We start from the raw sequence: 221,037 nt of genomic DNA, 5'->3' as shown, positions 1-221,037 counted from the left end.
GCGGAGCCGGGGACTTGGCTCCTTCCCAGGGTCACCGCCCGCGGCTGGGGACGGAGCGGGGCTGGAGCGGGGCTGGAGCTCGGGGTTGGAGCGGGGCCGGAGCTCGGGGTTGGAGCTCGGGGCTGGAGCGGGGCTGGAATTCGGGGCTGGAATTCGGGGCTGGAATTCGGGGCTGGAGCGGGGCTGGGGTCTGGATCAGGGTTGGAACTCGGGGCTGGAGTGGGGTTGAGGTCTGGATCAGGGTTGGAACTCGGGGCTGGAATTTGGATCTGGAGCGAGGCTGGAGCTGGGCTTGGGTCTGGATCAGGGCTGGAACTCGGGGCTGGAGCTCGGGGCTGGAATTCGGGGCCGGAGCTCGGGGCTGGAGCGGGGCCGCGCACACGCCAGGAGAGCTCGCAGAGAGCTCGGAGTGACCTGATTTAATTGGCAGCACTTCAATGGCATCGAGTCCCTGCCCGCCCCCCCTCGGCAGAGCCCTTCTGCAGGCGCCTGAAGGGAGCTGGGCTCGGGTTTAGCGTCACTAAAGCCGGGCTTTGCAGAGCGTCCCCGGGGTCGGGGGGGCTCAGCTGCACCGGCCCCTCCAGGATCGTCCAACAGCAAAAGGAAAAATCGGAGCTGGGTCATAGGAGGAAATTCCCATTTATTTTTCCCAAATCCAGTCAGCATCCTGTGGAAACTGCTGAGAAGCTCCGGGTGGGCTGGGAAAGCCCTTCCAGGGGGATTCGGTGGGCTGGGAAAGCCCTTCCAGGTGGATTTGGTGGGCTGGGAAAGCCCTTCCAGGGGGACTTTGTGCCCGTGCCCGTTGCCAGGGCTGGGGGCACCTGGAGCAGGGGTTGGTTTGCAGCGCCCTGTGCTGTGGGGCTGGCAGGGAAATGCCCCTTGGAATTTCCCGGATCCCTGTGGAACTCCTGGAAAAGCCCCTCCGGGTGGATTTTGGATGCTCCAGGCATTCCCGGGGGACGGAGAAGCCGCTCCAGGTGTCGCGGAGCCCTGTCCATGCCCCATCCGGCCTCGCCCGGCTCCTGCCGCGCTGCTGCAGAGGCTGAGTAATTCCTGAGGCTCCCGAGATGCTCCTCAGGCTGCCGAGCACATCCCGATCCAGGCTTTAATTGCGTGGGATTGCAGCCGAGATGGCTCTGATTTATCCTCCCTGCTGCGCCAGCACTTCTCCCCGGCCGGCTCCGGGATCCACCTGGAGAACATTCCCTGGGAAAGGGTTAAAAATGGTCCCTGGAATCAGGAGAAAAGAAAATCTTGGAGTCTGGAGTGGGCTTTTCCCTCTCACACTTGTGGGGTTGTGACATTCCCATTCTTTTATCCCTTAGGACACGAGGTGAGCTGCTGGGGGAGCTGCCCTGAGGAATTTTCCTGGAGAGCCACGGGATTTAGGGGGTTAAGCCAGGCTCAGCCAAGCTCAGCTCCACCAGACCTGGATGAACAAAGGGATCCAGCACCTTTTGTTCCCTTCTGGATCAGAAAAACCCCATGGATGGAGGAACCCTGCAGGCATCCCAAATTCCAGTTTTAACTCTGCTTCCCCATCCCAAATTTAATTCCCATGAATTTGGGGTGGGCCAAGGTCACCCCTGTGGCAGGGATGGGGATGGGAATCCTGTCCCCTTCCTCAAGCTGGAGGTGAATTCCCAAATCCAGAGCCCGGAATTCAGGGCTGTCCCTCTCCCATCCCATATTCCAAAAATTCCCCACATTTTCACCCCTTCCCAAATCCCATTTTTAACCCCCAATCCCAAATCACAGCAGCCTCCCCAAATTCCCACCTCCTGCTTCTTCCCATGGACACATCCCCGAATCCTCTGGAATTTCCATGATCCAGGGGTGGGAAATGTTCCTCTGCTCCCTTTATTCCCTGCATTTTGGGGCTGCTTTATGGCTGCCATAAAAGCTGCCCATAAATCAGGGCCGATCCCATAAAAACCAGGAATAACTGGAATTAGGGCCCAGGTGGGGGCGGCTCCCTCTGCCAGCACTGGGAATGTGCTGGGATTTATCCTTTCCTCATTCCCAGACATCTTCAGGTCCACCTTGGGAAGCAATTCCGGGGTGAACACACCTGGTAGGGTCTCCCTTTAATGGGATTTTTAATGGAGAACATGGGATTTTTTTTAATAGATAACATGTGGGGTTTTTTTAATGGATAATGAGATTTTTTTTATGGATACCATGGGATTTTTTATGGAAAACATGGGATTTTTTTATGGATAGCATGGGGTGGCTTCCTATGAATAACATGGGATTTATTTTATGGATAACATGGGGTTTTTTAATGGATAATGAGGGTTTTTTATGGATAACATGGGAATTTTTAATGGAAAACATGGGGTTTTTTTAATGGATAACATGGGGGGATTTTTATGGATAATATGGGGATTTTTAGGGATAACATGGGATTTTTTTAATGGATAACATGGGGGTTTTATGGATAATGAGAGTTTTTTATGGATAACATGGGATTTTTTAATGGAAAACATGGGTATTTTTATGGATAGCATGAGGTGTTTTTTATGGAAAATGAAGGGGTTTTTTATGGACAACATAGGGGGTTTTTTGTGGAAAATGTGGGGAGATTTTTGATGGATAATGGGGGGGAATTTTTAATGGATGACGTGGGATTTTCTATGGAAAAAGTGGGGATTTTTATGGGTAACGTGGGGGATTTTTTTAATGGAGACAGTGTGGAATGTCACTGTCACTGGGGCCGTGGGATGTCACCATCATGGGAGTGTCACTGTCACCATCACAGGGGACAATGGGGTGTCACTGTCACAGAGAACAATGGAGTGTCATTGTCACCATCATGGGGGACAATGGGGTGTCACTGTCATGGGGGTGTCACTGTCACAGAGAACAGTGAAGTGTCACTGTCACCATCACGGGGGTGTCACTGTCACCATCATAGGGGACAATGGGGTGTCACTGTCACAGAGAACAATGGGGTGTCATTGTCACCATCATGGGGGACAATGGGGTGTCACTGTCATGAGGGTGTCACTGTCACAGAGGACAATGGGGTGTCACTGTCACAGAGGACAGGAGGGTGTCACTGTCACCATCACGGGGGACAACGGGGTGTCACTGTCATGAGGGTGTCACTGTCACAGAGGACAATGGGGTGTCACTGTGACCATCACAGGGGTGTCATTGTCACCATCACAGAGGACAATGGGGTGTCACTGTCACAGAGGACAATGGGGTGTCACTGTCACCATCACGGGGGTGTCATTGTCACCATCACAGGGGACAATGGGGTGTCACTGTCACAGAGGACAATGGGGTGTCACTGTCACAGAGGACAGGAGGGTGTCACTGTCACCATCACGGGGGTGTCACTGTCACCAGCACGGGGGACAACGGGGTGGTCACTGTCATGGGGGTGTCACTGTCACAGAGGACAATGGGGTGTCACTGTCACCGTCCCAGGGATCCCCTCACCCCAGCCCTGTTTTCCCTCCCTTTCCCCGGGGCCCTGCTCGGGGACATTTTTCCCACTGGGGACATTCCGGGTGGGCGGCAGAGCCCGCGCTGGCGGTGCCACCGTTCCCATGGCAACGGGAGCCACCTCGTCCCTCCCTCCCTCCCTCCCTCCCTCCCTGCGGGCTGTGGGGACACACCTGAGTGTCACAAACCGGGGCGGGGGCGTGCGGTGGGATTTGGGAAGGGATTCCTCCCTGGGGAGTGGGGCTGGGATGGGATTCTCAGAGAATCCGGGGTTCCTCCATCCCTGGGGTTGTCCAAGGGCCAGGCTGGGAAAAACTGGGATGGTGGAAATGTCCATGCCCATGGAATGGGATCATTGGAAAACCTAAACTTGGAATTTCGGGCCCCTTCCAGTGTCCAAGGCCAGCCTGGAAAAACCTTGCATGGTGGAAATGTCCCTGCCCATGGAATGGGACCATTGGAAATCCTGAACTTGGAATTTTAGGCCCCTTCCAGTCCAACCCATTCCCATTCTCAGAGCTTCCTCCCTCTCCTTTTCCCAGCCCTTCCCATCCATCCCGGAGCTCCAGGCCCTGCTGGCTCCCCACAAACCCTCGCCGGAGGCTGGACAGGGATAAATCCCAACCAAAACAGGCCAAAACTGTGTTTACAAACCCCCAAATTTATTTATTTCTCCTCACTCACATTCCCTGGCTCTGCTCTTCCCATCCTGGCACTGCCCCAGCTCACCAGGGAATGGCTCATTACTGGGATTTCCAAAAAAATACTGGGAGAAAAGCCTGGGATCTGCTTTTTTTGGGGGGGCACTGAAATGTTTTTCTGCAGCTTTGGCGCATCCTGCGGGGGCTGATGAGGCTCAGACTGGGCAGGACGAGGTTTTGCTCCCGGTTTGCCCCAGTTCCCAGCAGGGGAGCCCTGGAAAGGCGGTGGGAGATTGGGAATGCTCCTGGCTGGAAAAGGAGGAGGAGGAGGAGGAGGAGGAGGAGGAGGAGGCCTGCGGGGTTGCCATGGCGATTGAGCATCTCCAAATCCTCCTCGGATTATTTATCCCCGGGTTTGTTTAGGCTGAGGGAAAGCCTTGAGGGTGGGAAGAGGGTTGGGGTGTGAGGAAGAGGAGTGTGGGAGTCCAGGAATTCTGATCCTAGAGGAGAAATCTAAAATTCCAGCTCTGGGGCTCAGCTCCACCTCTGGAGCAGCAAAAAATGGGGAGTTTGGGATGGTTTATGGGGCGTTTTCCCTCCCAGGGATCCTGTGATCCCAAATCTGCCCTGGATTCCCACTGTGGGATCTGGCCCATGGAATCCAGGTTTTATTGGGAATAATTTCGGTGTGTGGATGGATTTGGATCAGGCCCTGGTGCTGTCTGTGGAGCCAGCTGGATGCTGGGAACGCTTTCCAAAGCCATTTCCCGAATTCCAGAGGAGCTTGATGGAGTGATCCTCCGATTTCTGGGATTAAACATCACCTCCCTCATTCCCTTCCTGGAGCACTGGAGCATCCCAGGTGCTTCCAGCTCTTTCCAGCTGCAAATCCCCTCAGGAAGAACCACCCTGTGTCCCTTCCTCGGGGCTCAGCCTCCTGTGCTGGTGACATTCCAGGAATTCTTCCAGGATGCTCCTTCCAGATGTGTCCCTGCACATCTGCTGCCACTCCCAAGGAAAACCGGGACACCTGGGGGTGTTCGGAGCTGGAATTTTGGGGTAAAACAGGAGAAATGCACAGAGAGAGAGCCAGGAACATCCCAGCGCTTGCCATGTCCCCCTTCCCACTCCCTCCTTTCCACGGGATCCGTAATTGCTCCTAAACCTCATCTCCGATTCCTTTTGATGCCTCCAGTGTCCCCGTTATGTAAATCCCAGCGTGGGAATGCCGTGGATTTTATGGATGTGGAGTTTGTGCAGCTGAGGGGAAACACCTTGGATTGTCACATCAAAGGACGAGGGAAAATGACTCCGGGAAATCGGGAGCCCCGTGGAAAAATCGATTCCGTTTGATTTTGCTAGCAGAGGTCAACGGGAAGTGGGGAGGAGGCTGGAATTGGGGAAAGAAATCCCGTTATTCTGGGAATGTTTTCAGAGGAGGAAAGGAGGGGAAAAGGAAGGGAAAAGGGGAAAGGGGAAAAGGGAAAAAAAAAGGGGGAAAGGAAAACAGGAAAGGGAAAAAGGAGGAAAAAGGGAGAAAAAAGGGGAAAAAAGGGAAGGGAAAAGGAGGAGAAGGGAAGGGAAGGGAAGGGAAGGGAAGGGAAGGGAAGGGAAGGGAAGGGAAGGGAAGGGAAGGGAAGGGAAGGGAAGGGAAGGGAAGGGAAGGGAAGGGAAGGGAAGGGAAGGGAACCCCAACATTCCCAACGGGGCTGATGAACCCCATTCCGTCCCCAAGGGATTTCTGGGAAGGCCAAGGATCATCCTCAGGGAATGAGGGTCCCACTGGAGCTGTCACCCATGGGCAAGAGGAGGAATGAGGGTTTTTCCTGGCTGTGGATGCTGAAGGAGCCTTGGATGAAGAAAATCTTCCCAAAATCATGGAATGGTTTGGAAGGGAGGCCATTGAGCCCCTGAGCAGGGACATCTCCTGCTAAACCTTATCCCAGCACCAGCAGGATGATATTCCATGGAAAACAGCACAGCCAACGCTCCCACAGCTCCAAAAACCCAGGAAAAAAAAAACAGAATTTGGCAAAAAAAAAACAACCCAAAAAAACCCATGGAGAAGCAAACAGCCTTTCTTGGGAAGGGGAGGAGAAAGCTGGGAATGTTTTCCAAGAACCCCCCTGCTCCGACACGGGGAGGACAATGACAAACGAGGTGAACTCGGAGGCTGCGGAGAAAATCTTGGCAGCGGGCGGAAAACGCGCTGCCAGATTCCGGGGAATTTTAACTGGCATTTAATTAGCGGCACTCAGGTGGTCACAGGAGCGGTGGCAGTGCCGCAGTTCCTGGCATTTGTTAATTAAAGCTGCTCCTGACAGGAATTAACGACTTTTTAATGAATCTGTTGTCTTAATGTCTTATTAAGTTTTGACTTTTCCCCCTCCTCCTCCCCCCCCCCTGCCGCCGGTTTTCCCGGGAATTGCAGCATCCAAAGGGATGGGAGGTGTGAGGGGAAGGGGTGGCACAGCTCCTGCCAGGCTCCCAAAAAATTGGGAATGCGTGGGGTTGAGGTGGGGGAACAGGGAGAGGGGGGGGTGCGGCCACAGAGGGAAATTTTTGGGGGGTGCTGCTGCTGCTGGAGGAAAATGGGAATCAGGGATGGGTGGGCGAGAGCGCAGCCATGTTGATGGAAAAAAATGGGAATCAGGGATCAAGGTGGGAGATCCTGCTTTGACCTCCCCTTCTCCAAAGGGCTTTGCTGCCCTTTGGAGAAAAAAAATGGTAGAAAAAAATGGGAATCTGGGATGAGTGTGGGAGAATCCCAGCCCCGCTCCTGGAGGACAATGGGAATCGGGGATGGGTGTGGGAGATCCCAGCCCTGCTGCTGGAGCTCCATCTGAAAGTCTCCAGGAGGACTTGGAAAACGGCTCTGAAAACAGGGAGCAGGGAATGAGGAGAAGAAGGAATTCGAGCAGACTGGAACCCCAGAAATGGAGGAAAATGGATCCATGGTTTCCTCCCCAGTGGAGCACTGGGAGGGATTCTCCCCATCCCATCCCGTGGATCCCATCCCGTCCCATCATATCCCATCCTGTCCCATCCTGTCCCATCCCATCCCATGGATCCCATCCCATGGATCCCATCCCGTCCCATCCCATCCTATCCCATCCCATCTCATCCCATCCCATCCTATCCCATCCTGTCCCATGCCATGCCATGCCATGCCATGCCATGCCATGCCATGCCATCCCATCCCATCCCATCCCATCCCATCCCATGGATCCCGTCCCATCCCAAGGTGCTTTTGGACCCAGCACCATCCGAACTGGGCATGGAACACGTTTTTCCCCCAAAAATCCACGTGCAGGATCCAGCAGGATCCTCCCTCCAGCCACTTCCCAGGCCCTGCCGCATTCCCACATTCCCAGGAACTCCTGCTGGGAGCCCACGGAAGGCAAGGCTGGCGCTGCTCCTCCAGTCCCCGGTGTTGCCATTCCTGGGAAGGGCGGGAGGCAGAATCCGCGGCGGGGAGAGCACGAATCCCCCAGAATAGATCCCGCTGCTCCGGCTAAATTTAGCATTCCACGTTCTCCTCGGAATGGACTCGGCTCCGGCAATTAACTAATGATGGGGATGATTAAGGATCGCTCCCGCGCTTCACATCTCGAGCCTCTCTCCCACTCCTTCCCTGAATAATAATTCCTGGATTTTGTAACACCGGCGGAGCATTCCCAGGAAAGCCGGAGGTGAAAGGGAAATGGGGGAAAGGAGCTGTAAATGGAGCAGGGAGAGGGATAAATCCCAAATCCCCTGTTTGCTTATCCCAAGTCTGGGATGGGGTTGGGATCCTGGCTGGAATCATCCTGAGGTCTCAGGAGAGAGGGAACAGCTCTGGAATGGGATGGGAGCACGGGAATGCTGCTGCTGGAACTGGGATGCATCCAGGCTCCATTCCTGGCTGGAATGGCATTATCCCGGGATGGGTTGGGCAGGAAGGATCCCAAAAACTCATCCTATTCCTCCCCCAACACCTCCCACTGTCCCAGGCTGCTCCAAGCCCCATCCAACCTGGCCTTGGACATTCCAGGGATCCAGGGGCAGCCACAGCTCCTCAGGGAATTCCATCCCAGCCCCTCACAGCCTGGAATTCTTTCCCAATATCCCATCTATCCCTTCGCTCTGGCAGTGGGAAGCCATTCCCTGTGTCCTGGGGCTCCAGCTCCTGGTGAAGAATTCCCTTTCCAGATTCCAGGAATTTTCCTGGCCGGTGACCCCAGCGGGACCACACCAGATCCATCTCACGCCACTTCCCACAGGATTTTCCCATCCTTGCCCGGTATTCCCAACGCTGCAGCAGATCCATGGCCTCCGGAGACTCATTCCTGCTGATCCACGTCCTGTCCGTGCCTAACCAGATGCTAATTTATTAATTAAATGCTGCGGTTAATGACAGGGTGAGGATTAATGAGGGCAAATCCTGCAGAGTGTTCTTTGGGAAGAGAGAGCTCCATGCATCCAGTGACACCCTGGGGGTTTTTGGGAAGCTCAGGACTCATGGAAAGTCCTTGGAGATGCTCCCAAACCATTCAGGATGGAATTATTCCCAATAAACTATCCCAAGGCTGGTGCTGCTGGAAGCATTGGGAGAACCAGCTCGGATTTGTTGGGGCAAGGCTGGAACGGAGACAATTCCTCCCAGAAAATAATTCCACGGACAAATTTCACCTGGAAAAGTTCCTTGTGAGCAGCTTTGGATTTTCCTGGCCGGACAAGAATAAATGATGGAATGACCCCTGCGGCAGCTGCACGGGAGGAGATTTTTGGGATGAACTCCGAGCTCTGGCTCTGTTTTCCTTCCCTCCCTTCCCCTTCCCAGCGGGATGGCTCTGGGATTGCTGGGGAAGGGCAGCTCTGGATGCGCTTTCTGGAAAGCTCTCTCCAGAAGTTCCTTTGGATTTGGCTCTTGGCTCCAGCACGGGAGCCAAGAAATCCATCAGCAAAATATTAATGGAAAAAAACAGAGTTGGAGGAGCTCACGGAGGAGAAATTTGGCTCCTTCGTGGCCATTGGTGACTGAAAACTGGGAAATGTTGGGAATTCAGGCACTGAGAACTGGGGAGTGTTGGGAATTCAGACTCTGGACACTGGGAAGTGTTGGGAATTCAGACATTGGGAAATGCTAGGAGTCAGAAATTCCCCCTGAGCCTCCTTTGCTCCAGGCTGAGCCCCTTCCCAGCTCCCTCAGGATTCTCCAAACCCTTCTCAGCTCCATCCCTTCCCCGGACATGCTCCAGCCCAAAAATGTCCTCCCTGAACTGAGGGAATAACAGAAAATTCCCTTTCCTCAGGATCAACTCCACGGATCAGTCAGAATTAAATAATTTGGGGTCAGAACAAGATCTTTAAGGCCCCTCCCAACCCAAACCTCATTGTAATTCCACGGATAATGAATTATTCCCTGGATAATGAAGTTTAGGCGGCTGCCGTGGTGCAGGAATTCCTGGGAATCGTTCTGGGCGGAGAAATCCAAGGATTGCAGCAGCTCCCTCCTCACTTCATCTAAAATTAACTCCGCTCTCGAGCTGCACTTAAGCAAAACCAGTTGCCATGGCCACGCTGGGGGCTCCTGGATGCGAGAAACCAGGAATTCCGGGATAATGAAGGGCTCTGGAATACCCTTGGGAAGTTGTATCCACCTGCAGGATCCTCGGGAATCCACCTGTTAAACCCACAGTGCCCAGGAATTGGGAATGGAAATTCCCCCTCTCTGCCTGTGGCTGCGATTTGGGCGAGCTGGAGGAAAAATGTGGAATGAAAAAAAAAAAAAAAGGTGGATAAAGGGAGGCCAGGAGGGGATTTTTGGGAATGCACAGATCCTGAGGGGATTTTTGGGAATGCGCGGATCCTGAGGTTTGCTGGAAGGGAATGGGAGAGGGATGCTGATATTTACAGCACCTGATTAATCCTTGATTTGCTGCTGCTGCTCAGATTCCGGTTGGGAATCAAATCTGCACTCCAGGCCTGCTGGGGGCTCTGGAAAAAGCGGGAAAAGGGCCCTGATCCTATGGGAAACGCAGGAAAAGAATCCCAATCCTACAGGAAAGGCAGGAAAGAGCCCTGATCCAATGGGAGAGGCATTTCCAGGGTGAAATGTTGGATTTATTAACCCAATTTCTCTCCCTAATAAAGTCCCAACCAACTTCCCCCCAAACCCAGGAATTTTTTAACCGATTTAGGGTCTGGAGCAATGGGAAAATCCCACTATCCCATCCACCTGATGGGAAAGGAACGCATCATGAGGCTTTTTTATTGGGAATGAAGCCACAGGAACGGTTTTGTTTGGATCTGTGTCCACATGGATCATCCCAAACCCCTACAGGCATCACAGAGGATGCCATAAATCCCGAAATCCCAACTTTCCCATTCCCTGCCTCGTTTCCCACTGGTTTACGTCCACGTTCCCACTGTGACACCGAGCCACCAAATGCAGAAAAATGAGCTGGGCTGGGACGCGTGGGGCAACCTCCGGGTCCCCAATCATTCCCGTGGCGAGGAGGGGGAGGCCCCTGATCCGCAGTTTTCCGCCAACCTTCGGAACGTTCCGGCAATTTTCTGTCGGCCTTTGGAATATCCCGGCAATTAACGGCCCTGATGGTCGTGGAGTCGTCGGGAGGGATGGGAAGGAGGATTTTTATGCCTTGAAAAAGGGGCCCCGAGGTCGGGAATCCTTCACGCGTGCCGTGAGCGGAATCGCAGGCGAGGGCAGCGTTTGTGATTCCAGCTCCGGTTTTGTCACCGGAGCGGCTCCGGTGAAACTGGGACGGGGTAAAAAACCCAGGGAAAACGGGGAAAAAATTGGAAAAAAACACCCAGGGAAAACAGGGGAAAAATCCAGGGAAGCCAGGGAAAACAGGGAAAAATAGCAGGGACAAGGACAAAAAGAAAAAACGGGGGGGAAAAGAGGGACAGGGGAAAAAAAAAAACAGGGGAAAAAAGGAGGGAAAACAGGAAAAACATCAACCCCAGAACTCCCGAGTCCCATCCCATCCCACCCCATCCCATGGATCCCATTCCATCCCATCCCATAGTTGGGATTTGGATCCTATAAACTCCAGATTTTTGTACCTGGAGGAAGAGGAGGAAGAGGAAGAGGAGGAGGATGAGGGAAGGAGGGAGAGGAAGGATTTCTCTGTCGCTCCTCTTGGGTAGTTTGAATTTCCCTGGAATGCTGAGCTCCAGCTGGGAATCTGGACTATCGGGAATATTGGGAACACTGGGAATACTGGGACAATCAGGAATATTTAGAATACTGGGAATATCGGGAATATCAGGAATATCAGGAATATTGGGAATATTGGGAATCCTTCCAGGAGCTGTTCCCGGCTGAGCAGATCCAGGGAACAACCCCGGCTCTATTTTCATCCCGACCTTTTCTCTCCATACCTTTTGCATTCCCGTTTTTCCCCCTTCCCAATCCCTCCCCCCTCTGCTCCGTCTCTTCCTTCGCCTCTCCTTCATTTCCCTTCCCTTTGGAGCATCGCGCTAATTAGAGCTGCTAATTAGCGCTGCTAATGAGTTCGTGTTTGTGCATCCAGCAAAGGAACGTGCCGGGCTCCGAGGGTTAATGTGGGATGGTGGCGTGGAAATCCTTGGGAATGGGGGTGGGAAAGGGTGGGAATGCAAGGGAGGGAGTGGGAATGGGTGGGAATTGGGGGCAATTTGTGTGGGGAAAGAGTGGGAATGAGTGGGAAGGAGTAGGAATTAGGGTGGTAAGGAGTGGGAATTAGGGTGGGAATGGATGGGAATTGGAGTTGGAATTAGGGTGGGAATGGGCGGGAGTTGGGGAGGGAAGGAGTGGGAATGGGCAGGAAGGAGTGGGAATGTGTGGGAAGGGGTGGGAATTGGGATGGGGACGGGTGGGAAGGAGGGAAATGGAAGCGCTGGATGGATCCTCTGGGAATGGCCCAGGCAGCCTCAGAGCCCCAACACTCCCTAAATCCCATTCCTTAAAATATTCCAATATCTGGGAGCAACATCCCAAAAAATCCCAGCTCCGAATGGGAGGAGGAGCTCCAATAAAAGGCAAATTTGAGGGAGAAGTGTCCAAGCTGTCCCCAAACGCTCCAGGGGACTCCAAAGCCACTTCCAGGGAATTATTTTAACAAATTCCTTTAATTTCTTCATCCATCTTTTTTTTTTTAGGAGATGGAACGACTCCATCCTGATCCAGAGGTTCCCAGAGTAATTCCAGCGGGAATTATTCCTGCTGCTGAGTGTGGGCTTCATTTGTTGAAGAGAGGGAGGGAAAAATAAAGATCAAAAGGAAATTTTTGCAGGAAAAGCAGCGAAAAAGGCTGGGAATTGTGGGGAAGGAAAAGCTATTTTGGGATTCAGAGGAATCAGCTTGAAAATTGCCGGAGTTTGGGATGGATCCGTTGGGATTTGGGATGTGGGAATGAGGAGGCTGCAACTCCGGAGCTGCTCCTGGGGCTCCCCTCTGCTTCCCACCCTGGAAAAATATTCCTTGGATGTAAACACTTGGAGACCCTGGGAGAATTCATGGAACTCTTTGTTCCCCCTTTGTCCCTTCCCACAAGATTCCCACACCAAAGCATCCAAGGATTCCTTGGAGCTCCGCTGGCTCTGGGGTTGTTCCCATCCAAACAAAAACCCGGACAGATTTTCTCCTTTCCCTTGGAAAATCCATGGGGTTTTTTTTCCCGTATTTTTTAACTCCCTGCTTTTCCACCCTCATCCATCCTCCCCTGGCAGGCACCGGGATGAATTCCCGTGATAAATTCCTGCTGTTTTGTTGTTTGAGGGAATGGGACAGGCCGGGCGCTTCGGGGAGATTAATTTTTGATTTATGGCCGGCTCCCAGGATTTATTCCCATCTTCCTCCGGAGGGAAAGGCAGAGCTGGAAGTGTTTTAAATTCCGTGGGTTCTGCTGGGAAGGGGGGTTGGGATCGATTGGAATCACGGTGACTTTTCCATGAAATGACTCCAAATATCTGCTTGGAAAGGAGGAAAAGGGAATAAAATCCCGATATTTTAAATGTTGATTTTATTAGCTGAGGGATGCTCTGGGATTTCTCCACTTCCCGACGGGAATAAATGGAATTTTGGAGCTTGGTACAATTCCGTGCTGAGGAAAAGATGGAATTAATGGGATCTGGGTTAAAACTGGGAGAAATATCCCAAAAAACCCCACAGGAGAGGGATTCTGGAGCCATTTGATGCCTTCCCGGGATTGTGGCCACCAAATCCCACAGATTCCAAGGAGAGGGCTCAGCATTCCCAAAGGGATTCTCTTGTTTTGGCCAGGGCTGGGGTTTTGGGAATGCTGACGAGTTTACCCAGGGACTTTGGGAAACCAGTAGGCACCAGTGATCCCATTCCAGCATTTTTCCCCATAGAGAAAGGGAAATTGGGAAGCCCTGGACACGCTGGATGCTGCCCAGGGCATTTTTTCCCCAGCCCATCCAGAAAATTCCCGCGGGTTGGACTCATCCTAAGGGCAGGAACGTTCCCGGCCGTGTCCTTCTTTCCGCACCATTTCCCACCTGGATTTTTGCTCCACTAATTCCAAGATGTTCCAGCGGCCCCTTTTCCCTGCCCGGGAATGCGCTGGCAGCAGAAATTGGGGATGTGCTGCGATCTAGTGGTGAAGGAGGATCCTGGAATTCACTCCAGGATGGATTCAGTCCTTCCCAAGAAGGATTTTCCAGGCTGTTTTCCCGGGAAAATCTGATTCCTGGAGGATCGAAGAGATTCCAGTTCCTCCATCAAATCCTCCTCTGCTCCTGGAGCCCGCCCGGGCACAGATCCCTCCCAAAACGCTCCGGACACATCCCAGGACACAAATCCAAGTGGGGATTTTACCACGGGATCAGCTCCGGATCATCAAATCCAAGCAGGAATTTTGCCACGGGATCAGCTCTGGATCATCCCTCTGCCAGAGGGGGGGAGGGGAATACCCTTAATTAGAGGCGGTTTTTAATTAACAGTCAAGCTCAGCTTTGCTGCTTTTCCCTCTTTTCCCGCACTCCCCGACCTTGTCCTGCTGGAATTTTTTCCCTTTTCCCCTGTGGTGATTTTCCTTTTCCCAAATCCTGCTCAGCTCCGACCCCATCCCAGCCTCCCCTCCCTGGGAATTTTGGCCTTTTCCTTTGGATATCCCGCCCTGCCAGGGATGGAATCCAGGAGCTGGGGCCGTGTAGAATTCCCGGATTCCTGAGGCTGGAAAAATCCCTCCAGGGCCATCAACCCGTGCCCGATACCCACTCTGAGTGACGCATCCAAGAAATTCCTTGGACACCTCCAGGAATGCCAGGATTCCAAAGCTTTTTTTGAGCAGCTCCTTCCAAAGCCTGGATTCCCTCCTTTTCCAGGAGGAAATTCCTGCTGCTGTCCCAGCGGGATGAAGGGAACATTGTTTGGGATCCCTGATTTTTCCTGGTGATGGTTTTCCCATCCCGCTGCCCCTCCCGAACGTTTGGGAATGGCCGGGAATTCCCGGTGCCAGGATTTGGGATGGACGGGCGGGGACAGCAGGTGGCACTCCCCGACCACAGGCAGCCCCAAACCGCAGCTTTTTGGGATTTTTGGGAATTTCGAGTGGGATTTTCAATCCTCTGGGATTGGGAATTCCAACAGCTCCGGATTTGGAGCGCTGAAAGGAGCGATCCCTTCTCCTTTGATTCCAATAGTTGGTTCCCAAGGGAATCCACTTTGGGATTTGTGCTGGGGTTTTTTTTTGGGAATAACAAACTTGGGATGAGTTCATCTAAATCCCAATCCAGGTTTTAATTCCTGGATTAACAGGGAATGAACGGCGGGTGAGGCCAAACCCCTCCGCCCTGTGGATTTCCTGGAAAAGTTCCGTGTCCCAGGATTTCCTGGATGGGATCATCCCTGTCCTGGGGCAGGAGAAGCTCCATAAAATCTGAGATTCTGGGATGTGCATCCATAAAAACCAAGATTCTGGGATGTGTATTCGTGAAAATTGAGTTCCTGGGATGTGCATCCGTAAAAAATAAGATTTTGGGATGTGTGTCTACGAAAATTGAGTTCCTGGGATGTGCATCCATAAAAATCAAGATTCTGGGATGTGTGTCCATGAAAATTGAGTTCCTGGGATGCACATCCATAAAATCCAAGTTCCTGGGATGTGCATCCATGAAATCAGAGTTTCTGTGATGTGCATCCATAAAAACCAAGAATCTGGGATGTGCATCCATAAAATCAGAGTTCCCGGGATGCACATCCATGAAATTGGGTTCCTGGGATGTGCATCCATCTCCACCTTGTCCCTAAAGCCTCCCCACAAATCCATCATTCCCGAGGCTTTCAGGCTGATCAATATTTTCCCAAAGAGCTTGGGGGAGCTCATTTTCCCGCTTTTCCATCCTGTGACTCACCGGGATAATTGGATTGCTGGGAATCTCCAGGGAGAAGCCAAGGGAAGGGACCTTCCACGGGGTCTGGGGTGGGGATGAAGATCCAGGCTGGATCTGGGAAGGGATTTCCCCGCTGGGAAATGCCCAAATTCCAGCTGATCCCAGCCCTCCCCTGTCCCCAATGGATCCTGGAATTTCAGGATTCATTTTCCATCCCATTTATGTGATTTTTTTTTTTTTTAATTTCCATTTTTTTTTTTTTACAAATTTTGATCATTTTTACACCAGATTTTGTGGTTCCCATAAGGCCAGGAGACACATCCCGGTTTTCTTTCCTCCATGAGCAAATTCCAAGCTTTTCCTCCTGCTCTCTCCCTCTTCCAGAAGTATCTACATGGAAAAATGAGGGAATTTTGGCTCGCAGCCCAAAGAGCTCAGCCCCGTAAATCAGATTTTGTGATGTGCAAATCAGATTTTTTTCGCGGTGTAAATCAGATTTCGTGAGGGCTGTGGCCTTTTCCAGATGGGATTTTCCATGGAAACTGCCCCCCCCACCAAAAAAAAAGGATATTTCAATTCCTTCCCAGCCATTTGTAGCCATGAATGGGAGAGAAGAGAAAAAGCTTTGTAGGAAAAAGGGAAAAGGGGGAAAAAATGGGAAAAAAGGGGGAAAAAAGGGAGGAAAAAAGGGAGGGAAAGGGGGGGGAAGGGGGGAAAAGGGGGAAAAAAAGGGGGGAGAAAAGGGGCAGAAAAGGGGCAGAAAAGGGGCAGAAAAGGGGGAAAAAAGGGGGAAAAATGGGAAAAAAGGGGAAAAAACTTTTCAAGGCTTTGAGCATCTCCAGAAGTGCAGCGTGCCCTTGGATCCCTCTGGAATTCTCTGGGATCAGCATCTTGGAGGAGCAGTCAGCACTGCTGGAGAGGCAGCTCCGGAGTGAAATTCCCTTCTCCCGCCTAAAATCCAGCAGGATCCGGGCAGGAAAGGCCCAGCCTGGTGAAATCTGATGTTCCCAAAGCTGCAGCGTCAGGGACAAGGTCCCTGACTTCCGTGACATCCTTGGAAAAACGTCCCCAAATTTAACTCTCAGATTTTTTTTTTGTCCTTTGTTGCTGATCTTTGAGGATGGTTTGGTTTTTTCCCAGTTTTCCCCGTGGTTTTTCCCCAGTTTTCCCATGACTATTTCCTGGTTTTTTCCTTTTTTTTTTTTTTTTTTTTAATTTTCCCCATGGCTTTTACCTGGTTTTCTCCATAGGTTTTCCCTGATCTTCCCATGGTTTTTTTTCCTGGTTTTCCCCATGTTTTTTTCTTGGTTTTCCCCATGGCTTTTCCCCATTTTTTCCCCCGTGACTTTTTCCCTGGTTTTCCCCATGGGTTTTTCCCAGTTTTCCCCATGTTTTTTTCCCATTTTCCCTGATGACTTTCCCCTGTTTTTACCCATGGTTTTTTTCCCGATTTCTCCCATGGCTTTTCCCAGTTTTCCCCATGGTTTTCTCCCAGTTTTCTTCACGGTTTTTTTCCTGGTTTTCCCCCATGGCTTTTCCCAGTTTTCCCCGTGGCTTTTCCCTGGTTTTACCCATGTTTTTTTTCCTGATTTCCCTCATGGCTTTTCCCTGGTTTCCCCCATGTTTTTTCCCGATTTCTCCCATGGCTTTTCCCAGTTTTCCCCATGGTTTTCTCCCAGTTTTCTTCACGGTTTTTTTCCTGGTTTTCCCCATGGCTTTTCCCAGTTTTCCCCGTGGCTTTTCCCTGTTTTTCCCCATGGTTTTTTTCCTCATTTTCCCCACCTCCCAGCAGCTGGGGACGGGTGTCTGGAATTCTGCTCCATCCCCGAATATTCCTGATTGATTTATCTCCCTCCTTTCCCAGCAGCTGCTCCCTGGATCTGTTATTCCATAGGGAAATTGGGATTTCCAAACCTGGCGTTTCCAGCTGTGTCCCCACATCCCCCCAGGAAGTTTTTTCCCCCTCTGGTGATCCGGCAATTGTGGGGATCCCCATGGAATTTCTGCCACGGGAATTCCTCCCTCGTTTCCATGGGATGGTGAGACCTGGAAATGGATTTTTGGGATAAAAATGGAGCAGGAGAAGGGGGAGGATTCAGCCCCTCTGCCCCGTCAGGTGAGACCCCCCCCGCCCCTGCAGAGCTGCTCCAGCCCTGGAATTCCCAGCTGGAATTCCAGGTTGGGAAATTGGGATTGTTCCATCTGGATAAGGGAAGCTTTGGGGTGATCCAGCTGTGGCCTTCCAGGAGCTGAGGGAACGACAGGAAAGATGGAAAAGGACTTTGGACAAGGGATGGAGTGGCAGGGAAAGGGGGAATGGGCTCAGACCGAACAAGGGCAAAGCTCAGTTGGATACTGGGAATAAATCCTTCCCTGGGAGGGTGGGGATGGAATTCCCAGAGAATTCTGTCCCTGTGAGTGTCCCAGGGCAGGTTGGAAAAACCTGGGATCAGGGAATGGAATTCCATGGAATTGGAGCTATTTAAGGACCCTTCCCACCCAACCTATTCCCTGATTCCCGATTCCGTGATTTCCGCTGGCATATTCGATATATTTAATTCATACATTAATCCATCTCCAAAATCAAATATTTCATATTTTATTTTCAATTCAGCAGCGAGACGAAACCCAGGCTCCCTCTGCCTCTCCCAGACGTCCACCTCCATCAATTCCAGCTCTGCAGCCTCAGCAGAAAATCGGGAATTTAATAAAAAACCCCGGGAAGGAGAGGCCACAAATCTCACTGGGAGTGGCGGGGGGAGCTTTAATTAAACCGAGAGCTCCGATGGCCGAGCGGCTGCGGGGACGTGCGGGCTCGCTCACCTCGGCGGGGTCACCCGAGGGGACGGTGCCACCGGTGCCAGCGGTGCCAGCAGTGCCAGAAATGCCAGCAGTGCCACCATTGCCCCAGTGCCACCGGTGCCAGCAGCCGATGTCGCCCCCCAGCCGAGCGGTGCCACCCGCGCCCCTCTCCAGCAGCACCGGGGGACGCTCCTCGCCCTTGGGGAGGACCCTCCGCACCCTCGGGGTGACCCAAACTCGTCCTCTCCTCGCCCAAAATTCGCGTTTCTGTCCCCGGATTGCATGCGGGGCTATGGGCGGGGTCAGTTTTTCGGGGTGACCCAAACTCGTCCTCTCCTCGCCCAAAATTCGCATTTCTGTCCCCGGATTGCGCGCGGGGCTTTGGGAGGGGTCAGCTCTTCGGGGTGACCCAAACTCGTCCTTTCCTCGCCCAAAATTCGCATTTCTGTCCCCGGATTGCGTGCGGGGCTTTGGGAGGGGTCAGTTCTTCGGGGTGACCCAAACTCGTCCTTTCCTCGCCCAAAATTCGCGTTTCTGTCCCCAGATTGCGTGCGGGGCTTTGGGAGGGGTCAGCTCTTCGGGGTGACCCAAACTCGTCCTTTCCTCGCCCAAAATTCGCATTTCTGTCCCCGGATTGCGCCTTCGGCCTCGGGAGGGCTCAGCCCCGCGCTGAGCGCCTGCGGCTGCTCATTAAGGGCGCCGCTAATGAGCTCCTCCCCCTGCTCTGCCCCCTCCTCTCCAGCCTGTGCCTTCCTCCCTCCTTTCCCTGCCTCCTCCTCCTCCTCCTCCTCCTGCCGCTGCCGGGCCGCGCTCGCTCTCCGCCCGCTCGGGAGCGCGCAGTGCGGCGCGGCCGCGCCCGGGAGCGCGCAGTGCGGCGCACCGAGCCCGCACCGAGCCCCGGCTGCGGCCACCTCAGCTCCTCCGGGTAAGGACAAACCGGGATGGGGACGCGCCGGGATGCGGGAATCTCTCGGGGGATGCGCACGGGGGGAAGCCCCGCGCATCCTCAGCGCGGATTTGGGGTCCTAAACCGGCTCGGTGAGCCCCAGAATCTCCCGGTTTTTGCTGTCAGGACCCCGGGAGGGGGGAGCTGGGGCATGTGATGGGATTTTGGCTCTTGCGTCACGGCTCCGTGTCCCTGCGTGTGACAAAACCGCGGCGGTGGCAGAGCGGGGGCACGGGGAGCGCAGCCCGGGTGGGGACCTTGGGGTGACAGCGCAACTTTGGGGCGCCGAGAGCCGGCGAGGGGGGCGGCGATTGCTCCGCGGGGGATGCGCCTCGCTCCTCGCCCGTCGCCTTCCCTCCGGAAGAACATCCCGGGCCGGAAAAATCCATCGGGAAAACGCACCTGGCTGGGGACGGGCCCCGGCGGCGAGCGGTGAGTGGCGGGTGCGGGATCCGCATCCTCCCGCAGCCGCTCCCGGGCATCGATCTCCATCGGGGAGAGCGGGGAAAGTGCTGAATCATTGGGATCCCGGCCCCACGGGCGCTCCCCGGCCGCGAGAAGCTCGGGAATGGGGTGAGGAGGGCGAGGAGGCCGTGGGAGCGCTGGGGCCTGGGGGAGAGGGATTGTTGGGATGGAGCGGGGATGGAGAGGGGTCCTCCCTTTTCCATGGCCTCAGGTGCTCCTTGGGGAGCGGGGAGCAGGGAAAACGCACATTCCGTCTGGGGAGGAGGCCTCTGGCAACGGCGCCCACCGTTTTTTGGGTGGGAAAACGGAGGTTTCGCCCAGAGAAATCCCATCCCTGCCAAAACTGGGCACGGCCGGTGCGTCTGGCTCGGGTGGGTTCTGCTTTTCCCTTTGGAATGCTGCCTGCGGGCTCCTTCTTCAAGGTCAGCTCCTTGGGGTGGCTCAGGAGCACTCCCCAAAGTCACCGCGGGCTGCTCCCAGCCGGGTCCCGGCGGAGGGGCAGTGCCGAGGGCCGGGGCGATGCGGGAATTGCGGGAAAAGCTGGAATTCTGACATGCCCAGCAGAGGCCCGGCTGCTTTAAGATGGATCCTGTGGCGCTGTGGTGTTTCCGGGGTGCTCCTGGCAGCTGCCGAGGACAAAAGCAGGAATCCTGTGACTTTTCCAGGGATGCTGACTCCTTTCTTTCCTGGAAAACCTCCCCCTCTTTGGCAGACACCGAGGGGCTGCTTTGTTCCAAGAAAACTTTGCTTTCTCTCCTGAAAGAAAACTCAAATTTGGCATTTTCTGCTCGATTTCTATTTTTAATTTTGCTGTTTCCCAGTTCAGGGCTGGGCCTTTGCTGCTTTTCCCATTTTTTTTTTTGTGCGGTTGTAACATGAATCCAACATAAATAATGCATGGAAAAGTACTCGGCTGGCAGGCAGGAGTTGTTTGGTTGGAAAAGTGACTTTGTTTACAGGAGTTGGGACCTGGGCCTGGTTTTGTGTTGATTCTGGGCTTAACAAAGCTCCATCCTCGTCCTCATCCCAAGGGATTTTGGTTTAAACCCAACCCAATCCAATCATCCCTTCTCCCAGCTGATGATTAAATGGGGAATATCCCAAGTTTTCCAAATAAATTATTCAGGATTTGTTTTCCTCTCATTCTCTCCGGGGTGTTTTGGGGGGAATAAAATCCCCCAAAATCCACTGGAAAAACTTCATCACAAAGGGTCCCAAAAATTGGGGGAAAATAGTGAATAATAAGGGGGAAAATGAGGATTTTTTTCCATGTTTTTGCTCTTGGCAGGTGGTTGGGATACTCTGAGTAGGATACTCATGAGGTACTCCTGGGTGTAGAGGGGTTGTACCCTCAAATATCAGGGATGAACAGGGAAGGGATTCGGATCAGGTGTGAACCGCAAAGCGAGTCTGGGGCAGAAGGGGAATGGGAATTTGGAAATGGGAATCTGGGAATTCCATCCCAGGAAACTCTTGGAGATTCCCAAGATTGTGAGGAAAGGGATGGACGTGAGCAGCAGGAAAAGGGATTTTTTTTTTTGGTGCTTCCTTTGTTGGGAAAAGGGGAAATAAATGGATTTAAGGAAGTTTGGCTTCTCATTGGAGCCACTGTTAATCCCAGTGCTCCATCCCAGATGGGGTGACCTTGGGAAAAGGAATTATCCATAGGGATCATGGTCCTGGATTGGATCCTCCCACTGGTCCTGTCACCCCACTGAGAAAAAATGGAGAAGTTCTGGGTCTCTCCAAGGAAATATTCCTTGGATAAAAAATGAGATTTATCCAGAAATTAGCAGGAATGGAGAAGTTCTGGGATGCTCCAAGGAAATATTCCCAGGATAAAGATCAGTGGAGCTCACCTGGGCAGGTGGAACTTGGAACTGGAAACTTTGGGATTTGTTGGCTCCATCTGGAGCTTTGGAACTTTTCAGCTCCATCCTGCCCCTGCTCAGGGGAGGAGGAGTCTCCCAGGGAAAAGTTTGGGATTTGTTTGAAGAATCTGGGAAAATGGAGCAGCCCCATCCCCAGGACATTCCTGGGGCTCTGATTTTATCTGGGATCGCTGGGCAGGAATTTCTGGATTTGTTTTCCGCGTGGGGGTGGATTTTCTGCGAGGTTGTAATTTACCCATGTGGGGAAGCACCAGCCTTCCAAATCCCAGCAGAACTTCATTCCCAGGGAGAAAAACCTGGAAGTTCAGGCAGAATTCCTTCATTTCTTTGCTTTCTGGGAGCTGTGGAATTCGCTGTTTTCCACACTTTTTAGGTGCAGCTGAATTGGGAGGATTCAAGCCCAGTTAGAAAATCAGATTTTCAGATAAAAAAATATCAGATTTTATTTTCATTTGAACAGTAAAACCTGTGAGGAGGCTCCTAAAAAAAAAAAAAAAAAGGAAAAAACCTCTGGCACTTCCCTTTATTCCTCAGGTTTTGTTTGCCCTTCCCAAAATATTCCTAAACCCTGCCAGGATCCATCCAGGGCTTGGATTCCCTTACAGTTTTGTCAGATCTTGTCAGGGAGGTCTGGATTCCTTCCTGCCCCGGAGGGAATTCCTTTCCAACCTCATTTTCCTCATTTCCCGTGTTGTTGGATGACTTCTGCTCCATCTTTCCCATTTTCCCCCCTCTTCCCGAAGCCCCTTCGTTCCTTTCCAGGATGTCCAGGATAATTATTGCGTAATTCCAGGGATTCCGGCTCGGAATGAACTTGCTGGGAGTTTAAATGTTCCGTAATCCCCGTCCCCCCCCCCCCCCTTTCCCTTTTATTTTTCCTTTAATCCTGAGCTGAAAGAAACGGGGCTGGGTTATTACAGATTAAAAAAGAGGAGGATTTATCCCTCGGCTTATCGGGATCACCATTCCCACTTAATGAGATCGGAGGACGAGGATTATCCACGGGGAAAAAAAAAAAAAAACAGGGATGAGTTGGGGTGGACAGAAATTCCCGACAACGCCTCCTTATGTTCCTTTGGATCTCATCCTGGAATTCTGAAACCCAGCTCTGTTTTCCTCAGGGATGCAACTGGGAGGGAGCATCCAAAGGGCAGAGGAGAGAGGGAATTGTGGAGATTTTCCCGTAAAAGGAGAATTTGGGGGGTTTTTTTCCCCCTCGCGAGCCTTAAGCCAGAGGTTGGCGCATTCCCGGTTTGCTGGAGGAGCATCCAGAGGGAAGGGGGAGCTTTGAGCAATCCAGGCTCGGGAAGAGCTGATGAATCCCTGTCCTGGATTTTCTGGGATGCTCCTTTCCCACCTCTGGAAGCCTCACAGGGAGTGGGGAAGCAGGAGCGCAGCCCCCGGGGCTGGTGCAAGGTGAAGCCGGAGGTTCATCGCAATTCCTGGCAGCTTTTCCGTCGCTTTCCGCCTCCTTGGCAGCGGAATTTTGCTCCTTTTCCCAGGGACAGTCGGAATCTGATCCCGCAGCTCTGTCAGCCTGAATCCCAAATTCCTCCTGAAATTTCCTGGCATGGATAGGCCGGGCTGGCAGCTCCAGTGGGAACTGGGAGGGCGGGAAGGTTCTGTTTGGATTTGTGGAAAATGCACCAAAAATTCCCTTTTTTCCCTCTGGATTGTTCCCTTTTCCTGCTTATCCCGAGTTCAAAGAGCTGCAGAATCACAGAATAATTTGGGTTGGAAAATTAAAGCTCATCCCATTCCACGAGCAGGGACAGCTTTCCCTATCCCAGGTTGCTCCAAGCTGGCCTTGGACAATCCCGGGGATGGGGCAGCCACAAATCCTCTGGAAAACCTGGGAATGCCGAGGCCGGGAATGTCCGTGGGTAGGAAAATCCTCCAGGATCCGGTCGCTCTCCAGGGTGCTGAAGCCCCTCCTGAGGATTTGGGAGCGTTATTCCCTGAGTTCCCATCTCCCTGCTCCCACTGGAGTCCAGGATGGAAAGGGAAAACTGGGATACATTGGAACAGCAGAATGCAGGGAATGTGGGAATCCCCCCTTTTCCACCCCCAGCGTGGTTTTTAAGCTGGAGTTTGGATGCTGGGTGGTCTCCACAATTTAGGATGAATTTTAAACCCCACCTGGGTAAAGCCTGGCTCGGCTGGGCTGAGCTTAGGGCTGATCCCTAAGCCTAACCCATCCTGATGGTGGTGACCTGAGGTAATTCCAGCAGGAATTGTTTGGGGATCTGGCCGTCTCCGGGATTTTGGGGAGCAGGGAACAAGGTCCTCTCCCTCTTTGTGCGGCTTTGGGGATTTTTGTTCTCCTGGACAAAGCTCAGTTGCCATCCTTGTAGGAGCAGATTTATTGGATATTCCTTTTTACTGGACATTCCCAGCAGCTTTCATTGGATTTTCCCAGCAGTTTTCATTGGATATCCAGAGCAGGTTTTGGTGGATATCCAGAGCAGGTTTTGGTGGATATTCAGAGCACTTTTTTTGGCTATTCTCGGAAGTTTTTATTGGAGATTCCCTGCAGTTTTTGCTGAATATTCAGAGCAAGTTTTGTTGGATATTTACAGCGCTTTTATTGGATATTCCCAACAGCTTTTGGTGGAAATTTAGAGCAGGCTTTGTTGGATATTCAGAGTTTTTTTGGGTATTCCCAGCAGCTTTTTTTTTTATTACTGGCAGGTTTTATTTGATATTCCCTGCAGTTTTTATAGGATATTCCCCCAACCTGTGGGCAGGGAAAGAATCCCATCCTTCCCCTTTTCCTGAGGTGAAGATCAGCCAACCCCTCAGGCCCTTCCCAACCCCTCAGGCCCTTCCCAACCCCTCAGGCCCTTCCCAACCCCTCAGGCCTTTCCCAACCCCTCAGGCCCTTCCCAACCCCTCAGGCCCTTCCCAACCCCTCAGGCCTTTCCCAACCCCTCAGGCTCTTCCCCTGTGTTTTGTTCGCCTTTCCCAAAGTATTCCCTGGGATTTTATTCCCTGGATGCCATGATCCATCCCGGGCTTGGATTCCTTTACAATCTTTCTCAAATCTTGTCAGGGAGGTCTGGATTCCGTCCTGCCCCGGAGGGAATTCCTTTCCAACCTCATTTTAGCATGAGTTCTGCTCCATCTTTTCCATTTCCCCCCCTCTTCCCGCAGCCTTCTCAGCTATCCAGAATGGTGACACCACCAGCCCACTCTGGATTTGCAGACACAGCCCCATTTGTGGGGCCGGGGCTGCTCCATGTGGGATAAAGGCCCCTCTGTGGTTCCAGCCGGGGCAGATGGAGTGCAGGATTCAGGAGAAGCTCCCGTCCCTGCTGTCACCTCGGTGGTGTCACATTCCTGAAATCTGGCTTTGACACTCCCAGCAGACCCGGCCACAAAGGCTCCTTGTTGGGGTCTCCTTTGGGATGGGGCTGAGGCAATCCCAGCTGGGAGCGGGAGGAGGGGAGGGACAGGACGGGGCTTTGTGCCACCCGCACGTGCCAGGACACCCCGGGAGCTCCTCTGGTGGCACTTCCGACGGCCTGAGGGCAGTGGGAATGGTCAGCCCGGAGAAGGGAATCTTGTGTGGGGAACTGGGATTTGGTTTGTGTGGGGGATATTGGGATTTGACTCGTGTGGAGACCTCGGGATTTGATTTGTGTGGGGATTTCGGGATTTGGTTTGTGTGGAGACCTCAGGATTTGATTTGTGTGGAAACCTCGGGATTTGATTGGTGTGGAAACGTCAGGATTTGATTTGTGTGGAGACCCAGGATTTAATTTGTGTGGAGACCTAGGATTTAATTTGTGTGGAAACCTGGGATTTAATTTGTGTGGAAACCTCAGAGTTTAATTTGCGTGGAAACCTCAGGATTTGATTGGTGTGGAAATGAAGGGGTTACAAGGAAGGAAAAGGGAATCCACAGCAGGAATTGGGGTGGTGGGACGAGGGGATGGGTTCAGGGAGATTTGGGTGGGATATTGGGAAGGAATTTTTCCCTGTGACAGTGGGGAGGCCCTGGGATGGAATTCCCAGAGAATCCATGGCTGCCCCATCCCTGGAAGTGGAGATATCAGAATTTGATTTGTGTGGAAACCTCAGGATTTGATTTGTACGGGAACCTCAGTATTTGATTTGTGTGGAAACCTTGGGATTTGATTTGTGTGAAACCTCGGGATCTGAGGGAGTTACAAGGAAGGAAAAGGGAATCTGCAGCAGGAACTGGGATGACAAGACAAGGGGATGGGTTCAGATTGAAAAAGGGGAAAATTGGGTGGGATATTGGGAAGAATTTTTCCCTCTGGGGTGGGGAGGCCCTGGGATAGAATTCCCAGAAAATCCATGGGTGGCCCATCCCTGGAAGTGTCCCAGGCCAGGCTGGAGCCACCTGGGATCGTGGAAGGTGTCCCTGTGGTGGCACTGGGGGACCTTAATCTCCCTCTCAACCCAAACATTCCATGATTCCACCTCAAATCCTCTCAACAAATGGATCATCCCATTTCCTTCTCCCCCTGCATCTGGAAAATTTCAATTCTAACAGAAAATACCTCAACCCCAAACCTCCTGTCCAAACCCCCTTAATTCCCAGAAAAGCCGGAATTTGGCCGAATTCATCCACTTTTTTTTTTTTTTTTTTTTTTTTTTACATCCAACACCAGAACTGCACATTTTAGAGGGCGGATTTTTCCCGAGTGTCCTTCAAATCCTGATTCTGCACATCCCAGGCTGCCATTTCCTGCTGACAGCTCCGGGATCCAGCTGCCAGCGCTCCCCAGGGATTTTATTCCTGCCCATCCCAGCAGCTGGGACCAGCCTGGGGATTTTTGGTTGACCTCGTCTGAATGGCGCTGGCCCCGGTGACAGCTGCGAGGCTGAGCTGGCCCCAGCCCAGGACAGCAGGCTGCTCCCCGATGTTTGATTCCAGGAATTCTGGCTCCTTTGTCTCCCTTTTCCAGCCTTTTTGGACAGGCCTGGGGTTGGGAACGATTCCTGGGACTGACACAGCTGAGCTGGAGGGAAATTTGGGGTTTTCTAAGTGTTCCTGGCAGGATTTTCACCCAAATCTCGGATTTGGGGTGGAGGTGGGAATGGACACTCCTTGGGAATTCCTATCTGTGAATAGTCCTCGGAATTCCTCTTCCAAACCAGAGTAAGGTGAAAAACAGGGATATCCAGGAGTATCCAGGGATGAAACCCCCCCAGGAAGCCAAACAAAACCTTTTTTCCCAAGGGAAAAGCAGTTCCTGCCCTATTGTCTGGTGAAAAGGGGGTGGGAATGGCTGGGATTGATCCCAAACAGCTGCTGGGATGTGGGAGGACAGATGGCTCAATTATGACCAGAATGGGATGGGCAGTGTGGGGTTTGGGGAGGCTTTGGGGTCCTTTTCCCTGGAAACCTGAGCTGGGAAAGGCTGAGGAGGGGCTTTGGGAGATTTTGGGATCCCCTTCCCTGCAAGCCTGAGCAAGGAGAGGATGTGGAGGGGATTAGGGAGATTTTGGGATCCCTTTCCCACTAAATCTGAGATGGGAGAAGCCGTGGAAGGGGTTTGGGAGATTTTGGGGTCCCTTTCCCACTAAATCTGAGCCAGGACAAGCCATGGAAGGGGTTTGGGAGATTTTAGGACCCTTTTTCCACTAAACCTGAGCCAGGACAAGCCATGGAGGGGGTTTGGGAAGCTTTGGGATCCCTTTCACACTAAGGGAGGGTCTTGGGGAATTTTAGGATCTTATTCCTACCAACCTGAGCTGGGAGAGGCTTCCCAGGAGATCCCGCAGGTGCAGGTGGGTGTGCCAGTTTGGGATGTGCCGGTTTGGGATGTGCCAATCCCAAATTGTGCCACCTCGGAGCGCTCCGTGCCACCCTCCTGCTATTTCTGCTCCCAATCTGTGCCACAGCCGGAGCTGTCCTTGGGATCGGGCTCCAGAGGCCATGAAAACCCCCCAGGATTTGGGATTTGAGCTGCTCAGGGATAATTTTAGCCCAGTGCTCTGCTGGAGGAGAGGGAAGAGCGGGAATGGTGCCCTGGGATGGAGCTCAGCCCTCTGATCCAGGGTGTGGGATTCATCCAGCTCTTCCAACCACATCCTTGGAATCTCATCCTAAAACCTCACTGCAGGGGCTTTTTTTGGGGGGGGAAAAAGACCCAAAGGGTTCCCCTGTGAGCCAGGGGAGGGGGTAGGATGAGGTTTTAAGCAGGGAAAGATGAAATAGCAATGCAAGAATAACTGGGAATGCTGGAGGAAGAGGAGCGGGAAGTTCAAGGTGCACCGAAAGTGATAATTGGGATTTCTGAAGTGTTAATTGGGATTTCTGGAGGGTTTTTACGATTCAGCTTCTAGTGATCATCAGGAAAATTTCTCCCTTTATCCCCTTTAGTTCTTCCCTTTTATTCCTCCTAGTTCTTCCCTCTATTCCCCCCAGGAGAAATTTCTGGGACATCTCCAGGTTCAGGAGAAATTTCTGGGGACATTTCCACTCCCCAGAGTTGGGGAAGGTCCCAGGGATGTCTCCAGAATCAGGGGTAATCCTGGGGACATCTCCACCCTCCAGGATCAGGAGGAATTCCTGAGGAATTCCAGGAGAATTCCTCCCAGTTCTCCAGGGTCAGGGGAAATTCCCAGGGACATCTCTGCTCCCCAGGGAAGATCCTGGCGACACCACCAGGAGATGTCCCAGGGCCACCAGAGCTCCAGCCCCACAGACCCAGCTCCAAACCCGGGAAATCAGGAAGCTGAGGCTTCTCCAGATGGAATTTCCTTGCTCTGGGCACTGGGAAATCCCAAAATCCTTGTGGAGGACCAGTCCAGCACTGGGCAGAGTGACCTGGGTGGGTCTGGGAAGTGCCACCGTGGGCAGCCTTGGGAATGCTGTGGTTCCCTCCTCCTCCTCCTCCTCCTCCTCCTCATCTCCCTCAGAAACCACGGAATGGCCAGAATGCCCAGGGCAGGAGCAGATCCTCTCCAACATTCAATTTTTCCATTAATATCCCAACAGAACATCCCAGGAGCTGCTTTGGGGAATGAAATTAAAACCCTCTCAGCCCCGCTCAGATCTTGTCTCTCTTTCATGTTCCCTCTCCAAGAGGCTGGAGCGGTTTTTAATTCCAGCAAATCCAGGGAAAACCGGGAGAAGGAACAAATCCATCAGCAGGGATGGGGTTTGATGGTTTCAGATCCTGAGTTTTGCTCCTCTTGCTGCCCCATCGTTCTCCCTCCTGGCCCCATTCCGATTTTCCAGCCGTTGGAAATCTCCCTGCAGTGCCCGGTGGGCACCACCCAATCACAGAAAATCCAGGATCAGCCAGGCTGGAATTATTCCGGAGGCTCCCAAGGGTTTAATGAGGCTCAAAGTGGAACTGAAGGGGGTTTGTGGTGGGGGAGGGAGGATTTGGGGGGTCCTGGAGATGGAGGGAGCTGGGATGGGCTTCAGGGAAGCGCCAAAACCTTGGGAGCGGCTCCTGGAAGCTCCAAGTTCTCAGAATCGCCCAAAAGAGGGAATTTTGGTGGTGGAGATAAGAACATTCCCCTTGGCATGATGCTCATTCCGCACTGGGAGTGGGGGAGCTGGAAAACTGGGAATGTTGCTGTCTTCACTCCCAAATATCAGGGTTTGGATTCGCCCGGACCGGGAAAAGGTGAATCCTTGGAGAGCACCTTGGGAAGCAGGAAAACGGGAATTCCTGCCCCAAAAGGTGTCCCCAGAGCTCGGAGCCGGCACCGGGACACCTCCTCCTCCCTGCCTTCCCTACTCCCAGCCGTTTAATCGGGAAAATGGGAATTGCATATTAATGAGATGCTAATGAAGCCGTGGATGGGATCGGGCGAATCCTCATTTAAAGCTACAAAGCAGAGCTTTGTTTTTAAGGCGGGTTTATCGCTGCTGGGCCCGCCTGATTAGTCCTAATCTCCCGCTGCCCTCCGTTGGGAAATTCCCGCTTTTATCCTCTGGGAAGTCTCTCCCAAAGTTCCTGCACCACCCTCCAGGGAAATCCCAGGCAATTATCCCAACAAAGATTCCTCCCCCCACTTCCTCCTTCCCCCATCTATTCCCGAATTTCTGCTGGAGCCCAGGATATGCAGCCAGGCCTCGTCTGGATTTTTAATTTTATTTTAAAAATTCTTTTTTTTTTTTTTTAAATTCCCTCTTTTCCCTGGCTGAGGTTGGCTCTTTCCCAGCTGGAAAATCCCAGGATGAACGATGAGGGTGCGGGAGGTTGGGAAATGCGGATCCCCGTGATCCACTCCCCAGTTCCTCTGGAATTTCCTCACTGCGCTCCACTGCAGAGGCAAAACCCCAACAATTCCAGGCCGGAATATCGGTGGGAGTGTCAGAAACTCCTGGCTGGGGAATTCTCAGTGGTGGGGACGTCTCTGCTCTGCTTTTCCGCAGGGTCGGGAACAAAAGGAAGCTGCATCTGGGAACAAAACGCTCTGGGAACGTGTCACCCGCTGGGGACACGGGGACAGGCCCCGGCTGGCACTCGGGCACGGAGAGGGCACAGAGTGGGCAGTGTCCTGGGCCCCATTGTTCCCGAGGGAAAAAGGCAGGGAAAGAAGGGAAGAGTCGGAATTACGGATCAGGGCTGTGGAGCCTCGGCGCTTCTCCGGGATGGAGGGGCTGGGATAAGCCAGGGGAGGACAGGGAGAGGGAAAAGGGGGGATTTTTTTGGGGTGTGAGGGGGGGGCTCAGGGAGTCCTCAGAATGTGGGAAATTTCAGGAGGAGACGGGGATTTTTTGGGATGTGGGGAGTTCAGGGTGTCCTTCTTGGGACGTGGAAAATCTTAGGGGGAAACAGAGATTTTTTGGGATTTTGGGAGCTCAGGGCGTCTTTCTCGGGATGTGGAAAATCTTTGAGCTTGGGATAGAGAGAGGGACAAGCTCAACCCGAGCTTTGGAGGGGGAAAAGGTGGGAGAGGGAAAGGGAGGATCTCCCTGCCCTGGGAATAACCCGTGACAAGGTGGAGATTTCCTGTAAATCCTTGGATTTGAGACATTTTTTGGGGGGATAAAGAGAGGGAAAACCTCGACCTGAACTTTGGCGGAGAGAACTGCGCCTGATGTGGGAGAGGGAAAGGGAAGTGGCTCCCCATCCTCGGAATAACCTCTGATGAGGTGGAGATTTCCTGTAAATCCTTGGATCTGAGACATTTTTTGGGGGGGATAAAGAGAGGGAAAATCTCAACCTGAGCTCTGGGGAGGGAAAACTGTGTCGGACATGGGAGAGGGAAAGGCAGGTGACTCCCAGCCCTTGGAATAATGTGTGAGGAAACGGCAGAAATTTCCTGTAAATCCTTGGATTTGAGACATTTTTTGGGATAAAGAGAGGGAAAACTGTTCTGAACATGGGAGAGGGAAAGGGGAGGTGACTCCCTGCCCTAGGAGGATGAGGAATAAATCAAATCCTTGGATATTGTGGGATCTGCCCTGCTGTGGGATGGGGACATTCCGGAGCAGTGGGAAACACACGGGAGAAGGTCTGGAGCTCCCTGCAAGCTCCAAGAATTCAGAGGGAATTGGGATTTTTGGGATGGGGGTAAATTCCAGAGTAGCCAAGGTACCCCTCCAAGGGAAGGGATGGAGCAGTGGGAAGCACAGGCATGAGGTTTGGGAATCCCCACAGCCTCCAGGAATTCGGAGCAGGAGCTGATGGGAGCAGAATTCCCTCAGGAGCAGGGAATCAGCAGCTGGGAATGGGACAATTCCAGGACTGCTTGAAGCCGGGCTTTGCCTGCTCTGCTTCCCCAAACTCCCCTCCTGCTCAGGTGCTCTGAGCCCAGAGGCTCTGGGAAACCAGAGGAGCAGGAAAAGGGCTGGGAGCAGGGCTGGGATCACCGAGGAACATTTTCCTCCTAATTAACCTCAACAATAACAACAACAAAAAGGAATTTTTTCCCTATTTAATAATAAATCAGGAGCGTTTTCCCGATGGGAACGCCGAGCCTTTTCCCACCAGCTTCCAGAGGGTCTGCTCCGAGCTCTCCCTCATTCCTCATGAATAATTTTCCACATTCCTCCCCAGTCCCGCATGGATTGGCGTTGCCATGGCCACCAGTGAGGGATGCAATCCTGAGGGATGCAGGAGAGCGGCAGGAAAAGGGTTGGGAAAATGGGGAAATCCCAAAAAGGGGCCTGGCATCCCGCTCCAAGCTTTTTGTGGGATTCTCTAAGATCCTAAAAGGGTTTTGTGCCTGGATTTTTTTTTGGATTCATCCCTCCCGTACGGAAATTCTGGTTTTTCCATGCTCTGAGCACTCGTTCCAAACTGAGCTTGGAAAAAGGGAGAGAAATCCTTCTCAAAGCCATTGTGAGGGAGATTCCCAATTTTCATCACCTCAGCCAAGGTGGGACACGCTCCACATTCCCACATTATCCTGGGAAAGGCAAGGAGAAACTTGGAATGGTGTTTTTGGGACAGGTCATGCCCAGATCCTGTGCCTGAGCTGTGCCAGAGGTGGGATCCTTCCTCCTCTCCTGAATTTTTCACGGAAAACCTTCTCAGTGTTTTACCAAAGTTGGATTCCAGCTCCAATTCCGACGCGCAGAATTCAAGGAATTTGCTGATCCGACCCTCAGTCCCAATCCCTGCTCTTTGTTTCACTCAGCTCCGGGGTTTTAATGGATTTTCACGCTTTTCCCATTGAATATTCCCAGCAGGAAACTTTGGTGGATAGGAGATGAGGTGGGAGGAGTTAAATATTGAAATTTCCCTTTCCTTTGTTTTTTCCCTTGACTTTAAACTCTGCGGTTTTCCTGCGGATTTTCCCTCCCGCTTCCAGTGGTGTCAGCAAGAGGAGATTTGTGTTCCCAAGGATTTGCAGGACACAGATTCCACCTTTTGCAGGGATTTTGGAAAGTTTTGGCAGATAAAAAATCCTCACTTCATTCATCCCTGGCTCAATCCATCCTTTGACGTTTTCCAAGGAAACCCTAAATTCCAACCTGGCTTTTTAATTCTCCAAAATCCCTTTTATTTTTATAGAATTCTTAACCACGGCATCCCTGGGCTCCCTCCTGAGCTGGGTTTGTGCCAACTTCATTATCCCAGAGCCAAAAGCTTCTCCCAATTAATTTATTCCCATTCTGGAGGCAGCTCCGGCAGCAGATGGAGAGGTGGTGACACCGGGATTTGATGATTGAGTGACAAAGGGTGACAAATCCATGGAGAGCCACGGGAAAAGTTGTGAGAAATGCCAGGGAACGGTGAGAAAAAAGCAGGGAATAGTGAGAAAAAGCAGGGAATGGTGGGAAATAGCAGGGAAGGGTGTTGCCCTCCTCGGGAAATGAATAAATTCAAAATTTAATCGCATTCCCGTGGAAAGTGTCCCCGAGGGCTGTCACAATTCCTGGGAAAAGAAGTGGGAATGGGATCACCAAAACCTGCCAAGAATGGTGGGGCACACCTGGAGCATCAGCTTCGGGTCACCAGGTGGGTTTTTTGGGAATGAACTTTATGGAAGTGTCTGAGGCCAGGTCAGTCCCCACTGGGATCAGTTGGTTCCTACTGGGATCACTCAGTTCCCACTGGGATCAGTCAATTCCCACTGGGAATCCCACTGGGATCAGTCAGTTCCCGTTGGGATCAGTTGGTTCCTGCTGGGATAAATCAGTTCCCACTGGAATAAATCAGTTCCGACTGGGATCACTCAGCTCCCACTGGGATCACTCACTTCCCCCTGGGATCATTCGTTTCCCACTGGGATCATTCGTTTCCCACTGGGATCACTCACTTCCCCCTGGGATCATTCGTTTCCCACTGGGATCGCTCAGTTCCCACTGGGATCGCTCAGTTCCCACTGGGATCACTCAGTTCCCCCCGGGATCATTCGTTTCCCACTGGGATGGATTGTGCCTGATGCCCTTGGCAGAAGGCAGAGCCAGGTCTGGGATCCCAGGATGGGATCAAGATCTGCTGTTCCTGTGTCCGAGGGTTCCTCTCACACAGGAGAGGAATTCCAAGTGTCCCAACTTCCCCGGGTGGATTTTCCCATGGGAACAGGCGTCCCTGGCACGGAGGAGCTGTGGGTTGTGTCCAGCAGGGAAGGGAATCCCAGCCAAACCCTCTCCCAGCTCCGTGTGGTTGGAAAAACGCGGAGTTTTCCTCTCTCTGAGTGTGGCATCCATCATTTTATTCACAAAACCATGGAACATCCCGAGTGGGAAGGGACTCCTGGGGACCCCAAAAACCCCAAACATTCCCATCCTTGGAGAGGCTCAGGCTGCTCCAAGCCCGGGTGCAGAAGCCGGCAGCAGGAGCGGAGGTGGGAGCTGGGAAGCTTTTCCAGAGGCTCTGGCTCCATCCCAGGGCTGTTTTCCCACCTGATTAACCCTTGGGCTGATCCCAGGGCCAGATGCCACCAGGGAGGGGTGGCCTGGGGACGCTCCGGGGACAGGCAGAGCCCGTGTCCCCCCGTGCCCCAGCTCCATGGGTTTTCTGGGAGCAGCGTGGGATGGATGGCCCTGGAAAGGAGGTGACAATGGCACCGCGTCACCTCCACCTGTCCTGAGCTGCCAGGGGGGCTGGGGTGGGATTTGCTGGGGTGGGATTTGCTGGGGTGGGATTTATTGGGATGGGATTTAGGGGTACGGGATTTAGTGGTACGGGATTTGCTGCTCCATTGGGAACAGGACAAGGGGACCGGAGTGTCCCTGAGTCACCACCCCACAGATTCTTTGGGATTTTCTGTTGGGATTCCTGGAAAAAATGGTGCTGGGCCAGCCCCAGTGCCCCCCAGCTTTTTTACTGCTTGTTTATCGGTTCTGTTGACTTATGGGGTGCTGTTCTAAAGATGAGTTGTTTAAAGGTAAAAGAACGGGGTTTTATTATTTTTTTTTTAAACCATGACACCAACCCAAGGGGATTTTCTGCCAGTGGCAAAGCTGCTCCCTGCTCCTCCATCAGCTTTAATGAAGCAATAAATGGAGCTGCCGGAATGTTCCCTGGGAACAGCAATTCCCAAAGTTTTACTGTTCCTCCTGCAGCCATAAATCGGGATAAACTGGGATAAAAATCCAACTGCTGCTGGGAGCATCCTGCTGGTCCTAATGAGCTGATTAAATCAAATCCCTCACTGTTTAATTTTGTTGAATTCCAAGCCCAGATTCCCTTTGCTTCCTATTCCTGCTCTGGAGCTGGTTTTCCAGGAGCAGGGGTGTAGGGAAGGGATTTTTCCCCATTGTTATCCCAAAAAAAATCTAATTTTAAGAAATGGGGAATAAATGAAGTCCAGCCCATCCTCAGAGTGGTTTGTGCACCCAGTGGATCCCAGGGGACCAGGGGACGTTCCAGGTGCTGCTGTTTTTAGGGATTTTGGGAATTCTGACAACGAGATGACTTTGGGGAAGATCCCCTGCAGGGGGATCCGTGTCCTGGTTGGTGCTGGAGTGGGATCTCCTGGGAATTTCTGCAGGAAGAGGAGCTGTTCCCATGGGTTGTTATTTCAGATTCTGCAGGGGGAAAAGAGAGAATTCCACAGAATTCTGAGGAGCAGAGCAGGGCTCAGCCTGTCCTGCTGGTGAGGGACCAACCCCAACCACCCCTTCCCCTCTCCGTGTCTCCCTTTGGGATGTAGAGACGAGCCTGATGGATTTTTCCTGCTTTTTGGGCTGCTGTCAGATCCTTTCTATGCCAGAAAAAAAGCTGGAAAAAACGCTGATTTTCGGGAAAAGCTTCTCTCCTGCTGTTCCCCCTGACTCCAGCACCCCCAGCTCGGAATGTCCCTGATGCCTGTGGCAGCTCCAGCCTCTCTGTGACAGGAGAATTCCCCGTTCCCGGCGGGAGCAGCCGGGACAATGCGGGGCTGTGTTCTCCAGGAGCCACCTACACGCGCAGGAATTGTTCCCGTGGATTGTTCCCAGGGATTGTTCCCTCTGCCCACATCTGCTCCGGACAAAGGGGCCCTGGAGGAGCCTGGAGGAGCCTGGAGGAGCCTGGAGGAGCCTGGCATTTTCTAGAGGATGAATTCCCTGTGTGGCTTTCCCTGCTCCTGGCCAGCACTGCTCCGTGCGACCCTGCGGATTGTCCAGGACCATCCAGCCAGTGCATTCCCGCAGGATCCTGCCCAAGGGTTCAGGCCAGAGATTCTGTGCTGCTTTCGCAGCTCAGGAATTGCCTGAAATTTTGTTTCTTCACGATATTCCTGGATTTTTGCAGTGGGGCCTGGAGGGATTTGTAGGGAGAAGCTGCCCTTGGATTCCTGGAAGTGCCCAGTGCCAGGTTGGAGCAGTCTGGGATAGGGGAAGGTGCCCCTGTGCTTGGGATGAGCTTTGAATTCCCTTCCCAACCCCAACCATTCCAGGATTCCGTGATTTCCCATCAGAGCTTGGGCTCAACCCTTTTATATTCCCGTATTTACAAATATCCCCCAGGAATCTGTGCCAGGAACTTCCTCCTTCCCTCTCAGCTATTCCGCACCCCCAAATCCAAGGAAAACAAGAAATTCCTCACTTTTCAGCCCCAAACTCTTCCTATTTGGACCCTTTTTAACCCTCTCTGCTTCCCTCCCCTAAAATATCCGTGTTTGAAATGGATTTAGAGCTTTTTGTTGTTCTTTTGGGATCTGCATTTGTTACCAGAGGGATAAAAGGTGTCTGGGTGGAAAATCCTGGGAGATTGGATGGGATCTTGTCCCTGTTGAGTAAGAAATGACACAGACTCACCAGAAGGATGGTTTGGACAGCCTAACATAACTTTTCTTCAGATTCCCCATTTTTTATACTTTCTTCCCGTACAGATAGACCTGATTGCTCAATTAATTACTACATTTCACCTGACTGGCTAATTAACAAAGCATCTTTCTTATAAACAATCTTTGAGAAAAACAGGAAAACAGAGAGTAGGAAAACAGAGAGTAGGAAAACAACACCTGCAGGTTGTTTATAATAATAAGCTGTCATTATTTATCTTAAACTCCCTGAAGTCTCAACAGCCGATTCTGGGAAAACTCACCTGGTTTTCTCACTCTCTGGCCAGGCTGTCACTTCCACAGCATCTGGCAGCAGCGAGGGGAACATCTGGATCCTGGCTGGGAATGGGATTGTTTGGAGACCAGTTGGAAAAAATGCCAATCCTAGAATTCTGCTGGATCAATGCCAGGATTTTTTTGGGACAACAGCTCTAGACCCCTGAGCTCATCCCGACGCCCTGAGGGGTTGGATATCCCTCAGTAATTTTTACACATAAAATACAATTATTATTAATTTTTTCAACCGCAAATCCACATTTTTATTCAATCCCACGGGCTCCATTTGGAGCCCACTGCTCCCAGGAATTTTCTCTTGGTCCCTGGGCGCTCACTCCAGGACTGGAGCCCAAACAACCCCATAAATCCTTCCAGCAGGAGACAATCCTGGGCTCGGGAGAGCTGTTCCCACGTGCTCCCCAAATCCTGGCCACCATTCCTGGCCCCATTCCCACCATTTTTAGGGCGGAAACGCCGCGTCCCTGAAATTTCCAAAGGGAAGGAGCCAGGATTGGCTCAGTGATGTGACTCTGGGGTTGTTTTTGTTTTCCAGCTGAGGATCCCTCTGCATGTGCCACCACCCCAGGGGACACCCCAAAGCCACCCCAGGGGACATCCCAAGGTCCTGAGGCCACACAGGGAAATTCCAAGATGATCCCAAGGAGAGCCCAGGCCACCTGCGCCGGAATTGCCTTCGCCCTCTGCCTCCAGCACCTCGTCAGCGCCATCGAGGTCCCCCTGGACCGTAAGTTTGGCCTTTATCCTCTCCAGTTCCTCCCCAAAAATTCCTCACTGGGGTGGGGAGGAGGTGGAAGGAAGGTGGGAACACCCCAGGCGGATTTTCTCCTCCACATTTGGATTTTTCTCCTCCACATTTGGATTTTTCTCCTCCACATTTGGGTTTTCTCCTCCAAATTTGGGTTTTCTTCTCCAAATTTGGATTTTCTCCTCCACACTTGGGTTTTCTCCTTGACAATTGAATTTTCTCCTCCACATTTGGATTTTCTCCTCCACATTTGGGTTTTCTCCTCCAAAATTGGGTTTTCCTCTCCACAGTCGGCTTTTCTCCTCCACAATTAGGTTTTCTCCTCCACATTCGGAAGGAAAAGGGGTTTTTGTCTAGGGTTTCCAAGGCCTGCAAAAACTGGATTTGTTTTCTGGCTCTGCTGGGAACAAAGCAAAGCCAGAACAGGTTGAATTAACCTCCTGTCTTTTTCCCTCTATGCTTTCCCTTTGGGAATAACAGCAAATATCCAGAGTGAATGTAAGTGTTCCCTTCCCCAAAACTGCATGAGGGGTCCCTGAGCAGTGGCTGGTGGTGGCACAAGGGGGATGTGGCCCCTTCCGAGCCACTTTTCCTGCATGTCCAGGTTGGGAAAGGCATGGAAAGGCTGGAGCAGCTTGGGAAGAGCTCCCAGCTCTCTGTGCTGTCCCCAGAGCAGGGGCTGGGCTGTGTTTGCCATGGAAAAGTTGTTCCTGCAGGGTTTGGGTTTGGAGAAGGGCAGGAATCCCCTCCTGGCACCTGTTCCAGGCTCAGCCTCACATCCTGATGAGCTGGGAGCATCCCTGGATCTCAGAGGATGAAGAAACAGCCTTGGATCTTCTCCCCAGGAGATGGGATCTGCAGTTCAGAGATCAGGGCTGGGTCCTATCCCATCCATGGGGTTCCTGGGTCCCTTTTTCCATCCCTGCCCTCCTAAATTCCAGGTCTGAGCTCTTTGGGCTCATCCTGGGGGGCTGGAATCTCTTCCTTGCACCAGGAATTTCTCAGGATCCCTGACCCAGCCCCTTCTGAGCTGCAGATCCAGGATGAACTCCCACTGGATTCACCCTGTGGGAACAGGAGGCTGGAACTGGGACATTCCCTAAGGAGACCAAGATACAGAGAGGGAATTGAGGATTTTTGGTCCCTAAAGGGAGTCCAGACTCTGTGATGCTCCAAGAGGTGATGAATTCATGGAAATCACAGGAATTTCCTCAGGATTCAACCTCCAAGTCACACACCCAGCCGGGGGAAGGAGCTGAGATCCCAGCAGGAATTGCTGTGGGATGGCGCTGAGGGATCTCCCCTGGTTCCTCATGGATTTCCCATTCCTCGCAGTGCCGCAGCCCCCCACGATCACCAAGCAATCCATCAAGGATTACATCGTGGATCCCAGGGACAACATCTTCATCGAATGCGAAGCCAAAGGCAACCCCGTTCCCACGTGAGTGCATTCCCAGCTCTCATCCCACTGTCCCTCACCACTCCAGAGCCTCTCCCACCCTCCCTGCCCGGCCCATCCCTGCTGCTGCCCCACCAGGGGCAGGGACCTCCTTGGGGACACGGTTCCAAACTCAGCTCTTCCTTGCCATTTCAGCTTTTCCTGGACGCGGAATGGGAAGTTCTTCAACGTGGCCAAGGATCCCAAGGTGTCCATGAGGAGGAGATCGGGGACTTTGGTCATCGACTTCCACAGCGGGGGCCGGCCCGACGACTATGAGGGCGAGTACCAGTGCTTCGCCAGGAACGACTACGGCACGGCCCTTTCCAGCAAAATCCACCTCCAGGTTTCCAGTGAGTCATTCCAGGGAAGCAGAGCAGGGCCACGGGAGGTTTGGGGGGGAATATCCAGCGCTCAAACGGCTCCAGGTGTGTCCAGGAGACAGGGGAGGAATGGGGTTGTGGCTGGGAATTGCTCTGGGTGGAAGGGGTGGATTTGAGGGGATGGATTTGAGGGTGTGGAATTGAGGATATGAATTTAAGGGTATGGATTTCAGGGATGGATTTGAGGGTGTGGAATTGAGGATATGAATTTAAGGGTATGGATTTCAGGGATGGATTTGAGGGCGGGGAATTGAGGATATGAATTTAAGGGTAAGGATTTCAGGGTGTGGAATTGTGGATATGAATTTAAGGGTAAGGATTTCAGGGATGGATTTGGGGGATGGATTTCAGGGTATGGATTTGAATACGGACTGAGGACATGGATTTAAGGGGATGGAATTGAGGGGATGGAATTGAGGGCACAGAATTGAGGATATGAATTTAGGGGTATGGATTTCAGGGATGGATTTGAGGGTGTGGAATTGAGGATATGAATTTAAGGGTATGGATTTCAGGGATGGATTTGATAGCTATGGATTTGAGGACATGGATTTAAGAGGATGGAATTGAGGATATGAATTCAAGGGTGCAGATTCCAGGGATGGATTTGGAGGGTGTGGATTTGAGGGATGGATTTGGGGGCATGAATTTCAGGGGATAAATTCCACGGAGTTTTGCACACGCCCAGAAGAATTTTCCTCTGAAACCAGGCCGGATCCAGCGGGAATCACTCCTGAGGAATCCTTCCCTCCTTTCCTCACTTTCCTTTGCTTCCCGTGGCAGAATCTCCGCTGTGGCCCAAGGAGAAGGTGGATGTGATCGAGGTGGATGAGGGGGCCCCGCTGAGCCTGCAGTGCAATCCCCCGCCCGGCCTCCCCGAGCCCGTCATCTTCTGGATGAGCAGCTGTGAGTCGGGAGTGCCTTTCCCACCTGGAATTCTGGAATGGCGGCTCCATCGTCTGTGGGATTTAAAATAACCATGGCTGGAGCTGTTGCTAATAGTTTGGGGTTGTTTCTGCTAGTTTGGGGTAATTTCTATTAGTTTACGGGGCACTTTCTGCTACTTGTGGGCTGGTCCTGATAGTTTAGGGTAATTTCTGCTTGATTAGGGTTGTTTCTGCTAGTTTAGGATCGTGGCTTCGAGCTTAGGGTAATTGCTTCTAGTTTAGGGTAATTACTGCTAATTTAGGACCCTTTCTGCTTGTGGTGGTTTGACACGGAAATATGTTTTCTGGGATGCTGTGGTCAGGCCAATTGGTGCTCAGATTTTAATATTGGCACCTAATGTGGCCATTGGGACTGGATCCGCCTCAGAGAACACGGGGTTAAAAGCAGGGCTCGCCCCTGGGCGGCTCCCTTGAGTTTCCGGCGGGAAAAGCCACGAGGCCGGGAGAGGTAGGCCTGAGCCCGGGGATGGAAGGGGGGAAGAGGCAGGGAGAGAGACACTGGGAGCCATGGGGCTCTGGGAGACAGAGACAGAGAGAGACACCGGGAGCCATGGGGCTCTGGGAGACAGAGACAGAGAGAGACACCGGGAGCCATGGGGCTCTGGGAGACAGAGACAGAGAGAGACACCGGGAGCCATGGGGCTCTGGGAGACAGAGACAGAGAGAGACACCGGGAGCCATGGGGCTCTGGGAGACAGAGAGAGAGAGAGAGAGAGAGAGAGACCCGGAGCCATGGGGCTCTGGGAGACAGAGAGAGAGAGAGACACCGGGAGCCATGGGGCTCTGGGAGACAGAGAGAGAGAGAGACACCGGGAGCCATGGGGCTCTGGGAGACAGAGAGAGAGAGAGACACCGGGAGCCATGGGGCTCTGGGAGACAGAGACAGAGACACCGGGAGCCATGGGGCTCTGGGAGACAGAGAGAGAGAGACACCGGAGCCATCGGGCAGCCCCTCCTGGGAGACAGAGACAGAGAGAAAGACCCGGAGCCATCGGGCTCTGGGAGACAGAGACAGAGAGAGATCGGGAGCCGTCGGGCAGCCCCTCCTGGGAGACAGAGAGAGAGACCGGGAGCCATGGGGCTCTGGGAGACAGAGAGAGAGAGAGACACCGGGAGCCACGGGGCTCTGGGAGACAGAGAGAGAGAGAGAGCCGGTGCCTGGGAGTGTCACCTTGAAACTGGATAAACATGGGCCTGTGCCGGCAGCAGGGCTGGGAAGGAGAAGAAGTGGGGGTGCAGCCGGCCGCTTTTAGGAGCTTTTAACCCCTCTTCGGACAATGAGAACTTTCCAGATCATTGACCTCTCCTAGAAGAGAGATAGAGTGGAAGATGAAGAAGGAAATGGGCAAGTGTGAGAGAGGTCTGGGCAAGTGAGAGATGGTGGAAGAATAGAGAAGAATCTTAGTGGGGAGAGATGAAGGAGTGGCTTTTGCTGGACTCTTTTTGTACAGCCATGGACAGAACCATGTTCCTTGTGACACAGAGACTGCATCTAGGAGAGGCAATGCCTCAGGACCAAGAGGGTTCAGTGTTGGTGCCCCTCGGTCCCAGGGGGTGAAAAATTTGATGGGGACAGATGTCCCAAAGGAGAGACTGTGCCTTTTTGGAGTGGGACAAAGCATCCTTAAAAGGACAACCCTAGAAGCAGCTCTGGTCCGTGTTCAGTGGTGAGAGCACTGGACGTGAAAGGAAGAGGTCCCCATTGGCACAAGAAGGACTCCTCCTCTTGAAGAACTGAAGATTGAGTATTCTCAAGGGTGGTGCCGGACCGAGAGTCGATGATTTGGGGGATGTATTGTATTGGGAATTTGGTGGGGAGAGGAGGAGATGTATCTGTGAAGTTTTCATTTTCCTGGTGTGTTTCTTTTTTTCCTTTCCCTCGTAGTTTAGTTAATAAATTTTTATTTTTTTTTCTTTCCTAAGTGGGAGCCTGCTTTGCTTATTCCTGGTCACATCTCACAGCAGAGACCAGGGAGAGGGTATTCTCATGGGGACACTGGCATTGTCCCGGTGTCAAACCATGACACTGCTAGTTTGGGGTAGTTCAGGGTTGTTACTGGTAGTTTAGGGTTTTTTTTTTTCTGCTAACTTTGGACACTTTCTGCTAGGTTAGGTCATGGCTGGTAGTTTAGGGTAATTACTGCTAATTAAGGGTACTTTCTGCTAATTTAGGGGTTTTTTTCTGCTAACTTAGGACACCTTCTGCTAGTTTAGGGTTGTTATTGTAATTTAGGGTCGTTACTGTAATTTAGGGGTTTTTTTTCTGCTAACTTAGGACACGTTCTTCTAGTTTAGGGTTGTTATTGTAATTTAGGGTAGTTACTGTAATTTAGGGTTTTTTTTTCTGCTAACTTAGGACACTTTCTGCTAGTTTAGGGTTGTTATTGTAATTTAGGGTCGTTACTGTAATTTAGGGGGTTTTTTTCTGCTAACTTAGGACACTTTCTGCTAGTTTAGGGTAATAACCACTAATTTAGGGCACTTCCTGCTAATTTAGGGCAGCTTCTGTCAGTTTAGGGCCCTTCTTCCTACTTCAGGCTCGCCACCACCCCTGCTCCACAACTCACGCACCCCGTCCCTCATCCCTCCACCATTCCCGTTCTCCGTAATTCCCCGCCTGGGCCCTGAATCCCCGCCTGGGCCGCCCCGAATCCCCGCCTGGGCCCGAATTCCCGCCTGGGCCTTGAATTCCCGCCTGGGCCCTGAATTCCCGCCTGGGCCCTGAATTCCCGCCTGGGCCTTGAATTCCCGCCTGGGCCTTGAATCCCCGCCATGGGCCTTGAATCCCCGCCATGGGCCTTGAATCCCCGCCATGGGCCTTGAATCCCCGCCATGGGCCTTGAATCCCTGCCATGGGCCCTGAATTCCCGCCTGGGCCCTGAATTCCCGCCTGGGCCCTGAATTCCCGCCATGGGCCTTGAATCCCCGCCATGGGCCTTGAATCCCCGCCATGGGCCTTGAATCCCCGCCATGGGCCTTGAATCCCCGCCATGGGCCTTGAATTCCCACCTGGGCCTGAATTCCTGCCTCTCCCCCGCAGCCATGGAGCCGATCCCGCAGGACAAGCGCGTGTCCCAAGGCCACAACGGGGACCTTTACTTCTCCAACGTACTGGCGCAGGACGCGCTGACCGACTACAGCTGCAACGCCCGCTTCCACTTCACCCACACCATCCAGCAGAAGAACCCCTACACCCTCAAGGTCAAAACCAGTAAGTGGCTCACTGGGGGGACCGGTTTGGGCTCCATTCCAAAGGGTTTTCCGGCCAGGAATCCAGTAAGGGAAGAGTGGCTGCCGTGGTTTGGTTCAGGTGGGGTAAGGAGGGGTTTGGGTGGTTTTGGGGTGGGTGGGGAGGGAGGGGTTGTAGCTTCATGGTTTTAGGGTTCCAGAGGTGGTTTGGTGCAGGAATTGCCAATTCCTTGTGTTTGGGCTAGAACTGGGAGTGTTTCACAGATGGGGGTTCCCACAGTCTCCAGGGAAATGCAGGAATTGCCAATTCTGTGCGTTTGGGGTAAAACAGGGAATGTTTTGACAGAGATGTGGCATTCCCACTGTCTCCAGGGAAGTGTAAAATATCCAGAGGTAACCTGAAGCGGGAATCACCAAATCCCGATGTTGGGATAGAACTGGGAGTGTTTCGGCACATTTGGGGCATTCCCACCGCCCCCAGGAAAATGCAGGAATCACCAATTCCATGTGTTTGGGGTTAACTGGAGAGTGTTTCACAAATGGGGCATTCCCACCATCTCCAGGGAAATGGAATCTTTCGTACAGGAATCGCCAATTCCGTGTGTTTGGGGTAAAACAGGGAGCGTTTCAGCCCATATGGAGCATCCCCATCACCTCCAGGGAAACGCAGGGATCACCAGTTCTGTGTGTTTGGGATAAGCTGCAGAGTTTTGACACGTCAGGAGCATTCCGGCTGTCTCCAGGGAAATGTAAAATATCCAGAGGTGATTTGGGGCAGGAATCACCGGTTCTGTGTGTTTGGGATGAACTGGAGACCGTTTCTGTATCATCAGGGGAATTCATCTCCAGGCAAGTGTAAAATACCCAGAGGTAACTCAGAGCAGGAATCACCAATTCCACACCTTTGGGATAAAACTGGGAGTGCTGCCACATTCCCACCGCGTTCAGGGAAATGTAAAATGTCCAGGGATATTTTGGGAAGGCGGAGTGGCTGCGGCTTGCTCCGGGGGATTGGAGGTGGAAAAAATGAGTGTGGAATGTGGCTGTGGATATTCCTGGGCCTCCTTTGCTCCAGGAAGTGCCTCGAGGAATGTGGGAGCCTCTGGAATCTGGTGGGAGCTTCTGGAATCTGGTGGGAGCCTCTGGAATCTGGTGGGGACCTCTGGAATCCAGCGGGGTGGGAGTCCCCAGGTGTCCCCACCGAGCACCGATGAGGGGACACCAGGGCCTCTCTCTGGAGCCTTTCCATTGGCTCCAGGCCTTTCCAGGGCACGTTTTCCTTCAGGAATTCTCATCCAAAAGGAATTCCTGGTGCGCTGGGGTGACTCTGGAAGAGGGAATGGGGGTGATTTGAGGGACACAACGACCCTGAGCTGTCACAGGGGCTCAGGGTGACAAAATCCCCCACGAACATCAACCATCAGTGGGCAGGAGCTCCCACCCATTCCCAGCATTGCCAGGAAGATCCAACTGGGAGGTGCTGGCGGGTTTTTGGGAAGCACCAGGCGCTCCTGGATGCTGGTGGGAGGAATTTAATTTGATTTCCTGGGAGCCTGAATGAGCAGGAATGTGATGAGAGGGAGCTGAGAGTGACGAGGTTTCCACCTTGGTGTAGCAGCTCCTCCTCGGTGCAAAGCTGGAGTAGGGAATCAGGGATTTAAATCATTCCAGTGAGTTCTTTCCCAGTGCTGGGAATGTGGGCAGCTCGTTCATTCCGGATATAATTTGTGAATTCTGGATATTGTCTGTGAGTTCCTAATGTTTGTCTGTTTGAAGAGCTGGGCAGAGAAAATCCCAAGTTTATTTTTGGGAAAAATCCCAGCAAACAAAGATCTGTGGGGTTTGGAGCCTCCAAGGGCTCCACCCTGGTGATTTATCCAGCTCTGGAAGTGACCTGGATGAAATCTGGGTGGAATTTCACAGATTTGATCTCCCCTCAGGTGTCCCCACATCCTTTCACTCCCAGGCCTTGGAAAATCAAATCCTTGTCTTCCAGTTTTCCTTGGGAAAGAGCTGCTGTAGGATCAGAGGCAAATTCCACCCCAGGAGCCTCCCAGATTCCTTAAAAATTTTGGAACTGAGGCTTTAATTTCCAATTTAAAAAATTCTTTATCCATAAAGTGTTGGAAGGAGATGAGGTCGGATTTGTCCCAAGCTCTTGGATCATCTCAGCCTCAATCCCTGAGTTTGGCCCCTTCAAAGGGATTTTACAGCAGGTTGTGCTCTAAAAAAATTATTATTATTATTATTATTATTATTATTATTATTATTATTATTATTATTATTATTATCATCATCATGATTATTATCATTATTATTATGCTACAGCAGGTTGTGCTTTTAAAACCTAATAATAATAATAATAATAAAGATAATAATATTTATTATTATTTCATCTCCTCCTTGTCTTCCTACATCACTGTCCAGCTGTGTCCATCCCATGGGAAAAAGCAGCTGGAATATGGAATTTTTGTAATTAAAAATCAGAGGAAAAAAAACCCAAATTGCTCCAGTTCTTGGGTTTTCCCAAAGATTCCAAAGAGTAAAACATTCCAAGGAAATATTTGCTCTACAATTCCCACACTTTAAGCTTTTCCCACCCCTTGGAGAGGGAAATCAGCCCCTTTTCCTGCTGCTCCTCCTGTGTTTGTCCTGGAAGGCGCCGTGCTCCGAGTGCTTTTGGATCCCTGCTCCAGCCTCTCCCATGCTTGCTGATTTCTGGGAATTCTGGTGTTCCCTGTCCTGTCCTTGCTGGTTTTTGGGAATTCCCCCATGTCTCCATCCTGACTGTTTTTTTGGGATGTCCCCATGTCTCCCACCCTGTGCTATCTTTTGGTCTTTTTTTTTTGGGAATTCCCCATGTCCCCCACCCTGGCTGTTTTTTGGGATGTCCCAGTGTTCCCCACCCTGTCCCATCCTTGCTGCTTTTTGGAATGTCCTCATGTCCCCATCCTTGCTGCTTTTTGGGAATTCCCTGTGTCCCCATCCTGGCCGTTTTTTGGGATGTCCCCATGTCCCCCATCTTGGCTGTTTTGGGGACTTTCTGTGTCCCCCGTCCTTGTGGTTTTTGGGAATTCCCCATGTCCCCATCCTGGCTGTTTTTTGGGATGTCCCAGTGTTCCCCACCCTGTCCCATCCTGGATATTTTTTGGGAATTCCCCATGTTCCCCACCCTGGCTGTTTTTTGGGATGTCCCCATGTTCCCCACCCTGGCTGTTTTTTGGGATGTCCTTGTGTCCCCATCCTGGCAGTTTTTTGGGATGTCCTTGTGTCCCCAACCCTGGCTGTTTTTTGGGATGTCCCCGTGTCCCCAACCCTGGCTGTTTTTTGGGATGTCCCCGTATCCCCATCCTGGCTGTTTTTTGGGATGTCCCCGTGTCCCCACCCTGGCTGTTTTTTGGGATGTCCCCGTGTCCCCAACCCTGGCTGTTTTTTGGGAGTTCCTGTGTCCCCTTCCCACGCTGTCCCCGCCTGCCCGGCGCTGCTCACGGTGTTTTGTTCAATTGCAGAGAAGTCCCATAACGAAACGTCCTTAGGAAATTCCCCCGCCATGTACCGCGGTGAGTCCACGCTGGCTTTGGGAGTCCCGGCTTAACCCAGTCCCGCCTAACCCCACTGACCCCATTCCCTGCCCGTGTCCCTTCTGCTGTCGCCACGTCCCCATCGTGGCCTCAGCTTTGCCAGAATTTATCGGCATAAATCCATCTGAGTGGCCACAAAACCCCACAAAGTTCCCCGTCTCTGCTGAGCGGGGTTTGAGTGAGTTAAGCCCAGCTTGGGAGGTTTGGGTTTGGTAGGGTCTGCCCCACGTGGCTGAGCTGAGTTTGGTCCCTCCTGAGCAAAGCTCGGGATTTAAATGTCAGATCCTCATCCCTCTTTTCTGCGTCTCCAGAAGAACATTTCCAGCAGGAGCATTCCTGGGATTTCCAGATGAACTCGGGCAGGGATAAAAAGAGGGGAGAAAAAGAGGAATATTTGGGTTTTTCTGAAATCTGTATGATTCCTGTGCAGAGAGGTTGGACAAGAGCTGGATGCTTCCACAGGATCCTGCCCTTTGTTGGGACAGGAAATTCCCTCTGGATTCTGTGCCTGGTGGGAGAATCCCATCCCAAAATCCTAAATATGGGCAGGGACTTCCCTCTGGATTCTGCCTCTTCTGGGAGAATCCCATCCCCAAATCCTAAATCTGGGCAGGGAATTCCCTCTGGATTCTGTGCATATTGGGAGAATCCCATCCCAAAATCCTAAATCTGGGCAGGGAATTCCCTCTCGATTCTGTGCATATTGGGAGAATCCCATCCCAAATCCTAAATCTGGGCAGGGAATTCCCTCTGGATTCTGCCTCTTCTGGGAGAATCCCATCCCAAATTCCTAAATGGTGCTCCAGGCACGAAACCCCCAGGATGGCTGCCCTGGGAATGGGTTGGAATTGTCAGGGATGTGTTGGGATAACAAGAGCAGCAGTGAGGGATTTTAGGGAGCGGGAGGTGGGGCAGGTTTGGGAATCCTGGGAATGTCACCACCTCTCCAAAGCCACCAGAGATTCCAACTGCTCCCAGATCCGGAGCCGTCGCAGACAGGATTCGCTTCCTGCCCTTCCTGCTGCTTTTGGGGCCAGGGTTGTGTGGGGTCGGCTCTGGGAACGTCCCTTGCTGTCCCCACCGTGTCCTGGAGTGAAATCCCCGCGGAGCCGGAGCTCCCTCAGGGCACAGTTCCCATCCCACGGGGACTTTTGGGGACAAGGAGGGCACTGCCAGCTGGGAGAGCTGGAGAGGAGCGGGATGTGCCAGGCCGGGGCACGGCCAAGGGAATTGGGATCCTGGCATCGGGAGCAGGAGGGCCTGGAGGGAGCTGAGGAGCTGGGAAAGGCTCAGCAGCAGAGTCAGCCTGGGAGGGAGGAAATGCTGGAATGGACTGGACAGCCTGGGAATATTCGGAAAAACGGCTGGGAAAAGGGACTGGCAGCAAAATCAGCTTTGGTGGGAGCAGTATCAACCACCTGGAAGGGAGGAGACAAGAGATGGGACACAGGGACAAAGGGAATTCCAGGGGAGAGTTTTCCTGGGCTTCTGGATTTCCCATTGGATATCTTTGTTCAGGGAAAAGGGATCCTGAGAGTGGCTCCACCAGGAAAATGGGATTTTATCCACACGATCCCATTCTGTCCCTCATTTCATGGGTGCACAGGAGAAACTTCCTGCTCCTCCTGTTGTAACATTCCATGGAAAACTTCCTGGCTCCAGAGGATTCAGATCCCCCTCTCCCACCCCTGTGCAGACCTGGACTCCAACCCAGGCCTTAATTAACTCAGTAATTAATGAGCTGGGGGTAACAATTCCTCCCCTCAGTCCTTTTCCTTGTGGCTGCCCCAGTGCTCCTCCCTGGAATGACCTGGCTGGGAATTCTGGAGCTTTGGGATGTGGAGAGGGACGTGAATCCCAAGGATTTGGGGTGCTGGGGGGATCTGGGGCTCTTGGCTGCTCTTCCTTGAGGTGCAGATCCCCAGGATCCCGGCTCAGCTCCAGAGGAAGCTGGAAAAGGGGTCTGGAAGGCTGGGAATCCCATTCCCAGGATGTTCCTGAGCTTGGGAATGTGGGATCTGCTGGTGGGGATGTGGAGCACGGGAGATTTGAGGGACACTTGTCCCAGATTCCTCTGCAGGGCCGGGATAACCACAGGAAGTGTCACCCACCCCTTGTCCCCAGGGCTTGCAATGAAAATCCCAGAATTCTGTGGACAATTATCAGGGAAGATGATCCAAAAGGATAAATGGAACATTTCATTAGCAGAATTTCCCACTTTTTGCCCTTTTCAATAGAATTAAAACCTTGTTTTGTTCCTTTTCCTCTCTTTTTTTTTTTTTTTTTTTTGGCAAACCTGGGGCTGAGCAGCTGGGATGTGTTGGGATGAGCACATCCCTGGAAAAGAGAGCTGATGGAGGAATTTTAGATGGGAAAGGGGCAGCTCTGGGATGTGAATCCCAGGTGTTTCTGAGATGATCCCAATTCACAGCAAAACTTGGGAGCAGAGTCAGTTTTTAAGCCGAAATAAACAGCCCCAGGATTTGTTTTTCCAGCTTGGATCCGTCCAGAGGGATGAGGGAAACCTGTGACACTTCCAGCTGAAACTTCCACATGCTCAGAGCCTCTGGTTCTGAGGGAATTTCTGGCTGCTCCCTGTTAGAAACAGCCAAATATTTATTATTATTATTGTTATTTATTATTTATTAACTGTGCTGTGCTGAGGCAAAAATCAGGTTTTTTCCATGCTGTCCTAAGGTTCATTAAAGCCAGGAGGGTACTAATTAATCCCCCTGATTTTTAATTGCCATCATTAATACAGGCTTGTAAAATCCAGCTTGCTCCGCTTCCAGTTATCCCACAGGATCCAGAGTGGGAATAAATCCTGATCAAAGCCAAGCTTGGCTGATAAAATAATTAATTCCCATTTTCTGATTTGGCGGGAGAAGCTCCTGGTTGTGGCGGAGGTTTGGGAGCTCTGCCCTGGGATGGGTCGGGCTGGTCTCACCAGGAATGAGACTAAACCAGGAGCAGGGATGCAGACAGACCTGGAGAAGTCGGATTTTCGGGATAAAGTTGGGATTTTCCTGCCCTGGTAATCCATTAATCCATAACTGACTAACTGGGAGCGCGCGCGGAGCCCGTGGGAGCGGCGGGATGTGGGCGTGGAGCCACTTCCAGACTTCCCATGGATGAATCCTGGGGTTGGGTTTTCCTTCCCTAGGGTGGGAATTCCAGGAGGAGCCCCCATCCTCACTCCCCTCCTCCTTCCCCTGCCGCAGCTCTGGAAGTTTCCCAAAATTCCCAAAATCCTCCCGCTCACTGAGCCAAGGAAATTTTGGTCTCTCCCCATGGATCGCTCCAGGATTTTTTGTGTCCATGCTCCGATCCCATCCCATCCCTTTCCTAACCCCATAACTTCCATCCCTGCTACTGCGGCTTTCCCGCCCATCTCATCCTGTTTTGTCCTCACTGATCCAGATCTAGGTCAATCATTCCACTCCTTAATGGAATTTTTTCCATGAATAATTAATTTCTTCCCCCTGCGCAGAGGCCTTCACTGTGTGTGGATCCGTAGGGAATTGTCTCGTGTCTTCCCTTTGTTTTTTCCCCATTAAACTTCCCTGTCCAGCCCTACATGGGTCATTTTGGTGGCTGAGCTGTCTCTTTCCAAGGAGAACCATCCTTCCAGGCCTCCAGGAAAGCTGGAAAACCTCCTTGGTGCTGCTGGAGCCCTGGGAATGCTCCGTGTCCTGGAGAATTCTGTGGAAAAGAAGCTCTGGGTCTGAATAAACCCTTTCCGTGCCCGTTTTTCCTGCTGTCCTTTGTTACATGTTACATCCATCAATATTTCCCAATTCCATCTGATTCCAGCCCATTTTCCAGAGGCAGGGAGGGGCAGGAAAAGCAGGAACTGATGGAATGGGGACCATCCCCAGCGCTCAGTCCCCTCAGCTGCTCCTTCTCTCCCCTGCCTCCCAAACTTCCTCTCTCTCCCCTTCTGTTTTTCAATCCCAAATTCATTTGGAGCCCTCCTCCCCTTCCCAGGCACATTCCTGGGTGAGTTCAGAATCCCGGGATGGCCGGGGAGGTGACGCCTTCCATGAATTCCCGGAGACTTTTAAAAGACCCGTGTTCTGTTTTCTTTTTTCTTTTTTTTTTTTTTTTTGTTTTTTGGTTTTGTTTTTCCTTTGGTTTTATTTTCGGTTTTGTTTCGTTTTTTTTCCTTCTCTCCCACTGATTCCAGCCCGAGGGATCTCAGAAACCACTCCCAGCTTCATGTATCCCTACGGAACTTCCAGCAGCCAGATGGTGCTCCGAGGGGTGGACCTCCTGCTGGAATGCATCGCCTCCGGAGTGTATGTACCATGGAGAGGGCAATTCCCGGCGGGATCAGCGCAAGGAACCACCCCTGGATTGGGAAAAAGGGATCATTCCCTCCCTTCTAGCTGCTAACAATGCTCCCGTAACCTGCGCGATGAGCAGACGGGAAATGCTGAGGTTTCCAGGTGTCTTCAGATCCTTGTCCAAAGATAATTCCCCACTGGTTTGTCCTAAAATTTGGGAATTTCCCGGGAGCTCCTCACCCCCACTGTGGGGGAGGACATTTGTGTCCCCCCAGAAGTGTCCTGGGCTCGTGGTCCAGCCCACGCCATCACACCATGGTCAGGGATGGGCTTTGAGGTCCTTCCCACCCCAAACTATTCCAGAATTCCATGATCTTGCATTCCCAGGAGGATCAGGAGGAGAACAAAGCTCCTGACCCGCTGGGAATGCTCAGGGGCGGTGGTGGGAATAAGGGTGGCCCACCAGTTAGATCAGACCTTCCCCCTGGCTTTTGGTGGCTCCCAAGATGGGAATTTCAGTGTTATTTAGGAATCCCAACTCTTACTTGGGAGTCATTCCCTGGCCTTTGGAAAAGCTCTGACCTGCCCCCCTCTCCTCAGACCAGCGCCGGACATCATGTGGTACAAGAAAGGCGGGGAGCTCCCGGTGGGTAAAACCAAGCTGGAGAACTTCAACAAGGCCCTGCGCATCTCCAACGTGTCCGAGGAGGACTCCGGGGAATATTTCTGCCTGGCCTCCAACAAGATGGGCAGCATCCGCCACACGATCTCGGTGAGAGTGAAGGGTACGTCACCTTTACCTTCCCTCTTTGGGACCTGGCTGCCCGGAGCCAGGAGGGGACGTTCATGGAAAGCTGGGAGGGACAGCGAGGCCTTTCCCTGGGAGAGGGTCCGGTGTTCTCCAGGGAATCGTGGGATGGGTTGGGTCGGAAGGACTTCAGAGATCAGCCAGTTCCAGGACACATTCTGTGATCCCACGTTGCTCCGAGCCCTCTCAAACCCTGCCTTGGGCACTTCCAGGGGTGGAGCAGCCACAGCGTGTCTGGGAATTCCATCCTCACCCTGATTCCATCCCAATAACCCATCTGAATCGTCCCTTTTTTGAATTAAATCTTGTCCAAACGGCCCCAAAAACAGGAGATGGGAGCCCTCTGACAGGAGTGGTGGTGGGTTTGTGTGGCGGGGGAGAGGAGAGGGGTTTCTCCTCCTTCACCAAATCCTGGCAAACCCACTCGGTTTTTCCATCGCCTTCCTCCCCCAGGGAGTGTTGGAGGGGGCAATTTGGGGGTGGTGCCTCTGTGCCTGTGTCACCGGGGCGGGGCTGTTTTCCAGCTGCTCCCTACTGGCTGGATGAGCCGGAGAACCTGATCCTGGCGCCCGGCGAGGACGGCAGGCTCGTGTGCCGGGCCAACGGCAACCCCAAACCCTCCATCCAGTGGCTGGTGAACGGAGAGCCCATCGAATGTGAGTGCGGGAGAGACTGGGCCCCCTTCTCCAAATCCCTGCCAAAATCCCGGCCCAGAATCCCAGCCAAGGATATCCTGGCTGAGCACGAGCTAGAGTGGCTTCCTCCTCCAAAATCCCAGCTGAAACCACACCAAAATCCCAGCAAAAATCACACCAAAATCCCAGCCAAGGGCCTCATGGCTGAGCGTCAGCCACAGTTGTCTCCTTCTCCAAAATCCCACCCCAAATCCCAGCCAAGGATATCCTGGCTGAGCACGAGCCAGAGTTGCTTCTTTCTCCAAAATCTCAGCCAAAATCCCACCAAAATTCCAGCTAAAGGTCTCATGGCTGAGCATGAGCCACAGTTGCCTCTTTCTCCAAAATCCCAGCCAAAATCCCACCAAAATCCTAGCTAAGGATCTCATGGCTGAGCAGGAGCCACAGCTGCCTCTTTCTCCAAAATCTCAGCCAAAATCCCACCAAAATTCCAGCTAAAGGTCTCATGGCTGAGCATGAGCCACAGTTGCCTCCCTCTCCAAAATCCCAGGCCAGAATCCCAGGCAGAATCCCAGCCCAAGTCCCAGCCAAGGATCTCCTGGCTCAGCACGAGCCAGAGCTGCTGGTGGGGTCCGACACCCACATGAGCCCCCAGCTTGTCTGGGATGGGCCCAGTTCACCCAGCGGCTCCCAGCTGTGTCTGTGGAGCTCCCACACCATCACCGGGTTTGGACTGGGCTGAGCTGGGAGGACATTCCATGAGATTACGGGGTGGACTTCCATTTGGGATGGAATTGAAGGAGCTGTCCTTGCTTTGAAGCGTCTCCGCCCAACCCGAGCCGGGAGGTGGCCGGGGACACCATCGTGTTCCGGGACACGCAGATCGGCAGCAGCGCCGTGTACCAGTGCAACGCGTCCAACGAGCACGGCTACCTGCTGGCCAACGCCTTCGTCAGCGTGCTGGGTGAGTCTGCGGCAAGGGGAGCGCCCAAAACGCAAATTTCCATGGAATCCGAGGCTGGAAAGGACCTCAAAGCTCAGCTCAAAGCTCAGCTCAAAGCTCGTCTTAAAAGGGTGGATGATGTGGCTCTTAATGCCAAGGTTGGTTTCATAGGTTGGTTTTGATGATCTTAAAGGTCTCTTCCAACCTTTCTGGAAGCCTTTTCCGACCTTTTTCCAACTGGTTGGTTCTGGGATTCATCTAAAATTCTACTCCCTTGCAAGGGCGGGGCATAGAACCTTTCACTATCCCAGGTTGCTCCTAAGCCCTGTCCTACCTGGCCTTGGGCATTTCCAAGAATCCAGGGGCAGCCACAGCTTCTCTGGAAATTCCATCCCAACCCCTCCCCACCCTCCCAGCCAGGAATTTCTTCTCAGTATCCCACCCAAAATCTCCTAATTTAGTTTAAAATCATTCCCTTTATCCCATTACCATGTTCCCATGTAAAAAATCACTCTCCCTGGTTTTTCCAATCCCCCTTTATCCCTGCCCAAGTTTTCCATGAGTTTTCCCCTTTGCTGCTCTGAGGGAATGCACGAAGGCGCCCAGGTTTTGGAGCAGGAATCCATTACCATGGATTCAAACAAGGCAAAGGCTGGGCAAATCCAGGGACATGGGTCACAAAACAAGGCTGGAAGGAGAGGGAAGGTGAGGTGAGGCAGGAGTGGAGAAGCTCTGCTGGGTTTTGAAAGTGCCAGCAGGAAAACTGAACCAAAAAATAAAACGGGAAAAGGCTGGAAAAGAGCAGCAGAATCCATTTTTCCTCCTTCTTTCCTCCTTCCTCCTTCTCCATGGCTGGAATTTTGGCCTTTGGCAGATGTTCCCCCCCGGATCCTGGGCCCCCGGAACCAGCTGATCAGGGTGATCCAGAACAACAGGACGCGCCTGGATTGTCCCTTTTTTGGGTCCCCCATCCCCACCCTGCGCTGGTAAGAGCCAGATCCCATCCCACTCCATCCTGAGGGGTGGGAAAGGGGGGGGTTTTCCTCCTTTTCCTTCCCTTCCAACAGCACTTTGTGGTGTTGGGAGGTTTAAGAACGGCCAGGGGAGCACTCTGTATGGAGACAACTACAAAACCCACGAGAACGGGAGCTTGGAGATATTCATGGCTCGGAAGGAGGACCAGGGAATCTACACCTGCGTGGCCACCAACATCCTGGGGAAAGCTGAGGCCCAGGTCCGCCTGGAGGTCAAAGGTAGGGGCACGGAGGTGCCAGAATCTTGGATCCTCTGGAAGTTGCAGCAGAAAGAGTTGAGGCTAAAATCTTGGATTTTCTGGAAGTTGCATCAGGAATAATAACCCTCGAGGTGAAGGGGGGGGTTGATTGTGGTTGATCTGATCTTCCAGCAGGTCAGGGCTGGGAGCTTTGAAATGCTGGAGATTCGATTTTAATGCTGGGAAAAGCCCAGGCTGGGGATGGTGGAAGGGTTGGGTTGGGTGTCAGGCGGGGAGAAGCCACCAGCAACGCCAGCACTGACCCCAAGTGTTCCTCGGGGTTAGCTGAGGACAATAAAACATTTTTGGAATTGTTTTTACCCCACTCAGCAAATCTGGCTGCTGACTCCAAAAAATGGGGGTTTTTTAAAAGGCTCAGCACAAATTAATGACTCGTTAAATTAGTTTATTTGTTCAAAGCTGGACAAGCACCCCAGCTGTGCTTGTCCTCCCCTGCTCTCCGTTGAGTCCCTGAGCCAAGCCCCACAGTTTTGGGATGTGACCCTTTGTGACCTCCTGCAGACCCCACCAGGATCATGAGGGGACCTGAGGAATTTGGGACATAACCCTTGACCCTGTGCTGACCCCACCAAACTTGTGAGGGACCCTGAGGAGTCTGGGGTGTGACCCTTTGTTTGTGACCCCGTGCAGACCACCCCAGGGGTTGTGAGGGAAATTGAGGAGTTTGGGACATAAACCTTGACCTCATGCAGACCCCACCAGCGTCACGGGAGGACACGAGAAGCTTGGGAGCTAACCCCTGATTTCATGCAGACCCCACAGGGATTGTGAGGGGTCCTGAGGAGTTTGGAACGTGTCCCTCTGTTTGTGACCCCATACAGACCCCACCAGGATCGTGAGGGGCCCCGAGGACCAGGTGGTGAAGAGGGGCACCATGCCCCGGCTCCACTGCCGCGTCAGGCACGACCCCACGCTGCGCCTCATGGTGACCTGGCTCAAGGACGATGCCCCCCTGTACCTGGGGAACAGGTCTGTGCCCAAAAACTCCACCGATTTCTCTCCCAGAATTGTTGGGGGTTTAGCAGAACATTCCCCAGGGATAAACGCTGAGTTCCCACCTAAGCAACATTGGATGTTTTTGACACTTTTAATCTCATTGGCTCCCCTCCGGCAATTCCAGCTGATTTATCAGTAAATCCAGACTTTGCTGTGGGTTTTATTCCCAGATATTTCAGGACATCTTGATAAAACCTGGGAATTCATAACGAGCCGCTCCAGAATGAATGTTTCTCTGCTGTGGCTGGCACAGCTTTAATTTCCTTTCTTTACCTGACTCCTGTTTCTTGTGAGGCAAGATCTGATCCCAGGGCACGAGCCCAGGGCTGGCTGCTGTCCTAAAAATGTGATTATTCCCCAGATACACCCCAGGGCGCGTGATTCCTTAGGAAATGAGCTTTCCCAGAATAACCCAGCACATCCTCAGCTGATAAAACCTCCAGACCGGAGATGTTCTCCTGCTCTGGCTGGGTTTCCAGCTGGATTTGGTCGGGGATTTTGTCCAGCCTTCAACACTGCTTCCTAAATGTGTTGGGGCAGAATTTTGGGACGTTGTTTCCTTGAAGGATGAAGAAGGAAGAGGATGGTCTGACGATCTATGGAGTGACTGAGAAGGACCAGGGGGATTACACGTGTGTGGCCAGCACGGAGCTGGACAAGGACTTGGCCAAGGCCTATCTCACCGTGCTGGGTAAAGCCCCCCTGACCCCACAGCTGAGTGCTTGGCTTTGAACAGGACACCCTAACCTGGAGGTCAGGCTGGAAGGGGGATCTGGGCTCCAGGATTGTCCCCTGGATGCTCAGGGAGGCGCTGGCAGAGCAGGGGTTCCGTTGTCACAGGATTTGCTGCCTCGTCCCTGATGATGGCACTGAAATGCTGCAAAAAACCTGGGATTTGAGGGCAAAAAATTGAACAGGGATTGTGGCATGCAGCCCAAAATATCCCCAGGCGGATGCTGAAGATCCATGAGGAAAATCCCAAATCTGGGGGTGAATTCAGTGGGGTGTTAGGGTGCTGAGCAATGGGACTGGGGCTGAGCCAGCTGCTCCTGGCCCTGTGTGTCCCCTCTGCAGCACAGGGAGGGACAAACTCCACCCCATCCCCATTTGTGCCACTGCCAGCTCTGCTTGGCAGACAGGGATTTACCATCCCCTGGCCCCTTCAGGGAATGCCACAACCTGCCAGTGCCGCTCCACAGCTGGAACAGGAATCCCAAATCCCAGATAATTCCCCTGGGGTTGATTTATTTCCCCTCCTTTCCCCTAATGGCTCATTTCCCCTAAAGGCTCATAACCCCCAGGCTGATATTTCCCTTTTGCTATCAACCACAAGTGTGGGTAACGCATGGAGGTCTCTGGGGGAAGGACATTCCTGCTCTGCTTCCCAAACTGGATCAAATCCCGCTGAAATCTGAAACTTTATGTTTGCCAGGTGCTCCTTTGGCCACCCAGGCTTAAACTAACCCGGTTTAACAAGCACTGTCTTACCTTGCAGCCATCCCTGCTAATCGGTTGAGAGATTTACCCAAAGGTAATCGTCACTAATTCCTCGCCTTCCTTTCATTTCCCACCTTGGTTTTCCCTCGCCAGTAACTCCAAGAGAAATGGGTGGCAGCTGGAAAAACTGGGGGATGATGCTTCCAGGTTGAAGGAGCTGAAACTCCAAGTCCTGCCCGAGTTGTCCTTGAAGGAGTTGAGGCTTCCAGGTTGAAGGAGCTGAAGCTCCAAGTCCTGCCTGAGTTGTCCTTGAAGGAGTTGAGGCTTCCAGGTTGAAGGAGCTGAAGCTCCAAGTCCTGCCCAAACTGTCCTCGAAGGAGCTGATTTTTCCAAGTTCCATCCAAATTGTCCTTGAAAACCCATCCAGATGGGTGGAAGGCTCCTGTTCCAGCACATTTTGTGTCTCACGGTGGCAGCTCGTGAGTGCAGGAATCACTTCACCTGTGCTTGAAAAATCCTGATGGGGAAAAAAAAAAAGCCCCGCATGGAATCCTCTGATTTTTACCTGGAATTTATTCCTGTTGTTGCATGAGCTGGTCCTTGTGATCACGTTAAAAAAAAAAAAAAAAAAGGCAAATTTCTATCAAATTTATATTTTCACTAAGGTTTTGTGTCCTTTTTCTGTTGTTCATTTGCATTTCTGCGTAAGGTTGCAAATCCCTCTAAAACAGCACCTGGTGCTTTCCCCACCAGTTTTTTCCTGGGAAAGGCAGGATTTTTTCCTGGGAAAGGCAGGATTTTTTTCCTGGGAAAGGCAGGATTTTTTTCCTGGGAAAGGCAGGATTTTTTTCCTGGGAAAGACAGGATTTTTTCCTGGGAAAGGCAGGATTTTTTCCTGGGAAAGGCAAGATTTCCAGCCAAGACACTGTCAGAAACCACCACATTTATATTTTAGAAATCGCTCCAGTTCCCTAAAGAGCTGCAGGACGTGGATTGTGCCCTGGAGCACGTCCTGCCCACGGGGCTGGGAGAGGTGATGGGAACTGCGACTTGCTCCTGGGACAATTCCAGCCTCCCATTTATCCCATTCCAACAGCACGACCTGACCAGCCCCGGGACTTGGAGCTGACGGATCTGGCCGAGAGGAGCGTGCGGCTGACGTGGATCCCTGGGGATGACAACAACAGCCCCATCACAGGTCTGTCCCCTGTCCCCAAAATCCCTGAGACAGAAAATCCCTTCCCATCCAAACCCTTCATGTCAGAACCCAGGAAATTCCTCTGGCTGCCCCGGAGGCCTCGAGCCCCTGCCCGGGGGGCTCAGAGACCTCGGCACAGAGCCCAGGACCCCTGTGCCTTTGATCTTGGCTCATGGAAAAAATTCCCAACCTTATATGAAGGCTTACAAGCCACGAATATTTAAGTAGAATGACAGTGAATTTATCACAGGGTGAAAAATAGATTTTTGAGGTTTATAGGATGGGGGCTCGGGGTCCCAAGATGAAGGAATTTGGGCGTGCCTTGTCCTTTTTCCTTCTTCTTCCTAGTCTCCATCCTCTGGGTGATGTTGGTATTTTTAGATTAGTTTAGAGTAGAAACTCAGTGCCTAACATAGGTGATAGGTATTGGGAAGTTATGGTAAATAACACATTATTTACCATAACTTTATACTAAAAGCAGGTAGTTTTTAGTAAAAAAATAACACCACCTCTGAGGCAGGCAGAGTGCCTCTGTCTGACCTGCTGAACAGACCTCAGCAGGCCGCAGAAAGAATTTTATAGAAAAGAAACAACAAACAACCTTGAGAACAAGAACTGAAGAGTTCTGACTCCTTCCACCGCCGGGCCGGGAAAAAGAGACTTTGTAACACATCTCAGGGTCACTGCGACCAGCAGCGGCTCCGAGGCTTCACCCACCCTCCCTCTCCCTGCTCTCCCCAGACTACATTGTGCAGTTTGAGGAGGATCGCTTCCAGCCCGGAGTGTGGCACGACCACTCCAGGTACCCCGGGAGCGTCAACTCGGCCGTGCTGAGCCTGTCCCCGTACGTGAATTACCAATTCCGGGTGATCGCCGTCAACGACGTGGGCAGCAGCGTGCCCAGCGCGCCCTCCGAGCGCTACCAGACCAACGGGGCACGTGAGTTTTGCCTGGGTTTTTTTTGTGTTTTTTTGCCCTTGGAATCCTCCCCTTTCCACGGAGGCTCCTCCCTTCATCCCGGGAATAGGCTGGCAAGGGCGGCGCGGGGAATTTTCCGTGTGGAATTCTCCGAGCCCGGGGGGGTGGTGGTGGTGCCGCCCTTCAGGGGCAGCAAAACGCAGAGGTTTATGCAAAACGTCGGTCGTTTGTTATAGAAAAACCTGGTTTTCCTTGTTTTGCTTAAAAGAAGATTTCTAAAGGGATCCTTCCAGTCCTTTCAGGCTAAGGAAGCTTGGAAATCTGTAGGAAAGTCAGACTCGAGTGCAAATATTGTTAATTATTGGCCGCTGTTAAAGCTGGTTGATGCTGTGGGGGTGGCGAGAGCCTGGCACAGATTGTCCAGAAAAATGTGACTGCTCCATGATCCCTGGAAGTGTCCAAGGCCAGGTTTGATGGGGCTTGGAGCAGCCTGGGATAGGGAAAGGTGGAATTGGGTGATTTTAAGACTGCTTCCCACCTAAATTCCGCAAGAAAAGAACAAAACAAGCTCCAATCCACAATCAAGACTTTGTCTGCCCAGCACTTTGTCAGAGAATATTTGGGAAAATTCCACACGAGGAACTCACAGGAATCTCAGCAGTTCTGCTGCATTTCTCCCTTTACCCATTCCAGGGCGATTTTTGGAGGATCTGCTGGCATCTAGTGTTGGCTCCCAACAGTGCCCGCCGTGATTCAGGCTCAAAGTGACAAACTCTGCTCCCTCCACAATGGTTCCCTTTCAAAGATTTAGGACATTTAGGGGACAAAAAAGAGCCTCCTAAATAAATGGCCTGGTTTTCCAGAGGACTGAGAGTCTCGTGTCCCATTAACCTGAATGGGAACTTCTGGATAAAATCAGGCCATTAACTTCTGCCTTGGAAGGACTTTCGGCTTGCAGGGTTTTAACCCCTCAGTGGATGTTTTTTTCTGACATTGAAAAATTCATTGTTTTGGTTTTCAATGTGAATTTCAGGTCCTGAAATAAATCCAACAGGAGTTCAAGGGGCAGGGACCCAAAAAAACAACATGGAGATAACGTGGACCGTGAGTTCTTCTTGGATGCCTTTTGGGATGGAGTTGTGGGATGAGGGGGAATGGGTTCAGAGCACCAGAGGGCAGGGATAGGTGGGATATTGGGAATAACTCCTTCACTGGGAGGGTGGGGAGGGGCTGGGATGGAATTCCCAGAAAATCCATGGCTGTGCCAATCCTGGATGTGTCCCAGGCCAGGTTGGAGCATCCTGGGATCATGGAAAGTGTCCCTGCTTATGGGGGTGGAATGCAATGGGATTTCAGGTCCCTCCCAACCCAAACCACTCCAGGATTCAATGAAATAAAACACAGGAGGTACAAGAAAGGCCGTTTTTAGTGGTATGATTAAAAAAAATAATTTAAAAATCTGAAAAGAAATAATTGAAAGATGTGGCACCCAAAGATGCTGGATTTCAGACTGGGCTTCCCAAGGATGCCCCGAGGTCGAGTCCTTGAGCAGCTCAGAGGATTTACGGGGCTGCTCCTGCTTTGCTCCCTGCACCAGCAGGTGTCAGCCACAAATCAGGGATGAGCTGTGGGGAGGGCTGGAATGGCAGCCGGAGCAGAGGCTGGAATATGGGGATAGTAGATATGGAATATGTATTGTATAATTCGGTATTATGCACATATTTGATTTATTTTATATAATATATCCGTAAGGAAGCTGGCCTAGTGGATGTGTCCCTGCCCATGGGAGGGGCTTGGAATTCAAATCCCTTTCAACCCAAACTGTTCCAGAAATAAAATCTTGGATTTTGTGAGTAAGATTTCCCTCCAAGGAGAGGCACAACAAGTTCTTGCCCTCCAGAGCCACGGTCCTGCCATGGCTCTGGAGGGAAAGAACTTGTTGTCCCTCTCCTTGAGATCAAAACCCTGCTGAGCAGAACTTTGGGATTTCCTTGGCGGAAAAATCCAATTTTTTTTTTTTTTTTCCTATTTTTTTTCCCTCCTTCTAATTTTTCCTTCTCTGTTTCCCTCCACTGAAAGCCTCTGAACGCAACGCAGGCTTACGGGCCCAACCTGAGGTACATCGTGCGGTGGCGGCGGCGGGACCCGCGCGGGAGCTGGTACAACGAGACCGTGCGGGGCGCGCGGCACGTGGTGTGGAACACGCCCATCTTCGTCCCCTACGAGATCAAGGTGCAGGCCGAGAACGACTTCGGCAGAGCCCCCGAGCCCGACACCTACATCGGGTACTCCGGGGAGGATTGTGAGTATTCCCCCAGCCTCGGGTGGGATTGTGGGGATGGGCCCATCCAAGGGCAAAGCGTGCCCGGGGTGTGGGTGAGGCGCTGAGGGATTTGGGACAAAAATCCGCTTTTAGTTTGGACAAGGTTTGGAGGACCTGGACTGTGGAAGGTGCCCCTGTCTGTGGCCACTTGGGCTGTAAAAAATGTCCCTGTCCTTGGCCACCTGGGCTATAAAAGGTGCCCCTGTCTGTGGCCACTTGGGCTGTAAAAAATGTCCCTGTCCTTGGCCACCTGGGCTATAAAAGGTGCCCCTGTCCTTGGCCACCTGGGCTATGGGAGATGTCCTTGTCCATGGCCACCTGGGCTATGGGAGATGTCCCTGTCAGTGGCCACCTGGGCTATAAAAGGTGCCCCTGTCTGTGGCCACCTGGGCTATGGGAGGTGTCCTTGTCCTTGGCCACCTGGGCTATGGGAGATCTCCCTGTCCATGGCCACCAGGGCTATGGGAGATGTCCCTGTCAGTGGCCACCAGGGCTATGGGAGATGTCCCTGTCTGTGGCCACCTGGGCTATGGAAGATCTCCCTGTCCTGTGGCCACCTGGGCTATGGAGGTCTCCCTGTCCATGGCCACCTGGGCTATGGGAGGTGTCCCTGTCTGTGGCCACCTTGGGCCATGGGAGGTGTTCCTGCCCATGGGCCTGGGTGATTGTAAGGTCCCTTCCAACCCAAACCATTCCTGAAGTGTGGAAACCACCAAGATTCCCCTCCAGGTCACCTCTGGCCCAACAGGTGGCAGGAATTTTTCCACCCTAACACCTGCAGAGCGCTGAGATCACCTCAAATTAAAGGTTCTGCAACAGCCCTAAAATTCCTGAATCCATCCTGGCCTGGATTTGTTAGATAAAACTCTGCTAAGCCCAGCTTGGTTTCCTGTTTAAGTTCAGCTTATCTTTCCTTAAACCCCTTCCATGACCACACAGGACAACTCCCAGCTGCTTTAATTCCCTTTCCATCCTCGTCTGGGCTGCTGGGGTCACCTCCTGTGCTTGTAACTTCCAGGGCTCTCAACTTCCATTATCCCAACCCCACTGGGACAATGGAGTTTGTTCCCAGCTGCTGGATTTTTAAAGGAATTGATGTGACTTTGTGGTGTCAGGGAGTCCCTGGCTGTGGGACTTCAGGATTTTTCAGGAAGGAAGGTGGATGAGGCAGGAGATTCCAGGTTTGAAGGCAAGGGGCACAAACAAGGCACAAAAACTGGAAGTAAAGCTGGAATTCTGGGATAAACCAGGTGACCATCCATGACCCTGGGTTTGAAGCCAAGGGGCACAAACAGAGCACAGAAATTGAAGTAAAGCTGGAATTTTGGGGTTGGGATGGCACAGACAACACCTCCTCCAGCTGGGCATCTCCCAGAGGAGACAGGGCAAGGAAAATGGGGTGAAAAAGTGGGAATCGGGGAAGAGAAAGCACTGGGAGCAAACTGGCCCCAGTTCAGAGGTTGTTACCTCTGAACTTGCTGTTGCATCCATTTTCTATGCCCTCCCAGGGTTTTTTAAATTTCTTCTGAAAATTCCTGCAATAATTTGGAGGTTTGGGAGGATCTGGATGAGCCTCCAAGTGTGTGTGTGTTGTACGAAGGCAAAACAGCGAGATCAAAGCTTCTCCTGCCTCTGTTTCAGGTTGGGATGGGTCAAAAATCCACAAAAACTTTCCCAAAAATAGTCAAATCCAAGCTGCTTCACTCCAGATCTGTCCACACAGCAGAAGCTGTAAAAAGGAAGTAAAATCCCAAGTGGATCAACAGCAAACTGACCAAATTATGAATAAAAATACAGGAATGAGGTTTTTTGGATCCTTGGGGTCCAACTTTGGGACAGGTGAGGAAGGAGAGGGTTGGATGTGCTGGGATCGCTCACCTGGAGAGGGATCTGAGCCAGACCCTTCCCTGCAGCAGGAATTTCCCCTTTTAGCTGGGTCAGGAATGTTCTCCTGAGGGCTGGAGGTGTGAAATCGGATTTACTTTCTTCCCACGGAAGAGGGTGGAGCTGCTGCTCACGGGATTTGTGATGTGCAGAGCCCAGCAGGGGGGTGTCCAGCTGTCCATCTGTCCATCTGTCCGAGCTCCAGGGTCATTCCAGGTTCCTAATGGCCGCTCTGCTTTGTCCCTGCCCACCCAGATCCCAAGGCTGCGCCCACGGATGTCAGGATCAGAGTGTTAAACAGCACTGCCATAGCTCTGACCTGGACACGGGTGCACCTGGACACCATCCAGGGACAGCTCAAGGAGTACCGAGTGAGCAAACCCCAAACTCCCCAGTCCCAAATCCCCGCCCAGCACTGACCATTAACACAGCTAAACCTCCCAAAATTCCCAGCTGGCTCCCAGGACATGGAGCTGCTGGATGTGGGGATGACAGAAAACTTCCTTTGGTCACCAGGAGCCTTTGGGTTTGGGGCAGCAGCAAGGATTTGCTCTTGGGGGTGGCAGGATGGGGTCGGGGATGTCTCCTGTTGCTTCCTCTGGGCTTGGCTGCAGGATTTGGGATGCTCCAAGAAAAGAGGGAGGGATTGGGATGGTCCTGGCCACGGAGCAAAGGGGCTCTGAGCGAGTGACCCCAGCCAGGTCAGGTTTTGTGTCATCCCCAAAATACTGACAGTGTTTTTTTACTGATCAACAACCCCTGTAAAGCCTAAACCTGCAGTCAGGACTAACTGAGAGCTAAAGCCAGTGTGGATCTCTGTTTTTCGAGGCCTTTCCAGGCTTATATTTAATATTTATCAGTCTATCCAGACTTATATTTAATATTTATTTTTGCTGCTGATGCACAGAGGATGGAGCCATTCAAACCAAGCCAAACCCTGAGCAGGGCCCTTCCTTGGGTGTTAAAACATTCCCAAAACTTCACATCTGGCAAAGAATCCCGGCATTCCCTGCCCGATCATCTGCTGGCTCCACTTTTCCTGATTCTGAGAGATTTTCCGAACGGATTCTTGTTTCTGCATAAAATAGGATTTACAGTCAGGAGCTGGAATGGGAGATTTCCGAAATTCAGGCTTTTATTTGTGGCGGGGTGTGTCCCACCTTTCCTTGTCCACCACGAGCGGAAAGGGAGAACCCCTAGGATTTTAATCCTTGGGAATTAGAAGCAGCTTTGGTCTGAGCTCAGTGGTTTTGCTCCATGTTTTGGGGAGCTCTTAACCCCCTGCTCAGCCCCTTCCTCGGGTAACACCGGGATTCTCCTCATGGAGCTTCACTAATTCCTCTAAAAACTCCCACCCTTAAAGAAAAAACTCTGCTTTTTAACATCTAAAAACCCCCCCAAAACCCTTTATGAAAGGGGAAAAAAAAGCTTCACCTGGCCTGCCTATTTCTTGAAGGCCTATTTCTGGAGAGACAGCAGCTTGCTGAAGAACCTGTGGGTCTCCAAAAAACGGCAGTTTGTGAGTTTTCCTGGAGACCGCAACCGGGGCATCGTGTCCCGGCTGTTCCCTTACAGCAACTACAAGTTGGAGATGGTGGTCACCAACGGCCGAGGGGACGGGCCCCGCAGCGAAATGAAGGAATTCCCCACCCCTGAAGGAGGTATGTTCCCACAGGGAATTCTTCGGGATCCCTCTGAGGAGGGATTTGAGCCGAGCGTCACCCGGGCGCTGTCGCCGTCGGTGGCGTCGTTGAAGCCACAGCTGGAGTTGGCTCCTGATCCCTTCAGCATTCCCAAAAATCCCTCAGTTAAGGGGTCTGGGCACCTCAGCCAAGAAGATTTTGGGCTGAACAAGAGAAATATTTGTAAAACCCTTTCCTAGGCGCAGCTCAGCGCCCTCGATTTGCTGCCTGAGCTGTCCCCGAGCCGCGGCTTGGGGACGTGGCAGTGGTTGGATCCATCCTGGGAAAGGCAGGAAAACCTTCCCAGAACCTTCAGGAATCACTGCCAGGCTTTTAAGGCAAGAGCACCTCGTTCTTGTGTCAAGGATGAACTCAAGGGTTTAATTTTGTCGCTGGCACGGGAGCTATTTTTAGACACGCCGATAATTCCGAGTTGGAGCCGCAATTCCAACGTCTGGAAGTGACTTTTCCTACAGCACAGGAGAGAATTCAGGCACTGAAGGTCACAAAGACGCAAGAAAAGATTTGCAACTCTTGTCTCAAAATATTTCGGGGTCTCTCCCTTTTCCTTTCTTTCAGCGCTGGCTCTTCCTTCACAATTCCTTGGGAAAATCCCAATTTTTTAAAGGGTTTTCTGTGGATAATTGAGGTTGCTTCAGAAGAAAGGGTTCAGTTCCTGGAGGTTTTGAAGGCAGGGGCATTGTGACCCTATTTCTGGGGAATTTGGGGTGGTTTTGGACATTTGGGGTGATGGTAAGGACATGAGGGTGGCGTTAATTAATAATTACGGATTTTACTGTTATCAAGGGGAAAATGCAGATTTTATATTTTATATTTTCCTACACCACCAAGCCCTTTTATCAGCTCAAACTGACATTGAGGAGGCTGAAGGATATCCTGAACAGCTGAAAATAGATCCCTGAACTCTCCCATCTCTCTTCCCCCAATTAAGGCACCGCAATTAGGAGGAAATCAGGAGAATAATTTAACTCCAGGCTGGATAATTCTTTCCTTCCTTCAGCAGTTAAAGCAGAGATAATCCCAAACTTTCCTTAGGGTGAGGAGCAGTGGGAAGCAGCTCCCTGGTGAAGATCTCTGGAATTCCATTTCCCAGCGTTTTTTAGGGATAAGAGAAGCCACTTTTGGGGGTTCTAAGAGAGGAATCTTCGGGATGAAAACCTTGGGATGGGAGGGGGGTGTAAACAAGGTTGGGAAATTTGTTTCCAGCAGGCAGAAATGGGGCTGAAGTTAAGAAAAAAATTTTTGGGGTACTTACTGTTCTTCTAAGAGAGAAATCTGTGGGATGGAAATGTTGGGATGAGTGGGGGGTGTAAGGAAGGTCAGGAAACTTGGGGCCAAGTGGAGCTGGAGTTAGAAAAGTTTTTGGGATACTTTTTGTGTGTTTCTGTGAGAAATGGTTGGGATGGGTGGGGGGGTATAAGGAAGGTCAGGAAATTTGGGTCCAAGAGGAGAAGTAGGGCTGGAGTTCAGAGAAGTTTTTGGGATAATTTTTGTACTGCTAAGGGAGAAATTTTTGGGATGAATACCTTCGGATGGGAGGGGGTGTAAGGAAGAACAGGAAGTTTGGGTCCAACAGGAAGAGCGGGGTTGGAGCTGCATTCCAGCTCTGTGGCCTCGCTGGAGGACCCCACGGGGTTTTTTGGCCAAAAACCCCACCTGGCTCCTGGTTTTTGAGATAAATCCTTGTGTGATCCATTCGGGGTGTGTCTGTGTAGGGATTTTGGAGTGGCCAGGGCGTGGTCAGGCCCGTGGCGGGTGCGGCAGCGCCAGATTCGTTACCCCGTGTGTGTTTTCTCCTCTCTCCCCTCTCCTCCCCGCTCCCCTCCAAGTGCCCAGCGCCCCCAGGTACCTGCGGATCCGACAGCCCAACCTGGAAATCATCAACCTGGAGTGGGATCACCCCGAGCATCCCAACGGGATCATCACGGGATACACCCTCCAGTACACGCCCTGTACGTGCCACGTCATCTTCCCACGGATAAATCAGGAAATCCTTCCCTTCCTGCTTTTTGCCAGGGCAGGGAGGTCCATGAGGAACTGGAGACTTCCATGGTGGGACACACTGGTGTTGGGAGGGGTCCTGGCCCATCTGTAGGGGGGATGGTGGGTGCTCAGCAGTTCCCCAGGCTCAGTTTTTGAAAGGAAATTGGTTTTATCTCAGATTTAGGAAGATTTTAGGTGCAGCCTGAAGCATTTTTGTGCTCAGCCAGCACAAGTTGGATGAGGTGATACCCAGAGCCTGAATGAACCTGAGCCTTCACTGCCCATCTGAATGTCCCCAAGTGCCCCAAACTGGGAGTGTTTAACAGCTCTGAGCCCCACAGAATCTCTTCATGGTGGGGGGACAAGCTGGAGACATCCGCACTTAATCAAGGAGAGGGTGGGTGCTCAGCAGCTCCCCACTCTCAGTTTTTGAGGGAAAATCAGCTGGATCTTGGGTTTAGGAGGATTTTAGGTGCAGCCAGAGTCGTTTTGGTGCTCATCCAAACACAAGATTTAAGAAGTGATACCCCAAAGCCTGGGGCAGCAGAGAGAACTTGAAGGTCCCCCCCAGCAAGTCCCCAAGCCAGGGTGTCACCAAGTGCCCCAACCTGGCCACGTTCAAGAGCAGCAACAGCTCTGAGACCCCACGGTGACCTCACAGACCCTCTGGGGGCTGAGGGATGAACTGGACACCCCAAAATTCCTGGCCCAGGCTGAGCCCAGCCTGCCCTGCCTTCCCTCTGCAGTTAACGGGTCCCGGATGGGCAGGACGGTGGTGGAGAACCTGTCCCCCAACCAGACGAGGTTCACCCTGCAGAGGTCAGACCCCATCTCCCGCTACCGCTTCAGGCTCCGCGCCCGCACCCAGGTGGGAGAGGGAGAGATCCTGATGGAGGATTCACCAGCGCTGCTGGATGAAGGTAGGGGCGGCACCCGGCTCGGCCAAGGGGATAGGGATGTGTCAAACCCAAAAAATGGCATCGTGGCAGGACGTGGCAAACCCAGAAATGATACCGTGACAGGCCATGGAACGGCCAGAAAATGGCACCATGGCAGGATATGGCAAACTCCAAAAATGTTATTGTGGCAAGCCGTGGAATAGCCCAAAAATGGCATCGTGGCAGGATGTGACAACCCCAAAATGGCATAAAGACAGGCCGTGAGAAATTGCAAAAATATCTTCGGGGCAGGCCATGAAACAGCCAAAAGGCATTGTGGCAGGATGTGACAAATGCCAAAAATGTTATCAGGACAGGCCATGGAATAGCCAAAAAATGGCATTGTGACAGGCCGTGGTGAACCCAAAATTGGCATCACAACGGGCCATGGAACAGCCCAAAAATTGAATCAGGGAACCCCAAAAACCAGGAGTGCAGGACAGCGATGGCTGCTGAGGTTTTCTTCCAGAGGTGGAAGTGGCCAAATGCTGCATTAAAATCCCAGCTGAGGTGACCTGGGGACTGTCCAAGGAACCTCCTGGCTGTCCCCAAGGGAGGGACATTCCTCGTGTGCCCTGGAGCAGGGGGCTATTTGTAGAATTTATGATTTTTTACCAAAAGAGGGCAGGGCAAGCTGGGACTCGGGAAGGAATTCCTCATTCAGAGTGTTTGGAAGCACTGACACAGAGAGGTTGTGGATGCTCCTGCACCCCTGGAAGTGTCCAAAGTCAGCTTGGAGCCACCTGGGATGTGGAAGTGTCCCTGGGTGGGACTGGATGAGATTTAAGGTCCTTTCCAACCCGAACCAATCCGTGATTTTGGGATCCTGCTCGCCTTGTGCTGAGGGTGAAGCTCTGATTTGCTCCTCTGTGTTTCTGTGTGAGCTCACCAGGGGCAGCTTTGGGGGATTTTTGAGTGCTGGGACCTCTGCACCACCTCCCTGTCACCCCATTGGTGTCACCCGACCCTAAAAGCCTCCACAGCCCCAATCTCAGCCCCATAATCAGATAAAATTCCTGGTGCCACCTCCCTGTCACCCCACAGGCGTCACCCGACCCTAAAAGCCTCCAGAGCCCCAGTCTCGGCCCCATAATGAGATAGAACTGCTGGTGCCACCTCCCTGTCACCCCATGGGTGTCACCCGACCCTAAAAGCCTCCAGAGCCCCAATCTTGGCCCCATAATCAGATAAAATTCCCCTTGTGGAACATCCATCAAATTTAAGTGGAAGTTCTGGAGCCCTGAGGGAGCCAAGGGCGGCTCTCTCCCCTCTTTAGGCTTGGCTGACAGAGCTGGGATTTGGTTAGAGCTGGGACTTAATGGGGTTTTCTCTCCTTCCCTCCATCCCCCATCCCAGCTAATGGCTCTGAGTGGGGAAAGTGATTCCTACCCGGATCCTGTGGGAATAAAACCATTCCCGACACCCCTGGGGTGGGATCCGGCAAAATTTATTGGATGTGGGGGGGGAGAAAACAGCCAAGGAAAACACGAGAGGGGCCTGGAATTGCTTCGAAAGGAATTGTGAGAGCTCAGGGGTTGGATTGAAGCTGAAAATTGAATATTTTTAGCTGGTTCACACCCGAATTTTGGGCACTGGTAATAGTGACATGACAGTCATGGTGTATAAATTTTAATTGATTTGGATCAATTTTATGTATTGGAAATATCAGGTGGAGCCCAAACCTGCTGGACAAGACAAGGAACCCCCTCTGTGGGGTTTGGGGTGAGGATGTGGCAAAAAGACAAAGTTTAGCTGTCAAAACACAAAAAATTATAAAATTTGAGTAATTTGCTCCCGTATTGCAGAAATTTGCCCTCCAAACACAAGGTACAGCACGAAATAAGTGAGTTTTGCTGACTTTGATGGGACTTCCTGCCAAGCTGAGGGAGAGACGAGGCTGGAATTTAAGGAAAATAAGCAGATTAAGGAAATCAGACCCATTTGCGTGCTCCGAGGAGGTTTCCTGCTCACCAGACTCGTCCAGATGCAGAGTTTAAATCAGGTGGGATGAGCAAGGAAAAACCGAGGCGAAATTTGAAATTCAGTGTCAAAACCAGTTTTTGTTAGGATTAGACCTAAACGCCCGCTTAAGTACTCGACTTAACGAGACCATTGTGACCTCGATGCCACTGTTGTCACCTCAGTGCCACCTCTGCCCTCTCTTGGGTGTTTAACCTGTATCCTTGCATGGTTTATCCCAGATTCCCTGGTGTGGTTTATCCCTGATTCCCAGTTTATCCCAGATTCCCAGTTTATCCCAGATTCCTGGTTTATCCCTGATTCCCAGTTTATCCCAGATTCCTTGGTGTGGTTTATCCCTGATTCCCAGTTTATGCCAGATTTCCTGATTCCTGGTTTATCCCAGATTCCCTGATTCCTGGTTTATCCCTGATTCCTGGTTTATCCCAGATTCCCTGGTGTGGTTTATCCCCGATTTCCTAGCATGGTTTATCCCTGATTCCTGATTTATCCCAGATTCCCTAGCATGGTTTACCCCACATTCCCCAGTGTGGTTTATCCCTGATTCCCTGACATGGTTCATCCCCAATTCCTGGTTTATGCCTGATTCCCTGGTGTGATTTATCCCTGATTCCCTGGTGTGGTTTATCCCCGATTCCTTGTTTATCCCGGATTTCCTGGCATGGTTTATCCCAGATTCCCTGCTGTGGTTTATCCCTGATTCCTCATTTATCCCAAATTCCTGGATTCCAGAGGCTGTCCCACGCTGGATTTAATCCCGTTTTTCCCCGCTCTCTCTCCGCTCTCCGATGACTCCGAGTGTCCTGGCGGCGCGTTGGGGTTGTTTGATAAATTCCTGTGTTTTTCTCTTCCCTCTTTCTCTCCGTTTTCCCGTTTTTCCCCCTCTCTCTCTCTCTCTCTCTATCCCTGGCGCTGCCTCCGAAGCCACGCCAAGCCCAGGTACCGTACCCGGAGGTAACCGGCATGGGGGCAACGGAGCTTGCCAATTAAGCTGCCAATTAAGCCGAGAAGTTCATTAAAACCCTTCCAATGGCCACGCCAATTGGGCATTTCAATCCTTCCAGGCACAAAGGGGACCAGGGCGGCTCCACAGCGGGGCAGGCGAAGATTAAAAGGTCTCTAAGCCAGGCTTAAAAGTCGCTCAGAAATCTCGTGAAAACCAAACCACAGTGGCCGAGGGCTGGGCAAGCCCAGAGGAGAGTCAAATCCCCATTAAAATGAGATTTTTCCCTATTAAAGTGGGGTTTTATTCCTATTTAAGTGGAGTTTTTTTCTGTTTTAAAGTGGGGGTTTTTCCCCTATTAAAGAGGGGTTTTTTTCCCTAATAAAATGGGGCTTTTTTCCCTATTAAAGAGGGTTTTTTTCTCCTGTTAAACAGGGCTTTTTTCCTATTAACATGTTTTTTTCAATATTTAGGATATTTTTCTTTGTTAAAGAGGGAGTTTTTCATATTTTAATGGGTTTTTTTCCCCTATTTTAGCAGGGATTTTTTTACTCCTAATATAGACAGTTTTTTCCCCTTAATAATGAGGGTTTTACCCCCCATTTTTGAGGGGGTGTTTTCCCATATTAAAGAATGGCATTTTTGCCTATTAAAGGATTTTTTCAATATTAAAGAGGGTTTTTTCCCTATTAAACAATTTTTCTACCTATTAGACAGGGTTTTTTTCCCTCTTAATGAGGGGTTTCCCCCCTGTTTTAGAGGGGGTTTTTCCCTGTTTTAGAGGGGATTTTTTCCACATGAAAAAGGTTTTATTCACTATTAAAGACTTTGTTTCCCTCTATTAAAGACATTTTTTTCCCCATTTAAGAAGAGGAATTTTCGCACTATCAAAGAGGGGTTTTCCCCTTTTGAAGACTTTCCCCATATTTTTGAGGGGGTTTTTTTCTCCTATGAAAAAGAGGTTTTCCCCCATTAAAGAAGGGTTTTCTCCCTGCTAAAGAGGCATTTTTCCTTATTACAGAAGGGGGATTTTCCCTATTAAAGAGGGGTTTTCCCTATTAAAGTATTTTTTCCCTATTAAAGAGCTTTTCTCCCCTCTCACAGAGGATTTTAACCCCAACTCTGCACAAACCCCTCTCCCTTTTTTAACCCTCACCATCCCCACCCCACAAACCCCAGAACATTTCCGGCTTCCAACACCTGTGGGACCACAGCTGGAGATTTGGGATTTTTGGGTTTTTTTTGGAGATTCCCTGTAGCTCTCCCAGGGCTTTGATCCAGGAGGTTCCTCCCATTCCCGGTGTCCATTGGAAGGGTTGGGCGGGAATTTGAGCTGTGCATGTTCTGCATGGAGCCTTCTGCTGGCTTTGCCCTCCTCGCTATTCCCAAAACGTGGGAGCAGGGAAAGAACTTTTCCAGCACCAGGGACAGCTCCTCCTCCTCCTCCTCCTCCTCCTCCTCCTCCTCCTCCTCCTCCTGCTTCCATGGAAAAGCCGATCCCGGACATCCCAGCTCCGCCCTGCATCGCCCCAACACAATTCCAACTCTCCCAAACTTGGAGAATTCTGATTTCCCCACACCCAACACGCGTTTCCCACATTCCAATCAGCCTTTTCCCAGCTCAGGAAAGCGGGAATTTCCGAGCAGGGGGTGCAGCCCGGCCCCAAACCCATCCCAAAAAAAGCTTTTTTGGGAGCAGCAGCAGCAGCTCCCAGGCTCTCAGCAGGTCCTGCTTTGCCTCTGCACATTCCAAGCAGGAACAGCTTCCCAGGGAAGGTTTTCCCGAGGGATCCAAGTGCAGGATTCACTTTCCTGCCTCATGGATGTTCCTTTTCCTTGGATTTTGCTGCAGCGATGTCTCTTCCCGATACTATTTTGCTTTTTTCCCCCCCGTTCCTGAACAGATGCCAATTTTTCTCCTTCCTGTCTTTTACTCTTTCCCTCAAAAAAAAGAGGAATAACAGATTGGTCAGGTTTAGGTGGTGGGGACTTGAAAATGCACTTAAAAATCCTGGAAATGCACATAAAAATCCTGAAAATTAACATTAAAATTCCTGAAAACTAACATTAAAAAATCCTGGAAATGAACATAAAATCCCTGAAAATCCACATAAAAAAACCTCAGGATTGGAACCACCCTCTCCTCCAGCTCCTTCTCCATCCAGGGTTTGGCTCAGCCACCAGAATCCACGATTTTTTTTTGTGGATCAGGATCACCTCAAGTCCTTTTCTGCTTCCAGAGGCTCCTGCTGAGCTCTGGAATCCTGGCCTGATCTCTTCGTCCTCCCAGCACCGAATCACTCCGTTCACTTCTTGCCTCACTGGAATTATTTGTGATTTCAGGGATAATCCCCCGGTTATCCAGAGCCCGTCCCTCCATTTTCCCCTTTTCCAAAGGGAGAAATGACACTTTGGAGAGTCGGGAAGTGGAGCTGGAGGTCAGGAATTGCTGCCTCATCTTCCTCCCCATTCCAGGGACTCAGGGCATGGAAAATTCCCTCTCCCACCCCAGCCCCGCTCTGGAGCTGGATCTGTTTCTCCTCGGGCTCCCAGAGGATATTTCTCTTCCCAAAAAATCCTCAGAAATGCTCCCTGACCTCCCCATCTCCACTGGCTGACCCAGGTCAGGTGGATTTTTATGGAATTTGTCCCGAATTGCAGGAGAATTCTCCTGGTGCTGACAGAGAATGAAAAGTTCATTTTCCAGGGAAAACCTGACACAGCGTCAGGAGGACGGAGGTGATGGAATCAAAGTGAAGTGCAGGGATTTTCCCTCAGGAAAGGCTTCACCTTTCCTCAGCCAGGCTTTGGATGACAGGAGAGGAGATTGGGGAAAAAGAGGAGATTAAAAAAGAGTTTTTATTTATGCTCTGAGCGAGAAAAAAAAAATTCCGAAACTGGATTTTCGATTTTCCGTCCTTATGGGAAAACTTCATCAGGGAGCATAAAGAAATTGGGTTTAGACTCAAAGGGAAAATCCCGACTTTTCTCTGTCCATAAATGGGAATTTGAGGAGAAAAATCCCATTTTTCATTTTAGAAACAGAAGGAATTGCTGAGCCCTCTCTTTCTGCTCCATCACCCCCTTCTCTTCTCCAGTTTCTTCTCTTTCCACATCAGATTTTCAGCACTTCACAGCCATGGACGCTCAATTTCTTTCTCTTGGTAAAAACCAGGAGAATTAAAAATAAATCTCCACCAATGTCCTCGGCCCAGTCATCAAAAAATCATGAAAAATTCATCCCAATTTCTCCAAGCCTCATTATTTTGTAGACACACCCCAGGGAAAGCTTTTGCCACAGCCCCACAACACATTAAAAGCATCTTTAAATAATTAAAAGGCAGCACAGATTGGGATTGTTTCGTGCATTTTGAAAAGAAAAGGAGCCACTTTTCGTGAATTATCCTCCTCTGAGCGGGATTTGTGTCTTTTCCTTAGAGCTTCCCTTAAAAAAAAAATCCTGGTTTTCTTTTAGGTTTCTCCCTCTCTGGGATTTTTCCCTCTAATCTGAGCTTCAAACAGGTTTTTGTGGAAGGTTTGGACTCTTTTTTTTAATTCTTTTTTTTTTTTTTTTTTTTTTTTTACTGCTCACTCCCGGCTGGGGAGGCAGCGAAGAGCTCAGCATCTCTCATTAGTGAAATTATTAATTGCTGCATCTCCAATCCATCATCTTCCCCCCCATCCTTCCCTGAGAGGGAATAATGGATCTTGGAGACAGAAAAAGCCTTGAAAGGGAGGCAATTAAAGAGCTGAGTGCTGGTTTGGGTTTCCAGGAAGATGGGCTCGGCTAAAATGGGATAAAGAGCTGGGAATTGCTGCTGGTGGTTTTTAATCCGAATTTCCCGGGTGATTTCTTCCCCCTTGGAGCAGTTTCCAAGTGCTGCCCAGTCTGGGATGGGGAATTGGCTGCTCTCTTTTGGAAAAGGGGGATTTTCCCCTCAATCCCACAGATTCCAAGTGCTCTGTCCTGGCCCCAAACTTTCAGTCCAAGCCCTGGGAATGCAGGAGAACAATTCCAGCTCCTCCATAAAGCTCGGGAATGCCGTGCCTGGAGCACCGCGGCCGTTTTCAGGAGGATGGATGGGATTTCCAGGCTCTCCAAAGGTCTGGGAATGCCAGCCTGGGTCTCCCTGTATCCCTTTGGGATCTTTGTCACTCCTGGTGGCAGCAAGAGGGGAATCCCAGAAAGGGATCCCTGAGATCCATTTCCTTTGGGGATTTTCAGGATCCCCGGGATCCCTGAAATCCCCCTTGATCCCTCTGATCCCTGAAATCCTTCTGATCCCTGAGATCCCTTTTCTTTGGAGGATATTGGATCCCTGAAATCCCCCTTGATCCCTCTGATCCCTGAAATCCCTTTTCTTTGGGGATATCAGATCCCCAGCATCCCTGAAATCCCTCTGATCCCTGAGATCCCTTTCCTTTGGGGATTTTCAGGATCCCCAGGATCCCTGAAATCCCCCTTGATCCCTCTGATCCCTGTGATCCCTTTTCTCTGGGGGATATTGGATCCCTGAATTCCCCCTTGATCCCTGTGATCCCTGAGATCCCTTTTCTTTGGAGGATATTGAAATCCCCCTTGATCCTCTAATCCCTGAAATCCTTCTGATCCCTGAGATCCCTTTTCTCTGGGGAGATAGTGGATCCGTGGGATCCTTGAAATTCCCCTCTGATCCCTGAGATCCCTTTCCTTTGGGGGATATCAGATCCGTGGGATCCATGAAATCCCCCTTGACCTGTGAGATCCCTGAGATCCCTGTGAGATCCCTGAGATCCCCCCAGCCCTCATTGGGGGATGGATTCCAAAGCCCAGCGAACATCCCCGGTCTCCCCCTCCCCAAATCTGAGCTCTGCCCCCGCACCCATTTCAGATCTAAACCCGGACGAGGCCTCAGCTCCGCATCCCGGGGTGGTTTAGGATCAAACCCCTCCCTCTCCATGGGGGCCGCGCTCCCTCCCTGCCCTCCCCGAGTTTTCCAGCTCACCCCATCCCACTCTTCACCTGTCCCCGCTCCTGCCAGGCCGATTTCCATCCCCGCGTCCCCTCCCGGCTCTCTCTCGGATCCATCCCCCGTTATCCTGATGGGAAGTGACGGCTCCGCTGGCGGGGATCGCTTCCCCCAGAGCCAGGGAAGTGGGGCAGGGAGGGCAAACCCCGCCTGGAGCCGCTGGCAGCTCAGCCCGGTACTCCAGGAGGGGCAGAATCCCGCAGGACCTGGGTGCGTGAGGGATGCTCAAGAGATTTATCCCGGATAATCTCTTCCCAATCTAAAGTCTGGAGGGGCATTAAAACCGAATTCCTGCTTCCCCCATGGAAGCTGGAAAGCCGTGCCAGGTTTTCCACCGGCTCCCGCCTTCCCCAAATTCACTTTGTGCCTTTTGAGGTCTCGTTTTCCTCCGAGGGGAGCCGGGATTCCCATGGGAATGCCGAGCCTGCATTAGCTGAGTGTTCCCAGCCTCCGGCGCGGCTCCATCCCGTTAATGGGGACATTAACCCGGCGACACCAATCTCTTTAACCCCAAAACCCCCGCCAGCAATCCGCGGAGATGGATGGGGACAAATCCCAGCGCAGGAAAAGCTTTTAGCGGCCTTCAGACCCGCGGAACAAACCCGGGAGGGCAAAACGCAAAAATCTCTCTTTTTTTTTGGTGTTTTGGTTTTGGCTCACCACGAACACGCGAGGGCAAAGCCGAGCCTTTGGATGTGTCCCCTCCCTGTCCCCTCCCGGGCCGGGGCAGGGACGGGCTGTGCACGGGGGGCTGCGGATCGGGGTGCATGAGATGGGGGAGACGCTGTGGGGGCAGCGCCGAGAGCACCGGGGTGGGGTTTGGGGTGGCTGTGGCTGCTCCTGGGGCCATTGGGGGTTTTGGGGTGACTGTGGCTGCTCTTGAGGCCCAGCGGCGGTTTTGGGGTGGCTGTGGATGCTCCTGGGGCCATTGGGGGTTTTGGGGTGGCTGTGGCTGCTCCTGGGCCCATCGGGGGTTTTGGGGTGGCTGTGGATGCTCCTGGGCCCATCGGGGGTTTTGGGGTGGCTGTGGCTGCTCCTGGCCTGGATGAGGGTTTTGGGGTGGCTGTGGCTGCTCCTGGGGCAATTTTGAGGAATCAGGGATGCTCTGGGGACATCCCTGAGGCTGGCCTGAAGTTTTGGGGGGACTTTGAGGACCCGGGAGTGCTCTGGGGGCACTCCTGGAGCTGGGCTGGAGTTTTTGAGCACCTGGGGCTGCTCTGGGGTCACCTCTGACCCCGGCTGGTGCTTTCAGCTGTGCTCAAACTCTAATTTTGCATCTCAGATGGACTCAGAGAGCTCCTGCCCCTCTCAGCCTTTGGATGCTGAGTTTCAGGGCTTGGCTCTCCTTGGGGATGAGGTGGGTGAGGAAGAAAAGCCTGGCTCGGGCCTAGGACTGGTTTTAAAGTGCTTCCCTAGAGCTGTTGTGGTTTGAGGGAGACATTTATAAAATCTGGCTTCCTTCACCCATCAGAGGGATTTGGAATCCCGTGGCCTGCAGAAATAATGATGATAAATATAATTTAACCCGAGCGTGCCGGGGTGAGTCCCCTCGGAGTCACCTTTGGCATTTGGAGCTGAATTCCAGCTGTGTTTTCTGCTGGAAGGTTCCAGCCCCATCCAGCGCACCCCTCCCTCCCTGTGGGACCCTCACCCAGCTCAGGGTGGGTCAAAGGGCACATTTCCCCCTTTTCTTGGAGCACATTCCCGCTTTTCCTTGGGATCACGGCCCGAGTGAGACAATTAACAAACAAATCACTCCCAGTTATCCCCCCCCGGACAGCTCGGGGTGTTCCAAATCCTCATTTCAGTGTGAATTGGGAGAGGCAGCGCTGCCCGGGCTCCGTCCCTCATCCCTCCCTCTGCTCCTTCTCCAGGCTGGAAAAAGCTGGGAAGCTGCAGGCTGAGCTGGCAGCTCCAAAAATGCTGGAGGTGTAGTGCAGGGCCAGCCGGATTAATGGAATTAATGGCATTAGTGCGTTTTCCTAAGGCTAAATCCCATTTCCTGGAATGCCGTGGGACAATGGAGTGAGGGCAAAACTGAGCATCCCCTCAGCTGCGTTTTTCCAGGCTGGCTGTGCTGGTTTGTTCCAGGAGGGGTAAGGGGAAAGGCAGAGGACGAGCAGCTCCTCCAGGCCTGGGGCTGGGACTGAGATTGGGGTCAAACCGGGGGAACAGGAGCAGCCCCAGCGCCTCTCCCAACCCCTGGAATGGGCTCAGAGGGACAGGGGTAGGAAAAGGGGTTCAAAAAGGGGTTCAGCCTGGCATTCCCAGTGGGATTTGCTCCTGCACCTCTCCCAGATCCTGGGATGGGCTCAGGACACCCTTGCATGGGGACAAGGGTAGGAAAAGGAGTCCAGCAATGTATTCCCAGTGGGATTTGCTCCTGCCCCTGGGATGGGCTCAGGCCACCCTTGTGTGGGGCCAGGGACAGGAAAATGGGATTCAGCCATGTGTTCCCGGTGGGATTTGCTCCTGCACCTCTCCCAGGCCCTGGGATGGGCTCACGACACTTTTTCATGGGCCAGGGGCAGGAAAATGGGATTCAGCCATGTGTTCCCGGTGGGATTTGCTCCTGCACCCCTCCCAGCCCCTGGGATCAGCCCAGGCCATCCCTGCATGGCGCCAGGGGCAGGAAAAGGGGCCCAGCCGTGTGTTCCTGGTGGGATTTGCTCCGTGCCGTGCCGCCCCAGGGAGGGCAGTGCCCAGGAGATGCCACCTCAGGTACAAAGCCGGTGTTTCCCTCTCCCAGAGGCAACTGGGCCGCCTCCAACCGCAGTGGAGGAAACCAGTCCAGAAACCACTCCTGAAACCACTCCTGAAACCACTCCTGAAACCAGTCCTACAACCAGTCCTACAACCACCCCAACCACCACCGACACCACAACCACAACAACCACCACCACAGCCACCACAACCACCACCAGCACCGCCGCCAGCACCGCCGCCAGCACCAGCGCCGCTGCCGAGAGGGCTCCGGCAGCCACCACCAGGCACGAGTTGGGTACTGAGCTTTCCTTCTCCTCTAACCCCTCTCTAACCCTGCTGGGACCCTTCCCCACCTCGATTCTTTGGGCTGACGGGGAAATCGGAGCCATCCTGGAGCCCCAGGATGGGAATCTGGGTGTACGAGTTGGGGTCTGGAGGGTTCTGCGGAATCTGAGTGCGCAAGTTGAAATTTGGAGGGTTCTGTGGAATCTGGGAGTACAAGCAGGAATTTGGAGGGTTCTGTAGAATCTGGGAGTACCAGCTGGCATTTGGAGGGTCCTTTGGAATCCGGAGTCAAGTTGGAATTTGGAGGGTCCTTTGGAATCCGGAGTCAAGTTGGAATTTGGAGGGTTCTGCGGAATCTGAGTGTATTAGTAGGATTTTGGAGGGTTCTTTGGAATCTGAGAGTACCAGTGGGAATTTGGAGGGCTCTGTGAAATCTGGGAGTACCAGTGGGAATTCGGAGGGTTTTGTAGAATCTGGGTGTACAAGTTGGAATTTGGAGGGTCCTGTAGAATCCGGGTGTATAAATAAGAATTTGGAGGGTTCTGTGGAATCTGGAATCAAGTTGGAATTTGGAGGGTTCTGTGGAATCCAGGTGTATAAATAAGAATTTGGAGGGTTCTGTGGGATCTGGGTGTACAAGTAGGAATTTGGAAGGTTATGCAAGAATCTGAGTGTACAAATTGGAATTTGGAGGGTTCTGTGGAATCTGGGAGTACCAGTGGGAATTTGGAGGGTTCTGTGGAATCTGGAACGAAGCTGGAATTTGGAGGGTTCTGTAGAACCCGGGTGCATCAGTGAGAATTTGGAGAGTTCTGTAGAATCCGGGTGTATAAATAAGAGTTTGGAGGGTCCTGTGGAATCTGGAATCAAGTTGGAATTTGGAGGGCTCTGTAGGAACCTCTGGGTGTATAAATCTGGGTGTGTAAATAAGAATTTGGAGGATGCTGTGCAATCCGGGAGTACGAGTGGGAATTTGGAGAGTTCCAGGCCGCCAGGGAACAGCCCAGCCCCGCTGGGGGTGTGGTGATGCCGGATGCGGTTTGGGTTTGAAAACCCTACAAAATTCCCCCCAAAGTGCGATGTGGTGGTGCTCAGGGCTGTTACAAACGGGTTCTGGTCCTGCTGCAGGAGATGTCAGCTCGGATTTAGCACCTCAGCTTGTTAGCACGGAGACCTGTCAGGATTTATCCGAGTCCTTGGGTTTATCCCGCTGCTCCCTGCGCTGCCGGAGCCCGCGGGAATCGCGGGGAAGGGTGGGAGTTCAGCACCTTCCCTGCGCCAGGCGCTTCCCAGCTCCTCTCGCACCATCAGGAGAAACAAACTCGGCTCTGGTGGGGAAATCTTCCCTCCTGGATGTGTTCAAGGGATAAATCTGGAAGGATTTATCAGGGGTTGAAATGCCAGGATAACGAAATTGAAGGTTTATAAGTAATTAGGGTTGTTAAAAAAATAAATTGAGCTAAAAAGGGAATGAAATCTGCATTAAAAACTTGGGTGGGGGTTTGGAGCAGCCTGGGATAGTGGAAAATGTGGATTGGGGGTGAAATGAGAAGAGTTTTAGGGTCCCTTCCTGCTCAAATGAGTCTGGGATGATTCCATGACTGAGTTCAAAGCCATTTCTCTTATTTTTTTGCATAAAATCAGTTTAAAATGCTTTAAAGCCACCAAGACTTTCTGCAGGGGGGATTTGCAGAGTGCAGAGCAGGGAAAGAGGACAGCAGGAAATGAGGAGCCTCCAGTGTCCCCCATCCAAGCCAGGCTGGGATCTCAGGGATTCCAGGTCACCCCACAGCGCCAGGTCCTTGCAGTGCCCTAAAAACCCCAAAACTGGCTTTTCCCATGGGGTTGTGGCTGTCGATCCCAGATTTATGGCATCAAAACACTGAAACACCTCGAGGAAAAATGACAGCAAAACCCCAAGGTGTCACTTCTCTGCTGTCCCTTAAAACCCCGCTGAAGTGTGGGCTTGGCTCCCACTTCTGTAGGGACGGGACTCATCCCAAGCAACATCGAGACCCCTTAACCTCAACCTCGCACACGAGCGGCCTCATTGTCCCGCCGGGGCCGCGGGGAGGTGACAATTCCCTGCCACTCCCAGCACTGGGTCCGTGCTCACCCACGCAGGGATTCCCAGATGAGGTTTCCCCGCTCTCCCGGATCCTCGGGGATGTGCCCCGGAGGAATCCCAGGATGAGCCGAGTGCTGCTGGGTTTAAACGCCCACGAAAATTCCCTAAAAGTGTTGGGAACCCTGGAAAGAATCGATCCAGCCTTAGGCTGAGGTTTGTTCGTGCTTAGGCTGAGACCAAAGTGTTCGCTTCAGGTTTATGTCGTGATTTTGAAAGGGTTCTGAAAGGTTTTTGTAAGGATTTTCTGAGGATTTTGAAAGGTTTTTGTGAGGATTTTGTAAGGTTTTTAAAGGTTTTTACGATGCTTGTGTGTTTTCATGAGGTTTCACAATGTTTTTGTAAGGTCTTTTTTATTAATTTCGTAAGGATTTGTGAGGTTTTTGTAAGGATTTCGTGACATCTTTTGTAAGGTGTTTGTAGGGCTTTCGAAGCTTTTTGTGAAGTTTTTATGACGTTTATGTGTTTTTATGACATTTTATACAGTTTTTGTACAGTTTTTTAAATTTTTGAGGTTTTGCAAGGTTTCGGGACAGTTTCTTAATGGTTTTTTGAGGCTTTATAAGGCTTTTCTACCATTTTGTTACGGTTTTTTAAGGTTTTGTAGGGTTTTTGTAGGGTTTCTGTCAGGTTTTCGAGATTTTCACCAGCTTTGACCTCTGAGCCTGGCCTAACCCCACTAAAGACTAACTCGTGTTCTAACCTGTCCCCCAGCCGCCAATGGATCGTCCATATGGGACATCAGAGCCATGGCAAACAGTAACTGGGCAAACATCACCTGGAGCCACAATTTCTCGGCAGGAACTGACTTTGTGGTTAAGTATATCACCAGTAAGCATCAGATCGCGTGGGGACTCTACGGGGTGGCTCTGCCCTTAGAGATCCTGCCAGCTCCCGCCCTTTCCTTGGATTTAATTCCATGATTCCATGGCCAGCTTGGAAAAAAAAAAAAACAAAACAAAACCCAGAGGGGGAAAAACACGGTGGTTGTGGCGGTTGGGGTAGATCAGAGGTGGTTCTCCGGGGGTTCCCTCTCCGTGCGCCGACGGCCGTGGGGTTTGATGATCTTTGGGAATGTCGAGGTCAGTGGGAGGAGATGGAGAAAACAGGGAGGAAAATGAAATTGACGGGAATTTGGAAGACGGGATTCCTGAACCTGGAGTTGGCAGAATCCTCTAAGATCCCAAACCTCCTCCTCGGTGCTCCTTAGCGTTGTACGGCTCCGTCCCGGGCTGGAAGCAGAGCCGGGGTCTCTGGGCTTGGTGCCGGTTTAGGGAGAGGTTTTTGTCTTGTTGGTTGGTTTGGGGTTTCTGGAGAGGCAGTGCCGGCTGCTGCTCATCCCTGAGTTTATCTCCCAGCCCTCGCGTCCGCTGCTGTGCTGGTCCGGAATCCCTGAAAATTGTAATTCCAGGCAGGAACCCCTCCTGCCATTCCAGCTTCCCTTAGGAGATGACCTTGAATTGTCCTTGAAACAATTCCCTGTGCAAAGCAGTGCCTGGCCTCCAAAATTCCCATATTTCGGGATATGCATGAGCTTGCCAGGCCCTAAATCCCACATATCCCAGCTCCCAACCCACCCCTATTTTTTCCCAGTCACTGGGAAGCACAAGGAGCAAACCCAGGTGCTGAATCCATGCCAGCAGCATCAATCCCTTGGGATTCTCTCTCCAGAATTTGGCTGAGGGAGGAAATATTGAAGATTTCAGCCCTTTCTGGACAGCTGTGGTAGTCCACCCCTTTTTGGTGGCATTTGAAGGAACAAAACCTCAAAGCCACAATTCTCAGTGGGTAACGACCCCAGCAGCTCCTTGTCCCCAGGGCAGTGACCCCAAACCAGCAGTTCCTTGGCTCAGGGAAAGATCCCAAGTCAGCAGCTCCTTGTCCCCAGAATAATGGCCCCAAATCAGCAGCACCTTGTCCCCAGGGCCACATTATTCCCACTCAGTCCCAGGGATTTCACAGCACCTTGCCTGCAATATCACAACCTCAAACCAGCAGTTCCTTGGCTCAGGAAATGACCCCAAGCCAGCAGCTCCTTGGCTCAGGAAATGACCCCAAACCAGCAGCTCCTTGGCTTTGGCATCAACCTCAAACCAGAGGTTCCTTGGCTCAGGAAATGACCCCAAACCAGCAGCTCCTTGTGTCAGTACCAACCCCAAACCAGCAGCTCCTTGTGTCAGTACCAACCCCAAACCAGCAGCTGCTTGTCCCCAGGGTAGTGACCCCAAACCAGCAGCTGCTTGGCTCAGGAAATGACCCCAAACCAGCAGCTCCTTGTGTCAGTACCGACCCCAAACCAGCAGCTGCTTGTCCCCAGGGTAGTGACCCCAAACCAGCAGCTCCTTGGCTCAGTACCAACCCCAAGCAGCAGCTCCCTGCCCCGGGAGCCGTGTCACTCCTGGCCAGCCCCCGGGGCCAGCCCCGCGCCTGGGCCGCAGTGTCCCCGGTGTCCCCGCGGGGTGTCCGGGCGGGGTTTGATGTGCGGTTTCTGTTCCCCAGGTAACAAGACAGAGAAATCAATCCCCGTTAAGGCTCAGGGCCCGTCCTCGGTGCAGCTGGCGGATCTGACGCCGGGGATGATGTACAAGCTGTGGGTGTTCCCCATATGGTCCCACCCCAGCGAGCACTCGTACATTACCTTTACCACCAGCTCAGGTGAGACAGGCGTCGGCCGCGTGTCCCCAGAGTGTCCCCAGTGTGTCCCCAGCATGGCCCCGGCATGGCCCCGCCATCCCCATGGTGCTTTGGCCATGGCTGCATGGAAATCCCTCATCCCACTGCCCTCAACTCAGGGATTGCTTGGCGTTGCATGGAGGATGAGAATCCCAGGAAGGGACGGAGATTCCTTCGGATGGGGATCCCTTTGAATGGGGATCCCTCGTGATGGCAATCCTCTGGATGGCGATCCTCTGGATGGGGATCTTTTGGATGGGGATCCTTGGGATGGGGATCCCTCGTCATGGGCATCCTTTGGATGAGGATTCCTTGGTCTGGGGATCCTTGGGATGGGGATTCCTTGGAATGAAGGAAAGGGAGGAGAGCGCATTCACGTTGTCACAGCCTCTGCTTGCGGCCCCTTGGTGCCCGTTGGGACTCTGGGGGACAGTGAGGTGTCACTGATGGGATGCAGTGGGAGTGGGAATGTGGTGTTGGCACAGGAGTGTCCCTAGGGATTTCCATACTCCTGGGACGTTTCCTCTGGCACTTTGTGTGGAATTTTCCAGGCTTTGTCTCCGTGTGGTTTCCGCATTTTCCTGGTTGTGGATTCCCCCATTTCCCACCCGGCTCCAGACACTCCCTCCTTTGTCCCACAGGATCTTTGTGTGTGTGTAAAACTCTGCCGCTCCCTCCCGAGGATTCCCAGTAAATCCAAAGTCCCTAAATCCCTTTGTATCCACCCAGGGCTTTTCCTAAGGGATCTGCGCACAGCTCCTGTCAATTCCACTCTGCTGGAATTCCACGGAGCAGGAAATACTGCAGCAGCCTCCCTGAGAGTGTCGTAGGTAGAGGTGGGGATTTACAAGGAATTAAAATGGTTTTGCTCGGCTCCAGCTGTGGGACGGGAAGCTCTGGCAATTTCCAGGCCCTGCCAGGAATGGCGAAAGGAAAATGGGAATCTCAAAGGGCTGTGGGAACTGGGGAGCAGAGCTCCCCACACCCCCTGTGCGCAGCCAAAATGGTCAGAAAATCTGGAATATCGCCGGGTAACTCCCAGTGGCTGCTGGTGTTCCATGGAATTAACATTGGAAAAGCGTCTGCCACCATCGAATCCCACCATTCCCTGGCACTGCCAAGGCCACCATGTCCCCAGGTGCCACATCCAGGTGGTTCTGGAGTGTCCAACCCTGCTCAATGTGATATCCCAAACTGTCCCCATACTGCTCCAGGACTGAGCAAATCCATGGCACAGCAGCCCCTGGAATATTCTGGTCCCATCAGAGCTGATTTTGGACCCAGATCCCTCCCAGCACAGCTTCAGTTTTGAGTTAAATCCCCAATTTTGTTTCTCTTTCCAGATCTTTCCCTCAGTCCAAAATCTCCGTCAGCTCCCGCCCTCCCATGGGAGTTATCCCTATGGATAACAATTTTATCCCTCTGAATAACCATTTTATCCCTCTGGAAAACCAATCCCAACCTGGACCCGCCTCTTTTCCTTCCTCCCCTGCTTTCCCCCCCATTTGGGATCCGTGGGGTGATGGAGGTGACAGCAACTGGCTGGGCATCATTAAAAAAACAGCAAAAAAAAAGCCACAATATCCTTGGCCAATTCCTGCTGGGAAGACTCTGCATATATTTTCCATAATTGAGAGGTTCCTACTGATATTTTCATGGAGAATAAGGGATGGAGCCACCTTTATCCCCGGGATTGAGGCTGGTGCTGACCTGAGCCCGGTGGGATGCACGGAGCTGTCGCCTTCCCTGCAGGAATAAACGCTCCACATCCATTTCTCTCCTGGCTGGATGCTGCTGACACAAGTGCCAGACCCCTGCTGACAATCCTGTGGCATTGGGAACGCTTTGGATAAAAAGGAACCGAGCAGTTTTAGGGGTTTTTGGGTTTTTTGGGTTTTTTTTTTTCATATCTTGTAAATCATTGTTCCAAAGGTTTCTTCAGGCTGAGGGCAGATAAATAAGAAACATTCCCCTGCAGGAGGCTGAGCTCTGATTTCATTCCTGATTAACTGGCAGCTCATTAAGCCAAAAAAAATTCCTCCCAGGAGCAAAGGGCACTTGGAAATGACAAAAATAGCGGAGTAGAGAAGGAGGGCTGATAAATTTTAAATAGATAAATAAATAAATGGGTTTCTTAGCTTGTCCAAACACTGGGAAGAGTGTCCAGGGAAGGGTTTGGAACTGGGAAGGGTTTGGAGAGTCCTGAGGCAGCTGGGCAGGGGCTCAGCCTGGAGCAAAGGAGTCTCAGGGGGAATTTCTGGCTCTGCACAACTCCCTGCCAGGAGGGGACAGCCGGGGGGATTTGGGATCTTGTCCCAGGGAACAGGGACAGGAGGAGAGGGAACGGCCTCAGGCTGGGCTGGGGAGGCTCAGGTTGGACACCAGCAGGAATTTCCTCATGGGAAGGGCTGGAAGGGGCTGCCCAGGGGGGTTTGGAGCGCCCATCCCTGGAGGTGTCACCTGGAGGTGGCACTGAGTGCTCAGGGTGGGGATCGGGCACAGCCTGGACTCGATGATCCCACAGGGATTTTCCAGCCTCGGCGATCCTGAGATTCTGGGAATAGGATCACACAGGGCTGGAGCCAGAGGGGACTTTTCACACCCAAAGATCTCTTTTGCAATCCAAGAAAAAACTCGGTGGAGCTGAGCTCTGCTCCTGACACGTCAATGATGACTCTGAGCTAACGAATATTCTGCCACGAAATTATCATTAATTATTTTTTAAAAAGGTTCTGCAGCTGCAATTCCAATCAGGACCTGTCATATTCTGCAGCTGCTTTCCATTTTCCCTCGAGGTTGGCCTCACCTTAAAGCAAAATCACAAAATCCCCTGGGACAGCCACGGGCTTCAAACCTTCCTTCCTGACAGTCCCTCGTTTACTCCAAATCCACCTTTGCAGGGACTTTGATTTGGTCCTCAAGTGTTGCTTTTTTGGGAAAGATGGATTTATCCCCCCCTTTTTTAAGAAGGCTGGATTTATCCCCCCCTTTTTTGGGAAGGATGGATTTATCCCCCTTTTTTAGCAAGGATGGATTTATCACCCTTTTTTTGGGAAGGATGGATTTATCCCCCCCTTTTTTAGGAAGGATGGATTTATCACCCTTTTTTAGCAAGGATGGATTTATCACCCTTTTATGCCCCCATCCTCCTGTGAGATCTCCTTGGGACTCGGGGTTTAAAATCCTCCTTTCCAAACCCAGCTCCAACCCCCATCCCACCTCTCAGGCTTCTCTGGAATTTCGTATTTTGAAGACCTCCTTGTTTCTCCCTGGAAAAATCCCATCCCATGGCTGTTCATGGAATTTTTCCCTCTCCAAGCTTTCCAGCAGAGCTTCCTTCCCCTTCCCTTCCCCAGCACTCGGATTTTTGAATCCATTTCTTTGTCATCAGCTCATTCTCCCCATATAAATGCACATCCTTGAGGATTCCGGGATTCAGGCTGGGATTGAGGAAATGTGGGATTTGACAGTGTTGGAGTCAGAGGAACCATCAGGCAGCTCCTTCCCCTCTCAGTGCTGCCCAAAAATCCACAAAACATTCCGGGTTCAGCATCACTTCCTGACCAGAGATTCTCCTTCATGTCATTCTCCTCTTTAATCTGAATTTCCTTGTCATGGTTCACCTGCAATTCCCTGCATTTCATCCCCAGGAAAGCACTTCTCCTCTTGGCCTCAGTTCCAATGGAACAAGCACAGTTTGATCCCCGGAATTTTGTGGGTTTGGAATTTTTTCCCAATCCAACCCATTTTTCCCTTTGCTGCCTCTCTTCCAAGATCCTTTCTCTCTGAACACATTAAGGGAGGGCTGCTCCCTGCTTTCTTTATCCCTCTTTTTCCTCACCGGGTTTTCAGGGATTTTCAGGATCTCCTGCCCAACTCCATTCCCAGCCCCATCCCAGCCGCCCTGGTCCTCCCACATTCCCATGGGGAACGCCTCGGTTTTCCCTCAGCTTGGATAAACCCAGCCCCTCCGCCCTGCTGAAGGTTATTTTCTCCTCTGCCTCGCTGAATTCCAAGGAGAGGCTGGAAAAGGCAGCCTTGGAGCTATTTTTAGGCCATGGATTTGTCTGTCTGACCGTGTGGGAGAGCTGCGAGCCGGGAGTCGGGGAATGGCAGGGAGGACACAGGAGCTGGAGGGTGGGAACAGGCTTGGAATTACTCCTATAAACAGGCAGGAGCCTTGGGAAGGAGCTGGAAGCGGGAATTTGCTCCAGGAGAAAACACTCGGAGCTATCAGAGCCCTCTGTGCTCCAGTTCATCCCAGTTCATCCCAGTTCAAGGTTGCCAATGACACCCCTGGGCTCAGCGATTCCCTGATCCACTGGGGCTGCCCAAAATCCCTGGGCACCAGGGTTGGATCTGTGGCATTCCAAGGAATTCCCACCTGTTCCCAGATCTTGGGGGGCTTCCACCAGGCCCTCCCAGCCCTGAGACCCTTGGTCACCACCAGAAGCAGCAGGAGCTGGGTGGTGGTGGCAGAAGAGCCACCTCCGTCACCTCTGCAGGGACACCAGTTCATCCCAGTTCATCCCAGTTCATCTCAGTTTTTATCCCTGTTCATCCCAGTTCAAGGCTTCCAATGAACCCTCAGAAGTCAGCAATTCCCTGATCCAGTGATTTTGGGGATTTCCCCCAAAATCCCTGGGCAGCAGGACTTGGGAATGTTCCTCTTGGATCTTCCTGCACCCAGGGCCGTTTTCAGATGCAGAAAATTCCATCAAATTCCTTCTCCAGCTTCCTTTGCCCTTTTTTTTTTTGCAATTCCCTCTTCCCAGATTTTCCTTTCTGTTGGGCGCCTTCACTGTTTGTGGTTCCTGATAAAGCTGATTTTATTTTCCACCATAAAAGGAAAAACAAACCATGAAAAAACATCACCAAAAAGACACCGAAAGCCCACCAAAATGCACCCAAAACCCCCCAAAAAACACAGAAAAAAATAATCAAAAAACACCAATAAAACACCAAAACCAACCAAAACATTGTGAAAAAAACGCCAAAACCCACCAAAAACTCCACAAAAACCCCAAAGAAACACCAGGAGAACACCACAAAAACCCACCAAAAAATGACCAATAAAGCATCAAAAACCACCAAGAAAACACCAGAAAATCCCACAAAAACCCACCAATAAAGCACCAAAAAACACCAAGAAACCACCAAAAAACAACAAATCCCCGCGATGCAACCTCAAGCACACACCCAGACGCACCCAAACTAAAGAAAACTCCTGAACCAGCGCCCTGAATTCCTCTTCCTGCATTCCTTGCACGGTTTGCTCCATCCCTTAGGAATATTTTCCCCTTTTTCCCCGCAGCCTACACCAAGAACCAGGTGGACATCGCCACGCAGGGCTGGTTCATCGGCCTCATGTGCGCCATCGCCCTCCTGGTGCTCATCCTCCTCATCGTCTGCTTCATCAAGAGGAGCCGCGGCGGGAAGTACCCAGGTGAGCATGGGAATGGCCATTCCCAGAATTTCAGTCGGTCTGGGCTTTCTTGGGGATCATCCCGTGGTGGGGAATACCCAGGTGAGAGCTTGGAATGGGAAATCCCAAAACTTAAACGGGTGTGGCATCATCCAGTGGTGAATATCCAGGTGAGAGCTTGGAATGGCCATTCCCGAGGGTTAAACAGGGCCTGGATCCTTGGGGATCGTCCAGTGGTGGAGAATATCCTGGTGAGAGTGGGAATGGGAAATCCCAAAACTTAAATGAGTGTGTCATAATCCAGTGGTGGGGAATATCCAGGTGAGAGTGGGAATGGCCATTCCCAAGGTTTCAGCAGGTCCAGGATTCTGAAGATGAAGCCAGTGGTGGGGAATATCCAGGTGAGAGCTTGGACTGGCCATTCCTGAGGGTTAAACAGGTCCAAGATCCTTGGGGATCATCCAGTCCTGGGAAGTATCCAGGTGAGAGGTGGGAATGGCCATTCCCGAGGGTTAAGCAATTCCAGGATCCTTGGGGATCATCCAGCCCTGGGAAATACCCAGGTGAGGGCAATCCCTTTGTAACCCTTTTTAAACCCCTCACAAACCCTTTGCAGACCATTTTCTTTCACTTTGCAAACCCTTTGCAACCCCTTTGCAACCCCTTTATAACCCCTTTGTAACCCCTTTGTGACCCTTTCCGAGCTCTCCCCGGGTGCAGTTTTCACCTCTCCGAGCTCCTCCCCCTCAGGGACTCCCCCAGGACCCTTCCCCAGCTCCTCCCCATTCCCAGACCCTTCAGTCCTCACTGGTTTAACTGGGAGGGGGGGGCTCTGCTCCTTTCGCAGTGCGGGACAACAAGGACGAGCACCTCAATCCCGAGGACAAGAACGTGGAGGACGGATCCTTCGACTACAGGTAGGACCCCATGGAATGTCCGACCCCCCACCCCCCATCAGCCCCTCCCCCGCCATCACAGCCCCCTCCCCCACCCTGTGGTGCCACAGATCCCCCCCGGAACGATCCCTGTGTCCCCCCCCCCCCACCCCCTTTCCTCCTCCTGCCGCCTTCCCGCTGTAATTCCCGAAGGAAACGACTCCAGGCGCCGCCAGGCTGTGGGGTTCCACCTCCTCTTCCTGGGATTCTGGGATCGGGGACCTTGGACAGCTCCCAGCAGGAGTAAACCAACCTTAACGGAACTTCTGACACATAAAATCCCCAAAAATCACCCCAAAAACCCGGAGTCCGTAACAGCCTGGCCTGAGGGTATTTCTGGAGTATCCTAAAGGAGAAATGTCCAAAGTTCTGTTGGGATCAGGCTGGGCAGAGCTGGGATTCTGGGATCAGCTCCCCAGGACAAGCCCCCATCAGGAGCAGAGCAACATTAATGGAACTTCTGACACAAAAAAATCCCAAAAATCACCCCAAAATCCCAAACTTTGTAGCAGCCTGAGGGTATTTCTGGAGCACCCTAAGGAGGATCCATGGGAGAAATGCCCAAAATTCCATTGGGGTCAGGCTGAGCAGAACTGGGATTCTGGGATCAGCTCCCACCAGGAGCAGAACAACCTTGATAGAACTCCTGGCAAGCAAAACCCCCCCAAACCACCCCAAACCCCCAAATTTTGTAGCAGCCTGAGGGTATTTCTGCAGTCCCACCCCACAGCTCAGCCACTGTCCTTCCCATAAAGGAATATCCATAGGAGAAAAGCCCCAATCTCTGTAAGGATCAGCCCTGGAAGCAGGAAAGGGGAATGATTTGGGGTCTGCCTGTGCTCCAGCCCCATAAAATCCCTCAAAAGCCCCTGAGGGCTCCAGCAGGGATTCAGACAGAACCTCCCCGACTGCCCCGGCTCCATCCCGCTCTTTGCACGCAAATGTCACCCCTAAAGAGCAGCAGAGCCTTTTTCCCTCCAGGAAAACTCCTGGGATGTGTCAGGAAGGGACAGGAGCTTCCCAAGCATTCCCAGCTCTCTGCAATCCTGGGAGCAGGTTCTGCTGTCAGGGCTCCCCCAGCAGCTGAGGGGATTTGGGACATTTTAATTCCAATTCTTTAAAGAATTAAAATTCCTTTTCCCACCTGAGCTGGAGCCAAAACCTGGTGGGAATTTTTCCTCCTCCTTTCAACCAGGGGTTGATTTTAATCCCATGTTATTCCCAGCATGGGAAGAATGGGTTTGGGATTCAGGAAGGGATGAGTAAGAACGGATTCTGCCAGAGGATTTAGGGGAAATAAATGAATCAGGAACAGAAATGGAACAGAACCAGGGATCGCATTAATTTCATCAGAGGCACAGAAACTCCGTTTCAGAGGGATTTTTTTATTCCAGAGGATTTCATGAAGCTCCCCAGAGTCCAAAAAAACATGGAATGCAAGCAGGATGTTGTAGGGAAAGGCTGACATTCCACAATGTCCTAAACAACACCCAGGGCCAACACCTTCCTCCCCTCCCTGCCACTCAGTGCTTCCAGGGGTGGCCAAAAACTCCTCCTGTGAATTTTTGGGATGCTCCCTTCGGATTCCAGGCTGGGACAGGGAAAACAGCAGAGGAGGAAGGAGCTCAGCCTGGTCCTGCTGCAGGTTTTGGGGTCAGACCCATCCCTTCCCAAGGCAGGATTTTATGGAGCACTCCTGGCATGGGAATGAGCCATAACCAGGACAGAGCCTGGCCCCAAATGGTGATTCCAGGCAGGAAAGGGAGCTTTGTGCTTCCCAGGTTTGTGGGGTGGTTTGTGGGAAGCCTGAACCCCCCATTCCCACAGGGATTCCCACAGGGATTCCCACAGGGATTCCCACAGGCCGAGCTTCTGGCAGCACTCCCGGATTTCCCAGCTCTGCTTCTCCAGAGCCCACAGAGGGAGATCAGCCACCATTCCTGAGGCAAATCCATGGCCAGGCACCTTCCCACTCCAAAGGGAACACAAACTCTTGGAATGGCTGGCAGAAATCCCCTGGCACCATCCAAGGGCCGTGTCCTTCCGGGCAAGGGGAAGGATTGGGGTGAATCCTTTATCCTTCTGCTCAGCTGGAGCTCTGGCTTTTATGGACAACCCCATTCCCAAAATTTCCAAGGGAAAGGCAGGAGCCAGTGGAAGGACAATAAAAGGACAATAAAACTCTGGGATGAAGTCCATGGAGCATTATGGACTAAATAAAGGGGGGGAAAACCGAATCTAATAAGAATGATAAAAAATAAATCCTACAACCCAAACCCCCACCAGCTTTGTCCCCTCCTCCTGAGGAACACCAGGATTGCTGGGAGAATTCCAGGAGGTTTCCCTCTGGGAGGCAGAAGGGAAGGTGAAGCCTGGAGCTGCTGGCTGATGGAGCTCGGGGCTGATTGCGGGGCCGGGCTCCGGGAGGGGCAGCATTTAGGATTTCAGGGAAGGGCAGGAATTGAGCCCATCCCGGCTCCCGCCCCCTCCTCCCCATGGCATGGCTGCTGTGCCCTCGTCACCCTCACGTGCCCAGCGCCCCGTGCATGCCCCTCTCCGTGCTCCTCATCCCAAAATCCCGTCACATCTCTGCTCCAATCCCGGGATAATGGTGTTCCCAAGCAGGGAAGCTCCTTCCCAGGCCAGGACCATTATCCATGGACAATGTTCCATGCCAGCACCGGTGCCTCATTATACCAAATGTTCCGTGCTGCCCCTGGGGAGGCGGCTGGAAACTCCTGGATGCCAGGAAAGGGGATTTAGGGTCCAGATTCCCAGTCAGGATGTCCAGGAAAAGGGCACGTGTGACACAGTGCAGGCAGTGCCACTTGAGGAGGGGACATCTCAGCAGGCACAGAACTGTCCCGGGAGCCTCGTGAGGGAGGAAGGCTCTGGAAAAGCTCTGGGAAGTTGCAGGTTTATCCACAGGGCCATTCCAAGGAATCCCAGCAGGACCCTGGGGTGAACCCAGCCACCCTTGTCCTGCTGCACGCGGCTCCCCAGAGCCTCCACTGTCCCCTGGACACCACCCAGCCCTTCTTGGATGGCCCTTTCCATGCTGGGACGGCTTCCAAGGAGGCTGATCCCGCCTGGAACGGCTCTCCTGGCTCCATTTGGTATAACGAGGCGACAATTCCTGTTTTTTTTTTTATTTTTTGGGTCGTAGCACTGCCCCTGTGAATGCAGAACCTCCTCATTTCTCTCTCTGATCAGGCTCTTTCTGCTTCTCTCTGTTTTATTCCCATTCCTTCTCCTCCTTTTCACCTGGTCTATCCACATGGACCGTGAAGGTCTCTTGAAAGGTAGGACCTCGTGCTGCCAGAAGTCCGGCACATTCTGCTTTTTTGGGAATTTTATTTTCCTTCCTTCCTTCCTCCTGTTGATTTCTTCACGGCCGAAACTCCCCTGTCCCCCTTCCCACATCCCTGCCTAACACATTAAACAAAATCCCTCTAATTCCCGCTGCCCTCGGGGCTTCTGGAGACTCAGATCCTGCTTGGAGTTGCTCCATGGGCTGAGTGTACCCCCAAATCCAGCCAGGCCCCCCAGCTCCAGCTGCTGATCCCTCCTGGTGGAGCAGGATTGAACTGGGGAATGCACGTGAGATTTTTCAAGGAAAAAAAACCGTAGATTTTCAAGGGAAAACTGTGTTTTTTCAAGGAAAAACTATTGTTTTCCAAGAAAAAGTGCGTCCCAGGGGATGGGGACAAGGGACATGAGCCAGAACCGCTGGATCCTGTCCAACTGCCCACTCTTAGTCCTGAAAATCCTCCCTCCGGCTCCAGCCTCCCCTTCCTCCCGATGATTTATGGGACTCAGGAGAGTGTTTCCCACGTGGTTCCCATCTGGGCACCAACACCTGGTTCAGCTGCACTCCCAGAAATCCATTTTAACCGGGTTAGATCCCATCAGGAGCTGACGGAAAACCGCTGCTCCCTCCTAACGCACTAACGGGATAAACGGTCCTGGAGAGAGGTAAAACCAACAGGAATTCTCTGGGAATGCATTCCCAGTGGGAATTCGGTGCTGCAGCCCCTCAGTTAGGGATCATCCAGCTCCGGATTTGGCTTGAGCTGCCCCCGCAAAGTTTGGGAAGGGGCGTTGGGAATTGAGGATCTGCGTTTTGCCGCTCTCTACTCCACGTTTTTGGGGCTTTCTAACCAGTCCTGCTTCCTCACTCAATTATTCCTCCTTTTCCCTCAAAAAAATCTGCTTCCAGAGCTAACAAATTAATTTTTTTTTGTTGTTGTTGTGATGCCAAGTTAATAGGAAGTGTCAAATACTTGGGGTTTTGTTATTGTGGAATTCCCAAAGCGCTGATCCAAGGAGGATGAAAGGCGCGGTGGGATCCCGAATTCCTCTCCCACTTCAGGGAGCTGATGAATCCCATGGAATGAGGGAGAATTAATCCCATGGAATGAGGGAGAATTAATGCCTTGCCCTGCTCAAGAGCCCAAGCAAAGTGCAAAAAAAAAAAAAAAATCCCTAAATTTTCACCAATTTTAAGGAAAATAAAGGAATGGAGTGGAGCGAGCCTGGCAGATCCCAAGCTAAACAAAAACAACTGGAAAAAGACAGGAATGGAGGTGGGAGGACAAATATTTCAGGGATATCTTCAGGAACATGATAGAATTTGCATGAACGAAGGAACTGTTGATATAAAAATTAATTTTTATATCAATTTAGAGCAATCCACTCTCATCCTTCCCAAAATATCTCAATTTATGGGATACAAATCCCGGCCCTCCAAGGGAAAACAGCTTTTCCCTGGTTAGAATTTGGTTAAAAGGAATTCTTTAAAGTGGTATTTTTCTCTTTTGGGTCAAACTCTTTATTTTTAAGTGACTTGGCTTTTAGTGAAAAGGAGAAAAACCCAGACTGAGCAAGGAAAAACGCCCAGAAATAAACTGGGAAAGGGAAGTTCACAGGAGTTTTGGAAGCTGCACAAAACTTGGCATCCTAAAAATGTCCCCTCACAATGCTCCCCATTGCACGTAGTTTTTTCCAAGGAAAAACTGTGGTTTCCAAGAAAAAAAAACTGCATTTTTTCAAGGAAAAACTGCATTTTTTCAAGGAAAAGCGCTGTTTTCAAGAAAAAATGCGATTTTTCAAGGGGAACTGTTTTTTCAAGGAAAAACTGCATTTTTTTTCAAGGTAAAACAATGTTTTCCAAGAAAAAAAAAATGTGGTTTTTTTCCAAGGAAAAACTGTGTTTTCTCAAGGAAATCTGGGAACAAACCACTCAACCAGGTTACCAAGGGGGGCTAAAACTCTGAGAGAGAAAGAATCCAAGGGAAAAACATTCCTGATGTTCATCCAGCCCCATTGATCCAAGTTTTGGGTGGAGTACTGAGGTTAAGAAATCTAGGGCAAGAAATCAAGGTTGAAAACCTGAGATTTAGAAATTGAGATTTAGAAACCGAGAGCGAGAAGCTGAGATCAATGGATTGAGGTTAAAAACTTGAGATTTAGAAACTGAGAGTAAAAAATCGAGAGTGAGAAATTAAAGTTAAGAAATTGAGGGAAAGAAACCGAGAGCAAGAATTTGAGAGTAAAAAAACTGAGTAAGAAATCAAGGTTAAGAAATTGAGGTTAATAAACTGAGGTTAATAAATTGAGGTTAATAAACTGAGATTTAGAAATTATGATTAAGGAATTGAGGGAAAGGAATCGAGATGAGGAAATCAAGGTTTAAGAAATCTGAGGTGTGGAAAGTGATGTTAAGAAATTCGATTTCTGAGCTGAAAAAAAAATCACAAAATTGGATGTTCAGAGATCCCAACCACCTTCACCTCCCACAGCCCCCGACACCCCGATGAGTCCCCTGGGCTATTTAGGGCTCTGCCGAGCCGCGTTCCCGCTGCGGATTGATTTAGGATCTCCATCCCTCGGGGGAAGGTTCTCGGCCCCGTTTCTCAACCCTTGCCGTGTCTGTCTGTCTTCTGCTGCCAGCGATGAAGACAACAAACCTCTTCCCAACAGCCAGACCTCGCTGGACGGGACGATAAAGCAGCAGGAGAGCGACGACAGCTTGGTGGACTACGGAGAAGGGGGCGAGGGCCAGTTCAATGAGGACGGCTCCTTCATCGGCCAGTACACGGTCAAGAAGGACAAAGAGGAGACCGAGGGCAACGAGAGCTCCGAGGCCACGTCCCCCGTCAATGCCATTTATTCCTTGGCATAGCAAAAACGCCGGGAAAAACACCCAAAGCCCGAGGGGTTCGGAGCGGGCGGGGGTTCCGCCGGCAGCCGCCGCCGCCGCTGCCTCCGACAGGAGCGGGAATCGAGCGAGGACTGAAAAAACAAACAAAACAGAAAAAAAAAAAAAATAGAGAAAAAAATTAAAAATAGCAAAAAAATACAAAAAAAAAAAACCACAAAGGGAAAAAAAAAAAAAAAGAAAAATATTCCAACCAACGAGGCAGCCCAGGCGGCCGCCAATGCCATTTATCCTTAGCAAACGAGCCAATGGCAAAGGACGCGCGGGGCGGGAGCTGGAGCGGGAATCGGGGCTGAGCTGGAGCAGCTGGAGGGGAGGAGATGCTTGAGCTGCTCCCCAGTTTGGGGCTGCTCCCCCATTTTGGGGCTGCTCCCCCATTTTGGGGCTGCTCCTCAGTTTTGGAGTTGCTTCCCAGTTTGGGATTGCTCCTCAGTTTGGGGCTGCTCCTCATTTTGGGGTTGTTTCCCAGTTTTGGGGTTGCTCCCCACTTTGGGGCTCCCTCAGTCCGGAAGGGCCCCGTGTTGGGCTCGGCTCCCCGAGGCTTTTTTTTGTTCTTTTAGGAGGGAGCTCCAACTTTTTGGGTTTAATTTTTCCAGGAAGGTTCTGGATCAGAGGGGAAGGGGGAAAGAAATAAAAGAATTTTGGTGAGGGAAGAGGGGTGAGAGGGGCCTGGGCAGAGCAAAGGCATGGAAGGAGGAAAGGGGTGGATTTTGGGGTGAAAACACCAGATTATTGAGCCGTCCATCCTCACGGCAGCACCTTGCCCATAACCTCTCCCAAAAAACCCTCCTTCCTGAAAAAACCTATGCAGGGAAGAGCAGGTCCCCACCACCTCCCTCAGCTCCGGGATTTGTCCTTGCTGAGGCTGGGAAAACCCACGGGGAGCTCATCCCCCGTTCCCACTGAGCTCCGGAGCACCCCGGGAGGAGAAGAGGAGGTTGTGGAGGAGCTTTTGGGATTTGTGGAAGGACAGGGAAGAGCCTCTCCCCTGCCACGCCCGGCATGACAGCACTGCAGAAAAGCCTTTTTGGGTTTAAATTTGCTTTGTAGGGATTTTGGGGGGAGCCGCCCCCCACCCCACGCCTGCTTTCTTTCCAAGGCAACTCCATAAATCCAATGTAGCAAAGAGGGCCTGGAGCAGGAGCGGGATCAGAACGGGACAAGGAGACCAGAATGATGAACGAAAAAATAATCCAAGCGAGGACGGAAAAAACCCCTGGGATCAGGTGGGGGATTCCTTAAAGGATTCAGGGCCACACCACAAGGAAGGAGCACTGGACTGGAACCCGCACCTCCACGGGCACCGGGATGAGCCGGACGGACGCTGTTTTTCCCACTTTCTCCTCCTTTCTGACAGTGGCCTTTCCCCCCTCCAGCACTCAGCCAAGCCACCGTGGGACCCCCCCATCCCGCCTGGAGACTCCCAGGATTTCAGCGACCCCCCCTGAGTGCTCCCTCACATGCCTTACACAGCTTGGGACTTGCCGGGGAGTCACTCCAAGGATGCTCTTCCCACTCCGCTTCCGCGCCCCCGACGGCCTCGGATCCACCTGAGCAGTAGGAATGGGATGCCTGGGAGCGTTCCCAGCTCCCCCAGCATGGATCAGGGTAGAAGGCAGGGATTCCTGACGGACTGCGTCCCGTGAATCCTCCCACTTCCTGCACTTTTGAAACCAAAGGTACCTTTGCAAAAGAGAGAGAGAGAGAGAGGCTGGGTTTCCTTCGGAAAAGATGGATTTTTGGATGGATTTTCCTTTTGGTTTTTGTTTTAGTGTTTTTTTTTTTTGTTTTTTTGTTTTTTTGTTTTTTTTTTTTGAGGAGGATGGAGGGTTTTTTTTGGATAGGATGCAACGGGATTTGTGCAGTTATTCTTTCTGCTCTGGAGACATGTCAGTGACAGGGATACTCCCACTGCTACAGATTGTGGAGAGGGACTTTGCCACATCCCGATGGATCCCAGGAAGAGCCCGGAGCGGGCCGACAGGAGAGATGGATGCAAATTAATCCAATGCAAATGCCTTCCTTTAAATAATAATTATCATTTATCTTGGTCGTCTTCTCTGATAGGTCAAGGTGGGGTGAAGATGGAGCTCGTGGGGTTGGATTTCATGACCTTAAAAGGTCCCTTCCCACCCGAATTGTTCCATGAAACCAACGGCAAAGGAATTTTGGGGTTTAGGTCAGGGTCAAGAGGCAGAGCCCCCTCATAGAGCTGGGGGAGCTGTCCCAGGGATGTCCCTCATCTGTCACGCCCTGCCAGGACCCTCCAGCCGTGTCCCCTGGCAGGGACAGCCCCGTTGTGACCCTCAGTGTGGACACAGCCACGCCCCAGTCCCAGTCCTGCCGCCCGTCCCGTTCAGGACAGCGACTCCCAGAATCCCAGAATCCCTTCCAGCTTTTAGGCAAACACCCCCCAGGCCAAAGGTGACACCGCCCCTGGGACGGGGACAATCCCATTCCCAAAGGTGACACCGCCCCTGGGATGGGGACAATCCCATTCCCAAAGGTGACAGCACCCCTGGGATGGGGACAATCCCATTCCCAAAGGTGACACCGCCCCTGGGACGGGGACAATCCCATTCCCAAACCACTCCCAGTTGAGTTTGTGCAACTCCCTGCCCAAGCACCGCTGGGAATGGGAAACAAATCCAGCCTCTGGATCTGGGATCTTCCCAGCACTCCCAGTCCTTGCTGCTGACAGGGACCACAAAACTCCTCTAAACATTCAGGAATCAGGCCAGGATTGCTGGAAGCAGGTCCGTGTTGGGTACCCGTGATGTGCCATTCCCATGAAAACCCTGATTCCTGAACCACCCCATCCCTGAGGAAATCTCTCAGAATCCCTTTGGAAAAAAGGAATGGGAAGGAGCTGGACTCTGCCCAACCTTATCCCAAATTTCCCCATAAAATTCCCCAGGTTACTTTGAGTATTGAGAAGAGGGAGGAGATGCAGAGGTGGACAAACAACTCAGCGTAAATTACTCACAGCCCTGTCTCAGCTCGGTGTAAAAGTTACTCAGCGTTTCTAAGGTTTAGCAAAAATTCTGACGTTTCTTCAAAATCTCCCCCCTGGAGTTTTGGAGTCCAAAGAAAATTCAGGCTAAAAACTCATCCTGAGCTTCTCATCTTTTACTCCTTTGAGTAAAGTTCAAGGTTTGCACAGGGAGAAAAGCCCTGACCCCAAACCTTCCACAGCACTCCCAGGGTGACCCCCACAGCTCCCAAAAACCCACACAGGGCTGGGATGAACCCACAGCGTGTCCTGGGAGCATCCTTGGAGCAGGAGATGGATGGAGGGATGGATCCGTAGATAGATGATGGATGGATGGGTGGATGGATGGATCCATGGATCCATGGATGGATGGATGGATGATGGATGGATGGATGGATGATGGATGGATGGATGGATGGATGGATGGATGGATGGATGGATGGATGGATGGATGATGGATGGATGGATCCATGGATGGATCTATGGATGGATGGATGGATCCATGGATGGATGGATCCATGGATGGATGGATGGATCCATGGATGGATCTATGGATGATGGATGGATGGATGGATGGATGGATGGATGGATGATGGATGGATGGATGGATGGATGGATGATGGATGGATCCATGGATGGATCCATGGATGGATGGATGATGGATGGATCCATGGATGGGTAATCCACACAAGGATTTGTGGTGCTGAGGGATCTTCCCCACCCTGATCCCGATCCCATTCCCTGGGAGGGGTTCTGCTGCTCCATGCCCTCTCCAGAGGGGACGTCCCGGCCACCTCCTGTCCTGATTCCTGTGGTGACCCCCAGGGCTCGCAGGGATGCTCCCATTCCCACCACAGGGACAACGATCCCTCCCCGGGATCTGCACAGCCTCTCTGGGGCAGGGAACACTTCCAGCTCTCCAGAAGAAAGAACCCTTTCCTCATCAAGGGTTTAACTTCTCATTCAGAAATAAAAAGGGAAGAGCCACACCCAAAACTCCAGCATCAGACCCCAAATTCCAGAGCCAGACCCCCAGTTCCAGCACCAAACCCCAAATTCCAGCAGTCTCAGGAGCCGAGCTCAATGCCAAATGTGTGGGTTTGTCCTGTTCCTTCAACATTCCGAGCCAACTCCACATCCATGTCCTGGAGACGAATCCAGGCTCCATCTCAGTTCCAGGGACCTCCCTGGCACCCAGCCCTGGGACAGCTGACAGGAGCAACAGGAATTCGGGATACGAGGACATCGCTGTGCTTCCCTGATCCGGAGGCTGCTCCCATTCTCCCTGAGGTGACACCACAACCGGAGGCACAAGAAAAAACCAGCGGGAAAAGCTGGAATTTTCATCCAGACCCCGAAATCCTGCTTGGAGAAGCCCCACCCAACAGGACATGTTGTCCCTGCTGCCAGCATTGCCTTCCTGGAGGTGGCAGATCCCAAACCCAAGTGTCACCAGCAACCCAGGAGGGAGAAGGGCCGAGCTGGGCAGCGTCACCCGGGGCCACCACAGCGCTGGCTCTGGCCATGCCGCCACCTTTTCCTGGCACATCCCAACACCACCGCCCACCCTGGCACATCCCAAATCCTCTCCTCATCGCACAGGTCCCAGCAGAGCCGCGAGTGCCACCTGCGACGTCACCTCCTCGGCCCAGGCTTTCCTGCAGCAACCAAGGTTTCAGTTAAGCAATAAAAAAAAAAAAAAAACACAAAACCTTATCAAGGAAAAAAAAAAACCACAAAAAAAAGGACCAAAAAAAAGACAAAAAAAAGAGACACCTCCTATTTCTTGCACTAAAAGCTGTTTTATTAACGAGAATAACGATGCTTTTCTGGTCCTCACAGCGCCACCCACGGCATCAGTAGCGCCCCTCGCCTGTGTCTCCGTGTCCTCACATCGGGGTTTGGTTGTTCAGCGCTGTCTAAACCCCGTGCCAGACCCCCAAAATTCTGTGTCAGCCCCCAGATTCCATGTCAGAACCTGAAATCTGTGTTGAGCCCCGAAACGCTATGTGAGACCCCCAGAACTCCGTGTCGAACCCTTAAATTCCGCGTCAAACCTCCAAAATTCTGTCAGGCACACAAATTTTATGTCAAGTCCCCAAAATTCTGCGTTAATCCCCCAAAATTCTGTCAGACCCCCAATCGTACGTGTCAATCCCTTGAAATTCCATGTCGACTCCAAAAAATCCTGTGTCAGCCCCCAAAATTCCATGTCAACCACCCAAAATCCCATGTCAACCCTCAAAATTCCATGGCAGACCCCCAAAATTCCGTGTCCACCCTCCAAAATTTTGTCAACAACCCAAAATTCCATGTCGGACCCCCAAAACTCCATGTCAACTCCGAAATCCCACGTCAGATCCCCAAAATCCCGTGTCAACCCTAAAATCCCATGTCAGACCCCCAGACCAGAGTCCTCCCTCCAAAATATCATTTTAAATGTCTGTTCCTCCCTCTCACATCCAACAGAAAGTACCGGGACTGTTTTGTTTTAATTTAATTTGTAAATATCTCGTGATCCGTCCGTCCTCTCTGTCCAACCTCCCGGCTGGTCTCAAGTATCCTGTGTATTCATTTGCCTTTTTTTTAAAGCAAAAAAAAAATAAAAACGAAGAAGAAGAAGAGGAAACCACCACCTTTGCGTTAACCCCACCTGTTCCAGTGAGAAATGTAAAGCTGAGGCTGTAAAAATTCAGTTTCCAGCGAGATTTATGAACTAGAAGGGGAAAAAAAAATGGTTTAATTTAAGGACTTCTAAACCAACTGCATGAGAGATGAGAGAAGGCCAAACTACTCAGATATCTTCTTTTTTTTTTTTTTTTTTTTGAATCACTATAAAAAAAAAGAAAAGACTGGATTTTTTTGTATAGAGAAAACACTAAACATATAATAAAACCTGGTTCAAAACTCATGCTGAGCCCAAGAGTCGTTCCTGTGGAATTCCAAGAGGGAAAAGCAGAAAAGCCTGGTCCTTGGCATTCCCAAAATTCCCTCCCTGGCCAGGAAAGGTGGATGCTCAGGTGAAGCTCTGGATCCAATCCAGAACCAGAGCCTGTATTATGCTGGTCCTCAGCATTCCCAAAATTCCCAGTCTAAACAGGAAAGGAGGAGACTGGATCAGCTGGATCAGCTCTGGATCCCATCCAGAACCAGAGTTTGGATTGTGCCGGTCCTCAGCATTCCCAAAATTCCCTCCCTGGCCAGGAAAGATGGATAATCAGGCGAACCTCTGGATCTCTCCAGAACCAGAGCCTGGATTGTGCCAGCCCTCAACATTCCCAAAATTCCCAACCTGACCACGAATGGAGGATACTTAGGGTGCTGGATCAGCTCTGGATCCTCTCCAGAACAAGAGCCTGGATTGTGCCGGTCCTCAGCATTCCCAAAATTCCCTCCCTGGCCAGGAAAGGAGAACGCTCAGGGACAGCCCTGGATCCTCTCCAGCCCCATTTCCAGCCCCCAAACCCTCGGGAAGCAGAGGGGGAGAAGCTCCCACGGCTCAGAAAATGTGGGATTGACCCCAGCCCCCCATTCCCGGCAGCCAAGCGCGGCTCCCGCCGGGGTCCATCCCTCCGGGATCCATCCCTCGCTCCCAGCCCGTCCTGCCCGGGGCTCCGGAGCGCTCCTGGCAGAGGCTCCCCGGGGCGGAGAAGGGGCTGAAAGGAGCGGGAGCGGCGCAGTAATTTGGTTAATTGAGATGTAATTGCGGCGGGCCCGGCTAAGAGGATGAAGGGCTGAGTGCTTCCTGCTGCAGCGGGGGCTGCTCCCGCCCTTTCCCAGCATTTCCAGGAACAGCAGAGAGGGGGGAAAAGCACTTTTTGCCCTATGGAGACATTCCCAGCGCGATGGAGGCACCAGCCACGCTCTGTCCGTGCCCCAGGGAAGGATGGAATTGTGGAAAATTGTGGAGTTGCGATTGGCTCCTGGTGCAGAAATTCCATCGGGAATTCCTCTAATCCCCCAGTTCCCCATTCCCGCAGCCGCTGGAAGCACCAAGCCCAAGGTCTGGGGCTCTCCACGGGCTCCTTCCAGCATTCCCGTCGCGATTTTATCCCTCCCGGAGCGGCGGCGGGACCGTGCTGAGCCTTGGGATCGATCCGGGCCAGACGCGCTCGGTGCCACTTTGATGGCCCGGCGGTGACACCACATCGTCCCCAGCCTCTGGAGGGGCAGGACCAGGCCGATGCCGGCTTCCCTCCTCCTCCTCCTCCTCCGGGAGGCAGCTCCAGCCTGTTCCCCATTCCCACGGCTGAGTTTTCCCTGTTGGAGCTGGGAATATCCAAGGGATTCCTCAGAGCGGCCTCGCCGTCGCTGCTGTCCCGGGGCGTTGGCACCCGAGGGGGCAGCGCTGTCCTTGTCACCTGCAGAGTGACCCTGGCGGAGGCACAGAGGGGAGGGGACAAAGGGCAGGTCCCCCTCCCTCCTCTGGGACAGGGCTCATCTCCTCCCCTGGATTTCCCTCCATCCATCCATCCATCCATCCATCCATCCATCCATCCATCCCTCCTTTCTCACCCCCAAACTGGCAGCCGGGACGACAAACTGGGACAAACTGGGACAAACTGGGACAAACTGGGACAAACTGGGCGAGGGGAAGCGACACACGCGACCCTCAGGCCCCCTCCTGCCCGCGCACCGCCCGGCCCGCGGGAGCTCTGCCAATCAATAGAGACACTAATGCCTTAATTACTTTTCTCTAATTGCAGCCCATTAACCTGCGGCCAGCCCCGGCGCCCGCTGATCTCCCGACATCATTAACAGGAGCCGGGAAGGGCCGGAGGGTCCCTGGCGCATCCCAAACCCTCTGTTCCCACAATCTGAAGCCCCCCTCAGCACGGGCACCCTTCACCCAACACCTCGGGGTGTCTCGGGGTGTCCCTGTCGCCTCCCATCGTGTCGCTCCAGCGGCACGGACCTCCCGAGAGCAGCCGGGATCGCACCGGGAAAGGCGCTGGGGGAGCCCCCCGGGGCAAACCTGAGCCCCTCGGGCACAGCCACGGCCAAGGGGGCTCGGGCACGCCCAAAAACCCGAGGGTGACCCAAAGGTGACCACGCTGTCACCCCCGCTCCGTCGCTGTGAGGAATCCCCGTCCTCGCCTCGCGGAGGGTCGGGGGTCACCCACGCCAGCCGGAGCACCCCAAAATTCGGCCGTGCCGCGATTTCCTCGCGCGAATCCCGTCCTGGGCTGTCGGCAGACACAGAAATCCACGGGTACCCATGGGCGGATTGTGTAATTACGGATCGATTGTGTAATCAGGGATATATTTAGGCACGGGAGGTGCACACACCTGGACCCACACAGGGATGGGGGGGCTCTGGGGCTGCTCCCACCCCACAGCGAGGGGCTCCAACCCCCACAGCCCCCCCGGCCCCACACCTGCTCCGGCCCCGAGGGGGCTCTGCCGGTGGGCGCAGCAGGCGGGAGAGGCTGCGAGATGAATTATGCATCACGACGACGACGATGATGATGATGATGATGATGATGCCCGAGCCGCTCTGCCTGCCCGCCTTGCGCTGTGGCAAGCGAGGTAAAAGCAAGGAGGAGGGGGGGAGGGAAAAAAAAAATAAATAAATTAAAACCCCAACAATTCCCCGTCTCCAGGGAGCGGCGTGGTGGTTGGCAGCGAGCGAGGGAGCGCGCACGCAAGGAGGGAGGAGAGGGAGGAGCACATCCTAATGCAGAGATGCTGCAGTGGCTTTGGGCACACACATCCACCCTCGGCCAGCCACCAGGCGAGCGCTGCCTCGCAGCCCGGCCCCCGGCAGCCGCCAGGCCCCGCGGGCCCCCGGCTGATGCCCACGCAGCCCTCCCGCCGCAGGTAAGCGCTTCGTGCCGCTCTGCTGCACCCCGGAGCGATGGACGGGGCTGCGGGTGGATCTGAGCACCCTCCGGCCGGGGGGACGCTGCGGGGTCTCGCTGGGCTCCAAAGGGACGGGGACAGGAGCCGAGGGTGCTTTGGGCATCCGGAGAGGAGCTGGGGATGGTTTGGGCATTCCGGAGAGGATCTAGGGGTGGTTTGGGCATTCTGGAGAGGAGCCGAGGGTGGTTTGGGCATCCGGAGAGGATCTAGGGGTGGTTTGGGCATCCGGAGAGGATCTAGGGGTGGTTTGGGGCATCCGGAGAGGAGCTGAGGGTGTTTTGGGCATTCCGGAGAGAAGAGGAGCCGGGGGTGGAGTTGGCAGGAGGCGGTGGCACTTGTGGCAGCGCTGCCTGCGCGGCCGAGGTCAGGGCGGCTGTCAGCAGAAATGTCTCTTACGGGGAAAAAAAAAAAATCGAGGAATATTTCGGTTCTCAGCGATTGTCGCGAGGTTTTTTCCCGGCGCGTTCCGGCCCGAGGCACTTCGGGAGAGCGCTGGGGGGGGGGGGGGATCGGGCATCTCCAATGTGCTGGGGGGGTCCGCAGGGGGTTCTGCTGCCCGAAACTACTTCAGCACCCCCAGAAGGGGCCGGCAGAGCCCTGAGCAGCCTCAGGGTCTCCTCTCCGCGCAGGGAGCAGAGGGAGCGCCGTGGCGTCCCAGTTCACCTTCCCGAGGGCAGATCCCAGGGGAGGGTGGGATTTGGGGGTGTTCCGGGGGGGTTTGGGACACGCAGGAATTCCGATCCAAGCCGTGGATCCATTCCCCCGTGGGCACGGGGGGCACCCCGCAATGAGGGCTCCCCTCTGTTCCCGGTCCCAGAGGGATGAAAGCTGAGGGGATCATCCTGGGGCTCCTTCTCGTGTCTTCAGACTGCCCCAGCTCCCTCCTCACCCCACCCACGCTGACCCCAAAACCGCCCCGGGCTGGCCCCGACCCCCACCAGCCCCCAGCGTTGTCCCCGCGGCCGGGCCGGGGCGGATTCCCGGGAGATCGCGCTTCTCCCGGGAAACACCGGTTGCTGTGAGGATGGGAGGCGGCAGCCTCTGCATCCCGGAGCTGCCAGAAATCCCGAGGCTTTCCCCGAGCTCGGCCCTGCTCCCCCCAGGCAGATCCAGGAGGAATTCTGAGGGCCCAAAGCTGGAGCAAGGGGGTGTCGCAGGAGATTTAGGATCAAGAAAGGAACCTCTGCAGGCTGGGTGTTTGGGATTTAGCACAGCGACACAACCCCAAAAACCTCTTGCTTTGCTCAGCAGCGGATCCCAAACTTTCCAGAAATAAGTGAGCTTTCCAAGGGGTGGCTCAGAATTCCCAAAACCTCCAGAAAACGGGAGATGGGGAGGTCCTGTGAGCCCAGCTGTACCTGGGCTCAGGTAGAGTGAGACAAAGGGTTCCCAAAGCTCCTCTCCATCCCCTGATTAATTCCCACAAAACTGAGCGGCCGCTTTTATCCCTTTGGAATATTCGCCGAGGATTTGATGGTCTGGCTTAGGATTTTTCTCCGCGGATTTACCACAAATAAACCATAAAGGGCAGAAAACCCAAACCGCGCCTTTAGGATTTCCCACAGCGCATGGAATTTCCACCCCACGGAAAAAAAAAAAAAAAAAAAAAGGGAATCCACGTGGAGCTGAGCCTGCGTTAAAGCCGCTAAAGGTGCGCTGGAAATTCCCAAAATCCAAATGATCCATGAAATACCCGAGGAGAGGCTGAGCCCTGCCGGGGTCTCTCTGGCCGTGGCGCTGTGTCCCTGTCGCTGGCGGTGCCACCACCCCCGGAGCCCCTGGCACCCCCGGGGGTCCCCCGGCAGCTCCGGGAGCCGCTCCCGGCTCAGCCGCGATCCCGGGATCGGGGCCGGCTCCAGGAGCCCGCACGGAGATCGGGATGGGGATTTGGGATGGGGTCCCAGGGAGACTGGGATGGGGTTTCAGAGAGACTGGGATGGGGTTTCAGAGAGATTGGGATGGGGTTTTCAGGAAAAATTTGGGATGGGGTTTTCAGGGAAAATTTGGGATGGGGTTTTCAGGGAGATTGGGATGGAATTTTCAGGGAGATTTCGAAGGGGTCCCAGGGAATTTGGGATGGGGTCTCAGAGAGCTCGGGATGGGGTTTTCATGGAGTTTGGGTGGGGTTTTCAAGGAACTCGGGATGGGGTTTTCAAGGAATTTGGGATGGGAATTTCCCCGTCTCCCACGGGTTTGCTCAGCGCAGCTCTCCAGCTGCACAAAATCCTTTTCCCCGAACCCAAAATCTTTCACTTTCCATGAAAAACACCCCCGGTCCCGCTGTAAAATCCAGGATCCCACTGGGATGATCCCAGGGAGCACAAGGGACATTCCCAGCCGGAGCCGGCTGTGAATCCCAGCCCCAGCCCTGCCCAGCAACCATGACCCTAAACTGGAGCATTCGTTATCCACTGGGCAGCCGTAAAAACCGGGAGGAACCAGGAAAATCTGTTCAGCGCTGATCCCTGACAGGGCTGGCAACGCTTGGAGCCCGAACCCCAAACCCAGGGGCAGGAGAGAAGGTTGGACACGGGTCTGGAGCATCCCAAGGAGCAAAACAAACCCGGCAGCAGCTGCAGCTTCCCCTGAGGGGCGACTTTAACCCCAGCATGACCAGTACAAGCACCCAGCGGGGCACTGGGAGAGCCGGGAAGCTTGGGAAGATCCCTGGAGCCAGGCGGGGATCCCCAAACCCCAAAACCTCGGGGAGGCTCTTGCTGTTGGATCAGGGCTCCCCTTTCCAACCCCTTCTCCCGGAGGTCTCCCGAGCTCCCCGCGCGTTGTTCCCGGCTCCCGGGAGAGCTTCCAGCGGCGGGGAGAGGCTGGAGCAGGTGGGAGCCATTTACACCTGAGCCCAGCAAGGCGCCGCCGCTCTGACGCCACCGGCAGCGCGGGCGGAGCCCGGGATAGTCCCGGCTTTAGGCTGAGCTTCCCGGGGCTGAGCCGGGCCTGGAGAGGGCGGTGGGAAGCGGGAATGGGGGGGTTTATTCTGGCGAGGGGGGCTCAGCTCCGTCCTCGCCGCCTGAAATCCCACCCGGCCCCAGCGCCTCCTCCCGGGAGATCCCGCAGGAGCAGCCGGGATTTCCCGGGAAAAGGGAACAATTCCCGGGAAAAGGGAACAATTCCGGAGAAAACTGAACATTTCCCGACAAAACTGAACGTTTCCCGAGAAAACGGAACGTTTCCCGGGAAAATTGAACGTTTCTCCAGAGGGGTTGGCAGCAGGGGAATGTGCCTCTGGGAATATCTGTGACTTTAACAGGATTTTGGCTGGAATCGCCTCCTGAATTCCTGCTGGAATCACCCCTGGGTGGATTTTCAGGCTTCTCATCCCGGCTGCTCTGGGCTGAGCTTTGAGCTGGGAGTCGAGTTTTGAGGGAGAGTTTAGAGCGGCAGCCTGGCTTAACACCAGGCCCATGCCCAGCCTGGGGCGAATTCCCTCCTCGAGCCCAAATTCCCCCATCCCTGGGGGCTGGAGATCCATGGAAAAGTCTCCCGGCTCTTCCCGCTGGTCCCCTTGGCTTTGTCACCTGTCCCAAGGCTTTGGCTCAGGGCTGAGCCACCCGGGCGTCCCCAGGTCCCACTGGAGGTGACCCAAACCCGAAACCCCCGGGAGCTCCAGCTCCAAACCCCCGGGAATTTTCCAAGGGATATTTGAACAGCTCAGGTTGGAATTCCATTTCCCCCCAGGAGGCACCGAGGAGAGAGATGGGAATGGATTTGTCTGGGGAGGAAAAAGACAATTAAAATATAAGTGTAAATAAACACGAATATAAATACCAATATGAATAACAATATGAATATAAATATAAATAATATTATTATATATCATAAATATAAGTATAAATATAAATATAAAATATAAATATAATTTTTAAAGGGAAACGAGCTCACTGCAAAGCTCAGCTGTAAAATTCACTCTGCCCAGAGCAGGAAAGTCCCACTCATAATAAAATATCCTTTTTTTTTTTAAACACCATTCGATTTTCCCCCCAAGCCCTCCCCGCCCACTCCCCTTTCCATGTCCGGACCAAAGGCACCTCCCGGCTTTGTCTCCTGCACAAAGGGAGAGTTTGGATGAAAAGGAAACTCCCCCAAGCCCTGGGGACAGCCCAGAACTGCGACCAATTATTCAGGAAAAGAGCTCCCAGGATCAGGATCTGTTTGGGGTGACAGAACTCCACCCCAAGCCCCTCTTTTGGTCCTCATTTGGAGCCTTCCTTGCTCAGATGGGTTTGGAGTGGCTCAGAATTCCTGCAGGACCTGGAGCCACCGACAGATCCGACCCAAAAAAGCTCTGGGAAGGGCTGAATCCAGAGTTTTCCTCTCGATCCACCCCTGATTTCCAGGAGGACAAACCCGTGACAATGAAGCCGTTTGTCCCTCACCAGCCACGCTGTGCCGGGACGGACACGATGTCCCCAACCTTGGGAAGGTTCTGAGAGTCAGAATCCAGGGAACATCACACGCCTGCCCCTTCCAGCTTCAGCCACGATCCCAAATAAAAGAGGCACAGGAGGGATCGTGGCCGGAGCGATGCCTCCCTGGGGAATGCTGCGGCAGAAGGAGCTGCCCCACTTAATCCCAAATGCTCCTCTGGTGGCTGAGTGCAGGAGATGGAATTACACTGATTTATCCCGCTAATGGACAGCGCTGAACGCGGCATCTCCTGCCAAAATCCACCCCTGACCTTCCCAAAATCCTGCTGGAATCGTCCTCCTGAGGATGCAGCCCTGCAGTCAGGGCTGGGGGTGCTGTTCCAGGCTGCTCCTCCTCTCCCAGCCCCTCTCCAAATCTCCCTGAGCTCCTTGACTCTGCCTCCCCGCTCATGGATTGCTCCTGGTTCCGGAGGGAAGGGATCCTGTGGAGCTCTCCATCCCAAAGGGAAGGGATCCTGTGGAGCTCTCCATCCTGCCCTGTTCCAGAGGGAAGGGATCTTGTGGAACTCTCCATTCCTCCCCATCCCAAAGGGAAAGGATCATGTGGAGCTCTCCATCCTGGAGGGAAGGGATCATTTGGAGCTCTCCATCCCTCCCCATCCCAAAGGGAAGGGATCCTGTGGAGCTCTCCATTCTGCCCCATTCCCAAAGGGAAGGGATCCTGTGGAGCTCTCCATTCTGCCCCATTCCCAAAGGGAAGGGATCACGTGGAGCTCTCCGTTCTGCCCCATTCCCAAAGGGAAGGGATCCTGTGGAGCTCTCCATTCTGCCCCATTCCCAAAGGGAAGGGATCCTGTGGAGCTCTCCATTCTGCCCCATTCCCAAAGGGAAGGGATCACGTGGAGCTCTCCATTCTGCCCCATTCCCAAAGGGAAGGGATCCTGTGGAGCTCTCCGTTGCTCCCGGAGGTATCAGTGACAGCCTCCATTAGCGGCGGTGACAGATCCCCTCTCAGGACACCAGCAGGCTCTCGGGTGTCTGTCAAAATACCCCGGGAACAGGGAAAAAAACAGCTCCCTGTGGCCATTCCTTAATCAGGGATGAGAGCAGGGCTCAATGTCCAGTGCAGAGTGCTCCCGAGCTTTGGGGGAGCTCAGGATCAGATCCAGGATCCACAGCTCGGGGGCGGATCCAGGACCAGGAGCTTGGGGTCAGATAAATCCAGGCAATGTCAGAGAAATTCCCTCAGTTTCGGAGCTGCCCCAAGGAGCCTGAACCTCCAGGAGGGAGGACGGGCCCAAACCAGACCTCCTCCTGCTGCCTCCTCCTTGTGGAAGGGATTTCAGCTGGCAGGGAGTGGGTTTAGATGGGATACTGGGAGGAATTCCTGGCTCTGAGGGTGGCGAGGGGCTGGGATGGAATTCCCAGAGAAGCTGTGGCTGCTCCATCCCTGGAAATGTCCAAGGCCAGGTTGGAGCCACCTGGGATAGTGGAAGATGTCCCTGCCCATGGTATGGAGTGGGATGGGGTTTAAGGTCCCTTCCCACCCAAACCAGTCCAGAATCCCACAAAAATAACAAAATGCAGCTTTCCCCTCTCTCTTTCCTGTTTGTTTTCGGAGTGTGAGGGGTGAGGGAACAAAGAGAGCAGAGCTGCAGCTGGAGCCCTCCCAGGCAGCTCCCGGGGCTCGGCAGAGGATTCAGGCTCGGAAAACGGGGCTGGAAGCACCAGAGCAAAAACTCCCCGAGTTTAATTTGCAGCCGCTGGTGCAGGAACAGCTCCCGCCTCTCCCAAGCCCCGGGGCAAGGGAACTGCGGAGATTTGGAAAAGTCAACTCATTAATTAGCGCAGGGCTGGCATCTCCCGCAAGCCCACAGCGCGCCCGGCTCAAAGCTGCCCCTTGTCCCCAGGGCGGAGGGACAGGCCAGGGGAACAAAGGGGCAGTGTTGGCTGCCGGGCCGTGGGCTCGGGACGCTGTTTGGGGCAGGATTCTCGGTGACATCAAGTGACTCCATGTGACCGAGCCGCTCCAGGGCTGCTGGAACCAGCGGCTTCTGCGTGGGAGCATCTCCCGCCCCGCTGGGCTCCGTCCCCAAATTCCGTCCCCAAATTCCCTGTCCCTGTCACAGCTCGGGCCTCTCCCACCTGGAGCTGCCGCCTCCCGCCGGCAGCGGCTCCTCCCTCCCCGGTCGGGCGGGATAAAGGAGCTCCAGCTTCGTTTTGGGGCCTGTCAGGGAACAAAATCCCAGCAGGGCTGAGGGCGGCTGTCACCGCTCTGTCCTCTCCTGCCTGTCCCCTCTGTCCCCTCTCTGTCCCTTCATGCCAGTCCTCTCTGTCCCCTCCTACCTGTTCTCTCTCTGTCCTCTCCTGCCTGTCCCCTCTGTCCCCTCCTGGCTGTTCCCTCTCTGTCCCCTCTCTGACCCTCAAACCCAGACAAGACAAACCCCCAGGATTTTGGGATGGACTTTGGGATGGATTTCTGGATAGATTTCAGGATGGATTTCAGGATGGATTTTGGGATGGATTTCAGGATAGATTTTGGGATTGATTTTGGGATGGATTTCAGGATAGATTTCGGGATGAATTTTGGGATGGATTTTGGGATGGATGTATTTCAGGATGGATTTTGGGATGCTGGCAGCCAACCCTTCTCTCCGGGCGAGGACACAAAGAGCCCGGCTGGTTCCTGCAGCCCGAGCTGGGCTCTGCTGTTTGCTCAGGTGCTGCTGGTAATGAGGGGGGGTTGGAAAGGGGCCGAGCATCCCAGGGGATGGGCTAATCCCTGCTCCGAGGGCTCGGGGGCGGACAGATGGGCAGGGACGGGAGTGGAAGCAGCACCAGCTGGAGCAGGGGGATGAGCAGCAGGAGCGGCCCGGGAGCTCTTGGCAGCATCTCCAGCTCCTCGCAGGGGCGTTCGGGGGAGGACAGCGGGAAACGAGGCCCTGCCGGGCTGCGGGAGAGCTCCGCGAGCCGTTTCCAAAGGGGTTTTGTTAACAAAGGGGGAGAAAGCAGCCCGAAATCCCTGCTGGAGTTCCGGGGGAAGCGGGGCCGTGGGTGGGGCTGCTCCCACTGAGGGCTCGGGGCTGCACAAAGAGCTCAGGGTTTGGCTGGCGGGTGATTTTTGGGAATCTTTAGGGATCACAGGAGGCTGGGAAGGCCATCAGGAGATGCCCTGGAAGTTAAAGAGTTTAAATTGAAGATTCCTTTGTCACAGAATTCCCAAATCCTGGAGTGATTTGGGTTGGGAGGGACCTTAAAGCCCACCCAGTGTCACCCCTGCCATGAGCAGGGACACCTTCCCCTGTCCCAGCCTGGCCTGGGACAATTCCAGGACTGGAGAACCCTGTTCTAGGGCATCCCAACCCTCACTAGCCAAGAATTCCTTCCCATTATCTTCATTGTTTTCACAAAAATCCAAATTATTCCCCAAATTATTCCCCCAAATTATTCATTATTTTCACAACCCCCCCCCCAAATTATTCCTCCCTTCTCACTCCCCACCAATATCCCCTGTGCTTCTGGCTTGGTGTTTTCCATCAAAAACACTTGGAGAGTTTATGGAGGAGGGGGGGAAAGAATGGGAAATAGCAAAGGAGGAGGGACAACAATTCCACTCTCTGATTGTCGCCTCCCATGGGGACAAAAAGGGCTCCTTCAGCAGCTCCTCCTGCTCCTCCGGGCACCGCTGGAATTCTGCCCTGGAGTGAGTCTCACTTGGGCTGGTGGCCAGCGGGAAGGCACAGCTGGACTCTGGAGCTTCTGGAACAGCAGCTCCATGGAACATCTGGGGCTGGAAGGGTCCCATTGACCCCAGAGCCCCTGGAATCGCAGTTCCATGGAATATCTGGGGCTGGAAGGGCCCTGCTGATTCTGGAATTGCAGTTCCATGGAATATCTGGGGCTGGAAGGGCCCTGCTGACCCCGCTGTGTGTCCCCCCCTCCCCAGGGCCGCCGTCCCCACGCGCCCGTAGAGGCTCCGCAGGACCCGGCGCAGGATGGGAGGCACCGCTGGGCTCATCCACACCTCCCTGGCCGTCGGCACCTTCCTGGGTAAGAGATTCCCGTGGGAGGGGCTGGAGGAGGCGGGAAATGCCCCGGGATCCACCGGGAACCTCCCGCCCTTGGGATGCGGCGCTGCCGGGTCCCGAATCCCCGCGTGGGTTGGGATGGGGCTGCTCCGCGTCTGTGCTACTCCCAATATCCCTCTGGGCCAGGAATGTTTGACACAATTCCCCCTTTCTAAACCCAGGTTTAGGGAGGTGCAGGAGGAGTTTCCTGCACTCATTTCCTTCATTCGTGGGGAGTGGGATTCATTCCACTCCCCGTCCCGCTTTTTCCAGGGATTCCTTGCTGGCTGTACCCTGAAAAGATACCCCTGCCCATTTCTGGAGGCCAGGGAGGATTTCTGGACCTCAGGGAGAAATTCCAGATCTCAGGGACGTTTCTGGGTTTCAGGGATGATTTCCAGATCTCAAGGACCATTTCTGGATCTCAGGGAGAATTTCTGGGTCTCAGGGAGAAATTCTGCATCTTTGGGACCATTTCCAGATCTCAGGGAGAAATTCCAGATCTCAGGGACATTTTTGGATGTCAGGGACCATTCCTGGATTTTGGGGACCATTTCCAGATCTCAGGGCCCATCCCTGGATCTCAGGGAGAAGGTGGGGACCTCAAAGACCATTTCTGGAATTTGGGGATGATTTCTGGATTTGGGGGATTTTCTCCATACCTCAGGGCCCACCCCTGGATCTCAGCAAGAAGGTCTGGATCTCAAGGACCATTTCTGGATTTTGGGGATGATTTGTGGATTTTGGGGACCACTTCCGGACCCCAGGGCCCATCCCTGGCTCTCGGGGAGGCTCAGGCTGCTCCCTGCAGGTCCCTTTTCCGCAGGGAGACATTTCCTCTCCAGCTGAGCCTGGCTAATGTCCTCCAGCCAATCCATCAGCCCGGGCAGAGCCTGCTGGCCCATCCTCATAAATATCTAATTACCTTTTAATGTTCTCTGCATCCCTGAGGAGGCCCAGGCAGGGGGAGCTGCCCTGGATCCAGAGGCAATTATCCCGCTTGGAAATCGGCCTGACCCCGGAGCTGGACTTGGGGTCTCCCACCAACCACCCGAGTTCAGGCAAAACCCCCCAAAAATCACACCCTGGGAAGCCTGGGAGGGTGATTTTCACTGAGCTTTGGCTGGTGGTGCCATGGAGATCCGAGGGCAGATGGGACAGGGGGAAATCCTGGGAATACCAGGAGGGATTGGGACAAAAGGATGGAAGTGATGGATGAGGCTCAGGGAAATGTTATGGAGTGGGAAAAGAGCCAAAACCTCCAGGTCTGGAGGGAGATTTAAATATTTAAAGCTTCTGAAGTGCACAGAGACCACTCTAAAATCCCAAACTTTCCCCAGCCTTTGTTCAGTTGGGAAAACATCAGGAAAATCTGGGAACCCAGGCCCTGACCCTTTGTTCCTCAGAAAGCTGCTCGTTAAAAACAACCCAAAATAAAGCCTGGGTTCCACGGAGAACTGATCCTTAGAAAAGCCCAAATCCAGTTGGATTCTGGGCATAAAACTCCTGAAAAACCAATTTACTGCCCAGCTCCCCCCTGTGATCCAGGAGCTCCAGGGCTGTGCTGTGGATGTCCTCAGAAAAAGGAATTCAGCTTGGAAAATGTTCCACCGAGGAAATTTCATCATTTCCTGGGCTCAGCACAAAGTGCAGCCTCCTGCACACCTGGGCTTTCAGCAAATTCCTAAAAATATCCCAAAAACCACCCAAAAGGGAAACTTTGGAGTCACCTCCTTGCAGCTGCTTCTCCAAAATCTTCATTTTCAGGTGTTCTGCTTTCACCTGTTTCTCATGATTTTGTTGTTAATTATTGTTTTCCCTGATACTGAAGGTTATTCCAGAGGCATGGTGGGGGTTTTTCCTGTCATTCCAGCTGGATGGAACATGGAAAATTCCCAGCAGGTCACTCCTCTCCTTTGAAATTCGGCTTAAAAAACTGAATTTTGTGCCTGTCTTCTCCCTATTTTCCAAATTCCAGAGCTCCAGGACAGATCCTGCATTGGCAACATTAAAAATTGGGAATTCTGGGGTGCAGAATGGGCCCGGATCAGTCTCAGAACTTCTGGGATTTGTCAATTCTAAATTTTAACCTTATCCCCTCCTCGTAACTGTTTAATTACTGCCTTAATCAACCCCTGGTTTATTTAATGAGTGAAATCCAAGCGTTTCACCCCCGGCACCTTGGAATTGTGGATTAAAATTCACCTGAACCCCTGGCATCGATTCCAAGTGGGAAAATCGATGCCTGGCACTGGCAGCCGTAACCTTGGCAGGGACAAAGGGACAGCAGAGGAGAGCAAGGGGACACGGGCTCCAGGTGGGATCAGGAGGGAGGATGAGCCTGATTTGGCTTGATTGGAATAAAAAAATCCCACGGGAAAGGGGCAGGGGTGGGAGTGGTACCAATAGATATTTTATTTGTTAAATAAATAAAAATTATTTACCTTATGCTCCCTAATTAACCTCAAAATTAAAGCTGCTCAGCCTGGATCCTGCCACCTCCATCTATCAGAGCACAATTAACTCATCTATCAGCACTCAATTAATTCTTTCTCATTAATTCCCCATTAACTCATTGTCGTTTCCCCCTCAGTCAGCAGAGTTTATTCCAGCCGGGACTCCCTCAGCACTGACCCAAACAGGAGAGGATTTCCAGCTTTTCTTTTAGGAACAGAACCATCCTAGAAGGAAAACAGTGCTGGCTGGGAGGGGAAACAACCCCAAACCCGTTGCTTTTCCTTAATTCTAAAGAACCCCAGCTCTGTGCCTCTCCCTGTGTGGCTCTGGGGACCATCCCGCGAGCACTGATCCAAATGGGAGAGATTTCCCGCTTTCCCTTTAGGAACGGAACCATCCTAGAAGGAAAACAGCACTGGCTGGGAGGGGAAATGACCCCAAACCCACTGGTTTTCCTCAATTCCAAAGAATCCAATCCCAGCTCGGTGCTTCTCCCTGTGCGGCTCCAGGAACCATCCCTTGAGCACATCCAAAGGGGAGAGGATTTCCCGCTTTCCCTTTAGGAATGGAACCATCCTAGAAGGAAAACAGCACTGGCTGGGAGGGAAAATGACCCCAAACCTGCTGGTTTTCCTCAATTCCAAAGAATCCCGTCTCAGAGCCTCTCCCTGTGCGGCTCCGGGAACCATCCCACGAGCACATCCAAAGGGGAGAGGATTTCCAGCTTTCCCTTTAGGAACAGAACCATCCTAGATGGAGGGGGGAAACAACCCCAAACCTGCTGCTTTTCCTCAATTCCAAAGAACCCCAGCTCGGTGCCTCTCCCTGTGGGGACCATCCCGTGACCCCATCCTTGCAGAGCCGGGATAATTGCCTGGAGCAGGGACACGGGGAGCAGCTGCTCCCAGCCCGGAGCCAATTAGCAGAGCCCCTCTCCCATCCCTTCCCATCCCTCCCCAGCCTCCTCCCGGAGCAGCCGGAACGTGGGGCGAGCCCCGGGAGCTGCGGGTCAAGGGCTGCTCCCGCTGATCCCAGCCCGTTCCCGGCTGGAAGTGAGTCTTCCATCAAACATCCCGGGAATGGCTCCATTGAGGAGCGGCCCCGCTGAGCAGGGGGGGTGAAGGAGACAGATTGGCCTTGGCACAGCGGGTTGGAGACGCTCATTAATTCAATTACAGAGCAGGGAAGGATCCCGGAGCCGGGGAAGCAGCTCGGAGCTTATCAGTGCTGGTGGCTCCTTCCCTGATAAGGGCCAGGCGTCTCCAGGGGGACAGGGACAGCGAGGACAGACGTGCTGGCAATTATCCCACCGGCTGTTCCTGCAAGAAAGAGATTTCCAGGCGGGTTCTGCCTGGCTCTGGCTCACAGTGTCCCTTCCTGGGCTCTGGGAGCCAGTCCCAGCCCAGGCAGGGGTGGAACGGGATGAGCTTTTCTCACCCAAACCAGTCTGCGGTTCTGGGATTGTCCTGTGTGGGAGGGGATCTGCTGGAATTTGGAATTCTGAGACAGGAAGGCAGCTGTCACTTCCCAGTGGCACATTGTCCCCAAAGGGTGGCCCAGGCGTGGTGTGGATCAGGCAGGTGGGGCCTTTGTCCCTCTTGCTCCTCCCCATTCTCAAAACCAGAATCAATTCTGAGTCTGAACACCCCAAAAGCAGCTTCAGGCTCATCCCAGCCGTGGAAGAGAATGGCTTGCACTGGTTTGCTCTGGTTTGCACTGGTGTGTACTGATTTGCTCCAGTTTGCTCTGGGTTTCCACACCAGTAACTCACTGGTTTGAGGTGTCAGGAGCCGGTGGAGCTGCAGGGACAGAGGGGACCTGCCAGGTGTGTCCAGAACCGTGAAGATCCCAGTTCTCCCCTCTCCTCCCTCACCCTGGAGAGGATTTCAGAAGAACGAACCAGGCAAAGTCTGTGCAGGCAGAGGAGGAACCTCAGGGACACGGGGACATTCCCAGCTCCAGCTGTGGGGTTCCAGGAGGTGCCTGCTCCTTGCTCCAGGTGTCCCCAGGGATGCTGGTCGCTCTGGAAGGCCGGGAATGCTGCGGGATGCTCCGTGGGAGCGGCAGGGTGCGTCCCCACGGCCAGGCCTGGGCTGTGCTGACAGACGGGGTGCGGTTGTCACATTGCTCCTCCTCTCCTCCTCGCGGCTGGGGACACCCTACAAAACTGAAAAGGAGGATTGTTTAGGGAAAGCCAAGCAGAGCTGAGCAGTTTTCCCCCCTCTCACGCAGTTTGGTGCCAAGCCCAGGGCGGGATGAGGAGCTACGGGCCGGTGTTCGAGGAGCAGCCATCCCACACCCTCTTCCCTGAGGGCTCGGCAGAAGAAAAGGTCACCCTGGCCTGCCGAGCCCGGGCCAATCCCCCCGCCAGCTACAGGTGAGCTTAGGGCTCCCTCTGCGCCTGGAACGGGAGAGAAACATCCGGAATTCTGCCTTCTCCCCTCCGCTTCTATAGATGGGAAATTATTGACTTGGGAATGAGATTCCTTGTCCTGTGAGGAGCTGAGGGAGCTGGGGAAGGGTCTGGAGAGTCCTGAGGGGGCTGGGGAAGGGTTTGGAGAGTCCTGAGGGAGCTGGGGAAGGGTCTGGAGAGTCCTGAGGGAACAGGGAAGGGGCTCAGCCTGGAGCAAAGGAGGCTCAGGGGGAATTTCTGGCTCTGCACAACTCCCTGCCAGGAGGGGACAGCCGGGGGGATTTGGGATCTTGTCCCAGGGAACAGGGACAGGAGGAGAGGGAACGGCCTCAGGCTGGGCTGGGGAGGCTCAGGTTGGACACAGCAGGAATTTCCTCATGGGAAGGGCTGGAAGGGGCTGCCCAGGGGGGTTTGGAGCGCCCATCCCTGGAGGTGTCACCTGGAGGTGGCACTGAGTGCTCAGGGTGGGGATCGGGCACAGCTGGGACTCGATGATCCCACAGGGATTTTCCAGCCCTCAACAATCTGAGATGTTCCACCCATCCCAGGGCTCAGTTCAGATCCAAATCCACCTCCAGCTGGAAATCCACCCGGCCCAGCCCCATGAGCGTGGCCATGGGGATTTATCCCTGTCCCTGCTCTGTTTTTACTGGAAGGTGGAAGATGAACGGCACGGAGCTAAAGCTGGAGCCGGATTCCCGCTACAGGCTGGTGGCCGGGGATCTGGTGATCAGCAACCCCGTGAAAGCCAAGGATTCCGGCTCCTACCAGTGCGTGGCATCCAATTCCAGGGGCACCGTGGTGAGCAGGGAGGCCTCGCTCCGCTTTGGCTGTAAGTTTGGCACCACCAGGTAAATTAAACACAACCCCAGTTAGGCTGGGCTTAAACAGAGCCTGCCTGGGAAAAGGCTGGAGAGAATCCCTCCAGCGCACCATCCCATGGAGAAATCTCCTGGCACTTCCGTAGAAATTTGGAGAATTTGGAGATTTATGGAGAAAGCCAATGATATTTTTGGATCTCCCACCCAAGGAGGGGCAGAGAGAGCTCAGAGCTGTATTTGCCTGTCCAGGTTTCACTCTGCCTGTTCAGTTTTGCAGGAATTCTCAGCGGAAGAGCGGGACCCCTGTGAAGATCACCGAGGGCTGGGGGGTGATGTTCACCTGCAGCCCCCCGCCCCACTACCCAGGTAAGGGGGACACAGCAGAGCACAGGGTTCCCAGATATTCTGGGAATTTCATGGAAGGAAATTCGGGGTTAATTCAGAGTTTGTAACACAACAAAGCAGAGGCAGGACACATTGGTGTGTCTATGCAAGGGCCAATTCCAGCTGGGAATCCCATCTGAGAGGAGACAACAACCCACAACTAGGTCCATCCTACCTGAGAGGAGACAACAACCAGTGCAGTCAATTCCCTTTTCCTCCCATGGAAAGACCAATTCCAGCCTGGAATCCCACTGGGTCTATCCCACCTGGGAGGACAAACCTGTCCAGTTTACTCCTTTCCTTTTTCCCCCCAGGTTTATCCTACCGGTGGCTCCTGAATGAGTTCCCCAATTTCATCCCTGCTGATGGGAGACGTTTCATCTCCCAGACCACGGGCAACCTCTACATTGCCAAGACAGAGGCCTCGGACCTGGGCAACTACTCCTGCTTTGCCACAAGCCACATGGACTTCATCACCAAGAGCGTCTTCAGCAAGTTCTCCCGCCTCAGCCTGGCTGCAGAGGGTCAGTGCAGCTTGGATTGTCCCAAAAATGCCAATTCTTATGGGAAAAATCTGAATTAACAACCCCCCGCAAAGCATTTTGGGGACAGTGCCCAAGTCATCCTCCAACCTCTCTTAAGAGCTTCAAAAATATGGATGGGCTGGGATGGGAGGGAAGCAGCTCTCTCTCCAAGATTCCCTGTTTCCACTCCATCCAATTTCTCTATTTTTAAAGGATAATTCTGGTCTAGGGATAAGGAAATTAAACAGGAGGAAGGCCTGGATGGACATGGACTGGAACAACCCGGGACAGTGGAAAGTGTGGGTAGGACTGGATGGGCTTTAAGGACCTTCCAACCCAAACCAGTCCAGGACTCTGGGGAATCCAGAATTCTCGGGAATTGTGGAACCCTGAGATGTTATAAAAGAGATTTTTAGAGACTTCATAGCAAGAGCTGTCTGAAAAAGAAAATGAAACCTCTGTCCCCTCACCCAAACGGGTTAGGAGGTAACCTCATGGGTCCCTCTGCCCTGTGAGACCTGCCCTGGGTGGCATTTCGGTGTCACCCAGGTCCCCTGAGCGATGTTTTCCCTGTGGCAGATGCCAGGCAGTTCCCACCCAGCATCAAGGCCAAGTTCCCTGCGGACACCTACGCTCTGACCGGGCAGGTGGTGACCCTGGAGTGCTTCGCCTTTGGAAAGTGAGTGCAGCTCCGCGTGGATCAGGATTGGGATCGGGATTGGGATTGGGAGGGAATGGCAGAACTTCCGCATCGCCAATGGAAGACCAGAGATGGAGGGAAATGGGAAAAGGGAGGAGCTGGCCAAAGCCAAGGCCCAGTGGGACAGGACCGGGGTGGCCACACGGGGTCTGAGCTCAGCCTGGGTTCACCGGCTCGGCTTTTCTGCAGCCCCGTGCCCCGGATCAAGTGGAGGAAGCTGGATGGGCCACAGTCCTCCAAGTGGATCGGCAGTGAGCCCCTGCTGCAGATCCAGCAGGCTGGATTTGAGGATGAGGGGACGTACGAGTGTGAGGCGGAAAACGCCAAAGGGAGGGACACCCACCAGGGACGCATCATCATCCACGGTAACGCATCCAAACTCATCCCTTATCCAAGGGGACACACCCAAACTCGTCCCTTATCCAAGGGACACATCCAAACTCATCCCTTATCCAAGGGCACACACCCAAACTCGTCCCTTATCCAGGGGACACATCCAAACTTGTCCTTTATCCAAGGGGACACACCAAACTCGTCCCTTATCCTGGACACAACAAAACGTGTCCCTTATCCAAGAGGACACATCCAAAAATGTGTCCTTCACCCAGGGAACACATTAAACATGTGTTCTTCATCCAAAGAACAAATTAAACACATGTCATTCACCCAAGGAACACATCTAAACACGTGTCCTTCACCCAGAGAACACATTTTAACTTCCCAAGGTGCCCCAGGCAATGGTCCAAGGCTTTGGGACTAAAACCACCCCCTCTAATCCTGCCCCTTAACAGCCCTAATTAAAGGTGTTGCAAAGCCCCAACCAAGACCTGCAGGGATCAGGGAAACTTTTCCTTGGTGGGCACATTTGGGCTGTGGCGAGGAGAGAGAGAGAGAGAGAGGGGGAGCTCTTCACAGGCTCTAAAATCATCACAGCAAACATCAGGGAACCAAGGAAGGAAGGGAGTGCTAAAAATCAAACTTGGCTCATGCTCAAGATCCTCTCCAAGCCTGAGGAGCTCCCACCAGGGGTAACGCTCTGAGCTGTTGAGCAGATCTAATCAAGTTTAAAAACTTAAGCTGGTTACCTCATCCTGATTCCAGTTTTTCCTGAAGTTCGGGAATGGCCTGAAGTTGAGAGAGGGAGGATTTAGAGGAGATATCAGGAAGAAATTCTTTACTGTCAGAGGGTGAGGCCCTGGCACAGGGTGGATGGGGATGGTGGCACAGGGGCTGTGGCTTCCCCATCCCTGGAAGTGTTCCAGGCCAGGCTGGACGGGACTTGGAGCAAGCTGGGATGGTGGAAGGTGTTCCTGCCCATGGCACTGGGGGATCTTGAAGTTCCTTTCCAACGCAAACCATTCCATGATTTGATGGTTCAGGAATGGCTGAATTTACTCTTAAGAAGAGAAACCAATTCCTCAGCCCTGGATTCTGCCCTGATCTTGCACAGCAGGACCCGGCCATGCCTCTCACTGCACAAAAGGCCGGGGCGGTTCCCGTGGCAGATCCCGCTGTGCCAAGGACTGTGCCGGCAGCGCTGGCACAGGGACACCCTTCTGCCAGCCTGGCACCACCACCTCTCAGCTGAGCTCCTTGGCTCTGCCCTCTCTCTCTCGTCCCCTGCAGCCCAGCCCGACTGGCTGGACGTGATCTCGGACACCGAGGCCGACATCGGGTCCGACCTGCGCTGGAGCTGCGTGGCCTCGGGCAAGCCCCGGCCCACGGTGCGGTGGCTGCGGGATGGGCAGCTCCTGACGTCCCAGGTACCCCCCAGCCAGCTCTGACCCCGCTCCTCCAGCCCAAGCCCCTCCTCCTGCCTCACTCCTGCATCCCCGCCCCGGTTCTCACCCCGCATCCCTCCTCCATGTGCCCCCATCGGGCTGCGAAGCGACGGCACCATCCCCAAATCCCCTCTCCCGGCGCTGCCATCCCAGCCATTGCTTTGTGCAGCTGCAAGGACTCACAGCCGGCCAGCAGGGAGGACAAACAGCCCCTCGTGCCTGCCCTGGTGTCACCTGCACGCTGCCGCTCAGGTGTCTCGGCAAGCAGAGCACGGCGACGCGGGGGAGTGAGCGCACAGACATAAAAACAAATCCTGCGTTTTCCCCCATGGAAAACCAGGCCACCCCAGGGAGTCTGTGACGAAACTCAACCCTGACCCAGCCGAGGACTGAGTTCCATTTTTATTTTTTTGTTTTTCTCATCTAATGGGTTCATCCTCTTGTTTGCACAGAACCGCATCGAAGTGAGCGGTGGAGAGCTGAGATTTTCCAAGCTAGTCCTGGAGGACTCTGGCATGTATCAGTGTGTGGCTGAGAACAAGCATGGCACAGTTTATGCAAGTGCTGAATTAACAGTGCAAGGTAATTCCTCCTTTCCCAGAGCTCTGGGTTCCAATGGGACACTGAAAAAAATCTCTTCATAATATCCTGATGTGATCCTGACATTGTGATGTCGCAGCGAGATAAGAGAGGGCAAAAACTGCTCCGCTCACCACTGAAATGGTTGCTGGTTCAACAAGACACTGTGCAAGCCTTGAAATTCTAAATCCTGTGTAAATTCTGTGTGAAAGTGGACAAAAAAATCTGTTTAGCCACAGGAAGTGGACAGGACACCCAGCAGCAGCACTACAACCTCTCTTCCACTACAAATTCCTCTTTTTTTGGAGGAAAGAGGTCCAAAAAAACCAAATTCAGCTTTGATTCCACCTGGTTTGATGGATGGTGACTGGAGCTGAACTGCTGCCAGATTTGTTCCATGTTAGTCCAAAAGTTTATCTCCTCGTGGAGATGCCAAAGATAAATTAAAGTCCCTGAGCACCAACTGCTCAACATTAACACACCGAGGCCAACAGGTAAATCCTGATTCCATCTGCAATTCCAGGAGGAGTTTCAGGCAAGCTGGATGTCTGCGTTGGTCAGGATATTGAAGAGATTATCCTCGACATGTTCCAAAGCAGCTGTTGTTGTGTCTCTCAAAGACCTTGCACTTGTTAGGGTCATTCCCATCGCTCCGTCCCACTCGTGTGCCACATAATTCCTGCCTGGCAGGCATCAGGATCCACCCAGCAGCCGAGGAATTCCTCCCTTATCCCGCTCTCCAGACTCTGCCTCGCTTCTCTTACCGAGCCATCCAAACAACAAATCAATTCCCACTCGCACGGTGCTGAAATTCCCCCCAGGGCAGCGTTTCTAATCGTGCCTTAATCCTCTTTTTTATCCCTGTAGCCTTAGCTCCAGATTTTAGACTAAACCCGGTGAAGCGCCTGATCCCGGCAGCCCGCAGTGGGAAGGTCATCATCCCGTGCCAGCCACGAGCAGCACCAAAAGCCACCGTGCTCTGGACCAAAGGGACAGAACTCCTGGTCAACAGCAGCAGGTAGCAGCACAGAGTCAGCTTCCACCTAGAAAACGTAGCTAAAATATATATATTTTTTTTTACCAGAAGACTGGACTCGATGATCCAAATGTGCTGCTGGCTCCCTGAATTTTGTTACTCCTCTAATTTCTTCTTTAGCAAACTCCTACACAATATTTTCTGCCTGATTTTGTCTCTGGTTTCTCCAAAATCAGTGGAAACTCCCAAATGTCCAGAGGACATCTTAACAATCCTTTGTGTGGCTCCTCCTCCTTTGCAGGGTGACGATTACGGCAGACGGGACCCTGATCCTGCAGAACATCAGCAAATCCGATGAGGGAAAATACACCTGCTTTGCTGAGAACTTCATGGGCAAAGCCAACAGCACTGGAATCCTCTCTGTCCGAGGTAGGGATGTTCATTTGGGGTCAATCAAGCAAGAAACAGCCAAGAATGAATGATGTGACGTTTCTTCTCTCCTTACACTCCCAAAAAAACAGAATAATCAGGGAATCAAAGTGATTTCAGGTGGAGCAGCAAAACTTCTGCCTGACCCAGTAACAAACAGCCCCTGAGCAAAGCGTTTCCATTTCCTAGTCCCTCCTCTTCCTCCTGTGAAGCTCCAGCTGTTGGAGCGGGATGAGGAGCCGGAAGGGATGGTTTGGATACTGGGACGGGGACATTCACTGCTCATCACCCTTCCCGCTCGCTTCCCGCAGATGCCACCAAGATCACACTGGCACCATCGAGTGCCGACATCAACGTGGGCGAGAACCTCACCCTGCAGTGCCACGCGTCCCACGACCCCACCATGGACCTCACCTTCACCTGGTCCCTGGATGATTTCCCCATCGACTTTGACAAGTCCGAGGGGCACTACCGGCGAGCCAGCGCGGTGAGTCCAGAGGGAATTCCGGACCATCCGAAAGGGTGGAGAATTAATTCCACACTTGTTATTTGCGTCTTTGTGCCCGCCAAAGCTGCTCCATCGCTTTGCCCAGAGTGGTTGTGAATTCCACATGCCTGGAAGTGTCCAAGGCCAGGTTGGACAGGGCTTGGAGCAACCTGGGATAGTGGAGGGTGTCCCTGGCCATGGCTGGGTGGAATGGGATGGGCTTTAAGATCCTTCCCAATTCAAACCATTCCATGATTCCATGAGCACTCCCCTCCTAATCTGGAGGAGAAAGGGAAAGGCCTGTGGATAAAGGCAGGCAGAGATCACCCAGTGATCACTCAATGACGGATCAATAACCACTCATTGATCACTCAATGATCAATCAATGATCACTCAACGATCAATCAGTGATCATTTAATGGTCACTCAATGATCACTCATTGATCATTCAATGGTCATTCATTGGTCACTCAACAATCACCCAATGATCACTCAATGTCCATTCAACCATCACTAAATGATCGCTCAGTGATTGCCCAATGGTCACTCAATGGTCACTCACTGACCACTCACTGATCACTCATTGATCACTCATGGATCACTCTTTGATCACCATCCCAAGCCAAACAGACCCAGCACAGGCTCGGCCTTGGCCAGCACTGGATCCATCCTGGATCCATCCAGCTCCACACCCCTGGGGGAATCCTTTCCCATCTCCCTCCTCTCCACCTCCACCACCACCTACCCACACTGGATTCTGTCCCGTGACCCATCACCTTCTGGTGCTGTCCCCACCGTGTTGTCCCATTGCCCTGCAGAAGGAGGCCATCGGGGACCTCAGCATCTCCAACGCGCAGCTGCGGCACTCGGGGCGTTACACCTGCACGGCCCAGACTGTGGTGGACAGCGCGTCCGAGTCAGCCACGCTCACCGTCAGAGGTAATTCCCTGTGGGAACGTTCCCTGCTCACGGCAAACCCAGAGCAATGACATGGCCCGTGCCATCAGCTGCTCTGTAACCACCTCACACCCAATGATTCCATGATACGGCCCAGTGGGTTTTATTTTCACCCAAAATTTGGGGTTGATCATCTTGGAGGTCTTTTCCAACTTTTCCAACCAGGCTGAGGAGCTTTTCCAGAGGCTAAAGCTGGTGGTGAAGCTTCCCAGCTTCCAGAAAAGAAAGGCCCTAGTGTGAATTTAGGCTTTGCACAATGCAGAGAGTGACAAACCTCCAGACCTTCCATGTCAGCGACACATTTCCCATCCCTCCAGGACCTCCAGGCCCACCTGGAGGGGTGGTGGTGAGGGACATTGGAGACACCAGCGTCCAGCTGAGCTGGAGCCGTGGCTTCGACAACCACAGCCCCATCGCCAGGTACCTCATCGAGGCCCGGACCCTCCTGTCCAACCAATGGAAGCAGATGCGCACCAGTGAGTGTCCCCACGGTGGCACCGGGCCAGTCCTGGCTCCGTGTTGCTCCTCGCTCTATTCCTTCCCCTCTGGTGCTATTGGATTTTACAGATCCCATAAACATCGAGGGCAACGCGGAGACGGCGCAGGTGGTGAACCTCATCCCGTGGATGGATTACGAGTTCCGGGTCCTGGCCAGCAACATCCTGGGAATTGGGGAGCCCAGTCTGCCCTCCAGCAAAATCCGCACCAAGGAAGCAGGTGGGTGTGGAGACAAGCCCAGGTCCCTGTCCTTGCCCAGGATGGTCCCAAGGGATGAATCATCTCCTGGAGAGCCCCCAGAGCTGAGGCCACCACAGGATTTTCCATCTTTTTGCCCATTTCTGTGCCAAAGATGAGCAGGGTTAGAGCTGCACTTGCCAGCACTGCATCCAGCTGGGAATGTTCGTTCCATGTCCAGCTGCTTGGACAGAAAGGAATGGGAGAACAGCAGGAGAACCTCACCCAATCCATCAAATGCAAACCAGCTTCTTCCTAATAAACCTCCCCTCCACATCCCCGCTTTTGAGCTCCATCCTTGTCCCCTCCGACACCAAATCCTTGTCCCTAAATCCCCTGGTCAGGCACAAGCTGGAATTCCACAGAGCCCAGTCCTTTCCTGGGAGCTGTCCCATCTGGTGTCACTGGTGTCACACCTTGTTTGTGTTCCTCTCCATCACTCCCACCTCCTTAACCCAAACTCTGCTTTTTTTGGGGGCCTCACAGCACCAACAGTGGCACCGTCCGGGCTCGGCGGCGGCGGAGGGGCTCCCAACGAGCTCATCATCACCTGGACGGTGAGCTGGGAACAGGGAAAGCACCAAGGTGGGAACACGTGGCGTTTCTGGGGGGGGAAATCAGGCTGCCCCATCCCAGTTTGTACAAGGGGGTCGAGCCAAGGGCTGGTTTGGACGGACCAAGCAACATTTCCTTTGGGAAATCAGTGCCACCATCCCAGTTTGGACACGGGGATGGCTTGGATGCACCAAGGGCTGGTTTGGATGGACCAAGCGCACATTTCCTTCAGGAAATCAGTGCCACTATCCCAGTTTGCATGAGCGAAATCCCATCTTGGACGGACCAAGGCTCTCTCTCTTTTCCCAGCCGACGCTGCGGGACTACCAGAACGGGGACGGCTTTGGGTACATCGTGTCCTTCCGGAGGAAGGGCAGCCAGGCCTGGCTGAGGGCGCGGGTGCCGCACGCGGAGTCGCTGCACTTCGTGTACCGCAACGAGAGCATCGCGCCCTACACCCCCTTCGAGGTGAAGATCAGGGCCTACAACAGGAAAGGGGAGGGCCCCGAGAGCCTCACGGCCATCGTGTACTCGGCAGAGGAAGGTAAAGAGCAGCAGGAGAGCTGGGAGTGTTCACCTGGAGAGGAAAAGGCTCCAGGGAGAGCTCAGAGCCTCTCCCAGTGTCTGAGAGGGCTCCAGGAGAGCTGGAGAGGGATTTGGGACAGGGGATGGAGGGACAGGAGACAGGGAATGGCTCAGGGATGGAAGGGATTTGGGATGGAATTGTTCTCTGTGAGGGTGGGGAGCTCCCTCAGAGGATGAATTCCCAGAGAAGCTGTGGCTGCCCCTGGATCCCTGTGAGTGTTCAGAGTCAGGCTGGATGGGGCTTGGAGCAGCCTGGCACAGTGAAAGGTGTCCCCACCATGGCAGGGGTGGCACTGGATGAGCCTTAAGGTCCCTTCCACCCAAACCATTCCACGACTGCACTGACTCGGAATTCCCAGTTTTGTCCAACCCACCGCCTTTCCCCTGCAGATCCGTGTCCATCCAGGAGCTCAGACGTTCCTTTGGCTCCTCTACTCCTCCAAACCCCCAGAGTGAGGATTCCCTAAGCCCAGCCCCGGCTGCCCCACAGCCTCGGGGCAGACACGGATCCCAGAGCTCACAGCTGTGTCCCTGCTTGTCCCCCTAAGTCCCTAAATCCCTTCCCCTCACTCTGTAACACAACACCAGCTGTCTGCCAGGGGATGACGCTGCGGGAAAACCTCTTGTTCCCGATGGGCCCGAAGTCAGGAAAAGGATTTTATTCCTGTCTTTCAGAACCCAAAGCGGCTCCTTACAGGGTCATTGCCAAGTCTGTCCTGTCCTCGGAGATGGATGTGTCCTGGGAGCCCGTGGAGCAGGGAGAAATGACTGGAGTGCTTCTGGGATACGAGGTAGGAGATTCCAGTGGGAATGGGACACCCTGAGAGCCCAGCAAGGAAAATTCCCCCGGGTTATGTGAGGTGAAAGGAAACAGCATTTTGATTCCAGAGGTGGGGATAATTCTCACACCACATGGTTCTAATGGGGCTGGCACTGCTCTCTCAGGAAAGATTAAAGGGAATCATCCAGTTTTCCCTGCCTGCCTTTCCTGGGAGGCCGTGGCCTCATTCCTGGGCGCACACAAAGCAAAACACACAGAAACAAACACCCAAAGGCCCTTCAGGGTGGGCTGACTCGGGATCTGCAGATCTCTCCTTCCTAAACCCATCCTGTCCTTTTCCAGATCCGGTACTGGAAGGACGGGGACAAGGAGGAGGCGGCGGACAGAGTGAGGACAGCGGGGCTGGTGACATCGGCCCATGTCACCGGCCTGAACCCCAACACCGACTACCACGTGTCAGTGCGAGCCTACAACCGGGCAGGGACCGGCCCCCCGAGCCCCGCCACCAACGTCACCACCACGAGACCTCGTGAGTGAGCCCTGACCCCTCTGCTTCCCACAGGATCCCCCAAGATCACCCAGACTTTGATCTCGGTGCTCTTGTTCGATGTCCCCTGAACGCCGCAGGGATGGCTGGGACCAGCACAGCCTTCTCCTCCCTCCCTGATTTACCCAATCCCTGTCTGGTTTTGTATCCCTCAGCACCAAAAAGGCCACCTGGGAATATCTCCTGGACTTTTTCCGGCTCCACAGTCAGCATCAAGTGGGACCCCGTGGTGGCCAAGGCAGACGAGTCGGCGGTGACGGGGTACAAGGTGAGGCCAGTGAGGCTGGGCTGCTCCTGGAGGTGATCCAAGGAAATCACAGGGAACAGGAGCTCAGCATTCCCTCTCCCCACAGATGCTCTACAGGCAGGATTCCCACTCGGCCCCCACCCTGTACCTGGCCAGCAAGAGCCACATTGACATCCCCATCCCTGAGGATTTCACTCACGCCTTCGTCCAGATCCGGGTGACCGGGCCCGGCGGGGACGGGACCCCGGCAGAAGTTCACATCCTCAGGAACAGCGGTACCTGTGCTCCTCTGGCCACACCCACCCTGCTGACCACACCCCTTCAACTGACCACACCCATCCATGTGCCCCTCCAGCCACACCCACTTCAGTGACCACACCCATTCCACTGACCACACCCATTCCACTGACCACACCCATTCCACTGACCACACCCATCCATGTGCCCCTCCAGCCACACTCACCCTGCTGACCACACCCCTTCAACTGACCACACCCATCCATGTGCCCCTCCAGCCAACATCTGCCCCCTGACCACACCCACACCATCGGCCACACCCATTCCACTGACCACACCCACCAATGTGTGCCTCTGACCACACCCATCCATGTGCTCCCTGACCACACCCACTCCCCGGCTACACCCACACCCTGTGCTCCCTGACCACACCCTCTCCATGCCCAAATTCCCCTTTCCGAGGTTCTCCAACGCCCCAGAGCTCACAGGGCACCTCCTGACTCAGTCACAACCCCTCCCATCCTGGCCACAGCACGATCCCAATAAATTGTGGTTTAAAACCCCATTCCACCTTCCAGGGCTATGGGAGAACATCCTCCCGCAGGGTTTTAGGTTCAGACTCTGGAATTGGTCATTTCTGGAATTGTTTTTTCCTGGAACCAGCCTTTGGTTCCTTTGTGCTGTTCACCCATAGGAATTCCTGACTCTTCTCCTTCTCCCCACTCCTCTTCCCAAACCCATTCCAGCCTGACCCAGCTTTAGGATCTGCAGCCTCCAGACCCCACAACCCTCAACTTCCCAAGAGTTACGACTTAAAAACCATTTAAGTTTTCCACCAAGAGTGAAACCCCATTTCTGTGGGGCCACAGCTCCATCAAAGTCCCTAAATTCCAGGGGCGAATTCCCAGCGCCAACCCCCAAAATCCTGCTCCCAGCACTCCCAGGAGTTTCACCAGCACCAAACACACAAAAAACCCCACAAAACCTCCCTCAACTCCCTATTCCCTGCTTTTTTCCAGGGACGAGCATGATGGTGGAGGACTCGGGGATGAGGCCGGCGCCGCACGTCGTGGTTGTCACCACCAACTCCCTGCTGATGGTGGCCCTGATCAGCTCCCTGGAGCTCTGACCTCGGCTCCTCCCCATCCCATGGGAACCACGCAAATCCCACGGGAACAACACCAAATCCCATGGGAACAACACCAATTCCCATGGGAACAACACCAAATCCCATGGGAACAACACCAATCCCACTTCAGGGCAGCACCGCAGGGAGAGAGAGGATTGGACCACGTGGTTGGAAGGGAGGAAGAAATTAAAAACAGCTTTGGTTTTTTTTCTTTTTGGTTTGGAGGAACAAAAGCTTTCATACAAGACATGGGTCTTTAACTGATTAAATGTTTTTTAAGGAAAACGAAGAAAATGAGGAATTCTCCGGGAATTCTGCAGCCAGCTGCCCCCGCCCTCACTGTATCCATAGGTTTTCTGCCTTATCGAAGCCATGTATGAGATAACCAGACTGCTAAATTTGACTTTTTTTTTAACTCTGTACAGTGAATTCCGTGGGGGGACGGGGACTGAGGAGTTCAGGGACCAGCATGTTCCACACCCATCCCACCACAGCCAGCTCGGAGCCTTTGTGGGACGGGATTGATCCTTTTTCCCCACAAAAAAGAGCCAAACCCTGCAGGAACCAGCCCGAGGAGACAAACCCACGGGAGGGTCGAGCTCGACCCCAGCCTGAAAAGCTTTTTTTACTACTCTGGTGATCACTTGCAGCCCCAACCTGGTGCTTTTCTCAGCTGTGAGGTGCAAATTCCGTGTTTTCCCATATCCCACGTGCTTTTGGGGTGGATTTGTCACCTTGTTTGCCTCTTTGGGAGAAGGGGATCCTTTCCCAGAATCCTTAATTTGGGCAGCTCTGCCTAAAAACAGAGGTGTCAATAAATCCAATTTCAGAGGGGCTTAAAGAAGGAATTTTTAAAAAATGACAAAATTAAAACAGGAATGGGAGACTCGAGGAAGCCACTGCTGGGACAAGAAGGAAAATTTGGACTCGGATTCATCTCCCTGCACTGAGAATTCACCCAGCCAAAATTCCAGGCTCGCATTGGGACTGCAAAGCTGAGATCCAGCCAGGAAGAGGCTCTGGATTCCAGCTCCGACGGCCGCCGGACATCCCAAGGAAGCTCTGGGATGCTGAGGAGCCCCCTCCGCTCCAGAGGCTGGGAAAAGCAGGAATGCTGAGCTGAGCACCCACAGGACTGGCTGGGAATCCATGTTGCCTGTTGAAATCTCTGTCTCCCAGTAAAGCAGTTGACCAAAGTTAACGAGAATTGGTTGGTGTTGCTGCTGGTTCCATCCATAAGGGGCGTTTAGGGATTTTCCCTGGCTGTGATTCCTCAATCCCAGAGAAAACCGTGCCAGCCTGGGCAATGCCGACCCTGGAATTTCCTGGCTGGGCCCTGATGTGCAGTTTTCCCTTCAAATGCCAATTCCTCGCCCTTTTTAGCCCAGGTGGTGGCAGGGAAATCCCTCTCCAGACAGGGCAGCTCAGGCTTTGTTAAGCCCCGTTTTGGGCAGTCCCTTCTGGCATTCCATTAATCCAGGGTTGGGAGAGCCACGGGGAGGGATCTGCACCTGCAAATCCGGCATTTGGACCTCAGGAAATGACAAAAATCTACACTTCTGGCTTGGAATCTTCCTTAAAAGCTCTCAGATCTTCCTAAAATACAGCTCAGGGGTTAAAGGTGTGCAGAGCCAGGGAGAGAATCCGGGGGATTTGGAGGGAGGATGGAGAGAGGGAAGGATGGAGTGAAGGATGGGAAGGATGGAGAGAGGGAAGGATGAAGGAAGGATGGAGAGAGGAAGTTTGAAGGATGGAGAGAGGGAAGGAGCCCTGGCCAGCTCCAGCCTCTGGTGATCCCAAAGGTCCCAGAGCTCAGAGCAGAGAGACATTTTTTCCTAAATTTCTGCCCTTTGTGATGGGAATTCATTGGCAGTGATTAAGAAAAGATGATTTTGCAGGGAGAGAGGGGAAAAAGGAGGGATGGGGATGCTCTTCCAAGGGTTTTTACTTCCCTACTTGCATTGAGATCCATCCTCTGCTATTCCCTTTTCCTGCCTTCTCCCTTTCTTTCCCTATTATGATAAACATCCCCCAATCCTTAATATCCCTTCAAAAATCAAAGAGCACCCCCTTAAAAAAATCCCATTAAAGGCCCTTCGTGACAGCTGGACCCCAGTGGCCATCCCAGCCGTCGGTCTCCAAATAAAAACTCCAATTATGGATTCATTTTCCCGGCTCTGAGCATCTGGCTCCCCTCAGAAATTACAAAACCCCGCAATCCAAAGATGAAGGAGATTTTTGGCTCCCGCTCTGACTCCCCCAGCAGAGCTGGAGCTTTCATCCCGCTGGATTTGGGAATCCCAGCTGGGCCCAAGACATTGAAATTTCCATGACAAAGAGCAGAGAGGCTCCTGCAGATGGGGCAGCTCTGGACCATTAACTCCCAGCCCGCTGTGATGGGTCATTCCCGATTTTTCCATGTTCAGGAGGTGAAAAAAACCCTCTGGGAATCAGCTCTGGGAAGTGCCTGCTTTGGTTTTCATTCAAATAAATAAAATTATTTCCCTCCATCCCCATGTTTTTCGGTATCAAAGCATTTTTGTGTCATTCTGGTAAAAGGAAAAAACGTGGATGACCCCCGGAATCCCATCCTGAATTCCCAATCCAGGCTCCAAAGTGGCCAAAACTATTAATTTATAAACTGTGTCTTTTGCAAATAAATTCTAAATATCCCATTAAATACTTATGGGATCCATGGAATATCCTGAGTTGGAAGGGGAGGATCACCAAAATCCAACTGTGGCCGATCCAGAAGAATCCCATTCTGATTTCTTAATCCAGGCTCCAAAGTAGCCAAAAATGTTCAGTAATAAGCTGTGTCTGTTGCACATTAATTCTAAATATGCCATTAAATGGTTACGGGATCCATAGAATGTCCTGAGTTGGAGGGATCACCAAAATCCAACGGTGGATTTTGGAAAGGAGGATCACCAAAATCCAACTGTGGATGACCCAAAGAATCACATTCTGAATTCCTGAATTCTTAATCCAGGCTCCAAAGTAGCCAAAAATATTCAATAATATTGATCAATCCATGGAACGTCCTGAGTTGGAAGGGGAGGATCCAACAACAGACGATCCCAATATTCCCACCCTGAATTCCTGATCCTAACAAAGAGCCAAGGACAGGGAATTGCGTCAATCTCCGTTCATTTCTCGTGCTGCTCTTCTCCCGCAAATCCTGCTCAGGCAGCAGAGCCCGAGGCTGAACACGATCCCCACGATCACCCCACTCCCAATTCCCAGCACGACCTCGTAGAACCACTGCTTCTCCCAAAAACTCTTCCTGTGCTCCGGGGGGCCCGTGGCGTTTGCCGGCACCTCCTCCCCGTTGGCCGCCAGCTGCTGCTCCCAAGTCAGGGATTTCTGGAAGTCCAGATCCACCAGGTCGCTGGGGATCACCCTGAGGCCGAAGTAGATCCTCTTGACGAGCTGGAAGGAGCTCAGCACCTGCACGTCGCAGCGGTAGGTCCCGGAATGCGACTCCAGCGCCGGCGAGAAGCTCAGGGAACGGCTGGGGTTGCGGAAGGGGTGGAACAGGAGGTCGTTGGTGGTGATGAGCCCCTGGGCGAACTTCCAGGTGTAGCCAAAGTTCGGTCCCTCCAGGCTGGCGGCGTCCGGGGAGAGGCAGGTGAGCTGGAGGGGCTTCCCCTCGGGAACGCTGAGGTGCCGGAGGCCGCAGATCCAATCGCTGAGGCAGCGCGAGCGCACCAGGGAGCAGTTGCGGCGCTCCCCGGCCGGGCTGACCTCGCACAGCTGCTCCTGCTTCACGCCCAGCCCGCAGGTGACGCTGCAGGGCGTGGAGTTCACCACCACCATGGCCTTCAGCCCCAGCGGGATGGACTCCGTGCCCAGCGGGAGATTCAGGTCCAATCCTGGTTCTGAGGGAGGCTCCGATCCCGATCTCGCTTCCGAGGGAAGCTCGGATCCTGACGGAGGCTCTGAGCCTGGTTCTGAGGGAAGCTCCGAGCCTGATCTCACTTCTGAGGGAAGCTCAGACCCCGGTTCCGAGGCAAGATCTGATCCCAATCCCGGTTCCGAGGACAGTTCCGAGCCTGGTTCCAAGGGAAGCTCCGATCTCAATCCTGAGGAGAGTTCTGAGCCTGCTTCCAAGGGAAGCTCAGATCTCAATCCTGAGGGAAGCTCCAATCCCAATCCCAAGGGAAGCTCCGATCCCGATGCCGTGGGAAGCTCTGATCCTGATCCCGAGGGAAGCTCTGATCCCGAGGGAAGCTCTGAGCGCATTTCCAAGGGAAGCTCATATCCTTCTCCTGAGGGAAGCTCTGATCCCGAGGGAAGCTCTGATCCTGATCCCGAGGGAAGCTCTGAGCCCAGTTCCAAGGGAAGCTCAGATCCTACTCCCGAGGGAAGCTCTGATCCCGATCCCGAGGGAAGCTCCGAGTACAGTCTCAAGGGAAGCTCTGATCCCGATCCCGATCCCAAGGGAAGCTCCATGCCCATTTCCAAGGGAATCTCCATTCCCGGTTCCAAGGGAAGCTCCATTCCCGGTTCCAAGGGAAGCGCCGCTGGAATGCACAGGGCACACAGCAGGATCACCACGATGGGGCTCTGCTCCATCTTCCAGGTGTTTCTGTGTCTGGGTTCAGCACTCCGAACCCCCCGGAATCATTCCATGAATCTTCCAGGTCCTTCGGGATGTCTCTGACATCCCACCAGATCTAATCCTTCCACCTGGGAAAATCCTCCCGGATGTGGAGCTGGAGGCACTACTAAAAAAAGACACAGCAAGGTGTTACAGGATCCAGCAGGGTGGGAATTCCAGGAATTCCATTGGGAATGTTCTTTGAACAGGACAGGAGGATGTTCTGATCCATTGGATCCAATCTAACTCTGCCCAAATTCCATCAGTTTTGGGTGTATTTGGCAATTTCGGAGTGAAATTCTCTCCTCTCTCTAAGACTCCCATCATTATTTTTGATGGGTTTTATTTTGGATGGATTCCCACTGGAAAAGGAGCAGCTCCAGTTTCATTTTCCCACCAAACTCCGAATTGCCAGCAGGAATTACTGCTGAATCTCCCAAATAACACTGGAGTGTGAGGAAATCCCGAAATCCCAATTCCTCATGGGAGGCCCTGTCCAATCCTCACTCGTACAAACACATCCCAGTCTGGAGCACTCCCCAAATCCAACCCCAGCATTCCAACCTCTACTGGGGCTGATCCATGGGAATCCAGGGTGGTCTGAGCCTGGTGGGCTCCGGTCACTCCGTGTCCACACCAGGCCCTGGAGCCGTTCCCATGGGAGCAGCTCTGATGTCACAGCCAGGGCACAACAGGCCCAAACATTCCAAGGAAGAACCCTCAGGGAAGGTCCAGCAAATCCTGGGAGCTGAGGGCTCCAGAAGCTCCAGGGGAGGCTCTGGATGAAACTCCCAGCCTTGGAAGGAGCCACAGGAGTTGGGAGAGCTCCGAGAGCCCTCACTCCTGAGGGATCCGACCCCAGATCTCCACTGATGGATCCACAGGAATCGTTCCCACGCTGCCATCCCAGTAAAATGCTCGGAGAGGAGATTCAGGTGGGATCCATGCAGTGCTCAAGCATCCCAAAAAAATCATGCACTGCTGAAGTGTTCTACCCTGGAAAATCCAGGCTTTTTGATAGAGGAACTCCTCCCAGCTCTATGGAAACAAATCATGTACTGCTGAATTGTTCTACCCTGGAAAATCCTGGTTTTTTGATGGACAAACTCCCTACAGTTCTATGGAATCATGTTCTCCATAGTTTCTGACCACAATTTTATGGAAAAGGCATCCCATAATCAGAGTCTCCTGAAGGGCATCCCTGGATTCCCACAGGGATTTGGGTTTGCTGAGTTCCTCTGCCCATGAAGAACATCCAGATCTATTTCCCTTCCTCACACTCCTCAAACTGAACTGAGGAATTCCCAAAGCTCCAGGAGGATTTTCCACCCCCAACCCCCCTGGAGCTGCCCTCCCCTCCCAGCTCCGAGTGCACTCAGGGATCTGGGAATTCCAGACTGCTTTGGGTGGGAAGGGACCTCAAATCCCACCCATTCCACCATCCCAGGATGCTCCAAACCCCGTCCAGCCTGGACTGGGACATTCCCTGGCTGGGAATTCCATTCCCTGCGCACTCAGGGTTTGATTTTACTCCAGGTTTACTCCTTCCCCTTCACTAAAACCAACCAAAAATACCCTAAAGACCCCAAACACGGCGTGTTTGAAAGATTCCCAAATTCCAGCACGACAGAACCCCCCAACTTTTCCATGGAAAAGCCAAGATTTACCCGTGGATTTTAGGAAATGGAAGGTACCTCTTTATTTACAAACACAGAACCACCACCACTGCAGGAGCTGCTCCAGTATTGTACAAAACCAGGGAATAAAATAAGGGTGGGAATAAATCAGGAAATAAAATAAAATAAGGATGGGAATAACCAGGAAATAAAATAAGGATGGGAATAAACTAGGAAAGAAAATAAGGATGGGAATAAAGCAGGAAAGAAAATAAGGATGGGAATAAAGCAGGAAATACAATAAAATAAGGGTGGGAATAATCAGGAAATAAAATAAAATAAGTATGGGAATAACCAGGAAAGAAATTAAAATAAGGATGGGAATAAAGCAGGAAATAAAATAAGGATGGGAAGAAAGCAGGAAACACAATAAAGATGGGAACAAAGTGAGAAATAAAACAGAGATGGGAATAAGGTGGGAAATAAAATAAAATAAGGATGGGAATAACCAGGAAATGAAATGAAAACAAAGCAGGAAATAAAATAAGGATGGGAATAAATCAGGAAATAAAATAAAGATGAGAATAACCAGGACAGAAAATAAGGATGGAAACAAACTGGGAAATAAAATAAGGATGGGAATAAAGCAAGAAATAAAATAAGGATTGGAATAAAATAAAGATGGGAGCAGACCAGGAAATAAAGATGGGAATAAAGCAGGAAATAAAAGAAAGGTGGGAATAAACAAAGGCATTTACACTGTACAGAGGGGAAGCTGAGTTTGGGGGGGATTCAATGCTTTAACCCAACCTGCAGAACCTTGGCCTGGGCATTTTTAATTTGGGGGATCAGGCCCAGCAGCCAGGGTGGGTTTGGCACAGCAGAGTCACCCCACAAGAAAAAAAGAACCAAAAAAAAAAAAGGAATTTTACACTCGTGGTCATGAATTTCCCCAAATGAACCCAAGCGTCCCCAAAGCTGGGAATGAAAATGTCAAGTTTTGAAAAATTTCAAAACCTCTGATTTCCAAATGTTTTCTCTCTCCTCATTTTCACACCTGCACGGTTCCGGCTGCAAATTCGTCATTTTCCAACTCCCTTCCTGCTTTTAGTGCCTGCAGGACACCCAGGAAATCTAAACAGCTCCTGATAATCCCAATAATTCCACCTGGGGGAACACTGAGAGCAATGAAACTCCAAAGTCTGGGGGAGAAAAGGGGATTTGGGAATGAAATTTCCTTTGATCGGGATGTTGCTGTGGGATGAGTCATTCCCATTCCTACAGGAATTTCTGAAGGAATAAAAGTTGGGAATGAGCTGCCAGATCCTGTTTTTAACCCAGAAATGGGAAAAACAGAAACCCTTTGGAAAAGTTCTGCTTCAGTTCTGACAAAAAAAAATTTGGTTTTCATTTATCAAGGAGGAGCCTGGATATTCCTGGAGGAGAATTTCCCAGGGAAGAGAAGGAACAAAACCATTGGAAAGGACAGGAGGGAACTCCAGCAGAGCTTTGGGAATCACAGGCTGGAAAAAAAAAAACATTGGAAAATAACTTTTTTATCTAAAGCTGCTCCTTCTGCCACTGGCAGAGCGGGAAAAACAAACACAAAACCAAGGCAGATTCCAGAGGGGCCTCAGGAACTGGAAATTCCTGAAGATCTGGGCTGGGATCAGCAGCTCTGCCCTGGGAACAGCCAGGCTCAGAGAGTTGGGAATTCCCAGCTGGAAAAGGAGGCAGGAGACAGTGAGGAATCCAAACTCACACTTTGGGCTGTTCTTCCATCCAGGAATGCTGAGAGATTTTTGGGAGATAAAAGGTGGAGAGGCTCTGGAGTGGCAGGGAAGGGGCTCAGGTCACTTTGGGGCGGGGATTTGTCCCCAAAAATTCCCGGCTGGAGCTCAGTGCCAGCCTGATCCGTGGAGAGGCAGCGGGAGGACGGAGCTGCTCCCTCTTGCAGAGTCACTCCTGCCCCAAACCACTCCCCGAAATCCTTGGAATTCAGTCTGTGCCAGTCCTGCCTGGGAATTCCAGCACTTTCCACCACTGGGGAGCCAAGGGAGGAAAGGAGACAGGGAGGGAAGGGAGAGTCTTCATAGCAACTCTGAGATTGCACCACCTGCTGAAGAGAGCAGAGATGGAAAAGTGAGAGGGCAGCCCCATGGAGAGGCTCCCAGGAAAACCCAGGGAGCCCCAGGTGGAGCAGGGGAAAATGGGAAATGCAGGGGGAAATGGAGAGAAAAAATGGGAAATGTAGGGGGAAATGGAGAGAAAAAATGGGAAATGTAGGAAAAAAATGGGAAATTTAAAAAAATGGGAAATGATGGGGAAAATGGGAAATGCAGGGAAAAAAATGGGAAATGTAGGGGGTAATGGGAAATGTAGGAAAAAAATGGGAAATGTAGGAAAAAAATGGGAAATTTAAAAAAATGGGAAATGATGGGGAAAATGGGAGAAATGCAGGGAAAAAATGGGAAATGCAGGGGGAAATGGAGAGAAAAAAATGGGAAATGTAGAAAAAAATGGGAAATGTAGAAAAAAAATGGGAAATGCAGGGAAAAATATGGGAAATTTAAAAAAATGGGAAATGATGGGGAAAATGGGAAATGCAGGGAAAAAAATGGGAAATATAGGGGAAAATGGGAAATGTAGGGAGAAAACGGAGAGAAAAAATGGGAAATGTAGGGAAAAATGGGAAATGTAGAAAAAAAAAGGGAAATGCAGGGAAAAATATGGGAAATGCAGGGGGAAAATTGGAAATGTAAAAAAAAAATGGGAAATGTAGGGGAAAATGGGAAATGCAGTGAAAATGGGAAATGAAGGGGGAAAATGGGAAATGTAGAAAAAAATGGGAAATGTGGGGAAAAATATGGGAAATGCAGGGGGAAAATGGGAAATGTAGGGGAAAATGGGAAATGTAGAAAAAAATGGGAAATGTAGGGGAAAAAAGGGAAAAGTAGAGGAAAAATGGGAAATGCAGGGGGAAAATGGGAAATGCAGGGGGAAAATGGGAAATGCAGGGGGAAAATGGGAAATGCAGGGGGAAAATGGGAGAGGGTGGGATTTTGTGGCTAAAACCCCAAAATTTGAGCACCAAGAGGCTGCTTGGTGACAGCTCTGGGATTTATTTGAGATTCTGGGAGTGCAGCAAGGCTCAGAAATTCTTTATTGCCCAACTTAGCTGGTGTCAAATAATTCATAATTCCCAAAATTTCTAAGGAAAACCAAGGAAATAAAGCCCCACCTAGGTGTGGGTGAAACCAGGGCAGAGGATTTTATTCTAAACTGTAAAATGATGAAATTGGTCCTGTTTTTAGGCTGAAAGCTGAATTTAAGACACCAAAAAAAATCTGTTTTTAACTTTTTTCTGCCAGCAGAAAATTAATGAAGAGAATTAATGGAGAGAATTAATGAATGAAGAGAAGGAATCCCAGTCCCAGCCACGCAGCTCCCACATGGAAATCCCAAAGATTTCCCGGGAAAACTCTCCCTGAGCAGCTGCTCCAGCACCAGGCTGGGTCCTGCAGGAAGCAGCAGAATTCAGGGAATTCCCACTCCCTGCAGCCAGGATGGGAAATGGAGCCTGGGCCCGAATTCCATGGGAATTCCAGGGGAGTTTGGAATGTGCTGGAACCTCTGGTGGCCCAAAACGCTGAGAACAAAGGGAAGAGGGGAATCCATGGAATTCTGTGGGTTTGGGAAGAGCCAAGGGATGGATTCTTTCCTCTCCCAGTGTGGCTCCAGCTCAGGAATTCCAGGAAAATGTGGATTTTCACGGAAATGTCATGGTTTGGGTGGGAAAGGACCTTAAATCCCATCCCATTCCATCCCAGGATGCTCCAACCTCAATCCTTGGACATTTCCAAGGATTCCTCTGGGAACTCCTCACCATTCCAGGCAGGAATTTTTCCCTATTTCCCTTCATCCCAAGCTACCACAGGCAGCAAAGCCTAAAAGCAGATTTTGGGGGAGCTCTGGGAAAATCAGCTCTCAGCTGATGGGAAAATCCAGTGGGACTTGGGGCTGAACCCATTTTTGAGGAAAACAAATTCCCAGGTTGGTTCAGGAATCTCATCCCAACCTAAAAGCAGGGAAATAAATCCCAGAGTTTCCTGCAGGGAAATAAATCCCAGAGTTTCCTGCAGCAACAGCAAATCTGCACCAAAATCCTTCCAAACAAGGCTGGAAAAGGAGCGGGGGAAAAGCAGAAAAAGCAGGAGAGGAGTTTGGCTGCTCTGCTGCTGGATCTGGAACATTCCAGAGGGATTGGGAATGGGATTTCCCAGTGAGTCCAAAGAAAAGCAGGAATTAGGGACAGCGGCTGAGTACAAAGTTACAGTCAGCACCCCCCAGTAAGGAAATGTTGATTAAAAATTAAATGGTAATTAAAAATTAAGTGTTAATCAAAAATTAAATGGTAATTAAAAATTAAAGCTGTTTTTCTGTGAGCAGCCCCTCCAAGATGGAAAATCCAAGGATGCTGCACTGTTTGGAAGCCAAGGATTGGAGTTCTCCTTGGAAATCCCAATTTTCACCTCCCAGGCCATGATCCTTTCTCATTTCTGTTGTTAATTATATTAATTAGAAGTGATGAAAGCAATAATTAACATAAAATTAATCATCTCCAAGCCAGCCCTGTGAGGATCCAGGTGCCATCCTTGAAAATATCCGAAAATCTTGGAAAATCCCCCAAAATTCCCCCCCCCTCAAGAGACAAATCCCACCCAAACCCAACCCCAGGATGCTCCTGGACGCTCCAATCCTGGATTTTTTCCAGGTGGAAACATTCCCAGAGAACATTCCCAAGGTTTTCCCATCAAAAATTCCCATTCCTGGAAATGACAAAGATCAGGACAAGCAACACCAAGGAGCTGAGCAGGAAGGGGAGGGAAAAAAGGGAATAAATCACTCCTGGAAATTAAAGGAATTAAAGGAATTAAAATAATTCCTGAATTCCTAAAATCCATGGGGGCAGCTGCTGGAATCAAGGAAATGCAGAATTTGATCCATCAAATCCATTTCTGGAGCTGGGTTGCGTCCCAAGGTCGAGTTCTGGATTAAAATCTTTTTAAAAATCATCATTGCAGCCAAACTTGTGCTCTCTGTGCTGGGCCTGGAGGAGCTTTTCCCAAAAAAAAGGAGGAAATTTCCCCAAAAAAATTTCCCAAGAAAAAGAAGGAAATTTCCCAAGAAAAAGGAGGAAATTTCCCAAGAAAAAGGAGGAAATTGGAGAATGGGAAATGTTTGAGAGTCAGGGTCTCAACAGAGGTGTCCTGTTCTGGCAGCATCAAAATATTGCAAAAAAAGGGGGAAAATCTGAATTTTTGCCTATTTGCAGCAATTGTGAAAGGAGGAAAATTCCAAATTTCTCCTGCAAAATTCTCCTGCAAAAATCCCAAATTTCTCCTGCTGTGCAGCCACTGGAGTTTAAATTGGAATGAAACTGGAATTCAAGGGCTGCAGCACAGCTGGGAATAGGAAATGCAGCTCCTGGATTTTATCCCAGGGTTTTTTTTCTCAACAAATCATTTTTGATGCTCCTTTTTCCCCCCAAAAATCAACTAAAATCCAGGTATTTTATAATTTCTGCAAGAGCTGACGGAAGGAATTAAAGCAATTAAAGTAATTTTAATTTAGGAACAGCTCTGAGCATCCACAAAATTGCAGAATCCTTCAATATTCAAACTATCCATCAAAAATCAACCCCAAACCTGGATATTTTATAATTTCTGCAGGAGCTGAGGGAAGGAATTAAAAGGAGTTAAAGGACTTTGAAGAATTTGAATTTATGAACATCTCAGCACCCACAAAACTGCAGAATCTTTCATTTTTCCCCAAAATATTTCCTGATTTCTACAGGAGCTGAGGGAAGAAATTGAAGTAATTAAATGAATTTTAATTTAGGAATATCTCAGCACCCACAAAAGTGCAGAATCCTTCATTTTCCCCCAAAATCAACCAAAATATTTCCCGATTTCTGTAGGAGCAGATGGAAGGAATTAAAGCAATCCAAAAAACTTTAATTTAGGAACATCTCAGCACCAACAAAAGTGCAGAATCCTTTGTTTTTTCCCCAAAATATTTCCTGATTTTTGCAGGAGCAGAAGAAAGGAATTGAAGGAATTAAATGAGTTTTAATTTAGGAACATCTCGGCACCCACAAAAGTGCAGAATCCTTCGTTTTCCCCCAAAATCAACCAAAATATTTCCTGATTTCTGCCGGAGGTGAGGGAAGGAATTAAAGCAATTAAACCAATTAAACCAATTCAAATAATTTGAATTTAGGGCCACCTCAACACCACAAACCCCTCCACGTTCAGTACACAGAAATCACCCCCCCCGACCATTTTCCCATGCGCAGAACTCGGTTTTATTCCAATTTCCCACCAAAACACCCCCGAAAATCCAATTCTGCCTCCCCTTGCCAGCAGCTGAGCGGGGAGGGAGGATTCTGGGGATGCCACAGAGAGCTCTGAGGATCAGGGGGTGACAAAGCAAGGCCACCGGGGAGGTGACGCTGTCCTTACCTGTCAGGGGCTGGCCCAGCTCCGCCTGCACTTTACCCTTGGCCGCTCCTTCCAGAGGTAAAGAACCTCTGTCCCCTTTGTAGAGTTTCGGTTTAAATGGAGAATCTTTGTCTTTACCTTTTGATCCTTTGGGCCTGCCCGCCTGCTTCTTCTTGGATTTACCGTCGCCCTTCACGCCCAGCAGCGGGTGCACCTCTGTGTGGAGGGGGAAATGGGGATTTGGGGTGAGTTGAAACCCTGAAATGTTGGGATCAGATCCCTCCCAAGGCCGCAAAACCCTGAAATCATGGATCACGTCTTTCCCAAAGGCCCAAAATCCTGAAATCCTGATCAGATCCTCCCAATGCCCCTAAACACTCCGGATTGGATCCCTCCCAGCACCCCAAAAAAACCCTTGGGATCAGATCTCTCCCAATGCCCTAAAACCCTTGGGATCTGTTACTTCCCAACACCCCAAAACCCTTGGGATCAGATCCCTCTCAATATCCTAAAACCCTGAAATCCTGGATCAGATCCCTCCCAACACCCCAAACCCCTCAGGATCAGACCTATCCCAGCACCCCAAACCCCTCAGGATCAGACCCTAACACCCCAAACGCCCCAGGATCAACCCCTCAACACCCCAAACCCCTCAGGATCAGACCCCTCCCAACACCCCAAACCCCTCAGGATCAGACCCCAACACCCCAAACCCCTCAGGATCAGACCCCAACACCCCAAACCCCTCAGGATCAGATCCCAACACCCCAAACCCCTCAGGATCAGATCCCTCCCCACACCCCAAACCCCTCAGGATCAGACCCGTCCCAGCATCCCAAACCCCTCAGGATCAGATCCCAACACCCCAAACCCCTGAGAATCAGACTCGTCCCAGCACCCCAAACCCCTGAGAATCAGACTCGTCCCAGCACCCCAAACCCCTCAGGATCAGACCCCAACCCCCCCAAAACCCCAAACCCCTCCGGGCCCTCCCACGCACCGTCATTGGGGACTCCCTGGAGCTCGATGTTGGTGGTTTTGGGTTTTTTCTTGGGGTTCTGGGGCCCGTCCGAGGAGCCGGGCCGTTTCTTGTCGGGGCCCAGGGCATCGTCGGGCAGGGCCCCGGGCACGGCCTCGGGCGGGGGCCCGTACGGGTTCTCCTCGGGGTCCTCCACCTCGGGGGCGATGGGCAGGTACAGCAGCGCCCGCGCGTCCTCCAGCTCCTCATCGCTGCGGGGAGCGGGGACACAGCGGTTGGGACGGGTGTGGGACCGGAATGGTGGGGTTTGGGATGGGAGTTTGGGATGGGAATGGTGGGGTTTGGGATGGGAATGGTGGGGTTTGGGATGGGGTTTGGGATGGGAATGGTGGGGTTTGGGATGGGGATGGTGGGGTTTGGGATGGGGATGGTGGGGTTGGGATGGGTTTGGGACCGGAATGGTGGGGTTTGGGATGGGAGTTTGGGATGGGAATGGTGGGGTTGGGATGGGTTTGGGACCGGAATGGTGGGGTTTGGGATGGGAGTTTGGGATGGGAATGGTGGGGTTTGGGATGGGAATGGTGGGGTTTGGGATGGGAATGGTGGGGTTTGGGATGGGAATGGTGGGGTTTGGGATGGGGATGGTGGGGTTGGGATGGGAATGGTGGGGTTGGGATGGGAATGGTGGGGTTTGGGATGGGAATGGTGGGGTTTGGGATGGGAATGGTGGGGTTTGGGATGGGAATGGTGGGGTTTGGGATGGGAATGGTGGGGTTTGGGATGGGGTTTGGGATGGGAATGGTGGGGTTTGGGATGGGAATGGTGGGGTTTGGGATGGGAGTTTGGGATGGGAATGGTGGGGTTTGGGACGGGAATGGTGGGTTTGGTATGGGGATGGTGGGGTTTGGAATGGGAATTTTGGGGGTTGGGATGGGAATTTTGGGGTTTGGGATGGGGTTTGTGCGGGGAATTTTGGGATTTGGGATGGGAATTTTGGGGTTTGGGATGGGAGTTTTGGGGTTTGGAACGGGAATTTTGGAGTTTTGAATGGAAATTCTGATGTGGGGATGGTGGGGTTTGGGATGTAGAGGGTGAGGTTTGGGATGGGAGTTCTGGGGTTTGGGATGGGGATGGTGGGGTTTGGAATAGGGATGGTGGGGTTTGGGATGGGGTTTGGGATGGGAGTTTTGGGGTTTGGGATGGGAATTTTGGGGTTTGGGATGGGGTTTGGGATGGGAATTCTGGGCTTTGGGGTGGGGTTTAGAATGGGAATTTTGGGGTTTGGAATGGGAATTTTGGGGTTTGGAACGGGAATTTTGATGTGGGGAAGGTGGGGTTTGGGATGTAGAGGGTGAGGTTTAGAACAGGAATTTTGGGATTTTAAATGGGAATTTTGGGTTTCGTAAAGGGGTTTGCAATGGCGGTGGTGGGGTTTGGAATGGGAATTTTGTAAAGGGAATGTTGTGGTGGAATTAAGGTTCTGTGAAGGTTAATTAGTGTCCATTAACGAGTTTCTGGGTCAGGGTGTTACTCCAGGGCTGGCACCTGCTGCAGAAGGCAGCGATGGGATCCACGCTAGTCACATCCACCTCCTCATCCTCTGCAGCATCTGCACCTGGGACCAGGGAAAACGGGAATTAAAGGCAGGAAAAACACCTGGAGTGCTCCTGGTACAGCAAAAAAATAACCTGGAGAATTTCCTGTCACAGCAGGAAAAAACCCTAAAAAACCCCACTGAAATATTTCCTACTGTGGCACAAAACGAGCCTAAAATAATTCATATTAAAGCTCAAAACAAACTTAAATATTTCCTATTAAAGCAAAAAAACAAATCTAAAATATTTCTTAATAAAACACAAACCAAACCTAAAGTAACTCATATTAAAGCACAAAAGCCCCTAAAATACTTCCTATTAAAGGAGGAAACAAATCTAAAATATTTCTTATTAAAGCACAAAAAGGAAATCTAAAATATTTTCTTTTAAAGCACAATAGCCTAAAATAATTCCTATTAAAGCACAAAACAAACCTAAAATATTTCCTTTTAAATCAGAAAAAAAAATCAAAAATAATTAATATTAAAATATTGTTAAAATCCAATTAATTAAATTATGGGAAGTGCTTTTATAGGAAGCATTAATGAGGAATAATTCTTATTCCCATTATTTTTCATATTCCAGGATTTTACATTTTTTTTCTCCTGGATTTTGGGCACCACCACGTGGCCAAGGAGGATCCCAAGGAGGGTGGGAATTCCCTGGGATTTTTTGGAGAACCTTTTGGGGAATTTTGGGGAATTTTTTGAGAACTTTTTGGGGAATTTTTGGGGAATTTTTTGGGCAGCACCTGTCTGCTCTGGCTCGCTCTTATCCTCGTCCTCAATGTCAAATTCTGATTCCCTCTCTTCATATTCCACATTTTCATCCAACTCCTTGAAATCAGGGGCAAAAGCACTCCAGTTTTCCTGGAAAAAAATCATAAAAAAGCAGTTTTAATATAAACAAACAGCACTGGGTTCCTGGAATTTTCAGGAATTAAATATGCTGGAGGGATTTAAAATATGGATGTGGAAAGAAAAAAATCATTAAAAAATTGAGGAAAATCCCATAAAAGCAGCAAAAATCAGGGAAAACCCATAAAAGCGTTAAAAAAATCGAGGAATCCACATCCCCCTGGATCACCCCTGGAATTAAAGGAATTAAAGGAGGGAACAATTCCACGGAAAATGTCCCTGGGATGGAGTTTAATGATGAATCCAAAGCTGAGCTGAAGTTTTGAGCTCAAAATCCCAAATTAAAATGAGGCAGGAAAGCCCAAAAATGTGTTGGAATGGGAATTTTTCAAGGATTTCAAAAAACTGAGTCCTGGGGGGGATTATGGAATTATAGAATTCCAGGTGGGTTTGGGTGGAAAGGGAGCTTAAATCCCATCCCATCCCATGGGCAGGGAAACTTCCCACTGTCCCAAGGGTCCCATTTTAGCCTTTTTATCCATTTTATCCATTTTATTCACTGTCCAACCTGGCCTGGGACACTCTCAGGGATGGAGCAGCCACAGCTCCATGGGGAATTCCATCCCAGCCCCGCCCAGGGATGGATTTATTCCCAAAATCCCACCCAAAACAGCACAGGGAATCCTGGACTGGTTTGGATTGGAAGCTCCACACTTTTCCCTGCCCCAGGTTGCTCCAACCTGGCCTGGGACACTCCCAGGGATGAAGCAGCCAAAATTTCCCTGGACAAGCCCGTTCCAGGCCCTGTTCCTAAGGGAATGACCCCAAATCCTCACTCAGCACTTGGTTCTGAGCCCATTAAATCCTGGACTGGTTTGGATTGGAAGAGATCACCAGGCCCACACTTTTCCCTGCCCCAGGTTGCTCCAACCTGGCCTGGGACAATCCCAGGGATGGAGCAGCCACAGCTCCATGGGGAATTCCATCCCAGCCCCGCCCAGGGATGGATTTATTCCCAAAATCCCACCCAAAACAGCACAGGGAATCCTGGACTGGTTTGGATTGGAAGCTCCACACTTTTCCCTGCCCCAGGTTGCTCCAACCTGGCCTGGGACAATCCCAGGGATGGAGCAGCCAAAATTTCCCTGGACAAGCCCATTCCAGGCCCTGCTCCCAAGGGAATGACCCCAAACCCTCACTCACCACTTGGTTCTGAGCCCATTAAATCTGGGAATGCTTTGGGTTGCAAGGGATCACCAGGCCCACACTTTTCCCTGCCCCAGGTTGCTCCAACCTGGCCTGGGACACTTCCAAGGATGGAACAGCCAAAATTTCCTTGGACAAGCCCATTCCAGGCCCTGCTCCCAAGGGAATGACCCCAAACCCTCACTCAGAACTTGGTTCTGAGCCCATTAAATCCTGGACTGGTTTGGATTGGACGGGATCACCAGGCCCACACTTTTCCCTGCCCCAGGTTGCTCCAACCTGGCCTGGGACAATCCCAGGGATGGAGCAGCCAAAATTTCCCTGGACAAGCCCATTCCAGGCCCTGCTCCCAAGGGAATGACCCCAAACCCTCACTCACCACTTGGTTCTGAGCCCAGATGGAAACCACCCCGCTGGAGATGGAGGCGATGATCGGCCGCACCGGGTGCCACTGCAACCAACGGGCAGCGAGAACGAGGAGACAAAACCAAAAACAAAACCTTAATTAGCAAACGCGAGGAATTGCGGCAGCTGGAATGCCAAAGCCCAGGGATCTCCAGGGGCTGGGGGGGTCGCTCACTGCCACGTCCAGGAGCAGCTCGCCGCGGGTGCCGTGCAGGATCTTCACCAGGTTGCCGATGCTCTTCTCCCAGATGTAGAGCGCGTGCTGCCGCGCCGAGCCCGCCACGATGTACTCGCCGTCCCCCGAGAAGCAGCACTTCTTCCAGGGGGTCCTGCAGCCCGGGAAAAGAGGCATGAGAACGCCTCAGGCTTTATCTTTTATGGTTTTCAGATTCTGGGCTGATTTTATATTTCATTTTCTATTTTTTTTTATTATTTAAGCTTTATATTTTAGATTTTTTTCTTTAATGTTTTTTAGATGTTGTGCTGCTTTCATATTTGAGTTTATATATGTTTTTTTATTATTTATATTTAAGCTTTGTATTTTAGATTGTAGCTTTTATATATATTTTTCAAATTATTATTTATATTTAAGTTTTATATCCGTCCCCCAAGAAGCAGCACTTCTTCCAGGGGGTCCTGCAGCCAGGGAAAAGAGGTATGAGAATGCCTCAGGCTTTATCTTTTATGGTTTTCAGATTCTGGGCTGATTTTATATTTAAGTGGTTTTTTTGTGGGGTTTTTTGTTGTTGATTTTTAGGGTTTTTTTTTTATTATTTATATTTAAGCTTTATATTTTAGGTTTTAGCTTTAATGTTTTTCAGATGCTGTGCTGATTTCATATTTGAGTTTATATATTTTTTTTTTATTATTTATATTTAAGCTTTGTATTTTAGATTTTAGCTTTTATATATTTTTAAATTATTATTTATATCCTTCCCCCGAGAAGCAGCACTTCTGCCAGGGGGTCCTGCAGCCAGGGAAAAGAGGCATGAGAATGCCTCAGGCTTTATCTTTTATGGTTTTCAGATTCTGGGCTGCTTTTATATTTCATTTTCTATTTTTTTTTATTATTATTTATATTTAAGCTTTAAATTTTAGGTTTTAACTTTAATGTTTTTCAGATGCTGTGCTGCTTTCATATTTGAGTTTATATATTTTTTATTATTTATATTTAAGCTTTATATTTCAGGTTTTAGCTTTTCTATTTTTCAGATTCTTTCCCAAACCCATCCCCATGCTCCTAACCTGTCCCCAGGCCCTCCCTTATCCCCATGCCCCTGCCCTGTCCCCAAGACCTGTCCCCAGCCTCTGCCCTCATCTGTGGCCATGCCCCTGCCCTGTCCCCAGGCCATGCCCCAGCCCTGTCCCCATGTCCTGCCCTGTCCCCAGGGCTGTCCCCAGGGCTGTCCCCACCTGTTGACCAGGTCCTGCAGTTTCCGCATGGGCTCAGGCTCACTGTGGCCATGCCCCAGCCCTGTCCCCATGCCCCAGCCCTGTCCCCATGCCCTGCCCTGTCCGCAGGGCTGTCCCCATGTCCTGCCCTGTCCCCATGCCCTGCCCTGTCCCCAGGCTGTCCCCAGCCCTGTCCCCAGGGCTGTCCCCATGCCCTGCCCTGTCCCCAGGGCTGTCCCCAGGGCTGTCCCCACCTGTTGACCAGGTCCTGCAGTTTCTGCATGGGCTCAGGCTCACTGTGGCCATGCCCCAGCCCTGTCCCCATGCCCTGCCCTGTCCCCAGCCCTGTCCCCATGCCCTGCCCTGTCCCCACCTGTTGACCAGGTCCTGCAGTTTCTGCATGGGCTCGGGCTCGCCGTCGCGGCCGCAGGTCAGGATCTCCCGCCCGTCGTACACGCGGATGATCCGGTCGGCCGTGTTGATCAGAAAACAGCTGCACCAAACCAGGGGACAAATCAATGAAAAACCAATCAATCGATCGATCAATCAATCACAAATCCTGCCCTGTGGAATAACTGGGGGGGTTTGAGGAGCTCTCTGCAGTTTTGGGATCCCCCGCCGGGGCGCTCACCTCCCTTTGCGGGCGAATTCGATGGATTTAATGGCCGTGGTGTTGCTGGTCCCTGTGGTCACTCTGAAGGAAGCAACAAGATCCTGAGTGTCTGTTTTTAAGACCAAGATCTGAAGATTGAGCAGACAGAGAACAATCAGTGGCTTCACCTGAAACAGAACCCTGGGAGCCCACCCGGGGACACTGCAGGAGCTGCTGAGATGGAAACGCCAGGGAAACATCCCAAAAATGTGTCAAAAACCAAAGTCAGACAAAGATCCCCAAATCCCTGAGGCTGGAAAACCCCTCCAGGATCCTCAAGCAATGCCTCACCTGTTCCCCAAACCCTGCAGCCACCTCTACACCTGTCTACAGCCAAAGCCATCCTTGTGCCTGTCCCTGTTCCTTAAAGCCGTCCTTGTGCACCTCATCTGTTCCTCAAACCTTTTTCTGCTCCCCAAACTCATCGCTGTGCCCCAAATCCATTCCTGTTCCCCAAATCCCTCCCTGTGCTCCTCACTGCTCCCCAAATTCATCCCTGTATCCTTCACCTTTCCCCCAAATCTATTCCTGTTCCCCAAACTCATCCCTGTTCCCCAAACTCATCCCTGTGCCCCTCACATGTTCTCCAAATCCATCCTTGTTCCCAAACCCAAACCTGTGCCCTTCACCTGTTCCCCAAACCCATTCCTGCTCCCCAAATCCATCCCTGCACCCCTCACCTTTTCCTCAAATCTATTCCTGTTCTCCAAACCCATCCCTGTGCCCCTCACCTGTTCCCAAACCTGTGACTGTCTCTGTTCCACAAACCCATCCCTGCTCCCCAAACCCCTCTTTGCCTCTCACTGTTCCCCAAACCCATCCCTGTGCCCCCCACCTGTTCTCCAAATCCATTCTGATTCCCAAACCCAAACCTGTGACTGTCTCTGCTCCACAAACCCATCCCTGCAACCCTCACCTGCTCCCCAAACCCCTCCTTGTGCCCCTCACTGCTCCCCAAACCCATCCCTGCTCCCCAAACCCCTCCCTGTGCCCCTCACTGCTCCCCAAACCCCTCCTTGTGCCCCTCACTGCTCCCCAAACCCCTCCCTGTGCCCCTCACCCCTCGAGGTGCCCAATCCCCACCCGCAGCACTCGGTGCCACCTCCAGAGATGCAGACTCCAAACCCCCCTGGGCACTTCCAAAGCCTGACCCTCCCTTTCCCACAGGGAATTCCTGCCTGCTGCTGCCCAGGCTGGCCCTGCCCTCAGGGGCTGACCTTGCCCTTGGCATTGCCAGTGTAGATGTATTCCCCGCGCCGGTCGAACGAGGCCACCACGTTGAGGTCGGAGTCGTCGTCCACGGGCAGCACCACGTGCTTGGAGTCAGACAGGGTCAGCATCACCGGGGCCGACTTCATGGGACACACCAGCACCCTGTTCCTAAAACACCAGGGAGAGGTGGGAACTCCAGCCTCCTTTGGGAAGGGGTTCCATGGTTAGAGCTAAAAAACATCGAGCTGGATTGAGGAATTCCAATTTTGGGAGGGGTTTGCATGGTTAGAGCTAAAGAACATTGAACTGGATCGAGGAATTCAGGAGATCTTGGGTAGGACTTCCATGGTTAGAGCTAAAGAACATTGAGTTGGATTGAGGAATTCCAAATTTGGGAGGGGTTTGCATGGTTAGAGCTAGAGAACATTGAACTGGATCGAGGAATTCAGGAGATCTTGGGTAGGACTTCCATGGTTAGAGCTAAAGAACATTGAGTTGGATCGAGGAATTCTGATTTTGGGAAGGGTTTGCATGGTTAGAGCAAAGAAAGCATCAAGCTAGATCAAGGAATTTGGGATATCTTGGAAAAGGATTTCCAGCAAAAAAAGCACTGAGCTGGATCGAGGAATTCAGATTTTGGGAAGGGTTTGCATGGTTAGAGCTAAAGAACATTGAGGTGGATCGAGGAATTCAGGAGATCCTGGAAAAGGATTTCCATGTTTAGAGCAAAAAGAGCATCGAGCTGGATCAAGGAATTCAGGGCATCTTGGGTAGGGTTTCCATGCTTGGAGCTAAAGAACATTGAGGTGGATTGAGGAATTCAGGAGACCTTGGGAAGGGTTTCCATGGTTAGAGCAAAAAAAAGCCTGGAGGTGGATTGAGGAATTCAGATCTTGGGAAGGGTTTGCATGGTTAGAGCTAAAGAACATTGAGATGGATTGAGAAATTCAGATTTTGAGAGGGGTTTGCAATGTTAGAGCTAAAGAACATTGAGGTGGATCGAGGAATTCAGGAGATCCTGGAAAAGGATTTCCATGGTTAGAGCAAAAAAAGCATGGAGGTGGATCAAGGAATATTTTGGAAAAGGATTTCCATGTTTAGAGCAAAAAGACCACATTGAGCTGGACCAAGGAATTCAGATCTTGGGAAGGGTTTCGATGGTTAAAACGAAAAAAGAATGGAAGTGGATCAAGGGATATCTTGGAAAAGGATTTCCAGCAAAAAAAGCACTGAGCTGGATCGAGGAATTCAGGATAGTCCTACTTTTGCTGTCTTATCTTTAGTATTTAGCAAAATTATGTGAATTCAGGTCTACTTTAATTTTCTTTCCTTCTCCAAGTTTGTGCAGGAATTTTAAACCCAAGGTCACATTCCTCCACTGATTTCCAAGAGCTCCCTCCCATCCCGACCCTCCCAAAAACCCGACCCCCTCAGACCCAACAATTCCAGTTGGAAACCATAAGAAAACCCCAAAATCAGGGGTTCCACCCCACTGGGAGCATCCCAGTCCCTTCCCAGGGCACTTACTGGTCCCGGGGGTGGTACTGGACCTTGAGGATGGGCGAGGGGAAGCGGAACCTCTGGTCACAGTCCCCGGACAGCACATCCCACTGGGACACGATGTTGTCGGTGGAGGCGCTGACCAGCTTGTGGCCATCGCGGCTCCAGCTGCGCCACGGGGAGGGAACGCACAGAAATGTTATTCCTTAAAGGGCAGGGGGGGAAAGGGGCCCAGGGAACACACAGAAATGTTATTCCTTAAAGGGCAGGGGGGGAAAGGGGCCCAGGGAATGCACAGAAATGTTATTCCTTAAAGGGCAGGGGGGAAAGGGGCCCAGGGAATGCACAGAAATGTTATTCCTTAAAGGGCAGGGGGGGAAAGGGGCCCAGGGAATGCACAGAAATGTTATTTCCTTAAAGGGCGGGGGAGAAAGGAGACCAGGGAAAAGTTATTCCTTAAAGGGGTCCAACAGAGCCAGGAGGGAAATGAGCTCAGGGAATTCCCAATACAGTTATTCCTTAAAGGTATCAAATGCAGACAAAGGGGAAAGGTGCTCAGGGAATTCCCAATAAAGTTATTCCTTTAAAGTGAGGGAGAAAAGGAGCTCAGTTATTCCTTACAAGAATCGAACACAGCCAGGGGAAAAGGAGCCCAGGGAATTCCCAATAGCTATTCCTTAAAGGACAGGGGGAAAGGAGCCCAGGGAATTCTCATTAAAATCGTTCCTTAAAGGGGTCAAATGCAGCCAGGGGGAAAAGGATCTGGGGACTCCATGGGGACCCCCTGTGGATTCCCAAGGGATTCCAGGGGTAGTCCATGGGGACTTTAGAGAGATTCCAGGTGGATTCCCTGGGGATTCCATGGGGATTCCTGCACTTCCTGAGGGATTCCATGGAGATTCCATGGGGATTGCATGGGAACTCCCTGGGGATTCCTGCAGTTCCCAAGGGATTCCTGCAGTTCCCGGGCTTTGCTCACCACAGGGAGCAGACGGGGTGGATGTGGGATTGCTGGGATGTGGGATTGGTGGGATTCTGGGATTGTTGGATTCTGGGATTGGTGGGATCCCCATCTCTGCTCACCACAGGGAGCAGACGGGGTGGATGTGGGCGCTGATGATCTTGGCGATGCCGCGGGTCAGGAAGTCCCAGATGACGATGCGGCCGTCGTTGCAGCCCACGGCCAGCAGCGTGCCCCAGCGGTTGAAGGTGCACGTCAGAGCCATGCTGATACAGTCCAGCGTGCCATCGGCCTCCTGTGGGGACAGCACGGGGACAGGGTGGGGGAGAGCATGGGGACAGAGCGGGGACAGCATGGGAGAGTGTGGGACAGCATGGGGACAGCGCAGGGACTGTGTGGGGACAGCGCAGGCAGTGTGGGGACAGCGCAGGCAGTGTGGGGACAGTGCGAGGACAGGGTGGGGAGAGCATGGGGACAGCATGGGACAGTGTGGGGACAGCACTGGGGACAGTGTGGGGACAGCACTGGGGACAGTGTGGGGACAGTGTGGGGACAGCATGGGGACAGGGTGGGGACAGTGCAAGGATAGTCAAGGACAGTGCGGTGACAGCGTGGGGACAGCATAGGACAGTGCAGGGACAGCGGGGACAGAGGAGACAGTGCAGGGACAGCGTGGGGACAGCACGGGGGACAGCACGGGGACAGTGCGGGGGACAGCGCAGGCAGTGTGGGGACAGTGCCCAGCCAGGACCCATCAGACATGGTGACACCCAGTGAGACCCAGCCAGACCCACTCAGAACCAGCCAGACAAGCTCAGACTCAGCCAGACCCACTCAGACCCAGCCTGTCTGAGCCAGACCAGTCCAGCCCACTCAGACCCAGCTGGACCCGCTCAGTCCTGGCCAGAACCACTCAGACCCAGTCCGACCCAACCAGAACCAGCCAGACCCGCTCAGCCCCGCTCAGACTCAGTCAGCCCCGCTCAGTCCCACTTAGACCCGGCTCAGGCCGCCCCCACCGGGGGATGCTCGAGGGCAGCGCCGTTACCTCGGGGTAGTTCTGGCCGAAGGACTCTGCGGAGGAACGGGAAAGCGGCGGCTGAGCGAGAGGCGGCCCCGCCGAGCCTGCCCGGCTCCCCCGCCCCGCTCCGGTACCGGCACCGCCAGCCCCCATATTCCCGGTGCCGCCGCTCCCGGCTCCAGCCCAGCCCCGCTCCCTCCTCATTCCCATTCCCATTCCCATTCCCAGCCGCGCCTCCCCCGCTCCCGTTCCCATTCGCACCGAGCAGCTCCAGCTTCGTGGTGCCGCCGTCCCACCCCCGCCGCTCCCCGCTGCCATTCCCGCAACGCCCCGCTCCGGTTCCCGTTCTCTTTCCCGCTCCCATTCCCACTCCGGTTCCCATTCCCCGTTCCCGCTCCCGTTCTCATTCCCATTCCCCTTCCTGTTCCCATTCCTATTCCTGTTCCCGCCCCCCTCCCATTCCCATTCCCGCTCCGGTTCCCTCTCCAGCTCCCCTTTCTCCCTTCCCATTCCCGTTCCCGTCCCCTCTCCCGTTCCCATTCCCGGTTGCCCCTCCCGCTCCGGTTCCCGCTCCCATTCCCGTTCCCTCTCCCGCTCCCCGTTCCCATTCCCTCTCCCATGCCCCGCTCCCCGTTCCCGCTCCCTCTCCCCGTTCCCGCTCCGGTTCCCGCACCGAGCAGCTCCAGGTTCATCGCGCCGCCGCCGCCGCTCCCGCTCCCTCCGCTCCGTCGCCGAAGGACCCCGCGGGGGCCTGCCCGGCTCCGCGCCTCGCCGTTCGCCTGACCAACCGCCGCTCCTTTCCCCCGCTCCCGCCGCGGCTCCCGGCGCCTCCCGGGCCGGCTCCGCCCGCCCCTCCCGGCGGGCTCGGGGAGCGGCGCCGCTCGCTCCCAGTGCGGCGGTGGCGCCGGGAATTGGCGGCGGCGATCAGGCAGCGCTGCGGGCAGCCCCGGCGCGGCGCGCGGAAAAGGCCGGGTGGGCCCCGCGGCCGCGCAGGAAGGTTCCGGGAAGGGGGAGCGGTAATAAAGTAGCACCAATAATTAAATTCATTAAAATAATTTTTATTCTAATAATTAACTGAAATAGCAGGGGGAAGCTGGGCCTTTGCCGGTATTGCCTGGATTTCTACTGGAAAGGACAGGCTGCTTTTGGAAAAAAAATAAAGAAAAAATAGAATAAAAAGAAAAGAAAATAAAGAAAAAATAAAATAAAAGAAAAAATAAAAGGAAAGAAAAAATAAAATAAAAGGAAAGAGAAGGAAATAAAATAAAAATTAAAAATAATAAAAATTACAAAATAAAATATAAAACATCGAATAATAAAAAATATAAAACAAAATATTAAAAATAAAGAAAAATAAAATAAAAATAAAATAATAAAAATAGAAAAAATAAAATAACATAAAATATTAAAACCAGAGGAAAAAATAAAGAATAAAGAAATGAAACGAAATGAAATGAAATTAAATGAAATAAAATAAAATAAAATAAACCCTGATTTGAGGGATAAAAAGCTGTGGAATCTCCCAACACCAACTCTAGGCAGGCAGAAGAAAATTCCACCGGCAAATTCCCAAAAACGCCTGCAGAGAATTGTGGGGGCAGAGCCACAGGAAAAGCTCGGGAATCGCAGGCACAGAGCTCGGGCTTCATCCCCCTTCATCATTCCCGCTCCTCCAGCGCCATCCCGAGGCCATTCCTGCTTTTCCAGGGGTTTTCCCTAAGGGTCATTCCCCAATTTCCAGAGCTTTTTTCCGAGGCCATTCCCACTTTTCCAGAAGGTTTCCCTAAGGACCATCCCCACTTTTCCACAGGTTTCCCCCAGAGGATCATTCCCGCTTTTCCAGAGGATCTCCCCAGAGCCATTCCCACTTTTATAGAGCTTTTGCCTGAGGGCCATTCCCACTTTTCCAAAGGTTTTTCCTGAGGCCATTCCCACTTTTCCAGAGGATCTACACAAATCCACTCTGGGAATGCCAAAACAGGGATTGGATCCACTCTGGAAATGACAGGAGAGGTTGGATCCATAACAAAACCACTCTGGAATGGCCGAGCAGGGGCTGGATCCATAAAAACCCCCTCTGGGAATGGCAGGAGAAGTTGAATCCATCCAAATCCACTCTGGGAATGCCAAAACAGGGATTGGATCCATAAAAACCACTCTAGGAATGCCAGGAGAGGTTAAATCCATAAAAAACCCACTCTGGAATGCCAGGAGAAGTTGGAAACACTCTGGAATTCAAATACAGACACTGGATCTACAGAAATCCACTCTGGAATGGCACAGCAGGGATTGGATCCACAAAATTCCCACTCTGGAATGGCAGGAGAGGTTGGATCTGCCCCCATCCCACTGGGAATTCTGGCACATCCCCCATGGGTGCAGAGAAGAAACAATTAAAGACATTTTTTTTTCTTTCCTCCATAAAAAGCTCCTGAATCCATTTTATTGCACAAAGAAAGGAAAAGATTCCCACTAAACCCATCCTCGGCCACGGGCAGCTGGAATTTCAGCCAAGGAATTCCACCTTCCCTGGGAACTCCAGCTGGAGAATTCCCAACTCCTCAGCTCCTCATGGAGCCACCAAGGGGCATTTCCTGCTCCAGATCAGCCCAATTCCACCCCAAAAATGCAGGAAGCAAACTGGGACTTTCAGGAATTTGGGAAAGACAACCTTGCCCAGGATCCCCCTTCTTCCCTATCCCCATTTTTTTTTTAATTCTTTCCAACTGAATTCCAGCCCTGGAGTGAAAGTGAGGGGAAGAAGGAAGGATCTTTCTTCCCATCCAACTTGGAAAAAAAAAGCTGGAAAATCCTCATTTTTTTAAATATTCCTGTGCACACTCAGCCCAATTTAAAACTGCCACGGCAATCCCATGAATTCCAAGCCCCAAATCCTGATTTTAAAGGAATTTTGGCACTTTCCCCCATGGAAAAATCAAGAATTTTAAGGACTTTTTGTGCTGCTACAAAGCGGAACCTCTGAGGAATGCAGCGTGGAAGCAAGGGACGGTTTCTCCAGCCATTCCAAGAAATTGAAGGAAGCAAAGGAGAGGGGAAAAAGAGGAGGAAAAGGTGGGATTAGGGATCAATAGCTTATCCAGGTGGGGTTTTCCAAGTCCCCATAGAAAAAAAAAATATGGAAGCTTTGCTCCTGTCCATGTAAACATTTCCAGCTCCTTGGAGCTTCCCAACACTTCCTTATCCTAAAGTTTGGTGCCTTTTCCTTCTTCTCCTCTGGAATTGCTGCCGAAGGCAGAGGGAGGGGCAGGATGGTTCTCCTGGGGTTTTGGGAAGGGATTTTCCCATCCCATGGATCCCTCCCAAGGCTTGGGGTGGGATTGGCAAAGCCACAACGTGAGCACGAAGGGTTTGGGTTTTCCATCCCTCAGTTCCATGGGGAGAACAGGGCTGGGATGGAGCTGTCACCCCCCTGTCCCAAACAATTCCATAGGGATACCAGGGTGGGATTGGGATGGAGCTGTCACCCCCCTGAGCCCCACCCTGTCCCACACAATTCCAGAGGGATACTAGGGTGGGATTGGGATGGAGCTGTCACCCCCCTGAGCCCCACCCTGTCCCACACAATTCCAGAGGGATAACAGGACTGGGATGGAGCTGTCACCCCCCCTGTCCCACACAATTCCAGAGGGATAACAGGACTGGGATGGAGCTGTCACCCCCCTGTCCCACACAATGCCATAGGGATAACAGGATTGGGGTGGAGCCGTCACCCCTGGAGCTCCTCCCTGTGCCCGCAGCTCCACGGCAGGGGCGGGGCTGGAATTGCCCAAATCCCGCCTCAATTCCCGAAATCCCGCCTCAATTCCCGAAATGCTGCCGCAGTTCCCGCTCAGGTGGAGTCATCCAGGCCTTTGTTGGGATGCTCGGAGGGAGCCCGGCAGAGCCTGTCCATGATTCCCTGGAGCATGGGCTGCACGATTCCCAGCAGGGGCCGCTGGGAGGAGTCCCCGTCCCAGCAGGCTTCCATCAGCTGCCAGCATTCCTCGTCAAACACCGGGAGCCGCTCCGGGCGAACCCCTGGAAACACAGCGGGGTCACCAGGAATGCCAGGAATGTCCAGGGAAAACCCTGACCGCATCCAGGGAAAGCAGGTGGAGGGTTTGGGTGGCACAGGGGATCACCAGGAATCCATAGGGGGATCACCAGGAATTTCCAGGGAAAACCCTGCCTGGTGCTCACATCCAAGGAAAGCAGGTGGAGGGACTGGGAGGCACAAGGGATCACCAGGAATGCCAGGAATTTCCAGGGAAAACCCTGTCCACATCCAGGGAAAGCAGGTGAAGGAGATCACCGGGATCAGCAGGAATTTCCAAGGAAAGCCATGCCCCGTGCTCACATCCAGGGAAAGCAGCTGGAGGGGTTGGGTGGCACAGAGGGATCAGCAGGAATTTCCAGGAATGTCCAAGGAAAGCCATGCCCCGTGCTCACATCCAGGGAAAGCAGCTGGAGGGGTTGGGTGGGGTCTGGAGCTCCTGGGAAAGGGGCACATTCCAGCAATGCTGCCCAGGAATGGCTGAGGGCAGTGGACACTTCCAGAGGGTGCCCAAATCCATGGAATCATGGACTGGAGCACTGAGCTGGGCTGGGTTGGGAGGGACCTTTAACTCCTCCCATTCCATGGGCAGGGACACCTTCCCCCATCCCAGGCACTCCCTGGGATCCAGGGGCAGCCATGGATTCTCTGGGAATCCAGGGAAGGGTTTATTCCCAATATCCCATCCAAAGCAGCCCAGGGAATCCTGGAATAGTTTGGGTTGGAAGGAATCATCAGCTCCACACTTTTCTCTATCCCAGGGTGCTCCATCCTGGCCTGGGACACTCCCAGGGATGGGGAAGCCATGGATTCTCTGGGAATTCCATCCCTTGGGAAGGATTTATTCCCAATACTCCTATTTAATCCAGCCCAGGGAATCCTGGAATGGGTTGGGTTGGAAGGGATCATCCAATCCCATGGACAGGGACACCTCCCAGGCTGCCATTTTACCCATTTTATCCTTTTTATCCACTTTTCAACCTGGCCTAGGGCACTTCTAGAGATGGGGCAGCCACAGATAATCTGGGATTTACAAGCTGGGAATGAGTCAGGAGTCCTGAAATTGGGATTTTTTTAGAGAATTATGGAATGGTTTGGGTTGGAAAGGATCATCCAATCCCATGGGCAGGGTCACCTCCCACTATCCCAGGCTGGAGCCATTTTACCCATTTTATCCAATTTACCCATTTAATCCACTGTCCAACCCACCCTGGGATGCTCCCAGGGATGGAACAGCCCCAGCTCCTCTGGGAATTCCATCCCAGCCCCTCCCAGGGAGGAACTGCTTGGACTCCATCCCAGAAATCTTTTCCAGCTTCAGGAATTCTGGGATTTTTACCTTTCACCTCCCCACCAGCAGAACAAAAGTGGATTCTCCCACCAGCCCAGGTGTTCCAGAGTTGAGCCAAGCCCAGGTACCTCTCCTGACGTTGTTCCACAGGTGATCTTTGCTTGCACACCTCTCAAAAGCCTCAGGTAACTTCACGTGGCCCGAGCAGAGGTACCAGAACAGGATCCCAAAGGCATAAACATCCACGGAATTGTCGTATTTCCCTGGGAAAAAACCAGCAGGGAGAAATCCCTGGGAGCTGGGCAGGCTGAGGGGTGATTCCAGGCTCCCCCCTCCCCAAATTTAAACCTCAATTTCACTGCAGGAAGGCAAAACTTGTGTGAAATCCAGGAAGGCAGCAGGAGCTGGGATCAAGGTTAAGCTTTTCCAATTTCCAGGATTTATAAATGTAAATATACAAATTAAGCATAAATTTCCAGGATTTATATATTTATAAAACAAGGATTAATAAATTTAAGTACCAGGAATTCCCAAACTGAGCTCAGGTGTGTTTTAAACACCAACACCTGTAAGGCTCAGCTCTGTCAGAGCCAAATATCAGCCCCTCATCCCAGAAATATCCCAGATATCCCCTAAATCCACACAAATAGGGATGTTTCCTTTGCATCCCAACCTTATCCAAGCAGGAGCAGCTCTAGCAGAACAAAAGGATTGGGATAACTGGGATTTGAATTTCCAAGTGGTTCCAAAACTCAGGAAAAACCCTCAGAGCAGCTGCCAGAATTCCCAGAGAATCCAAACTCACTCCAAGGTGGGAACAGCTTGGGAATTCCTTCCAGGGAATCCTTCCTGGAGTATTTCCCTATGAAAGCCAAGGATTTCCAGCTTCCTCCTAATGATAATTTACCCTTCTAATTGCAAGGGTGTTAATTACCTCAGCAGAGCTGACCAACCCCATTATCCTCTGTCAAGAGTGGCACTTAAAAATTCCAGGGCATGCATGGAAAGCAGGGAATTTCCTGGGGTTGGAATGACCTCAGGAGCTACTGAGAGATGAATTCCAAGGAATTGCCTTCAGAATTCCAGGCAGAGCAGGGGATCCAGGGAGATCCTACCTGTGAAGAGCTCGGGAGCCATGTGGATGGGGGTGCCCACGATGCTGCCAGACATCATCGCCTCAGGTTTGCAGAACCCCAAATCTGTGATTTTGGCCCTATTCTTTTTGTCCAGCTGGGGGAGAAAAAAAAGCCACAGTTAGGCAGGTGAGAACCTCAATTCTCCTATAAAATATTGATTTTTGATATTGTGCTGGTTTTGCAAAAAAAAAAATTAATAAATTTTTTCTGGTTATTGTCATAACCATGTAATGATAATAGAAAAATGCTGGAAAATAAACAGCTCGAGATGTGTTCTGTGGCAGCAGCTCTCTGGTCACAGAGAGCAACCCACAACTGTCCCAGGCATTGTCCTGCCTCTGCAAAAGGTTCAGCACAGAAAATTTGGGTCATTTTTGGCCCTGTTCTCCAGCCCAGGGCAAAGGAAAGAAGCCCCAAAATCTCTGCAGAAAGTTCAGCACACAAAATTTGGGTCATTTTTGGCCCCCGAGTCCCTGCAGGGACTAACAGAAGGTTCAGCAGAGAAAATTTGGGTCATTTTTGTCCCTGTTCTCCAGCCCAGGCCAAGGGAAGAAGCCCCAAAACCTCTGCAGAAGATCAGAGAAAAGAATGAGAAACAATTCTTATCTTCACTTGCTGCACCTGTTATTGTGAATATGTGGGATTTGTTACAGAGATTTGTTCACCAGAGGGTGGATTTTTAATTAACCAGTGGTGATGGTGTCTGATTGGAGGACCAATGAGGTAACGAGTGCCTGTCTATAAAAGCAATAGTTTTCTAGGGTTTCTTAATAAATAATTATATTTAACCCCCTTAATAGGGTTTCTTAATAAAGATTATTATTGATCACCCTTCTGTGAATCATGGAGTCAATGCCAATTATTACCCAGCCAGGGGCTGAGGTGATTTTGTACATAAACCCCTGCCCTGTGTGAGGGGCTCCTGCTCCCTTTGCCCAAAATTCCAGCCAGGAAAAGAGGCAGCAAAACCTCCCTGTGGCTGACACCAGCACAGCTTAAAATAACCCATGTGGAGAAATTTATTCCCTCACTTAAAGCTTGTTTTTTCCCACTCAATCAGCTCTGGGATGAGGCAGAGGCAGGGATTTTCCTTACCAGGACATTTTTGAGTTTGATGTCCCTGTGCACCAAGCCCTGGCTGTGCAGGTACCGGATCCCTTCCACCACATCCAACGCAATCTGCAACCGTGGCTCCAATTCCAGCCCAGCCTGAGGGGAAAAAACGTGGATTTTAGTCCTAAATGTTGCTTTGCTCTGCTCTTCTTTACTAAAATTGAGTAATTCCAGCTTTGTTTTACGGATTAATGGGGAATTTTTAATTAGAGAATCAGTTTTGAGTTGGGAGATCAAAACTCATCCCATGGGCAGAGACATTTCCCACTAAACCAGGTTTAATCTGAGGGGGAAAATTTAGATTTTAGTCCTAAAAGTTGCTTTGGCCTGCTCTTCTTTACCAAAATTGATCAATTTTAACTTTGTTTTATGAATTAATGGGGAATTTTTAATTAGAAAATCAGTTTTGAGTTGGGAGATTAAAACTCATCCCATGGGTAAGGGGGCACTTCCCATTAAACCAGGTTTAATCTGAGGAGAAAAAGTCAGATTTTAGTCCTAAAAGTTGCTTTGTCCTACTCTTCTTTACCAAAATTGAGTAATTCTAGCTTTGTTTTATGAATTAATGGGGAATTTTTAATTAGAAAATCAGTTTTGAGTTGGGAGATTAAAACTCATCCCATGGGCAGGGACACTTCCCACTAAAACAGGTTTAGCCTGAGGGGGAAAACTCAGATTTCATGCCCAAAAGTTACTTTGGTCTGCTCTTCTTTACTCAAATTGAGTAATTCCAGCTTTGTTTTATGGATTAATGAGGGATTTTTAATTAGAGAGTCAGTTTTGGGTTGGAAGGGAGATCAAAACTCAGCCCATGGGCAGGGACACTTCCCGCTAAACCAGGTTTAATCTGAGGGGGAAAATTTAGATTTTAGTCCTAAAAGTTGCTTTGGCCTGCATCTTCTTTACCAAAATTGATCAATTTTAACTTTGTTTTATGAATTAATGGGGAATTTTTAATTAGAAAATCAGTTTTGAGTTGGGAGATTAAAACTCATCCCATGGGTAAGGGGGCACTTCCCATTAAACCAGGTTTAATCTGAGGAGAAAAAGTCAGATTTTAGTCCTAAAAGTTGCTTTGTCCTACTCTTCTTTACCAAAATTGAGTAATTCTAGCTTTGTTTTATGAATTAATGGGGAATTTTTAATTAGAAAATCAGTTTTGAGTTGGGAGATTAAAACTCATCCCATGGGCAGGGACACTTCCCACTAAAACAGGTTTAGCCTGAGGGGGAAAACTCAGATTTCATGCCCAAAAGTTACTTTGGTCTGCTCTTCTTTACTCAAATTGAGTAATTCAAGCTTTGTTTTATGGATGAATGGGGGATTTTTAATTAGAGAGTCAGTTTTGGGTTGGAAGGGAGATCAAAACTCATCCCATGGGCAGGGACACTTCCCACTAAATCAAGTTTAGTCTGAGGGGAAAAACTCAGATTTTATGCCTAGAAGTTACTTTGGCCTGCTCTTCTTTACCAAAATTGAGTAATTCCAGCTTTGTTTTGAAGATTAATGGTGATTTTTTAAAATTAGAGAATCAGCTTTGGGTTGGAAGGAAGATCAAAACTCATCCCATGGGCAAGGGGACACCTCCCACTAAACCAGGTTGCTCTGAGCTCTGTCCCAGCACTTCCAGGGATAAAATAAAAATAAAATAAATATTGAATAAGAGAATTTGGCACCTTCAGCCCCGTGTAGAGGTCCCTGTGCAGCCTCTCCATGATCAGCAGCACAGCAATGCTGGAGCCTCCTCCATAGCCATAATCAATAACGGAGCCATGCAGGTGCACCAGCCTCTCGTGGGACTGCAGGGACCTGCAGAGGGGGCAGCACAAAAAATCTGGGTTATTTTTATCCCATCCTCCAGCCCAGGCCAAGGGTAGAAACCCCAGAGTCTCTGCAGAAGGTTCAGCACAGAAAATTTGGGTCATTTTTGGCCCCCCAAGTCCCTGAAGGGACTGACAGAAGGTTCAGTACAGAAATTTTGGGTCATTTTTGGCCCCATTCTCCAGCCCAGGCCAAGAGAAGAAGCCCCACAATCTCTGCAGAAGGTTCAGCACAGAAAATTTGGGTCATTTTTGTCCCTGTTCTCCAGCCCAGGCCAAGGGAAGAAGCCCCAGAGCTGCAGATTTAGCAAAAATTCCCAGCACAGCTCAGGGTAGCACAATCCTCAGCTGTCTGAGCCAATTAAACTCAAAAAAAGAAAAAAGCCTTTTTAAAGGTTAGAGTCACAAAAAAACTCATTCTTCTCTCAGCTGGCTGTGCCTGCAGCTGTTTACTGCAAAGCAGCTGCTCTCTGCACTGCAGAGCCATCCTTGGCTTTTTTGGGGATTCAGGCAGGACAAGGAGTGGGAAAAGAGAGAGGATTGATCACCAGGAATCAGGGGAGGAGAGTTGCTGGTTATTATGGTCTGTAAACTTGAGTTTCCTCTGAATTTGGACAGCACAGGCAGCAAGGAATCCGATTAAGGCAGGAAGGAGCATTCCAGGAGCTCCAATCCCAGATTCCTGCAGCAAACCTGGATGTGGCACTCCGAGCTCTGGGCTGGGTGACAAAGGGGACATCAGCCACAGGCTGGGGGCTTTTCCAGCTTGAATAATCCTGGGAAATCAATCAGATCCCTGTGGAATGGAGGAAGCACTCAGCATACAGACCTCATGTAGTGAAATTCCAGTGCCAGGTCGTTCCAGTGCTTCTCATCCGGAGGGACGACGGATTTGAGGGCGCAGGGGAAGTGTCCCCCCCAGCTGTCACACAGGTACACCACCCCATACTGGCCTCGGCCCAGCTCCCTGCCCAGCTTGGGCTTCCCTGCAAGGCACAATCCCCAAAATCAGTCCCCAGTCCCAAAAACCAGCCCTCAGTCCAAGACACATATCCCAAAAATCAGCCCCCAATCCAAGGCACCAATCCCTGCAATCAGCCCCAATCCAAGGCACAAATCCAAAAAATCAGGCACCAATCCCAAAAGTCAGCCCCCAATCCACATTTTTCCCTCCTGCACATTCCTAACTGTGAGGTGGTTGGGAGGTGCCAGTTGAAACCTGGCTGGAAAATGGAGTGAAAATCCAAACTGGATTTTCTGGAAAATGGACTGAAAATCCAAACTTCCTCCCCTCCACTGCTGCCCAGAGAAAAGGGGAACAGGATCCCATTCCCAGCAGGGACCATTCCCAGCAGTGACCCACACCCAGCAGTGACCCTTCCCAGTAGGATTCCCCTCCCAGCAGGAACCCATTCCCAACAGTGACCCTTCCCAGCAGGGACCATTCCCAACAGTGACCCTTCCCAGCAGGGACCATTCCCAACAGGATCCCCTCCCAGCAGTGACCCCATCCCCAGCAGTGACCCCACTCCAAGCAGGATCTCACTCCAACAGAATCCCCCACCCAGCAGGATCCTATTCCCAGCAGTGACCATTCCCAGCAGTGACCCCATTCCCAGCCGTGTCCCCATTCCCCTCAGTGTCTCCACTCCCCTCAGTGTCCCCATTCCCAGCCGTGTCCCCACTCCCCTCAGTGACCCCACTCCCCTCAGTGTCCCCACTCCCCTCAGTGTCCCCACTCCCCTCAGTGTCCCCACTCCCCTCAGCGTCCCCACTCCCCTCAGTGTCCCCATTCCCCTCAGTGTCCCCATTCCCCTCAGTGTCCCCACTCCCATCAGTGTCCCCACTCCCCTCAGTGACCCCACTCCCCTCAGCGTCCCCACTCCCTTCAGTGTCCCCATTCCCCTCACTGTCCCATTCCCAGCAGTGTCCCTACTCCCATCAGTGACCCCCTTCCCATCAGTGTCCCCATTCCCCTCAGTGTCCCATTCCCCTCAGTGACCCCACTCCCCTCAGTGTCCCCACTCCCCTCAGTGTCCCCATTCCCAGCAGTGACCCCCTTCCCATCAGTGTCCCCACTCCCCTCAGTGTCCCCACTCCCCTCAGCGTCCCCACTCCCTTCAGTGTCCCCATTCCCCTCAGTGTCCCCTTTCCCAGCAGTGTCCCCATTCCCCTCAGTGTCCCATTTCCATCAGTGTCCCCACTCCCCTCAGTGTCCCATTCCCCTCAGTGTCCCCTTTCCCCTCAGTGTCCCCATTCCCCTCAGTGTCCCATTTCCATCAGTGTCCCCACTCCCCTCAGTGTCCCATTCCCCTCAGTGTCCCATTCCCAGCAGTGTCCCCATTCCCAGCAGTGTCCCCATTCCCCTCAGTGACCCCACTCCCCTCAGCGTCCCCACTCCCCTCAGTGTCCCATTCCCAGCAGTGTCCCCATTCCCAGCAGTGTCCCCATTCCCCTCAGTGACCCCACTCCCCTCAGTGACCCCACTCCGCTCAGTGTCCCCACTCCCCTCAGTGTCCCCATTCCCCTCATTGTCCCCATTCCCCTCATTGTCCCCACTCCCCTCAGTGTCCCCACTCCCCTCATTGTCCCCATTCCCCTCAGCGTCCCCACTCCCCTCAGTGTCCCCTTTCCCAGCAGGCTCTCACCGTGCAGCAGCACGTCCTGCAGGGATCTGCTCTCCAGGGAGAGCCGGGCCAGCCGGGGCGCGTGCTCCTTCCTCACCCTCAGCCACAGGTCCTCGGTGCGCTCCAGCCGGCCCGAGTGGCCGTCCTCCAGCTGCGGGGACAGCACGGCCTCACTGCGCTGCCCATGCGGGGACACCCGGGCTTGCAACGGCCAGCACAGCTCAGAAACATCATTTACATGGATAGGGAGATAGGGAGATAGATAGATAGATAGATAGATAGATAGATAGATAGATAGATAGATAGATAGATAGATAGATAGACAGATAGATAGAGATAGATAGATAGATAGATAGATAGATAGATAGATAGAGATAGATAGATAGATAGATAGATATAGATAGACAGATAGATAGATAGAGATAGATAGATAGATAGATAGATAGAGATAGATAGAGATAGATAGAGATAGATAGAGATAGATAGATAGAGATAGATAGAGATAGAGATAGATATAGATAGATAGAGATAGATAGATAGAGATAGATAGATAGATAGATAGATTTAGATATACATAGATTTATAGATAGATTTAGGTAGATATTGAGATTTAGGTAGATATTTAGATTTAGAGATACATATAGATTTAGATAAATATACAGATTTAGATCTATTGATTTAAATATACATAGATTTAGATATAAAGACAGATTTAGGTAGATATTTAGATATATAAATACTTAGATTACATATAGATTTAGAGATACATATAGACATACACAGATAGATTTAGATAGATATACAGATTGAGATATATTGAGTTAAATATATATAGATTTAGATATAGATTAAAATATATATACTTAGATTTACATACAGATTTAGAGATACATATAGACTTATACACAGATAGATTTAGATAGATATACAGATTGAGATATATAGATATATATAGATTTATATATATATATATCAACATATATATTATAGATATATTATTTATATGTTAAAAATATATATTATACTATTGTATATTATATAGTTTTATTTTTATATTTAAATTTAGATATATTGATTTTTATATATATTTAGATCTATATAGATCTATAGATAGATAGATAGATAGATAGATAGATAGACAGAACTCCCAGGCAGTTTTTGCAGTTAAACCCCACATTTCCCTCCCCATTCCCAATCTCCCAGTCAGTTTTTGCAGTTTAAACCCCACATTTCCCTCCCCATTCCCAATCTCCCAGGCAGTTTTTGCAGTTAAACCCCACATTTCCCTCCCCATTCCCAATCTCCCAGTCAGTTTTTTGCTGTTTTTGCAGTTTAAACCCCACATTTCCCTCCCCATTCCCAATCTCCCAGTCAGTTTTTGCAGTTAAACCCCACATTTCCCTCCCCATTCCCAATCTCCCAGTCAGTTTTTGCAGTTTAAACCCCCCTTTTCCCTCCCCATTCCCAATCTCCCAGTCAGTTTTTTGCTGTTTCTGCAGTTTAACCCCACATTTCCCTCCCCATTCCCCATCTCCCAGTCAGTTTTTTGCTATTTTTGTCATTTAAACCCCACATTTCCCTCCCCATTCCGGATCTCCCAGTCAGTTTTTTGCTGTTTCTGCAGTTTAACCCCACTTTTCCCTCCCCATTTTGGATCTCCCTTCCCCGGACCTGGCGCAGGGAGGCGGCGAAGGCCTCGTGGGAGCTGTTGAGGCGCGTGCGGAACTGGCTGCAGATGCTCTTGGCCAGCTTGGAGGCGCTGAGGCTCTCGATGGCGTCCTGGGCCACCTTCCTCTTCCAGTCGCTGGTGATGGCCGGGGGGCTGACCCACGTGATCCGCTGGATTATCTGGGAAAATCACGGAATCATCATCCCAGAGTCACGGAGTCACCAGGCTGGAAGAGAGCTTTGGGATCATCGCGTTCAACCCAGCCCCAACACCACAACTAAATCCCAAAAATCAGCCCCCAATCCATGGCACAAACCCCTGGAATAAACCCCAAATCCAAGGCACGAATCTCTGCAATCAGCCCCCAATCCATGGCACAAACCCCTGGAATAAACCCCAAATCCAAGGCACGAATCTCTGCAATCAGCCCCCAATCCAAGGCACAAACTCCTGGAATCAGCCCCAAATACAAGACACCAATCCCTGGAATAAGCCCCAAATCCAAGGCACCAATCCCAAAAATCAGCCCCCAATCCATGGCACAAATCTCATAAATCAGTCCCAATCCAAGGCACAAATCCCCAAAATCAGCCCCATATCCAAGGCACCAATCCCAAAAATGAGCCTGCCTTCGAAGGCAGAAATCCCAAAAATTAGTCCCAAATCCAAGGCACCAATCCCTGCAATCAGTCCCAAACCATGGCATAAATCCCAAAAATCAGCCCCAATCCCAAGGCACCAATCCCAAAAATCAGCCCCAATTCCAGGGCCCCAATCCCTGGAATAAATCCCCAATCCCAGGCACCAATCCCTGCAATTAGCCCAAATCCAAGGAACAAATCCCCAAAATCAACTCCAATCCATGGCACAAATCCCAAAAATCAGCCCCAAATCCCTGGAATCAGCCCCAATCCAAGGCACCCAGTGCCACATCCAATATTTTTTTAAACACATCCAGGGATGCCGACTCCACCACCTCCCATTCCAGAACTTTATCACTCTTTTAGTAAAAAGCTTTTTCCTAAATCCAACCTAAATTTCCTCCTGAAATTCCTCCCCTGAGCTGGAACTTTGTTCCCTCCTCGGCTGGATGAGCAAGAACAAAACTTTTCCTCAAAGTGGGAACAAATTCCAGATTCTTCCTCCTCCTTTCCTGGGACAAGGATCCACTCTGGAATTCTGTGGTTTCTAATGAAGGGTGAGGCAGAGCAACTTAATTACCCACTAATTACAGGAAGTGCTGATTCCAGCTCCTGGAATTTCCACACAAAAAGCTGCTTCCCTGGAAATGTCACCAATTTGGGAACAGCTCTCCCTGATTTTCCCATCAATATTGTGGAATGAAAATCCTGGAATTCCCAGAATGGCTTGGACTGGAAAAGATTTTAAATTTTATCCCATTCCACCACCCCAGGATGCTCCAATCTCCATCCTTGGGCACTTCCAGGCATGGAAATCCCCAGGAATAAAGTCCCAGAGTGAATTTTGGGAGCAGCTGAGAGGATTTTTTGCTCCAAAATTCCCTTTTCCAAGCGTCCACACCTGTTTGATCTGTTCCCACAGCATCCTGGTCACCGTTGAACCCGAGTGGAACGTGACCTCCACGTGATAGGCTGCATTCAGGATCTGGAAAAATTAAAAAAAAAGAGGGAAAAATGGGAATTCTGCCAGCCAGGAGCTTTGCCAGAGCCTGTGAAAATGGAAAAAAAAATTGGGATGGTCCAGGAATCACTTGGTTAATTGATTTATTGTGTTGTTTCATGGGTGTTTTAGTCTGTAATTTGATTATTTTATACAGGTTTATGAGATAATTGATTTATTGTGTTATTTCACATTGATTTATTGTGATGTTTCATGGGTGTTTTTAAGGTTTAATTTGATTACTTTATACAGGTTTATGAGAGAATTGATTTATTATATTATTTCATGGGTGGTTCCAGACCATATTTGATTATTTTATAAAAGCTTATAAGATGATTGATTTATATGTTGATATTGATTTATTGTGTTATCTCATGGGGATTTTATGGCCATAAAGTTATTATTTTATACAGACTTAGGAGATAATTTGATTATTTTATACGGGTTTATGAGATAACTGATTTATTGTGCTATCCCATGGATGTTTTTAGACCATAATTTGATTATTTTATACAGGTTTATGAGATAACTGATTTATTGTGCTATCCCATGGATGTTTTTAGGCCATAATTTGATTATTTATACAAATTTGGGAGCTAATTAATTTCCTGTGTTATCTCAAGTGTGTTTCATGGCCATAATTCGATTATTTATACAGATTTAGGAGCTAATTAATTTACTGTGTTATCTCACATGTGTTTTAATGTTGTAATTTAACTATTTCACCCAAATTCAGGCCCATGGCAGTTGCAGCACCCCAATCCCCACCTGTCTGAGACAGTTGCTGGTGATGTGCATGGATCCCTCATGGGGTTTCTCCAGAGTTTTAAGGTGTTTTTATGGCCATAATTTAATTATTTATACAGATTTATGAGATAATTGATTTACTATGTCATCTCATAGCCATAATTTGACCATTTCACCCAAATTCAGGCCCATGGCAGTTCCAGCACCCCAAACCCCAGCCCCATTCCATCCCCATTCCAGACCTGTTTGAGACAGTTGCTGGTGATGTGCACGGCTCCCTCGCGGGGTTTCTCCAGAGTTTTTAGGTGGTTTTATGGCAATAATTTGGTTATTTTATACAGATTTGGGAGCTAATTGATTATCTCATGTGTGCTTTATGGCCATAATCTGACTATTTCACCCAAATTCAGGCCCATGGCAGTTGCAGCACCCCAAGCCCCAGCCATCCCAGACCTGTTTGAGATAGTTGCTGGTGATGTGCACGGCTCCCTCGCGGGGTTTCTCCAGCCCCCGGGGCGGGTGCACGGGGCCCTCCCAGGACTCCTCCAGGCTCTTGAGGCAGCGCTCCAGGGTGCCCACGAAGCTCTCCCTCAGGTAATCCACGGAGCTGATCAGTTTGTTGGCCACAGCCTGGTTCAGCCTGGAGATGATCAGCTCCTGGATCTGCTGGATGCAGCGCTTGATGTCCTTGGAACTGACGGGCTCGCCGCTCTCGGGAATGATGATGTCTGCAGGGAAAGGGAGGGAAAATCATCTGGGATTGTTGGGAGAGCAGTCCTGAGGGGTGCTCTGAGGAGCACACGCTGATCCTAACGGGGTTTTAAAATAATGCTCTTCCCAATGATGCCAGAATTGCATTATTATTGTTTTAGGCAAGATTATGATAATTTTATTCAAGATTATTGATTATTATTGTAAGATTTATTATCATTTTCTCCAAGATTACTATGATAATTTTCTCCAAGATTACTATGATAATTTTCTCCAAGATTGTTATCATTTTATCCAAGATAACTATTATTTTATCCAATATTATCATTATTTTATCCAATATTATTGTCATTATTTAATCTAATATTATCACCATTCTTTTATTTACAATTATGACCATTTTATCCATTATTATCATAATTATTTTTTCCAAGATTACTATCATTATTTTATTCAATATTATTATCATTATTTTATCCAGGATTATTATAATTATTTTTTCCAACATTATTAATGACTTTATCCAAGATTTTGACTATTTCATCCACAATTATTTTATCCAAGATCACTATCACTTCATTCAACAGATCCTACCAAAAAATGGATATTGCCTGATCCCTGATTTTCATCCGTGTTTGAGGTTCTGGGACCATCCGGGAATTGCAGGTTGGAGTCTCACTGAATTCCTGGAATTATTGTGGGTCAGGATCTGCTTGATCCCAGATTTTGATTTGTGTTTAGGGTTCTGTGACCATCAAGGAATTGCAGGTTGGAATCCCACTGAATTCATGCAATTATCATGGTCAGGATCTGCCTGATCCCAGATTTTGATTTGTGTTTAGGGTTCTGGGATCATCCAGGAATTGCAGGTTGGAGTCTCACTGAATTAATGGAATTATTGTGGTCAAGATCTGCCTCATCCCAGATTTGCACTCATGTTTGGGGTTCTGTGACCATCCAGGAATTACAGGTTGGAATCCCACTGAATCCATTAATTATTGTGGTCAGGATCTGCCTGATCCCTGATTTTCATCCATCTTTGGGGTTCTAGGGCCATCTGGGAATTGCAAGTTGGAGTCTCACTGAATCTAAGAATTATTGCGGTCAGGATCTGTCTGATCCTTGATTTTCATTGTTGTTTGGGGTTCTGGGATCATCTGAGAATTACAGGGTGGAGTCTTGGTGAATTCATGGAATTTTTGTGGTCAGGATCTGCCTCATCCCAGATTTGGACTCATGTTTGGGGTTCCATGACCATCAAGGAATTACAGGTTGGAATCCCACTGAATCCATCAATTATTGTGGTCATGATCTGCCTGATCCCTGGATTTTGATTTGTGTTTAGGATTCTGGGATCATCCAGGAATTGCAGGTTGGAGTCTCACTGAATCCATGGAATTATCGTGGTCAGGACCTGCCTGACCCCTGATTCTCATCCTTACTTAGGGCTCTGTGACCACACTGAATCCATCAATTACTGTGGTCGTGATCTGCTTGATCCCAGCTTTTGATTGATGTTTAGGGCTCTGTGACCATGCAGGAATTGCAGGTTGCAACCCCACCAAACTCCTGTGCCAGTTTTGCCTTTCTTCCCACCTCCCTCCCCACCAACCACCCCCAAACCCTCCAGCTGGCTCCCACCTCTGAACTCCATGCTGGCAGCATCCTCCAGCAGCTCCTCCTTCATATTGCCCAGGGTGTCCACGATCATCTCCTTCATCTCCTCCTGCTTGCGGTTGGCGATGCCCATCAGCGACTCGTAGAGCTCGTTCTCCTTCCTGCGCGTGTACTCCAACCTCTTGGGGGTGATCTGCAGGTCCCTCTGCATGTCGAAGGCCTGGTTGATGAAGATGTTGAGGCAGCGCCCGTGGACCTCGCTCAGCCTCGTGGCTGCCTCCACCAGGTGCTGCTGCAGCACCTGCCTGGAGAAGGAGCTCAGCAGCCTCAGCTTCTCCAGCTGCTCCACCAGCATGGAGGAGCCGGGAACGCCGCAGCCGCAGGGGCTGGAGGGGCTCAGGTATTCCAGATCCAGCAGCTGCAGGTGCAGAGGGGATTTGTTGTCCTTGGGGGGGTTTTTGGGAGAGCTCAGCTCGCTGCCGGCCTCGGGGATTCGCAGGAAGAAGATGGGGAGGGAGAATTTTTGTTTGATTTCCCGAAGCTCTGCCTGGTCCGATGGGGACAGCTGGGGCTCGCTGATGGCAAAGGTGACAACGGGCAGAACCTGGTTCACAAACTCGGCCAGGGTGGACTCAGCTGACTGGAAGCCTCGGCATGGAGCCACCACGATGTCCACTTCCTGGGAAAAAGAAAAAAAGAGGAGATGTGGAGAGGTTTTTTCCACGGAAAAATGTTCTGGGAGTCGTTCACACAGCAAAAAACCTGGAACTCTTCAAAGCAGATCTGGAGTCTCAGCAAGGCTGATCCCTAACTCCAAATTCCTCATTTTGGACCAAATCCTTGGAGTTTTAGCCCAGTCTAGGACAAGGCTGATCCCTAACTCCAAATTCCTCTTTTTGGACCAAATGCCTTGGAATTTTAGGACAAAACTTAGGACAAGTGTCCCAGGAAAGAGCCAGTAGGGGAATTTATTGAATAGGGCTGTGGCAATGCCACCCCAAACTCCCCATGGACCAGGGCAGGGACAATGGCAGTGCCACCACAAGCTACCCACAGACCAGCGATAGTGGCAGTGCCACCCCGAACTCCCTACAGACCAGGGCAGGGACAATTTGGGAATTAATTTATCAGGGCTGTAAATGTCACGTCCTAGATGCCAGGGACAGTGGCAGTGCCACCCCAAGCTCCCCACAGACCAGGGACAGTGGCAGTGCCACTCCAAGCTACCCAGGGACAGTGGCAGTGCCACCCCAAGCTCCCCACAGATCAGGGACATTGGCAGTGCCACCCCAGGCTCCCCAGGCACGGCGGCAGTGCCGGGCACGGTGCCACCCTGACCTTGAGCAGCGCGCAGGGCAGCACCACCTCCAGCTCTGCCACCCTCTGTGCGGGATCCTCGGCGTCCCCTGGCACCTGCAGGTCCTGCTCGGGGATGGTGTCCCAGTGCCCGCTGTGTGCCACCAGCGCCTGCACCAGCTCAAACTGCCCGGGCAGTGCCAGGCTCAGCCGCGGCCGCGCCCCGTGCGTGAAGCGCACCCGGCGGCGCCGGCAGCGCTGCTCGGTGCCTGTGCCAGCAGCCCCAGGGGTGGGCAGCAGCTCCTCGGTGCCAGCCATAGGGGTGGCAAGCAGCTCCTCGGTGCCAGCCATGGGCAGCAGCTCCTCAGTGGCAGCCTCAGCAATGGGCAGGAGCTCCTCGGTGCCAGTCCCAGGGGTGGGCAGCAGCTCCTCAGTGCCCATGCCAGCCCTGGGGGTGGGCAGCAGCTCCTTGGTGACAGTCCCAGGGGTGGAAAGCAGCTCTTCGGTGACAGTGCCAGGCCCAGGGATGGAAAGCAGCTCTGCAGTGTCAGCACCGGGCAGCAGCTCCTTGGTGCCAGCCCCAGCAGCAGGCAGCAGCTCCTTGGTGGCAGTGCCAGGAGTGGGCAGCAGCTCCTTGGTGCCAGTGCCGGGGGTGGGCAGCAGCTCCTGGCCCAGCAGGGTGTTGAGCAGGCGGCCCTTGGCACGGCAGTTCTGGCCCAGGATCAGCAGGCAGGGCCTCCAGCTCACCGAGCGCTGCAGCTGCTCCTCCTCGTGTTGGGGGAACGACACCGGGCTGGGGCCTGCAACGGGACAGGGATCAGGGGTGCAGCCCTAAAAATGGGGCCTGAAACAGGGACAGGGGTCAGGGGTACAGCCCTAAAAATGGGGCCTGAAACGGGACTGGGATCAGGGCCTGGCCCTAAAAATGGGGCCTTAAACAGGGATCAAGGCTTGGCCCTAAAAATGGGGCCTGAAACGGGGACAGGGATCAGGGGTGCAGCCCTAAAAATGGGGCCTGAAACAGGACAGGGATCAGGGGTGCAGCCCTAAAAATGGGGCCTTAAACAGGGATCAGGGCTTGGCCCTAAAAACAGGGCCTGAAATGGGACTGGGATCAGGGGCTGGGGTCTGCAACAGGACAGGGATCAGGGCCTGGCCCTAAAAATGGGGCCTGAAACAGGGACAGGGATGAGGGGTACAGCCCTAAAAATGGGGCCTGAAACGGGACTGGGATCAGGGGTGAAGCCCTAAAAACAGGGCCTGAAACGGGACTGGGATCAGGGGCTGGGGTGTGCAACAGGGACAGGGATCAGGGTTTGGCCCTAAAAATGGGGCCTGAAACGGGACTGGGATCAGGGGTGCAGCCCTAAAAATGGGGCCTGAAACAGGGACAGGGATGAGGGGTACAGCCCTAAAAATGGGGCCTGAAACAGGGATCAGGGCCTGGCCCTAAAAATGGGGCCTTAAACAGGGATCAGGGCTTGGCCCTAAAAACAGGGCCTGAAATGGGACTGGGATCAGGGGTTTGGCCCTAAAAATGGGGCAGTGCAGCCCCACAGCCTGGGGGAACACCCAGAGCTGCTGATAGGGGAGTTCCTGCTGTGCCAACTGCAGGACAAGAATTAATTCAGGATCGTTACAGGAGCACAGAATCCCAGCAGCCTGGGACGGGATGAGCCCCAGGGAAGGCACTTTGATGCCAGCCAGAAGGTTCCGGAACAGCCTCAAACCCCACAAGGTTCCCCCAGAGCCCACAAGGCTCCCTCAGACCCACAACCCTCCCTCAGAGCCCACAAATGTAGCTCACATCCCACAAACCTCCCAGAGACCCCAGAGACTGCCCTCAGAGCCCACAAACGGCCCTCACACCCTACAAATGTCACTCAAACCCTACAAACGTCACTCAGGCCCCACAAACGTCACTCAGGCCCCACAAATGGCCCTCAGAGCCCACAAACCTCCCACAGACCCCACAAAGTGCCCTCAGACCCCACAAAGTGCCCTCAGACCCTGCAAATATCAGTCTGACCCCACAAATGGCCCTCATACCCTACAAACCTCCCTCAGAGCCCACAAATCGCCTTCAGAGCCCACAAATGGCCCTCAGACCCTACAAACATTGCTCAAACCCCACAAACCTCCCTCAGACCTCACAAACAACCCTCACACCCCACAAACCTCCCTCACACCCCACAAATGGCCCTCAGAGTCCACAAACAGCCCTCACACCCCACAAATGGCCCTCAGAGTCCACAAACAGCCCTCACACCCCACAAACCTCCCTCACACCCCACAAACCTCCCTCACACCCCACAGCCATCACCGGGCTGTGCTAATTCAAGCTCAGGGCTGAGTTTAGCTCCTGTTTTCTGGTGGTTTTTTTGGTTTTTTTTTTTTTTTTAATCCTAAATGCAGCTTTGGCAAGAGCTAAATTCAGCATGACCCTCGTGCACAGCACAGAATGACTCTGACAGCCCCAAAAACACAAACAAATCCCTCATCAGGAACACAAAAATCCCAGGAATGAAATTAAATGGGAAATGGAACCACCAGGCCCTAAAAAAAATGCCCCATTTGAGAGGTACAAAGCACTGGGATTGTTCTGATACTGGAATGGATTTTACAGGGTTAAAAATTCTGTTTAAAATTTGCTGTTAAAATTCTTTTTTTTTTTTTCATGAGTCATGTTCTGGTAGCCTGAATTGTGAGGAAAACAGGATCCTCCTCACACTCCAAACCCCGTTAAAGACATCCTACAACACATCCCTCTCCTCACTCTGACAGCTTAATCACTCCAGTTTAATTAAAATCAGCCAAATTTGGAGCACTCTGTGTAGTTTTAGATTGGTTTAAAGCTCCTTTAAAATCCTGCCCAAGGTTTGCCTTCCCCTCAAATCTTTCAGGATTTTGGAGGCGTTTTTCCACCCCAAAACTAAGGAAAAAGCCTATTTGGGGCTCAGCACTGCACCCCTGCCCCACAAAACCCCAATTCTGAGCCCCAATTCCCGAGTTTGGGAATGGTTGAAGGGAGAAATCTCTCCTTAAATGTGATTTTTGGGATTGTTTTCCAAACAAGCCTTTCAAGAGCCACATCAAGTGACCAGAGGGCTGGAAGCTGACCAGGAGCTCACAAAAGATAAAGATCTGGGGAAAATCCCACAAATTGCACATTTGAGCCTTCATCTGTAGGATGGCTTTGATCTGGGGACATTGCTTGGATCTTGTCCTGGGATTCAGGCTCTGGAGCATGAAAAAAGCAATTCAGGGAGGGCTGCAGAGGCAGAGCCCTTTCTCTGCTGAGGCTTCAGAGGCAGCAGAGCTCCCTCTCCTCCCTCCAGGAAGGAATGGATCCTTAAATCCAGCAAAAATATCTCCAAAAAATCACTGGGATACAGCAGCTTAAATTAAATTATTGAAGGATTATTTATGTGGATGGAGAATCCTGGGATGGTTTGGGTTGGACCTTAAGGCTCCTCCTGTTTCTCTGCCATTCAGGGACACCTTCAGTACCCCAGGATGCTCCAGGCTGGCTTTGGACACTCCCAGGGATGGAACAGCCACGAATTCTCTGGGAATTCCATCCCAGCCCCTCCTCACTCTCACAGAGAGGAATTTCTTCCTATATCCCATCTAAACCTTTCCTCATTCCCCTTTCCAGGTGAAAATTTCCCTTTCCAGCCTTCTTGGAGCTCCTTTGGCTACTGGGAAACTGCTCCAAAGTCCTGCCAAATCCTCCAGGATTTGTGGTTGAAACACCCTTCCCAAGGTCTTCCCAAATCCATTTTTTTCTCCAGGATCCAGGGTTAAAACACCTTTCCCATGATTCCACACCCCATGATCAGCACAGACACAGATCCAAGGTGGGAGGAACCCAACAAAAAGCTGGATCAGAACTTCTAACGTCCTGCCACATCCATCTTTTCTCCAGGATCTGAGGTTAAAACACCTTCCCTGTGATCAGCACAGACACAGATCCAGGGTGGAAGGGACTCAACAAAAAGTGGCATCAGAACTTCCCACTTTTGAGGGATGCAGCCACATTCCTGGGCAGTGCCAGGGGCTGGAGCTCCATCCCAGCTCCATCCCTGCCCTATCCAGGCTCTATCCCAATTTCATCTCAGCTCCATCCCAATTCCATCTTGGCTCCATCCCTGCTCCACCCTGGTTCCACCCCTGCCCTATCCCTATCCTGGCTCCATCCTGACCCAACCCAATTCAATCCCAGCTCCACCCTGGCCCCATTCCAGCCCCATCCCAATTCCATCCCAGCTCCATCCCTGATCCTTCCTGGCCCCACCCTGGTTCCATCCGAATTCCACCCCAGCCCCATCCCAATTCAATCCTGGCCCTATTCCAGCTCCATCCCTATCCCAGTTCCATCCCAGCTCCATCCCTGCCCCACCCTGGTTTAATCCCAGCCCCATCCTGGCTCCATCCGGCCCCATCCCTATCCCTGCTCTATCCCAGCTCCACCCTGGTTCCACCCCAGCCCCATCCCAGCCCCATCTCTGCCCCATCCCAATTCCACCCCAGCTCCATCCCAGCCCCATCGCGGCCCCATTCCTATCCCTGCTCCACCCCGGCCCCACCCTGGTTCCACCCCAGCTCCATCCCTGCCCCATCCCAATTCCACCCCAGCTCCATCCCTATCCCTGCCCCACGCTGGTTCAATCCCAACCCCATGGCGGCCCCATTCCTATCCCTGCTCCATCCCAGCCCCATCCCGGTTCCATCCCTGCTCCATCCCTATCCCTGCCCCACCCCAGCTCCATCCCAGCCCCATCGCGGCCCCATTCCTATCCCTGCTCCACCCTGGTTGCATCCCTGCCCCATCCCTGCCCCATCCCAGCCCCTTCCGGGCCCGGGCCATGTGACCGGCGCTCGGGGCAGCCCCGGGGCACACATCCACACATCCACACATCCCATGAATTCCCGGGATCAAAGGAGGTCTGTCCACCACGGAACAAGGGCGCCTCTCACCAGGACTCCTCTCCAAATCCGCCCAGAGCTCGGCAGAACAACCTCAGCTCGCATTTATGGGATCTATGGAAGCTCCAAGCACTTGACCCAGTTTTTCTCCTTTTTTCCATTTTATCCAACCTGGCCTGGGACACTCCCAGGGATGGAGCAGCCACATCTCCTCTGGGAATTCCATCCCAGCCCCTCCCCATCCTCCCAGGGAAGGATTTATTCCCAAAATCCCATCTCTCCCTGCCCTCTGGCAGTGCCATTCCCTGTGTGCTGGCACTCCATCCCTTGGAAATATTGGAAATATTCCATTTTTCTCATCAGATCACCTCAAATCCTTCTCTTCTCCAGGCACAACAATCCCAAATTCCAAACATCACAGGCTCACCTGGCTCTGCCCCTTCCCAAAATCTCCTTCCCCACCCAGCCTGGTGAGAGGGGCAGCAGCCACTCCCCAAAATCCTGAGGTGCTCCCAAAACCTTTCCAGCCACAACTCCACAGTCCCACGAAGGGAAAACAAACCCCAAATCAGCCCAAAACCAATTATTTTTTTAGACACAGACAGAAAAACTCAACACGTGAATGTGAAACCAGGATTTGGACTGCAAAGATGAGCAGGTCCAAAAATCCTGGACAAGAATCCTGGACAAGAATGCCAGACAAGGATCCCAGACAAGGGGCCACAAGAGATGACTCAGGAGCCTTTTGGGGATGAATGAAGAAGACCTTTATGGACCTTTCACCTCACACTGAGCCCCTCTCACGAGACAGTCTCATGGAAACACCAAGTCCTGCCCGTGGCAGCAGAGGTGCCACCCTCAGCTCTGTTTGTCAACAGCAGCAGCTGAGCAGAGAGCCCCCAGTGAGGCCACAATTCCCAGGGAATTCCGGGACAAACAGGGAATGCCAGCCCCTCATTGCCTGAGCAGAGAGCCCCCAGTGAGGCCACAATTCCCAGGGAATTCCGGGACAAACAGGGAATGCCAGCCCCTCATTGTGCTGCCTCTTCTGAACCCCCTCCCCTCCCTGCAGGGCTGGAGCTGCAGGTGAGGGTCAGGGGCAGAGGGTCCCCATCATAAATCCATGGAAGGGACCCGCAGGGATGGTGGGTGCAGCTCCTGGCCCTGCACAGACCCCCCAAAATCCCACCCTGAGCATCCCTGGAGCGCTGCCCAAACGCTCCTGGAGTTGTGCCCATTCCCTGGGGAGCCTGGGCAGTGCCCAGCACCCTCTGGGAGAAGAATATTGTCCTTATACCCATCTTAAATGACAGCCACAAAGCCTCTCCCACCCTCCAGGCACGCCCAGCCCGGCAACCCCCATGACAGCTCCCCCAAGCCGGACACTTCACTCCTCACCGGAACCCTGACAAGCCCCCCAGAGACCCCTGACAAGCCCCCCAGAGACCCCTGACCCGCAGAGGTTCCCCCTTTACCCCCCCAGACCCCTCACCCTCGCACCCCGCCCGCCCCCGGCCCCCTCTCACCGCCGTCCCCGGGACCCTCATCCCCATCCCAGGCGAAGCGGGGGCCGTCACCGGCAGGCGCCGAGGCGAAGGGATGTCCCTGGGAGAACTTGACGTCGCGGAAGAACCTCTTGGTTTCTCGCAGGTTGTGCTGCAGCCGCGCCAGGTGCCGGTTGTAGTGGCCGAAGGAGCGGCAGAGCTCCCGCACGGCCCCGCCGGGACCCCGCCATGACGGGGCCTCCTCGCCCTCCATGTCCTCCGGGTCCGCCCCGCTATCCCCTCCCCACCGCGGGCAGCTCTCGGGCCCTGCCAGGCTGCCGATGTTCGGGGAGGAACCTCCCCGAGGATCTCCTCTCTTCCCGACCCCCCCCACCCCCCGCCCCTCCCGCCTCCCCGACCCCCGCGGCCGCCGCCTTCTCCCGAGGGGAAGCGCCTCCACCGGCCGCGCTGAGTGTGCGCGGAACGTTTGTCGGCGCGCCGCAGGGCAAAGGGGGAGGAGGCCGGGCGCACCCTGCGCGCGAGGCACGCTGGGAGATGTAGTTTATTTACGCCCAAATGAAGCTCATTTTCCCGGCCCGCGAGGGAACGCCGGGAGTTGTAGTCCGTTTTGCCGCAAAGCCTCCTGGAATTTGTAGTCTCTAGAAGGGCGGCCGCCGACCTCTCTCCGCGGCCTCTGCGCACTCCCGCGGGGGACGAGCAAAAATTCTCAAAAAAACGAGAACGACCATGAAATGATGTATTTAAACCGGGGAAGCAAAAGGGGGAGCTCAGACGCCGCCTGCTGTTCCCCGATCCCGCGCTGCGCGGAGCGGCTCGGCAGGAGGCGGCGCGCCCCTCTCCAGCTCCGCTCCGCCTCCGCGAATCACCAGCGGCGGCCCCGCCCTCCGCGCGCCTTCATTGGTCAATTCCTCCCGCCAGCACCTCCCTCCGAGCACGCTCCACCAATCACCGCTCGAGGCACCTCCTTCCTCACACCGCCATTGGCCGGCAGCGCTGCCCATCAGTCGCGGCGGCGGCGGCGGCGATGCCGGTGCCGGCGGCGGGCGCGGAGCCGCCGCGGCGCGGAGCCGCCGCCCGGCCCGGGCTCGGCGGGGCGGGCGGGCCGGGGCCGCGCAGCCCGCGGGCCCCGCAGCGGCCGCCGGGGCGCCGCCCGCCGCCGGCACCGCTGCGGCCGTAGGCGCCCCCCGCGCGGCGCGGGCACGGCGCTCCCGGGATGAAGCGGTGCCGCTCGGACGAGCTGCAGCAGCCCGAGGAGGATCCCGGCGCCGCGGGGGAGTCGCCCGGTCACGGCATGATGGAGGGCAAGGCCGGCGAGGCGGCGGCGGCCCCCGAGGCGGGCGCTGTCCCGGCGCCGCCGCGCTCCAAGCCCCCCGACCTGAAGGTGAGCGGCGGGAGCGCCCCGGTGGGACACGGGGGACGGGAAAATCCCGGAGGATCGGCGGGAGGGGGGGTCCCGGTGGTGGCCGGGGTGGAGAGAACCCAGTGGGGTCACCGGAGCGATGGAGCTCGGCGGTGCCACCATCCCCTCGGTCCTACAGGTGTGACCTTGGGGGATGCGGGATGGCTCCGGGATTGGGGAACCCTGGGAATGAGGATAATCCTGGGAATGAGGATAATCCTGGGAATGGGGATAATCCTGGGAATGGGGTGCTCGCGGGGCAGGGTACCCCTGGATTGGGGTGCTCCTGGGATGGGAATGATCCTGGGAATGGGGTGCTCCAGAGGGATGAGACCCCTGGATTAGGATGCTTCTGGATTGGGGTGCTCCTCAATTGGAGTGCTCCTGGATAGGGATGATCCTGGGAATGGGGTGCTCCCGGGACAGGGTACCCTTGGATTGGGGTGCTCCTGGATTGGGGTAACCCTGGGAATGGGGTGCCCCAGGGGGAGAATACCCCTGGGAACAGGGTGCTCCAGGATTGGGGTGCTCCTGGGATGAGGATGGTCCTATCAGCAGAGATCCTACTGGGATTAGGATGCCCTGTCCCTGTTCTGGGGATCCTGCTGGATGAGGATGCTCCAGGGATGGAGACACTGCTGGGATGGGGAATTGCTGGGATAGGATCCTCCCTGGATGCGGCTGCTCCTGGGGTCGGGATGGGGCTGGTCCCGGGATGGGGCTGGTCCTGCAGTGGGGACACTCCTGGGATTGGGATTCTGCTGGGATGAAGAAACCCCGGGTGTTGGGGGCTGCCCCTCTGCAGATCCCAGGAAATCCCTGCCGGGAGTTGGGGGGATAATCTGGGGGGATCTGGGGGAGATGCTCCGGGGGAATATGGGGGGGATGCTCCGGTAGGATATGGGGGGAGGATCCAGGGGGATCTTCCAGGAGAATCCGAGGGGATGCGCCGGGAGGATCCAGGAGGATCTGGGGGGGGATGCTCCGGGAAATATCCAGGAGGATCCGGGGGGATATGGGGGGGATGCTCCGGGAATATCCAGGAGGATCCGGGGGGATATGGGGGAGATGCTCCAGTAGGATCCAGGAGGATCTGGGAGGATGTGAGAGGGATGCTCTGGTAGGATCCAGGAGGATCTGGGGCAGATGCTCCGGGAGAATCTGAGGGGATATGGGGGGAGATGCTCCGGTAGGATCCAGGGGGGATGCTCCAGGAGGATCTGGGGGAGATGCTCCGGGAGGATCCGGGGGGATCTGGGGGGGAGGATCCGGGAATATCCAGGAGGATCCGTGGGGGGGATGCTTCGGTAGGATCCAGGAGGCTCCGGGGCTGCGGCACCGGGAGTGACGGTGTGGAAATGTGGGAATGTGGAAATGGCCCCGAGGCTGCTCCTGCCGGGCCCGCGGGGCCGGAGGAGGAGGAGGAAAACAAAAAACAAACCCCGGGCACTGCAGCGCTGCGGGAGGCACAGAGCCCATCCCGGAGCCGGGATCCTGCTGGAATCCGGCACGGAATTCCCCTGGCTTTTGGTGGGGGGAAAAAGCAGCTCCGACCCCCGGCGGCTCAGCGGGGTTTTATTGGTGAATTCCCAGCGTGGAATTCGGGGTGTGCAGGCGTGGGCATGCCGTGGGCAGGCTGGGATCAGAGGGCAGAGTGGGTGCCCCCCACGGTGGTGCTTTCAAAAAGCTCTGGGGAAAAAAAAGTGGGAAATGCGGGATGCAGGATGGAGCCCCTCGGCGTGGCAGCCCTGACGGTGTCACCGGCGGGGTCAAGGTCATGATGGCCCTGCCAGGCTCAGCCAGGAGATCAAATCCCTGTTCCCAGAGGAAAACTCGGCTGCTTTGAGCACCAGGAGCCCCCTGGCTGCTGGAGGTGGCACCTGGGGCCTTCCCTTGGTGGCCCAGCAGCTCCTGAGGCTGTGCTGGCTTTGCTGCTGGGGGGAGCAGCTGCTGCTGCTGCCCCAAAAACAGCTGGAGGAGCCAGGGCCGGGCACACCTGTGGGATGGAAGGGTGGCACGGGGTATCCCAGAGAATCTGTGGCTGTCCCTGGATCCCTGGCAGTGTCCAAGGCCAGGCTGGATGAGTTTGGAGCAGCAGGGACAATAGGAGGTGTCCCTGCCCACCCCTGGAACTGGATGAGGCTTAAGGTCTCTTCCCAGCCAAAGCATTCCATGATTTTCTGACTCCCTAATTCCATGATCCACGAGGATGTGGAGCTCAGGGCCATGCTTGGCACATCCAAGGTGTTTTTCCCTGTCCTTTCTCCATCCCACCTGGGGCACAGAGGCTCAGAAAGGGGTGGGAATGTTGGCCCAAAGGAGCTCCAGCTTCCCATGGCTGTGCCCACCGCCCCAAACATTCCAGGGCTGGCACATCCCACCCGCAGCTGGAGCTCCACAGCCTCCTCCAGCAGCAGCATCCGAGGCCAAATAAACCCCATTGATTTTATCGAGCTGCCTGTGCTCCCTTCCTGCAGGTCTGCTGCCAGTGCTCACCTTTAATGCAGCAATTAATTAAAATAAATCCTCAAACTGGGCAGAACTCGGGCAAAGCTGGGACTGGCCGCTGCCCACAGCTGCCACAGTGTGCCAGGCATTGTGCCACGGCCACCACCAGTTAATAAATTAATAAATAATTAATTAATAGATCTGAGTTTTCCTGCCCCAAACCCCCCTGGAGCTGCTGGTGGGGTGGGTTCAAACTGGTTCTGCTCCAAATTCAGATTCCTGTCCCTGGGAATTGGGCAGGATCAGAGATTCCTGTCCCTGGGGATGATTAAGGATCAGAGATTCCTGTCCTTGTGCATGGGGAAGGATCAGAGATTCCTGTCTCTGTGAATGATTAAAGATCAGAGATTCCTGTTCCCGTGGATGGGGCAGGATCAGAGATCCCTGTCCCTGTCCTGTCCCCATGGATGGGGCAGGATCAGAGATTCCTGTCCCTGTCCTGCCCCCATGGATGATGAAGGATCAGAGATCCCTGTCCCTGTCCTGTCCCTGTAGATGATGAAGGATCAGAGATTCCTGTCCCTGTCCTGTCCCTGTGCATGGGGCAGGATCAGAGATTCCTGTCCCTGTCCTGCCCCCATGGATGGGGCAGGATCAGAGACTCCTGCCCCCGTGGATGATGAAGGATCAGAGTAAACTCTTGGCTGCCAGTGAGATGGATTTGAGGTGGCACCCTGGAACCAGCAGCCTGCCTGCTGTCACCGCCAGCCCTGAACTCCAGCAGATCCATGGCAGCTCTCCCTTCCCAGCCCTGGCTCTGGCTCCTCTGCTGACACCCTTGGGGAAAAGGAGGGGAAAGAAAGAAGTTCTGGCAAGGAGCAGAGCTGGTGTGTGACAGCTGTGCTCAGGAATCCCTGGGTGCCAGCGATTTCTTCAGGAGTGATGGGATCCATCCAAAACCCTGCATCCAAAACTGCCACTGCTCCTGAGCCAAGGGTTTTCCCTGGATGTGTTTCCCCTGGCTCTCCATTTTCCCTGGATTTCTGTTTTCCCTGGCTCTCTGTTGGATTTCCCTGGATCCCTGTTATCCCCAGAGCTTTCCCACACCTGGGCAGTGAATTCTGAGCTTTCCCACACCTGAGTAGTGAATTTTGTTATTCCCAGAGCATTTTCACACATAGACATTGAATTCCCTGCTATTCCCAGAGCATTCCCACACCTGGGAAGTTCATCCCATTATCCCCAGAGCATTCCCACACCTGGGCAGTGAATTCCCTGCTATTCCCAGCACATTCCCACACCTGGGCAGTGAATTCTGTTATTCCCAGAGCATTTTCACACATAGACATTGAATTTCCTGCTATTTATTCCCAGAGCATTCCCATACCTGAGCAGTGAATTCCCTCCTATTCCTCACACCTGGGCAGTGAATTCTGTTATTTCCAGAGCATTCCCACACCTGGCAGCACATTCCATTATCCCAGAGCATTCCCACATCTGGGCAGTTCATCCCATTATCCCCAGAGCGTTCCCACACCTGGGCAGTGAATTCTGTTACCCCCAGAGCATTCCCACACCTGGGCAGTGAATTCTGTTATTCCCAGAGCATTCCCACACCTGGGCAGTGAATTCTGTTATCCCCGAGCATTCCCACACCTGAACATTGAATTCCCTGCTATTCCCAGAGCATTCCCACACCTGGGAAATGCATTCCCTGCTATCCCCACACCTGGGCACACATCCCATTATTCCCATTATTCCCGATATTCCCGGAGCTCTCCCGGGAGCTCTGGGCTGTCGCTCCCGGGAGCTCTGGGCTGTCGCTGTCACTCCGGTGCCCTGCCCAGGATGAGTCACGTTTGTCACATGCTGCTGCTGCTGCTGCTGCTGCTGCTGCTGCTCTCAGCTGTCCCCGGAGGAGCAGCAGGCTGTGGGGGAGTGCTGCATTTGCCATTTGGGAACATCCAGACGTTTTCCTTGGCGTTTGTGGCAGCGGGAGCTTGGGATGCTGGGGGAGAAGGGGCTGGGCTGGGCCGGTTGTCACCCCTTGGGGACAGCTCTGAGCCTGTCCCCCAGCCTGGCTGGAGGGGCTGGGTGCTGGCAGAGGAGAATCAGCTGGAAAAGCAGCAACAGCAGGGCTGGAAAACCCAAAAGGGGATGAGCAGGATCTGCTGGGATCCTGCTGCTGTTTGGGGGCTGTGGCCTCCCCCCTGTGCCCTAAAATCTGGGGTGGGATGGGAAGGGAGGAGACTTAAAATATGGAATAGGATGGGAGTGGATGAGACTTAAAATCTGGAATGGGATGGGGTGGAAAAGGATGAGATTTAAAATCTGGAATGGAATGGGGTGGGAAGAGATGAGGCTTCCCCCCATGCCTAAAATCTGGAATGGGATGGGGTGGGAAGGGATTAAACTTCCCCCTGTGCCCTAAACTATGGAATGAGATGGGGTGGAAAGGGATGAAATTTAAAATCGGGAATGGGATGGGAAGGGGTGAGACTTTCCCTCATGCCCTAAAATATGGAATATTTTAGGATGGGGTGGGAAGGGATGAGACTTGAAATCTGGAATGGGATGGGGTGGGAAGGGATGAGACTTTCCCTTGTGCCCTAAAATGTAAAATGGGATGGGGTGGGAAGGGATGAAACTTCCCCCCCATGTTTGTGCAAATGTTCCAAAGAGCTGCAGAGCCTTGGCTGGAGCCTCTGGGCGGGCTGGGGATGAATAAATAATTAATAATCCTAACAATTGAGCAGGATTTCTCAGCTTGGGGCCGTGCTGGGAGGTCGTGGCAACCAGATCCTCTCCTTGTGTGTCCGCGTGCAAGCTGAGGAAGGGGTTTGGATGTCAGGGAATGGCTCAGAGAGGAGCTGGGAGGGTTCAGGCTGGGCGGCAGCAGCAGGAAAACCACCCTGGAGAGCCTGGCATGGCAAGGGCACTGCCAAAGAGTCCAAACAAAACTGTCCTCCAAGTCCCAGTTTTCCTGCAAGATGTCCTGATTTGGGCTAAAATGGGATTTTTCCAGCTGTGGGACATGGAGCAGGGGCTTTGAAGTCCATAAAAACGAGTCCCCACCACCAAGCAGCAGAGCCTGATGTGAAAGTCCGAAGAAATAAAGATATTTTTGGGTTCAGCCCAGTATTTTACAGCTGTCAACGCTGAGAAATGAATCTGTGTCCATTGCTGGGGTTAGTAAGCAGTGGCTGTTCCAAAATAGCCTCTGCTCTGAGCCATCAGTGCTCTGTGCCAGGAAAATGCCTCTGCTCTGGAAGTGCAGGAATATCCTGGGAAAACATGAGAAAACAGAGCTTGTTTGTGGCCACCACTCACAGCTCCTGAGAGCAGACAAACCCAGAGCTGGAATTCAGTGGGTTCCAGCCCAGACAAACAGAACTGGGATCCCTCCTTGCTTCCCTCATTTTTTTATTTTTTTTTTTTTTTCCATGCAAATTTGGTTTTTTTCCATGCAGATCCCGTGCCTGCCCAGCCCATGAAAGCCTCTTTCAGCTCTTTCAGGAAAACTTGGAAAGGGCCTGAGGGGATTTATCTGAAAAGGTGAATTTTGCTCAGTTGGAGCTGTTGGATCGAGAAGCCCTGAGGGCATCTGGCTCCCAAAATCTTTCCTGCCAGCTCCACTTTTAGTTTGTTTTCATCTCCCTGGGGAAGGGAGTTGGTTGTTTCTTTTCACTTTGACCTTGTGTGGCTCTGGCTGAAAAGAAATTCAAAGTGCCACTTTGTGACGATTTCTAATAAATTTTCTAAAGAAAGAAAGCAATTTAAGTAATTGGACACGACTAATCATTTAACTTAGTCAGTATTTTGTATAAGAACTTTCACAGAAATAATATTAAAGATGTTCAGCTCAGGCAAATTCACCAGCAGAACTAAATTTATTTATTTAAAAAAAGTGAAATGAGAACTGAAATTGTTGATTTCTGCAGAAGATCATTCAAGATTGGGAAGTCCATTTCATAAATAATTTGCCTGAAGGCTTTAGGGGAGTTGGGGTTTTCTTTTCACTGGGACCTTGTGCAGCTCTGGCCATGCCCTCCATGGGAGGAATCTGGGGGTTTGGAGCTCTTACCTCTCAAATGCTGCCTCTGTTTCCATAGAGACTCTATAAATAGAATAAAATTTAAATTGTTATTTCCCCAAGAAGCGATTCAGCACCGGAGATTTATTATATATTTCCTAGGAAGAGCCTCAAAGGATGGAGATGTGTGTTGTGAGTGGCTCAGGGAAGGGTGAGAAGCTTTTCCTGCAGAGTTTGGGGACACAGGATCCCTTTGCTGGTTTCCTCCAGGTGTGCTGGGAGTGCTGGGTTTGGGTTTGTCTGGGATTTTTAGGGGAAGGAGCCTGTTCTGTATGGCCCTGAGCTCCTCCTCTGCCTGCAGCTCCTGGAGGCCGAGTCTGGAACATCTCAGCTCTCCCAAAATCCCGGCTTTGTGCCACTGGGACTCTGAGGATGCTCTGAGCCCTTGGGAAATGCTGGAATCTGGGATTTGGAAATGCTGGAAGTTGCTGCTCCCCGATTCTCCTCACGCAGGGGATGTGAAGAGCACGGGGCCAAAATTTCCTGGGGTGCAAATCTGGGTGTTCCAGTGGAACCCCAGAATTCCAGTGACTGCAGGGAACCCTGGCCTCAAATCTGGGTGTTCCAGTGGAACCCCAAATTTCCAGTGGCTGCAGGCAACCCTGGATTTCCAGTGGAACCCCGAATTTCCAGTGGAACCCTGAATTTCCAGTGCCTGCAGTGAACCCCGAATTTCCAGTGGAACCCTGGCCTCAAATCTGGGTGTTCCAATGGAATCCTGGATTTCCAGGGGCTGCAGGGAAGAACCCTGGCCAGGTTCCAGCAGAACCCCAGATTTCCAGTGGCTGCAGGGAACCCCGGATTTCCAGTGAAACCCCAAATTTCCAGTGGAGCCCTGGCCTCAAATCTGGGTGTTCCAATGGAATCCTGGTGAGATTCCAGTGGAATCCCAGATTTCCAGGGGCTGCAGGGAAGAACCCTGGCCAGGTTCCAGTGGAACCCTGGATTTCCAGAACCCTGGCCAGGCTGCCCTGGCTGTAATCAGGAGCAGGAGCTGTTCCACCATCCATATTCATGATTTCCCTGTGGCCAGCTGCCACCCTGAGTCCCTGGGATTGTTTCCTGGGAATGTGGGATGCAGCCCCTGGAAAGGGAGAGCTGGGAATGCTCAGGGCAGCCACATGTCCCCATCTCCTGCTGGAAACCAGTGGCTGCCCAGTTTGTATTTATATATTATATATATTATTTATATATTATATAAATTGTTACTATATTTTAATATATTACTATATATTATATTATTATATATTATTTTTATATAATTTTATATATCTTATTTTGTATTATTGTATATTTTTATTATATATTATCAATTTAAAATATTTTTAATATTTTATATATTATTATATACTTAATAATAGTTTTATATTTATAAACCCGGTTTGGACTGGGTTTGGTGGCACAGGGCTGGTTCATCCCCAGGAGCCAGGACAGGCTGGCCCATGGAAAATGACACAGAGAAAAAAGCCCTGATCCTTGCTGGAGCTTGTGTGGCTTTTGGTCCATGGCTGAGGCCACTACTACTTAGTATTTCCATTAATATTTAGTATTTCCAAATACTAATATTTAGTATTTCCAATAGTTCCACTAATACTTAGAATTTCCAAGTTAGTATTTCCAGTAAAATTTCATCTTTCCAAATACTAGTATTTAGTATTTCTGATAATTCCACTAATTCTTAGCATTTCCAATACCTCCATTAATATTTAGTATTTCCAAGTACTAATACTTAATATTTCCAATATTTACCCATTCCCTCAATTAACAGCGCCCATTTCCTCAATTAATTAACAGCACCCATTCCCCCAATTAACAGCACCCATTCCCTCAATGAACACCCTCAATTAACAGCACCCATTCCCTAAATTAACAGGGCCCATTCCCTTGATTAACAGTGCCCATTCCCTCAATTAACAGTGCCCATTCCCTCAATTAATTAAATTAACAGCACCCATTCCTTCAATTAACAAACAGCATCCATTCCCTCAATTAATTAACAGCACCCATTCCCTCAATTAACAAATACCACCCATTCCCTCAATGAACACCCTCAATTAGCAGCACCCATTCCTTCAATTAATACTCTAAATTAACAGCACCCATTCCCTCGATTAACAGCACCCATTCCCTCAATTAACAGCGCCAATTCCCTCAATTAATTAACAGCACCCATTCCCTCGATTAACAGCACCCATTCCCTCAATTACACCCATTCTCTCAATTAACAGCACCCATTCCCTTGATTAACAGCACCCATTCCCTCAATTAACGCCTCAACTAATGCCCTCAATTCCCTCTCTTTCCCCACAGAAAATCCAGCAGCTCTCCGAGGGCTCCATGTTCAGCCACGGCCTCAAGCACCTCTTCCACAGCCGCCGGCGCTCGCGGGAGCGCGACCAGCAGAGCTCGCAGGAGCCGGCAACGCCGGGGCCGCCGCCGGCCGCCGCCTCCTCCGCGCCCCACGGCGCCTCCGACCACGAGTCCCCGGACGAGAAGGAGCGTTCCCCGGAGATGCACCGCGTGTCCTACGCCGTGTCCCTGCACGACCTGCCCGCCCGGCCCACGGCCTTCAACCGCGTGCTGCAGCAGATCCGCTCGCGGCCCTCCATCAAGCGCGGCACCAGCCTGCACGGCGCCGGCCGCCGCGCCAAGAGCGGCTCGCTGGAGCCGCAGAAGGGCAGCCCCCACCTGGGCCGCAAGGCCCCCCAGGACAGCGGCCTCACGGCCATCCTGCATCAGCACCAGGGCAGGCCCAGGTCCTCGTCCACCACGGACACGGCCATCCTGCTGGCCGAGGGAGGGGCTGTCTACCTGCTGGCTGAGGATGGCGAGGGGCTGGTGGATAAGGTAGGGATGGAGCGCCTTGGAGGGGTTGTGTTGGAGGAAAGAAGGGTCTGGAGGGGTTGTGTTGGAGGAACGGGGGGATCTGGAGGGGGTTTGTGGGTCTGGAGGGGTTCTGGGGCTCTGCACAGATCCCTGATGGGGTCAGGCTTTGCTGCCACAGCCAGGGGTTGGTAGATAAGGTAGGGATGGAGCGCCTTGGAGGGGTTGTGTTGGAGGAAAGGGGGGTCTGAAGGGGTTTTGGGGCTCTGATCAAATCCCTGGTGAGGTGCAGGTGGTGAGGTTGGACTTCGTTGCCACAGCGAGGGCCTGGTGGATAAGGCAGGGATGGAGCACCTTGGAGGGGTTGCGTTGGAGGAAAGGAGGGTCTGGAGCGGTTTTGGGGCTCTGCTCAGGTCCCTGGTGTGGAGCAGGTAGTGGTGTCAGGCTTTGCTCCCACAGTGACAGCGTAAGGGGACATCACCTTGGTCTGTAGCTCAGGAGGCTCAGGTTGGACACCAGCAGGAATTTCCTCATGGGAAGGGCTGGAAGGGGCTGCCCAGGGGGGTTTGGAGGGCCCATCCCTGCAGGTGTCACCTGGAGGTGGCACTGAGTGCTCAGGGTGGGGATCGGGCACAGCCTGGCAATGATCCCACAGGGATTTTCCAGCCTCAGGGATCCTGGGATTCTGTGGCTGCACCTGGATTAGGGAGCACAAGAACAGAGTGGGGAGCCAGGGCACCCCGAAGTTCCCTTGGGATGGGGCTGTCCCTCAGGGCAGTGCTGGTGGCACCAGACAGTGGTGGCAGCCCTTGGGAACCTGGAGCTGCTGGAATTGAGGCTTCTTATGGGGAACTGAAGGCAGGGACACAATTCCCAGAGTGGGATTTGGGGGATTAAAAAGGCCCTGGCACAACCCTGTTCCCATGGGATGGGGGGATCCAAAGGCACCTCTGGGCTCAGCCAGGTGGCTCCGATTTGGTCCCATCCCAAGATCCCAAGTGATTTTGAAACCAGTCTGTGCTGGGCTGATGGGCAGGATGGTGTTTCCATCTAGTGTTTAGTGCCATTAATTATGCAGCAGCCCAATTAGCACACGCTGAGTTCAAGGGACAGGCACTGAGAGGTGCTCTGGGAGCTGGGGGGATTTTCCCTGTTGGCTTCTCCCCTTGACCTTGGGAGCTTGGGGGGGTTCCACACCCTGAAGCGGCTCTCAGGGAAATGAGGATCCTCCTTTTTGTGTTTTTAATTCAATCCTTCCTTTTTGTGCTTCTGATTCAATCCTTCCTTTTGTGCTTTTAATCCAATCCTTCCTTTTGTGCTTTTAATTCAATCCTTCCTTTTGTGCTTTTAATTAATTCACCTGAGAGTACCAGCAGTGAACTGGAAAAGCTCAGCATGGGGAGGTGGCCAGGCAGGCTCTGACAGGGACACGGAAATGTGGTCCCAAGGATAAAATTGTCACTGTGTCATCAGCTTTCCAAGGAGCTGCCCAAAAATCTCCTCTCCTCAAATCAGGACACCCCAATCCTTCCCTGGCAGTCCCTGCTCCTCCCTTCTGGAATGTCCCACCTGGACCAAGTGATGAGGAGCATCAGGTTGCTCATTTGAGCATCTGCAGCCAAAATTTCTCCCTCTGGCCTCCTCTGGGGCATGGCCTGTGTCCCTGCCTTGCAAGGACCCCAATCCTGCTGGAATTATGGCCAAAACCTCAATCCCACTGGGACAGAAGCATCCAGAGCAGATCCCTGTCCACTCCCAGAGCAGCCCAGAAAGGGGATGAATAATTAACTGCATATGACACAAAGAGTAATAAGAAGAGAGACAACACCTTTGTGAGGCAGTGGAAAAATAACTTATTTAGAGAAACACGAGCCCCGCGATATTCCCGGGCCGGATTGGTTTTCCAGGAGCCCTCAGGAAGCCCTGAGCCTCCTGCCTGCAGCAAAGCAGCTCCTTTTCCTCAGGGATGGGCTCCAGAGGGGGGGCTTGGCATCATCCCTGCCTTGTCCCCAAGGATCTGGCACCTCCTCCCTGTTCCCCATCCCTTTGGAAGCCCCACGGGATGCTCGGGGCTCCTGGGAAAGAGCCATTCCCACCCCCCCCAACAAATTTCATGCTGAATTTTCCACCTCTTCCATCAGGAGCAGATGCTGGATGGGTCCCTCGTGGGATCACTCAGTCTCAGCAAGTGCTTTTTGAACAGCTATTGGTGGGTTTTTTTTCTTCCCTTTTCATTCTTCTTGTTCAATTCATTAAGCTCCTGCAGTTCTGCCTTCCCTTTTCCTGCACTGGTTTTTCACCCTGTGGACCCCACACAAAATTCCTCTCCCCCTGTTCCCCCTAATTCCCCCCAGGAGCAGTCTGGACACCCAGAGAGGCTCAGTGGGACCATGGGACAGTCTGGGAATTTGGTGCTGCCTGGGGTTTGTGCTTCACCCCAAAAGGAGCACTGCCAAGGGCTCACCCCACACTGGGGACAAACCTTCCTTTGCAGGTCAGGTATTTGTGATTTTCCTTCTCCCCAGCCTCCCACCCCCCTCCCCATTCCCACCTGGTGCTGGTGAGTTTGGGATGAGCTGGGCATGCCCTGGCAACAGGGAACCAGGGTTTGGTTTCCATCTGTGCTCCAAAAGCCATGGGCTGTCTCTGCTTTGCAGGCACGGAGCTCTGAGCTGGAGGAGCTCCTTCCCTGGGGTCCAGGAGCATCCCTGCATCCCAAAAATCTGCTCTGCCCTGTGTCCCACAGAGCTCTGAGCTGGAGGAGCTCCTTCCCCAGGGCTGGGAGCATCCCTGCATCCCAAAATTCCTCTGTCCCATGTGACCCACAGAGCTCCTGGCTGGAGGAGCCGGGGGCATCCCTGCATCCCAAAAATCCTCTGTCATGTGTGTCCCACGAAGCTCTGAGCTAGAGAAGCTCCTTCCCCAGGGCTGGGATCATCCCTGCATCCCAAAAATCCACTCTGCCCTATGTCCCACAGAGCTCTGAGCTAGAGGAGCTCTTGGAGCTGTGGCTTCCAACAGTTGGGATCTTCTCTGCATCCCAAAAATCTGCTCTGCCCTGTGTTCCATGGAGCTATGAGCTGGAGGAGCTCCTTCCCCAGGGCCGGGATCATCTCTGCATCCCAAAAATCCTCTGTCCCCTGTGTCCCACGGAGCTCCTGGCTGGAGGAGCTCCTGGAGCCGCGGGTTCCAGCAGCTGGGATCATCCCTGATCCCAAAAATCCGCTCTCCTGTGTGTCCCATGGAGCTCCTGGGACAAGCTCCTTCCCCAGGGCCGGGATCATCCCCTCATCCCACACACCCGCCCGGAGCAGAGCGCGGCTCTCGTTTGCCCCACGGTGGCCCATGCGGGGCGTACCCGCGGTGCCGGTGCCGGTGCTCGCCACGAGGCCGTGCTGGCGGCGCGTGTGCCGGTGCCGCTGTCGGGCCGGGGGAGGCGGCAGCAGGGCGGGCGCACGGCAGCGCGCTGGGAGCTTTGTGCTGATCTCCCTAATCCCCTGCTGGTGACCCGCCAGGCACAGCGGCGGGCGCACGGGAATTAGCGGCCGGCGAGGCGCCGGCAGCAGCGGCCGGGGGTGCCCCCGGTGCCCCCGGGGCTCAGCCGGTGCCGGTGCTGGCGGGGCACGTCGGCCCCGGGCGGCGGCCGGAGCTGGAGCGGGGCGGCCGCGGGGTGCTGTGCCTGGTGCTGCCGGGGAGCTGCACGGACTGCGGGGACTGCGGCATGGTGCACGTGCAGGTGGGCACCGGGGGCACCGCGGGGGGAACGGGCCGGGGGGAGCGGCGGCCCTTGGAGGGCGGCCTGACCGGTGGCCGGCCGTCCGTCCGTCTGTCCCTCCCTCTCTCTCTCTCTCCCTCTGTCCGTCTGTCTGTCCGTCCGTCTGTCCCCTCCCTCCTTCCCTCTCTCCGTCTATCCGTCTGTCTGTCCGTCCGTCCCTCTCTCCGTCTGTCTGTCCGTTCGTCCGTCCCTCTCTCTCTGCGTCCCTCTCTCTGTCCGTCCGTCCCTCTCTCCGTCCCTCTCTCGGTCTGTCCGTTTGTCCATCCGTCCCTCCCTATCTCTCCGTCCGTCCCTCCCTATCTCTCCGTCCGTCCCTCCCTATCTCTCTGTCCATCCTTTTGTCCGTCCGTCCATCCCTCCCTATCTCTCTGTCCGTCCTTTTGTCCGTCCGTCCCTCCCTATCTCTCTGTCTGTCCGTCCTTTTGTCCGTCCGTCCATCCGTCCATCTCTCCGTCTGTCCGTCCGCGCTCCCTGCCGCCTTCTCCCCGCGTCCCTTAGGACTGGGCCCATCCCCAGTGTCCCCAGTGTCCCCGGCGCGGGTTCTCAGCCCGGTCCGGACCCGCCGAGCGTCCCCCGCGTGTGGCGAGGGCCCGGCCCCCTCTGTCGGGCTCTGTCCCTGGGCAAGTGACAGCGCCAGCTGCCGCCGCTGTCCCCGCTCCGTGCCCCTGCCCTGGCAGCTGCTTCTCCTGTGAGGCACAGGGAGGGCAGGGGGGGCTTCGTGCCCCACCTCAGGCTGGCCCCTGAGCTCTGAGCCCCCCGTTTTTATGGGATCACAACCAAAAGTGCCATTTTCTGCTCCAAACTCCCCTCTCTGTGCCCCTGCCCAGGGGCACAGGGGGGGCTTCGTGCCCCATCTCAGGCTGGCTCTGGAGCTCTGAGCCCCCCGTTTTTAATTTAAGCTCCTGCAGTTCTGCCTTCCCTTTTGCTGCGCTGGTTTTTCACCCCATGGACCCTGCCAAAGCCCGGCACACAAAATTTCTGCACCCCCTAATTTCCCCCAGGAATAGCCTGTGGTGACAGGGGACACCCAGAGGGGCTCAGTGGGACCATGGGACAGTGACAGGGGACACCCAGAGGGGCTCAGTGGGACCATGGGACAGTGACAGGGGACACCCAGAGGGGCTCAGTGGGACCATGGGACAGTGACAGGGGACACCCAGAGGGGCTCAGTGGGACCATGGGACAGTGACAGGGGACACCCAGAGGGGCTCAGTGGGACCATGGGACAGTCTGGGAGTTTGGTGCTGGCTGCCAGTTCTGGCTGGGGTTTGTGGTTCACCCCAAAATGGGCACTGCTAAGGGGTCACCCCCACCTGGGGTTCCCACACTGGGGACAAACCTTCCTTTTATGGGACCACAACCCAAAAGTGCCATTTTCTGCTCCAAACTCCTCTCTCCGTGACCCTGTCCCCATCCCAGGAGAGTGTCCTGGGGGGGAGCCTGTCCCTCCAGCCCCAGCCCTGCCTCAAGGGCAGCAGCCCTCGGGACACAGGGCAGGATTCATCCCGCTAAATTTAGCTCCCCCCTGGGTCAGTGGCTATATCAGGGCCAGAGGGATTACAGGGAGCAGGGAGGAATACAGGGAGCAGGGAGAAACCCGGAGTTCCCCAGTGCCCAGCCCGGGGTGGCCATGCCCCGTGGGGACAGAGGGGTTTGGGGTGGCTGGGAGGCTGTGGGGTGGCTCAGGGATGGCAGGGAAGGTTCCTGTCCCCTGCTCAGGGATCTCAGGGAAGGTTCCTGTCCCCTGTGCCCAGGGATGGCAGGGAAGGTTCCTGTCCCCTGCTCAGGGATTTCAGGGAAGGTTCCTGTCCCCTGTGCCCAGGGATGGCAGGGAAGGTTCCTGTCCCCTGCTCAGGGATCTCAGGGAAGGTTCCTGTCCCCTGCTCAGGGATCTCAGGGAAGGTTCCTGTCCCCTGTGCCCAGGGATGGCAGGGAAGGTTCCTGTCCCCTGCTCAGGGATTTCAGGGAAGGTTCCTGTCCCCTGCCCAGCTCAGCTGCCTTGGCTTCCTGTGGGAGGATGTGGTTTCTCCTTCCTACAGCTCCGGTTACCTGGGCTCAGTCATCATCTGGGATGATGATGATGATGACACAGGGACCGTGTGAGGGTTGGCCCCACATCTAACCCCGGGCAGAATTTCCCCCAGGCAGGAGCTTTCCCTCTCTTGCTGCCTCAGTTTCCCCATTGAAATGCAGACCCAGCCCATCCCTGAGTTTGGTGAAGTGTCCTGGGTCTCCTCAGGAGGAATTTCTGGCATGTTCTCCCCTCCCTCTCAGGGGTTAAAATCCCAGGGAAGGAGGTGAAACAGGCCAAAGGGAACAGAGGGGGTGTAAAGCTGCCCCCCCCCAGCCCCTGGCACATCCCTTTGGCACCTGCATCCCAAGGGTGCAGAGACCCTACAAATGCCAGAGGTTTTGGGGATTTTTGGGGGGTTTTTGGGTTCCTGACCAGGAATTGGAGGTGTGAGAGCCCAGGTGAGCTCCCACTCCCCACCCTCAGCTCCCCACGTGTGGCAGGGGATGAGTCTGAGGCAAGGCTGGGAGCACTGGGGTGCAGACACCCTACAAATGCCAGAGGTTTGGGGGATTTTTGGGTGGTTTTTGGGTTCCTCACCTGGAACTGGAGTTCCAGGCCAGGTGAGCTCCCACTCCCCACCTCCATCTATCCACGTGTGGCAGGGGATGAGTCTGAGGCAAGGCTGGTGCTGGGAGCTCCTTCCCTCACTCCCGTTGGGATGAGCGCTTTGGAGTGAGCAGATAATAGCTGGAAAGACAAAGACACCCGAGATTGCTGCTTAATTAATTCAGGAGGAGAAGAATATCAGACTCTGCTACTGATTCACCCCTCGTGAAGAAGACATCGTGTTCCTCCTCAGCCTGGCTGACATATGGCTGTTGATTGCAGCCCACCAGCAGCTCCCGCTCCCGGCAGGATCCCGGGGGATTTGGGGGTGGATGCCCAGGGTGCAGGGCAGGATTTGGGCTGCAGGGTTTGTGATCTCTCCAGCTCACCCCTGCTGCTCTGGGCTGGGAGCAGGGTTTGGATCCAGAGGCTGGATGAGGGTCCTGTTTGTGGCTCCTCACTTGGCTGGGGTTGTGGTTTGGCCTCTCCCTGCTTCCCCCTCAAATCCTCCGTGCAAAAGCTCCCAAAAATCCCCCCCTGGCTGCACAAACCCTGTGGCTCGGCCTCTCCCTGCTTCCCCCTCAAATCCCCAGTGCAGAAGCTCCCAAAAATCCCCCCCTGGCTGCACAAGCCCTGCTGGAGGTGCTGAGCTGCTGGGTGGGTTAATGCTGTGTCAGGGTCACTCCCTCCAGAGAAAACAACAGCAGGAATTTTTCCAAATATTCTCCAAGCGTAGGCAGGGCCCTGAATGGCTTCACCCATGAGGGCTGCTCACTGAATTGTCCCTTCAGAGCTGTCCCTGTGAGCCCAGGGCACAAGGGACAGAAGGGACAGGCCCAGCTCAGAGGACGTGCTGTGCAATTAGGAAATGCCAAGTTCTGCATGGTGTGGACGGGCATGGAGACCCAGGAGCTTCCCAAGGGATAATCCTGGGATCTTTCCATTGGTATAACAGCTTTTCCCGAGTGCCCTGGGCCCTGGGGAGGGTGGCAGTGTCCCGGCTGTGATGGGGACAGGGAGCAGTGGTGGCTGTTTGTTGGTTTGTTTGTTGGTTGGCTTTTTCCCTTTGGGAAATGCTCGGCAGTGCTTGGAAATGCTGTTTGTTCTCCTGGCGCTCTTGGAGGATTGGGATCTGAGCCCAGGGCACCCATGGGGGCTGAATTGTCCCTCAGAGCTGTCCCAGGGCACAAGGGACAGGCCCAGCTCAGAGGATGTGGTGTGAAATTAGGAAACACCACGTTCCTCATGGCATGGACGGGCACGGAGACCCAGGAGCTTCCCAAGGGAGAATCCTGGGATCTTTCCATTGGTATAACAGCTTTTCTCGGGTGTCCTGAGCCCTGGGGAGGGTGGCAGTGTCCCGGCTGTGATGGGGACGGGGAGCAGTGGTGTTTGTTTGTTTGTTTGTTGGTTTTTTCATTTATTTGTTGGTTATTTCCCTTTGGGACGTGCCCAGCAGCGCTTGGCCATGCTGTTTATTCTCCTGGCACTCTTGGAGGATTGGGATCAGCCCCGTGGCGCCCCAGCCTGTTCCTGCTCCCCCCCAGCCTGCACTGCTCCTCCTTGGAGCTTCCTCTGCCCCTCAGGCTCCTCGGCCCTGGGGAGGGAGAGGATCCACAGCTCTGCAGGAGCCGCCCTCCCAAACCCTGCCCTGGCGAAAGGACACTGCCCCCAGATCCTCTGCTGGGTGCCTTTGTGGGTGTCCCCCCATCCCTGCTCTCCTTTCCAGGCAGGGATTTCCTATCTCCCCTGTAATCCTTACCATTGTCTAAGAAATTTAGGATTACCTAAACCGAAGGCCCTCAAAGCCTTAGACAAGAGTTAAACCCTCTTAGTTTCTGCTAAAGTCTGCAGGCCCTTACCCTGCATCCCTTAAATGCAACTCGGGTGCTTTAATTAAGCTAGGACCTTCCAATTCACTAGACAGAGGGGCTTTGATCCCATGATAGTGGGATAGTGCAGGGGGAAGGGGTGAGGAGCAGGGTGGCACCTGCAGCAGGAGCCCCAGAAGCTGCAGACACCAAATCCCCTGGGGCGTGGGATGCTCAGGAGCAGTGGGTCTGTCAGATCTCCGCCTCTGTCAGCATCCCAAAATCCCACTTGCAGTTTTCCCAGCCCAGTCAAGGAGGGTTTTCCTGCTGGTTTTAATTCCTGCTTCTCTGTGCTAAGCCCAGCCCAAGCCCCAAACCTGCCCTGTGTCCATGTGGCAGCACAAGGGGACCCTCTTGGTGCCCAGACCAAGGCTTTGGAGCTGGACCCTGCCCTGCCCAGCACAGCACACACCAAACCTGCCACGATTTTGTGGAAAATCCAGGGCTTTTCTTTGCCTGGGAGCTGATGTTTATTTCTAAATTTGCCTTGTACAGTCAGGCCTGAAAAACAGCAGCTGGGGGGGAAGGCTGATGGGGAGTGTGACACCAACCCCTTGGGTAATTCCCTTGCAGAATTCCCTTTTTTCCCGTGCCAGGAGGGGTTTTGCATGCTGTAGAAGGGAGGGGAGATGCTGCCCCACTGCTCTGCCTCGCTGGGCTGGGCCCTTCAGCAGCTGCAATTTTGATTTTTGCAATGATTTGTTAACCCTGGGCCCTTCAGCAGCCACGATTTTGTTGTTTGCAATGATTTGTTAACCCTGGGCCCTTCAGCAGCCAGGCTCTTTGTTGTTTGCAATGATTTGTTTCCCTTTCCCTCGTGCTGGGGAGCTGGGAGCAGGTGTTCTCCTGGGAATCCAGCACCTGAGGACCCCAATAAGTCCCAAAAATGTTCCCCAGGGCTCCTTGCAGCAGCCTGCCCGTGCTGGCTCTTCCTGAACATCCCAACCTTTATCAGGTCCTCGCTCCATCGGCCTCCCCTGGGAAATTCCTGCTCCTCCACCTTTCCCCAAGGCCAGGAGCAGGGGCTGTGAGCTGGCAGGGGCTGTGGGGGACATCGTGGTTCCCCTAGGATGGGTGAACCGCTCACTTCCCAGCCCCAAAAACCACAGGAGGGAAGCAGCAGGGCTGCAGGGCCAGCCCCAGCAGCTTCAAGAGGGAACTGGCAAGCAGGGAGGGTGCTTTCCACCGGGTGCTGTGCAGCTGCTGATCCTCCTGCCCTGCTGAGACAGCACAAGAGCCATGGGAAGTGACCTCTAAAAGCAGAAGTGATGCTATGGCAGAAACCAGGACGGAGCTGACCAGCCCTGGTCACACCAGGGGCACCCACGGGGCTGGGCCAGGCTAGGCCATCCCCCCCTGGCACTCAGTGATGGGCCAGGAGCCCACCCGGGAGGGGAGGAGCCCCGGGTGCTGCCGGTGCCATCCCCACGGTGCCACCGTCCGTCCCCAGGGGCAGCTCTGCGGTGTCACCAACCATCCCGAGAGCAGCTCTGTGGTGTCACCAACCATCCTCAGGGGCAGCTCTGTGGTGTCACCAACCATCCCGAGAGCAGCTCTGCGGTGTCACCAACCATCCCCGGGGGCAGCTCTGCGGTGTCACCAACCATCCTCTGGGGCAGCTCTGCGGTGTCACCAACCATCCCCGGTGCCATCCCCACAGTGTCACCTCCCCTCCCTGGTGCCATCCCTACGGTGTCACCATCCAGGCCCCGGTGCCATCCCCACGGTGTCACCATCCAGCCCCGGTGCCATCCCCACGGTGTCACCTCCCCTCCCCGGTGCCATCCCCACGGTGTCACCATCCAGGCCCCGGTGCCATCCCCACGGTGTCACCTCCCAGCCCCGGTGCCATCCCCACGGTGTCACCTCCCCTCCCCGGGGCAGCTCTGCGGTGTCACCGCCCGGTCCCCGCGGCTCCGTGTGACACTCTCGGGGATCTCTGCTCCGTCCTGGCCCTGCCCTGGCACGGCTGAGCGTGGCACGGTAGGCACGGTAGGCACGGCTGGGTTTGGGTGGAATTTCCAGGGAATCTGCGTTTCCCTGTGCCTCTGGGGATGGATGGCAGCTGCCGTGGAGGGGGATATGAGGATTTTGGTGCCGTTGTGTTCTCCCCGTGGCAGAACGGGGTCAGTGCCACCCACACTCTCCTGGGGTGACAGGGACAGATCCAGCTCCTGCTCCAGGACACCTCCTGGTGCTGCCACGAGTGGCTCATTCCCGGCTTTTAACTCGGGCTCCTTGCTTAGTGACAGGATTTTGTTTTTTCCCGACTGCTTCCACTCGCGTTTTTCCTTTCTGGACGCCTCCCCCCTGCCTTTCTGTCCCTCTCTGTGACACAGCAGATGACAAGAGCCCGTCCCGACCTCCTGCGTCAGGGCACAGGCAGCGTATGGGGCTGGAGGCGTGTGAATATCCCGGCACGGGGATACGAGCGGGGGGGTTTGGCATTACAGCCCTGAAAGCTCGGGCTGGCTGAGAGCTGTAAACAGCTCGGGCAGATTTCCTGAGTCGGCAATCCCGGCCGAGCGAGCGCCTCCGTCCCTGCGCGCCGGGAACCGCGGGGAGCGCTCCGGGAGCGGCACCGGGAGCGCTCCGGGAACGGCACCGGGAACGGCACCGGGAGCGCTCCGGGAACCGCGGGGAGCGCTCCGGGAGCGGCACCGGGAGCGCTCCGGGGGCTCGGAGCCAGCCCCAACGGGGTCTACGAGAGGTTTCTCCTCCTCCTCCTCCCTCCCTGCTGCTCCCCCAACACCTCGCTGCCATCCACCGCTGCCTTCCCCAGCCGGCAATCGTGCCATGGCAGCCGGCAGTGCCCGGGCAGCGCTGCCAGCCTTGGGGACACCGCGGGGACACGCCAACTAGCCCTGGGGCACCCCAGCCCTGCCCGCCATGGAGGTAGGTCCCGGCAGATTTTTTGGGGTTTGGGTAAAATAATGGGGAGAGAGACCCACGGGGGGTTTTGGCGCTGCTGTTCCTCGGGGAATGAGAGCAGAGAGTGAAACCCCCCCAGCGCCATCAGTGCCGGGTGGGAAACTGCTGCAGCTGGAAGGCTGAACGTTAATCCCTGCATTATGTAAGGAAAATTATTGTCAGGCTGGGGAATGAGTGCAGGGAGCTGCTGCCAGCCCGTTGTGCCCATGCAGGGGTGGCACAGGGGGGCACAGGGCACTGCCAGCCCCGGGCGCTGCTGGAGGGAGGGTGGGAATTGTGACTCAGGGCTCCTGCTGCTATTTTCAACACCTGGGCTGGGTCTGGTGGGAATAACAGCTCAGCTCAGGGAGGCACAGGGCTGGGAGCCCGTGTGGGGACAGGGGCAGGACGCTCGTGGTGTCCCCAGTGGCAGTGACCGGCTCAGGGGATGCTGTGCTGGAAAAATGCTCTGAGAAACGACATAACTGCCCCAAAATCCCCCTCCCCACATCCACCACATGCCTGCATTTCTGTGCTGGCCGTGGCCTCTCCCTGGTGGCATTCCAGGGCCACCAAGTGCCCCAGGCAGGGTGACACTTGTGCGGGGGAGCTGACGGCTCAGGGCAGCAGCTCCCCGGATCTGCCCTGGATTTGGCAACACTTGTTCTTGTTTTTTCCCTGCTGGAAGGTGCACATGGTCCTTCCCAGGGCTGTTTTGTCCCTGGGATGGATTCCAGGCAGGAATCACAGCGATACTTTGTAGGGAAGGTCCTTGCTCGGGGTGGACACAGGCAGGGCTCATCCCCGGCGTGTCCCGTGGGCTGCAGGGCACAGAAAACAGAACAATTCAGGGGGGATGTCAGCGCCTCCAGAACTCTGCTCTGAACTCTGCAATAATTGTGCAATTCTTTGGGAATGGGGTCGAAGCCAGGAGTGGATGTGCTGGGACAGCCACGGCCCTGAGGTGGGGACACGGCCTCGAGCTGGGGGGACAGCACTGATTGGAGACATGGACCTGAGTGGGGACACAGCCCCAGTTTGGGGTGACACCCCCAAGCTGAGGGGACACCCCCAAGCTGAAGGGACAGCCCTGTGGTGGGGGGACACCACCCTGAGCTGGGGGGACAGCCCGGAGTTGGGGTGACATCTCCAAACTGGGGGACATCCCCGAGCTGGGGTGACAGCCCTGACCTAGGGGACACAGCCCTCAGCTGGGGTGACATCCCTGAGCTGGGGTGACAGCCCTGAGCTAAGGTGACATCCCCAAACTGGGGTGACAGCCCTGACCTAGGGGACACAGCCCCAAACTGGGGTGACATCGCTGAGTTGGGGTGACATCCCTGAGCTAAGGTGACATCCCCAAACTGGGGTGACAGCCCTGACCTAGAGGACACAGCCCCAAACTGGGGTGACATTCCCGAGCTGAGGTGACATCCCCACGCTGAGGTGACATCCCCAGCAGCTCAGCTGCCCCTGGGCCCAGCTCTCCCCAGCCTGCAGCCCCATTAACCCAGCCCTGCACAGCCCTGAGCCCTGTTTGCTCCTCAGCCCGAGCCTTTTGCAGATCTCAGCTCTGCTGGGCTCAGCTCTGTTGATCAGAATCATTTCCCTGCCCTTGTCCTGCATTCCTCCCGCATCCCACAGCAGCTCTGCCCTCCCAGCCTGGTGCAAAACAAGCTCTGGAAAACAGGGTTTCCATCAGGATAAATTTCCTTTCATCCTGTGCCTACCAGCAGGTTTGCTGCATGTAGGGAAAGTGTGGCTGTTCCTAATCCCCCCCTTAAATCCCCTGCACAGTTGCTGGGATTTAGCAGGCAGGGCCTGTTAATGCTCCAGGGATCCACATTGTCTTTTTTGGGGGGGTTGTTTTCAAAGCCATAACCTGATGTGCCTTCCCCAGCATGGCAGCGAGCAGGATTTCAGCCCAGGGCTGTTCCCTGCCCATCCCAGATGGAATCCCGTGGATAAATCATGGAATTCCGGAATGGTTTGGGTTGGGAGGGACCATAAAACCCGTCCAGTGCTACCCCTGCCATGGGCAGGGACACCTTTCACCATCCAGCCCAGCCTTGCACACTTTCAGGGATGGGGCAGCCACAGATTCTCTGGGAATTCCATCTCACCCCCCTCACAGCCAGGAATTCCTTCCCAAAATCCCAAAATCTAAACCTCCTTTCTTTCCAATCCAAAAGATTGGCTTTACAGAGGGCAACTCCCTCTCTGGAAACAGAAATTTGAGCAACGTTTCCCCTCCCCTCCCCAGCGGGTGTTTCCCCTCTGAGCCTCTCCAGAGCTGCCTTTTCCTTTGCCACGGTCACTTTTTCCCTTTTCTGTCCAGAGGATTGCACATCTGGGCAAAAAGTCTGTTTCCTGCTGTTTCTAATTTCTGCCTGGTGATAAGAAACCAAAGCAAAACCCTCCGTGGAGGGCCCAGCCTAAAAATAGCCTGGGAGTGGGGTCTGAAAACCGCAAGTTTGTTATGACTTCATTTTTTATTTTTATTTTTTTTTAAGAAAATTGCCACTCCAGACAGAGTGAATCCAGCTGGGATTGGCCTTTTGCTCCCATCTTCCAGCCCCTGCTCCCTCACTGCTGCAGTGGGGAGACAGGAAAAGCTTTGGGGTGAAGCTGAGATGAAATCCCAACACCCCCAGACTCCCAGCAGGACACCAAAAAAACGGGGAAAAAAAGGGAGGTGGAAATGGAATAACAGGAGGGTTCTGGCTTTACCAAGCCCCTGCTCCAGATGGGATTGTTCCCAAGCAGCATCTTGAGAGAACATTGCTCCCTGTTCCCCCCTGCATTTCCTGGTGATAATAACACACTCCCAAGCAGTGATCCCGCAGCTTTATCCCTATTAAAGGGTCATTCGGGGAAAGTGGGATGGAAATGAGAAATTATTCAGGTCTGCCAAGAGTATTTAACTTTCAAGCAGCTCTTAATTAGAAGCCAGGAGCCATTTACACAACCAGGGAGGTTTTGCATAAGAATCTGCATATAAAACCCAGCAACTGGGAAGATTTAGGGATTTTTTTTTTAAATTTATTTTTTTTCCCCCAACTGGCCAAGCAGCACATCCAGGTTGGAGAACACGAGGCAGGGCCTGGGTTGCAGTCCAGGCTCTCCAAATGTGGCTTCAGGAGAGCAATTTCCTCTCCCAAAGCTCCAGTTTTGCCATCTGTAAAACGGAATTTTGGCATTTGTCCGAATTTCCTGCGGTGGCAGCTGCTGTTTGCAAGAGGAGCTTGGCACTGCCAGGTGAGGGAGCTTGGAAAAGCAGAGGAGTCCCTGCACCTGCAGCTCTGGGAGCTGCAGCTGTTCCCCAGCCTCCCAAAAACTGGGATTAGGGTGGAAAACTTTGGGGTGAAAGCAGGACTGAAATACCTCCAGGCTGCTCAATCCCTGGGCTCTAGGCTGGTTTGGGGATGGATCCTGGTTTTCCTCACCCCTTTTCCCTGCCTGGCTGGGGAAATCCCATCTGTACACCAGGTGAGGGTGGAAAGGCAGAGTCAGTGGCTGCTCCTCGCTGAATTCCACTGGGGAAATCCAGCCCTGAACCCCAGCTGGAGTTGGGGGTTGAGCAACTGCTGTGCTCTTTTCACTGGGGTGTCCCTGGGATCATCTGGTGTGTCCCTGGCATTCCAGCAGTGCTGCCGTGGCAGGGAAATCTCCAACCAACCCCAAACTCCCCCAGCCTCTCCGGTTAATTATTCTCCTGCCTCTTCTGTGCCTCCCCAGCCCGGTTCTCTCCTGTCCCCTCCCATTTCTGGACTTTTTCCTCCCTCCCCTGAGCATCCCCCTTTTCCTTTTTCTTCCCCTCCTGGGGACAAGGAGGACAAGGGCGACATGACCACCCTGAACCTGTCTGGGATCAACTTGGGTGTTCTGGGATCACTCCCACAACCTCTCCAGTTAATTATTCTCCTGCCTCTTCCGTGCATCCCAAGCCCATCTCTGGACTTTTTCCTCCGTCCCCTGAGCATCTTTTCCTTTTTCTTCCCCTCCAGCTGGACAAGGGCGACGTGACCACCCTGAACCTGCCGGCGGGCGCCGGGCACGGCGACGCCGACGGCCCCGTGTGCCTGGACGTGCCCGATGGCACCCCCGACCCTCAGCGCACCAAAGCCGCCATCGAGCACCTGCACCAGAAGATCCTCAAGATCACGGAGCAGATCAAGATCGAGCAGGAGGCGCGGGACGACAACGTGGCCGAGTACCTGAAGCTGGCCAACAACGCCGACAAGCAGCAGGCGTCGCGCATCAAGCAGGTGTTCGAGAAGAAGAACCAGAAGTCGGCGCAGACCATCGCGCAGCTGCACAAGAAGCTGGAGCACTACCACAAGAAGCTGAAGGAGATCGAGCAGAACGGCCCCAGCCGCCAGCCCAAGGATGTTTTCCGGGACATGCACCAAGGGCTGAAGGACGTGGGCGCCAACGTCCGCTCCAGCATCAGCGGCTTCAGCGGCGGCGTGGTGGAGGGGGTCAAGGGCGGGCTCTCGGGGCTCTCGCAGGCCACGCACACGGCCGTGGTGTCCAAGCCGCGCGAGTTCGCCAGCCTGATCCGCAACAAGTTCGGCAGCGCCGACAACATCGCGCACCTGAAGGACACGCTGGACGACGGGCACCCCGAGGAGGCCTCGCGCGCGCTGAGCGGCAGCGCCACGCTGGTGTCCAGCCCCAAGTACGGCAGCGATGACGAGTGCTCCAGCGCCACCTCGGGCTCGGCCGGGGGCAGCAACTCAGGGGCAGGGCCCGGCGGCTTGGGGAGCCCCAAGTCCAACACGCTGGACAGCCACCACAACAACTTCGACACCATCCTGGAGGAGCTGCGGGAGATCAAGGACAGCCAGTCGCACCTGGAGGACTCCATGGAGGACCTGAAGGCCCAGCTGCAGAGGGATTACACCTACATGACCCAGTGCTTGCAGGAGGAGCGCTACAGGTAGGGGAGGTGTCACCAGGGGTGGCTCCTTGGGGACCACAAGCTGCCCTTCTAGCCAAGATACATGGGGAGCTGCAGCTCTCCTCACTGCCACACGATCTTGAGAGGTTTTCCCACAAGCAGGGGAGGGCGGGAGGGGCTGGAGGACTCCATGGAGGACCAGGCCCAGCTGCAGACCTGCATGACCCAGTGCTCGCAGGAGGAGCGCTACAGGTAGGGCTGGGCAGGTGGCAGGGGAGGTGTCACCCATGGTGGCTCTTTGGGGACCACAAGCCAAGACACACGGGGAGCTGCAGCTCTCCTCACTGCCAGATGACCTTGAGATGTTTTCCCACAACCAGAGGAGGGTGGGAGGGGCTGGGTGGTGTCCCCAGTGCCAGGGGGGGCTCAGGGACACGTCCCAGCCCTACTGCCCTGTGCAGGTACGAGCGCCTGGAGGAGCAGCTGAACGACCTGACGGAGCTGCACCAGAACGAGATGACCAACCTGAAGCAGGAGCTGGCCAGCATGGAGGAGAAGGTGGCCTACCAGTCCTACGAGAGGGCTCGGGACATCCAGGTAGGGCTGTGGGAGGGCTCAGGCCCCCTCTGCTCCCTCCAGCCAGGGGTGAGGGACAGAGCCTGGGCTGGGAGGGAGGGTGGGGCGATGGGATCCCTTCTCCCAGCACCTTCCGGGTGAGGTTGTCCCTGTGCTGCTGTCACAGCAAGAGGCAGGTGACTAAACCATGTCCCCAAAACCAGGGAATCCCAGACTGGTGTGGGTTGGAAGGAACATTAAAAATCACCCGTGGCAGGGCAGGGACACCTTCCACTGCCACAGGGAGGGGGCAGCCACAGCTCCTCTGGGAATTCCATCCCAGCTCCTCCCCACCCTCACAGGGAGGAATTCCCTCCCGAGATCCCCTCTGTCCCTGCCCTCCATCCCCCTTTGTCCTGTCACACACGCGGGTCCCCCGTGTGTGACCACGGGCTGTGACAAGCCACGTGTGGGCCAGCACAGCCCCCTTTGAGCCACCCCCCAGCCAGAACAAAACCCCCCAGCAGCAGCAGCAAACCAGGGGGAGGCACCCAAATCCCTCAGGGGACATCCCTGGAGCCGCTGCCACCGCTGTCCCCTGTGACCGTGCTCACAGGGGTCCGAGGATGAGGGAAGAGACGAGGATCTGACTCCATGTTTCAGAAGGCTGATTTATTATTTTATGATAGATATTATATTAAAACTATACTAAAAGAATAGAAGAAAGGATTTCATCAGAAGGCTGGCTAAGAATAGAAGAAGAAAGAATGAATAACAAGGGCTTGTGTGTTGGACAGAGAGTCTGAGACAGCTGGGCTGTGATTGGCCATTAATTAGAAACAACCACATGAGACCAATCCCAGATCCACCTGTTGCATCCCACAGCAGCAGATAACCATTGTTTACATTTTGTTCCCGAGGCCTCTCAGGAGAAAAAAATCCTAAGAAAAGGATTTTTCAGAAAATCCTTTTATATTTACAATATCCTAGCTACAGTGCCCTGGCAGGAGGCTTCGGGGGGGACATCCCTGGAGCCGCTGCCATTGCTGTCCCCTGGCAGGAGGCTTCAGGGGGGACATCCCTGGAGCTGCTGCCATTGCTGTCCCCTGGCAGGAGGCTTCAGGGGGGACATCCCTGGAGCCGCTGCCATTGCTGTCCCCTGGCAGGAGGCTTCAGGGGGGACATCCCTGGAGCCGCTGCCATTGCTGTCCCCTGGCAGGAGGCTTCGGGGGGGACATCCCTGGAGCCGCTGCCATTGCTGTCCCCTGGCAGGAGGCTTCGGGGGGGACATCCCTGGAGCCGCTGCCATTGCTGTCCCCTGGCAGGAGGCTTCAGGGGGGACATCCCTGGAGCCGCTGCCATTGCTGTCCCCTGGCAGGAGGCTTCGGGGGGGACATCCCTGGAGCCGCTGCCATTGCTGTCCCCTGGCAGGAGGCCGTGGAGTCGTGCCTGACGCGGGTGACCAAGCTGGAGCTGCAGCAGCAGCAGCAGCAGGTGGTGCAGCTGGAAGGGGTGGAGAACGCCAACGCCCGGGCCCTGCTGGGCAAGTTCATCAACGTCATCCTGGCCCTGATGGCCGTGCTGCTCGTCTTCGTCTCCACCATCGCCAACTTCATCACGCCGCTCATGAAGACCCGCATGCGCATCCTCAGCACCGCCCTGCTCGTCCTCTTCCTCTTCTTCCTCTGGAAGCACTGGGACTCCATCAGCTACTTGCTGGAGCACGTGCTGCTCCCCAGCTGATCCAACAGCCCCCGGGGAGTTTTTGTTTCCCAACGAGGAGAGGGACACGAAAGGGGGTGAGGGTCCGGAGCCTTCTCCGCGCGCTTGGCTCGGCTCGGCTGCATTCCCGGCCCTCCACGGCAGCCTCTTGGATCTGGGATCCCTCTGGGATGTTTGGGAAGCAAGGGATGTGGGGTGGGGAGCAAGGAGGAGTTTTGGAAGGCACCAGCGATTTCTGGCTTTTTCTAAAGGGTTTTGGGTGGTTTTTTTTGGGTGGTTCTTTGAAGGTCGTCCTGAAGTCCCCAGATAGGAGATCTTCTCCAGGGGTCTTCAGTTGGTGGGATGGATTGAGCTGGACCAAAGCTGGCTCTGGGAGAACTTCCAGCAGGGAGAGGAGAGGGGTTCACTGGGGCAGGATTTTCCCTTTCGGGCAAAAAGTGGCATTTTCCAAGGGGAAATTGCAAGTGGATTTTCCCCTTGGTGGCAAAAAAGTCCTGGGGCGGAGCGAAAGCAAAGCAGGTGGAGATGGAGACCGCAGGGCCACGACAAACAACCACAGCAGGGACACACGCGTGTGCCACCAAGCCTGTGGGCCAGCCCGGCCACAGCGCGGGGCTGTGACACCGCCCGCTGTCCCCGCTGTCCCCGCAGGGCTGGGCACGGCCAGGGCAGGCAGCAGCGGCACAAACCACACCCCCCGCGCTGGTTTCATCTCCTGACCTCCCGCCTCTTTGGCTTCAGTCGATCCGATCTCTTCAGGGACGCCCGGCCTCGTCCAGCCTCTGCCCCGTGTCGTGTGTGCGTGTGCGTGTGTGCGGTTTTTAATTTAATTCCAGACTCTGTTTCCATTTGTGAATCGAAGCTGGTGGGGCAGGGGCAGGAGGGGCAGCAGCTGCCCTCCAGCCCCACCCCAGAGCACAGCATGCTGTCTCGGATGGTTCTTAAATTATTTCATACCTATATATTTATGTAATATATCTATACACACACACATATATATAAATATATATATATATATAAAATACCTGCACACTCAGGGCCTCCTCTGGTGCAAACAGCAGCTGCTCCACTCACCTTGAAACCCTGAACCACTCGGCCTCAGGTGAGAATTTGGCCCTGAACATTTCCAGTGGTGATTCCCAGGGCTGGCACAGGACATTTGGGAGGGTTGAGGGTCCCTCTGCCACCTCCTCCGTGCTCCCAGGGCCGAGCCATCCCTGCTGCGGCCTCACATCGGGGTCCCTGCATCCCTCTTGAGCATCACAACTGGGAGCAGATAAAGATATCAAAGATAAGGCTCAGCCAAGCCCTAGGGCAGGAGCAGGGCTGTGCCCAGGTGAGATGCACAGATCTGGACAGGACAGAGCTCCGTGGAGGCTGCAGGGCCGTGCCCAGGTGGGATGCACAGGTAGGGGCAGGACAGAGCTCTGGAGGCTCCAGGAGCTCCCGTTGCTGCAGGTGGCACCCAGGGCACGTCCCCTCTGGAGGGAGTGGTCGGTCAGTGGTCGGTCAGTGGTCAGTCAGTGGTCACCTGAGCAAGGAGGGCCTTGCCCAGAGCTGGGGAATCTGCCCCAGCCTCAGGTGCAGCAGAATTCCCTCCTCTGCCTCTTCCCAGCCGGGTGCATCCCGCACCAGCCCAGCCCTGACCCCACGAAAGGAGCAAAACCGTGAGTAATGAAATTCCAAAATTCCCTAAACTCGGCTCCATCCCCTGCCCTGCGAGCCCCACGGGCACAGGGAGGGAGGAAATGGGGGAAAAAACCTCAGTGCTGGGCAGGGGCTGCGGGGAGGGAACTCTGCCAGAAGGGGGAATGCGGGGAACAGGGTGGATCCTCCGGGAAGGGAATGGTCTGGGAAAGGAATGTTCTGGGAAGGGGATTCTGGGGGAAGGGGATTCTCTGGGAAGGGGATTTTCTGAGAAAGGGAATTCTCTGGGAAGGGGATGCTCCGGGAAAGGAGTTCTCTGGGAAGGGGATTCCGCGGGAAGGGAGTTCTCTGATAAGGGGATTCTCTGGGAAGGGGATTCTCTGGGAAGATGATTCTCTGAGAAAGGGAATTAGGGAATTCTCTGGTAAGGGGATGCTCTGGAAAGGGAGTTCTCTGAGAAGGGAATGCTCCGGGAAGGGAATGTTCCAGGAAGGGGATGCTCTGGGAAGGGAATTCTCCGGGAAGAGGATTCTGTGGGATGGGGATATTCTGGGAAGGGGACGCTCGCGGAAGGGAGTTCTCCGGGAAGGGAATGCGGCACCACGGCCGCAGGGGGGCCCCCGGTCCCCGCCGCGGATCCCGGAGCGGCTCCGGAGCGTTTTCCCGTAAGGCCGGGCAGGGGCAGGGCCCAGGGTGGGGTCACTCACCCCAATTAGCGCATTAACCCCTTCGTGCCCGCAGCGCAGCACCAGCGATCGTGACGGTACAGGATGGTTTTTGGGTGGGAAGGGAACCTTAAAGCCCATCCAGTGCCGCCAGGGACACCTTCTGCTCTCGCAGGCTGCTCCAGGCCCCATAACCTGGCTTTGAACACTCCCCTGGGAGTTTTCTCCTCTGGGAAATCCCTTCCAGGGCCTCACCACCCTCCCAATATCCCATCTGAACCGACCCTCTCGAGTTGAAACTGTTCGTGCCCCTCGTGCTGCTCCACCATCACCGAGGAGTGAAGTTTTGTGTGAGCCCTGCCACCCCCCCTCGCTGCCTGTGACACTTGGGGACATTCACTGCCCAGTCCCTGTGACCTCGTTGGCAGCAGCCAGAGGAGGCCCCAGCGTTGGGGGGATCCCAGATCCCATCCCAGTGGGAATTTCGGGATCTCTCGTGGCCCTGCTGTCCCCATGTCCGGCTGTCCCCTCGAGGAGTGACATCCCTGCTGCCCCTCAAGCCCCTTGTCATGGGCGAGGGGAGGTCACTCATGTCCTGAGCTGGCACAGGGGGCCACTGTCACCGTGCCATAGCCAGCCCCCCCTGCACAGGGAGCTCTGGTGACAATTCCGGAGCCCGGGGACAATTCCTGCATCCTTCCGGGGATGGAGGATGCCAGAATCCCACCCTGAGCATCCCTGAGTTGGGCTCAAATACCCAAACTTCCCATTTCTCCTCAGGATGCCAAAATCCCACCCTGTGCATTCCTGAGATGGGCTCAAATACCCCAACTTCCCATTTCTCCTCAGGAAGGTTCTGGCCTTGAAAACACCAAGATAGAAAAAGAGAGATGCTGGAATATCCTGAGCTGGAAGAACCCACCAGGATCACTGATCCAGCTCCCAGCCCTGCAGAGAACAATCCCAAAATCCCACCCTGTGCATCCCTGAGATGGGCTCAAATATCCCAACTTCTCATTTCTCCTCAGGAAGGCAGAGTTAAGATTCTGGCCTTGAAAACACCAAGATGTAAAAAGAGAGATGCTGGAATATCCTGAGCTGGAAGAACCCACCAGGCTGGGACTGCACAGAACAATCCCAAAATCCCACCCTGGCATCCCTGAGAGCGTTTTCCAAACATTCCTGGAGCTCTGGAGGGTTTGGAACAGTGACCATTCCCTGGCCAGGGGGACAATTCCCGCACGGCATGCGCGGCTCGGGGCTCCCTGAGGACTCGCCTTGTCCCGGCGGGGTCAGGGGGGGCTCACAAGGGCCCCCTTTGTGCGGGAGAGGTGAAGCTTTGACGTCAGCCCGGCAGGAATTCCTTAATTCCATTCAGGCCTCCCTCCCTCCCTGCCCGCCGCTAATTGCTGCGGTTTATGTAAGAGCCGCAGCTGCGCTCCCGGACGGGCGGCAGCGGGGGACACGGAATGTCCCCAAGGGACACGGAATGTCCCCAAGGGACACGCCGGGCTGCTGCCGCCGGCCACGGGGACACTCGTGTGTGACCGTGTTCACAGGGGCTCTTGGATGAGCGAAGGGACGAGGATCTGACTCCGTGTTTCAGAAAGCTTGATTTATTATTTTATGATATATATTACATTCAAACTATACTAAAAGAATAGAAGGAAAAGTTTCATCAGGAGGCTGGCTAAGAATAGAAAAGAAAGAATGATAACAAAGGTTTGTGGCTCGGGTTCTGTGTCCGAGCCAGCTGGGCTGTGATTGGCCATTAATTAGAAACAACCCCATGAGCCCAATCCCAGATGCACCTGTTGCATCCCACAGCAGCAGATAACCATTGGTTACATTTTGTTCCTGAGGCCTCTCAGCTTCTCAGGAGGAGAAATCCTAAGGAAAGGATTTTCCATAAAAGTTTTCTGCGGCGCTCGTGGGGCCGCGATTCAGCCGCCCCTTGGTGCGGTGCACGCAGAGATTGGGGCACCCAGCGGGGACAGAGCTCGCTGGGGACACTGGGGACAGCCTGGCACGGCGGGATGTCCCTGTGTGCCCTGTTTGGGGCTGGTTTGCCCCGGGGTGCCCAGGTCCTGCAGGGTGGGGCCAGCACTGTCCCTGTCCCATGTCACTGCAGGGAATAAGAGCTGTACATTGGGTCGGTGTCTCAGTAACACAAACTCTCGGGTTGCTGTTTGTTAATTGCTGCCCCGAGATGTGCAGGGTGTCTCTGTTTCTGTCTCTGCTTCGGCCCATGCGGCTGAAGAACGAGTCTGGACTCTTCACTTTTCGGTCTTGAGGTTGTTTATTAATTCTTATCTATAAAATTTTCTTTCTGCCCAGCCGAGGTCTGCTCAGCAGGGCAGCCACAGGCACTGTGACCGCCCTCAGGGTGGTGGTGTCCTTTTATACTACAAACTACGTATAACATATTGACACTGAATTCCCAATACCCATCACCTGTGTTAGACAGTGCACTTCTACTCTAAACCAATCCCAAAGTGCCAACATCACTGCAGAAAATGGAGAACAAGAAGAAGAAGAAGAAAGGCTAAACATGCCCATCTTGTCCCCATGACCCCCATACCAAAAATCCTAAAATCTACATTTTCACCCTGTGATAATTTTATTATTATGCTATTTAAACTTCTGTGACTTTCATGTCCTCATACAAAGCTGGTAACTTGCTCCAGGGGTCACAATCAAATCCCCAGGTGCTCTGGGCTGTGTGCCAGGGTCTCCGAGCCCCCCGGCGGGGTCCTGGGCAGCTCTGGACACCCGGAGGGATGCGCTGAGTTCTGACGACAAAGCCAGGCACTGGTTTCTCTCCTGGCGTTGTGCTCCTGTTTCCAGCTGCATGAGCCCTGTATGATAAAATGATGAAATTATGTCCCTGCTGCTGGTGGGACCCCCAAAATGTCCCCGTGCTGTCCCCCCGGGGATGTCCCTGCGTGCCCAGGAACAAGAGGGACCCAGAGGGGCTCACCTGAGGGGCATTGAGACCCTCACCCCACACTGGGCAGCGTTCCCGAGGAGGAGGAGGAGGATGAAGGGATTGGGGATTGGGAATGTTGGCAAGCATGGCTGGGGACACGGCGGTCCCCGGCTGTCCCCTCCCTCCCCCCGGCGGCGTGGCCGAGCTTAGGCTGTAAGAAGCAGAGCTGGTCCCAGGGGTAGCATTGCTCGCATTCCTGCGCTGTCTCCGGGGGAATTTGGGCTGTTCCACGTGGGAAACGCTCCCTGCCCTGCGGGTCAGCGTCTGCAGGAGACATTTCCGAGCGGAAAAGCTCAAAGCTGCCAGAGCCACGGCGCTGTGGCCCACCTGGAGCGGCCAGGGCCACCACGGCAGGTGCCAGGGACACCGTGACCGGTGCCAGTACCACCATGGTCAGTGCTTGGGCTACTGAGCCCTCCCCTTGTTGTTGTGACCAGTGACAGGGCCACCATGGCGGGTGCCTGTGCCACTGTGGGCCATCTTCATGTCACGGTGGCCACCGTGACTGGTGCCAATGCTCAATGCCAGTGCCACCACAGTCAGTCCCTGCGCCACTGTGGGCCACCCCCATTTCACTGTGACCAATGCCAATGTCACCATGGCAGGTTGCAAATGGCCCTATGGCAAGTGCCAATGCCACCATGACCAGTGCCAGTGCCACTGTGGGTCATCCCCTTGTCATTGTGACTGGTGCCAGTGCCACCATGGCCAGTCCCTGTGCCACTGTGGGCCACCCCACGTCACTCTGACCAGTGCCAATGCCACCATGGTCAGTCTTGGGCTATAGTGAGCCCTCCCAATGTTGTTGTGACCAGTGACAGGGCCACCATGGCAGGTGCCAGTGCCAACGTCACTGTGGCCAGTGCCTGTGCCACTGTGGGTCATCCCCATGTCACTGTGACTGGTGCCAGTGCCACCACAGTTAGTGCCTGTGCCACTGTGGGCCATCCCTGTGTCACTGTGACCAATGCCAGTGCCACCATGAGTTGTGCCTGTGCCACCTTGACCAGTGCCTGTGCCACTGTGCCACCCCCATTTCGCTGTGAGCAGTGCCAGTGCCACCACAGTCAGTGCCTGTGCCACTGTGGGCCATCCCCGTGCCACTGTGAGCAGTGCCAGTGCCACCACAGTCAGTGCCTGTGCCACTGTGGGCCATCCCCGTGCCACTGTGAGCAGTGCCAGCCCCACAGCGTGACCAGCAGCCCCTTGAGCTGGCCCCCAGCACGAGTCCCACTCGTGGCCAATCCCATCCTTTAATTACAGCTTTAAAAACAAATCCTCGCCTGGGTGTGCAAGGCGGGGGAGAGGCTCGTGGAAGGAAAATGAAGAGGAATTTAATTAAGGGCAGTGCCGGGAATGTCTGTCCCACAATAAAGATAAGGAGGATCAATTGCTGCTTCCCGGGATCAAAGCTGGGGCTGGAGGGGAAGCGGGGCTGCAAAGGAGGGGGAGGCAGCCAGGGGAGGGTGAAAAAGAAAAGCAGCAGAGACACGGGGAGATAAGATGAGAGAAATCATTGATCTGATCACGGGGCTCCCCCAGGGCTGGCGGGACTCACGGGGGATGGAGGACGCCAAAATCCCACCCTGTGCATCCCCAAGATGGGCTCAAATATCCCAACTTCCCATTTCTCCTCAGGAAGGCAGAGTTAAGGTTCTGGCCTTGAAAACACCAAGATAGAAAAAGAGAGATGCTGGAATATCCTGAGCTGGAAGAACCCACCAGGATCACTGATCCAGCTCCCGGCCCTGCAAAGATCTTCCCAAAATCCCACCCTGGCATCCTCGAGAGCATTTCCCAAACATTCCTGGAGCTCTGGAGGGTTTGGAACAGTGACCATTCCCTGGGGAGCCTTTCCAGCGCCTCTGAAGGAAGAACCTTTCGCTAAAACCCCCCCTGGCCCAGCTCCAGCCCTCCCTGGCTCCTGTCCCTGTCACAGCGAGCAGAGATCCCGTCTGTGCCACTTCAGCACGGAGCCCTGCACCTCTCAAGCCCGGGAATGCCGGCTGGGATGGCTGTTCCATGGGAATAACGCCCCGCTCCCTTCCCAAGCCCTTCCCACGCGTGCAAAGCAGCCCCGCGAGGCCGGCGGGGCTGTCCCCCGGGGCCACCGGCCGGGCAGGGAGGTGGCACACCCAGCAGCTGTCCCCGTGCCAGGCTGCCAGCCCGAGCCGGCCCAACCACTTCCCCCGGCTGCCAAAGCGGGTGCGGCCAGAGCCCAGCCCGGCTCCCAGCGCTGCTGCAGGGAATTCCCAGCGCATCCCAGCCCAGCCCGGGCTGGGGGAGCAGCCCCGGGGCCTCGGGGAGCTGGGGGTCGCCGTTCCCCGTTTCCAGCTGTGAGCACTCAGGTGCCTGGAGATGCCTCACGGGATGGTCAGGAGTGCCAGGTGGGCTTGGCTGGGTACCAACATCCCGAATCCGGGATGCACCAGGCCCAGCCCTTTCCAGGAACCTGTCTGGCTGCTGCTGTGCGTTCCCAGGCAGGCAGATCCGCTGGGAAAGTCACCCTGGCCTGCAGCTCCCTTCCCGTGTGAGACGAGGCACGAGCGCTGCCATGGCCATGGAGGTGCTCAGTGAGGCAGAAGCTGAGGTGTTTCTTTGCCTGTGATTCTTTCAAAGTGTTTTCTTTTTCTGCTCAGTGAGGCATCGCAACCATGGCATCACCGTGATGGCGTCACCTCCATGAGATCACCACAATGGTGTCACGGCAATGGCGTCATTGCGATGGCATCACTGCCAGTGAGGCAGAAGGGGGGAGAAAGCGGTGCTCAGTGAGGCACGGTGGGGTGGATCCTGCAGGGCATGGGGAGGACAGGAGATGTCCTGATGGTCCCACAGACACAGGTTTTGCTCCGGCAGTGCTGGATCCCCTCTGCCCCATTCCTGCACATCCCAGAGGTTCTGGCATGGCATGGGCAGAGCTGTCCTGATGGGAGAAATCTGCCAGCAGAGCTCCAGCACCCCAAAAACCATCACCACGGCTCCAGGAGGGCACAGGAGCTTCAGAGTGGCCACCAGTGCTCGGCCAGCCAGGTCCCCAGTGGGGTCTGGGGTTGCATTTTTGGCTCAGGTGTGACCCAGCCATTTCTTGTGCTCCAAAAAAAAAATGGGATCAAAGTTTCTGGGCGCTGCATTCTCCCCCCTTTTTTGGGCTGCTCCAGGCTGCTCCATTGAATCCCCACTTTCATGTGGGGATTTCTCTCCTTCAGATCTTCAAAGAAATCCAGCAATCAAACGGGTGGTTGTGGAGGCACCTTAAAAAAATAACTACAAAAAAAAAACTACAAAAAAAAAACTACAGGAAAAAAAAAACTACAGAAAAAGAAAACACTTTGAAAGAATCAGAGGCAAAGAAACACCTCAGCTTTGTTGTGTTAATTGTTCCGGTACTCAAAGTTCTGACAAAATGTCTCAGAAATCTCCCTGGCTCCGCGCCCACCATGTGTCAGACACACAAAGAAAGGCTCCGGCACAAAACCCGGGCGAGGGAGGAAAACCGACCCGGGGAGATTCCGGCAGGAAGGAACAATCCCAGGGCTCCGAAGGAGGGGCTCGGCCGCGGCCAGGGCGGGGGCGACACCCAAATCCCAGAGCTCCGGGGGCATCCCTGAGCTGCTCTGGGGGTCATTGACAGCCACCGGTTAATGAGCACGGCCTCCACGCCGTGTCCCTCATGTCTCCCCCTCCAAGTTGTGTCTTCCTCCTTGACTCTCTCCCCTGCTTTTGCAAACTCATCTGTGAGCTTGGTTTTGGCCTGTTGTGGTCCTTTGCACTGCACCTGATACAATCCCGGTCCATTTTCTTGTAGTCACTAAATTTCCCAATTATTTTTTTCCACTTCCCAGCGGTTCTGGGACGCTCCAGCCCCATCCCCACCCACCTTTGGCCACCGCTGTCCCTGGGGTCACCCCAGTGTCCCCCCGAGCCCGCCGCGCTCCCCGTCCCAAGGAAGGGCTGGCTGGAGCCGGGATTCCCGCAGGGATTCCCGCACAAGCCCGGGCAGGAGCCGGTGCCGGGGCTGACTCAGGGCCCCCGGGGCCAGGGGAGCGCCCAGAGCTCGGCTCTGCCGGGAAAGGCTCTGCCAGGAGCGGTGCTGGAGCTGCTCTGCTCCCCTAGCCTGCTCACGGCTGCTCCCACCCCAAAATTCCCTTTTTTCCCCTTTCTCAGGGCGCTGCCGCTGCTCGGGGGGATGTGGATTCCTGGGTGAGGGGGATCCAAGCCTCAGACACGTCACCCACGCCAGCATTCCCATGGAAAATCTTTGGGAATGCCCAATTCCCATGGCTGAAAGTCCCTACACCTGTCCTATGGCGATGGTAGCAGCCCCAAACCAGTGGGAAGCACCAATTTCCCCCAGGACCGGCAGGAGAAGGGTCCAGGGTGGAGGATCCCTTGGGATTATCCCAGAGAAACTTGGATCAGTGGATACAAACCCACAGGACAACCCCTCCATCCTCCAGGACAACTCATCTCCCGCATTCCAGGATTCCAGCCCCGCTCCCACACCCTGCAGAGCAGCAAAGCGCAGCGTCTGGGGCTGAAGTCACCCCTCAGAAATGACATTTTCTCAGCAAAAGGCGGCTGAGGTCATTTCCAAAGCGCCGCGGGGCCGGGCGGGGCGGGCGGGGGCTGCGGGAATTGCCCAGGCCGGGGATGAAAGAGCGGCCGATGATGCTGGGGGGCTGCCAGGGGGGCTCGGGGGCTGCGGGAATCGCGGCTGGGATGAAAGGAGCGTTTCCAGGGGCTGCCGGGGGAATTCCGGCGCTGCGGGGACCGCGGTGTCCCCGGGCTCCGGTGCCGCTGTCACCGCCTCGTCCCGGGGCTTTTCCCACCCTTCCCATGGCCGTGCCCGGGACAAGGGACTCGGAGCGGCCCCGGGGAGATGCCACAGCTCAG

At 53.1% G+C, this 221,037-nt stretch overlaps 6 protein-coding genes across 18 annotated transcripts; 3 read left to right on the top strand and 3 right to left on the bottom strand.

Moving 5' to 3' along the window:
• Positions 1-19,084: 19,084 nt before the first annotated feature.
• On the top strand, positions 19,085-102,342 carry NFASC (neurofascin). Of its 11 annotated transcripts, none has more exons than XM_036398218.2 (32): positions 19,085-19,170; positions 37,042-37,233; positions 37,735-37,752; positions 38,590-38,695; positions 38,849-39,045; positions 39,859-39,981; positions 43,063-43,233; positions 46,721-46,771; positions 50,979-51,090; positions 51,679-51,863; positions 52,411-52,542; positions 53,342-53,485; positions 54,339-54,450; positions 54,551-54,717; positions 55,580-55,727; positions 56,321-56,445; positions 57,250-57,285; positions 58,288-58,389; positions 59,131-59,328; positions 60,341-60,411; positions 61,387-61,609; positions 63,770-63,885; positions 64,971-65,175; positions 67,047-67,169; positions 67,947-68,120; positions 71,043-71,057; positions 78,820-79,071; positions 81,901-82,017; positions 83,686-83,841; positions 89,174-89,305; positions 90,132-90,201; positions 96,172-102,342. In XM_036398218.2, the coding sequence occupies exons 2-32, from the start codon at positions 37,140-37,142 to the stop codon at positions 96,401-96,403; spliced, it is 4,107 nt and encodes a 1,368-aa protein (XP_036254111.1). In that variant the 5' UTR covers positions 19,085-19,170; positions 37,042-37,139; the 3' UTR covers positions 96,404-102,342. The 11 variants fall into 11 exon arrangements, 10 of the variants coding, with proteins under 10 accessions (XP_036254111.1, XP_054373280.1, XP_036254123.1 ...); XM_054517307.1 differs by lacking the exon at positions 19,085-19,170 and adding an exon at positions 19,499-19,623; XM_054517305.1 differs by lacking the exon at positions 37,735-37,752.
• A 2,793-nt stretch (positions 102,343-105,135) lies between these two features.
• Positions 105,136-132,264, top strand: CNTN2 (contactin 2). The gene is given in 24 exon segments (XM_036398361.2): positions 105,136-105,251; positions 113,619-113,722; positions 118,429-118,573; positions 119,266-119,441; positions 119,700-119,731; positions 119,733-119,796; positions 120,129-120,338; positions 120,918-121,017; positions 121,228-121,403; positions 122,665-122,801; positions 123,272-123,401; positions 124,266-124,416; positions 124,676-124,803; positions 125,115-125,290; positions 126,109-126,229; positions 126,565-126,723; positions 126,815-126,964; positions 127,469-127,539; positions 127,847-128,081; positions 128,798-128,913; positions 129,246-129,432; positions 129,606-129,718; positions 129,804-129,972; positions 130,954-132,264. Coding segments are annotated over 23 exon segments (3,111 nt in total). The 5' UTR covers positions 105,136-105,251; positions 113,619-113,667; the 3' UTR covers positions 131,064-132,264.
• Positions 132,265-134,196: 1,932 nt separating this feature from the next.
• Positions 134,197-135,778, bottom strand: TMEM81 (transmembrane protein 81). Its single transcript, XM_036398511.1, has 2 exons — positions 135,572-135,778; positions 134,197-134,959 (listed from the first exon to the last, which is right to left on the bottom strand). Exons 1-2 carry the CDS (start codon positions 135,639-135,641, stop codon positions 134,202-134,204), a joined length of 828 nt encoding a protein of 275 aa, XP_036254404.1. The 5' UTR covers positions 135,642-135,778; the 3' UTR covers positions 134,197-134,201.
• A 1,562-nt stretch (positions 135,779-137,340) lies between these two features.
• Positions 137,341-156,443, bottom strand: RBBP5 (RB binding protein 5, histone lysine methyltransferase complex subunit). Of its 2 annotated transcripts, none has more exons than XM_036398531.2 (14): positions 156,239-156,443; positions 155,593-155,618; positions 154,667-154,839; positions 153,611-153,751; positions 152,089-152,251; positions 150,851-150,960; positions 150,593-150,712; positions 149,003-149,156; positions 148,802-148,873; positions 147,111-147,228; positions 146,310-146,379; positions 144,786-145,015; positions 143,807-144,001; positions 137,341-139,401 (listed from the first exon to the last, which is right to left on the bottom strand). In XM_036398531.2, exons 1-14 carry the CDS (start codon positions 156,255-156,257, stop codon positions 139,373-139,375), a joined length of 1,620 nt encoding a protein of 539 aa, XP_036254424.1. In that variant the 5' UTR covers positions 156,258-156,443; the 3' UTR covers positions 137,341-139,372. The 2 variants fall into 2 exon arrangements, with proteins under 2 accessions (XP_036254424.1, XP_036254425.1); XM_036398532.2 differs by having other exon boundaries at positions 137,341-139,398.
• Positions 156,444-156,602: 159 nt separating this feature from the next.
• Positions 156,603-182,068, bottom strand: DSTYK (dual serine/threonine and tyrosine protein kinase). Its single transcript, XM_036398448.2, has 13 exons — positions 181,743-182,068; positions 175,330-176,087; positions 174,016-174,670; positions 172,117-172,391; positions 170,818-170,901; positions 169,278-169,454; positions 167,628-167,757; positions 165,809-165,965; positions 164,836-164,968; positions 163,142-163,255; positions 162,026-162,140; positions 161,039-161,173; positions 156,603-159,603 (listed from the first exon to the last, which is right to left on the bottom strand). Exons 1-13 carry the CDS (start codon positions 181,972-181,974, stop codon positions 159,416-159,418), a joined length of 3,153 nt encoding a protein of 1,050 aa, XP_036254341.1. The 5' UTR covers positions 181,975-182,068; the 3' UTR covers positions 156,603-159,415.
• An 831-nt stretch (positions 182,069-182,899) lies between these two features.
• On the top strand, positions 182,900-211,860 carry TMCC2 (transmembrane and coiled-coil domain family 2). Of its 2 annotated transcripts, XM_036398453.2 has the most exons (5): positions 182,900-183,102; positions 191,972-192,508; positions 207,668-208,602; positions 209,025-209,160; positions 210,550-211,860. In XM_036398453.2, the coding sequence occupies exons 1-5, from the start codon at positions 182,935-182,937 to the stop codon at positions 210,859-210,861; spliced, it is 2,088 nt and encodes a 695-aa protein (XP_036254346.2). In that variant the 5' UTR covers positions 182,900-182,934; the 3' UTR covers positions 210,862-211,860. The 2 variants fall into 2 exon arrangements, with proteins under 2 accessions (XP_036254346.2, XP_036254347.1); XM_036398454.2 differs by lacking the exons at positions 182,900-183,102; positions 191,972-192,508 and adding an exon at positions 203,431-203,645.
• The last annotated feature ends 9,177 nt before the right edge of the window (positions 211,861-221,037 follow it).

Source organism: Molothrus ater, chromosome 25 (assembly GCF_012460135.2).
Source record: "Molothrus ater isolate BHLD 08-10-18 breed brown headed cowbird chromosome 25, BPBGC_Mater_1.1, whole genome shotgun sequence".
Taxonomy (NCBI): domain Eukaryota; kingdom Metazoa; phylum Chordata; class Aves; order Passeriformes; family Icteridae; genus Molothrus; species Molothrus ater.
The sequence above is the reverse complement of the archived record's forward strand: the minus strand, read 5'-3'. Positions and strand labels throughout refer to the sequence as shown.

Coding starts and splice junctions, on each gene's coding strand:
- NFASC (XM_036398218.2), top strand. CDS start 37,140: ATGATCCCAAGGAGAGCCCAGGCCACCTGCGCCGGAATTGCCTTCGCC. Junction 46,772..50,978: donor TTCCCCCGCCATGTACCGCG/GTGAGTCCACGC, acceptor CACTGATTCCAG/CCCGAGGGATCTCAGAAACC. Junction 51,864..52,410: donor GATCTCGGTGAGAGTGAAGG/GTACGTCACCTT, acceptor GCTGTTTTCCAG/CTGCTCCCTACTGGCTGGAT.
- TMEM81 (XM_036398511.1), bottom strand. CDS start 135,641: ATGGAGCAGAGCCCCATCGTGGTGATCCTGCTGTGTGCCCTGTGCATT. Junction 134,960..135,571: donor AGCGGCGCTTCCCTTGGAAC/CGGGAATGGAGC, acceptor CGAGATCGGGAT/CGGAGCCTCCCTCAGAACCA.
- RBBP5 (XM_036398531.2), bottom strand. Junction 150,961..152,088: donor CTGGCAATGCCAAGGGCAAG/GTCAGCCCCTGA, acceptor CTCAATCTTCAG/ATCTTGGTCTTAAAAACAGA. Junction 147,229..148,801: donor TCTGGGCTCAGAACCAAGTG/GTGAGTGAGGGT, acceptor ATTTTTTTCCAG/GAAAACTGGAGTGCTTTTGC.
- DSTYK (XM_036398448.2), bottom strand. CDS start 181,974: ATGGAGGGCGAGGAGGCCCCGTCATGGCGGGGTCCCGGCGGGGCCGTG. Junction 164,969..165,808: donor CTGGAATTTCACTACATGAG/GTCTGTATGCTG, acceptor CCCCCTCTGCAG/GTCCCTGCAGTCCCACGAGA. Junction 162,141..163,141: donor TCAAACTCAAAAATGTCCTG/GTAAGGAAAATC, acceptor TTTCTCCCCCAG/CTGGACAAAAAGAATAGGGC.
- TMCC2 (XM_036398453.2), top strand. CDS start 182,935: ATGAAGCGGTGCCGCTCGGACGAGCTGCAGCAGCCCGAGGAGGATCCC. Junction 192,509..207,667: donor GCGAGGGGCTGGTGGATAAG/GTAGGGATGGAG, acceptor CTTCCCCTCCAG/CTGGACAAGGGCGACGTGAC. Junction 209,161..210,549: donor AGAGGGCTCGGGACATCCAG/GTAGGGCTGTGG, acceptor GTCCCCTGGCAG/GAGGCCGTGGAGTCGTGCCT.